The sequence below is a fragment of the Carassius gibelio genome, chromosome B13 (assembly GCF_023724105.1).
Source record: "Carassius gibelio isolate Cgi1373 ecotype wild population from Czech Republic chromosome B13, carGib1.2-hapl.c, whole genome shotgun sequence".
Lineage (NCBI taxonomy): Eukaryota > Metazoa > Chordata > Actinopteri > Cypriniformes > Cyprinidae > Carassius > Carassius gibelio.
In genome coordinates, this window is record NC_068408.1 from 15,276,595 (window position 1) to 15,534,616 (window position 258,022).

Genomic DNA, 258,022 nt, shown 5'->3' on the forward strand with positions numbered 1-258,022 from the left:
TTTACAATATTAAACTTTGGATGAGGAGTATATTTTAAACTACTGTCATTGTCTTCATCTTTGGATACAAGTCTGATCAAGAATTTAATGCACCTGCCAGTGATTTTCATGTGAAACCTGTAGACCCTGATGGGGTTCAGGTGTGTTTGACCAGAGTTGAAACAGAACACTGCATGATGGGAACAGTTACTCAAGTCTGAAGATCGCAGCACACGTCTAGAACTGAAATAAACACTACATAAGACTTCATGCAATGGTGTGTTTCAAAGCTTTATTATGTACTGTGAAGCATAAAACCTTGTTGCTGGTCATGATTTTATCACTGGTACTTCTATGTATTACAATACATGAGATAATTCACTTTTTTATGGGACGTGTCATTTTACTGGAGCATTACGATGAAGAGTATTTTAATTAGAGTTCACATTTCTCACTACTGAGTCTCAGAATCCTGGTAAGAAAAAAAATAAATAAATAAAAGCATTTCCTTTATTCCCTGTACTACACAGATAATAACAGAGAGAACTGCTGGATTCTCTGACAACTGCTGAGTGAAATTGGCAGTAAACTGGTTTAATACTGGAGTCAGATATAAAAGACTTACGACTAGAAATAAAATGTTCTTAAATGTTATTTGTACTGTTTTAGTCGAGATGTGTGCAAACTCAATTTGAAAAACCATTTTGTACAAACTGTTGATTGCTTTGAGGTATATACGTTTAGTCTTTCAAGCTTTTCACATTCTCCAGAAAGATGCTGTTTCATTTGTACAGTCATAAGGAAATTGAATTTAAAAATTCGGTCTGAGCTGTGTTGATAACCTCAAGGGCACTTAGACGGTGTTAAAATGCCACTTAAAAAAACCATGATTGGATGTTTTGAAATTCCCACTGCAAGGAGAAAAAGCTCAAAACACATTCAGCTGAGGATAACTCAAAGCATTAATGAGAATATGTGTAGATTTATGCACTGGATTTTGATTACATACAACATTTCAATGAAGAGAAACCTTTGTGTGAATTTCACTTACTATATGTATTGTTTACATGGTAAATAACTTTTGAAGCCTCAGGCTTTGAAAGCATAGGTTCAAACAGCAAACTGAGTCATAAGCTCACAGGTGACACTGTGGCAGAAAGCACAGAAACAAAGCTGCTTCCATAACCCCAAAATACAGGAAAACCGTTTGTGTTGCATGAAGATATAAGTATTTAGCTATACGTGGTTGTATATCTTTCAAGATTTAATGCACCATGTTAAACCTTCTCATTTAGCTGTCATTGAGGTGACAGCGTAGATGACGTACTTAGACAAAATATACTCCATCTTCAACAACCATTTAATCCAATTATGTCCCTTTTTTTGTCCTGTGGGATAAAAGAGATTAAGTGAAAAGAGGATATATGAGCAAAAAAATGCAAGACCTTACAGCATAGCACCGTGCTTGAGAAAGGATTTAAACCTAAAAAAATGTAAGGATCAACATAGCCTCAAATTATACCACAATATGTGGCATGCCTTATGTTGCTATATTGATCTTAACACCATAATGCCATATTGAATTTATGGATCTTTAAAGTATTCTAACTGGATGTGCTACAACTTGAAAGTATCTTCTTGGATCTTCTACGTGGTCTGAGTGAGCCAATCCAGGGTGAAGTCCATTTCATAAGACAGTGTTCAGATTTCATTAAGCTGAAAAGACAATAAAAACATGCATCTTAACTTAGTGTCACTCCAAAGACAAATTCTCAAAAATGTATATTTTCGACTAAGAAAAATAGGATTATATTACAGGACTCTATATTCTACATCAATACATACCAGCCGGTAAGCACCATTTATTTATTTTTTATTTCTGATGTGATCAACCTGTGTTTTTTATTTCATTATACTGCAGTATCTAAAAGCTCTCTCATGCAGTCCTTTCCCATCTGTCACAAACCAAGTGTGACTTTACAGTGACTTACACAAGATTGATACGCAGTGGTCATCTGTGCCCTGCAGTGATGTTCAGTCAAGATCAGCTCTATTCAGATCCATGGAAATGAGAAGTTCAACACTGGTGGGGAAAGAAAAAAAAAACGGAGAATTTTTTGTGTGTGTGTGGATTCTTCACGCCATTAATTCTGGTGCAATTTTATGCTTTTCCACCAACATCTGCCAATACAAGAACATTATCATACACAAGTAAGACAGCTCATAAACTTTAGGCTGAAACGCATCTCAAACAACGTTGGCAGTGACCTCGAGACGCAGTTACATTGACAAGCATCTGTCAGTTGGATGCTGTTGTCTGTAGCCCTGCAATTATCTTTGGTTTCCAGAACAAATCCCTCAGTCGACTTGCCAAGTGTGTAGTGTTACCATAATGGCAGAGAATAAGAGAGCGCAAGTGCACTCCTGCAAGCAGATGGTGTCATTGTATCACTGTCAAACCGCTGAATTTTTCAGTCTGACTGCATTAATTGACTCTTCAATCATAACATAATCTTCACCGCTTTTGGTGCATAGCAAAAAAAAAAAAGAAAAAAAAAAGCTAGCATGAGTATAAATCAAATTTGTTAGAGTGAATCATACTGTATATGCAATTATAAATACAAACTATTACTACAATTAGTACTATGCATTATGAGCAGTGGAGCATTTTATCAAGGTTTGTCAAGGTTTGGCTGGTTATCATTTTAGGGCTAACTAGTGGGAGGGTATTATGAAGATATAAAAATTCTTTCTCCATTGAAAGCCAATTTAAAATGAGTTTTACATTCTGATATAAAGTTGGAAGCAACATACAGTAGACAGTTTATCCCATGTACTTCGCACAGCACATGAATGGCAACGCTAATGGAAAGATTTCTCCATGACCTCCTTGTTTAGGAGTCATTTTCCACAAAGATTTCACAAGTTTTAAATGAATCACTTATTGTCTTGTTTTCAAATGTCCTTGAATCACAGCAGAACAATTAACTTCCTAAAACAGCTGTAATTTGCGAAGAATTAAACAGATGAAGAGATTGATAGCGAGTGGTAAACTGATTACATGAAAACAGGTGAAAACAGCAAGGCTCGCTGCACTCTGCATTCACAAACAGACGCTAGGCACTCTGGGAATGTGTGCCCTGGCTCACACAGTTAGAAGCTCAGCATGAGAATGGCTTAGTGCAATGTGTCTGCCAAAACAGCACCAATAATTGTGGAATCCATTATAACACCATAATACTAATCAGTCGAACACCAAAAATAAACAGATGATATGCAAACATGGCTGCATTTTCCAGGTGATGTGTTCCGGAGGGACTACAGGAGTGTGATTTTCACTAGAAGAGACAGGATAAGTCACAAATGCATGTCTTCTTAAAGTGTATGGAGTGCTTATTAAATGAAGAGGAAAGTTCTCCATAATGAGAAGAGTGGGACTACTGCTAATTGAGATTCATTAAAAACTAAAGGATAATTATATTGTGTCTCGCATGCTGAATTGAATATTTGATTATCACACGATCAAAAGCGTCATGGTTTTGAAGCACAGCTGTGATATGGCTGTGGGTTGTGCTGAAATTTGAGACCAAAAGAATGAATGCAAGTGTAATATTTTTCAACAGTTCAATATTTAAGATTTGCACACAATATTGTCAGTTACTTTGTGAATATATAACTAAAATAGTTACAATTGAAGCAATTGCGTTTCATTTCTGTGGTTTTGAACAAATCAATTAAGTGAATGACTCAATGATGCACTCATGGATGAATCCATCTGAAACACGCAAACATGGCAGAACAAAAGCAGAGTGCTACTAAGGGAAAAAAAAACTGGCTCTTATGGAATGCTGCTCAGCCAATCAAATTTGAGGAAAATAACTAAAGGTTTGTTCACACCAAGGACAATAACTATAGGGATAAGTATAGCATTTCATTATCTATGAGACTTAGTCTAGAATGATAACAACATGGAGGAATGATATTATTTTAGAATTGTTTTAATCTTCAGCTGATGAACAATAAAAACATTGACAATCAGAATCCACGAAACATTGACAAGATTGAGCATTTAAAGGGGCATACACTATGGCACGCATACAGAACAACAGACGTTACTGTGGATACTGTAGTTATCTATATAGTTATTGTTCTCAGTTTGAAAACCAAGAACCATAACTGTAATGATAAGAATAATACACAATAATAATTTTAAGTGCGCTGCTGTTATGTTGTCTGCCTCTTTAAATGCTTGAGCTCTTTAAGGTCAGGTGGATACTGATTGGCTGTCAACGTTTTTCATTATTCATCAGGTGCAAAAAGAATAGTTCTGAAAGATATTTCACCAATATTGTTCCCCTGTGTCATTATTGTTGTAGCTGTGATCACAAAATTACAACAATTATTAAAACTTTATTCTTATAGTTATCACAATAGTTTTCATCCTTGGTGTTAACGACACTTCACTGTTGGATAATCTGATATACTGTTATTATAAGTAATATACGGTATGCATAATAATATATTTTCACTACGCTTTCTGTACACTTGTATGAGGCAGGTATACACGATACTCTATATGTAACAAGAAATTGCAACTATCCTCTCGAGGAAGTGTGGCTTCTGTAATTGGATGTTGAAGTGCTGCTGTTACGCTTTCAATGTTTTCAAACACGCTACTCACCTGGCATACAGCGTCTGTGCACAGACTGTTTATAAGCACTTCCTCAGCCAAATGAGACGGAGCCCCCTCACTTCTCACTGATTGGTTTTTATCAGTATGCTCCACATATCGACTGCAGAAGGCCTGCAACGGTAGGGAAGAGATGTTACTCAGGTTAAACAAACGGAATATTTAAGGAGAGGCTGGGAAGGGATATCCTACTCTTGGCAGCATAAAAGGCAAAGACAGAGCTTGATATGTGGGAGGACTTAGTGTCAGAGAACTGCTGATGATATAGTCATACCCTCCTCAGCGATAATATGTGTGTCTAAAATCTTGCCTGGAGATAGATGAAATAACATGAATATGACCACAGTCTGACATGCTGTTATTAGTTGAAGAATTAATAGCCTGACACGTCTCTTTGCCTCAAACCACATCATGCATTTGTTTTGGCTGTTTTGTTTGTTAAAGATTTTTATGCACCGCTTATGATTCATGATCTACTGAAGAAAAAGCTGTATCTTCTTTCACTCTCCTCCACGCTGACTGTCCGAAGGCTTAACGTAGGTAATGATTACATCTCACATTACATTCTCAGGCTTAAATAAAAGCTAAAAGCATTTAAAAGAATTTAGTGGATTTATTTTCAAACCTCTACATCGTCTGCACTGATTATTGATTATGGAAAAGTAATGGATGCTGGATTAACTGGGCTCTTTCCATTATCCATGTTCATTCCTGAAAGATCCTCTGAAGAGGCTATAGGCTGGAGGCTCACACACTCTTTTAAACCCGAGTCATAAAAGTCTGTTAATTCCCATACAATGGCTTTAACTGAGGCACTACATTGTGGTATATCAATATCACAGGAGTATAAAATAAAATAAGACCACACTTTAAAAGATGAAAAGACCAACAGACACATCAACCCACATTTCGAAAGTCTGAATGTGGCTAAGAAATTGGAGCTTGTCGATTTTTCTTTTTGTTAAGAGCTTTGTGTCCTTAACAGTTGTTTGTCAGCTCTCCTGCTGTTAAACCCAAAGGAAATGAATTACAGGACCAGCATATAATGTGTTCAAGCACCATGCTGCCTAACAAAATCATGTTAACATTCATTCTTGTTTAGAGCTGGTTACATTTTTTATATCTAATTTTAATTAATGCTATTATTCCTTATATTTGTCACCTTTTATTTAGTTTTAGCTGATGCGCTGATATTACTCTGTAGATATTAATCAAATGCAACTTATCTTAATATATATAAAAGCAAAATTGTCAGTAGCTAAGGAAGGTATTTTTTATTTTATTTTTGTTATTGTGTCTTTGTTTTGTTTTTAATATCATAAAAATTTCAGTTTGGGCCACAACTGTATTTATTTTTTATTTTTTTTATATACAAACAAAAAATTCATACTATGGGAAAGCAAAGTGATGACGATTCTAAAGCCCATTTGTTCCAGTGACTCTCGGTCTCTGTCTCTTGCTCTCTATGTGATGACCAACTCTGTCATAGAAAACAACAGTGATTTTCAACCGTGATGGAAACTCCATAAGTATTTGACAGTGTCTTGTGTGTGAATTACAGATACCCAACAGAAAGCATCTTGCATTAATCTGTTATTGTCATAAATGTATTCTTTCTTACCACAGAAAAAAATAGCAAAATGAAAATTCATTGTGAATCACACAAGACCAGATTTAACAGCCTAAAAAGTCCAGTTGCTTGTTACTAATGAGTCTCATTAATTCACAGCACATGTGAGATCAGTCATAAAATGATTTTTAACCACCTTCACGTTTGCATTAAAAATATCAGACCTCATGCACTCTCTTTCACCATGGAAGACTGTATAAAGACAAATGAGATATACATCCAAGCTTCAGAATCCTCTGCTGACATGTTCATGCCAAAGGCACTACTGTGAAATAGCGAAATCGCCACCTGTGTGCCACTGATTAGAAGACAATGCCCATTTTAATTAGCAAGCCTAAAGCCATTCAACATCACACAAATCACAATACCATAAAAATGGTTTAAATAATGAATAATACCTTTTTCATTACATGTAATTGCATACTATTTTACACAAATGTAATATAACAGTTGAAGATTTATTTCATGCAGACCATTAACGATCGAAAATCACAGCAGTGTTAACGCGACTAAAACATCTCCGCCATTGTTTCCGTTCCTATTACCGTTCCATTCTCAAATAAGCCATCTGATAAGCATCAGTGATTTAATCATCCATTGTTGGCTTACAAATGCTTTTCTGTGTGAAGAAATGCATCTGTTTGAGCATTGCCCCTGTCTTGTCCTTAATTAGACTATAAAACATGGCTGACCTCTACAAAAGACTTCCATCCATCAAGAGAACCAAAATAATGTGACGATGATCAAAATTAATAGAATGACTAATATATGTTTTTTTGGAAGACCCGCGCATTAAAAATGCTTATATCGATATTGAAAGTGTTGTGTTAATTGATTTAACAAATGTTTTCCTTGTTTCTGTTGCGCATAATTGCCTTAACCTTGGAAAAAATATACCAAACAGAGAATATTGTGTTTTTGTCTCTTGTTGCTGTTCACATGCAGGGATCTCCTGCAGCATTTTTAATACAAAAAAAATGTTAATTACCCAAATGTTCAAAGCTTTGTTCCTGACGGCCACATTTCACTCGAGGTCATACAATAACTCCTTAATATTTTAGTGGTGCAATTAATCTGTGCGTAATGTCATAAGTCTATATCATACTGTATGAGTGGGTTTCTGTCTTCAAGCTATGACCCAATAGGATGTTTGTGTTGCTTGTTAAATGGTTTATTAATTGTACTGTCACAAGAAAACATTAGAACATGCTCCTCAGCTTGAAGTAGAATTGTTTGCTTTATTGTGCTGCCTCGCTCTAAGACACCTCTGTGGTAAATATAGATATATACTGGGTTTTTCTGATTTAGCATGACAGATTTATGCTGAATGAGAGTGTTCCCAAATTAATGGATGTATGGAAGACATAATAAACCCCGGCAAATATACACCTAAACTACATTGGAATGCATTTGTTATCATGTTCAGAGACACTTTTGCAACTTACCCAGTCTGACTCAATCCACTGCATCGCCGCTCACAGAGAGACTGGTACCTGTTGGAGGGATAAATCAAATTTAGGATATAGATTTCGAGATGTTATTAGTATAATACACAAAATGAAGTAAGAAGAGACAATGAGTGAGACTACAAGTCAAAACAAACCTACACTTGCATGCACAAATAACAGATGGATTGAAAACAGTTTGACAAAGCATATGTTACTATCAAAAAAGTAAACCAATTTGTGGGGCTGGACAAAAGCTGTCAGAGCAGAACGTGATTTGAGAGCAACCATCTTTTTCTGCGTGTCTGGTTAAAAAGCTTAGTTTAGCTGGTCAGGTATTAAAGATCAGTTTAAGCTTCTTTTAAAAGATGGATTGTTGATTGTTTTGTTTTTTTCTTATGTGTTAGTAAGTCTTTTTTGATGTCACTAGTTAATTTATTAGCGGATTTAGAGGGCCGAGGCATTTATTTGGGGTTAGTGAGGGCAGGTTTACTTTTTGAAGTATAAATAACTTAATTTATGACTGGCATTCGCAACATTAGAGTTATTATTAGGGTTACCTGCTTAACGTTTAGTCATCCTTTCGAAGTCTTAATACGCGTCAGCATTCAGTTCTAATAGTCACAAAAAAGAGTTCAGGTCTCTATGGGGCCTTCAATAGTGCTGATATTTAAAAGCATTGGTATTACAACACAGATTCAGCCTTCTGATGTTCATTAACATAAATAGCAAAAGAGGAAAATGTACTGTAGGTAGCACAGATAAAGCATTTTAACTGGATCCCATTCACTTCTGCGAGTGATGAAACTTTGGCTACAGTGGTTAACACCAAAGGCTGAAGGCACTTAGAACATCTTATTGGAATATGGGGACGTTCTTACCTCCTGAATCTCCATATCATTCTCAGAGTCACGTTAGCGCAGACAAGTCAGTCCGACTTATTGTTTAATAAGCTGAAGCTTAAAGAGTGTGTTAAAAAAGATTCAATTTATTGGTCTAAACAGTTGATTTCCATTAACATGTTAAACATTTAAATGACTAATCATGAGTCAATGAACAATTTAGAGCTAATGTTAAAAATTATTTAACAAAGTTTATTTCTATTAGTGAGGCTTATCTATTATTACACAAAATGACTTGACAACGTCTCTACGGTTCCTTTTTGTGGCTTTTCTTTGTTAAATAGATATCTATAAAAAAAAAAAAAAACATTATCAATTTCCTCAGGTCATACAGGCATTTAGTACTAAAGACAAGTAAGTACCTACATATCTAATTTTACAAAAAGGATCTCATCTTTATTAACAGATTATAGCAACACAACTTTAACAATTATGATCACCTATTTAGAGAAGCTTGCACAAGGCGCTTTACATCCTTTTTATTACATTTTTATGTACAAATACAAGCTACACACAAAGCAAAGCACTTGGATGTGGCTAAATACATAGCCAATTGCTTTCAAACCCAATACTGATATCAAAATTAAATGTACAAACTCAGTATTTACCATCATCAAATCAAGAAGTATTACGAAAGATGTTGTGTACAAAATGAGTCTCTCCTCATACATTTCTGCCTTAATGCAAAGGTTCCCGAAGTCAGGGAAGCATAATGTGTGGCTAATTCCATGCTTTACATTTGGGGGACAAACAATGGAAAACTAAAGGAAGGAGCATTCAATGACAAAAGTACACTGCCAAATCCTGGCCAGAATTAATGCTCATAAGGTATCATACAAAGAAGTCAACAGTTACAGATAAGAAAAGGGTACCATTTTACATCCCCCCCCCACCTCCCCCCAAGGTTAGTGTGAATTTAAAAACATGACTGACCTATCACTTAAAAATCCCATTTTTGATTATTTAGTAAATAAGGTTGACGTTGTATGGAGGTCACATGATCTGGAGCACCTTTAATATCTACCATAGGGGTGATCTCTGTAGCCCCCTCGAGTAAGTCTTGATGCTGGAGCTTTGAGGTTGGGCCGCGATGATATCCAGTCCTCTTCTGCTAAAAGTGGAACGATTAAAAAGGGGGGAAAATAACTTCATTTATCTCAGAGAAAAATGGAATTGAACAAAAGTGAGTGTAGATGTTACAAAGGAGAGGAGCCTCTTTAAATGGGTGAAATACAATGCTATGATGATTTTTAATGCTTTTTTGTTCTAAACATTACAAAATTATACACTGAGCACCAGCTGATCATCTTACACATGCATTTCAATAAATCCATTTAGAGCTCCATTCCCGCATCCCATCTAGGGCACTGCGTGTTCGCCTTAGTACATTATCGTAGATTTGAGAAATATACAATGTCACATTGCCCTAATTATCAGTTACCAAAGGCAGAGCAGATGAGGCATGAACTCATGGCTGAGCTCACAGTATGACCCTGCTGTCATTTAAATACAGTATGTGTTGGGAGCCGATGCTCCATTAGGTTCTCTGAGTGTGATCGTTGGGCCATTGAGGAAACAATCAGCGCGCCTTCAGGGCAAAGAACCTTAACCTTCATTGTTGCTAACTACCATTTCACAGAGAAAGGAGGAAAAACCATTATACATCGTGACAAAATCCCTTTTATTCTGGTATTCTGTGTAATGATCACTACCGCACAAACAGCACTCCCGCACTCACATTCTTTTTAATAGCTTTTCCCCTAAGTTCTTCCTCAATGTGAAAATCGCTGCTCATTGCAATCATATTGAAGTCTGTTTCCACCTCTGAGTAAAAATACAACAGGTATGTGAGATAAAAATAAGAAAAGAAAAAAGAATTACTAGAAATAAATTCACAATTGTGATATCAAATGGTCAAATAGTAAAAAATAAAGATTGATTCGCAAGATACAGTCAAATACTGTATTAAGTCATAAAATTGTGAGATACAGTGACAGTTACAACAAATTAAGTCACAATTGCATTGTCACATTGCGACAAAATTTCACTATTGTGAGAAATAAAGTCAAAATTGTGAGACAGTCACAATTATGAAAAATAGTCAATTGTATGAAGTCACACTGCCAAATAGTCACAACTGTAAGATATAAAGTCACATTACAAGAAATAAAGTCAAAATTATCATAAAGTTACATTGCAAGAAATAGTTTCACACAATTGTGAGGCATAAAGTCAAATTTTGAAAAATAAAGTCACACTGTTAGAAATTGTCACAATGTGAGATAAATACATTACAATAAAGACATTGCAAAGAAAGTTGCAATTACGAAAAATTTATTATTTATTTTCTTGCTGCTTTGAAACAGTTGCATAAAGCACTATATAAATAAATGTGAATTGACTTTATCATGTTGATCAATTATGAACCTAATAATGATATTATTCAGCTCTATTTACAATGCTCCATTAGGTTCTCTACAAGTTTAAAATTGTTTCAATTCAGTTTAATAAAAGGGTCAGTGTTGCAAAGTTTTTTTGCAAAAAGTGTCATTATCCAGCTCACTTCAGTTTGAATTTTGTTCTTATCTGAAAGTGTAGTGAAGGTAACAAGTGTAGTTAAATTAATAATCATCTTTTAACCAAAGAGCTGTGAGAAACAAAGCTGCAAACTGTGAAATTTAAAGGTGCAATATGAGATCTTGGAAAATGCTAACATTAGCCTGATAGCACTGAAAGCGTACATCCCACCCTCCCTGCAATCGCCATTCAAAGCCAAGTCACCTGAACGCATTTATGCTCACAGACCAGAATACCAGACACAACATACTACAATAGGCTACTTCAGACAATAGGTTCTCAATTCCAGTCCATGTTCAGAAGTGAAGTAAACCCTTCCTCAGGGAGTAGGGAGCAATGAGCATGTTGTAGGGATCATATTGATTGGAACACAGTTCATTCACGTAGCCTGAATTGGGTGTGTTAACTAAGCAAGACATGTAAAATATGTTGCACCTTTCACCTATTGCACCTTTAAAGACACTTTATGCAACAGGAGGTCAGAAAATTCACTATTGTGAGATACAGAGTCTCAATTACTCTTTTGTTTTTGCTTTTACTCTGAGGTGGAGTGGGTAAAACCTTTCCTAACACAATACAATTTCGGTTATAAGCCAAGAAGTGGCAAAACATCAAATCATTCATGTCAACACTTTGACACTCCACTGCACAATTTGCAGCAATGCAAAATGAATGAGCAGGCACGTATACAATGGGAAACTGGCATCAGAGGAAAACAACAATCCACTCCAAGAACAGAGGGAATACTGCATCACATGTAATCCACAGAGGGCACATATTCAAAAGCCAAAGTAATGGCTGAAAGGCCATTCTAACTCTGTTGGTGGGCCTCAGCAATGCCTCCAGCTCTCTACTGGCTCAAGTCCACGATTTCAAGTGCATCTTAAAACCCAGCCCTGAAGCAGACTAGTAAGGTAAGATGGCAGCTGCTGTGCCCTGGGCTTCTGTGATTTAACAACTGGCAAATGCCGCTAGGTGTTTTTCCTTACCTTTAGCTCTGAAACATTTAACAGCAATATGGAAAATGAATGAGGCAAAAAGGTTTCTCACTGGTGTGGGCAATGTGCCATGACTGAGTTTCAGCCCGCCTGCTATGCAAACTACTGCTATGCAAGAGGATGTTTCTGTTTGTGGTGCACCATTCAAAACAGACGACCTAAAATCCTAATAGTTTCCTAGTAAGCTAAAAGAAAAGTTATTAAAAGTTATGTTGTTTGATAAGAAGAACTGTAGATCAGATGCTTACCATAATTGTTGTAGGCTTCATCATTATTACCGTGTCCATATTCATAATATTCCGAGACACTGTGGGAGGGAAAAGAATTCTTATGAGACATTTTGACAGATGCTTAGAGTCAAAGTTAAGCATTAATTAGCTCATGTTGTGACAAAATGTCTTTTAAAAATGAATGAGCACCTTTTCGACTGGTTGCTGTAGTTGTCATCATAGCCCTCATAACTCTGGTCATCATATTCCCCATCATACCCATCATCATATCCCTGAAATCACAGACACACAAAAGAATAATCACAGAGGGCGATGCTAGAGGACTGAATCTGTCTCAAAGCAGCAGTTTAATTGTTTAGGGTTGAAAAATCAATGTTTAATTACACCGCAATAGGATTTCTCTAGTAAATATACTCCCAGAGTGGAGGACTGGCGGAGCTGAATCATGTCCAACAGAAAATATTGATCAATGAGCAACAATTGTCTCATTTGCCATGTTTGAAGACAAGTGGTCGATCAAGTATTACAGACAATAGAAACAATAAACAGATTAAAACGTCATGATTAGATGTTCAGGAGATCCTACATGACTTATGTCATCCATACACCTTTTCTTACTCTTTCTTTTTTTTAAGCTTTGATTGATATTGAAAGAAATTACTCTTTTAACAATGCACATACTGAATATGAAGCACATATTTTACTATGCAGTTGTGATATTTAATGTCTGGATTTCTATATTGGCCTAATGGAAATGCAGCAGCACATGTGAATCTTTTGGGAAAAAAGTATCTGAATGTGACATTCTGTTTTGCATAAACAAAATGTTGACTATTAAAATTTGTTTGTGTCTGTAAGATACACCCCAACAATCAGACGTTTTGGTCTGTAAAAGACAAACATCATAAGATGAAAATTAATCTTCGTCCTAAATACACAATTTTGGATTGATTAAAACAACTCACTATTGGATAAACTCCAAATAATTCACAAAAACAAATTTATAACATCAAGTATGGTGTTTCTATTCGTTGTTCAGACAGACTAACTGAAAGAACTTCCCTTTTTTATGAAGCCTAATCTGTCCGAAAAACCTGGGTAAGCTGTTTTGACCCTGTCTATTCCCTTTACATTAAAATTCTGCACAACAGTCAGGTTTTATGAGTATGATGAAGGATTAGGCTAAATTAAAGTTACGGATTGTGGGGATTAAGTTGTTCAGGAGATCTAACACACAAGTTTCCTTCTATTAGTCTTTCCTCATGCTAACAGGGTCAGGCTTCTGTCCTCTCCCACTAATTGACTGGTTTGTTAACATGTCCTCTTGATAGAGTTCTATGCATATCTTAAGCAGCAGCGTATAGAAGCAGCAGCATGTTTTACTATTAATGGCATGTTTCAGAAAATGTCAATCACTCTAATACCACCTGCACTCTAAGGAAATACATTTTGGTCGAACAGTGAGAGGTAGTGAATGACCTACCCATTTAATAGGGTCATTTCATCAAGAACGGAAGTAGTAGCTTTCATTTTAACATTTGCGAATATGAAGATGTGTCCTTTTTGTCTGCTATGACATTTAAGGTACGAACAGAATAGTTCAGCTAAAAATTTATCATCAAAGCATTTCGCCTGCACTTTAAGAACCAATAGCTAGAATATACTACAGTTGTAATAAAAATGTACAGGGAAAAAGTTATTCTCAACAGATCATCTAATATAAATTCTACAACAAGTTCGACTAAATTTTACACAATAAATAAGATTACAATAAAACGTGATAAATTGTAGTAAAGGTGGTCATTAGTAGTTTTAATGAAAAGATTTCAATATATGATAATGCTGGTTTAAGACTGTTTTCTCCTCTTTTCATTAGTCTTTTTAGTTTATTTGGCTTTTTAGGTACTGTTCAACTTTCTCCGTAGCATTTTAAAGTGGCTGTTTCTCTAAATAATTCAATTAGATCACATATTTGACCATCAGGCACAGTACAAATCACTGAATGCACTGTACAGCCTTGTTTTCCTGTAACAAATTAAATATGGCTCTACTCTAACTAACGTCTATTCCTATACGTCACAGAGTTAGAAGCAAGACATTCTACAATAGGAACACATGAAAACACATTCAAACATCTTTATGAAAATATTTAGTACTTTATAGTATGCAGAGGTCTTGGGCATCTATGCAAACACTATGTGGCCAGGATATTACTTAGTATAATAACAAACTGTTATATTTAAGAGGTCCTTGTGTCTGAGCTTTTTGACTTTAACATGCACTTACAAGCCACTGCGCATAATTCGAGCAAGCTCTAGTTAATGGTGCTTGATCATTGCATTTCAACACTCATTTGAAAGAGCAATTAACTCTGGTCCTATTGAGCAAGCTAACAGGAAATAAATCAAGTGGTAGAGAGCACTGCAAGAGTAATTAATACAGCAGACAGCCAAAGGTCTTCAGTACTCTGCTTCATTATCAATTGACAACCACCAACACCTCCTGACAGTGACTGATCTCTGTGTGGGACTGCAACTGAATATGATTCCTCACTGGAGAGCAGCAAAGGGAAATGAATGGTTGAAAATGCTTTTTGTCTGTGATTCCCTCTGCTTACTGAAGCGTCTTTGTCTACTACTTGTTTCTTAACCAATTTTTCAGGGCTAATATTTTCAGTTTGAAGTATGAGCAAACATGGACCTAAGGCCAGACAGGATGGAGCAGTCTGACAATACTGACATCCAACAGGCCATATATCTATTTAGTTGTTAATACATAACAATATTTATATAGCACTATATATGAAATATATCATAATCATGAGTGTAAGTGGAATTTAGTCATCCTGGTATCGGAAATTCTTTGTAAAATAACTATTATGTTGATATACAGGTGCATCTAAATAAATTAGAATGTCGTGGAAAAATCAAACTCAAATTGTGAAACTTGTCTATTAAATAAATTCAGTGCACACAGACTGAAGTAGTTTAAGTCTTTGGTTCTTTTATTGTGATGATTTTGGCTCACACAAAATACCACCAAATCACTATCTCAACAAATTAGAATATAGTGACATGCCATCAGCCAATCAACTCAAAACACCTGCAAAGGTTTCCTGAGCCTTCAAACTGGTCTCTCAGTTTGGTTCACCAGGCTACACAGTCATGGGGAAGACTGCTGATCTGAAAGTTGTCCAGATGACAATCATTGACACCCTTCACATGGAGGGTAAAACACAAACATTCATTGCCAAAGAAGCTGGCTGTTCACAGAGTGCTGTATCCAAGCATATTAACAGAAAGTTGAGCGGAAGGAAAAAGTGTGGAAGAAAAAGATGCACAACCAACCGAGAGAACCACAGCCTTATGAGGATTGTCAAGCAAAATTGATTCAAGAATTTGAGTGAACTTCACAAGGAGTGGACTGAGGCTGAGGTCAAGGCACACAGACGTGTCAAGAAATTTGGCTACAGTTGTCGTATTCCTCTTGTTAAGCCACTCCTGAACTACAGACAACGTCAGAGGCGTCTTACCTGTGCTAAGGAGAAGAAGAACTGGACTCTTGCCCAGTGATCTAAATTCCTCTCTTCAGATGATAGCAAGTTTTGTATTTCATTTGGAAACCAAGGTCCTAGAGTCTGGAGGAAGAGTGGAGAAGCTCATAGCCCAAGTTGCTTGAAGTCCAGTGTTAAGTTTCCACAGTCTGTAATGATTTGGAGTGCAATGTCATCTGGTGTTGGTCCCTTGTGTTTTTTGAAAAAAGTCACTTCACCCGTTTACCAAGAAATTTTAGAGCACTTCATGCTTCCTTCTGCTGACCAGCTTTTTGAAGATGCTGATTTCATTTTCCAGCAGGATTTGTCACCTGCCCACACTGCCAGATGCACCAAAAGTTGGTTAAATGACCATGGTGTTGGCGTGCTTGACTGGCCAGCAAACTCACCAGAGCTGAACCCCATGGAGAATCTATGGGGTATTGTCAAGAGGAAAATGAGAAACAAGAGACCAAAAAAGGCAGATAAGCTAAAGGCCACTGTCAAAGAAACCTTGGCTTCCATATCACCTCAGCAGTGCCACAAACTGATCACCTCCATGCCACGCCGAATTAAAGAAGTAATTAAAGCAAAAGGAGCCCCTACCAAGTATTGAGTACATGTACAGTTAATGAACATACTTTCCAGAAGGCCAACAATTCACTAAAAATGGTCTTATGGTCTTAATGGTCTTATTAAGTATTCTAATTTGTTAAGATTTTTTGTGAAGGGTTTTTGTTAAATGTCAGCCAAAATCATCACAGTTAAAAGAACCAAAGACTTAAACTACTTCAGTCTATTTGCATTGAAATTATATAATACACAAGTTTCACATACTGAAATAAATTAACTTTTCCATGACATTCTAATTTATTGAGATGCACCTGTATGTTAAATTTAACTGCATGGCTTTTTTTGAGATTTGATGAGTATCTGATTAAATAAATTCATTTTCTAAAACATCTGCTATCTGAGTTTTTCCATACATTTCCACGCAAATATGTCAATTACCATGTGTTGCCTCCATATCTAGAGAAATCATCACACATTCTTCATGACAGATTTACACAGTCTTTCCTTTAGTCAAACAATATCTCAAATAAATTAACCAAGCAATTTATTGTCTATGGCCAGGAGTCAGGTTTTAATTTTTTTATATGACTTTCCCTAAAAGAAATAAAAGATTCTCACAGAATTCTGAATTCCCAACATACAGGTAATTAAAATATCTTACCACTTACAAACTGGAAATACAAATAATTGATATGTCTATTCATTTATGATAACAGCTCACTGGAAAACATTGAGGCACCTTCCACAAACCTAAGAACAACCACATTAATATTTATAGAGCTATAATAACAGTTTAGAAAGCACTGGCTTTGCCAGAAAGCACAGTCGTTTGCCAGTACCAAGAAAGTGGCAGCAGAAATGTGATAAACCAGGACTGTTTATTGCCAAATATCTCACTGTAGAAATATAGGATCACATATTACTTGTTACATAAACTTTTACAATCACCCAAATAAAAGAACTAATTCACTAAGCTGATGACAGACAAGTACGCTATTACTTCTAACCTTCAGATGCAGCAATTCCTATAACGGAGCAATCTACTGTGCATTTGCAAATCATGTTGCAATAAATTTTAATAGCCGTTATTTCATGCACGACAAGGAGTTGTGATAGCCGTAACCAGTGTTCCCTGATTCAGTAATCACAGACCAGTAAATATACTGTAGATCATAGAAAGCATAAGGGCTGATATTTGCGTGTACTGTACACAATTTAACCGGTAATAACATGCAGCTCATCCCTCCTTGATATTTTCACAGCAAAAGCACAAGTGCTACTTTTCCCAGTTTTTTACCCCTCTTCTCATGTGCAGAGCTGAAATAATATTCTGGGCCTCTAGGCGCTCCACATGCATCTCTTCAGCAGGAAATTATTAAACTTCTTTTTGAGGTGTATGTCGTACATCTGTTTTATTCATCGAGGGAGTTCTGCATGAAAAATTCCATTTCAATAATTAGTTCACCTCAGAAATGTCAAGTCAGCGATGTAAGCGAGCCCATTGTTAAAAAACAATTACAGCCGTGGTGAGAACCTTGCTTTGAAATACTGCGAGTGAAGCCTTTTTCGCAACATTCTATTCTGCACCTTGAATTGGCTTTTGCCATGTGAAGTGGTGTGTGATTGTGTGTGTAAGAGGTTTACTGCGATACTATCCGAGACACTCAAGGGCTTCTTTCACAGCAATTGACCCTTTTCATTTATTTATCCACAGTGAGCTGGTTGTGACCTTAGAAGGCATTCTGTATGCTTTTTAATTGGGTTTTCAAATAGTTAGCACATTAAAACAGTATATTATGCAGGAAAAAAAGAGAACTGTGAGGCGGTTAAAGGGTTAGTTTACCCCAAAATCAAAAATATGTCATCAGTTTTTTTTTTCTTGTGTCATTCGAAGCCTGCAAAACTTTAGTTCATCTTCAAAATACAAATAAAAATCTTTTGAATTCGCATTTAAAGGATGCACTGTATATATATTACTTATATGTTATTATTTATATGTAAATAAATTCACTGGCACTTTACTTTGTGTAGAGTGCTGGAACTGAGAACAGTTCAAACCTTTACCTTAAAATGTTAAACCTAATTGGGAACTTAACATTTGGGGCCTCGTCCGGGATCAAAATAATTATTGTTCTCAAACACATTTCCCCTGTCTGCCATTGGTCAAAACAAACAGATAGCCCCGCCCCAAATTAACACCATTGGCTGAGACCCTGTTTCTATGCTGGGCTGGTCAGGATAATCAAACAAAACAATGTTTGAATAACACCACAGAGCCTCAGTGTTTACACTTTTCAGCATACTCAGGCTAAAATTAGCTTACATGCACTCCGCACATTAAGCTGGGATAAGAATAAGTATTTTAACATCAAACAACATAGAAACAATGGCCAATGGATAAGAAAAGCTAGAAAATTACAAATCATCAAGCAGCTTTGAACATATTATTTTGAAATGTTACAGCCGTCTAGTTTTCTACTTAAGCACATTCAAATATCTGTTTATTTTGTGGGAGGAAGAGGGGCGTCAGCTCATAGAGGAGTGTCTGACTGGTTTGTAGAAGAGTGAAGAGCCCTCTGAGAAAGCACTTGTGATCTTTGAGTAAAGCTGTTGTGCTCAGAGGGAGAGGAGGAGGCAGTCTGGCACGGCTCAGCTGATATACATAAGAGCTGTGATTAACTGGATTCAAATCCTCACCAACAAAAAGAGCAGAACGCTGCCACACAACAGTGGATATTCATGTGTCTTTCATTTTATACATCTGAAACCTGGATGACAGTTTAAATCTGTGTAAAAGCAGACGGCAAATTAATATAAAAAAACTCAAATCAGACTATTTTTACTGAACACATATCTCTAACTGCAACATTTCAAAATAATAAGTTCAAAGCCGCTTGTTGATTACACACACTATACAGTATCTGTCATTCTTTAATGAAAAGTGGAAGGACATATTATTTTTACGGGTTTGGATAAAATATCCATGGCAAAAAAAGAAAAACCTAATTAATATCTTATTAATAATACATACATATTATATTTACATATTTAATATCTACATGTATCAAAAACTACCCATAAACCATTTCCCCCCAATATTATAAATGGACTATTGTTTATATATATATATATATATATATATATATATATATATATATATATATATATATATATATATATATATATATATATAAAAACTGCATTTAATATTCAAAACGTTAAATACATTATGGTACTTCAGTAAAAACATTTATTTGACTAGTAAGTATTTCATTATTTATAAACTTTCACATGATTGTTTGATATTACTGAAATATAACTATTCTGCTGTTATGTTAATCACACAAATGTAATATGATTCAGAAAAATATTGAATCTTAGAAATGATTCTTACCAAAGAAATGTGAATAAGTAATGCAAGATCAAATTTTCAGATTCAGATCAATCTCTATGTGTTAATATATAAAATATAGAAACAAGATACAGCTGTACATACACTTTTATAAGCACTTGTATATATTTCCACAAATATACATGCACATTCTGGAATTCTCAAAGTCTAGGTAAGAATCCAGAGGTTGAGGATTGGCAAGGTTAGATTTTGAAAGCTATACAATATGTTCCTAGTGAACGTCTCATTTCTTAGTCCTCTTTCCTCCACCTGCCTACCCCAGACCCAATTACTCAGAAATATGTCCACGTTTTCCATGTCCCCCGTAATACAGAGGCTCTCCAGCAGAACTCAATTCACGTTGGTAATGAGTCTGTACTCAAACATTTCCCCATGCAGACAGACCAATCTGCCACAGTGCTGCACATATAGGGCTTTTGCATTAGGCAAAAGCTCTGAGGGAATCGAATCCATGAGATATTGCTTTTTTCATTAGGTTGGAGTTTGACGTTCACTTGGTTGAAAATTTGCAAAAATAACCTTGTGCACACCTGGGTACAAAAAGTCTGCAATGTGTAGGTGCTTTCCTACAAATCAGCAAAAGCCTCCATTATTGTTTACTAATAATCATCATCATGACCATCATCAATAATTATAATACTGGTAATGGTAGTCAGAGACTCTGACACAGACAACAGCTTATCAAGTGAGCAGATGCTTTTCTTTTTGAACCACATGGCTTGTATTTACAGCATGCCAGCATGTAGACTAACATTTGAGGGCATTTAATCTGTCAGAATGTATTCTGTCTTCACTGATTCATTCAACATTTGGTAAATAGAAAGGCCATTCATTGTACATTTCCCTCAGTGAATTTGATTTAAGGATTCATAAACCTTTTTTTCTGACAAGCCTTCTATTTTGTGAGTGTGTGTAAGCATAACTTTCAATACTTTTTTTTGTTTTTTCCTAAGAATTTATTTTTTTGGACACAAACTCTACTCAAAATGTTTCTATCTCAGTAGTTCTTCAAACAAAACTAAAACACTTGCAGTATACACTTTGAAAAAATCCATTGTCATTAAAAACGCTTAATCTTGACTTACGTAGTCATCATATGATTTGTGCGTGGCCTGCAGTAGCGGGGCTCTGTATCCAGGGGTCCCTGCAGTTCCTCTGGCCCGGGGTGCAGACACTCCCCTGGCTAGTGTGGGGGTTTGGACAGAGGTGCGTGTTCCCCCAGTTCCTCTGGGTGCTGCTGCTCCTCGTCCAGGTGGAGGGGGTGCAGCTGACCCCCCTCGACCTCTAAAGACATAAAGACAAAATATATGATATAATATATAATAGAAATATATTATTTTTTTCTTATTTTATTTAGTTTTTATGAAAACATATATTATATTATATATTTATTAAGTTTTTTAACAAAGCATAATTGTTGCTTTTCTGTTGTTAATTGCTTATTTTAGTATATTTTATGTATTTAATATTAAAATAAAATACCAAAAAATATTGATAAACCAACTTTCCAATAATGAAAATAATTAAACTTAATTTAAACTGTTTGTTTATGTATACATTAAGCTTAATGTATAAGAATTTTGATTCATATGAATAATGTAAGTCATTTACATTGTACAGTATTGATTTTCTTAGGCGATTCAATTAAAGTGCTAATTTGATAGTATATAGCACCAAACCTTTCCAGAATTGTTTGATATTGCTGTGATATAACTCTTCTGTATAGACACATACCAAAGGCTTGATGCAGTGGCAGCTCTATGCAAAATTAGTGCAGCACAACGCCAGTGTTTACAGATTAGCATTTTGTGTGAAGTCATCTGCTGCAGTGCTATAATAGTGGGTTGCTGTTAGCTGGTGTTTTCATCACCGACAGCCTATTAAAGCCATGTGAACCATAATGCCAGTGATTCATAAGGTTAGACAGCAGTGTTTTCAAAGATATTCCAATATTCATTGCCTCAGCTATTTTCTTTCTTTGCACTGCTCTGGTTCCACACTGTAAGAGTAGCAGTGAAGCATGGCATCAAGAATCAGTCTGTAGAACACATTGTTTCATTCAGTGCCATGAGAGACTGCTTTATTTTGCTCCCTTGTGCTGCTATCGTGGAATCAAGGGGTGAAGTTGTCCAATTCTGGAGTCATTTTCAACCTGATTACTGTTGCAGCATGGCAGATGGAGCTGGCAGCACTGGTCAGTGGCAGATGTTTCGGTCTGTCCAGTTCTACATTTTGTCCATCTAAATCCAAAGATCCTACAGAGACTAATGGCCTCATCAGTGTTGTTGTTTTTGCCATGCTGATTTGTGGTAATGACTTCTCAGGGCACATCAAGGGGAAGAGGCACTTTATAGGTTTATCCGCCAGGAACGGTAAACAGAAAGATCATATTTTGAATCTATTATTACTACCTGAGGTAATGCAAGCTGTCGTTGTTTTTGGAGAATCCGAGAGGGATCTTCAGAGGCTCAAGCGAGCCAGAACAAGTGCAGTGTGAAATGTATGAAATAAACATTAAAGGTATAAATAATGGATGAAGGTATATATAAGTTCTGCTTTTGATGAGAACAATTAAAGCTTCACCTGCTAACCTGATTAATAACACTGAGCCTCAGGGCACTTTCATGATCCAACAGTGCACAGATGTTTGGCAGTGAAAATTGGGCCTCTGTTAGAGTTGTTAACAGTTAGAGTGAACTTGGATGACTTCGTTTTCATTTTTTATTTTCACATTTTTGTCCTTTCCTACCTAGTATCAGCTTCATTAGCTTCAGATGTCTACCCTATTATGGTTTACCTTGTTACCTGAGCCTGAGCTTTTCTGATAGACAGACCTTTTATCCTACTGATTAGACTAAAAATAATTTTCTCAAAGCGAGAATATACAAGAAATATTCAAAAACCTCTTGCTTTGTGTTCCACGGAAGAAAAAAAGTCATCCGGATTTGGAATGACATGAAGGTGAATAAATGATGGCATACTTGGCTGAGCTATTCCTTTAAGTTCAGAGGGTGGTGTGGTGAAGCTACTGTACCGGGTGGAGGCTGTGGAGGTCAGACGTAAGCTTCGACCTCTTGCGGTTCTTCCTCGGCTTGGGTCATCTGAGCCATTTAAGTAGGAGAGCTCACGAAGTTGCTCCTGCCTGATCTCATCATTGTAATCCTGTGGACAGAAAAAAAACACGGCAAACCTGACATAAACATACATTTCTATTCAAATGTGAATGTGTTGTATTTGCATCTCATCTGACATGCTTTTACAAAAAGAACTGATCCAGTTGGATGTACATCTTCATCTGATCCAGCGTCAAAGCAGCTGAGTTTTAAATACATTGCCAGACCACCAGAATGTTGGCAGGGAATCTTAAATATACTGCCAGAAAGTTTTGCTGACTTCAAACAAACAAAAAAAAGATAAAAAGAAATCTGTTTTAGCTTTGTTTTCAGATGTGGAGGACAAGAACATTTTTTGCATACATACTGACAAAAAGGCGCCATATGTAACAGACTCATAACTTTACGGAACGTGATGTACACGTATCTTTCATTTAGAGTAAAGGAAAGGATAGCGGCAGGAGAAAAATAGAGTGCTGGCTTATTAACTTTGTTTGACATCAGCTATTAGTGCATTGTTGTGAAGAACAATTCCACTTTCTGCATTTATTAAGTCCCTTTTTCATTTGATCGAACATGACAGGGCCCTGGATCACAAGGACTATTACAGAGCGGATAGCGTTTATTTTATTATCATGTCACTGCCACAGGCAGATAAACAGAGCCTTATTTCCACCAGCCATTATTTCCCTTCCTGTTTGGCACAACAGGGTACAGGCAAATATCAGACATGGCAGCTAGAAGAGAGTGGCCTTTCCATTGCTCACCAATCATTAATGATTGCATTGCTGAGATTTTGAGAATTTTTTTGGAATACAGTCTCTTAATCTTGTCAATGTTGCTTTAATTTTATCAAAGAATGTTGTAATGAGCATGCAAAATACTATTACAATTTAAAATAAAACTTAATATATTTTGAAATGTAATTTATTCCTGTGATCGCAAAGCTGAATTTTCTGCAGGCATTATTGCAGTCCTAAGTATCACACGATCCTTCAGAAATTTGGAGCTTATTATTATTAATGTTAAAAACAGGTCTGCTACTTAATATTTCTCCATTTATTCCATAATGGATAGAAAGTTCAAACAATGGCATTTATCTGAAAGAGAAATCTTCAATAACATTATAAATCTCTTTGCTGTTACCTTTTGATCAACTAAATTCATCCTCGATGAATAAAAGTATTCACTTTCTTCAAAAAAGATCCCAAACATAATGCATTTATTAAAACACTACATAAATATCCATCGATTACAGTGCTAATAGGTGAAACTTTTGCAAATAATGTCGAAAGGTGGTAGGTGTCTCAGGTTCTTGTATCAGCGCTGTTGCCTGGACAGCCCATGTTGTGGTTTAAACTATCTGACTGATTCCTTGGCTTGAGAAATGAGGCTAACACATGGACAGACAGAAATGTATTTTATACTGATCAAATTTAATGAGCATTCTGATGGACTCATTATTTAGAGTGTCTTGAGGTAAAGCTAATTATGTTCTGAATCAGATTTAATAACAGCGATTATGCATTGATTCAGGATATAAACAGGGAGACTTAGAAACACCAGGCCAAATTGTGTCCAGCAAGCCTGTCAGGCTAAAAAAGAAAAAAAAGAAAATAAAAAATTCTTGCTTTTGCTTTAGAATCCCCATATGAGTCTGTACATCCACTCTGTATTAATGGTATATATTAGACTTCCTCCGGCAAAATCTAGCCAGTTTCCTTCTTAATGAGACTACAGTCAATACATGTACATTACTGCTGCTGAGGAGAGCCCACTCACTCCTACTTAAGATGCTGCGCTTTGCATGAATCACTCTTTTCCTTTGGCAGTGTGTGAGATTGTATAATCGTATTCACATAATGGGCTTTCTGTAGGCTTTATCAACAAAGGTTTAGGCCTATCAGTAGTCCAGTTGCAAAGGCGTTTTGTTTGTTTTTAGTTTTTTTGAAAGACATATTTATTGTATGTTAACCATCCTAATCTGGAATTACAAGATTCATTCAATGGAATTTTACAATTCATAGTGCAATTTAATCCAGAGCTTGAGATAATCTGCATGCAGCTTTATTTTATTGACAATGACAGATACATAAATCATTGTCTCTATGCTCTCTTGTTTTAAAAAGAAACTAATTTTATTCAGGAAGTATGCACTAAACTGAATAAATATGATACTAAAGACATTTTATAATGTTACAAAATATTCATATTTCAGATAAATGCTTTTAAACATCATATCAAAGAATCCTGAAAAACAGTATCATAGCTCCCACAAAAATATTAAGCAGGACAACTGTTTCAAACCAATAAGATTATTTTTTTCTTGAGCAGCAAATCAGCATATTGAACTGATTTCTGAGGGATCATGTGGCAATGAAAACTGGAGTAATGATGCTGAAAATTCAGCTTTGCCACCCAAGTAAAAAAAGTAATATATTTAAAAATAATTTATATCATACTAAGTATAGTTACAATATATTCACATATTTACTGACAGACAACTCGAGACTTACTGACTTACTGAAAATTATAATTCAACTTTATTTGGCTTACTACTTGTGCACAATCTAAAATGTGTTTTAATGTCAATTTTGATGAAGATTGTATGATCTCTGAATAATATTGGTCTTTAAATGCTAAATATTTAAGGTGCACATGAAGTGTACAATAGTTCCACTTTAGCACAATAAAATATACTAAGTATATCTTTAATTGTACTTCACCCCTACATTAGCACAATTAAAGTGCATTAAGTACAAAATTAATTGTTCACATTTAGCAGACTTTAAGTTTAGAATACTAAAAGTATAATTGCAGGTTATTTTATTAAGTAAATAAATATTAAAGTGTATTTGTAGTATACTACATTAAAGTATATTTATTTTCTGCTATGGCAACTCAGAAATAAATTACATTTTAAAATATATTCAAATAGAAAACAGTTGTTCTGAATTGTAAAAAAATTTTTTTTAATTCATATAAAAATAATAACTTTAATTCAATAAATACAGTCATGGTAACTATGAAAGATTTCTTTAAAAACATTACAAATATCTTACTATTGGTAGTGTATGGGGTTTGTTGGGAATTATTTGGAAGCCGAGTCTCCACAGCTTCCACTCTTCTGGGAAAGTTTTGCAGTAGCCATTTTCTCTAATCCGGACACAAGAGCATCACTAAGGACAGGTAATGTTGATGATTCAGGGGGTCTGGCTCTTAGTCTGTGTTCCAATTCATCTCAAATGTGTTCAATAGGAGTTGAGCTTGGTGCAGGTCAGTCAAGGTCTTCCAAACTTGAATCAGTAAAACATTTCCTAATAGACATTTCCTTGTACACTGTGCAATAGTGATGTGTGATGCTGGAACAGAAAATGGCTTCCCAAAACTATTGCAAGAAAGAAGCACACAATACACTAGAATGTAATGTGTGCAGTAGCATTAAGGTTTGTTTTTACTGGGATTAAGGGGCCAAGCAAAATCCTTTCATTAGAAAGGGGCCATAATGTCACGTCTCTACAAAACAAATGCTATGACATATTCACATGGCTGCCTAGATACTATTAACATTTCAAAGCGCACCATCTTGAGATGCCAGCACACTCCATTAATCCTGACAGGAATCAAGCTTTCTGACAAAGATAAATGAGTAGACCACTATAAACAAATTCAAAGATGGAAAGACGTCAAGACATTAGCTGCAAATCCTAATGAGCTGCCTTGCCGCCTACTGCCTGCACAGGAAGCTGCTTTTAAGGCAGAATCCTAACTGAAATGCATACGCACATTGCTGTCTTAGAATTTGGATAAAAAAGAAGGCATCATAATTATGTCAAGAGCATGTCTATGACATTTTAAAACACTAGATTAGACACAGAGCTATTGAGATTGAAAACTCATCTGCTTGGTATTCTGCAGTGGACTTAAAGATAAAACAGCAGGACATATGGAGGATATGACAAGTGATGCAAAGATATGGCCCAAGAGGTTAAGAGCCTGCCTAATGCCCTTCCTCTCTGAGGCCAACAACTCATACTTACAGTTCATTCAGGCAATACATTTTGTTATAGCAGTATGTGTGTTCCCTGGGAATTGAACCCACAACCTTTTACGCTGCTACCACAATGCTCTACCACTGAGCCAGAGGAACATTAACTACCTTTTGAAAGCTCCATGCAGGAGCCTTTATTCTAACGTTACAAGTAAGCTAGTGTGTTTGCATTAGTGTTCAAAGGTTTATGGATAATCAAATATTTTACAAATGTGGTTTATTGCTGAAGATTTTCAACATCCATTACTCTTCAATGTCACATGAGAATTCAGAAATCTGTCTGATATGCTGATTTGGAGCTTAAAATTAAATACATGAATTAATGAATCTCACTATTTCTACTACTTTAAAATGTTCTTCTGCTTATTTATCTATTTAATTATTTGTTTGTATAGATTGAACACATTAATTTGAAATCTTTTAAAAGTTATATTATTTTAAGTCTTCTGAACTGCACTATACATATAGTCAATAAAGCAGAACTTTTCATGTTAAGCCATTTGCTTTTTTTGTTTTATTCCTAGGGTGTAATTAACGTGGATTTGCAGAATATATTATCAGAAACGAGCAGTTCTCTCCGTTTTTCGCCAATTCCAGTATATTAAACATCCAATTTTGTAAGGCAGATCTCCAATGTATATATTTAATCACATGCATAACTCTAATCTCTTTTTTTCCCCTACGCAATAAACATGAACAGATTTATGTATGCAGGAGAGCACTAGAGTTCAGTATTGGTTGGGGCACTCATCTCATCTTGGCTTCCAGCTCACCATCCCTCTGAAGGAATCCAACTGTATGAACTTACTGGAACAAGGAATTTCTTAATCTCCTCCAGGGCATGGCTCATGCGGGAATAGGCTTCTCCAGGTGGTGCGAAAACTTCAATTAAAACATGAAGATCGTTGCTCAAATGGGCATACTTCGCCTCTCCACTTTTCCTCAGCTCTTCCTCCTAGAGATGGAAAAATATCCAGTCAGGACTTCTGTGTGAAGAATTAATCATATCATTAATGAATTAAATAAATAGTACTTTTTTCCACCACCCCCAATCCACATTATGCAGATTTTGAACTGAGAGTGAACTGGAAAGGCATTAAAGAGATAGTTCACCCCAAAATAAATTCCCTCAGGTGGGACATTTTTTCAAATTATCTTTTTGTCCCACATAGAAAGGAAAGTCTTACAGGTGTGACATGAAGGTGACAGAATAATCATTTTTAGGTGAACTATCCCTTTAAGAAAGAAGCTCTTTTTGAGGTGATGTTCTTTGAATGGATTTTGACAAAATGTCACAAATAATACTTTTTTAGCTCACATTTAATTATAATTCTCATAATGGCATAGGAAAATTGTGAACAATGGTACCATACAACACCCTTACTCTGTAACACAGATAACGGGTACATAGATACCGCAAATCATCATACTTAAATCTGCCCGAGAGCTTTTTATCAGAAATAAATTGACACTGTCACCTTTCTGATTTAACTCTGCCATCAAAAGAGCAGAAAAGGCTGATATTTCACAGAAGTATTCAGATTCTCGATTCTCTCTGATTGCTGAAGGTGTTCTGAGGCTCTTCAAAAACCTTAAAACTTCACAAAGCTTGTAATTACGGTAGCCAGCATTTCTGTCTAATGTTGATTGCCATCCGGCTGTGGCTTCTTCTTAAAGTCAGGAGGGCTTTGATGTAGGGCCCATTCACAGATGTCTGATCACTGATGTGGGCCCTTGTAGCCCCTTCAGCTTTAATAAACACTTATCGATGCCATCTCTCTCTAACAAGTCAAAGTGACCCAAGCACTTTTTCCATCATGCTTTGCATGGACGAAAGGTCAGGAGACACTTAAGCTTTCACAACATTTTTGAGAGGCGTAATCATATTTTGTGGGCTTTGTATATAGGCGCTGACGAATTGTGAAGATGTGATAATTTTGTGCGCAGACACAGATATATTCATGTAGGATTGTTTCTGGATTGACTTAATAACGGACAGACAAAAGGGGAAGCAGGAGATGGTGAAAAGTCTGCTGCCTCATTTGCAGTCCTCTGGAAAACCGTTCGTCAGATGACATTTGTTCTGTTTCAAGCCTGAAAGCTTTAACTTGCCTTTCATGTCAATCCATGAAGAAAATGTTCTGTTGTTTCAAAAGGTAGGTCTGTCTCCCAGGATGCATTTCAAAAGGCACTCAAGTAAGCATGTCTAAGTACAGCAGACTCCTCTTCAAATGTGACAAAATGAAGGGTTCCTCAAATTTATTCCCGGTAAAGTACAAATAGTGAATCTGACACTTATAAGCCTGACAGTTATCCAGCGCCCCTATGGAGTTAAAGAGCTCAGATTTGAAACATTCGAATAAAAGCTTATAAAGCAAAATAAAATCTATTCCTGAAACTCATGGAAACTGCACTGTGGGTTATAATAAAAGCTGCATTTCTTTTCCTTCCATAAAAAATTAAGGATATGAGTTAAATATTTCTTCTGTGTTTCCCCAGATTGAGATTTGCACTACATAAATTGTTGTTTTGCTTTGTGGTGAATGTAATGCCATTTTTTGATTCACTCAGTTTGCTGCCCTTGGACACAAGCTAGGGTATCATTCGAAATGCAATATTCTTTGCTTTGCTGATCCTTGGATGTAGAGAGTCTGTTATATGAAGACCTCAGCAGGACTTTCAGATACTGCACAGACAAGTCTATAAAAGACACACGGCAGACTCTTAATTTCATATGTATAACAAACCTGTACCAGCTCAAGGTGACTCTTTATAATGGAATATGTTTGCATTAATGATCGCCTTTGGGATTTAAAACAATCCAACAGGCTCTTGTTTGAGTTCTGCCATAAATTTAACTAGATTTCAGACCATGGTTCATCCACATTGTTTAAAACAGTGTTATAAATTCTGGTGAACAGTGTGTTTGTAAAACTTCAAAAGGAACATTCTGCTTGTAGAAACTCCCAACATGGCTATTTGGAATCAGACAATGCATGTCCTGTCTCATTTCATTTGTACAACTTTTTAGCATGTAACAATGTAAGACAATAAACAAGAACAAGATATCGGCCTTGTTTGGTTTTGTGAAATGATTACAACAAAGACAGATTTTAGTAAAAACAATATGCATTATATGTTTAAATTAAAGACTGAGGGGGAATTCATTAGGAAAGGATTATACCCCTAAAAGCATCTTTTATTTGCATGCTATCTGCATTGCTTGAGCACGCAATTTACTTAAGAAATGATGTAAATCAGGTAATGGTAAAATTGGGGGTAGTGCTGTTTACACAATGCTGATATATAAATAGATGCAAGGCCACATACAGTATACTCAATATACAAGGACATTTGAAAATAAATCTAGTAAAAATAATTTCAATTTCATACAACCAGGTCATGTTGCAACAAATTGTTCTGACATCAGGTTTTGAGTAAATAATTCATGCTACTCAGCTAACTGTAAATGCATTACTTATTACACAAATAACGTTTCTGTTGACTTTGTGGAAATCTTATGATAACAAAGTTTAATTTTCATCATGGCGTTGTTGAAAAAGGAATTGTTTCATGTTATTGGTTAAACAACAATCAAGACGCACATCAACTGAATGCTATTAATATGCCAAGTCTCCATGCTTCACTTGTGCCTAACAACACCCTTTAACAAAATCGCTTTGGTAAAAACACAGCCTCGCATTGCTTATTGCTTCATTCCATTTCATACACTACATGAAAAAAAAACTAATATTTGCTTGATATGAATGTTTTTCATTCAGTGGAGTTGCATTCAATAATATTACATTAAAATGAACATTTTACTGAGCTGGGGACATCGGGATGGCCTATAATGAGATGACAAGAGCAGCAAAGCGAGAAATATATATTTGGAACGATTCTCTGGCTTGGTAAATGACCAGCACGTCTCTTAGGGCAGCTGTTTGGCTGAATCACAAAATGCCATTTCTAAACATTACACTCACCACAACTCAATCCAAAGCACATGTTTAAATCAGATCCACTGAGAAAGATCCATACTGCGAATAGTCTCAACAGCTCCTTTACAATTTTTAAAGAACACATAGGTCTGTGAGGCTGCCAGGCATTACTTTCAGCCAAATTACAGTATGTGAGTCAGTGCTATGTATCTGTGATATTTACAGGATTTAAGGGATAAAGCACTCTGCTCTGGAATAAATGTGTGCATAACATGGAATCCCATTTCCTCCCCAAAAAATCATGGTTAAGCAAATAATATAGAGATGGAAAATTATGAGATAAGTCATACTTTAAGATAAAAAAAGTTGAAATTATTTGACATACTAAATCATAATTATGAGGTAAAAAGTTATAATAATTCAAACTTTTAAATTGGCATAAAAGGTCATAATTGACTAAAAAAATTGTAATTTAATTAATTTATTTTTTTGTAGCCAATATTAAAAAAAAAGTTAAATACAAAAAGTTAAAATAATAAGATAAAAGGTCTCAATTGTGAAATTAAAAGTCAACATTTTATGTCATAATTATTACTTTTAAACTTATAATTATCGTTTAGGATGTCATAATGACCTTTAACTTATGTATTACTTTCTGACTTTAAATGTCATATCAAAACACATTTTTTTATTTTGTGGCAGAAACAGACTTCCATACAATTATTATACTATTATACTTTCTCATTGACAAAAATCTATATATGGTTTAATACAGGTCTAATCAAATGCAGGTAGTTTGTTTTTGTCATGAGCAGTCAGTTTAAATATTAATATCCGAAATATGCTGGTACAGTTATTATATGGTTACAAACAAATCAGTGTTTATCAAAATAATAATACTCAAAGCATTTATGGAATATATTAACTTTATACAGTACACAGGAGGACAAAGAAAGAAGTTATCCTACCTTGCCTTTATCCCTCATTGAACCCTTGCCGAGGATGGACATCTTTGCTCCTGTTTCCTCTTGTAATCTTTTCATGGAATTGCCCCTGGGCCCCAGCAGTTTCCCAACAAAATTAAACTGTAATAGAGGAGAGAAAAGGCAATATGGTTGGTCTCTCAGACTGCCTGCTTCCTAGACAGTTGCCTCAGTTACCGCACAGTCAATAAAACACATTCAAAAGTAAGCTGGTTTTTCTCATCATGCACAAAAACTACAGTGAGAGAATGAAAAATTCTTTTTGGGTTCAAAATTAAATCTGTGGCAGTCGTCGATCATTTTTAGGTTCAGGTCTTTCAGAAGCGATCAAAAAAGATGTGAGAGCCTATACCTGTTTCTGCAGGCTACTGCAGCCACTCATGTGTCTAATCGATGTTTGGGGTCAGTGGTTGGGCTCTGCTGCTTTCAGAGATATTATAACATGTACCAAATGCCAAAAGGGATCTTCAAAATGAAGTCCATGCTTGAATGAGGCATAACATAATGAGTTCATTTCCAATGGGGATTCAAGTAATACTACCCAGATGATGAGCTATCCAACAACTGCCTCGGGGCAGCAACTAACATTTCTGTCACACGGCAGATCTCCGGTCACTGAGAACACTTGACCTTCTTTAATGCACCTTCAGGAAAGTACAACAACACGTGTGTGTGGTGGTGCTGATGTCCATCTTTCTTAGGTCATTGTCAGTATATTCTCATTCAAATAACTAAGGCTGTGAAAAAAATCCCTCTCTGTCTAAATCTTCAGGCATGTTTACGGTGAAACGCACACATTGTGTGCATGCATACTCTCTTGAATGCATCTTAAAAACTGACAAAGAAGAGAAGAAGTGGTTAAATAAAATAATTTTAGTTTTCTTTGAACACAAAAAGTATTCTCATAGCATTATACAATTAATGTTGAACTGCTTATATTTTTTTATATTTAACTATTTTTCTGGGCCTTAAACATGTCAGTTGTGTTGCTGTCTATGTTGGACCAGAAAGCTCTGGAATTTCATCAAAAATATTTTAATTTGTGTTCTGAAGATGAACAAAGGTCATATTGATTTGCAATGGCATGAGGGTGAGTAATAAATGACAATTAACATTTTTGGGTGCTTTATCCCTTTAAGATTAAGTAAATAAATAAATATTGGTTGTGTATAACTAGTCCACTAATGTGACGATTTAACTATAACACAAATAAAGCATTCTGTATGGAACACATTTGTAAAATCTGACATTGCATAGTTTTAGTGATATGGCTGTTTACTACAGTATTTTGTATATTTCCAGCCCCAGACATTACTCAGGGAAGTGAATTCGTCCTTCAAATGTTTGCAAAGGTTAGCTGATATGTGGCGGCCAGAATGAAACAGTTGGCAGTAACACATGTTGACATACCCTGCCTAGCACATGGCTGGAAACTCCTCAACACATGCTCTTCCCAGTCAGGCTGTAGATGCAGCTGTAGGGAACTTTAGCTGATCAAATGCAGAAGAACCGTCACCGAATTTGGCCAGAGTCACAAAGCAAATGCAAACAGTTTCAGGTGAAAGGGTGAGGTGTGGGTAGGGCAGTATATTTAGCAACACTGCAGCACTGCGCCAAGGCGGCATGACCAACTCTCTCGAGCGGCTGAGCTGGAGGTGTGCCGTTTGCATCCCCTCCGATGCGGTGTGTATGACAGGAATACTCTGCAGCTGGCTGGGTGCCTCTGAGCAGATGGTTGCCTCAGCTACAGTGTGAAGATGCTCACTGGGCGGCTGCAGTGAAGTGGCCTGTTTTCATTAAGCTAATGAATGTCTGGAGCCACTCTCCTGCTCCATGGTGGGCAATTTAGGCTTTATTAGGGGGCACAGTTCAGTGCTGGATGAGGTTTGAAGTGATGCAAGCTGTCCCTCGCAGTCCCCGTCAGAGGCAGGCCACAGAATGATGGGCATTATGCAGCACTGACAGGCTGAAGATGATAAACCTGACAACCGGAGGCATAAGTGTCAAACCACATCGCCTTATTATGAGCAAATGGGACTTCTAAGAAAGAGTGCATAGTGTGCTGTTGTGATGGAGACTAGATCACTAACTCTTCCCTAACTCACACTTCTGGAGCCTGGATCAGTGTGTCCGTCAGAAAACACTTCCAAAATCCAAGAAAAGCATTTGCTGTTGTGTTTATTGAAAACTAAAAAAGCTTGGATGGCTATTCAGTGTGCTGTCATGCAGAATCGCTTATTTTTGGAGCCTGGAGTGACTTCGGAGTGTGTGTGTGGCTGGCTGAACAAATGACTTTTCACACATCAGTCCCTTTGACAGGGACCTTCACCTGCGCTCAGCGCTCTCTCGTGTGCATTACATTGATTTCTCTGTCAAAATCTTTACAGAAGTCATTCAAGCCAATCAGACCACTAAGCTCTGGATCAGTTTCATATTGGAACACTCACACACATTTTACTATCATCATATACTGACAGTCATCCTATTGGAGACATTTTTGTTGATTCGTCCAATATGCTATAACTAAACAATTTGGAGACAAAAAGCCTCTTTATCCACTGAACGCCATGCAAAAATTTATTGATTTATTCAAAATCTGAAGATACTGCACAGCAAAACTGCATAAATTAAAGCATTGATGAAAAATATCTTAGTCATTTGACATACCCTGATGTGGCCTTTAAAGCAGAAAGTGTAGCTGCTGTGAGCACCCTGCTATCAGCTGTAACACTGACCGAGTTTGCTGTTGAGTGCTTGTCCCGCCCTGAGAACGGTTGGCCGGCAACAGCTAAAACTCTGTCTGATGACGTGATTCCTTACTTTCCGGTAAGAGATGAATTGTAGATTCATGACTCATATGTTTTGAGATGAGCACATAGGTTGATTGTACCATTTAGTTTATGTTCAAGGTTGGTCACTCTAGCTCAAGAGTGCCATCATGGAATTGTGAGGACCAAGCAAAGGCTAAATTGGTGGCCTAAGAGGGATTTACAAGTACAGTCCACCATTGCAGCCTGTGTCACCTGCCATCTTCACAAAAAGACAGACAAAAAGTTCAGTATCCAGAGGGCATTTGGCAGAAACTTGGCATGGATGTGGTGGGTCCTTTTGAGATAAGCCCTGCTAGCTGCAGATACTGTATGCTATTACATTACTTGACTATTACTCGAAATGACCAGAAGTGGCATTCAGATTGAATGTAACAGCAGTGACAGTTTTCTGACATCGGTCTTCAGCCAAAAAGGGAATCCACTGGAGAAAGTTACTGACAATGGATGGATGGACATGGGACGTGTCTCATTTGGCACAATTGCATACAGATCTCAGGTCGACGGAACAACCAAGTTCTGCCTCAACAACAGAAAATGTCGATAGACCAACAGAACGACAGCATGTCAGAAGGAAGCCAATGTGGCTAAATGACTATGTAAATGTAAATCTTGATAGTAAGATTGAAACCAAGACATGTTTTAGGTTAAGTCAAACTGTTCAAATTTTTACCTAAATGTTAATGTTGTAAATGCTTGGTTAAAGGGGTCACACTTTAATGCAATTTCAATTATTCATTTCTCTTTGGATAGTTACAAGCTCTTGGTCCATGAAGAAGATCTGTAAAGTTTGCAAAGAATATCTCTTTGGGTTTAATACTTCAGTATGAAAGATAAGTCTCATACACGCCCTGCTAAAATGGCTTGTTTAAACATGCCCCACATGTCTATGTCACTATGTAGGAAGATTTGCATAACACCACCCAAATGTTTAAGCAAAGGAAGAAGGAGTAACTTTTATTCTCGCTGTTGCCACCAGCACCATGTTGTGGAGATGCTGTGCGTTTCATTGTGAAGGGGAAACTACTTAGTTTGGCCTTCCAAAAGAGGACACAATTACAAATCAGTAGTTAAATTGTTTTTACAACACTGTTCCGGAACAGTTAAACCCAAACATTCAGATCTGTGCAAGCGCATTTTACGGAGGACCAGGACTGTTTCCTGGAAGCGTAGTCTACAATGCCATTGTCTGTTTCTGTACGCAACACTTAAAAATACAGCATAAGTCATTATTATCAGTAATTATGTCCCTACTGGATCCATCAAATACCTCGTTTGTAATGGGTTTTATTGGTTTTGTCCCAATGGCATAACATGGCATAACAGTATGATAAGGGGCATAACATTTCCACTATATACTTGAGGCATTCAGCCAAACACAACGTACTGGATAGCTGGCCAATCAGAGCACACCTCGATTTTCAGATCGATGAGCTTTGTAAAAATCTATGTATTTCATAAAGAGGAGAAACAATAATTAGGGATGCACCGGTTGACCGGCCAAAAATCGTAATTGGCCAGTTTTGCTTAAAATACGCTATCGGCAATCGTCCGGTTTTTGATCTTCTTTAGGCCGATTTTTCCGGAAGTACGCTCGCGTGCACAGACTACATTGTAATCGTTTGCTATGTCATTTGTGTGTGAGAGTATTTCGAAATCTGTGTGCAGGACACGGGCAGCCGATCAGTACTGGAAATGCAGAGCTTCATGTCTGAGGCACAGATAGCAGGAAGCGATCAGCAGTTGTTGTAATGCTGCACAAATAAGAGTCCCTTTTCTGCGCGTACTGAAGCTGCGCAAGACTATACTGTAACCGTCCGTGCCCTGAACACGAGTTGACCATGAAGAGATGTTCAGATCAACTTCTCACATGTTGGATGAGAAACGAAACGGACTAAACTGTGACAAAACTGAAATGTTTTTTTTTTTTTTTTTTAATTCGAAATTGCATACACGTTTGAAAAGCCATAAGTAAACATCAGTTCTGCATTAGGATGATTATTTTTATTTTACCTTAAAATTACATCGACTTAATTTTATTTAAAAATCACCTGCTGTAAAAATGGTTTCATTCATCCAATTAAAAAATTAAAAAATTTTAGGGTAATGATTCACATCTATATTTTTTTACTTGAGACAATAAGTTTTTATTTTTCATTGACTCAAGTAAAAAAAAATTAGATCATTACCCAGATTTTTTTTTTTTTTTTTTTTGATGAATGAAACACTTTGCATCTTTGTTTTATTCGCACCAACATTATTTGATTTTAACATTTTGGAATAATGTATTTATATAGCATACTTTTATTTAGTCTCACTGGTAAAGACCAGTTTTTAAACTGGTTTGGACTGTATAACTATGCAGTTATTGCCTTTAATTTCACATGGTTACAGTTAATCTTTTAATTTAAGGCCAGTTCTCTGTAGTTTCAACCCAATTCAAAAACATTTGTTTGTACTGAATGTAGGCTACTTACTGGGCAGTTACTGCCATTAATTTCAGATGGTTACAGTTATTGTTTTCAATATATTGTTTTCGGCCAGTTTGCTTGTAAAAAATCGGTATTGGAATCAGCCATGAAAAATCATGATCGTTCATCCCTAACAATAATGTACAGTGTGTGGAATATATATATATATATATATATATATATATATATATATATATATATATATATATATATATATATTTTTTTTTTTTACCTTAAACCACATAAACACATCATTACACCAAATTTATGCTCAAGAACAAAATAATGTTCTTTTTAGTAACATCAAATGACCCCTTTATTACAAGATATTGTTCAGTAAATGGGTAAAATATAAAAGAGAAAACTTAAGAATAAAGATTTAGCAAATTCCTGAACTACTAGGTCTTTTGTTAATCTTTTTATTACTGTACAACTGCCATGAAAGTACAGGTGTTATTGTTTAGTTGGGGGAGATGTTGTGGTCAATGATAAAGTATGTTGGTTGAGAAGTACTTCTAGGGGGATTTGTTGTAAGGAATTGTCATGCACGTAAACATTTAAGGGAAAAAGAAATGTTTTTTTTTTTTGGGGGGGGGGTGCTTCAGTAAACTGATGAACATATTAAGATAAGTGTGTTATTTTCTGATATATGCTGATGACACAGAAAACTCTTCTGCTGTCCCAGTCTCAACACACTTTATGCAAATTGCTCCTCTACACTTATCTAAGTCTTTGAATATTTTGTTTTCATTCTGCAAGATGAAAGGTGCAAATTTTATCTGCCATGAAAGAACAATATATTAATTTATTTTTGGTGCATCTTTTCACAGCATCAAAAAATTGGAAAAGTATATCTTGAGGGACAGACACACAATTTCAATCTGCTGCCTATTTACAATGACTGAATATGATCTGCACATTAAGCTAAAGAGATATTAAGCACAAGAAACATGCTAACTTGTGTTATTTATGGATATGGGCTTCAGACTGTGCCAATTAAACCTGGAATTATATACTCTGCAGAAATAGCTACAACAGCAACATTCTGCATCTTATGCTGTATAAATGATTATGATGTCTAGGGCCAATAAACTTCTAAATATCCTCAAGGCTGTTTCAGCAAAAATGGCACAAAACTCCTCAAGCTTCACAACAGAATGTGCTGCCAGCCAAAGTTGGCAAAGGAAACACTTAACATAACCATTAGTGCAGTTAGGCTGTTTGCCTCTGTTTGAGTTGGAGGTGGAAACATAGCACCCTTGCCATAAGCTGTGAAACCAGATAAGATCCGCAGATGGGGTAAGATTCCTACTTCCATTGTAGCCAGCTGTGCAGCTAGCGAGGCCTAGCACTGGCTGATAGCAGGATTATTGCTGGGGACTAAGATGAGATGTAATAATGGCCAGGAGAAATGGCTTGGCCGCAGTCAATGGACATGGGCATTAGCAGAGAATGGCTGAAACAGTGGCAGCGCACTATGGTGTCAAATAGAGGTGGGAGTCAAAGGACCAGTGCTAGCTGTTAGTGGAGGCTAATGAGCTGAAAGAGAGGGAGAGCTTTGATACTGGCCAGTATTCAACTTACATTATTAGCTTTAACATCAAAATATGTCAGGATGATGACTAATAAAACGTATATTTGAATATTTATAATAAAATATTACACTAATTACACTAATTATACTGTTCAAATGTATAGAGTTGTTAAAATGTTGTGATGTGATTTTAAATACTTTTTTACATTTCTATTCATTTATTTATAATTTTTAAAGAACTCTTATGCTTACCATGGTTGCATTTATTAAAATTATTAAATATTATTACACTTTAAAATAACTGTTTTCTGTTTTATATATTTTAAAATGTGATTTATGTTGATAACATTTGTGCTTCTTAATATTTTTGTAAAAAATGTGATACATTTTTTCAGGATTATTTTATGGAGAAAAACAAACAGCATTAATTTGACTAATTGATTAATTTAATTTTTTGTAACACTGTAAAAGTCCTTACTGTTACATTTGATCAAATGAATGCATCCTTGCTTAAAAAAATATTTTTTTGACTTTATATATGCCTGACTTTTTTTTTACAGTATTATAAAATATGAGGAATATGGAATGAGTTTAAAGTAAAATTTGAATGTTTAAGCCTTGAAACCATTATCATATCTCAACATTAACATTAAAAGACCTTCCTTAACATTAATAGATCTAATAATAATGATACTAAAATAATGATAAATATTACTTGTAACAAATAGAATAATAATATTGTTGTTGGAGATGTTATAATAATATTTAAGCATATGTATTTAAAAAATGTGTGAAAATAAGATGCACATAACAAGCATGCATGTCATCAGACTAAAAACGCATGTTCCAACATCCTGAACATTGTGTTCAGTGCATCTCTAGAAAAGGTAACAGCCTGAGGAAAAGTTGATGATGGATCCCCTGCATTACAGAACCCATATTGAGCTCTGACACTCTGGGGCTGACAGCACAGATGCAGGGTAAACAAACAGCGCATTAAGACCATCTCAGAGTCAGGAGGCTGACAGGTTAAAAGACTGCTACCCATACAGATGAGAGGCATCCACTATCTTCCCCAGACTACATTTCCCATGTCACTTTGGTGTCTGCTCTTAAAACGAAATGCTGTCCTGGAAAGGTCAAAAAGCTAGAAAGGCACACATTTACAAGTTTTCCAAGTGCAAAAATATTTGTTTGCTAAAGATTATGGCAGCAGCATCACAATGAAGGCCTTTCTGCGGGCTGCTTAGTGAGTGTGTTCTCCCATGGGGCGCTGGTCATTTGAAACATACTGGGATAAGCCTTATAAACCGATTAGGAAAGAAGCCATATTCCCATAGGCTCGGTGTTTCTTTCCATGACTTTCCGTCTCTCCAAATCTTGAACCAACAACTGTGCACCACAAGAAAACATCATTATCGGAGCTCATGTTTGCAATCATATAAATAACCTTCCTCAAAACAAATAAAAGGCGCCTCAGCAGGCTTTTAGTTCATTAAGAAGATACAACTTCCTCACTATTGTTGATTTTTTTTTTCTACTGTGTGCTGTTCGATTCTGAATCTGTTCAGCAGCTTATCTATGTTAAACACCTTTGACAAGGTTGGTCGGCCTTTGGGACTAGGGAATTCTTTGACAAGACAACAATTGGATTATCTTTCTGTGCAGAGCTTGCCTACACCTCCATGTAAAGGTCATATAACTGGAGACAAATAAGCCACAATCTATGGGGACAACAACCACCGGCATTACTATTCAACGGATTAGATGTGTTTTCAAAACTATAAAGGCAAACCTTGTGGTAGATCTGTTTACGTCTTTTCTTGTTGCTGGTTTTTAATGAAAGGTTTAGGTAAAGCTGGGTGTTAACTACTGCAATAAAACAGCATTGTGAATTCTCAATGTCCCCCTTTCCCATTCACTACATAGAATACCTATGCATTATATTAATACTTCTCATTATGACATGTTTATATGAATGTATTTATGAAGGGAACTACTGACTTCAGAAAAGTTTTTGCCATTTTTCCCTTATAACCTTCATATAATGCATTTTAAATCAAGTAAACGCTAAATGATACTGTTCCATAAGGGCCACCTGCTGTCAGAGAGAGTGAATTTATCTTCTCCTTCAGCCTGTCTGTCGTTTCTTGTTACGTTTTAGGATCATTTCACAAGAAAAAGTCAGATCATTCTGTTTTTGCCTCAAATGTTGAAATGATACAATCAAATTTAAATCAAAAACTGTTCATGCTACATGTGTGTAGCATCGTTTTGTATCATGATTAAAATGCAGTGGTTGGCTCTAATTTTAAATGGCCTTTTTAAAAATAAATATGTTTAGTTGTAGTGTTGGGAAACAGAAACCGGTTCTTATTCAGTTTTTTTAAAAGAACCGTAACCGTGAGCAATTTCTAAGTTCCGGTTCCGAAAACGGTTCTGGTGCGACACGTGACCAAGTGCTGTGAGCTGCCTTGAGCCAGCATTCCACATAAAGGATGTCACAAACCAAATAACAGAAATGCCACTCTGCCTCTTTATACTGAGCACATTGTTTCCAATGACACACACTCCACAGACACGTCGCGTCTTTAACTGCTGAACACATCGTTTTCCACGACTGTACACACACTCGCACCTTTGATAACTGTGCATGTCATTTTGTCTGACTGTACATCCCACATGAAAAAATACTATAGTAATTTATGTGGTAATTCTATAGTTGCTGTGGTAATATAACAACCATACTAATATAAACAAATTACTAAGTTTTTTAAGTTTATTAAGTTTTCTACAAATAAAGGATATAATAAATACACTACAGTTTACTGTAGTAAAAACTAAAGTATATCACAGTATTTATTACAGTTTATCAGTTCACTATAGTTAATACTACAGTATGCTGTAGCATTCATTACCAAAGTGTTATAAATATTATAATATATAAAGTATAATACACTTTACTATAGTATGGTTCAAAAACACTATAGTATTTATATTTAAAATGTTATTGATAGTGTAAAAATATCAGCTTTGAAGCATATGCTGATTGATGGACTAGCATTACTCAACATTACTTACTACCTTCCAGCAACACTACATTCAGTGAAGGTAAAATAGGAAAAAATATAATAATAGTTCATTTAAATGGAACCAGAATTTCTAACTATACCCAACCCTAATTAAAAATAAGTTGACAGTAAGTAATAAACATTACTGACTATTGAATAGTTCAGTATTGTGAATTTTTCCTTACCACAATTTTTTTTAAATAGTTTTTAAATAGTTGTTTAATGATTTTAAATGAACTGGAACCTGAAAATTTCAAATGATTCCCAACCATATTTAGTTGTAGTATTAGCAATTGCCCATTTTTGCAAAAATCTTTTCATGGCCAGGAAAAAAAGAAAATTTTCTCAAGTAACCAGCCATTGGCAGATGTGGCAAAAAGTTAGTAAAATGTTTAGGCCCAGCTTGCAAGTGTAGAAATTAGGACAAAAGTATTGTAATTATTTCCCAACTGTAGTATAAGGTAAAATAATATACCTGTGAAATACTCATTTTAAAATATTTAACAGCACAATTGTTTTACAATATTTGGTTATTACTGTCACTGGAATAATAATATAAAATTATTAATATTCTAATATTCTAATTTGTTTGACTTCGAAATTCAAGATAGATAGATAGATAGATAGATAGATAGATAGATAGATAGATAGATACTATTTACATTCCATCAAAAATGTTTGTGGTGTTGTTCCATCCAGCCATGCTAACCACATTTCCTTCAAAGAATTCTTTATATCATGATTTGACATGGGATTGAAATTGAGTGCAGCATAACTGTCAGAAAATTGGCTGAAAAAAGGCGATGCAGCTACCGCCTCGATCCAGGTGCTGATCATGCAAGTTTTTTTGCAGCACAAACTTGTGCTACTGAACATGTGTTTGTCAATTTAATGTTCAACCCAATGGAATCAGGTGAATGATAGCATATACTCCGCACCATTTTGATTCATCAGCGTACACTGCACCAAAACAAGCTTAGCGTCTACTACGCCTCTAATGAGTCTCTGCACAAACAGATGTACCCATAGGACATTTGCTAAGTCTTAATTAGAATCCTCTGACAAATCAGACACCAGGGCGGTCTGGCTACTTTGTAAACCCGTGCAAACACAATGAATTACACTACAGTGTAAACCAAGACATCCCAAATGTTTAGCATGTTACCCCTTTTGCTGATCAAAATAACACCATCCCCTTATGGGAAAAAAATTGCAGCCATGCTCAGATGTGCAGAAACGCCCTTTGATAGAATGCCCAAATCCATCTCTTAAAATTAAATACAGTGGTTTCCATGGCGACCGTGTCTTTGACTATACTAGATGGTGATGCAGGTACCCCATTCATCTCTTGGCCTTCGTTTTGGTCTATATGGGTGCGACGCTCTCTTGATTTCTCTCAGTTCTCAGGTATCTGAGGCCTGTGTCAGCAGGGACTATATTTCATTGCAAACCACTGACTGAGCTTCTCTGTAAGTTATGGTAAATCAAACACTTTATTTGCATACAGATAAAAGACACTGATGAAAAAATGAAAACAGTGTGCAGTTTTGTGATGTCGCAATGAAATGCATACAGATCTGTGCATAGAACAGTTACAGAGGTAATACGAGTCAGGAGAAAAAATATCCGGTGATTCAACATTTGGTGGACACTGTCCAAAACACATCAACTAAATACATTTGCTGAGTTTTTTAATGAAGTACCAGAAACTGGATTCCCAACAAGATATACTGTAGGGGGGACCTGGAGCAATTTAACAAATTAAATGTTCTCAATGATGTGAGATGACACTTACTCACAATATGTTCAGTAAAGATCTCACTCTAACTGAGAAAAAACATGTTTTACATGCATTGTAAAACTGAAAAATGAAATGCGTTGATTTCACTTAAAAATTATAGAAAGTTCACTGTACTTAATAGAAAAAGTTACAGAAACTAAATAAGTGTTTATGTTTATGCAGCAAATTTCTAATTCCCAGAATGCTTTGTGTCAGGAGCCGTAAAAGTAGAATAAATATTCAAATGAAGCGTTATTTTGTGTGTATTTGAATATATACATATTGAATATATGTATATATTAGTGATGCATGATAAATATCGGCCAATATTTAATGCACATCTTGTCAGTAATGCCGGTTCTATTTTTTTTCTTCTTTTTTTTATATTTATCGTGCATCCCTAATATATATATATATATATATATATATATATATATATATATATATATATATATATATATATATATATATAGTCTGGTTTATATATATTTACACAAAAACACTCACTCATTAGATTTTATGGTTTCAAGCCTAATGGTTTTTATACAAACTGTATTTTCTATCTCTCTACATCAACCCTACACCTAAATCTACCCCTTACAGAAAGCTTCAAAAAAAAAAAAAAAAAAATACCCACAAACATTTTGTATGCTTTTTAAGCCTTTTGAATTATGGAGGACACCAAAAGTGTTCTCATAAATCACTTTCAAATTGTAATGTCATACCCATGTCATTATATCAAACTGTGTCCTCCTCATAAACCAGATAAATGTGCACACACTCTCATATTAGTTTACATTTTTTGTGGACATGTGGTCGTCATTATGTAGGGAATAACAGGTACACACACACTTCTTGTATTAAATTCAATCGCTATTGAAGATTATCTAGTTTTTATTTTTCCCTTAGAAGTCTGGTGATGGCACTGTTTTGTTATTGTCTTATATTTAGCCAACATTATTTATACCAGAAGAGACATTAGTGGTCTCTGAATCATAAAGGAAAATGTTACAATTGTCCCTGGTTTACCATACTGAATATGGTATGTTTTAATCATTAGGTGCAAAATCATGCTAAATAAATAACCATGATAAAGCCAAGTTGTATAAGTTGTTCTAATGCCTCTGATTTGTGTCAAAAATCAATAAGCTCATAAAGAGGATTGTGGACACTAACAGGCTGCGACTCAAAAACATAGAAAATAAACAGCATTCTTACAAAATAATAAAGTTTTCCCCAGTCTTTTCTGTAACCTTGCCAACTCAGCACAGAGGCGCCATTGAACTTAATATTCAATGAATAAAATAATTTAAACAATAACTGCTGTCAGTGCCACTGTAAATGCATTGAATTTTTAATATTTCATTTTAAATAAAGAAAGTGCTCTGCAATAATTTGGAGAAAAAAATCAACATACCATGAATGTATATTGAACTCATGCATTATAACACAGCAGTGATGTTCAATTAATATCTTGTCAGGGAGAACAAAGATATTGTAAGGAATGGGGTAATGCGTTAAAAGTCTCAGTTTGAAACAATGCAGACCAATATAGATTTAGAACAAGGAATTCATGTCAAGGTCAATATATACATTAGAACAAATAGTCAAAAGATACATAACAAACTGCCTTTCAAGGTCCACAAAGGCCTATTCTTCATTATGCAAATACATAAACTAAAGTTAGCCTAATTTAATGAGAGGATCAAAGAAGCCAAGACCGACTCCAGCTCAGTTATTCTGAGCAGCAGCCCAGATGCTCTTCCTTGGAGACAGTCTCATCAAGCATGATTAGACAAAACTCGGAGACAGCGCTGTCGTCACACACGGATTAATTAACCACACATAGATAAATCCTGAGGATTTGTAACAGAGAACATAACACAAAGTCTAGACTCTATAAGCTATTATCTGTTATGGTCCACAAGTTCATTGATCACCTTATGTTGAGGTGTAGTGCTTTCTAACCGGCAGAGAGAGATGGCTCGTAAATGCAGCAAAAGATTTAAGCTCTATATCAAGTGTCATGGCAAGTAAAAGAATATAGCACACCTTTTCTTAGCAGGAATTTCACTAATGCACTGACACAATATTTGTCTAAAGTATTTTAAATTATTAATGATTGACTTTAAGTGAGTTATAAGAAGAAATGACTGCAATAACTGCAAAGGTAATCTAAAATTTTAATCATGAGAATTGAGTATAAAAAGTCAAATACAGACCTTGCAAACAATACAGATGATCATAACCAATATGGCAGCAATATGTTGTGCATCATTAGGTTTTTTATCCTCTCTCACCCAGACTCTTCCTCCCAAAACCTGCTTCAGTCTGCAGTTACTGAAAGAAAAGCCAGGATTCCCATAGCTCTCCACAAGGCTCTAAAAATCATTCATCATGTCTCAAATCAATAATAACTGCTATAATAACTTGCACACATTTTGTGCAGTCATGTTTTGCAACTAAACTATTTCTTTCACTTGAAAAATATAACTCTTCACAAAAGCACATCTTTTTTATGGTTATATTCGGGGGGAAAATACTCCCTTTTACCCTAGTACCAAAAACGATATGTAAATAAAATCTCGGAAATGTACATCATCTACACATAACATTAATCAATCCAATGACATTGGACAGATATTTCTCACGTTCCAGGAATATCACAAGAGAACTTTGCCATAAAATTTACGTAACTACAAAGCAGCCAGGATCCTGAGGAAAGGGGATTTGGGAAAACAAAAATCCATTGTTACAACTCGAACAAGACATGTAAAATCGAAACCTAAGGCGTGTTCTTTGTACTCTCTTTTTCGACAGCACAAATCTACTAAACCCATCAAACAGTCTGCACATTTTAGTACTCCAGGGATTCATTTCCTAAAGCAGAAACAGTAAAAAAACGAGGGAGCATATGAGAAGCTCAGAAGCTTTATGGATCCGTCTGTGTAATGCTCATGGGCTTTTTTCCACTCATTTTCAAAGCATCATTTTAAAGCAGCACAATGCTAAATAACATAAAATGCAAAATAAGTGCAGCGTGCACCAAACGTGATAATAACAGAGTAATAAATAACCAGTTACCTGAAACTCTGTTTTTAGCTTACATCATAACATTCGTCGAATATACATCACTGAAACGTTATGTGGGATATTGTTTAACATTATCTTGATGAATCAAACCAGTCAGTTCTGGCTCTCTAAATACTGAATCTCGATAATCAAACTTTCAGCAGCAATTAAACATAAGCACTCGGCGCCAAATACGCTACATGCACTCAAAAAAAAAAGTTGTTGAATGAACTTAAAAAAATTTGAGTAAACTTTTCCACGAAATTTAATTACATTTTCCAAACAATATCGAATTAGTTTGAAATGATTTGTTGTAATCTTGTTGTGTAAACTTAAATTATTTTAGTCAAGACAACAAGAAGAAAATTGGTCCATTCTACTAGATAAAGTTTAGCCATGCCTAATAGAGAAAATTTTGTCAGGTTAACTACTCTAAATTTTGTCATGCCTACTATATAAAATAATGCCATGTTAACTACATTCAATTTGGTCATGTCTACTATATCTAACAATGCAATGTCAACTACAAAAAATTGTGTACTGCATACTAGAAACAATTTAAATCATTACACTTATCTAACTTGACTCTACAGTTACTTCCAAATGAAAGTGAAATAATTGTGTTCTATTACATTAAAACCTTTTTACTGTATACCTATAGTCTACTGTGAAGAAAGTCAATATGTTAAGTCAATCCATTTAGTAAAAATCTGTATTTAAAACATGAGCACATTTAACCTTGAGTGTCTTCTTGCTTAAAACTGCAAATATGGCAATTAAACATGCTCATTAAGTTACAGAAATGACAATTCAAATAAAACATGAGCATATAAGAATATAACAAAATGTTATTTTATTTTGTTTTCTTAAACATGATATTAAATGTGATTGAGAGACGTAATCACCTCTGCTCATCGTGCAAAAATTCAGATACAACAAAATCACATGAGCATACAAGGAAATAAAACACAGCATTCACAAAGGGGATCCTCAAACACTGCAAACCTAAGCGAAACGTTTTGTTTTCTGCGCCTGTGCTTTGGCGGACAATTTACACAAGTTCAGCTCGAGAATCATTTTTGGAGCACCTTAAAAGTGTAATGGATCTCCTGTGGATGAGTAAGATTCAAAGAGTATATTAGTCCAAGTAGCATGGCTGTAGCCAATGCTACATTACCTAAACCAGAAAGCACCTCCACATCTTCCAGCACAATGCAGATATCTTCAGGGTCTTCTGTTGCATCAGCAAATTCATGCCTTCATCACAGAATCCCTAAAAGGTCTTCTTTATGTCCGCTTCGGTTCTTGCAGGGTCATCATCCTTTGAAAAAGAAAAAAAAAAAACAGTTATTTTTAGTGAACAACTCTACTTCCACAGCACATTCATACAGTCACGAGCCATCTTAAAACAATGCTATGGCGTTCGGTCACCAGATCACAACCCAACTTAACACCTTTGGCAGACTGTGTTCCACTTTATAATGTAAAATAATACAGTGCCTTTGTCAATATCACAACAATGAATAACTATGCTTCCTTAAAATCTCTAACTATCACTCCGTGACTGTTCGAAATGTTTAATTAATTTAGATGACATTAACAAATTACATTTAAATACCAGATATTCTCAAGAGCCATTGATACTTCGGTAACACTCTAGAATGATGTCCATTAGTTAATGTTAGTTAATTCATTAAGTAACATGAACAAACAATGAACAATACATTACTGTATTTATTCATCTTTGTTAATCTTAATGAAAATACAGTTATTCATTGTTAGTTCATGCTAATTCAAATGTTGAATGTTGAAATTAACATCAACTAAGATTCATAAATGCTGTAGAAGGATTGTTCTTGCTTAGATCATGTTAACTAATGCAGTTAACTAATGGACCATTATTATAAAATGCTACCGATACTTATTTCAAATCAGTATTACTTATCTTTAACCAAAACTGGGCACAATTAAAACAACTGCTGACAGCACACCCTTCCCTCATTCTCTGAAAACGGTTGAGTTACTGAGTACAAGCTTTTTTTCAATTTTCTTAAGAACAGCGCAGTCCTTGGCACCACCAAATTGGTGCAAATCTTTGCCAAAATACAGGTTCGTGTACTTTAATTTCATCTATAAAATCATTAGTCACTTTATTTTCAAACCAACATACATGGATGCAATGCCATTAACCTAAACGAGCGCCTTGTAAAATATATTAATTTATTACTGAACAAACGGAATGTAAATACTTTGTATGTTAAAGGTATATATATATATATTTTTTTTTTTTTTTTTTTTTTTTTTTTTTTTTTAAGTGTGACGTGACATACAGCCAAGTATGGTGACCCATACTCAGAATTCGTGCTCTGCTTTTAACCCATCCAAGGTGCACACAGACAGCAGTGAACACGCACACACACACACACACACACTGTGGACACACACCCGGAGCAGTGGTCATCATTTATGCTGCGGCGCCCGGGGAGCAGTTGGGGGTTCAGAGCCTTGCTCAAGGGCAGCTCAGTCGTGTTATTGAAGGTGGAGAGAGAACTGTACATGCACTCCCCCCACCCACAATTCCTCCAGGCCCAAGACTCGAACTCACAATGCTTAGATTGCAAGTACGACTCTCTAACCATTAGGCCACGACTTCTCCGTGAAGCCTGGAATTAAACTGTTGTTTTCATCAGGCCAGAGGAGAACTGGCACCCAGATTAAGTAAAGTTTCTCCCAAAGTTTATTTTCCATTTCTGTCACTAATTAAAGGGATAGTTCACTTTCAAATTAAATTTAGGTATGTTTTAGCTTACCTCAAGGGCATCCAAGATGTAGGTGTTTTTTGTTTCCGTAGTAGTTAACATTTTTATATTTTTAGGTCAAACTGTTCTTGTCTGTGATTAATATAATGGAGGTCTATGGTCACCACGTCAAAGAGCATGCACAGAGAAGTCCAAATTAAACAATTCCCCACCGTAAGTACACATTGATGACCTAAGACATGAAACAAACGTTTTGTGTAAGAAAATGAACTGTTTATTTTGGTTTTATCTCCTGTACACAACCACGTCCAACTGATCTGAGTGCACGAGTGCTTCCTGACGTGACGTGCGCACGTGCTCTGGCTTAGTCTGCGCAAGCGCGGAAAGTGCCGGAAGCCATCTCTCGCGCGTGTACATCACTCATTGTTTACTGTTTACCACACAATACACCACCAATCTGCATTGTCTGAAATATAATGCAGTAACTGTAATTATTAATTTGTTTATAATGCACCCTATAATCGTTGCAATTATAATAAAAAACACATTACTCACTCTATTGACAGTGTGCCATTGGGTCCCTCTGGCATTGGACGTCGCCTCCAGTTTATACCTGACAAACTAAACACAATGTGCAAAACGCTGCGGCTCAACAGCGGAGAAAACTCAAGATCTTCAGTCAGGCAGGCGTGATGCGATACAGTCAATGTCCTCGTCATCTTGTAGTTGTTCCATTCGTGACAACATATGCTCTCCACTTCTGTCGGCATCTCACAACACTTGCTACTAAAACACCACCAATTTTTAAGAGATCTCGGTCTCTGAGGCTTGAAGACGTGCTGCCGTAGCAGATGCTTCCATGATCGGTCCTGAGTACTTTATCTGTGTATTCTGGTTCAAATAAATATGGCTGTGACAAATTCAACGTTGTCTGTTGATGTATTGAAATCATCTTCCATTGCAATTTCCTGTACGTATAAATATGTTTAAATCTTCACAGTGTAAGGTAACACTTCAGAAATCTCTGTGTAAACCATAGACAGTAAGTGTAAACAATGAGTGTGCTTTCCGCGCTTGCGCAGACTAAGCCAGATCGCACACACGTCACACAACAGGAAGTACTCGCGCCCTCACATCAGTTGGACGTGGTTGTGTACAAAAGGTAAAAACGATATAAATACTGTTTGTTTTCTTACACAAACCGCTCGTTTCGTGTCTTGGGTCATCAATGTGTACTTCTCTGTGCATGCTCTTTGAGGTGGTGACCATAGACCTCCATTATATTAGTCACAGACAAGAACAGTTTGACCTAAAAATATCAAAATGGGAAATACTGCGGAAACAAAGACACCTACATCTTGGAAGTCCTTGAGGTAAGCTAAAACATACCAAAATTTAATTTGAAAGTGAACCATCCCTTTAAGTTTTGGTTCCTTGCCACTGCCACCTTTGGCGAATGGGGATGCTTGACTGATTGCATAGACACTATTGGAAGAGAGTTGAACTGGATGATGACATCACTGAATAATCAATGAACTGACTTTTTCTTAAAAAACAAAAACTGTCTGTTTGTTATTGTCCTCTTGCATTACCGACAAACTATTTTCCTGTTTAATTATGCTGCTTTGACAATGTGTATTGTGAAAAGTGCTATATAAATAAAGGTGAATCGAATTGACGATTAAGAACTGTGCTTATCCAACAGGATGATATCACGTAAACCTAAACCAGTGGCTGTGTGGAGTACAAAGGTTTAAAGAGAAGTTAACATCAGTCATTTAATTCATATCTGAGCTTTACAATTTACTCAATATTTTAAAATTTAAAAAATTACATTAACTCTTTACCCATCAGCAGTTTTGATGGGGAATGTCTTTTGATATTTAAACATACAAACGTATATATATATATATATATATATATATATATATATATATATATATATATATATATATAAGAAAGTGTCTCTGCTTTTGAATTGAAAAAAATTTAGGCGCAGTTCATGTCACGTCTTTTGCAAGGTCAAGTTTGTTATTACTTGTGATAACTGTTTGTAACGAAAAAGAACTCACCAAATACTCCATCATATTCATCTTCATTCAGGTAGATGCATATCCCCTTGAGAATGCACTCTTGCTTGGTCTCCATGGTGGCATTATAAGAAAACAGACAAAACATTTTTTCAAGTTTCTGATATTCATACATGACACCCTCCAATACACATCTTTGAGCCATTATGCATTACAGATCACTATATCAATAGCTTTTATTAAAAACCAATTTATAAAAAAACTGAAAAAAATAAAAATACTACCTGAGACATTGCCAGCATCACATCTTGAATCTTTTTTCTAAACACTCCACCCTTTTTGGTAAACACTTTTAGCAGATCATCAGAGAACAGATCCAGTTTGGACAGGAATTTTGGAGTGTAAAGGAAGGGTTGTGATCCGATGAAATTCATCATTTATCTGAAGACATAAGTTACAGAGGTCTTGTTTATGGGCAATTCAGCAAAGACAAAAAAGGTTAAAATAGTACAAAGAAAACAAAATATTTAGTACAGGGTCAGGGTGACAACTTATTTATGACAGAAATCTATTTCGATTATTCCTCTTGATATATTAATCGCAAGTAACAGAATAACATTAACTTACACATACAAGCGCTTGGAGAAACAAAACGTTATTAGCTGACTACACAGACATAATGTCGGTCCATGACCATAATCTAGCTCCCTGCTAACACACGACGTAACAGTTACGTAACGTACTGGTAATTTTTGGTAATTCCATGACTTACCAATTGACAACGTAACTACGACGTCGCATGCCCGTAATTTTATTACCATCACATTACCAACTCACAACGTCGTCAGTACGTCCTTCCAACGTGACCAGATAACCAAGAACGTCCCAGATAGGTCCTCTATTGGTAATATATTGGTAACTTCATGACTTACTGGCAACGTAACTACAACGTCGTATGCACGTAATATCATTACCATATATATTTTTTTACGTTCTTTATATGCTCTCTGAGTATAGAGCCATTTAAAAAGTGTAATTAAACTTCAGACTCAAGATTAAACGTTCCTTAAAGATAAAATATGTTTCTTTTTTACCAAGTCAGAATATGGACATGCTTTTAATATATAGTGACGTGACATACAGGCGCGCGCTCCGCAACTGACGCACCGCGCGCACAGTATTGACAAGAAAAGAGTTGTGAAACTTTCTATCTCGTAAGGAGTTATGAACGTGAAATAGTGACACAGACTGGCTACACCATCTCATCTGCAGCAGAGATTGTTGTATCAGAAGGACAGCGCGTTTGTTTGACGCACTTTTCACTTCAACTGTGTCTGACAGGAGAATTAGCTTTCTGAGGTGAGTTTTACAATTTATAATAAATAAGTTGGTTGATAAAATGTATAAAACAAAGTAAAAACAAAAGTCTAACGTCGCTAAAACCTTTTTTTATTATTTTATTGTTTTTATTAGCCTTCTAGCCGTTGAGTTACCATGGCAACCGCGTACACATCAGCTGCTGGAGAGGAGAGGACTCGTCTGACATTTTCTCTGTTTCTCGTCAGTTATACCAAAGAAAAGGCCAACAACTGCGACAGATTTGTTAAGTAACACGTTAATATCATCCACAGTCTACTTTAAGTACTTTTTGTTAATATTTATACCTCTGCGATTATGGTATTTTTCCTGAAATGTCTGCTATCAAGTATTACGCTAGCATAGAAACATAATTAACGTTATAGCATATTAGATTTGAGCCCTTATTAATGAAAGTTTGGCCTTTTAATTACATCTTATGCCTAAAGGATCGGTTTTGATCGTTTTGTAAATGTTTTTGATGGTAATTTGTCAATAGATAAATGAAATAAAGTTAAGCTAATTAATTTAACCTAAAAATCTGCATTGTAGAGTCTATCAGTGACGTCACTCGTGGTCTAAAATGGGCTGAAACTATTTCAAACCACTGTTTCAAGCTTGTTCTGATTTATCATTGTAAACAAATATTGATAAAAAAATTGTACAGTGATTTCAGGAGTGTCTTAAAAACCCTCTAAAACAGAGGAGAAGTTCCAAGAAAATGTCTAACGGGACCTGCTGACAGAGATAGAAAACACAGGTGATGCTACAAAGCTTATTAAATAACTTCATATTTATTTTTTACAATATATCATCATGCATCTGTAAAATCTAAACATGTGAATTCTGGTATCTAAAGATTTTTGTATGTTTTCCATATTGCTATTTTTCTTTTCTGCATTTCCCCTATTCTCTAGTTTGTTTATTTCTAATAAGGAGCTGGAGGCCGTGAAGATACAGATCCATGATATTGTGGAGAAGCAGGCCCAGCTGAGCGAGTGGAGAGCTGTGCTGGAAATATTCAGGGGTTGATGCTCATAAGTCCAGGGTAAGTATACAGCTAACCCTACTACCACCTCTACTCTGTGTGGTTCTCTGCAAAGGCCCGGTGTACCCAGGATGCGATCTTCCCAGATGTCCTTCACCCTATTTCATAGTGTAAGACATGATCCAGGCCCTGGGCGACGACCTCTCTCCATCCGCCGCCTCCGGTCTTCAGGATCTCCACCAGAACCCGATTCGCTCCACTTCGCGAGACAGAACAAAACGCTGTGATCATCAGAGACTCCATCGTCCGGCACGTTTGCGCTATGTTAGCTGAAGGTAAAGTCCACACTGACTACTTCCCTGGTGCTCATGTTCTTGATATTTCTGCACAGATTCCCGTGACCCTGAAGAGTGAGGTGGGCATCAGAGCGGACGGAGACACTGAAGAGGGACTTCAGGAGCCTGATCAAGACAGTGCGCAGCATATCGCCTGCATGATGATCATCGTGTCAGGACCACTTCCCACGTATAGATGAGGACATGAAAGGTTCAGCAGACTTTTTGCTTTAAACGAATGGTTATAGTCTTGGTGTAAAGAACAGAAACTGCCTTTTGTTAATAATTGGAATCTTTTCTGGGAGCGTCCAAGGCTTTTTAGATCTCCTGTTGGACAACATCTCCAGGACACTTCGCTCCATATGACTAGTAAGCCAATTCTCAAATAACTGTTATGATGAATTTTGTTCTACACGCTCAAATAGAAGTACTACTACAATAAAGATTGTGTTTGTTCCAGTGTTAATTTTGACAGGTATTTTTGATTTAGCATTAGTCTAAACTCCACCAAACTACTGTTATAAGCATGAGCCCTGTCAGACTGGTCGTGGCGGAGGTGTTGCAACAATATATAGTGATATTCTCAATGTTACCCAGAAAACAGGATACAGGTTTAACTCTTTCGAAATACTTCTGCTTAATTTTAGACTGTCAGACATGCAAAAGAAATCTAATGTATCTCTTGCTCTGGCTACTAGGGGTGTGATGAGACACTTATCCCACAAGATGAGACGAGACACGAGACTGGGTTCATGAGAGCGAGACGATATATATATATATTTTTTTTTTAAGAAATCCTCAATGATAAAATAAATATTTCATTTTTCTCTACTCCTTTTTCGTATGACATACATTTTCACATCAATTTATTAAACATTTAAAAAAAAAAACATATTTAGGGCCCTAATTTTTTCCCCAGCATATTATTTTTTATTATTATTGTTAACAAATTCTGTATTTTAGCATGTCTAACTATTTGAATGCATAACACAACTTAATTTATTCATTTTATTTTTTCTTAAAGGTAGCCTTACTGACATAGATATAATACCTCAAAGTGTAATTACTGACCACTTCCTTGTATCGTGCATGCTGCATATTAGTGATATTAACTATATTTCCAAAATGAGCATTATGAGTTTAAGAGCCTTACATTACATTTATAACAATCATTGTTAATGTTTGAATTGTATTTCAGGGCAGTTTGTGAAAAGAGATAATCAAGAGAAGTCAGTTCCAGATCCACCCTCCACACCAGACCTCTCTCTCACGAGGATTGCTGTCTACTAGCATATTGTGTTCTTCAGCTCTTCAGACTTCGGTGGATGCAGATATTACTCAGGGACATGAACACTAGAATATTGCAAGAATAGAGAAAGTAAGAATTACTTAAGATTTTAGAATTTAATGTTAATTGCTTAAACATATACAGTATTGTTCAAAATAATAGCAGTACAATGTGACTAACCAGAATAATCAAGGTTTTTAGTATATTTTTTATTGCTACGTGGCAAACAAGTTACCAGTAGGTTCAGTAGATTCTCAGAAAACAAACAAGACCCAGCATTCATGATATGCACGCTCTTAAGGCTGTGCAATTGGGCAATTAGTTGAAAGGGGTGTGTTCAAAAAAATAGCAGTGTCTACCTTTGACTGTACAAACTCAAAACTATTTTGTACAAACATTTTTTTTTTTCTGGGATTTAGCAATCCTGTGAATCACTAAACTAATATTTAGTTGTATGACCACAGTTTTTTAAAACTGCTTGACATCTGTGTGGCATGGAGTCAACCAACTTGTGGCACCTCTCAGCTGTTATTCCACTCCATGATTCTTTAACAACATTCCACAATTCATTCACATTTCTTGGTTTTGCTTCAGAAACAGCATTTTTGATATCACCCCACAAGTTCTCAATTGGATTAAGGTCTGGAGATTGGGCTGGCCACTCCATAACATTAATTTTGTTGGTTTGGAACCAAGACTTTGCCCGTTTACTAGTGTGTTTTGGGTCATTGTCTTGTTGAAACAACCATTTCAAGGGCATGTCCTCTTCAGCATAGGGCAACATGACCTCTTCAAGTATTTTAACATATGCAAACTGATCCATGATCCCTGGTATGCGATAAATAGGCCCAACACCATAGTAGGAGAAACATGCCCATATCATGATGCTTGCACCTCCATGCTTCACTGTCTTCACTGTGTACTGTGGCTTGAATTCAGAGTTTGGGGGTCGTCTCACAAACTGCCTGTGGCCCTTGGACCCAAAAAGAACAATTTTACTCTCATCAGTCCACAAAATGTTCCTCCATTTCTCTTTAGGCCAGTTGATGTGTTCTTTGGCAAATTGTAACCTCTTCTGCACATGCCTTTTTTTTAACAGAGGGACTTTGCGGGGGATTCTTGAAAATAGATTAGCTTCACACAGACGTCTTCTAACTGTCACAGTACTTACAGGTAACTCCAGACTGTCTTTGATCATCCTGGAGGTGATCATTGGCTGAGCCTTTGCCATTCTGGTTATTCTTCTATCCATTTTGATGGTTGTCTTCCGTTTTCTTCCACGTCTCTCTGGTTTTGCTCTCCATTTTAAGGCATTGGAGATCATTTTAGCTGAACAGCCTATCATTTTTTGCACCTCTTTATAGGTTTTCCCCTCTCTAATCAACTTTTTAATCAAAGTACGCTGTTCTTCTGAACAATGTCTTGAACGACCCATTTTCCTCAGCTTTCAAATGCATGTTCAACAAGTGTTGGCTTCATCCTTAAATAGGGGCCACCTGATTCACACCTGTTTCTTCACAAAATTGATGACCTCAGTGATTGAATGCCACACTGCTATTTTTTTGAACACACCCCTTTCAACTAATTCAACTAATTGCCCAATTGCACAGCCTTAAGAGCGTGCATATCATGAATGCTGGGTCTCATTTGTTTTCTGAGAATCTACTGAACCTACTGGTAACTTGTTTGCCACGTAGCAATAAAAAAATATACGAAAAACCTTGATTATTCTGGTTAGTGACATTGTACTGCTATTATTTTGAACAATACTGTATATATTTAGATGTATTTTTGTGGCAGTGTGAACTGGCCATAATGCTGTATGATAGGTGTGAGATTCATTAAACTTGATTTGCTATAATACATCTGTTCATAAGCTAAAGCATATTATTTTCAATGAATTATTTGTAGTGGTTTGGTTAAGGGTGTGATTAGCTGAAGATTATTGTGGGATCTTGTGATTAGTTGATGAATGTGTGCATTGTTAATGATAATATTTAAATGCAATGTACTGAGTGCCTACTAAGACTTGCATGTTGTGCATAATGTTTTGACCCTGGATGCTTACAGAAGGGTATAGATATTTCAATATATGGAAATGTATTTATTATTAATATATCTCAATCTATGTGCTTCTGTATGGGCTGAATGCTTTCATTCATATTTCGCTGTATATCCTGTTTTTATTAATAATCTGGGTGTATTACTGTTCATATTTGCTTGTTAATAAATTAACTGAATTCATTTCGAGTATGTATTCATCATTCACAGCTGCTGAAACAATCCTTTAAATTAGTTTGGGCATATGAGGACATAAATTAGGTTCAAGTGCTGCATGTCCGCCCATAGAATAATTATTAAAAAAAATGACCAACTGATTACCAGCACACGACCACCGATCCGCGACGTTGCCACGACGTCGCAGTTACTTACTGGCAACGTCACAAAGTTACGTTGTGGCGACGTATACGCACCTTTCACTTTTCCGGTTGCCACGACGTAACTAGTTACGTCGCCACGACGAAACTTTGGTCACCAGATTACGTCGCAGTTACGTAACAGTTACGTAATGTTGTTAGCAGGGCTAGCAGAAGAAATTCAAAAACTCCACTTACAATTACTGAAGCAGCGAAATGTAATACTTAGGTCGCTAAAACACTATTTGTTGTTTAAGACGAGAGACTCCGTGAACGCAGTGAATTCAGTCACGAGCACGTGAACTTAACAAGCGTGACCAATCTAAAGCCTTCGATTGGCTGCTGTGCGCTTTGATTGGCATCTCAATCGTTTTAACAATGACGAGCAATAAATTAAATATAGATGAGGAAGACCTAAAATATACATTTGAAACTTTGTCACCCTAACAACAGCTGAATGCAGAGTAAGAATTTAAAATCCTAGGGGACAATTTGGCAATTTCTAATTATGGGGCGTGTCTTATGGCCCTGGTTTTATACATTAATTCATGGTACTGAAGGGTTTTCTGTTCTCTCTTGTTCCGCGATTCTTCATTTTAACGTAATTTGATACTTTTAGGAAAAAAAGAAAGTCTGCACCACGTGCTGAATCCAGAAACCTAACATCAGCTACAAACGACACACTTAAGAGTTATTTTCATACAGTGCTTATAGAAAAATAACTTTCTGGTATGCAACAAGATATTAAGAAAGCATATTTTAATTAGTTTGTTAATTAAATAAAATCAGATGGACGGTGATAGATAAGAAAAAAAGGCCACTTACCCAACTCAAATATGCTGCTGAGCAATCCATCTGCATCCGTTTCCGTTGATGACGTGCATCCGGTTAAGATGAACAAAAAATATTCTTGTTGACTCAATTTAAAAAAATGTTGTAAACCTAATTTTTGGAAAATTACATTGTTTCTGTGAAATATAATTAAGTTGACACCATTTTTACAAAGAGTTATGTTGTATGTGCTCATGTTAATTAATTAAATTGAACAAAGAGCAAAAATCATTTTTTTGAGTGTGTCTAGTTTTTATGGCACATTTAAAGACTTCAGCTGTTAGCTGTGAATAAAAGCAATCAACATAACAGATACAAGAGCTACAAAGTCGAAGCCCCACAGGAAGAGCAATCAACCAACAGACAATAACATGATAGAAAACTGACCATGTTGCTAAATAAAATGGTTTTATGTCTCTCTTTTTTGGTGCTCGGATGCTAAAAGTTCCTAACAGATGCGAGAAAGAGGCCAGCTGGTAAAAACAAGAATAATTTCCTGATTATGAAATGAGGCAGAATAATGTTTGAACAGGTAGAAACAGATGTGGCGTGCCTGTTACTCTGAAAGAGCCAGGAGTCTTTTCAGCTAGGACAGAAATATAAGGTGTAAATAACAGCAGAACTGCAGTGCAGCACAAATCAGAGTCTGACACCATCTAGTTTGCTCCTGCCAGATACAGAACATATTAAGTCATTACCACGAGCACAGCAATCCCATAAAACTGATGAATTGCATTTTGATCTTCTCCGATCTCCACATGACTAACATTGATTTGACCGGCACGTCATTGCTCTTTTAGTATGTGCATGGAGCATCGATGTCTTACCTTAGGATACTGCTGCACCGGGATCAGCACGCGCTCCGACAGCTTGATGTTTTTGTTGCTGATGATATCCAAGTATTTCTTCACCTCGCCATCTTTTCTCAACTCGTCTCCTTCAAACTTTTCAATCTCTGAATGAAAAGGAGATAAAATTGCTCGGGTCAAATAATGTTATCATTTCCAGCCCAGAATACGAGTAAAAACTATTTTCAGCTTCCTGTGCCACGTTTATTAACAACAATTAAATAAATACTCTGTGTAGAACGTAAATTGTCGGCGTAAGCCTGCTAAGCCCTTATTCGCATGACAAACACAAATTGAAAAGCTGCTGCGCAAAACTGTAATATTTTGTGCTTGAGGAATTTTATGGTGCTTTCGAGAATTGAGCCGGAGACTTAGCAGCCACACAACATTAAGGAGGCTTGAAATGAAGCTGTCACCTGGGTTCCTCCAGGGATCCCCTTCTGTCGCTGTTAAATTAATGCTCAGCAGAATTGAGAATTATGAACCTGTGCAATTCGTGTAAAACACGGAGCGGGGAAAGATGGTAAGGGAAGTCAGCAGGTGAAGGGAGACCATTATTTTTCACCTCAACTCTGGAGAGTCTCTCAGCTGCTTAGACCTGCAGAAAACCGCATTGTCTCACTTTCACTTCTACACTGAATGCAATGAGGAGGAGCAGCTTGGACTTCATCCCAATGTTAACAACACTTTGCAATAAACAGATAGAAAGCAATTATTTGCTTGTTATAAAATACTTTGCTGGAATTAAGAGCAACAACAGAAGATAAAATCACTGAGAAAAAAAATCATAAAAATGGGAGTTATTTTTGCAGTTATTTTGAACCAGCTGGTCTCAAGTTGATATTTGAGGATATATGAAGGATATATGAAGTCAGTTGCCCTCGGGTGTCCTATCAAAGAAACCACAGGTGTAGTTCAGCACATTTATGATGAACATGTCTCACCAATTTCTGAAAACCAGAAGACAGGCCAACTTGGTACCTTTCAAAAAAAAAGTAGCAGTATCATCGCTTTAAACTAGTAGTTCTTCACTAAAAACAAAAGACAGAAAATATGCTCAGTTTACATCTTGATTTTATGTTTATTTATAGCATTTATTTATTTATTTTATCCCCTTGGAAGTTAGCTGATGCCCCCTAGTGGGCCCTGACCCCCACAGAACCACTGCTTTAAACCTAACAAACCTATTTTTTCTTGTAAAACTTTGTAGCACTAACAGCCCTTTGGTGTTGTGTGTTCAGACACCAGCTGAGGCGATGCATGAACTGGAAAGTTACAGAGGTCTTGCTTTATTGTGTGCTCTTCAGTACACTTACTCTCAGGTGTCTGCAAGATACTAATAGGAAAGCATCTGCAAAATGACAACAGCATGAAAAGGTGAAATTTCTATCAAAAAAATTAAACAATGACATGCTCTATGTAAAATCACCTGATCGTGATGATAGATTTTATTTTTTTGACCTTTTTTTGCACTGGGGATGCTGTTCCTCCTCTCGCCTTACCCTTTCCTCTGAAAGGTATGAAAGAAATCAAACCAGGCTGTAAGTGAGAGGGAGACCTAACAATAAGTATTACGAAGAGTGGCCACAACTGAATTAATATTTATTTTTGCATGAAAATGTAACATAGGAATTAGAAAAGTATAATCACTTTGTCCTTTTGCTTATGAACGTATGTAAGTTCATTTGAAATATAAAAGTACTTCTGCAGACTCAGTAGCTGCACATTCTCATTGTAATCCACTGGGAACAGACTTGTGCTCCGTGCATTTCTAATATTTTATTTGCACAGAAAAGATCTGATCAGACAATATTCAAAGCTGCCATTATTCCTTTGACTTTTTGCAACATACAAACTGTCTGTGAACAAAAACCAATTTAACATATATAAAAAACAAAAACAAAACAAGAGCCCTGTTAAACTTCTGTGTCTTCGGATTTCATTGATTTTGGATGCAACACAATAAAAGCCATCTCTTGAGTGTGCCACGCATGCCTGACAACGCTAACTAACAAAAGTCTCAGGGTGCTATTTAGGAGCTGCTGATCTGATCTGATCTTATTGAATGGGTAAAAGACCAAAATGTCCATAAATGGATACATATAACAATTTCAAGGGTGAATGGCTCTGTGGAATGAGTATCGCAGCATAATAGGGAAGATCCAGGCTTAAATTCTGGCTTAGCTTCTTTTTCCGAAATCTGCTGCTATGCCTTTGCATAAAACACTTCAGCCCAGCTTGTTTAAGGAGTGCCCTATACACGGTTACCATTGCATAAACTACTGATTTGTCATTCATTGGTGTATATATATGTATAAACATACATACATACATATATATTTAAGTATTTAAATTTTAAGCATTTACGAATAAACTGATCTACCAAAAAACATTAAAATCTTATCATTTTTAAATTTCATCTTCTTGGCATTATAATAAGCATAAAAATGTGCACATAACAAAATGTCAAATATATTAATCTAAAGGCTCTGTAAAGGTTATTTACGGTTCTGGTACACAAGAAGTTTCTAGATTAAATTCTATTATCCTTCTTCAGAATGAACTCAGCATGAACCAATTGGGTACAATTTAAGGGATGCTGGATCTGTACAAATAATAATGTTCACAATGACAAAACAAAATCTGAAAGGACCTTTGGGCCTAATCTGAGGCTGATCAAGCAGGTGGATATAGCTTTTAATAATATTATTTGGAGTGTCACAGTATTGTTCCTTGATATACAATACATTTTACACCACTTGATCCACCTTTTCTATCAATCCATCAAAAAGACATAAACGTGCAGAACTTTAAAGACTCACAGTTTCTCTGAAGTTAGCATCCTGCTGGCTGGAAAATGAAACCTTCAGCTCAAAATGACATTTACTTTGTAAAACACATCAATCTGACCTCTTGAACTCACTCATATTAGGATAATATGGCTTTGAAAAAGAAAGGTAAATCACCATTTTGTTCCGGTTATATATTGTAAATAAAGGTGTTGTAAATTACATTTTCAACCCAAAATCATTTGACGGTTATATGTTACCATTTTTTATTTTTTTTTGTGTAACATAATCAGTGTAAAAATTTGTTTGTACTCCCCTGACACACTCATACACACACATATATAATGTTACAAAGGTCAAGGTTTAAAACAGATACAGGTGATGACTCAGTCACAGGATATGGAGGAGGCAACTGGCACAAGTGAGAGATGAAAATTAGTTTGAGCTAATTGTGCATTGCTCAAAGAAGCCTTGTGTTTCTGTCTCAGCAATATTACAAACCAGTGCCCTTCCTATTCAGAAAAGTCAACTCTGTAGGACTAGTAGCTTTGTAATCCACCAGGACACAAATTAACAGAGAGGATATGCTTGATCTATAATAAAACCCAATTTGGACACTTTTTTTTTGCAGCACTTATGTTACATCAGCTTGTGAATTGTTGCCTTGCGATTCCTGAGGGAAATGTTTTTCAATCTACTTTACAACTTTTTTGTCTACTACTCATACTACTTCAGCAAGCAATGACCACCTTTATCAATTTTAGATGAAGGTTTATATTCCGGTTAAATTTTTATTTCAATTCTTGATTGGATTTCTAGAAATCAGACATTCTGTTTAATCTTGTTAAGAAATCAAGTTTGCATGGCACTTAAAGGGGTTATTCAATACAGGAAAGATATGTATATTTACTTGGCTTTCTATGTAGTAGAAAGGCATTTTTTATACAATCATGGCCAAAAGTTTTGGCAGTGACATGGATTTTGTGTTTTGCAAAGTCTTTCTGCTTCAGTATTTGTAGATTATTTTTCCACATATTTCTATGGTAAAAAGGCTTTAAAAAAACAAAACAAAAAAAAACTTTTACTGGCAAAAAAAAATGAGTCAATATTTACAGTGTTGACCCTTGTTCTTCATAACCTCTGCAATTCGCTCTGGCACGCTGGATATTAGCTTCTGATGGCGATCCATTCTTGCCTTATTAGATCTCAGAGTTGATCACCATTTGTTGCTTCTGCTTGTCAACCACAGGTTCTCTATGGGATAGAGATTCAGGAATTTGCCTGATCACAGACCCCAAATTTCAAAGTAATGATCTTCGAGTCACTTTTTTAATCACTCTTGCTTTGTGACATGGTGCTCCATAATGCTGGAAAATGCATGGATCATCACCAAATTACTCATGGATCGTTGGAATAAGTTGCTCTAGCAGGACCTTTTGATACCATTCTTTATTCATGGAAGTGTTTTGGGCCTCAGGATGCTTCACTGTTGAGAAGTCAAAGGACTCATGGTGGCGTTCACCTTTTCTTCTCCGAACAATCGATTTTCCAGAAGCGAGCTTCATCAGAGAAAATATCTTTGCACCAGTCTTCTGCTGTCCAATCCTTGTATGTCCTTCAGAATTTCAGTTTGTCCTTGACATTTTTCTTGAAGAGAATTGGCTTCTTTGCTGTCCCTCTTGACCCCAGGCCATTGTCCAAAAGTCTTGGCTTCACTGTGCGTGCAGATGCTCTCTCACCGACCTGCTGTCATTCCTGAGCAAGCTCTGCACTGAAGACTTCTTCACTGCAGTCGGACCTCTCTCCTTGAAGCTCTTGATGATCCGGTAAATGGTTCTTTCAGGTGCAATATTCTTTGTAGCATTTTCCTTGCATGTGAATCCATTTTAATGCAAATTGATGATGGCTGCACTAGTTTTAGACGAAACCATTGCTAAAAAGAACGCAATGATTGGAAGCACTTTTTCCCTCCTTCTATAGGAATCAGTCTGGTCTTACAGTCTATTTAGTATGATAGTGATTTCACCTGACTAGTACTCATTCACACTTTCACGTGTGCTGCTGATATTATTAGTCAAGTAATCAGGGCCGTCACAAGAGGGGTGCGAGGCTGTGTGCGAAGTTGATGTGCGAGGCCCTCAACAATTTAGTTTGTGTGTGTGTGTGTGTGTGTGTGGTGGGATGGGGTGTGCTATAGTAATGAATACAACATTAACACACATCTGATCGATTGTGATGCCATGCTCACTGACATGCTTGCTCGCAAATTACGGTTACGCACACACTTATAAGTATCTACTGCATAATAATAATAATAAAGCAATTAAATAATTAAATAAGAATTCACATCTGAACTGAACTATTAGCCTAAACGGTAAACTTTTAAAACTTTTTGTCATCGTAACAACAAACAACTTAACTCATTCTTATACACAGAGTCTTATACTGTCTATCTAGAGAAAATGGACAAAACGGGTAACAATGTTCCCTTTTGCCAAAGTTTGCATCATCTGACAAATAAACTGGGAGATCTGGGTGCAGGTACACATAGAGTACACATTGTTCATTTACATATAAATGGTCAATATGATCCAATTCTGATTAATAATATGAACATTACTGTAAATGCGGTAAAGGAGAAATTGAGTGCAAAACAAACACACACACACACACACACACTACGCACTAAACACATCAAATTCAAAGAGTGATATTGCTATTTTTGAATGAAACAAATGCACACCTGTCTGTAATATTTTCAAATTTAAATATGTTTAAAAGTGTCACTTTACAACACCATGATTTTACAATAGGCTTCATAATATTTGTTTCAGATGAGTTTGAGAAACTCATTTCAGTTTCTGAATATTAATATATTTCCATCTTCTGCCTATCTCAAAAAATATTACTCAAGCCATTACTATTAGAAACCTCTTCTCTTTTCATTTCCTTCCCCATCATACATCACCTTTCATCGTGCATCACCTCAATTTACATTACTTAATTAACCTTAGTGCCCCTGTGGGAATGTAGATATTTTTTATAGTTTAGTCAGAGGTGATATTTGCACATTGTGCATCTTAAGACACTGAACCATTAATACGGTAATCTTCAACATTAAAATTGTATGACCTTCAAAAAAATGCTTTAAAGTCAAATACACTGACATTATGGATATGCCTCCATAATTCTTATCCCTGCAACAAATGTGTTGTAATGGTTTAACAACAATTCAGGGTGAATAAAAAGATTTTTCCTTGATATTTCTTAGCGGGGAAGAAAAGACTCTCAACGCTAATGTTTAACCTCCACAGTAAAGAACATCTTGTCTTGCTTCCTAATTACAATGAAAGTGAGCCTGGCGTGTGCTGCATCACTCCTCTCTGAGCTTCTAATAAGTGGGAAAGAAGACTCTCAGGTCTAACGTAGTTGGTCGACAGATGCCAGCACAGTTGGATCTTGCACCTTTCGGAGGGTGCCGTTACAAAATTAGAGTGACGCTAAACATATCAGGACAGTAAATATATTACAATGGGGTTTTTTAATTTAATTATAATTTAATTATGTTTTAAAAATATCAGAGATAGTAAACAGACCTGTTTACACAAGAAAAAAAAATTTCACCCAGCAGATAGCAGTTTTGAAATAACTCCTTTATGCTCACCAAGGCATTAATTTGATAAAAAAATTACTTCCATTTTAATATATTTTAAAATGCAATTTAATTCTGTGATGGCATTACTTCAGCTTAATATACTTCCTTGGTGCTCAAAACACATATATTTTTATTATAAATGTTGAAAACTGTTGTGCAATAAATTTCGAAAACCATTATTAATTTTATACATTATACATGTATACATTATACATTTTATTGTTCACTTTCAAAAACAAAAATCCTCAAACTTGTATATTAAACTTACATGTGTGCACATATTACAGGCTGCCCTCAACAGACATTCAGCTATTGACAGCTCACTAACAGTAACACAGAGACAAAAATACAAAAATGCCTTAAATCATTCTGACATGCTTTTTAGAAAATCTCTTTTCTCCATTACATTTTAAATAGCTCTCCCAATCATAAGAAGATTCCTTAATTGAACTTTTGCCGGGGGGCTCGTATTACGCATGAATAAGGAACTGAGACTGTGGCTTTCATGCATTAAAAGGACGATATGATTTCTGCTCCAGCTTTGCTCCGTCTCCTTTCACACGATGCTACAGATGAGCATAGAGAAGAGCAAAGGGACAGAGAGATACCTAGCTTTTAGATCCCACACATTTCCTTCACCAGTCTGACACATATTTCAAAATGAAATCACACACTTAATTCAGGATCCATTTTGTTTTTTCGCCAAAATGCACATTAGCATCTGCCACGTGTATAATGTTGATGCAAATTATTCTAGGAGCACAAGGACAAGCCCATTCGAATTTGCTGTCAGCCACCCCCAGGTCTCCCCAAAGAGTGGTAGTACATCAAGTCACCAAACATGCTTGCAAGGGAGTGCTAGTCACTGCCTCTCACAGCAAGTGTATGGGCATCTCATTTTTAGAAGGTGTTGCTGTAACAGCAAGAAGAAAAAGAACCTGCCATCCAGCCAAAGAAACAAAGACACTTGGGATTTCTTTGTTCCAGCTGGAGTTCCAGGAACAATTTATGCAGTGCAGTTCACTGTGTATCTCATAGCAAACAGAAATGGCCTGTGCCAGTTATTCTGCTGAGGAAACCAAACAACATGCATGGTGAGGATCAAAAATAAACATATCCTGGTGGAATATATAAATGCTCATTTAATTAGCTTTGTAGATAATAATGAAGAAATAAATTTAGAAAATAGCAAAAAAAAAATGGATAATGAAATATTTTCAGACACTCATTTCTTTCTTTCAACCAATCGTGAATCAGGATTGTGGGATATTATCTTCATCTGCACCATGCTTCAAAAACCAACTTGGATAAAGGCACAGTTATGCGAATGCTAGATTCAGATGTTCCTTTATACCTTTCTGCCTAAATATACTGCCTACAAAGATTTCATTTTTCACAGATATTAACTCAAGGAAGGCAACATGCTAAAGATTCATGAAGCCGGGGGCAAATATACAGTTGGCTGGTGGCTTGGAATCATTTGTTCCATCAGTAAACCTACAGTATACTGTATATAGAAGGAAAAAACTAATAGTCACACATCTAGTAGCTCACAGCTAAACAAGGTCTTCCAGTGGCCCCCAAAACATTAAAGAGACCTGGCACGTCCTATATCATTAGAACAGAGTATCAAGCCATCTATCAATTTCAGTTGTGGAATGACATCAACATATTTATCAAAATATTAAGGTAGCTGGCATTAACCTATTAGCCTGCACATGATTACTCTGTGATAGAGAGCTGTGGCTTGATAAGTTTTCAAATGGGAAGCTGTTAGGAACAGCTGATCCTATCAACATACCCATTTTAAATAGCTCACACTCTACATACTAATGTCCGGGGGATTGCGGTAGTTGGTCTATCAAAGTCTGTGACTATGCAATCTGCAGGTCAAATTTATACAGCAGGAGAACTAAATCAAGTTAAAAGGCTGCTTATGAATATGGAGACATATCATGAAACATTCATCCAATCTTGAGACAGGTTCTGTAGCCTAATGGTTTCATTTTGTCAGGACAAGGTTACTGCTAGATCACACATTTGATCAACTGCACTCATTAGCACTAATTTAAGACATCTGGAAGCATATGACCTGTGTAGAATCTGAAAGATCTGAAAGTGTGCATAAATAGGGATGCACGATATATATCGGCTGATGATTAATGCGCATCTCGTCAGTAAAGCCGGTTCTTTAATCAGCGGTAAATACCATCATGTGCGTAATTTCACATAGACCTGTTACTACACGGAGCCGTTGTTAACTGACAAGCTGCGCAAATCCTAACTGATAATGAATGTGGATTTGCGCATTTTGTCAGTTAACAACGGTTCTGTGTAGTAACAGCTACTCTATGTGAAATCACACACGTGATGGAATTTACCGCTGATTAGATAACTGGCTTTACTGACGAGATTCACATTAATCATCGGCCGATATATATTGTGCACCCCTAGTATTAAACATTAAAGAAAATCCTAGTTAACCTGGACTGCAAACATTTTACATGCACTGTGTAATTTAAAGCAATAGGTTTTTGAGTCTCTCAGATACTAAGAATGGTTTACAAACTGATGGTTAGCAAGGTCCCATTAGCCCCTGCTGGGAAATGTTGTAACTAAACTACACAACTATCTGTTAATAAAAAAGCATTTTTCTCAATTGACGGACACTGAAAAAAGGAAAGTGTATTCTCAGAAAATGAAACAATTTACAAAACCCCAAATGTTTCATTTATAGTAGTCTTATTTAGCAGATACTTTTTTGAGGGCTTTCAAAAGCATGCAGTGTGTATCCTTGTTGATCAAAAACCTCATTTTTAAATCTAGTACTACTGCTAGGTGTTGCGTCAGCCAAGCAACTGCCATTGAGATGAACAGGAATACTGACATAAAGCTTTCTGCAGATACAACATCCTTGGTTATTATAGTGAAGGGTGATTGATTACTGAAATATGACACTCATCCTGTTCTATATAATTAAGAATGTAGTGGTAGAATTTTTCCATCAGGCACAGCAATCCTTGAGAGTTCATGTACTACTGTTGTTTAAACCAAACATAAATCACTACAGTTAAGTGTGATATAATAGATGTACTGTACTGTAATAGCTAAATTAAATATAACTACATTTTCTGATTAAAAATTTTTTGTCTACCTCTTTTCAAGACACCGTTTTCCCCAAACACCTGTCGAGAAATCAATGACCAGCTGTTTTAATCATATAAGAGCACTTTGATTTAAATGCTTTGTTTTCATCTCAGTTCATCATTTCAGCAAAATCATGCCTCGTCTTTAACACCACCTTGTAATATCCATTCCAAAAATGTTGTTGCTAAGCAGATTTTTTTGTTGCCTTACTTTTCGTCCCTATGAGGCAAAGAAGGCTCTTTTTAGAAAAATAGACTCTAAAGTGGATGCAGTTGCAGTCTGTCCTTTTCTAAAGTAAGTGGTTTGCATCAAGTCACCTCTATAAAAGCAATTCAGCAATGTGCTTTACAAGATCAAAATGACAGACTGGAATGTGAAGCATCCTCTTTGTTCCCCCATGAGGAACAGCTCATTCCAGGTAGGTGGCTCTCTGAAGTGGACTGTCTCACCTGAAATTCAAAGCATCTGGACGGAGAAAAAGAATAAACTTTAAAGAGTCTCTTTCAGCTAAACTTCCCCTAACTTTCCTGAGACAAACCTGTCAACAAATTTTGCTTACATCCAATATCGAAATGTAATATATGAAATAATTTCTTATATCGTGAAAGATATTTTTACACATGCTACCTATAAGGTGATGTATAATCTCTGGGTAAATGAAGATATACATGTATAACATATATAAATATGCACATATGTTAATTAAATATATACATATGTGTATGTATGTGTGTGTGTGTGTGTGTGTGTGTGTGTGTGTGTGTGTGTGTGTGTGTGTGTGTGTGTGTGTGTGTGCGTGCGTGCGTGCGTGTTTGTCATTTTTTAAAATACATCTTTGTTTTTATATTTGCTTTTATATTATATAAGACTACTTTTATATTATTATTTATATGATATCAGCATATATTAATGGGTTTTATTTTAACATATACTTAAACATATTTGTATGTGCTAGACATAAATGTTAATATAAGAAATTGTTCCAATTTCTAACAGGCTTCATAATTTTTTTTTTCACTTTGTATATAAGTTCAAATGTACTCTATGGCATGATATTTCATGAACTTAAAAAAAATATATGAACTGTACAAATGATCTCTTGGAAAACAGCCAAGCGTTGAGCAGATTATCAAAAATCATCTCATTTTGCATGGCTCTGAGAAAGAAAAGAAAAAAGAAAAAAAAAATAAACAGATAAATGATCCTCTGGGCATTGCTTTGCTGCACTAAAATATGTCATGATAAACATCACTTTTTTCCACATTTAAAAAAAAATCCTAAAATTAGCAATTCTAATAATTTGTGCAAGTTCTTTCACAGTGCACTGGAACTGTGAGGCTTCAGAGAGGTCTAGACATTAGAGTTACACAGCAGGCATGGGCCATTAGCTGAAGTGCTTAGTTGTCAGTTGTTTCCAGGCCGCCTGGTGTTTAGGATAAGTTACGCTTGTATTGATCGCAGTTTCAATATTAATCACTTCCCTCTTAAAGGGAGTGACAAAATTTGTACAAAAATATCTAAGCTGTGGGAGACTCCTTGCCTGAACTCTCCTTAAGCCCAGAAACTTTGAGAGTGAAAGCGTTTGATTTAAACTCCCTTAATATCCCAAAATGTACAGCAAACTTAACAGTGTACAGTTTTAAATATTTAACAAGAAAGCATATATCAAAGTGTTCCCTGCACATGGGTCAGAGTCATTTCCTATCCAGGTTTAAATCGGCTGTACTGTTCACTGGCCCGTCATGCAGTACCAAGAGGCCTTACTATCAAGTTACATTCTGAAATAAATCAAATATGTGCTTGGGTAAATAAACACTGGCAGGGTACCAGTAGCTCAGCATGAAATTTAATTAATTTAATGAAGGTTTGCTTTTTTAATTTTTGCCACTATTGATACAATCTTCATAATGAGCTACCAAGGTGAGAGATGATAAAGTTTAACATTTTTATTTCTTTCATTATTTATGAATAAATTACACATTTTATAATAATATTTATATAACGCTTAAATGTGAATATGAAATGCAAACTTTTTTCTACATGTCTTGGGAGGAGCACTAAAAATTAAGTCTTTTAAGACAGCAGGTGTTTACTTAGGTTAAAAATGACCCACAGGAGAGTAAGTAACCTGCCACTAATTGTCATTAATTACATTTTTTTTTCAGAGGCAAAATATGCAGACTGAATAATGGTAACATAAGCTATATGCAGACATGCATAACCATGGCCAATTCAGTTTATTTGAAAGATAGCATATAAATTACTTATTATCCCTTTTGTGGAGAGCTGTGTTATCTTGATTTGGTTTTAAGATTATGACAAATTATTTTCAAGCACATAAAGAGGTTTTTACTAGACACATTTGTTACCTACAGAAAACCCTGGTAACACTTTCCCCTGTTCCCCTGTTATTACATCGTTAAAATAATACAAAAGCACAGCCTGTTTTAGGACCCAATTCTTCAGAACCTGAATCATCAGCTCATATATTTCCCATGAGCTTGAGGAACAATTTTTGTTTGTTTGCTTCTATCATGTGAAAGTAAATCTAACATTCATGAATAAATACAACACATGAGATGACATGAGCTGTATGCAACCAGATCACCATTAATGCAAGCAGCATTAATGGTGACTTATGTTTTAATGTAAATTAATGGTGCACATTATTTACAATTAAAAATATGTTTACTGTTTACAATTTCCTGATACTGTGGACCAGTTACAACTGTTGTCATTTAATTATATGCTTGCTTATTCATCAGCACGCACCCCACTGTGCTCCCCTGCACTTGAGATAATCTGAGCCAGTGTGAGTACTTTGTAATAGCCATAATTGCCTCTTAATTACTCTGCTTACTATCTGATGAGTTGTCAAGGACTGCTTTATCTTATCCCAACTATAATAACTTCAGATCATATGTAAAGCTACCATGTTAGGTTGTCCTTACGACCTCAAACAAATGAACACTGGGGTAAGCAATGAAATATTTAGGCTCTCTGTGCTGAACAATAAATCAATAGAGATATAGGCTAGGTGCATAGCCTATATATAGTCTATAGCTGGTAAGTTCTTCTTTTTCATACAAGTTCATATGGCAAAACGTGGTTTTTAGTGATCAAAGTCTGATTAAAATTAGTCATAATTAGCCAAATACGAAAAAATAAAATAATAATAATAAAATTGCGTCGAAAAAACTAGGTAACCATAACAACAGAAAGCTGCTGGCCAGTTTTCCATTGCGATCAGATTTGGTATGTGGGTATAAGGCAAGCCCAAGGGCTTGTAGAACCTATATCTCAAAAACTAGTGCTTTGTTTAAAACTAGTATTTCAGATGAGTGTCTAGCTGACCATGTGGTAGCTACTAAATCAATGATTACGCGTGACAAACATAGACAGAGTCATTATGCAATGAAATTACTTTTATTATCATTATTTTACATTTTATGTCTTTCGAAAAAGCAGATTTGAAATACCTGACATCGCTTTAAGTTATGATATAATTATCATACTGGTTATTAAATGAAACCGAATGAGAGATAGCCTAAATGTATAATTTGAATTCATTAGATCAGTTGCATAAAGAATTATTATTATGAATGGCTACATAGGTTTCAGTATATGAATGCTTTTGCCGTAGCTACTGTATAATGCCCGATCCAGTAACCTAACTCGAAACAATTCCTGTGATTATAGTAAACGACGTCGATGAGGCGCGCGAACTTTTCCGGGAGAACTGATGAACAGCTGGCAAATATTTTATTGTCGCTTCAATTTTTTTTTTTTTTTTTTGAATTATGTTCACTGGTAACATATTGAAAGGTCACTTGAGCACTGTAAGAAAACGAAGTTGTGCACAGTCCCAATAACTGGAAAAGACAACCTTACATAGCTACAAAAAATATTTATCAAGACCAAGCCAGCTTGCTAACAGTTCCCTCATTTTACTAAATAAATGATCACCTCAAATAATAATAGCCTAAATGTTAACTCCTGACACGCATGATTCATTCTTACATGCTTCAAGAACAAATATCCATTTATCGGAATTAAACATGATTAATGAATATTGTATTCGCGAAAACAGCACAAACACTGTAGCCTACAGCAGCGACGCCACACCAAACAGATGCGAGGCTAAAAATGATAGCAGAAGAAATCATAGTTTACCTTCAGCAAGAAGGCGCATCGCGTGGACGAACGACGGGTCCAAGCTGTCCTTCTCGGCAATGAGCTCTGGCAGGTACTTGTCCTGATCCATCACTGGGTTCCTCTCCTGAACACCGCGAGTACAGGTGAGACGACCAAAGTGGTGAGTGATGGAATGGGTGTGTGGATGGTGCGTTTAAATAGACTGCGTAATATCGGGGAGGGATCGTGTGGTTTTCGCGCACAACGTGGAAGATATCAATGCAGTGTACCCATCTCCTCGAGTCTCTCATGTAAAACCTCCCACCTCAGACTCCGAATCTGTACTCTCACTCCGCCCATCTATATTTGGATTGGTAATCATGCCAGAGAGCAAACTGCATGCAAATGTCAGATATTGTCTATAGGACTGAACAGGGGACATTCTGAGATCCCACTGCTGATCTGTGACCCCTGTCCATGGTTCTGAACACCTAATCTTCTGTGCAAATCTATGGTCTTGCACTCTCTGACAAGTAACCTTGGACCGCCTTTGCACATTTGCTTTGGAAAGACATCAGACAACAAATGCATTGTTTTAACAGTATTATAAAGCATGTATAATTGGACACTGAATCCAACATGAAATAATGGTATGTATGAGTCTGTCTTCATATGCTTTCAAAGGAATGGTTAACTCAAATAGGAGAAGTTACTGTTTTTTTTAAACCCCCCTCAGATCATCCAAGATGTAGATGAGTTTGTTTCATTGGAACATATTTGGAGTAATTTAGCATTACATCACTTGCTCACTAGTGGATCATTTGCATGCAGTGAATTGGTGCAGTCGTACAAACAGCTTGATAAAAACATCACCATAATCCACAAGTAACTCACATAACTCCAGTCCATCAGTTTATGTCTTGTAAAGTGAAAAACTGTTTTGTAAAAAAAAAAAAAAAAAACAAGAAAAGATAAAATAAACACTATCATGAAGGTATTTTAACTTTAAACCATTGCTTCATTTAAAACATGTGCATATTTCTCTCCTGATTCAAACAATATGATTTTTTTGGCGATATTATGGATAGAGGTCTTTATAGCTGGAAACAACAGTAAAAATATAGCAGTTAAATGATTTTGTTAATCGGAACGGTGCAATAACAGATATTCATGACAAACATAAGTTTTCCACTGCAGACAGCGGAGTTGGTAGGGACATTTGGTAACGGCCATGAATACTAATCAGTGGATTTCCCATTTGCCTCAGTTTGCCAAGATGGATTAAGCTGTTGTGACAGACAGTCACAGATAGTGCAAACACTCGCAAACACACACACTAACACTTAGCCAAGCAGCTAAGCACATATGAGGGGGAAGGAAAGATAGCCACAGAGGAGAAGGGGAGAGAAGACAGCGAGAGAGTGAGAGAGAAAGAGAGAGAGAGAGAGGCAGTGAAAGGAGGAAGAGGGACAAGACCAGCTTGCCTAATTAATAACTGAATGGATTACAGTGCTGTTGGCAAACATCTGCACCCCAAGTGTCATATTTACTGTCTGCCTGTGAACTATGAACATAATTACAGAATACTGGTCCACACAGACAGAGTGTTGCATGGTAATGCTACAAATGAAAAACCATTTGGCACAAGTAATCAAAAAGTAAAACATCAAAAAGTCTCATGTGAATACTGTTTTTCCAGAATATTCCATAATATAAAAAGAGTGTTATGAAAACAAGAGCATACAAAAATAGCAAGCATGCTACTGCATTTGATAAAATATATATACAGTATGCAAATATTTTATAAAGTGTAATATGTCACAAAACAAGCCATGCAAGCTATCTACAGTATCTAAAGCTGGTTTGCATTAAATGTTTAATAAAATATCATCATAAAGAAAAATAAACCACACTATTAAAATATTGATTCACGTTTTATTTCTGACAAGTTCTACTAACTTCAGTACATGTCTAACCATCACTTTAATTTAAAATGACAAATATACTTGCAGATGCTTAGGGTACTAGAACATTTTAATTTATTTTCTGAGTGACTTCTGATTCAGGTTTAGGTGAGAGGTCCAACACTCTGGTTGGAATCAGTTTGGCAATAGGATAATCAAATGGATTTGGAGATTCTATATTGATTTCTGAGGGTGGTGAATGGGAAGGGATTAAGGAAAAAGAAATAAGGGTTTGTGGAGGATCAACACCTTCTATACATCACTCACCACTCAACATAATGAAATCCTTCTGAAAGGCAAAAGCTATCAGTTGCTATGATATACAATCCTTTTGTCTCATCTCTACAAGATGAAAAACAGTTTTATTGCTTCATCAAAAGATTGCATTTTATCAAAAGTCTCTCACTTAATTTGCCTAATTTGTGGCTTTTATGTTCTCATTTTTACAAAATTTACATATTGGTGAGAGAAGAAATCAGTTCATGTACTATTTTTGGTGGTATTATGGTATTTGTACCACAGTTATCCAACATCTCACCGTCAGTCAGTTCCTTTACCATATTTGTATTCATACCACTCACTTTAGAAATAAATAAATTGCAGCTATATTGAACTTCTGAGGCATCTGGTCTGGAAAAAACAACTAGAGCAGCCTAGCTCAGTAGTAACACTTAACAGCTTGGCATAATTTATTCCGTTGCATCATGTATTAAACTAGTAAGAATGGCTTTCTGCAGCACTCTAGTGGCCAAAAATAACACAACAGGATCAGGTAGATTAGGCCAGGGCTTCTCAGCTGGTTTTGCTTCAGGTCCCAGATTTTACATTAAATTATCAGGGACTCACTACACATACAGTATGTAAATTTCTCAAATCTGAATAGGAGACTGATCATTTTTGTTTTTAATTGACACTTAAAATTCAATGGTTTCATGCTGTGGGCAGCCAATAATTTAAAGTACAAAACAAATTCTGGCCAGCACATAATTTGATGTTTGTAATTTGTTTTTGTTTCTTGCTGTCCCATTAACAGTAAATTGGACAGTGTTTAATTAGAAAAGTGATGCATTTTACAAATATTAACTTTCATAAACATTTGTTTTAAAATAACATAAAAAAAAACATCTGTCAAGAAAAAGTCTTTAATATAAAAAATATATAACTTTCAAACATGAATACTTTTTTCTGAAAAAAGAAAACATTCAGAAGATTATTAATTCGGGGTTGATGGCACATCAAGCACTGAAGGATAATTAGTCTTTTTAAAAAATGCAGGGAAAATACATGATGAATTGCAAAGCTGTAACAGCACCATGTGTTAGGAATAATCAATCTTTATTACATCGTTAAAATAATAAGTAGAGCTAAAGTACATTGACTTTACACCTCAGAGCAAGTTCCCTAACAACTATTAAAAACAAATAATGTTTAGTAGTATGCAAAATTTTCAAAGTCCTGAGCGGCACTTTAATAAAGCACTTTTTTTGCAGTGTATCAAAAACTTTGAGCAAATGTAATCAGCTCAGGGACGATAGCTTTGGTATTTTAGCAGAGTCTCCAATTGTGGAAATGCAATAGCCCACCGTGTGAATTATTAACCAGCACTATTGGGAGAAATCAGGAGAGGGGAGGAAATGGGGTAATGGGATATTAAGCTTTGCTCAATTTGAGGACTAAGGGTTCACATGGCATCTCAGGCCCTTGTGTCACATCATCCTCCTGCTTCTTCACTTGAGATTTATGTATTTATTTATTTTTTACAAGCTCTCTGTTTCACACAAAGCAATTCATTCTACCCTGACAGGTGGAGAGAGCTATTGAGATGATGCTATAAACAGCATAGGCTGGTACCGACCGTCTTAGTCTGTAGTACATTCTGTTGTACAAAATTGTGTTGCCAATGAAAATCATATACTGGGGTCAGGAGATGTTAAATAACCTTAAAATTATAAAGTGTGTTCTCAAGCAGGCGCATGAGGCGTCTTCTTCTTCTTCTTGCTTTACTGCGGATTGCAGACTTATAAGTGCATTACAGCCACTTATCTCTCAAACGGACCATTGACACTCTAGCTACAATCTCAATTAGGAATGTCAATGGTGAGAGAAAGGGAGTGGTAATGCACTTACTGTATAAGTCTGTGATCCGCAATAAAGCAAGAAGAAGAAGAAGAGGCCTTAGGCACCTGCTGCTGAGAACACAACAGGATGCACTAAGGAGATTTCTAAAAGTTCGGACATTAAGTAAATCAGAGGTAAAAAACTATATAAATACTTTTCAGTTTCTTATACAGACCGATCCTTTTGTGTCTTTACACATCAATGTATCGTCACAAGCCGCAGAGACCAATCAGCTAAATATTATTTAGTAAGAATTTAGTTAAATACATTTAAATACATTTTCAGTCACAATTTAGAATATTGTTCTTACATAATCTATAAATAATCGAAAAACACAGGATCAAATAGGCAACACAATATTAACATTCTTATAACTACAAATAACTAATAATAATTGACAAAGAATAACTAATTATGGACACCTTAACATTTTAACATACTTATCAAAAAGTAATATGATTTGGGTAAGCAAATAGTCTATGTACTATTTGTTAATTATGATTAATTTTAAATAAATTGATTTTTAAATGCAGTCTTCAGGTTTCTCTGGCCAGAAGTGATGATTAAAACTCATAATTATACTATTAATGGGTTTAACTTTTGTCTTCATATATATTCACTGACATTCAGTCTGGAATCATGTGGATTACTTGTGGATTATTTTGATGTTTTTATCAGCACTTCTGACTCTTATTCTGATGCCACCCATTCACTGCAGAGAAAGTGATGCTAAATATTTCCAAATCTGTTCTGATGAAGATACAAATGACTACAAGTATTTTCAGCAAATAAAAAAACACACACACACATTTTAGCACTGTTTATCTATCAATACCAATTCTGTTTTCAGGCTTTTCAGGTCAGATCCTATATCAGTCAGAGGCACTAGTCCCACTGGTTTGCATATAATTACAGTAGAATATATAAAGTTGGCCTATATTGAGCAGTAGAATGTGCGAGTGGTGAGCACACAGCTGTTCGTTACTGTTCATTAAAATATTATGATTCATAAAGGTCAGCATTAAGGCACAATGTGTTAAGGCAATGTTAGGACAGTGTATCTAAATTAGGCTTATGATGGTGAAGGCTAGAGCAGATAATGGCTGCCACTGCCCCTGGCCATAAGAGTCCACGCAGCCAGCAGGTTAAATAGTGAGTCTGCAGTACCCTGACAAGCCCAAACCCTTTGTCATCAACAGTAATTTCCACTCTGAGCTCCTTTGTAAAAGAAAGTTTAATAAGAGCCTCTGGGCAAAGAAAAAGTGCATATAAAAGACCTTACATTACTAATTGAAATAGCTTTTTTGACCCACAGGGCAGCCTAATATCAGCAATTATTACAGTTTGCCTATTCTACTGAGGGAGCTCTCCTTGATCAATTAAGATTAACTCCTTTTATTGCTCCTCAGGCTACTTGTAAACAGTGCTGGACATGTCTTGTCTTTTGAGGATATCTACTGAGAATAAGAAAAATAGTACTCAAACAACTGAGGGTTTGCTGTGTATAAAACAATTTGTGTCTTCAAAGAGACCTAAACGTCTGTCATGGAAAATGTATTAGATCAAAAATACAGTAGAACAGTTATACTGTGAAATATTAACATTTAATTAACCAATAACTGTTTTCTATTATGATATATTTTTAAAATGTAATTTATTCCTGTGATGGTATTATTCCATCATTCCAGTCTTCAGTGTCACATGATCATTCAGAAATCATTCAGTGCTGATTTGCTGCTCAAGAAACATTATCAATGTTGAAAACAGTTGTGCTGCTTAACATTTTTGTGAAAACATGATACTTTTTTCAGAATTTCAGGATTTAAAAGAAGAAAAGCATTTATTTTAAATAGCCACAGGTGTATAATGTTACAAACTGAATCAGAATGGTAGTTTATAAGCATTGTAAATGTACAATGTAGATGTAAAAAAATGATCTAGATTCATTAGTATGTTTAGAAATGGAATGAAAAGCATTTAACAATAATAATAATTTTAAATGTTGTGATAACAACATGTTATGAAAAACTGATAAGCAAATGTGTTTAGTTTATATAACTGGTGAGATGAATACATAATAACAAATAATAATAGTAATAACTTGTAATAGAAATCATTATAAAAAGAAATTCAGGCAAACTACATTAGATCCACAATCTTCCTCTTGAGGCTTGAGGTTTCAGCATCACACCAGTCGTAAGTACAGTTTGTGACATACTGGAATACTGGCCAAGGAAAATGACGAATGAACTATAATGTTAAATCAAAGTGAAATTTACTGCACGGAGAGGTCGAAAAAATGATGAATGGTCATAATCAATGCAGTGACATTACAAGAATCACAGCAGCTTAAACCAATGGAGTCAATGTACCCCTTCAGTGGTACAGCCAGCCATTTTTCTCATTCACTCGTGCTGGGGAAATCTAATACATTTAATTGCCACAAATGCACAGCATACAGAATGTTGGCAAAAATATGTGGCATTGATTTTAAGAAACAAATGGTTCTAAGGTGCAAATGAATGTGTAAGTGGAGAGCAATGCATCACACAGTATATGCATCCCAATACATCATAGTGCAAGTCATTGGGAGTGTCTGGCATTAGTTTTGCAGTGTGGCAGGAAAGGAAATGAGCTTGCTAGCATTCTCAGGGACAAACAACAGCTAGTATTTCCCTACTCATTAGTCACAAACCACATCTAAATAAAGAATCCATAGCTTAAGTGTTTGATCTCCCAGTTGTCTTCTTAAATGCATGAACGATGCTCAGATCAATATGTAAGGCCCACTAGGAGAAATATGATGCGTTAATTCATCATTAACCCAATGAGATTGGGTTAATACATGCCCTTTGGCTCTAAAACACATTTTCTTTCATTTTTTCATACACTAAGGAAATCTGTCAAGCTCACTCTGAAAGACGTGAATTGCTAGATGATTCACTTCCAGACGTGAAACATAAATCAGAATAATCTTTTAGTTTTCCTCATGCCACTGCTTATAATGAACACATCTGTTTAACTCAGTCACCTACATTTGTTATCATACACACATGAACTTTGATTCTTGAACAACAGATCACTGAATTATGGTATATTTTGTGTTGGTTGAAAGAATAATGGCATATTTAGTTAAATGCTAAAAACAATTCACTCTATTCAATAAAATGACTAAACATGAACATGTAGATATTTTATCAAATCTAAATAATGCATAGAAGGTCAAATGGACAATCAGTAGATGCTCTGAAGAAGTCTGGACACTTGATGTCTACACAGAGGCATAGATTTAGCGAGGCATGGTAGGATGATGTCCAACTACCTACATACATTGTGACATTATTATATACCTTTCCAGCTAATGCCGGTGTGATGTATCCCGATCAATATCACACTGTGCTCGTTCATTTAGGTGAGAGGACAACTGGTCCCCTGACTTTGCCTGTTTTTTTCCAATGTTTTATTTTGCCCTACATTTTATGCCAGCGTCATCTTTGACTTGCTTAGTTGGAATCTAAAAGACACTTAATATTCAGTAATATCATCAATTTGACGGCACTGACTCTATTGGATGTGAACAAAACTTTATCAGAATTGAGTGAAATAATGACTCTATTGTCTTCTGTAGAGCTGCTTTATAGCTGAAATGAATTCATTTATAATTATTGAATTTTGCAACATCGACTCGGTAACTGAACTGAAATTAATCAACACTGAACTGACTCAAGCTGAATAATGACACTACTGTCTTCAGTAGAGCTGATTATCACTGAACTGAACTTGTTTCATAATGAATGAACTTTACACAGTTATTAAACTGAACTGAACCAACACTGAACTGACTGGAGCTGAATAATATTGTCTTGCTAAAGCTGATTAGCAGAATTTTCGATCAACTTCATTTTTAAAGTTTGCATCATTGATTTTGTTACTTTCCTGTTGGATTCCTTGAAGCTGATTTGAAACATCTCTACTGTATAAAGCACATATAAAAAAGTTGACTTCACTTGAATAACACATCAAAATCGAATATTTCCTGATGGACTATATCTCATGACAGAAAATATACACAGAAATAATGTTACTTTTCCGTACCGGACTTTGTTCAACTCCACTGCATTTTCTTAACACCAACAGTTTGAATATTACCAAGATCCTGTAACTCATTATTTTAATCACTGGTTATTTCTAATATGCGTAAGATGTGGGTCTCCTGCCAACTTGCAACATGTAAACAACTTTGAAATGTTCCTTCCAACTTTTCAAACTTCTGCCCTGCTTGAGATTACAACAATGTGCAAAAGAAATTTGTGATTCAGCATTATATAGTAGGTCAATAATTTACATCAGCCCTTCATTAGAAGTCTCAGACCAGACTTGGCTTTTGTCCATAAGATTATGCAACCTAAAAACACAATAAAAGACAGGCATGGTTCTAGATTAAAAATCTGCTTGGTCATCCTAAGAACAGATACTGCAAAAGACTTGCAGCCAGTGAGTATTTTGCTAAATCCAGAAAACAGTGAGTACATATTTCATTTAATATGTAAGTGTTCGTAGTAATTAGAGGGAGACTGGTCATGCATATGAATTGAAACTGTTCCGGTCTACTGTTATGTAACGGTTTACCGGTTTAACTCTTAGTTGTAAGATATATATATATATAGTATGTAAAATATAATGGTTTAAAGGCAATAATTGTCGAACTTTAAAGTAATGGCATGGAGATTGTTAACACTGACGTTTGTTCTATTTAGTTTGGTCACGTTAAAGTTTTAGATTTGACTGAATCACGGTCGAATGAATCAATGAATTGAATGGACCCTATGTGTAAAGTTAAACTAAAGTAGGCTAGAACTAGTGCGTTTAGCTATAGCCCTGCAAAGGCGAACCACAGCAACTGCGTATACAGTTAAACTGAAAAAGTTTAAAGATTTTTCACCAAATTGAGAAAGAACCAGTCTGTCACAGGAAATATAATAGTGTGAGAAATCTAATTTAACTTGTTTTATCAACCCAGCGCTTTGCCTCTGCAAGACATTGTACGGTAAGCACGTGCCGTTTTTACACCATTGATATACGCTGACTGTACAGACTGGAGCACAATTACAAATGTCCTTATCGCTTACCAAAGTCAGCAACTCTTTTCTCAATATCATAACCTTATTTTCTTTTTAATTTGTTGATCAATACAGCGCACCAACTTTCGGTTTCGTTTTACAGCTCGTCCAGCTAATTTTGCCATTTGGCATAGATCTATATGGTATATCAGGCAAAAATGTATATGTTATGTTTAAGTACAAAACGTAAAACTTACTGGCTCGAGTCAAGAGATGGTCATTAGCGCACATAAACTCATGACTATTACACGCATAACAAAAATCACATCATCACATATCTTGGAAGTGACATACCAGCATTTTCTGCTAAATAGCAAATAACACTGTGAAATATGGTCATTTCTAGCGGATTTCTAGTGGTTTGTCTGTTTTCTGAAAACACAGGCTAAGCAGTAGCCTATTAGCTAGAAAGCTTTAAAAGATAAAAAAGAATGAAGGAGAATCAGTTAATTTTGAATAATTTCCCACAGTTATGTGAATGTTATGTAATCATTAAAAATAACTCTATTCTAATTTAGAAAGCAACTATAGTCTGTTGTTGCTATAAATATGAAGTGAAAATTGTATTTCCTTTAGACTGTAGAAGCTAAGGCTTTCAGAATCTTTATGCATTTTTACTTCCTTTATAAATGCATATTTGGTTGCGACAGATTTATTTTAGGAACTATCAAAACAACAGCCTATTGGTCAAGACCCTGGTTACCATGGTACATTTTTGTAGTAGTCTTTATTTAGTCATGGCATGCTTCTGGTTAGCAAAACATATGAAAGTTGTTTCAGGTGAACCAAATGGAATTGCTCCTTTCATCTCTCAAGCCCTCACTTTAATAGAGCTTGAGTAAACATGACAGGAGCCTGAAAACCTGCTTCCTGTAAACAAACCCAGACACCCTTCTCATGACACCCTTCTCATTGAGATGAGCTGTGAAAGTTGCATTTACCCACTCTGTCAGTGTTCATCTGAATAAATTACACAGCTCAGTACAGTCCAAGGGCAATATATTAAAATGTGCTAGCTCACAGTAATATATCCTCACTCCTGACAGCAAACGCACATTTGTTTCCTCAGGGGCTAGAGGAAGACCGAGGATGAAGACTGTGATTGTGGTGCATGGTGGCGCGTGGGCCATCCCGGACTTGTTAGCCGAAGCATCCATGGCAGGAGTCAAGAATGCTGCGTGGGCAGGCGATGCTGTTCTTAAGAATGGTGGGAGTGCAATTGATGCTGTAGAAAAAGCTGTGAGGTCTTTGGAAGATGACCCAACTTTTGATGCAGGTATAATACATACACAGTATATACTGATATCATTTATATTTAATATTTTAGTTTTGGCTCTTTGACCCTGACTTTTACTATTAAAGATTTAAAGCAGAGGAAGTACAGATTCAGTAGTTCATCTAGGCTCTGAGTGAGACAGTATTACACCCATGGCACTTTGTTAATGACCATCTTGAGAGTAAGGTGAGAGGTTCTCAAATAATTATCAGATTACAAGGAGGAAAGCAGGGTAAAACAAGACACTTCATTAACACACCCGGCCTGTCGGTGCCAATCTCATTTGTGATGGTTAACTGCCACCATAAGTGAAATGGCTAATCCTCCTCATATCAGAGCTGCACATTCAGTGCCTCGTCAGGATCATTTTATACACTGGGGTAGCCAGAGGCACAGAATGATCAATAGATGACTAATGCAATCCTGTTTGGAGTTCTAAGAGGCGAGTGGATAACAGTCTGGAGTATGTCAGGGTGTCATGACAGAGATAAGAATGAGATAATGTTTTATTACTTCAGAACCTATACATCTGTCTGTCCGTCCTTCTATACACACTGAAATAAAATTATGCTTTGGAATAATTTTAAAAATACTTAAATTTGGTACAGCCAAATTAGGTAAGTTTAATTAGTTTTTCTAAAATTATATCTAGGGATTGGTTCAACCCTGACATTGAAGGTCTTTATGTTTGTCTATCAGCTCTTACATGAAGTGTCATATGAAATGTGTTATCTTTGTACACATGTGGACTTTCAGAATTGGAATCTTTCTTGTGTAGGTCATGGTGCAGTGCTGAATGTTGATGGAGAGGTGGAGCTGGACAGTATCATCATGGATGGGGAAACACTTGCCACTGGAGCTGTGGCTTCTGTGAGAAACATCGCTAACCCTGTTAGTCTTGCTCGTGCTGTAATGGAAAAGGTATACTTTTCTTCTCAAATAGTTTCAGAATTATTTTTTGGGGGAATAGAGCTCTCTCCGGTGAACATGTACCCCATTTAATTCAAGCCATTTCTCGCTAAGCAAATATAGAACTGAAGGGGATTTTCTTTTCAATTTAGGGGATGTAATACAGAAATTTTATTTCCAATAAAATTTGTTATATTTCAGATATGACACTGCAAAACATAAATCCAAATTAAACATCCTTTCTTCAATCATAAAGGCTTATTTCTTTAAATTTTCTGATAAAGACCTGTGTGACTCAATAATTTCCCATTGTAAGAGTCAGTTGCTATAAAATACTATGTCCAGTTTAGATTTAAATCTAAAACTGGCATTCACACTGGATAAGGAAATGAGGAAAGACCTAGTTCTTGATGCCTGTGCTTATCAAGGAGATCTATGTGGATCACTTTAAAGATCTATTGTAAAACCCAGAATTGGGTGGATATAATCCATTTTTTTTTATTCTTATAATAGATTTAATTACCAAAAAAGCCATGATATTGACTTCAAAGGTGAAATTATATGACACCTCAGATTCAGGAATTTCCCTTTCCTTTTAATTTTTTTCAGCTGTTTTGTAATGCCAGGCCCAAAGGGAAATAAATGCTGGCTGATTTTCAGATTGGTTTCAATCAGTGCTCTTTGTAATGACATAGCGTTTACACTTGGCATTAACATGCGATCAAGCAGACCGGATCATCAGTCAATCAACACACGGCGCATTTACACTTGGCAACATCAGCTGACTTCTCTGTCCCGATAACCGATCGGATCTGTATTTCCCACGCAATATATTTAAATAAGTCTGCGGTGCAAAGTCGACCTGAAGGGGTGCGGATTTCTTGTAAAAAATATTTTCAGTCTCACTAGCGTTCTGTGAATGCAGAAACAATGGCTGGGTTACATTTACATTACACTGAGATCCGATCATAATGCATCCTCGACTACCTCTGGACCAGGACATGAATATCAGATAACATTCCGATCAGAAGCACGTTTACACTTTGTCTAAGTGGACAACATCTGGATACTGGTTGCATGTACTGTAAGTGCCAAGTGTAAATGCAGCATAAGTTAGTTATCACAACAAAACAATGTATTAAAGGTTTTTCAGCAAAATAAAGAATATGTTAATAAGTAAAATAATGAATCAAAATTTTTTGAATCTGCAATACAGTAACATCAGTTCATCATGGCAAGATCGAAAGAGTCATTCAGTCTTACAGTATCACATTACAACAACATAAAATCAAATCCTGCACATTTAATCTGGACCACATCAAAAGGGGTATTTTATAGGCGAAAAGCCTACATAAAAGAGATCTGTTTAAGATGTTAATTTAATCTATGTTATTTTAAGGGCAGTTCAAGATACCTTTTGTCACATTTAGTTGTATTAAGGCCCATTGACACCAAGACCGATACCTATAAAGATAACTATATAATTATTACTAGCATCCACAACATCAGCCTATAACGTTGTTCATAAATATTTTAATCAGAAAGTTTATAAGTTATGTAATCGACTGCTTTAAATGTTCAACCTCGGATTCTGATCCGGTCACCAGTCACTTGAGAAAGTGAGAAGTCATTCTTCTCATTATCATTTTAGCTGTGGTTTGGACTTAAAAACTTAAAAAAGTTAATGTTATAATATATCATTCTGGGTTTGAATAAGCCTTTAGCAATGCACCTTCACCATAACAATGCCTGTATACAGTAACCTCTATGATATATGGCTGGAGGCAGAATTATTTTCTGTATACTATTACACCATTAACTAACACCATCAGTATTACAAAATAACCACACACAGAAAAATAATTATTAATATTTACATAGCCTTGGTCATAATCTCTCAGCAGCTGTTATATTCAGTAGTAGATATATAAAATGTCAAAGACATTAACATTTCCCCTTTCACCAAAGTTCACCTTGCAAGGCGTTGAACATGAAGGAAACAAAACCCAAAGAATACAAGATAATTGATTAGTTGCAGCACCTGTCTTGACTGCCCCAAAAGACCTTGGCCTTACAGTGGATTGGCAGATCTCTTTAATAGCCAGTATTAAAAATTCATCAAGTCTTGATCAATGCTGCGATCAAGCTTCACTGACCTCATGCTCTTGCTTTGCGATCTAAAATGCACAGTATTTGACATAGAAATATGACATTAATAACCATGTTAATATTTAAAAGTTTTCTAAGTCAGAGTTATGGTTTAATCCACTGAGATGTTGAACAGAAGAAATAAAATTGTAGACAGCAGAGTATTGTCTCAATAAATAATAGCAGTTCCACGTGGAGATGTGGACAGTAAATATGAAAATAAAGTGAAAGGATATACATAAGATGTGGTGAAGCTGTCTTTTTGTTGGAGTCTTTATGTGGAAGATATAACACATCCAAGGGAATCAGAATGCAACAGATAAACTACTACTGATTTAGTCAGAACCAAGAACTAACCATGTAAGACATTTAACAATTTAAGTGTGCATTAAGGCACTGCAGTACATTTGCTATAAAGATTTTGCAGTCAACTTAATTTTTTTGATTTATGAGTAAGGGCTGTACTTGACATTACATGACAAGACTTTCAGGTTCTGTTCAGCATAAAAATGACACACAGTCATACTTAAAACATGAAATTTTAAAGGGAAACCATAGCTTAAAACATGCTAGTATGTGATCTGCTTGCTAAGCCGTGACATATCAAATACTTTTTCCAGGTTCAAGCGGTCTACTCTGTTTCAAGTGAGAATATTGTCTCAACAGCAGTTTATGAGAAAAAACTTTTAGAAACTCAGGATGTACACTACAGGCTCACGACATCCTAGCCACTAATATTTTAACAACAGATAAACAATAAATCACTGTCTTTTTGTCTGAGATTTCAACATGGAGGTTAAGATAGAGCACACCAGTGGTAGAGCACACCATTAGTGTATACTAGCACCATTTGTTGTTTTCTTTTGCGATCTTAGGGAGCGTTTGGAACCGGAAATGGTGACACGTGGAATCAGACTGGATAGAGTAAACATTAAGACTACTAATCATCTCTCAATCCTTTTTTTTTGTGTTTTTTGCTCAGACAGATCATGTCATATTGACAGATAGAGGAGCGAGCATGTTTGCGGAGCGCATTGGTATTCCAGTAGCTGATGATCTGGTGACTGATCTGGAACGAAAAGACTGGGAACAAAGCAGTAGCTATCCAGTCGGGGTTGGAAAATTATTCAACACACAATGGTGGGTAGTTTTGTCACTTTTGTGCTCTGAGATGTTTTTAATAGTTGCTGTTTTCTTGGCATATTTCATTTCAGACACTGATTGTGAGGACTGTATAGCTGAAGTAAATTGTCAACAGCATCTTTGGAAAGCTATGTTTTGTGTGCTTGCAGGGAAAGCATTTGATGTTTTGCTTAAATAATTTCTCTTTCAACTATCATGAAAAAAAAAATTAAAGGATAAAAATCTAGAGTTTTAAAAGTGGCTCTCCTTAGCATTGAGGCAATGGGCTGAGAATGGTAGCATATTGACGTGCTGGCCTTCACAGAACTCAGGTCATTCCCTGAGGCCTTAGGCAGTGCAGTTAGAGCTGTGTGGGCTCCAGCAAAGAGTGTTGAGTAGTAGTGGAGTCAGGGCCATGGCAGGGTGTAACCTCAGCCCCTGAGGGAGTCTGTAAAAATAGTGCTGTGGAGGTGCTAAGTGACAGTTGGCTGAGCTACTGCCTTTCATCCCGCCCTGCTGTGGCTTCATTATTGATAGTCTCCCTCTGCTCGCCCTGTACTACCATCACTGGGCTTTTTAACACACAGGCCCTAGAACTCAATTACCCTCCACCTTTATTTAGGTGATTACATGGCCTACCTCTGCCCTTCTGGTCTGACCACGCTTTTAGAATAAAACAGTCACCGATGTGCCAGTACTTACTATTCACAGCATATTGATCAAAACAGATTTAAGTGTTGGATAAATGTGTCATGTAATAAATATGGATACCACTATTCAGGATCAAAATACAGTTTGAAAAAGTATGTATGAAAAAAAATCGAATAGAGAGCAATGGTAGAGTTTGAAAAACGAAAATTCCATTCACTTTTTCCATTTCGATGACAACTTGCCTATCCTAGACTTAATGTGTGCTACAAGATTGTTTATCAATTAAATATATCAAGCATAGCGTAAGTTCTGGCAGGTCACATCAGTCAAGCTCACGTCAGCTGACTATAACCAATCCACGTCTACCTATAGGAATTTGATCATTACTTCTTTATATAAGGTTCATTCAGTATTATTCAGAAGCTCAGGACCTTATTACCCTTCTCCATCCCCAGCTCCTCCTTTCATCTACAGTCAGCACTTGACATGCAATATTCCTAGTTGATATTACTATTCCTTTTATCCCGATTATGTTGTTACATTAAATTGTCATTAAGAACATTAATGATATCAGGGGTTATTGCTGCTCTCTCAGCTCTTATCAGTGCTAGGCTGGGAGGTTTTGCCCAGAACAGAACCATACCGCCAGTCTATACTGTATGTTAACTGTCATTCATATTTGATGATAGTGGTCCTGTCAGAAATGCTTTTATTGATGTTTTATTGTTTCCAATGATGGAATTCCTGGAATAAAAACTGCATTACCCATGATTCTGCAAAGAAATTAAATGAAAACAAGTAAAATGCCCTAAAATAATTATTTTACACCTGCCCACTTCCATAACAGAGTCTGACTCCCTACACTTTTAAATAGTTTTTGTATTTAATTAATAATTTAATTAGTATGTATAAGCATGTTTTGCAATAAATGGAATAAATTGCTTCTATATACACAATCCACATTTAAATCAAGAGGTATCTTTATCCATCATTTTTATATTGTCATTTGCAATGCTTCATGGTATTTTAGTTGTTTTTTTTCATCAAAGCTAAGTAATGCAGTCTTGTACCTTTTACATCAAAGTTCATAATATTTTGATTCACCTCATAGCTAGTTCATGGTTTCCAACCTGAAAAAAGGATCAGCCTACATGAATATTAAAGGTGCTGTATACAAGTTTTTGACTCTACTAGAAATACCATAATACATTTGCAGATATTTCAGAAACATGCCAAGTTAACATACTTGTTTATCTGAAAAGCAATGCTACAGTCAGTTTTTCTTCTTTGAAAATGTGCGTTCTGGGCCTGAATGTTGATCTCTGTTGGTTTGTGAAACCCGCCCACTGCCAGTTTACCAAATTGTATTTCGGCAACCCGGTTTGCCAGTTGTCGCACAGCATATTTAATTTAATTCATTGTCATGTGTGTTTGTTCCGGTTAGTGTCATCAATCTGGCAACTTGATTGTGTGCGTCAAGTTTGAGGAGGAGGGGCTTGGGTGAAATTAACCCTTTCCAATATTTTGAATTTGGACTGCAATACATAGTTCAACCTCTCAATGTCATTACATAGAGCACTTTAAAGATGGAATAGCAAAATGATTTTTAATATTGAAAAACTGACTAAATGGAAGCCCCTTTGTATCTCAGAATTGTTAAAAAAATAAATACTGTAACAATACTGTGCATGCTATGTGACTTTAATTTGCACAGTTTTCTCACATTTAAAACTTCTCACAATTTCAAACTTCAAACGTCTCACAATTATAATTTAAATTTTTTACTTTCAGGTAAAAACAAGCTTCTATATACATCTGCTTTAAATGCATACTGACATTTAGTTTTTGCGAATACTGTAGTATTTAGAAAATACATTTTCAACAAAAAGTTAAGACAACCACCTGTTCTTCTCAATAATAACTCTAAACTTCTATTCCAATATCTGAACACTTCATTAGGCTGTTTATGGATGTGTGAAGATTTACTGCAAAACTCTGTGTTCACTTTGAAGTGTGAAATACAGTCCGCCGTCAAGCTGCTTTTAAAAGCTGTTTTCACCTAAACCGATGAGCAAAATCCAGGCATCGCCGGTGATTTAAAAGAGTAATCAAGCGCCTGCCAAATATGATTGATGCCTCAAATCTGGAACCTGACAAGTGATTCTTTGCCAGCTGCTTCAGACAAATATTCTCCGCGAGGTCCATGTTTGCTCTCCCATTTCTGGGAGAATGACATGGAGGCTGTTTTCTTTCATTTCACCTTGAACCATTGTCCTCCGTGCCGCTTCAGACTCATAACACACGCTTGTTTTCCACAGCACTGCTGCCTTAATCAGAGTTTCATGGGATATGGAGCCTGTGAAATACTAAGGGTATCTGTTCATCCCACATTCTGCTCTCCATTCTATTTCGTTTCAAGAGAACTGGCAAGGAAGACTGATGTGAGCATCCTAAGAATTGTGATTTGTTTTTTTGAAGAACAGTCCATACTTTTTCATGTGTATCTACAGAAATATCACAACTGATACAACACTTTCCCTGCAATCTCTCTGAGTGTACTTTCCCAGACTAGCGGCTGTGATTCAGAGTGGCGAAGGGCACTTATTCTCGCTCTCTTCCTTTGTTGAAAGGTAGATGATGATGATGAGTCAATTTCGGGTGTGCTGGCACTCTTAAAAGCATCTGTGAAGTTGTCATTAGCACCATCACCAGAACAGTGAAACATGCATTTTTTTAGTCTGAGAGTCACATAGGAAACAAAAGTAATTGCACAGAAGCTATATTTGGAAGGGAGTTTGAGGCTTTAATCCAGTAGATTATGACTGCAGCGTATTAAGTTGAATTCTGGGACAAAAGTCTGTCTGATGAAGAGGAACTTAGCTTGAGGCACATCTCTGAGTGTGACGAATAATAATGCTGTCTCTTCAAAGCACCTTTTGAAAATACCATGTCTGAGACCATAAAATTACAGATATGAGGAAAAAATTATCAGCGCTAAACATTTTTATTCAAGGTTATAGAATTATTATTATTTTGTTTTCATAATTGCAGGGGCCATGATACGGTCGGAGCGGTGGCTCTGGACTCTTTGGGTAATGTGGCGTGCGCTACATCCACCGGAGGAATCAGAAACAAAATGGTGGGAAGAGTCGGAGATTCTCCTATTATAGGTGAGTCGGATCAGAGATAGAGGACAGAGATAATCTCAGTGTCACACCAACATTAATTTTGAAGCAGTGCCTCGGTTGAATGAGCCATTTTGGTTTGAAGGTGTCAGCTCTGATCAATACTCAATTGTCAGAGTGTTTTCTCCCGAGGTAACACACATTAACGTCCCACACTGTCTGTGCTGCTGTCTTTTCCTGTGCGATAAGGATCTGGTGGATATGCAGACAATAGAAGTGGCGCGGTCTCCTGTACTGGTCACGGAGAGTCTATTCTCAAAGTCACCTTAGCCAGATTAATCCTCTTTCATATGGAGCAAGGTATGAGACTTTTACACTAATCCTGATGAGTGTGTTAGTGTGCATGCACACTCGTTTACATTTAAGGAAAACAAAATTGTCCATATTTGCTTAATTAATTTTTGTTTTTTGTAATAGATTTATTCTTTTTTTCTTTTTTTTTTTTGAAAGGCACCTTTCAAAACTACCTTTCAAAATGATTACTTTCTTACAGCAAGGATGCATGACATTAAATAAAGGTGATGGTAAAAACATAGTGTTACAAAAAAAAAAAAATGTTTCAAATAAATGTGTGATTAACTGTCTATTCCTAAATGTTAAGTAGCACAACTGTTTTTAACATTTATAATAAGAAGAAATGTTTCTTGAGCAGCAGATTAGCATATTAAAATTATTTCTAAAGGAACATGTGACACTGAAGACTAGAGCAATGACTGCTGAAAGTTCAGTTTTGCCACCACATAGATGATATTTTACAATATTTATATTGTAAAATGAAAATAGAATAGAAAATAGTTATTTTAAATAATATTTAAATAATATAAGTAATTCCAAATGTATTTGTTCATTTAGTTAGATGATGCATAAAATGGCTGATTTCTATAGATTAACATTTATATTAATGTATAAGAGAACATGTATATTTTAGGTCCTTATCTTCACTATTTCACTATTTAATCATATTTTAATTAGTCCTGAAGTGTGACAAATTAAAGTATAAATATCTCCATATTAAGACAGGTCATGAAAGCTGCAGGCATTATACTTATATAAGAATGATACAAATTAAAATTAAAACATGTCATGCTGATGCCAATTATAATACTTACAATAAATACAATAGTTATTTTTGAGATTAATGGTCAGATTAACAAATATCACATAATTAAAAATTACATAAAAAGACAAATAATCAATAATAGCTAAAAAAAAAAAAAATATATTTGTTTTTTTTTTTTGTATATTTTGAATGAAAAATTCTCATCACCCATTTGTTTTTTCCCTTGCTATGTCTTCGCTTTTGTTTGTGTTTTTACTCTTATGCAATTTGTGTTCATACTGTTTTGGCTTGCAAGGTCTCGATCATCCCTTCCCCTTTACCCTCACCCACATGTTGCTATTATTATCAGATTTTGTATAACCAAGCAGAATGAGTGTCAGACCGCAAAAAAATCGGATGCTGCTGTTGCCAGTCATTTTAATTGGTGTGTGTGTGTGTGTGTGAGAGAGAGAGGGAAGAAGGATCGGATGTGCTGCCACAGTAGGCAGATGATAATGAGGTGTGTTTTTGTCTGAGGAAAGAGTGTGAAGGGTCAGCAGCAGGCTATTGTTTGCTTTGGCATGCTGTGCTTGTGTTGCTGCAAGCACAACCATTCTGTTTTTATCAACCAGTTCTTTATTTGATCAATTAGTGAGCTAGCCATTAGGGTCTCAACTATTTGTTTAACATTTGTGTATTGTTGATTAGTGTGATCAGTTCATTTGGGTTTTTAAAAATATTTTTATTAACACTGCAAGTTATTGGTACCATTGGCACTACTTATAATAATAATAAATATGATGAGCATAAAAAGCTTTAATAGTTGGCTAGAGGCCCATGTGTCCCCAGTTAAAGCCAGAAAATGAATTCACTGCTCAGAAGAACAAGAAACAGGACACAAAGAGATGGATGAAAGAGAATTAAAAATAGACATCACATCTAAACACAGTATGTCCACATACAAAAAAAGCTAACTCACAATGCAAATCTATTGCTATTAAAAAGTGGAAAAATGTAATATTGTTGCAGTGTTTGTCTGGTTGTTTTCTATGTTGGGCTAATAAGACTGCAATACCAAGACTGATGGAATGAGAAAACTATGAGAGCAACATATATTGTTCACTGTGTGACCTGGAAAGGGTCACTAAGGACACATACACTGTCGGTGCAGCATTTCATCATACGGCACACAGAGATCAAATGCTTTTTTTTTTTTGTTGTGCTGGAAAATACTAGAAAAATACAAGCGCAATAGAAAAAGTTGTGAAGCTGAATGAACCTATGTACACTACTTTTTAAAAGTTTGGGGCTGGTTGTTTTGTTTTTGATGCTCACCAATCAAAAATAGATTAAAACAGTGATGTCTTCAAATATTATTACAATTTTAAATAGGCCTACCTGTTTTCTATGTTGAAATGATTTAAAAGATGAGTTGTGAGAGCAAAGCTGAATTTTGAGCATCTTTACGAAACATTTCTTATTACCAGTGTTGTGCTTTTTAATATTTTTGTGGAAACTGGATTATTGGTAATAAAATGACAATAATTCTATCACTTTTGAGCAATTTAATGCATCCTTGCTAAATAAACGTATTAAGGGGTGAAAATGTGTTGCCTTGTCATATGAATAGATGTTTTGCAGCCTTATTTAACCTTAAAGATTTTAGAATCCATATCATCTTATTTATGCAATTCACATTGCGCAACACTGACCGGAAATGCTTCTGAGGAAGCACAGTAAAAATACATGGCACCCAGATAAACTTACTGCTACCTTTGCTGACAGTATCACATACTTGAGTGATTCCTTTGTGAAATGCAGGGAAATCAGCCACAGCCGCCGCTGAAGCCTCACTTCAGTACATGGGAGAGAGAGTGAAGGGATGCGGAGGAGCTATTGTTGTGTCCTCTACAGGGGACTGGGCCGCCAGCTTCACCACCCCACGCATGGCTTGGGCCTCCATTAAAGAGGACGTCCTGCACTGCGGGTTAAATCCTAAAGAAGATTTCACTCAGACGTTGAAATGATAACATTATACTTTAATTCTATTTTCATTCTTATTCTGAATTTCTTAACATTTTCTGCTAGTTAATTTATTTAGCTAGATTCTATCAGTTTCCAATGTGATTAACTGTATCCTTTATCCATATCTAAAAGTTATTGTGCATCAATGGTAATAAGCTGTTTCTCGTATAAAGAAAGAAAACAAATACTCCTCTCTGCAGGTTCTGACAAGTTTAACCAACAGTTAATGAATGGTGATTAATTGATTTAAAAAATGTTAAGTGAAAACATTGTACATTTGAGTAACTTTAGTAGCTAGATTACTGTACGTACAATAATAACACTTATGCAGGTTTTGCCTACTGTTTCCTCAGTGAACAAATAATAGAAACACAATATGGTGTTAAGTGACTAAATTAAGAATTCTCAAAGTGTTCTGTTAAGATTAACAAATAATTAATGAATAATGGTAAGTTATCATTAGTTAATGGCATCGTTGTCTGAAATGTATTCACCAATGAGATATGAATACATCATAAACTGTATACTGTAAGATAGGAAGACTGATGGAAAATATAACTAAAATATACTGTATAATGGCAAATCAGCATATTAATTTAACCATATACTGTACATTTGTTTTCGTTACATGTGTGGAATTCAATATTATTAAAGATGAATCTTACCACTTCATATCTTCAGTCGCTTCATTTCGAGGTTTTTATGTGAAGGCGAATTGGTGGATCTGGAGGAAAAAATGATTATGTTTCTTAAAAAAAAAAGAAAAGAAAAAGATCACAATGTTCCTGCTGATTTGTGAAAAATATCCTTGATTTTTTGTTTGCTTCTTTTAGTTTGTGAATAGAGCAGTGATGATATTATAAAATGGAAATGAGGGAAGACTGTTAAAATATTCCAGCCGTGGGAATTTATGGATGAATAATTATGTCCTCAAAGTTTAATTCTTTATAAGGAAAAGAAAAGTTTTCGCAACTGCTCCTAGTTAGTGTCTCCTTAGTTGCCCTCCTCTCATTTATTTATTTAATTTCACTTCAAATTAAGGACAAGCTGTGTACTGTACATACAAAGACAAATATGATATACTGAGTACAAGTTCACACACTTTTAACAATTAAAAATTGTAAAAAGCTTTTAAGAATTGTGTGTCCTTATACTACTGTATTTATTCTGTAATATGAAACAGTAAAACCCTTTGTAGTTGAAACCAGTTGGAGTTGGAATCGGAGTTTTCTGCCTCTCCAAAAAGGCAATATTGTCTCTCTTTTTATTGCAGAAGGAGCTGATTACTCCATAGTGAACCCCTGCTGAGCACAGCACCTCTACAGCAGTTTACATTTTGACATGTTTGATCAATCAATCAGACTACAAAAGAAAAATAATAATAATTAAGTGAAGATTATTAGCCTGGACGCAGGCATTCAGTGTATTTGGTCAGTGCAGTGCTGTTGGATCAAAGCATGAGGAGCCACATCACAACATCTCCCCAGCATCATGAAACAACAGTGTGATTCCTCAACTGAAAAAGATCAACATTATGAGAAGAGCAACCCCTCTGAGCTTTAACTTACCAATTCTGACTTCAGCAGGGCTGAAGTAGGTCAGTATTTGGGATTCCTTGTTAAAAATTTAGTCAACATTTTGCTGAGATGTTCCAAGCTGCTCTGTTACCTTGAGACCTGATTAAGCTTTATGTAAAAATAAGATTCTATGTATATATAATTTATTATTTTTAATAAAATGCTGATTATGTACTATATAGGGCATAGAACACCACTTAAATATAATTTTGTCTTTTCTAAAAACTAGCACAAATTAGCAACAACAAAGAGAGAGAGAGAGATAAGTCAGTTTCTACATAACACTTGTAACGTTACTGTTTTAACAGAATCCTCGGTGAACAAATCGAAACACAAATGACTAACGTTATATTACACAAACATAATTTACCACCTGTGGTTGGGGAAGATGCTAGTTTTTCCGTGTCACATAATCAGCGTCCTACTGAGTGTTTGCTACCTTTTCAAGTGTACAGTAATGTTACGTTAATTGCAAACATTTGGTACTGACAGTATCACACTTACCTTGTGTTTATGTTTTACTGGGATCGTGTTGCAGCCCATTTTGTTAATGTGTTCCTTTTTGAAAGTGTTATTTCTGTGAGATTCTAATTTGTGTTTCATTACAAAGTTTTCAGTTCATGAGAGGGGCTGTCAGGTGAGGTTGTGTTTTTAACGCAGAACGAGGGTGTTCCTTTGTCTGTGCTGCCCCTTAGTGGTAGTGCGTAGTATTGCAATGTATGCATTAAAGCAACACTATGTCACTTTTTCTGTGTTCAAAAATTTGCTTAATGTATATAATGAGCGAGTATATCATAAATTAATCTGCCTTTACCATTCACCTTTCTGTCTTATCCCAAATCACTACTGTGCATTATTTTTGGACTATTGTAGCCTGCTAGGGGTCGTCTCTGCTGCGGAGTAACACATACCTGCATGAATCTCCATAGACATAAACTTGGAGAAGTAGCTCCGGTTAGAATGTTCTTCCGCGGGATGCGTACAGTTCTGCTTATTAACAGCTAGAGCGCCAAAATGTACATAGTTTTGCTTTAAATTAGGGGGAGTGTGGAGCAAGGCAATTTGTTGGCTTTGCGTTTTTATACAGTGGGTTCAAAATTCCACATAAACATCTGGGATCCAAAACCACAAACCACCATTTTTTTTTGTTTTTTTGGGTAAAGGTTCACATACATACATACATACATACATACATTACAAAAGAATTTGTGACATTCACTTCGTTAAAGCAAATGCATGTTTTTTGTTTTGTTTTTTAACCTTGCATTCATGGTACACTAACATATAATGCAGCAAATGCTTTTTTTATGCACCTCATAGACGTCTGTTTGGGGAGTGTAAGTGACCCACGTGCATACTAGTCACAATTTTTTTTAACTATCACTTAATCACACTGAGTATAAAGCATTTGCACAGGTCGTGCACATCACAACAAGAAACAGTCAGTCAAAAGCTGTAATATTGTTTATTAAATATTGCATAATGAGGCAATCACAGCAGTAAATAGTGTTTTAAATTCATTGTAATTAACAGCACTGCAAATAAACAAAAACAAACAAAAAATGCAAAATTCGCCTCTGCATACAGACCACAAAGTAATACTTACACATTAAACATCTCAGGTGTCATCTCACACTCTTGAACAACTCATGTGATTGCGGTAACGAACTCAGTAATTGTCTCCTGTGACACACTAAAACATAGTTTTAAAAGTCCTTAAAAAGTAACGTGCTTACCTCAAGGCAAACAAATAAAATAAATTGAGGCACAGTTCAATGAAGCCATGAGACAGAAAGGCATTTCAATCCCAACACAGTGTCAGAATCACTCCTTCAATCATATGAGACGGCCTGTGTTAAGCAAATATCTGTGCTTTCCTAATATTCTTCATTTAATATAAACTGTAATATTCATAGAGGTTGCTGTAACTTCGATCACTTTAATTAATTTTACATATTTACAACTCTGACAGAATAAGGAAAACTGAATTTCAACTGTGTTCACATCCATGTTAAAAGTTTCTCAGAGTACTACATTCAGATATTCTACGCTATCTTATAACGGTTTGAAAGGCCAAAACATCATATCCTATAGAGATCACATATATATGTATCTGAATTCCTTGTTAATCTTCTATGTGATTACTTCTTGAGGGATGTTTTAGCAACAACCTCTGGTTTAAAAAATGAAAAATATATCATCTAGAAACTTTTAATTACTCATTTCTGTCCAAATGATCTTTTCCAAATTCTCGTTTTGAATTGGAAGGCTGGTAAGCGTAAGCGTCTCAGATGACCCTCATGCTCTCTAGCAGCACGTTCTCTGGCATTACATGGAATGGAGCTTATAAAACTAAAGGGGAGATTCAAAAAGACTCAATTTCATCTGAAGGAGAAATCCTAACCTGTAACTTCAAATTTGCAACTCTACTTCTTAAAAGGAAGCAAAAGCAAATCTACAATTTGGAGTAGATGTGAACTAGATTCAGTTAAGGAAGACCACAAGTTAATCAATGGTGACTACCTAACTAAATGAACACAACGGTCCACATGTAGCATCCTCTACTGTGAATGGCACTTTGAAAATGAGGTACAGCAATCTTATATGGATCATCGTTTCCCAACATGCAACCATATTACCAGTCATAACACTGTAAATGTCACTGTCAAATGGTACCTGGGTTAAGATGTTATCAAGGCTTGTTATCGGAGGAAAATACTGTGCCTCAGACTCGTGAAACACTCTTCAGAACAACCAATTCTAAAATGGATGACTGAAAAAGCAAAATATGCACTAATAAATAGCATGTTTTGAGGCAAAGCATCTGTTTAGTGGGGTTTAGTCGTAGCCCTTCACCTCACTATATTACATAACGCTTAAAGCTTGATTGTTGTTGTTTTCAACCAATTAAAAAGCTTGTTAGATCTGGAGTTTCTAAAGTCGGTCACTCCATCGTAATCTTATGAACAGAAATGTGGTAACATCTTACAATAAGGTTTTATTTGTCAACAATAGTTGCTCATAGTTAGTTCATGTTAATACATTCAAATAAATCGTAATAATAATAATTTGTCACATTTATAAAGCACTTTTCTACACACTCAGAGCACCACGTTACTCTTTTCGAGGGACATTCTAGGATTTATACACCCACAGAGTCAGGAACTCAGTTTAATGTCTCATAAAATTAATAAATGTTAACAAATCAGACCTTACTGTAAAGTGTTACCATCATTCTGTATGTCAGTATAATCTGAGAGTACAGTAAGTGCTGTGACGTTATCCTCTTTAACATGACCAACACTGATTTACATCATTTTGATGTCTACAAATAGCTTTGCTTGGATTCGCAAATACTAATGTTGTTGTCTCACCCTTTGAGCCCCCATCAGAATAGAAATTTACATCATACTCTTCATGAAAGAGTATTTTCTTTTTGTAAAAAAAGGCCCAATAAATATGCATTTTTTACACAATGGGAGTGTAAATTGTAATTTAAACACTTTTCAAAATGGCTAACCTAACTTCTGATGGTTTCACAGCTTCTCTGACCTGTAACCCTTAATACGGACACCTTCAGGTGCTTTCAATACACTGTCGTCTCTAACAATCACACTCAAGACCATCAAACTTTTATAGCAAAAATAAATAGTAGAATTTCATGTTTTTCAGAAATGTCAGGTATGTGATGAAGTTGTACAATTCGCAGCTGTAAACTTAAACACCTTCTCCAAGTCTGATATACTTCATATTAATGGCTTTTAGCGGAGTCTGTACATTTTCAAAAAGCAAAAATAATGTATTCTTCTAAATCCTTCAACAAATGCAGCCACTGTAGCACAGTTGAACTGCGTGTTCTTTGCTGACATGCCGCACACCTTATGATCACATACCTGGACATTCATCTGGGAAAGACCAAATTTTGGAGGGGAGAAATAGTCTTCATTTGACGTCAACAGGTAGAGTGTCCCAAATGGATCAGGCTGCTTAAGCATAGTGTTAGAATCTCTTCATTCAAACCATTATTTCTTCAAAAGTATCATGTCACAAATTAACAGCTTTCACATAATTTCCTGGGAAAGTGCCGAACTGTTTTGTCCTCTTGGATGTACCTGCACAGAGAACCCAATGCATACAGTACATAAGAGTCTGGGCACAAACAAAAGAAAACATACAACTCAACAGAACTCGATAATCCTGGTTTAAAAATAGATTTAGTAGCACTGTAGTTTCATATATAAAAGTATATACAGTATTTATATGTATGTATGGATGGATATAGTATGGGAAAGATGACAATGCAGAATCAATACACTGATCAATGACACATACCCACAAACCAGCCATCATCACATCTCTCCATGACACTGACCAGGTCTCCTTCCTGCAGCTCCAACTCATCATCATTCTGAGGCATGTAATTGTACAAAGCCTGAAATCTACAGCAGAACAAAACATGTCATGTCATTTTAAAATGTGTAAATAATGTTTTAACAGTGCTCTTGTGGATTCCTGAGGGACGTCTTACATTTTTAAAGTGCAGGTCAGTGAAAACTACAGGTGCGTGGACACAGAAACACACTGAGGTAGATCATACTTACATCCCACAGCTCACGCGTCCAGGCTCAGGACTGCTGCTCTGGGACAGGGGTTGCTGGGAAATGATGAGAGAGTGTTTACTGGGAGGAGGCAGGAGTCGGTGGGCGGAGTCTATAGGGCGTGACAAAGTGCTGCAGTACCTCACTGAGGTCTCTGCAATATTCATGATCTCATTACACACTGCCTCCTATTGGTGGAAGAGGGTCGGCCCAAGAGGTGGCCACAAACCAGGAAGTGGGGTCAGTCATTCAGATGAAAAATTGTGTTTGAGGAAGGGGCAGTGTGGTTAGAGAAGATAGTAACAGGGAAGAATGAAGGGAATGTCCATTAATACCAGGAAAGCCGGAAAGGATGGTAGTGTCCAGAGGATAAGCATGGAAGAGTAAGACAAACAGAGTGAGTGCAAGTGGAAGGAGCGGAACATACGCCACAATCATATAGGACAGGCTTACTTGCAGGGTACAGAGATTTATCATGCATTACATGGGTGAGTTTAAGGATTAGATATCACATAAAATTAAAAATTGAGATGAGCCTTGTGATTGACTGATGTGTATCATAAGGACCAATCTATACAGAACATGAAATAGCTCATATTCATCATTCAACACAGAAGACATCAAGGAATAAGTATGTGCATTTAAGAGTAATTATGACTTCATGAAAATTAATTTACCGTGAATGAATTGGCATTCATGTTGTTGTCTTGAATGTCAAACAGCATGACAGGACTTCTTGAAGATCGGCCGTAATATTCTACATCATTTCTTAATGGCTGTTAAAAAAAAAAAAAGATAGAAAAAGGCAAAGAACATTAATCAAATTATCTGCATTTTTTTAAAACATACGATATATGTCTGCACACAACGATTCATGAGGTTCGGAGCAGACACAAACAGCTGTAGGGTTGCCACTCCATCAGTCCATTATTATTTGCAGAGAACTGCAGTACAACCTTACAATGTACCTTACAGTACATCAAACAGATAAAGGACTGGAAAACCACTGTGAGTTAGTATCTGTCACCACATTTCCTTTGAAACTTCAGTCAAACATTAAAACAGCGTGACATCATGCTGGGATGCTCCCTCTAGTGGAAATAATCTTTAGGATAGCTTGTATTTCTAGTGTTTGTAGCTTTTCTTTTTCTTTCTTTTAAAAATCATACTGACCACAAACCGTATAGCACTTTTTATAACCGAATACATATTTGTCATTTGAACGCAGATACAAAATACAAGCGTTCTTCAAACAATTACCCAGAATTAACCAACTACTATTAATATAAATCAGGGAGGTCGATCAATATTTTTTTCTGATAAATTCCCATTTTTCGGATTAATCAAATCAATCACAAATAATCACATATATCAACATTTGCTAATAAGAAACAGCCTCAAAAAACATATTAAATAGACAATAACAATACTTTTTCCAATTAGATTTAGGGGTGCTTGTTTCATTTCAGTGTGCACACTCTATAGATATGTATCAGACATGCATGATATAAAAATATCAACATCCAAGCTTCATGGTAATCATGTTAGAGATACATGCAGCAGTTCCTTTTCATCTGTGTTTCTCTTAATAGCCTCAAATGTGTGATTGAAACTCACTAGCACAATAAGAAGGGTCAAATATAATTTCCAAATTTCAGCATGTTAGATCTGCAACTTGTGCCGATGTAAACAGTGACCTTCCTTGAGCTTAGGCACCATATGATGGTCACCTTTAACAAACACACCACACCATGCAGAAGATACCTCTGCCGGACTATTGTTCCTGCTGTAAGGAGCCTTGCGCAGGCTGCCAGCCCTGTCTATTTCAGCCCCATCCCTTTCCTGAAACTCCTGATCCAGCCTGTTGCCCCGAGTAAGCCAACCCTCAAGCCCAGCACCCCCACAGGGACTCAGGCTGCGGGACAGGCGGGGAGAGGGTGGAGAAAGGAGGAAGTCCTCGCCTTGAGGTGGAGTGAAGGTGAGGAACGGGGTGGCCGAGCAGGGGCGGGGCGGATAGGGCGGGGGTAAAGGAGATGTGGAGGGAGAAGCCATTGGGGAGACGCAGTAGGGGCTGCCGCTGACGGGAGGCACAGGACTGGCTGACATGGAAGGGGACAGATATTCGCCCAAGCGGTACGAAGCATTTGGCAGAGGGGGGAGGGGTGGGGTGGGTGCGGCGGGTGGGCTGCTGCTGACTCCGCCCACAGTGAGCGAAATCCACTCGTTGGAGACTGCGTGGACTTCGGGTGAGATTGAGCGGCGGGGAGACCGCGGCAGAGGGAGAGGGGAGGTGGTGACCCGATTACAACTGGGCTTTTTGGAGGGCAAGGCCGGGTGCCAGAAGAAATGAAAGGAAACAATAAAGAGGAAGGAGGAAATGAAAAGTGAAACAGTGAGAACCACTATACAAGACAATGAATAAACAAAAACAAATGTGAAAGTGAAAACAGTGAGTTGAAAGAAAATTATCTAAGACCACGACTATTGTCAGGTTTTTACCTGTGGAGAGGCATTAGTGCTCCGGTGAGGTGACTGGCTGATGGGGGGATCAGGGTAGTCCACTCCATTTTTCACTCGGGGTCTCTTGTGCACCTCTATGTAGGTGACGGGGAAGATGCCCTGCCGGTTAGTGCCAGAAATCTTGCCTTCATACCAGTTCTCATCTACTCTGCGAATCAGTGTAATACGCTCCCCCTACAGGCAGACAAAAGATTTTGAATGAGTTCTTGAAGACATGACACAAACAACACACACTTATTTGTTTATGTATTTTTCTTTTATATATATTTATTTATATATGTGACCCTGGACCACAAAACAAGTCGCACAAGTATATTTGTAGCAACAGCCAGAGTCAAAAATATTTATTTTTCTTTTATGCCAAAAATCATTTGGATATTAAGTAGAAATCATGTTCTATCAAGATATTTTGTAAATTTACAACCATAAATATATCAAAACTTAATTTTTGATTAGTAATATGCATTACTAAGATGTCATTTGGACAACATTAGAGGTGATTTTGTCAATATTTCGATTTTTTTTTTTGCATCCTCAGATTCCAGATTTTCAAGCCAAGCCACTTCAAAGCAAATTATTGTCCTATCCTAACAAATCTTAGATCAATGAAAAGTTAGTTTATTAAGCTTCCAGATGATGTATATATCTCAATTTTGAAAAATTGACCCTTATGACTGAAACATATATTGTTCAAAAGTTTGAGGTTAGTAAGAAAATTATACTTTTAAATATGTTTTAAATGATGGTCTTTGAACTCTCTAGTGAAAGTTTTTTTTTTAATAATCAAAATAAATAAAATAATCACTGTTTCCTTACAAAAATATTAAGCAGCATAACTTCTTTCAAAAACATTTAAAATTCTTACTGACCCCAAAAGTTTGAATGGTAGTGTTTATGTATATACACCATCATCAGTCAAACACACACACACACACACACACACACACACATTTGAAATGGTGTGAGTGCAGTGTTCTTAGGTATTTCAGAAGAACACATTTTCTGACTAATTTGCCTGTCATAAAGTCTGCAAGATAAAGTCTGCTTAGATATGCGTATGTCCAGATATGACTCATTCATATGTAATCATCTTCTTTCTAAATTGCTTATAGTCACTGCTGTCTCTATATAGCACATTTTATTCAGCTGGCTGGTGATAAATCTGTCCTGAATGTTTGGCTTAATTTGCAGAGTTAAAAACTGATCTTCATTTATTTGTATTTTTATTCTTCCATGTTTCCGAAAGCTTTCTGCTCAGCTTGTTTCATCACACTTTAAGTGTGTTTTATAATAACAGAATGCATGACATTGAAGGATTATTCAATGGTAGTTTTCTAAACTAAGCATACACATATATAATAATCTCTCTAGTTCTTGTTGCTGTCATATCAGTAGTTGTACACTACGTGTGGTTAAGATTGTCAACTCTTAGACTAAAGCTTTAAGCTGTATTTAAGCTGTATTAAATTGCTGAAACAATACCTTTCTGAAAGACATTTCAACAGCAGTGTCACCAGTGAAATTGAATCGAGCAATAGCCTCTCCATATTCCAGCACCTGGACCGGGGCACTCTTTTTGGGCTGAGCCTTTTCTGTAGGGGGCAAGATCTGGAGAAACAGCATAAGAGACAAAAAGTGACTACACACTCTGAAACTCTATGAATAAAAAACATAATACTAAAGGATAAAGAAAACATACCTCAACGTAGCTACGCGGAAAAATCCCAACTCTCCCATGATGCTCACCCTCAAACCAGTTCTGATCAACCTGCCGGTAGATGTATACAATGTCTCCTTTTTGAAATGGTAGTTCCCTGATAAAGGGGAAGTAAAATGTGGTTAGATTTGTGATGTCGTATTCTAAACTTAACATGCTGTTATTAACAAACAATTTTTAATGATCTTATTAACATCCTTAGATCTGAATTGTGAAACACTTACTTTAAACTTTCTGCTCTGAAGTCGAATTGAGCCAGAGCAGGAGTCCTCTGCAAACAACAACAGACCATTAGCATTATTTAACAATACTGCATCCGGTACAGCACAAAAAGGCAGGAAGCATCAAACAATATGTTTTTAAAGCATAAAACAGAAGATATGTCACCTCTATGGTTTTTCTCTTCTCTTTCTCATTAATAACCAGCAGGTCGCCGAAGCGGTCATTAGTTATGAACTGTTGATGAGTCACAACCAGCCCAGCATGTCTCCGAGCGGCTGTATCTGCCTCTTCCTGCTCTCGCTTTAAACGTCTCTGCTCTTCCAGAATTTTCTGTAAAAAGAAACAGGCATTTCATTCATAAAGAGAGGGGTTTATGCCAATTATAAATTTACCAAATTGTATAGCGTCAAATTAAGTCTCCATAAAACATGCTTAAAAATCTTAAATCTTAAAAATAATATATATATACATACACAGTAGTATATATTCCTAAACTACTTAAAATACAGAATGTAAAATTAACACAATTTATATAAAAGATTAATAAAACAAAAAGAAATCTCTATCATTTATTTGTTAAATATTTTCCATGTGAAAATGTCACCCTTAGCATGTCCTTAAAACAAAATACATTTATAAAATTGTGTAAAATAAGATGTTTTTAGAGGAAATATTTTGCTTATTATTATTTATTAGATTTTTTTTTTTTTTTACAGTTTTATGATACATAAATTATTTTGTCATTTGGGGAGGAAAGTCTACTTAATTTCAAGATATACTCTTTGAAAACAAGTCATGTTATCAATGTTCTTTCACAAACAAAATTATCTTGTTTTAAAGATGTTTACATGTTGTTCATGGGAAGAAAAAAAAACATACTGATTAAGAAAATGATTTGTTTGTGGTGGGAAGATAATGTCAAAACAAATGGCACCTCTTTATCTCCGTAGCGTTTCCGGACGGCCTCGTCTGAGTTTTCTCCATGATCTCCTTGGTTTAATGGATGTGAGGAATCCGATTCTGTTTGAAAAAACACAGGACTCACTTTCTGTTGCCATGATAAGCATAATTACACAAAGAAAGAGTAAGTGCCATGATTCAAATCACAACACTTCATATTTCTGAAATGCCCATTTATACAGAGTTTAAAAGAGTCAATGGGGATGATATACAGTAGACACTCTGGAGAGAATAAATACAACAAAAGAATGCAAATAAAATACATATCTAAATGTATGAACATACAATGGCTTACACATCTTACAGTTTAAAATTACAATAGTCTATTATCTACGTATTTTGAGATCTGCAGGATAAGCATAAGCCATGGTCTGTCAAAATAAAAAGATGCATGCATTGGAAAAAAAGTATGGTTGAAATACACAACATTCAGACATTGTTTTAAAAAATGTCCAGCGTAATATGTATAATGCTTTTTTAAAAATCAAAACTTAAGACACAAACGTAATTGTAAACAAGTAAAAAAATAAACTGGTTCTGACACTTGAAAACAAACTGAAAACAGACTCATGCTAGGGTTACACTATTTTGTGGGATGACTTATTTCAGATAAAATCTATGAAGCTGTAAATTATAAGGCTTTGCAGTAAGATAAAATTTATATTCATAAGAAACGCTGTTAAATGCCTGTTTAATGTACATACTGCATTTGTTCAGGAATAACATGGGAGGCCTGAGTATTTTCTCAAGCTGATAAGAAGCTAAATGACAATGAGTGAATCCGTGCCAAAATTCCCCTCAGTTTTCAACTCTAATCATTTTTCTATGGAAGGATAAAAACAGAATTTCTGGTATACATTAATACATGATAATGGATCGTAGTAAGGCAAATAATAAGTATTCTGTAACTTCTAAAAACGATGGGGATATAGAGACCGATGCAGTTTCATTTTCAACAAGTAAATATTTGGTAACACTTTACAATAAGGTTCCATTAGTTAACATTAGTTAATACATTAACTAACATGAACTAACAATGAACAGTACAATAATAGTTAATGTTAATTCACAGCACATTAACTAATTTTAACAAACACAAATTTTCATTTTAATAATGCATTGGTAAATGTTGAAGTTAACATTACTGAAGATTAATAAATACTGTAGAAGTTCATTCTTAGTTCATGTCAACTAAAGTAGTTAACTAATGTAACTAATGAACCTTATTGTAGTGTTATAATTTACGACTATATGTCAAAGTTTTATATTATACTACTGTTTATGATTTGATTACATAATTCTCAATGTTTCATGGGATGCATAGATCATTCCCTCATAAAACAACTTAGGTACAGTCTTGTCAGTTTGTTTGTATTTTAAATAAATTTTTGCTCAAAAAAATAGCTTAAACTTTATTGAAGAATGTTTTGAAATCCGTTTTGAAAATACCGTTTTGTACTCTCTAGGGTTGTACTTTTGGAGGCTGCACTATGATAGGCTCTTTGTTTTAAAGTCTGCTCTTGGTTTGTTGCTAATTCTGGATAATATGTTAAAATGGTAATGAAAAAAGTGGAACTCTGAGAAAAAAAAAAAGGTGACATGAAACTTTTACACTACAGAACAGAAATGGATAATATGCCAATCTTGTTACAAACCACACAAAGTCGGCACACAGCAGAAATGGAAAAAGTAAAGTCATTCGGTGGTAGCAGACAGGAGAAAGAAAGGCTGGAGGAAGATGAGTGATCACAGACATCGTCATGCCCGAACATGAGTGTGGACAATCTGACACTCATGACACTCTCAATATAGCCACCTTCAGAGTGATCTTTACTGGCTTCTGAGCCCTCCGCATCCATGAGGTCATCTGAGTTGCACCCCTCACAGGGAGAGCTGTCTCCATTACTGAGCCTCTCCAGCACCTCCAAAGAGGACAGGCGCTGGGGAATCAAAGGCTTCAGTTTGGCCGAGATGACATCTCCAGTCATGGGCTTCATGGCAGAGAATGCACAAGTCTTTTTGGCCTGTTGACTGTGTAGGGACCTCCGTAAAGAGAAAGGTGCTGGTCCCATCAGAAGCAAGTTCCTGGGGGGAGTGCACTTCTTCTCCTGCTGGGTGTTGGCCTGTTGGCGCTCATGCCTGAGGATTGTGGTGAAACGTGTGTAGGAAGCTGGGCAGGTGCCTTTACACTTGCTCTGTTTGGTGTGGAAGGGGAAGTGATTGTGGTGGTGGTGACCTGTGGGTTCTGAGGTACCGCCAAATGGAGTCTCTTTGGCAGGGTCATGAATGCAACTGTTTTTCTCCTCCAATTTGCCCTCATTTAGATCCAGTGGGAAGTCAGTTCTTGTGGTGTTTGGGCACTTGTCCGATACATAAGCTTCCTCTTTGGGCGTCTGGGCCTTTTTATTCAAAGCTGGACAGTCCTCAGGCCCTGACAGGACTAGAGTCTCAGCTGACAGAGCAGACTGGAGAAAGCAGGCCGGTGCAGGGCTGTGGGGCGGACTTGGGTTACTGGGGAGTATGGGCATCGAGGTGGAACGAGTGGGTGCAGAGTTTGAACGCTGAATGATACTCTCAAACTCCATCACTCGAAATGTGACAGAATCCCGGGGGACAATCTCAGTCCTCTCCAGAGTAATGTCATCGCCCGGCTTCTCAAAAAAGGAAGCCAGGCAACGGACACTACCCTGGGGGCTGGAGCCCAGGGAGCTCGGCCTCTGAATGTTGTGCATGTTCCGATAGAGGGTGGAGAACTCGGCTGTGCTCCTCACAGATCCCACAACAGGTCCATTTTTATGCAGGTTCCTGCTCTCAGGTGAACCTTTGCACTTGCAAGCTGAGTTTAACCTGTGATCGGTGTCTGTCGTATCTCCATTGCGTGAGCCACAAGCCTCGTGATGCAGATCCTCGCAGCTGTGCGCTTTAGGCCGCTGTTGTGTTGGCTCAGTTCGTCTTTCCAGGCTCTCATCAGTAGAGGGCGATAGCTTGGGTTTAAACTTGGAGGGAAGGATTTGAGGGATGCAGGCTTTGGCAGCAGACAAGGACTTTTTAGTCTTATATTGAGAAGCTAGTGCATTAGTGGCAAGAACTGAGTGAGTATTTACAGAAGAGCAGGATGAAATCATACAGCCATTCCCACCTTTATAATCCACTGGCAGGCATGCAGGGTAACAGACCAAACAGTGAATTAGATTACACTCATAACAAGCAAAGACACTATAGTACCACACAACTGGAAAATAATGAAAGAAATGTCACATCAATTTCTAAATAAATATTCAAAACAAAGAATATTTTGTCAGTACAGAATCAAGAGCATTCAAAGAGGTTCTACTCTGAGTTTAAATATGTAAAGTTTGATTGTAATACATTGCCCCCCCAACCCCCAAACCAGTTAACTGCAAAAATGAACAAGTTTTCAACAATAAGGTCAAACACAGGGCTGACTATCTACACAACACTGAAACAAATACTAACCCCTAACTCTAACGTATACACTTACCTAGCATTTGGTAGGACATCCTGATAGATAAAAGTGATACCGTCACAATTAGATAATGGGATCCATCCATGATTTTTCTAAACTCTAAGTCTGAACATTTCTTTACGGGTAAATGCATTACAGAGTTAACATATACACAAAGCCAAGGTGTCTAAAATTTATTTAGCATTTACTCTACTTCTACTCTAAAACCTCAGTCCAACCAAATGCATCATCTGTTTCCTCTTGTCAAGGTTTGTCCAAATGTGCCAATATGATTTTCCCTTTGACCTCTCACAGGCTCCCCAAACCACACCAAGACAGGCACTTACTCCCAATGTGGTCATAAACTCATGTAAACGCTTCTTGAGTGCTCCACAAATCTTGGGATTTCTCACCAAAGAAACCTCAAGTATGTTGTGAAGTTACCAACTGCTCTCCACAGGAATTACAGCCAGAATGTTAACAGATGTCTACATTATATTGACAAAAATACAGCAGGAATTGATAGGAGGGGGAAAAAGGGAAACGTTGCAAGCCAGATTCAAACACCCCAGCTCACTGTGTACTGTAATTAATTTTTGTCTTGATTTCTTTATACTCAATTTTAAATAAAAAAAACATATCTTTATGAAGTGTCACACATGACTCAACGACAAAATACATGACTGCATTGTATGTTCTGTATTCAAAATGTTGTCTTGGAAATTCAAAGCAGACAGAAACGAGTTAATTAAGAGATCTTCACCCAGTGATCAACAAAGCTCCTGTCCAAACATGTGGGTCATGTTAACTATTAATGGACACAGTCATCATCTGCAACCCTTTTTGACCCGAGCGGCCCATCCTCCGGGTCAGATGTGCTGGCATTCCATTCATGACCTCACTCTGACAGCTGACCCCTCATACCTGACCACCCCTGAACATGCTGCATGTTTATCTCTTCTGCAGGGTGACTGTCTACCATCAAATCCATTTATTAATCTCTACGTCTATCCCCTTTCCTCCCTGTCCACACCATGGCCCACTTCTAAAGCAGTTGGACACCCAACTGAGCCGAACCTCATGAGCTCATTCTGTCTAACAGACCGGTGTGGAGAGAATGACTAAAGGTCAAACTAGACATCTGTTATGTTTCAACTGTGAAGAATGGCAAGCTTTAACAAAACACAGAAAGACAAATGAGCTGTGTTATTTGCGTGGTATCGAGAAGGAAGGAAGGAATGTGGAAAATGCTGATGAAAAGGGGCTCAACAGGCAACAAATGCATTGGCTTTACAATAGCCCAATGTAATTTCAATTATAAATCCTTAAAAGGTTCTATACTCCACCCCAAACTGAAAATGTTGTCATTAATCACTTACCCCCATGTCGGTCCAAACCAATAAAAGGTTTGTTTGTCTTCAGAACACAATTTAAGATATTTTGGATGAAAACCGAGAGGCTTTGACTGTCCCATAGACTGCCAAGTAAGTTACACTGTAAAGTCCAGAAAAGTATGAAAGACATGGTCAGAATACACCATCTGCCATCAGTGGTTCAACCGTAACGTTATGAAGCACATCACTCAAACTGCCTACGCTCTTTTGTCAGCTGCGTCACAAGGATGTGCTGGTTCTACATGTATTTATGCTTTGATTTGAAAGAAAACAGCGCATCCTTGTGGTGTTGCTGACACAGAAAGGTAGGAAGTTTGAGTGATGTGGAGAGACACAGAGGACACTGTTGACAAAGGAATTCTTGAATAAAGTTGTTAATTTTGTTTTCTTCGCTTACAAACAGTATTCTCGTCGCTTCATAACATTATGGTTGAACCACTGATGGCAGATGGACCATTCTGATGAAGTCTTTCATACTTTTATTTACAGTGTAACTTACTTGGCAGTCTATGGGACATTCACAAGCCTCCCGGTTTTCATTCAACATATCTTAAATTGTGTTCTGAAGACGAACAACGCTTTTACAGTTTTGGAACGACATGGGGGTAAGTGATTAATGGCAACATTTTCATTTTGGGGTGGAGTATCCCTTTAAATTAAAAACATTTAAAACCTGAATAACATTTGAATCTCAATAAATGTAGGTTAAAAGCCTAGAAGCCTACCTTTAGAAGAAGTGCTGGGGTGGCGCTTGTTTAGCGCTCTCAGGCCCTGCAGTGGGATGTCGCCGCCCTCCAGGACACTCTTGTAAATGTGCCGATCACATTCCGGAGCTGCCTGCCCACTGGCAGACAAGCTGTCCTTCTCCACTTCACCGTTGCCTGCTTTACAGGCTGAGCTGGGCACAAATAGAGATACGAGACTGTGACTCACATAAATCATCATCTTCACACGACATGTCAGACATGAACAGAACAGAATGCTAGTGCCACGTTTATATAAAAAGAAAATGCGTATTATTAAAAGCATATATAAAACAAGACAAATAGAAAAAATAGAAATGTGAAATAGAAAAACTACACAACAGAAAGTATATCATTGAATCGAAAAAAAAAAAAAAGCATTTTGTCATTGATTATATTTGCTCGCATTAAAAAATGTAATATGTAATATTATAAAATAGTATATGTTTTATGTATGGTTTGTGTGTGGTTTAATTTGATAAATACATTATATTACATTATATTAATTATTTCACAATTTCATTTTTTTTAACTAAAACAAGAAACATTATTACTATTAGTATACTAGTAGTATTATATGCTTCAAATGAATATTCACATTCTTTTACAAATAAAAATAATAAATAAATAAATTCCTGACTGAAGAATATATGAAAATGTATTTTACTAATGTAATGTAAGCCAAACAAGTTTTCAAGTTTTTAGCCAGCTTGTGTTTGCTCTTTGATTTAAATGAGACAGCACCAGCTGCTCTGGCCCTTATCACAACATTCCTCAGAGGCCTGTGTGGCATCCTTTAAAAAACATACTTGAAGCTTTCTATATGTAGAAGTTAGTCAATTACGCCTACAGTATGTGCTTACAGGAAACCATACAGAAGTTTTTAGGAATGCACAACTTTAATAAGTTGTCCTGTGTCAGGTCTTCCCATATAATGAACTGTAGTCAGGCTGTTTAATTTTTACATGTTGGTTTAAGAAAAACTGAAGTATATCATGCTTACTTATCGAATAAGTCACTATTCTGTATGCAATAAAGTCATAAAACGGCCTGTCTAGAGTTCAGTAAGGCCTTGTTATGTTTCACCAGACTATTCTGTGCTGAAAAATAAAAAATGTATGATGGTTGTAGCTGGATTAAATTGGTCTATTTAGTCTCACAGTATGATCAGCTTACAAGTGATCAAAACCCTAAACCAGACCAGCCTGACAGTCTAAAAAAGACCTTCAATTGTTTTTTTCAGGAGGGTTAGCACAGCAGACACACATGGGCTACATGCTAAGTGAGTTGGGAGGGAATCTTAACCATGACAAGGATTTTAAATGCACAGACAATGGTCCTACACATCGGCAGCTTTGTTGCGTTATAATCATATTAACAGTTACTACTCAACATGCCAATGAAATCCTTAGGGCCCTAGCATACCTTCCTACTTTTTCATAGGTAGAAACAATAAAATATTCAAAAAAAATTATGTGTGAGAACAAGACACTGTCCTTGTGACTCCAGCTTTCTGAATTATTCCATCATACTATACACATAATAAAGTCTCCTTGAATGCCATCACTCCAGGGATGCATCGGATGATTTCCGCTGGAGAAGTGTGAGATGAACCCACGTCACTGGCTCCAAACTCAGGAACCTGAGCAGCTGCCTGACAACTGCTGGAGCGGAGATGGTCTTACCAGATTTTTCTGACCATTAGTAAAGCGGAGTAAAGTATTTTCATGCTGTTCGGCTCCTTTTCAAGGATCTGTTAAAAGCAGATCCATAAAGCAGAACTATGTTTCTCTCAGGGTTACACTTACACAGGGTAACATCTGTCACACATTCCTCAAGTCATGAGAGCATATTTTCGGTTTAGTGTTTTGGCTGAACACTAGTTGGCCTCCTGGTTTATAACTGAACCATGAGGCTTTTGATAAAACAATAAACTCCACATCCAAACATCAAAAAGATCCACACACCAAAGAGAAGACTGTTTGGCTAAAACCTTGCGCCAGAGATTCTTAAGAGAAATGTAAGCACCACAAAAGATTCATTCATTCGTATGTTTTACCGTTACAGTTTTGATGAAGGTAGCAAAGAAAAATGTTAAACTGTTTAAACTCATGAATATGTTTACTGTTCAATTTTTTTAAAGAATGCTTTTAAAGAAAGCTTATATGACATTACTTCAGATGTTTTTCCAGCAAATATTCACTTTAAGAATAAAATGTTCTACCAAGAGCACATAACTTCAAGCTTCAAAATCAATAAAAAAGAAATAAAATGAATAAGGAAATAAGAAATAAATAAGCTTAATAAATAAATGTTAAACAATAATAATGAAAAATAGATATTATTCTATGTTTACATAAATTCTTATTTCCCTTCCTGTTTTTTTTTTTTTTGTTTTTTTGTAAACAATGCTTTGGATAACAGTGTATGCCAAATTAATAAATGTAAATGAATATGAATAAATATTTTCTTTGTGAATTAAGTTAGTTTACATTTATATAATTAATTAAATTAATGATTAAAGTTGTTTTAAAAAATTAAAACCTGTTCAAATGTAAAATAAAAGAATTAAAAGAATAATTTAAATACATAATATAAATATTAAAGACACAATATTGCTGTTATGAAGGTTTTTATGTAAATTCCCCATTTCAGGGAAAGATGTCAATAGAAAAATGACATTTCACTTTCACTAACAGCACATAAAGATTTGGGGGATTTCTCTTAACAGAATGGGTGGAGGTACAAGTTCCCTTATCTCTCTTAAAAAGACATCCAGGCTTTATTTTCAGACACAAATCTTCACGCTATCCAATGCCTCTCCTCCAATGAACGCACACACACACGCAGGCACGCAAAAATACATCACACGAACATAAACAGCCTGTATTGCAAATGGTCGTTCAGGAAACAGAAGAAAGGAAACGAGGGAAATCTCCAGAGCCCCGTGACAGCTCTGCCTGAGAATAGATGGCTGGAGAGCGAGACAGACACACAAACACACCCACATGCAACAAGGGCGTCAGAAAATGGTGGAGAGGAACATTTGTGAGGGAAAAAAGGAACATGGACTTACTATTGCTGTAGGTCGGAAGATGTTTCCAAGGGGCTGAAAGAGGGGGCACTCTGCAACAAACCAAACAAAGAAGTCATTGATAGCTCCAAAGGCTTGACTCTCTGGCAGCTGGAAAGGGAGAAGGTGCATTAGTCAGTCAGGCTTGTCAACGTCTGCCGCGTCCAAAGCTCTGAAACTCTTAGGTCCTCCGGATGAAGCAGAGCGTGGAGAAGTAAGCAAGTATTCTGGCCTGCATGCAAGTTAGGGGGGAAAACAAGCGACTGGGAGCGAGGGGTGGGATTAGCAGGGGCTGTGAGGGGCGCCCATTTTGGGAGGGGGCTGTCAGTGCTTCCACCAATCAGCTGCTGTCTCTCACCGAGGCTCTCTTTTGTCTTCTATTGAGTCACTCTCATTACTGGCCGGCCAGACAGAGAGACAATTAACCAGCTGGTGCGGGAAGCAGGCCAAATTACATGCGCAGACACACACACAAATAGATTTACACACATATATCAAGAATATCACGAGTGTTGGATCGAACATGCTGTACAAAAATCACAGGCCGATATTAATAGTACACCAAAGGAAGTTCACATAACGGGCATCCAGTGCTGGGTAGCAACTGATTACATGTAATCTAATCACGCATTCAGATTCCAAACATTAAGTACTTGTAATTAGATTATATTACATTTTAAAACGCTAATATTTAGATTACATATATTTAGATTTTTGGTATGTATTTATTAAATATTCATGTATTATTTTAAACTAAAATATTCCCTGCGAGATTTAAGTTTTAAATATTATAATTTAACATCAGTTTTCAGTTCTCTGATGTCGGTTAACGGCAACACTGACATGCAGGTAAACAAATGAGATATTTCTATTTTATAGTGTTCAGGTAAGCTAGTATTTATTTTTCTTTGATAAATTCACGAAACCCCTGCACTTACATTACAAACCCCAGTTCAAAAAACTGTGACATATAATGCACTTCACAGTGTTGATAATATAAAAAAAAAATAATGTGGTACAAAATAATCCAATTCAAATCTATGTGATCAACAAGTTAGGTCAAAAGTAATTAAAAGTAGTCTGATTATATTACCTAAAGTGTGCATTGTAATGGATTATATTACTGACTACAATTTCCATCATGTAATTTGAAATCAGTAACAGACAACAATTTTTAAGTAATCTACAGGGCACTGTATGCGTCAAGCCAATAAGGAGAGTGGCTGTTATTGCTGGGCAGCAACTCCCGACGGCAGATCAGAGAGAGCCATTCGCTGGGACGGCCTGTAGCCCCCCTTTCATTTTGAATGGTTTGCAGGCGTTTAATTTTAGGCTGCTGTTTCTGTTGCTTTTCCCTAAGTGCACGTCACAGATGGTAAAAATAGCGTGACACCACACCTCCGAAGGAAAAAGCACAAGTGGTGTTTGCAAATACGATTGCACAATCCCAGCCTGCCGCTGTCCCTTCAAAGGCATGCCACATGCGTGCCAGCACCCCACCAGCCCCTCTTGTGACCGACAGAAGAAAAGTTCAACTCCTGACCGCAACATGTTCATCCCATTGGTTGCTGGGGTAAAGAGGATCACAAATAACCTTCACGAATGAATACAGGCTTTGTGAGAGAATATCGCTCTATTTATACAGCGTCATGTTCTAGAAGTTTTGTTTCCTGAGGAACACCCAGTGACATAACAAGCCGCTATTACGTGTGCAAAGCGACCTCCAGTATTTTCGTCAATTTTTTTCTTTCTACCCATTTTCCTTCTCTAAAAAAAGGTAGTACAGCATCCCAAGAGGCTTTCGCACAAGACTTGGCACAGATGCGAAGAATAAGCAAACAGGAAGCATGCATGAAAGCCTTATCTGAAGTGGCACGCATCTTAATCTAAATGCTTGTGACAGCCAGAACAATATCTTAGTGTGATGCAGCTGTTGAGATGAGATGATAAGAAAGTAAAATTATGCAATTAAGTATAATATAAACACTGCTACTGGCATTAGAAAGTACAGAAAGCCCTGTATACTGTATTTAAAAGCACATTTTTTTTAAATAGTATGGTATAAAATACCATGTAAACAGACTAAAACGATGATTCTGTGTTAACTTAACTGCAAGGACGACTAAATGAAACAGACAACCACGACAGTAAAGTCAGAACTGTTATAAGTGAGATCTAAGCTTAACATTCTTGACATGACCCACGGAGACGGTTGGTGAAAGTGATGTGCACAGTATGTCACCGAGGATATGGTTTCAAAGCCTTAGGTTATTTGAAATGCCAACCGAAATAGCATTTCTCATATTAGGTATATAACTTAAATGGAAATGACATCTCAGGAAGTAATAATGGTGATATATCATTCCTTGAGAATTTCCCATCATCTTATCTGGTATGTCCAGTTGTCACATTGGGGGATACAGGGTCTAATTTCAGTATGTAAGCCTTAATGTACAATGAATCTAGCCTTAAAAGGCATAGTTCCCCCCAAAATGAAAATTTTGTCATTATTTACTCACTACTGTGTTGTTACAAACCTATGTGACTTTGTTTTAACTGCGGAACCTAAAAGACAATATTCAGAAAAATTTTGGGGGAGGGGTGAGATAAAAATGTAAATAAAATAAAATAATCATATTAAAATAAATTCATAGTCTACTGGTTGGAAAATATAAGGGTGAGTAAATGAGGAATTTGCATATTTGTTGGGATCTGCCACAATGGGGGGTGGGGGGCGTCTATATAGCTATTTTTAAATTAAACCATATATTTCTAGCGTATGTGCCTTATAGGTCTAGCTGCTATTTCAAAAGAAGGTCATGATAAAGATCAAGAGATGTTTACCACAGTATTTCCTAGGATGTAAATTCCTTTCCCCTGATTGTTAGGGCTAGTCAGTGGAACAGTGTGTTAATAATGTTTGCTCATTTTCATGTGCTAGTTTCCAAACAGGTGCAGGAGATGACTCAAGAAAATTTACAACTTTTCTGTTATATAAATAGCATACAATGTGAGTAAGGTACTGTGAAACTTAACCACATGAACAAATGGGGCTTATGTGTCCATTTATGAAAGCTGATTTATGAAAACCCCTGGTAAACTGCTATTATCAAAGCACACCTTCTACAAAAGAATGTTGTTGTCTCTAATTGAACAAACATGTAATGGTTATGAACTTTTGGTGCAGAACTATGTGTCATTCCATATTGTGGTAAACCCAGGATCTGTAGGAGATGGGCTGACTGTGCTCATCACTGTCATAGAGATCGGCGTGAGGAAGCCAGGTCACATGCAGTCTCCAATATCCTTCGTCCCAATTAAAGACAGACACACATGCAGCTTCATACTTAAAGATGCCCCCAGTTAGGAGTCAACAAGCTCAACAAGTCTATTTGCTGGGACTTTCTGTGACCTCAGTCTAAGAGCTTTAGGACTTAAGCCTGTATGACGGATACTGTTGTTAATATTTCTAATAAGTGCTTACAAAGCTTTAGAAATGTGCTTAATTCGATTTTTACAGCTGAATTTTTATGGGAATCCTACTAAGCCAATCAGAATTTCACACTGCTAAGACTATTTCAGTATTTCAGCATTGCATCAACAGTGAGAGCGGGCCACATCAGCAGATTCTGAGACACGTCTCAAGGGAAGTGACTCCTCACTTTCGTCTCTAAACAAGGAAATCTGGAGAGAGACAGGAACCTTCTCTAAACTTGTGCCATGACGCTGATGGTCAGATTCATGAGTCTATCCATCAGGAATGCAGCCTGTGACTCAAGCATTTGGTTTCACTGTCAGAAGAACTGATTCTAAAGAAATCGGATGCATGGACAGTAATATTGTGGAACATTAATACATTAATATAAAATAGCTGTTTTCTATTTTGATATAAACATTTTAATTGTAATTTATACCTGTGAAAACAAAGCTGAATTTTCAAAAGCCATAACTCTAGTCTTCAGTGTCACATGATGCCTTTATTATTTTCTAATTTATTTTTTATTAAATAATTTGAATATATTGGTTTGGTGTTAAATGGTGTTTTTTTATTATGATCAATGCTGCTTTTTTCAGCATAGAAAATTCAAAAGAAATCCATGTTTAACACTGTATAAGTCTTTACTGTCACCTTTGATCCATTTAATGTGTCCATGCTGAATAAAAGCTTTAATTTAGCTTAAACCATTATATAATTTTATATATATCTTCTTTTTTTGTATAGAAATATCAATATTTAAAATGATTAATGTTTTAGTTATAAAAACCAACCTTAACCAACCCTAAAAGCAATCATAGTGAGCTTCTAAAAAGAAAGGTGAAAGGTGAACAATCCAATCACCTTGGGGTGTATCATGATACGCGTCTCCAAGCAAATAAGTGTGAACGAATGTGCTATTTACTCCCAGGTGTTGAGTTGATGACAACGCTGCGCAGGCTCTGTGCCACTGATAGCATAGCGACATTCTTCTTATTCTTCACTGAAGCCAGTGACAGCACGCCAGCGCAACTTTACAGTGCTTTACTTACTTACTGCGTCAAGGTCACACAAAAAGTTTACACTTCAAAAATATAATCGCCATGACTGAGAGATTCCAGCAGGATGTTATGTACTTTCGCATTAGTTAAGGTGGATGGAGTGAATCTGACAACCAATAAGCGGATGATGCAGTGGCCAACTTTTCAGTCAATGCTGCCAGGCAACGCTGCTGAAAACAGGCAACAGGGTTAAGCACAGGGGAAACAGTCTGGCAATTGTTGAGTCTGTCGTCTTTAACAAACTAGTTGTAACATCACAGCTTGCTGTCTGTTTCCAATCTGGGCACTCCATAAAACTGAAACCTACTCAAAGCCATCTGTGCCACCAGCAGAATTAGTGCCAGTTAAATAGCAGGATCTCAAAAAAGGCACAGGCAGCAGTAGTTTTTTTATCAAATCAACCCCAACTTCAAATCAGATAACAGTTAAATGTTTCATCACAGTGCAAAGGATAATGATTCATTTACAGTCTGTAAAGATAAATATGAGATGAAAAAGATGGTTAAAAAAGATTCAGGATTTAGAAAAAAAACAAGAAGCATACTGGGAAACTGAGAGGTGGTGTTTGCCATGTTTGACTGAACCGTTAACCTTTTTTATTCCTGATGCAGCCTGTGAAGCACATACAGAAGAACTCTTTCACTACTACTTTTGCGTTGTTTTTGCACTGCTATGCAATCAGTTACAATGGGCTGGATAAGGAACATATAGATGAATGGTCAGTGCAGACAGGAAGTGACGTAAGTGCTTCTAATGTTCACACTTCAGGCAAATGCGGCCCAAATCCGATTTTTGACTAATCTGTTTTTCTCATGACAGTGTGAACAGCATAAACCATATGTAATCTGATCTTTTCAATTTCTGATTTGTGCCACTTTCATATATGTTACTAAATACGATACGGGTTAGATGTTTTGAAATGCAGCTGCAGTCTGAACAGTCATATCAGAATTCATTTGACTTTTATATCACTTTAGATCAGTGATACTCAAATCTGGCAGCGAGATCCACTTTCCTGCAAGATGTTAAGCCCTAACCCTAATCAAACACACCTGAGCATGCAAATCAATGGCTTCAGGATCATTAGAAAATCAAAGATTGGGCGAGTTTGATCAGGGTTTGAGCTAAACTCTGCAGGAAAGTGGATCTCACAAGCCAGATTTGAGTTTCCCTGCTCTAGATCAACCTTCATCACGATTCTGCGCTTATTGAAGAAAGATTCAAAGATTTTACATACTTAAAAAAATCAAAACAGTAGTGAAAAGTATAGTGAAAGTAGAGTGATGTGTCAGAGCGTGTAAGTATTACGGTGACAACTCTATATCCAAGCAAATCTCACTCATATCATAAAAGTTTCTTTTAAAACTCTTCTCTCTTTTGTCACATCCTTGTCTTTTTTTCATATTTCCTCTGCATAATTTCGCTGGCTTCTTTCCTCCGTTTTTACTTCTGTATCTGCACAAGTAAAGTGATTCCCACAGAACTGGCCTACATTTTCACTGTTGCTGTGGGTTGTTTTTCAACTATGTTTTGGACTAGTTTTGAGAAACAGCTGGGAGGATTTTGTTTTGAAAACCTAGCAGCCCTGTTTGTTTTGTTCTTTTGCGCATACAATTCAGTTCAGAACCATGCTCTGTTCACACTGGAAATCATATATTGGCCACATTTACAACAAAAATGTGAACAGATATACAAAGAATCAGATCTGAGGAAAAATCTGAATTGAGCACTATGGCCTGCAGCGTGAATGTAGCCATAGACAGACAAAAATATTTAGGGTCCTGTACGAAAAAAAGGGATGTCATGCAGTTTTTTTTATATATATATAAAAATGGGTCACTTTAATACTGCCAACTTACCGCTTTGCCAAACTCCATCTCAGAAAAGAACCTGTACCAAGGCTCATTCTCTAAATCTACATCTTCTGGACTTATGTCTTGAGTCTACAGAAATATGGCAACAAGGAAAGGAGGACATAGACAGAGAGAAAGAGAGAGAGAGAGAGAGAGAATGAGAGAGAGAGAATGAGAGAAAGAGAGAAAGATTCAGAATACAAAGACAATGAGACTGAATGGTGGTTACATGAAGTTTCTCTTAATGTCATGATCTCAGACAGTAAGAAAGGTTCTAGGCTGAGAGAGTGGAAGAAAGAAAAACTGGATATGTTTCCAGCTTGATGGCTTATTGCAAGAACATCTGGTTGATCTCAGCAGTCAAAGGAACAGGAAATAGGAAATAAAGATGTCATAAAGTCCTGATGATGGAAAGGGATCCATTAGAGCTAGGGTGGAATCTTTCACATATTCACTCAAAATGCACAATTTCAGACTTCTGCTATGAATATCAATATTTGTTCAATGATGTTTGTAAAAAAATATTTGCTATAATTTACTAATATAATGCAATAATAATGTTAATTTAAACTATCATTTAAAAGTTTGGGTTCAGTAATTTTTTATTATTATTATTCACCTAATACACATTCAATTGATCAATGATGTTACACAAGATTTCCTTTTGAAGGAATGAGGATCATGTGACTCTGAAGCCTGAAGTACCGTAATGTCAATGTAGGAATAAATTACTTTAAATAAGAAAATAAATAGAAGAATATTATAGATATTTACTGTTTTTACTATATGATCAAATGAATAAGCATAAGAACCTTCTTTAAAAAACATTTAAAAAAATGTACCAATCCCAAACTTTTGAATGGTAGAGTACATATCACTTAAAAACAATACAAATATTCAGGACACTAAATTTTCACAGTAAAGAGGTATTACTTCTGCAGAGCTAAATCAGATGAATAGACACAGGCAGCACATTATCTTCTGCCCTAGATAGGACCTGACCCAGAGCCATTTTAATTACTTCCCTAACAATGAGAAAAAAATGAAAGACCTAATGCAGCTCGCACTTTCTCTGCTTCAGTTGTTTCACTGACGAGGATCCAACACGCTTTGCTTTACTTCTACAATAAACCTATTACAGCGGTATGTCATCAGAAAGACATTATGTAATAGCAGCAGCACCCAGAATGAGTCACGCTTACAAGATTGAATCACTGAATGTCATAGTAATAAACCTTCCATGAAAAAAAAACAGTCTACAGATATATACAGCACAAGCCCCTGAAGGAGCCTCTATTCTTCACTGGGTCTGGAAACTACAAGTGTCACTTATTAATGAGCTTTTTATAGCTGAGTACAGGCTCCTCCTACTTCCTATATTCTAACATTACTGTGTGCATTAACACATAAGATATATATGCTGCGTATCACAACATGAAAAGGCTCGCCAGGACGAATCACCTACCGAAGTCACTTAATAAGACTACCAAGAGACACACAGCTGTGAGTGCGCAGTCCTTGTAAGTGAAACAGGCAGAAACCAGCTCTTGCAGCGTCAAACAGCATGCACAGGTCTGCACCAGCAACACCAGCAACCAAACATGCATGTATAAAGAGCATCATACCGCTCTGTCCAGCTTCAGCACTGAAGATTTTCCTGGCTCGTACTCAAATATGCTCTTGGGCTCGGCGCGGTACTTCCTGGTGTCTACTTTCTTGTCAGGGGGCTCCCACTCATTCCTGCAGGGATGCATGGGGGGAGAGATGAGTGATACAGTGAGGGAGGTGAAGAGTCACCATGGCAACCAACAAGGGCAAGTTTTGGCTGCACGTTCCCATACATGCAGCTTATGTTTTAAAAACGCAGCATACATTCATGTAAAAGCACTTTATTCTTCTAAGCAGCCTACACAAACATGTGCAGCAACACATTTAAGTTTTTTTTCTAAATTCTATTATTATTACAATCATTTATGTGCAATGTAAATATAAAAATTATGCTATATTTAACATTATATTGCACTGCCATTCAAAAGTTTGTGATCAGTTGATTTCTCTTAAAGAAATTAATACTTTTATTTAAATAAATTGAATGCATTAAAATCTTTTGTAATATTACCTCAACTGGAATATTACAAAAGATTTGTATTTAAAATAAATGCTGTTCTTTCTGACATTCTATATACATCAAAGAATCTGGGAAAAAGCTTTTTTTTTAAGTAAAAATCCATATTTAAATAAATAATTAACACATTTCAGAATTTCTTTATTTACGCAAATCTTGATGATCCATGTTACCCACAAATAGTGCAGAATCTTCAAAATCTCATTAAATGCTTCTGTTTAAAATTGTTCAAAATGCTAAAACTTTTCATTTTAATTTTAATTTAAAATCTTAATTTAGATTTAGATTTTTTTGTGTGTGTGTTTATATATAAAACCTAAAATAAACTACAAGATACATTATGATAATGACTTTTCTGATAGTGAACACCGATTACTTAATAAACGGGTGTCTATTATGAATTTTAACAGCAAACAGCAACATCTCCTAAACCAACACATGCTTGTTAAGGCAGCATGACAAATGCTGAAATACAGTGTTTCACATATTGAGGTTTTGTGAAGAAATGTCATCATCTCTGTCTTGAGCAACACTGGCATGGTGCAAGAATTCACACACAGCTTCAAGATATCAGTTGATGAATGTGCTAGAATCTGCTTCATTAATCATAATATTTGTTTCATGTCACGACTCACCTCTGAGGTTTTAGGGAAGATGTGCGTGTTGGTACAGGCAGCTGTCCTCTGGAGCTCCCCATGTCTACAGCACTCTTGGAGCGAGGGACTGTCCGCACTGAAACACAGCTTTCCTTTAACTAAGAATTCACAGTGTAGTTAATATTTTCCCTCTCGGATTAAAATGAAAACACTTACCATCCTCACCGCCATATGATGGCCTGTCATCTGAAAGAGTCCGAAAATACTTATTAGATACAAATAAATTTTAATACAGCTGACATATTTTGAGAAATTGCAATGTTTTTATTTCACATTTCAAATGCATTCCTAAGGTAGTTTGTAACCCGTTCTAATATTGTGCTGTACTTAGTGTAGCCTGTGCTCTAAAACAGCATCTCCGGGAGGTATTCTAAACATCGAATATATTCTAGGTGAAAATTACAAGGATTAGTGGGACATACATAGCAGTCCATTATCAACTAAACAGCAGCTCCAAGACAAGGCCACTTTATTTCCTCAGACTAATCCAACCAGTAGATGGCACTATAACCACAGCAGTGTGTTTTCCTCATGCTGGAATATTCCATTAGCTTATTGGTTGGTTACAATACAAATAAGACATTTTCACCGCAAACTAATGCAAGGAGGCATTCGGATGATGATTATTTTACAAATACTTGAGACCAGCATTGGAATGGCATTGCTAACAGTGCATTTGAAAGAATCCAATGGATACACAAAGTCCATTAGATGTGTTTTGACTGCTTTAATAATTTAGCAGAATGGTTCTCTAAAAGCACAGCCACGAAACACATCACAGAGGTATGAAAGCTTTTAAAATGGAGGTAATCAATCTATGAGTTTTAAATACAAGGTGATGTGGTTTTCTCGGTGTGTTGAAAATAGCTCTATTACCACAGGCTCACCTTGAGCGCTAGGATGCCTCTTTAGGACGATCAATTTCTTGACACTGTGTATGTATATATCAGCATATATTGCACATTGGGATTTGTGAAAGAATGGACACAGGATGGAGCCAACAATGTGGCACATTAACACATTATATATACTGCAGCTATTCTCAGCAAACTTTGGGAAAGAAATGCTAGTTGAATATAATACCTAATGCTTTTATTCAGAAAGGATGCGCTAAATTGATAGAAATGGACACTGAAGACATTTATAACGTTCAAATTCAAATTTCAAATGTTTAGAAGAAATCACAGAAATAAATTACGTTTCAAAATGCATTCACCTAGAAAACAGTTAATGTAATAATATTTCACAATATTACTATTTTTACAGTGTTTTTTTTGATCGAACAAAGGCAGCCTTTCAAAACAATTAACAAAATCTTACAGACTCCAAACTTTTGAACAACAGTGTATATCCTTCGTATTTTGGTTTTGTATACTGTATATAAAATTACCCAACTCATACATGGAGATAAATGTGATGCTAAATGACAGACGGGAAAGTGTGACATGGAGAAATGTTAATAAATATCAGATTATAACTATCATATAACTAAGGTACCTCTGGTTTTCAGTGGCCTGTCATTGTTCTCTGGAAATATGTAGGTGGGACGATATGGATTTTCTTCGACAGTCTCTGTGTAAGGTGAGTGAAAGACAAAACACAACACACGCCGACAAAGATGACTACACACATAGATACATGACTGAAATGTGACCTTCAGATTAAGACACACAAAAAGATGAAATAAAAGTGCTGATTGTATGTGATTCCCGAGGAGCATCTTTACCAGGGACTTTGTGAATTTGCTTGAACATGTTTCTGTACCAGTCCTTTGACAGCTCTGTGTTCTAGAAAACAAAATTGTACAGATGGTGATGTATTTATACACGATTCTGGATATAGTTATGAATTCAAAGCCTGCACAAGTCTTGAGAACTAAAGGTTGCTGTTTTTACCCGCACTGGGACTCTGGGTGCTGAGACAGCTGAATGTTCAGACAGTCTTATTCTCTTTTCTTCCATGTCTGCTGGAGTCTCAGAGGAAGATTTATTCTGGCTGACGGCAGGGCTCTGATTAGGACCACTGCCCTGCTCCGCCACAGCTTCTGAAGCACAAACTCGTATCATTAGCGTCCAGAACACAAGATAAAATACACACTTTCAGCTGACACTTATATAGGACAAAATCATTAAAAGCATCACTGAATGATTTAATGTTTAAATGAATAAATAATTGCTACAGCTCGTACAGTCTTATATATTTAGTATTTGACAGATGTACTTTGTAATTGAATCCTGTTGGAATCAAACGACTTTCTGTTATTCTCACAATGCTTCTCCTCATTCATTTTAACAGTTGTTGAATACTGTAACTAAAAGTAAAAATGTGTACATTTTATACCAAATGTTTAATCTCCACTCCCATAACCATAAAACAGTCACTACTATCTTAATGTTTTACCTCAAACATAACTTGAGATAAACTAATCACAAGGGTCAGAACATTCTCATTTCTCTTTCTACATCGTGAAAGCATTTAGCTTTTTAATGCACATGATAATTTTAGTTTTGATCCATCCTGAAGTATTGAGAGGTTGGTATTTACCTCTGCTGTACTGCAGCAAGACGATTGTCGGGTTGACGCTGCTGGTGGGGGGGTATGAAGAGGACACTTTGGCTGATGAGGTAACAGCACTCGGCAGATCAAGGCAGGACGAGAGCTGAGACTCACTCTCACTTACAGGTGAGTCCACCTGAGGAGAACATACAAAAACAGACACTCTAGTGGTTGTGTAATACAGGCGAGTTTGTATTTCCCAGAATTCCTTATGGGGGAAATTTGCATGAAATTTGCTTGACTACACTTCTCTTTCAAGCAAACAATTGTTGCAAAGATTCCTCTGCGATGCTGATAAAGACAATGACGAATTGCATAAGATAGCACTTAAAGTATGTGATTACTTATTTGTCTAATTATTTACTAATTATTTGTCTTCTGTCTTGAGGAGGTCATCAACACCAGGAGTATTCAGCTTTCTAATAAGATTTAATATTTCTTTATTGCTTAGCAAGTTTTATTTTTATAATATTATAGAAGGCTACTCATTTATATAAATTACAAAACGTTACTCAAATTAAAATATTTTACATTGTAAGTTTTCATTTTAAAGATATAGATCTCCAGTCAGTTGGTGGTAGCCATCGACTCCCATAGCATGAAAAAAACACTATACAAGTCAACGGCTACCAGCAACTGTTTGGTTACCAGCATTCTTCAAAATAATTTATTTTATGTTTAACAGAAGCAAGAAATTCATACAGTTTTGGAACAATATGAGGGTGCATAAATGCTTAAATTTTCAGTTTTGGGTAAACTATCCCTTTAATTTAAGTTTTCGGCATTTTGTTAAGTGCTTTTGTCAGTGTTCTACTCCGCTTTCAGTTATTTTTAAGTTTTAGTCGTTTTAGTACTTCAGCTTATTCAACTTAACTTTTTCAGTAAGATGCATTTCTATGTTTTTAATGTTATTTTTTAATGTTATTTCATTTTTTTCTAATAACAAATGTATTATTTTAACAGTAATAGTTTTAGGTAACAATACCAACACTTGCTAAACAAATCACTAGTTAAAAGTTAGTTAATAGTCAGAAATTACATTACTTTTTCAAGTACCTTCTTCCACTAATTCCCTAGAGTGCCTTTAGGGATATATAATTGATCACCTTGGATCTATACCATTATAGATGATAATGCAAAAAGAAATGTTATCTTGCTTATAAAATACAGAAAACATTCATTCACTGCTCTCATTTTAAATGATTGTAAGATTGAGGAGTTCCTCAGTCTCTCCAGAGATCTTAGGATCGAGCTGTTTAATTAGCACTGATATCAATCTCTAATTGGCACTTTTGCAAGAAAGCAAAGCACTGCTAAAAAGGAACGGGGTTTAGACATGGTGACTCACCTTTGTTGGTGTCTCATCGACTTGAGTTGAATTTAAAACAGCTCCGGTGTTGTTTACACTTCTCTCAGTCAGACTTGTTTCTGTGGCATCTCCATTGACCGCACCAAGCCATCCACCTGTAACAAATCCAAACACTTGGGATTCTCAAAGGATCAGCCAATCTCCAAGGCACTTTTAAAACCTAAAAAGGCATAACTGTGAAATAAAGCTGCCTCCACTTGGCAGCAAACCTGTTTGTTTCCAGAACTAACCACAATTTATGTTTAATGAATTCCTTAATCCTCCGTTAAACGAATCACCAGCCAGAATCTGTCAGAACTGAACCCCACAGAAAGACTGAGTATCCACTGAGATGCTAATTCATGACTGGAAAAAAACGATTCTCTGAACTTTGTCAGAAGAACAAGGGGACCATTGAACCCACTGTAAGAAGTGTTTGTTCCAATGGCCTTTTTATTGAGGCACAACAACAATTAAGGCATCTCTCCCAAGTGCTGGCAGTTAGCCAGGATAGTCCCAACATGGAGATGTTGAAAACATCCACACTGAAGGTTTCCATTTCCACAGCTCAAAGTGGGTGTGAACAAAAGACGTCTTTGATTATCCCCTGCAAATATGAACATTCACTGAAAGTTATTTGAGCAATGAAGTTGACTGTCAGACAATACTGTATATGTTCCACAAAAAATACAAATTTGTCTCTATAATTTACTGTGCAATTTAGCAACTAACCACACTATGCACATTCACTGTCAAAATAACATGAACCTTTTCATTAATAGGAAAAAAGGAAATTCAAGAAAGCACCATTCCTGTAAACAGAGATCTTTCCAGTTAATAGGGGTACAGAACAAAATAAAGCACTTTTTAGTGCATGTTATCTGCAGCTACAATCATATCCTAAGTAACATAATGACAGCACACAACAATTAGTCTGGCACTGTCCATCTTTGTCCAATATATTCAGAACACTCTCCTATTGACAAATCCTGCCTTTCCAACTCACTTTTGGCAGCGTTCTTGGAAAGCTCTTGGCTTGTGCCGTCCTCATCATCAATGTGCACTAGTGTAGCCCTCAAAGTAACAGCACCCTTGCCCTTGCAAACACGGCTAGGGTCCAGCTCTGCAAAAACATAAGTAAAGAAACTGATTTTATCTTTTAAAAGCACTAAATAAAGTTTAATATTACTCACTTGTTACCCTGGACCACAAAAGCAGTCATACGTAGCCAACAATATACATTGGTCAAAATTATTGGTTTTATTCTAATGCCAAAAATCGTTAAGATATTAAGTACATGTTTCCATGAAGACATGTTGTAATTTTCCTACCGTAAATATCTAAAAACTTAATTTTTTATTAGTTACATGCGTTGCAAATAACTTTAAAGGCGATTTATTTACATTTTTTGAATACTTGTAGTCAGCCAGACATTCTCCTTTCCTAACAAACCATACATCAATGGAAAACTTTTTTATTCAGCTTTCAGATGTATCTCAGTTTCCAAAAATTGACACTTATGAATGGTTTTGTGGTCCAAGGTCACATTTGATATTACATTAGACCCCCAAATCCTACAAATGCTGCTCTTACCAGTAGGCATGAGATCAGGGGAGCTCTTCATGGTCCTCAAAGGAGTTACTCGCACAGCAGATACAGTGCGCCGACAGGGTGGACGTGCTGCAAAACATATACAACTATAGGTGTGAGATGTAGAGAACAGCAAAAGAAACTAAAGAGAGCTATTATAAATGCATTTATCATTTTTCAACCTCATCTGTGACATTTTGGGTCATGACCCACTCCTTGAGAAGCACTGCATTAGTTTTACGGAGTTATTTGTTAGTCTTTATTGAGAACAACAGCTCTGATAATGCTCATATAGAGACCCCGGGGCTTTTAAAGTTCTAGGAAGATTGTAATCACAGTGTTCTCCGAAGGCTGGCACAAATATCAAGAAAAGATGGATGAACGGAAGGAAATAGGGGGCCTGGCAGAGAGAATACTGATTCAACAATGACTCAAGCCAGAGAGAAAGACAGAGAGAGTCTGTTTGTGATTGCTTACTCATGAGCCTCCTGCATCAATACATTACACAGCTATTGTTAAGGCCTTATATGCATTCATGTTTTAAAAAAGGCTTAAACAATATCATATAGTGTACTACTATGAGACATATATGCACAGATTTAAAGCTTGAATTCAGTTAAAAAAGGTGTTTAAATTGCCTTTTGCCGTTTTAATATTATTTATGTTGTTTTCTTTATCTGTGTTGCAATTGTTTTGTTTTGCATGTTTCATTCATGCACATAGAACTGTAAATAAAGGCCAGCCAGGCCTGTCAAGAAAATGATGGAGATATTGAAAGTGCTGCACGCTTACCAGGGGCTGCATCAAATATCCCTGTGCCCTCTGCTGGAGAGCCCTGCAAATGAAAATGAGCAAAAGGAGAGATGCTGAGAAAGGGAACAACATTGCTCAGCATGTCATTAGAAAAAAGTAACAAAGAATATTGAGTGGCTGGCCGACAAGATTTCAGCAAGTCAACAACAACACCTCCATGGTATGTTCCTTAGCATGTTTACAAATGCAAAAAAGCTAGTGCAAAAAAATGGGAGTGGGCAATATCACCAACATCTTATTTCACAATTTGAGAAATGTTATCATGATATATATTGTCCTTCGGCACAGCCCTAGCAAAAAGTATTACAATTAGGGTTGTGCCTATAGACGATAGTATCGTATATCAACGATAGTCAAAGATATCGACGATAGCAGATGTCTCTGTCAATAGACAATATTAGGCTTATTCTCCTATTAATGTATTAAATAATAATAATTATTATTTTTATTTTTATGGGCGGGCTATTATAACTCGGCTATCAAACTGCCCAGCTATTTCACTTCAGCACTGCATTTCACACACACACACACACACGCACGCAAAAGAGGATTAGAGCCTATAGTCGGTGAATGAGTCTCCATCCACAAACAGACATACATCATCTGCAGATATAAGGTATTTTATTCCACTTTAACAAATAATCTGAAATAACTATATATGTGCAATATTTTAAACGAGCCCTCACTAACTGAGTTTAATGCCACAGTTATATGAGGATGCATCTCATTCTTGTCTCGTATGACTGATGCATCAGTTCAATTCAACTTTACTACAAATATATGAACTTACCTGTTTATGTCTAATATTAGTGTTAAACTGTTGGACTTTAAATTAAATATAGCTACTACTGAATTTCACCGTTATTATACTATTGATTTTGCAGAACATTTCGACTGATAACTTCCGTGCGCAGATGCGGCAGATTTGTCACAGGACGTGCGATATGACAGTTGCATCCGACTATATATGAACTAGTTGTTTTAAATACAGTATTTTTATATTTAACGTTAGTTTATCAGTGTGTTTGAAAGTATATTTTTTTGATTATTGTTGTTTCCACAGACTCTCTCGCGTGCACCTGCGTGGTTTAAAACACCAAATAGTTATGCTATGACAAGAACAAAGAGTCTCTCTCTTGCTCCACCCATGCACGATAATATCGTGTATCGTTGATCTGACGGGCTGACGATATGACATTTGAAAACTGACCCAACACTAGTGACAATTAAACAGTGATCACAAAGATAGCTTGACTTGCTTTGTCTATTTAGGCCTGATCTCAATGGCTCTGAATATAAATATTTAAAAACAACCTGATTGGCTGGAATGTGAAATTTAGACCGGAATAATGTTACAAACAATCCTACTAATATGGTAAGTGTGAGGGTTCTGATGCATGAGGAGACTAACTAACTGATGTGTCACACCTATAGCTGTGGTTCACTCTGAAACAAGATACAAAGTGACCCGTTACAGAACATTGGCTGAGTAAGAAAATATGGGTCAATGAAAATGTATATGTTTCAGTAGCTGCCAATGGATATCCCTGTAACAAATGAGTAAGCCACTTTGGATGAAAGTGTCTGCCAAGACAGACAATGATTAGTATTTTAGATACTTATAACTATTCACCAAACGAGAGCTTTCTTTATACATACAATATATTGCTGAAGTCCTGGATAATTGCAGATATTCTTGTACCATTTCTAATGGATCCCAATGTAAACATTAACCATCTGTCTCTATGCAAGGTCTCACTGACGTATTTTAGTCTACAGTTGCTGTCTATAGGAAATCAGAACCAGTTAATTAGCCAAATAATTAAACTTAGAGAATTTAATAGAGCCTATAGCTTAATTCAATTATATGGTAGGCCTATATATAAAAAATATAGCCTAAATACAAAACTCTCTCCGATGTTTACAGAAAAGACTATTAGCACTGGATTTATCCATCTGAAAATGGATATCGTCCTAAATTTGGAGTTGTTGAATAGTTGCGTAACAGCGATTTTGTAATTCAATAATACACAAATATGTTGTTTATTTTAAATGTTTATATAGCATACTGAATTGGATAAGTGGGAATCATTTTCCATTGTAAATTTAAAAACAGGTCCAACAAAAACAGCTGCATGCATCAATCCATCAGTAAAGAGTCACACGGTTTGAGGATCCTTAATACTCTGAATTGCTCCACATGCTGCACTGTAGAAAATATGCTAATAATCCTGATTTAACTTAAACTTTTGAGGTGTTCTACTAAATCCAAAGCCATAATAGTCAATACTCATATTTGAAACTGATGTATTTCTACATATTAATCTTGTTAATATCATACAGACATGACTTACCTGTAAGGACCTTCACCTTCAGAGAACTTCAGTTGAGCTTAACTTGGTTTAAAGACCTAACAAACACCCAAACATTGAGGGTGCCCTTTTAAATGTCCTTTGTTGGGACCTATCATACAAATCCAGACTATCATGTTCTATTCTCATCAAAGAACTGAACCTTAACAATGCTTTGCCTCTTTCAACTACCAAGATGGACCTGTCAGCACCTGCCACCTGGGAATGTAGCACCTACTTAGCATGTGATGAACGAATTACAGCATCCTGCTTTCCATCCACCTCTCCATCCCTGTCTGGCATGCCACGCACCTCATGAGGCTATGAACTATATTAAGATAACTGTAAGATAATAGACCAAATATGTTATAAATCTGGACGTTTGTCATACTAATATGATAAAGTATGGACTGTTGACTGTTTGATTTGAGGGGTATCAGAATAGGACATGGGCCAAGTTGGACTAGACACAACTTTCTCACAGTAAACAGTGACCTGGGTGGTCATATCAAGGTCAAAGGCATGAACACTGACAGTTCAGGCCACTCTAGTGTATTAAAAACACTTATGATGATTACAGTCTCCATCCAGTCGGCTAAAAATAAAATAGATCCAGTATAGTTATCCAGATTTAAAAGGCATGCTAGAAATATCCTAGGAAATTAATCTTTAAAAAGTGTCCTGACCAAGAATGACACAACAAAACAATAAATAATAAACAGTAACAATAAAAACTTCTTATTTTTCCAATCCAGCCATGAGCACAACAAATGGCCTCTCTTAAGTCCAAAATCATGCTCATCTCCCCATAACTGTACATTATATCAGATATCTTTAATCAGCTGTATTTTTTTGTAATGTCATGCAACAGATTTGTGTTCAAACATGCAAATCGTGTGAACAGACAAATTGCTGGAAACTTGTTGCATTGTGCCTGGTAACTGCTGTACTCAGTCCAACTGGCCTTCTCGGCAAAGCTGTAAAACAGAGCAACTGCTGAAAGGCTCATGTCAGACATGGGCCTAAGTCTTTGTTTCAGAACCAAAACACTAGCTCAGATCTCACTCAAGGCCAAGCTGTAACTCTCAGGTCCACAGCTTTGGCTCTTGTAACTACTGGTGAGAAAAGGGGAGTCCTGCAAGGACACTTAGTAGTTCAATAAATAAATTTCTCCACAGAGTCTCTTACATTTCTGAATGTTTTAGCTCACTGAAAGTCCAATACAAAACATTAATGTTTTATTTATTAAGATAATTTTTTTTTTTTTTTTACAAAAATGAAACTATCTTTACAGAGACTGTAAAGATATCTATCAAAATATTAATAATTTTAAACAGTAAAAGATTTTTTAAATGTTAGGGTAAAAAATCTGTTAATTTGTTTAACAGCTTCCTTCTGTGTAAAAAAAAAAAATTTTTTTAATTAAATACCTGTAATAGACAATAGACACTTAACGGGACACTTCATAAAGTAATTTTATACTTTACACTGATTAGCCATAAATGTATTTTTTGTTATCAGTTATGCTCATTAGTGTTTCCATTTTATGTTCCATCTTATCATCTGGCAACCACAGATGAAATAATGATAAAATAAAATACCTCATCCTACTAACACGCATTTATGGGCTTTTCTCCTAAATTGCATACACACATTATTTAACATTGCTTGCTAACATTTTTGACTAAAAAAAACAATTAATTCAGACATTATTACATAAAGTACATGTTTGGGTTATTTCTTTCAGTGTAGGCAACTTATGAAAAATAAAGGGTCCCTTTGGTGAGCATTCTTTGCTAAATTCCCTGCCTTCAACCAGTTTATTTCTGTGCGCATTATTGTCTTGTGAACTTCTATTCCTCACAAATCAATAATGCTGCTGAAAGCCTTTTAAGATCTTGGCAAAACCCTGTGAAATTCAACCAGATATTCTGGATTTTGATGCCAGAACTATTGGCTAAATAAAAGACTTTTCAAATAAAATCTGTGGGAACTCTCCAACCATCACAATATCCAGAAAATTAATAAGTCCCAGCATTAGATTCTGAAGCACAGCTAAAGGTCATCATGTACATCCCGCACTGTTTTCCATTCCATTATGCCAGTCCTCTTAAAATAATAAAGGGGGTGACACAAGAAAAAGAGCTGTGATATTCCACCCAAGAATCTCTGTGGATTGCCTCATTTTATTTCCATGACAGCTTAAAGTGTCCAGCTTTAATACACAAAGGAGATCTACAAGGGGCCTGCTGTAGCCGAAGCGAGGGGGCTGGAGGGGAGGGGGCTCTTACATAACACAGTTTGACTTCTGCTTTGTTAACAAATGGCAAAGGGGGACAGAGAGAGAGTAAAGCTCACCAGGATCACAGCAAACAGCTCCAAACATGGCTCGAGAGTAGCGCTGAAGAAGAACAACCGTGGGTGTTTAATTGAGAATAGCCCATCAGTACTGTAAACATCTTCAGCAGACACACTGGACGGAGGCCTAGACTCTCATACTCACAACACATTTCAACAACGGCATCATAAAAGGAAATGTATTCAACTGTGGTATTTGCCTCAGCCACCAGCCATCTACACGTGTCTTTTTTTCCGAGCATGACATTACTTTCAGAGAAACCGGAATAATAGGAAAGGTGATGAACAACTGAAAAGGGAACTAATAACTGCAACGAAACAAATACAGGTGTAGATCATATTAATGCTGAGGCTTAATGCTAATAGTCAAAGATTTGTAAGCTTATTTAGTTTTATTTACTATTCTGAACTCCTATTTGCTTTCGGGCACACCAATAATGCATATCAAAGTTTTTCGATTTCAGAAATACTCTCGTTTAAATAATGCATTTTAAATAGACCTATGAACAGAAAAAAAAAAAAATAGTTTTGCAGTTTACTTCTATTTGTCCTTTTCCCAACATGTACAGGGATATAATTACAGTATAGTTTCCTTGTTTAACTGTTTGCCAGTTTTATTTACATTTATTCTGGTCCTAATATTAGTAACTTGCTTTTTCTTATTATAGTTAATTCCTATATTAATATGATTAGTTAGTTAAATTATTAAGTGTGTGTGTAATGAGTAATTTTATTTATTATTATTATTATGAGTGTGTGATGGTTTTCATGTGATGTGGTCAATACTTTAGGACAACAAGCACTTTACTCCCACGACATGTAAATTAATTTAAAGAAAATAAATACATAACATTAAAATAGTGTAAATACGGGAAACTTTATAATTATTTTTAGTTTATCTTTTATCTTGGGCATATGTAATATTTCAAATTAAATATATATACACAGTAAAAAAAAACTGTAAAAAACTGTTACCGAAAGTAACAGTAAATTAACATTTAAGTTAATATAAGGACAATTAATTTAAGTTATCACATTTTAAACAATTAACTTAAAAAAAATTACTAATTTAAAACAAAAATTAAAAAAATTAAAAAAACAAAAAGTCATGCAAACTGGGGATATTTCACCCAAAAATAAAAATTCTGTCATAATTTACCCATCCTCAGGTTGTTCAAAACTGTATTCATTTCTTTCTTCTGGTGAACACACACACATAAAATATATTTTGAATAATGTTGCTAAACTTTATATCAAATTATATCATATCCAAATTATTTTATGTTCAACAGAAGAAAGACACTCATACAGTTTTGGAACAACTAAAGGGTGAGTAAATGATGACAATTTAATTTTTGGGTAAACTATACCTTTAAGAGACCAAACTGAAACCAATAACATACTATACAAAGTAATAATTTACTACATATTCTATGACTATTACAAAAAAAAGCTCAAATGTTAGAGTAATAATAAAGCAGCGTGATGCTATAATACTAATACTTTCCATTTTTTACATGACTGTTTCAAACTGTTCCTTAGCAAAGACTAACAATTACTAAAATGAACAATTATTATATATTCCGCTCACAATCACCTGGATTTATTACTCATTAAACATTTCCGTACCACTTCCGAACACTTATACTGTAGCACACTGGCTAGTGGCTACTGAGAGCTATCTTCCCCTGTAAACCAGTCAGCGCTGTACTATCTGATACAGAGTGACGTTTAAAATAACAAATGATATTACATCATGGAATACAGAAGCCCATTATGTCTGGAAGATGTTCTAGTGCACAGCTTTGTATAGATGAGTCAAAGTCTCCGGGTCTGGCCCTCGCAGGCCCTGGCATTTGCTGACCAGGACAACAGACAGCCACAGAGGGAGGGGTACGCGGCACGCGGTGCATGCACAGCATCAACCACAGCCCAAGCCAGAAAAAAGCCTTTGTGTGCAGCATGGATGTTCTAGAAGGACAGATGGGGCAATGATAATGAGTTTCACACTTGGGATACAAAGCAGTGCATAATGGGGCGGCTTTTGATGTCGAATGACTGACAAAGCCCATAAGGCATGCAGGGATTTATTTTGTAGGTAATAAACATAAAAATGGACCAGACTAATATCTGGGATACTGAATTTTGACACCTAAGTGAACAGCTCAGGATGTGACACATAAGGGTTGATGACACATAAGAGCTAAAGGTCCCATTAATTAATGTTGATTAACACATGAACTAACATTAACTAACAATGAGCAGTATAATTGTTTCAGTATTTATTAATTTCCTATCTTAGTTGATGAAAATGCAGCTGTTCAATGTTAATACACGTTAGATCAGGTTTAACTCTATTTTGAATCAAACTACATTGTGTTGTGTTTTATGGTTGAAGGAAATATGCGTAACCTTAATGAAAAATGTATTGGTCATTTTCTGACTGGACATTATCTGGCTTTCTACTGATATTTTCGAGCATTGGAAATCTTACCAGCCAGCAATTCATCAATATTATCCTAACCAGTAGAGACTGTAGGCATCCCACTTGTAATGCAGACAGAGACAACTGTTTCAGACCTCTCAGTTATTTGACTGGTGCCTGATAATTTTGTCAGGGGATGTAAACTATTCAACCACACCTAAAAACGGCTCTATGATAATCCAGACATTTCAAGTGCTTCCCTAATGATGGAGGACCCCAAATCTCAGTGTTGAGCAACACCAGCAGGCACAGCCTTTATGAAGCAAGCCAAGCCGTACACATTCACAAACACACACACACACACACACACTTGGACTTCACACTCTCTTGAAAAGTGAATAGTTCACAGCGATCTGAAAAACACAATATTAACGCATTATCTGAAGATCCATCACACGGAGTGTCCCAGCTATGTGTTACATGGCAAATAAATTAAATTTGAAGCCCTGATATATCATTGTCACGTTCTGTCTAAATATGATTTGCACTCAAACTATGAACTCTCATCGGGCAAACATCATCTCAACACTGACCTCAAGCCAGCTGGTCCACAATCTGTCAAAGCAGCAAGAGGTGGAAAGAAAAATCTGTCGGCACAACACAATCTGAAAGCAGAGACGGTCTGTTCAACTTTTTGTTTGCATTAGCGTGTTGCTTTATGCACACAGACCTTGAAATTTGTAGCGCTAACAAAGCAAATCGCTAACTCGCGCACACTTCAAGTGCCACTCAAAGCCACGCTGCAGTCAATTGGGTGGAAGGAAAGTATATGTATAGGGTTAGATGAAAGTTGCTAAGCAACATGGTATAAGACTGAAATGGTTTGGATGGGAGTGGATGTGGTGTATGATCTTTCAAGGGCGCCTCAATCATTGTCTGAGGCTGCAGGTAACCAATAACATGCAGACATTCAGACCAACAGCATGATAATGAGTGTGATATTACTTTACAAAAAAGGTAAAAAGTTAAGTTAAGATTTACAGGCATTTTAGAAACAATAATGCCAGATACTTTGTGTATGTTGTGTAACTGTCTATGTACAGAAACACACCAATGGTGTTTCTTTCTTCAGCGTTTTTTCACTAATCAGCTGAGTTAATGATTCAATGACTCACTCACATTTTTAATGCCTGAATAATCAGAATCTTGTAACAAAACGATTGACTGAATAAAGCAAATTATGCCATATGGACTTTACCAAACAAATATTTACTGGTAAACAAAGAAATTTACCTACTTTTCAATTTCTTGTTAATTTGAAAAAGAATAGACTTGAACTGTTCTTTTCGAGATACATGTATTTTGGCACTGCACTCATGTAAGGAAACCTGGAAAGATCTGAGAAAATTCATAAAAATATTTACCTCACTTTTTCTCTGCGTTTGGAAAATATTTGATGTGGTTTTACTAATGTCCCCTCGAATTAAAAAATGTATGTATTACTATAGCATACCTCCCTGGCTGTGTATTTTCTTTTATTTATATTAACGTAGTTTTGAATGTTCTTTGACAATCTTTCTTTTCTGTTGCACTTTAAACTTCAATTTACAAAAAGAAATACGCCTTTTTAAAAACATTTTAAAATGTATTAAAAACTTTGGAAAGATTTGACTAAATTTATGTTTTTAAATCCAACAAATTACAACAGAAAAACAAGGTTATTCAAAACTACAACAGTAATATAAATACAAGAAAATAGACTTAAAACTGCTGTAGGATTGACTGTATTTCAGCTCTCTTAAAACGCCACTCAACCAATCAAATTTGAGGGCTTGATGAATCATTAAATAATGCAGAATGCATGCTTTGTTTTTAAGCAAATAAATAAACCACTTAATTTATTAGTGGACACTGGACATGAATAATGTTGTGACATATTTATAATGGTAAATGGCTACCAGTTGTAAATAATACCGCATCAATGTTCTACACTGATCTGCAGAATTATTTAAAGTCACCTGTGAAACTGATAAAGACAACATAATACATGATCTCATAACTAGGCCAGGGTACAAATAACCTCATGTTAAAAAACAGAGGATACAATTAATATGGTAATCCACTCAGTCCTATGGATGTGAGTGACTAAGGAGCCATGAATAGAAAGCCTGCGATTTTAATCTCACTGAGAGCACTTCCTCTGTCTTCATTCCATCTGCTGTCAAACGCCTGTCCTCGCTCTCTTACCAATTCCTGCCCGTTTTTATCCAATTTGAGTGATATGCAAAACAAAGAACGTGCCTAAGTGCATACGATGACAAATCTAAAAGCTTAATTTTTGGTTAACAAGTGTTTCAATAGCAGTGAAATGAGAAGTGGCAGCAAATGACACTAGGAGAAATGAATAATAGCATGTTATTAGCAGTCAAATCATGTCTTGGCATAATTGCAGTGCTACAAAAAGCCTTTTACTAACTTGACAAACCTATGTAAAAACATTTATGGCTTTATCAGTGCTTACAGAGCTGTAAAAAATACTTCAAAATCCTGAGGTCTCGTGGCCTATACTATAGATCTATATATATATATAACATGATCCTATAAGATCAGCAATGTCAAATGAATGAGTTTGTCATTCACAAGACAACTCATTTAAACGGCATTTCACCAGCAATCTTTTGGGCACCTGTTCACCACACAAGACAGTAACATGATTCTACACAAAGCTTATCAAATATTAAGCAGGCGACACAAATTATTCATTATCTTTGTAAGGAGACGGCTTCCAAAGACGCTGGCAGGAACTTCTCACAAATGTTGCAGTCTCTCACCTACTTAAGACTGTAATGTTGTTCACTTCCTCTTGGTGAAATACTATATATCTCCTGTGCCCGAGGACGATGATAACATCACGTATGTCTGGCACAGGTGTTGAGCTAAAACATCTGTAAACACAGATACACATTTTTCACAGGTGATGTGAGTTATAAGGTGCAAACTATTCTTTATTTTTTTGCCAGTGTACAATCCTCTTGTCAGTGTGCTTCAATTGCATTACAACCACATTATGCTATTAAGGAACAGAACAGAACTACTTATAGTTATAATATTTTGCCCTGTATTAATGATTTTAGAAAAACCTGCTATTTTAAAACAGGAAAACTATGTTATTAAGTTTAAAAATTATGTTAAGCTTATACACCTGGTTTTCAATTCCTATAAATTAATTTAACCAGGCTAACTAATTTTAAAAGAATAAGAACAACCTTCGGTTTTAAAATTTCAGAATTCTAAATTTAGGAATACTAATTTGTCTTCAGTTTAAATTATTAGAATTGTTGTTGTTTTTAATAATTCTTCCAGGGGGTTTAGAATTTTGGTTAGTGTATTGCCTGTGTGGTGGAGAGTTTATTATGAGAAGTAAAATACATCAGCAAAAATGGGACAAACAACACAATTTAAAAAATGGTGCATAATGAAGAGGATTCAGCATCATTATGCGTTTACTGTTGGCCTGTTTATTATATGCAAACTGGAAGGTAAGTTACCAACAATATATTTCTGATAAACCGCTCGGTTTCTAGATTGATTGTGCTGGTCATTTATGGTCTAGAGATGATAGATGAACTACCAGCCTGTGAGACTGAGGTTGATCTGACATACCATGATAAAGTTAGCTGGTAGACCACTGGAGTTGGTAGACTATACAAGTTCAACAAACCATTTTAAGAAGAAAAAAAAAGGTTAAAGCAATACATGTCTACAGAGTTTAGAAACTGAATAGAATATTATTGTAGATATTTAAATCTGGATGGCTTAGAGCATCAAAAAAAGCTCATGCTGAGAGTGAAAAGCTTTTATCTGTGCACCATCACAAATCTACCAAAAACCGTTCAACTGCATAGTTGATCTACTGTATATCTGCCGCATACACCGCACTGCTGTACAAATAAAATCTGACTAAACTGTCCCGTTGCATTTTTTCAAGCCAACAACAATGCGATGGATTGAACTCGTGGAGTGTCGTTTCACTGTCCTTCTATCTCCACATTTTGAGTGAATCCTATTCTATTCCTTATTTGGATCTCTTTTCCTGCGGAACACAAATAATCTCTATCCCATCTCCTTCATCATCAGATACAACCTGCTTTCAATAAGAGCTATAGTTTCACCCTTTATATCCGTCAATAGAGACATAAAATGAGCACCATACATTAACACCACTCATGCTGAGTAAGTGAAACACTTAGCTGCCGATCTTCTGCACTGCACATTTGTATGCAATGCATGGCTGCTGCGGTTTATTATAATAAACCGTGGGAAAAATTACAATGCCCCAGACGAAGTAAACACGCAAACTTTCTGTTTTAGTTTGGTGTGAAATATCACTGAGCTATTCAAACACTGGGAATATTACTGAGAATGAAGCAGGCGGTGCGTAATACCCACCTTTCTGAGGAAGCAGTCCAGGTTTCCGTATTGATAACGCTGCTGCACGCTGAACAGTGACGGTCACCGCACGCGCTCGCCCGTGCATGGAGCCTCTCACGCTCTCATCACAATATCAGCGAGTGGGAGGAGAGGGGCGTTCCGTAGAGCCACAGACGTTTAATCAAACTTTCATTTTAATAAAGGTGCATTTTCAGTGCACATTTGAATGATCAACAATGATAATAAAAGAAAATACATTTAAATGACACATATTGCATTCCGTTAATAGCTTACTAGTAGTTATAAAAATACAACAATACAAATGATGCAAGTTGACATGTTGGCTATTTTCAGTTTTAGCGTTTTGGGGTAACGTTAATAATCAAGTTATTTAAATTTTCATGAGTTTAAAATATTTTAAGTCATCTTGCCCCTTCTTGAAAGTTTGCTGAGGCCCTCTAGTGGTCCCAGGACCCCTAGTTGAGAATCACTAGTCGACGGATGAGCTAAAAAATGAAAGTAAATATATACATATATAAAAATATATAGATTTTTATTTTTATTTTTTCAAAGTCAAAATTAAAAGACAAAATAATCGAAATAAATGTATTTGAATTATAATGGCACATATAAAAACATATCAGAAAGTCATTTTTAACATTAACATGAAATGTATTAAGCAAGTAGCAAAAATATAGCCACTGGATTGCATATTAAATAATTTTGTGAATGAAAGTTTGAGCATATTATCTGTCAAAAGATCAAATATGTTTCAAGTACATTGGGTAGGCTAAATAGCCTACTCATTCTTATTAGGTAAATATATGCATTTGTCAAACACTTCCACAGTTCCACATATATATATATATATATATATATATATATATATATATATATAGACTATATATAGTGAGGGCCTCTATAGAGGCCAGCTTTTACAAACAAAGTCTTGCAAAGTTTTTAAAAAGGATGGCAATATGGAAGAAGAGACTACATCCTTTTAATCTTGACTTTAATCAGTTCTGTCTTCACGATCTAACAAACATGTACACACCCACAAATACTGCACACACACAAACCACACATCTGCCATTTTCACACTGTGCATTCACACTTTTTATGCTGTTAAATACCCTCTTTCTCTGCTTCTCTTTGGGTGATATATCATAATCAGCAATAAAAAGTGAATACATCAATAAATATTTTTAAAATGCATAAAACTATTCAGCTTAAAATCTCTTCATCTAAAGACCAATCCCAGCCAACACAACCTATATTTCAAATATATAAAAAAAATTGGTTCCAAGATTGCTATTTGCTACTGATGGGACTAAGAGAGCACAAACCAAATGGCTATATTGCAAACAAGTGACCATAAGACCCCTCCAACATATTGCATATCTTCAGCTGGAGATTGATCATTTAATACCTATAAACTAAGGTGAATGTTTGCATTGCAAGTTGAGTCTAGATGAAAACCCTTGAGGAACACTGGGTACTGAAACCACAGGCAGTATATGAAAAATAAAATAGCATTAAGACTTCTGAAACTAATGTTTGCATAATATCCTCTGTGCTACGTAGATGGCAGTTGGTAAATATAAATGGCAAACCAGTTTCCTTAAGAGGCACTTTCATACAAAACCTCTGTAAGGTCATTGACTGACAGGGCAGCAAAGCAGCTGTCTTCAGTTTTGGACATAATCAGTAACTTTTGTTCCACCTTGAAGAGACTACAGATCTCAAAGGCTCAACAAGAAAAGTGCAGAGTCAATAGAATGAAAGCCAGCCATGTTGAAGCATGCCATCACCATGTGCGTCTTGGTATGGGTGGAGGTGCTATGGGCCTTTGCGCAGACGTCTGATGAACAGGACGGGATGGAGTTGATACATATCGCTCGTTTAGTACCTCTGGATTCCTAAGAGACAGCAGGTTAAATTTAAAATGAGCAATATACAAACTGAGCTCCAGACAAACCAGGGAAATGGGTTACATCTGTTAAATGTGTGTAGCCTAATAAATAAAGATCAATATATGTAGAGGCTTTTTAAACCCCAAATATTAGACAGTGAATTCTATTGTTCAAAAGTCTGAGGTCTGTAAGATTTTTTTAATGTTTATAAAAAATAATCCTCACCAAGGCTGTATTTATTTGATTAGACATACAGTAAACAGTTATACTTAATATTATTACATTTAAAATATAATTTGTTCCTATGGCGGCAAAGCTGAATTTTCAGCATACACATCATCCTTTAGAAATAACTTTTTAATATCATAATTTTGAAAACAGTTGCCCGGTGATACATTTCTTTCAGGAATGAACAGAAGGTTCAAAAGAACACAATTGAATTGTATTATTTTCTTTTCGTTTCTCCATATATTACTTATTTATTTTTTATTAGCTCATCCTCAGTCTTCATACAGTAGTTGTAAGTTTATCATGTTTCATGTTGTATGTTTTATTTCAACCTCTTTACAAAGAAATTGAAAATTTAAGTTTGAAAATCTCCTCTTTGACTTGCACTGATCAAATATTTTGCATGTAGCATGTGGTTTAGAACATTTGAAACCTGAATTGTGATCGTTCTTGTCTTCTTTGCATATATGTCTTCACTTATAGCCACCTTAAAAGGTACAGTACTTGGGTTGGATGTACACAGATCGCACGCCTTTCTAAAATTTCTCTAATTTTATCATAGCTCCTATAAGCTAGGCAAGATTTAGCAGTGGATGTGTGGCACCCACATCAGACTGCGGATGTTCATCACCCCCATATTTCTGACACCAATCCTCTGATGTTTGTGTTTGTGTATATTAGCTGATGAAGATGTAGCACATTCTAAACCCACAATCCGTCTTCATGAGATTTTAAGGTTGATGCCGCTACACTTGATCAAGTCACTGATGGAAAGTTAAGCTTCACAAACTCCAGCATTGTGGTTTTAAAAGTTTAGCGATTGCTGCTGTGGTTTGTCACATGGGGAGGTGTAGAGTTTCATAAACGAAGCACCTTCGCTTCACCTACAAACTTTTATCCAATCATCTGGTACATTCTCACAGTGAAACTTTTCGAAAAGTAAAACTAACTCTCTATGTACATGTTTGCTCTGTACAGCTTCAAATCTAAAGACTTGCTCTATAAAATAATTAATTCTCAGTTAAATGAATTTTTACTTACAGTTTGAATTATACTTCAGAATAAAGCTATGACAGAAAACACACTCATTTTTTTAGATTCCAACACCAGGTTTTACCTGGTGTTGTGTACTCCATTTTTAACACGTACCTCTCTATTACCCGTGGTGGGACCCTGGGTGGAGGGAGCACTGGTGGAGTATCCACTACAGACCGGAAAGGCCGAGGAGGAAGTGGAATATCTGGAGGCTCCTTAAAAACATGAAAGAAAATACATACGATATTAGGAATTTATAATACAACAACCTAAGCAAAAAACTTTGTGCCAGTAATATTTCAATATAACAGTAGTAATAGATAATGGTTTAAAAATAATAATAACAAAAATAAAAATATACATATATTTTGAATATTTTTTAAAATATAATGAATTCCTGTGATTGCCAAGCTGAATTTTCTTGAAATTTTTCATTATCCCAGTCTTCAGTGTCTCTTGATCTTTCAGAAGTCATTTCTAATATGCAGATAGGCCGCTCAAGAAACATTTCTTAATGTTGAAAACATTAGTTTCTGTGGAAACTGTGATTAAAACTGACCTCACATTCTCCTTCCACCCCACTGCTGTTGCTGACAGTGCTCTGAATGCTCAATCTGTGACTGCTACTACCTGCACAGGTAAAACCTTTACCTTTACATTGTAGAAAAACTCCATACTTGTAAACAGTGTTCTGTTCACAGTAATATCAGATGTTATTGTGTGAGATTAAAGAAGTTATTTGTTACATACTAGAAGTGCTGGAGGTGCTTCCTGTCTGCCAGCTTCCTCTCTGCAGCGGTCTACTTACAGGAGGGGGTTGAGCGATCGAACGAGGTGCAGGTTCATACACGGAGCAATTCACGTTCATTTGAGAACCCCACTGACTGTTTGTTTGCATGGGTGCTGTAATCATAAGCTCTAATGGAAAAACAGAAAGGTTTGTACATTTTAATAGCATCCCATGTTCACCACTTCTGAGTTTATTGTATAATGAAATGTGTGCTAAATATCCTTACCATTTGTCCCTTTGCCTCTACAGCGTCGAGTGATGCTGTCTCTTAATCTTTGTAAATTGTCCTTAAAGAAAAGTGTTACAGAGACACTCATTTCATTTGTTAAACCTATGAAGGGTTAACATTGTATTTCATTTGCAAGGCCTCTAAATTATCCATATGACTAAAGCTTTGCTGAGAAACCTCTTTTACACAATCTAGCACATGCATTCTGATTAATAATAATCTTAGAAAAAGGAAGAATGAGTCATTTTGCTGTGAAATCTAAATGTAAGAATACCTTTATATTGTTATTTATATTCCAAGATGAACACAGTTTAATTATCCATACAGAAAAATAATGTTAAAATGTGATTTAAAGATATAATACATTAGGTTTTTGACGAACATTTATTTGTATCTTCCAGTTATCATTGTTTCGCCTCATAATAATAAAACTAAGGATTTAAATATAATCTTAACAAGACATATTATTGGGAAAAATAGAGTGACAACTGATATTTATATGCATTTTATGTATGTAGTCTACTGTACTGTTATAAATATCTCATTGATTTACATTACAAGCTATCAGAATTTAATCTATTTATATAAATAATATCTTCATCAAGGAGCATATTTTCACTTAGTTTGGGCTTAGTTTTTTTTTCCCCTTCTTGATTATAAGCTCCATATTCTCAATATATCAAACTCTATGAGCCATAAAAGCCTGATCAAATATGATATCAAAAAAAAAAAAAGAAAAATGCCAAAATGTGACCCGGAGTTTCTTACCTGCTGAAAGCGGAGAGAGCGCCATCTTTTATCCTGATCAAACTGCCAAGCCTTGAACTCCTGCACTGCCTCTTCCACAGTCAGCTCACCCACCTTCACCCTCTCCTGCAGAGAGATGAGCTGCCTCTGTCCCGGGGTCTTCATACCTGCAAAGGGGTCATGGTGACTGCTCATGTCTCTGTCTCTCACCAGCCGTACAGGAGCTGCAAGCATGGAAATCGAGATTTACTTTCAATTGAATAATCCATATTCTGTTCTCAATTAGGCTCAGGAGACTTTTATACCTAAAGAGGAATCTCTTTCTGGCCGTTGACTGAGTGAGTATACAGGTTCCTTGAGAGAGAAAACTGTAAAACAGATCAAATTGAACTGAAATTACTATAAGGGGACTTTTTTCAGAGAGAAGGTGTTCCTCAGAAATGAGAATTCTGTAATAATTTACTCACCCTCATGTCATTCGAAAATTGCAAAACTTTCTTTATTCCATGAAACACAAAATAAGATATTTTGAAGAATGTTGAAAAGCGTGTTGAAATATCAAAATATCTTCTTTTGCGTTCCGTAGAAAAAAATAAGATGTAGAATGATGAAAGAGGGAGTAAATGATGCAACAGTTTCTGATTTTAAAAGCTAAAATTAGAGCTATGTTTGCACTGTGGTTTAGCGGGGTTTGCGTAATGAACTTTTGGTTTGCACCTTTGGAAATGTAGGTTGTGTTCTCTTCAGGCTCTGGCAGGTTGGCAGGTCGTGGAATCGGTGCTGGTGGGCGGTTGATTATTTCGGGGGTGGATTGTGGCTCCACCGTGTCATAAATTTGATCAGGGCAGCATGGATTATAAAGGTCCTCATCTTCTATGTCCCCATAGATATCCACATTAAGGTCATGGTAATCTTCATCATCCATTTCAGGCAATCCACCATTGGTTGAAGTATGTTCAAAGGACTTTAAACTCTTGTCAGGTTGTGCTAAAGGAAAACATGTTATTTCTACACCAATTAACATTGCACTTTATAAATGCCATATATTAGCAAGTTGCTCTGGTTTTTGCACTACGCAAACAAGCTACATCCTGTGACAGAGAGGTTCAAACATACATACAAGCAGATTCTGCTAAATTGTCTTAATAACTGGACTATTTCCTGGTATGTTATGTTGCAAACATGAAAATAAGACTGTAAGCCTTTGCAAAAATGTTTTACACCAGGTGAAATTTGCAAGTAATGTGTTTTCAGACTTTTTAATAAGCAACACGTTTTCACAGATATATATATATATATATATATATAAATATATATATGTATAAAAAAAGACAAGATGGAGGGTGTTATCACACGGGAAAAAGTGGCAGAAGTCACATAGTCACACAAAGAACTGTTGTGTCGTGATCAACATTTCTCATTGACGTACCTTCAAAAAACTTTCTCAGCATTGTCTCCGAGTTACAGTCCTCCAGAGCACTTTCCAGATCATCATCTGTAGAAACAACTGACATTAGACACATGAAACATGTTTTTTTAATGCTTACATTTTATGATCACATATAATCACAAGTTAGCAGTAGTAACAAAATATGCCTTGAAAAAATATGAAGAAGAAATGCTATAATTTATGCAATAATGACTACTGTTCTTGTGGAAGAAATATCCTAGAGTTTCAAAAGAAAATGCCAAACACGAACCCATGTCAGGATTCAGTTTCATCATAGACTCGTAAATGTCCTCATTATCGAAATTTGTGATGAAATTTTGGGAAGCCGTCAACATGTCCTCATAGATATCCTCGTTGCCAGCTGTGTCCTGAGATTCCTCCATGTGGGTCTTCACTAGATCTACTGTCTCCTGTTTCGTTTTATGAAAAAAGGAAGCTTGCATTTATTAGCGGCATCATCACAGCTATACTTAAATGAAGACTAATAGAAATACTGCTGTATAAATGTGTGCTGATTATTAACAGAGCTATATAACAAAATGAAACTGCGAATAGCACTTTTACAATGCTTTGATATTTAGTTTTACATGCATTGAGATGTTTATGTGTTCCTTCCCACAGCATTTCAGGAATTGGTTGACTTTGGTACTACAACTTGTCGTCAGTTACAGAAGTAAACAAGAACATTTATGCAATTAACTCACAACAAATTCGTCCATGAACTGTCTTAAATCAGAGAAGCCACTCTTCTCGGCCAGTTTGTTAGGGTAATCGCCATCTTTGTTCATCACACTGTAGGCCTGCATGGCTCCAGGACACCGCATTAACAAAGACGTTAACTTTTTAAAGCCATACTTGGCTGAGAAGTGAAGCAGTGTGGGAAGATCCACGTCACGGTGATCTGAAAACAAAGAGATTGCTTTTCATTATTGTTCAATAGAGTTTCCTGTCTTCGAAAAAAAAAATCTAACCATCCACACCAGTTCCTTAACTTGGTGTTATGTTATCTGTCACCATAAAAGATATTCATCATAAGCAAGACTTCTATAAACTATAAGACAAGCAAGCTGTTATGAATGAAATCACTTACTCGCTGGTGTGTTATCTGCAATTTGACTTATTCCAAATACTTGTAATGCATTTAGAGGCATCCGTTCTTCCAGACAGTCAGCAAGCAAATTATCCAATGACTCGGGCACCTTTGACGTGATATCAAATGCCTGAAAATTGAATATTATAAAACAATAATAAAAAAGGCTCAACGTTAGTCTTTGAATTCAAGGTAATCTTCTGTAAATACTTTAAAAAGGGGAAAACATTATGGTCTGCATGTTAACATTTCATTTAGTGTTTATTTCTGTTCCTGTTGCCTCACAATTTTTTTTTACATGTGTAAAATTTACCTTTTTTTATTGTTACTGACTAAACAACAGATTGCATAAAGCATCTTGCATTACTGATTTCAGGGCTGTGTGTTGCTATTCAGGCGTATGAGAGCAGACCACCTGTGGGGCCAATACACTGTCACCACTGATATCTGACATAAAATTACAGCATATTATAATATTTCAAAAGTTAAATCGTTTCATTTATTCATTTAATTATAATTTTACAAATTAATGAACACATTTTTCACAAGACCATAATGTTTCACTGATATATAATTATATACAAAACATTTAGCTACTTTGATATTATTAACATTTTGAAAAGTGCTATGCAAATAAGCATCGCAGGCCTTAACTCCATTATTCACGAGTCATTTCAGTTCATGAGATTCAGTTTTTCTGTTTCATCATTACCTGACACATGAACTGAACTGGATCCATTGCTTTCTTTAGATACATGCATATTTCCTCCATTTCTGTGTAATATGTTACAGTTGTTGAACAGACCACAGATTCATTCTGATAAAGAGTCAATGAGACTTTCCCAGCTGGCATATCTAAGAGGAAAAATATATATTTTAAGCAAACAACCCTGACAAATCCAAACACAAATTTGCAAAAGACAAAGCTTCTCTTATAATAAGTGAGCACATTAACAGGAAACAATATGTAAATTCAGTAGAAAGTGAAAAGGGATGGAGGAACCGATATGAAAAGTTCCTCTTTCTGTGTTTTTGTCTTACCAGGTGACTGTACAGTAACAATGTACTCATTTACAAGAGTTCCAGGCATCCGCTGAGGTGTCGAGTATTGAGAGTGAAACTCCACCTCCAGTGTGCCCTCATCCACAATTTTCTTTACCATGATTATATAAATATCCACACGATTCTTTATGGGAACAAGCAAATGGTGAGAAAGTCACGAGACAGTATCAAATACAGTAAATGACATAGAGTAACACAAAACGAGTGATGTTAATTCCTCAAATGTCCGCAAATGCTTTCGAATGAAATGCTGAAGCCATAGTTGCTAGAGTGTAAAATTCTTTGATTTTACAAAATTCAAAAGTAACAACAGTTTACAATGTAGAGGATAAAGAGTTTAAAAAAATATGAACAACACTTAACACTATTTAAGCCATATGTACTCGAAAATATCAAAATATAAAGTTGTATGAGTGTCTACTGTATAAAAATGTCTCTTCGTCCATTAAATTCAGTTGGATTTATTATATTCACAAATAATCAAATCGACTGATTCAAAACTACTCGGCAAAGTATTTAAGTGGTTAGTAAAAACACCCTACAGCCAGGAACTAAGGTAGTCTATGAAGACGACAACTTCATTCATCTGTGATATTGTTTTAATCAGTTTATCGCCCATCGCTGCTACATCATCCTTCTTTCAACATATCACCGAATTAAGAATGTTATCTAAATGAAGGTTGTTAGACAAGGGCCCTGCACTGACTTCCTGTCTAATTTTAAAAAGCACGAAGAAGTGTGATCTCAAACCATGTGAGCTTCATGCTGACATTAACAACTATGCCCATATAAATTTGGAAAAGCTTTTTTATTTAGGCTCTGCACATTATTCAATTATTCATGCACTTACCCCACAGAGTATTCTGTCTGGTTGGACAGTGAGACAAGTTTGGTCATCTTGTGGCTCTGTGGTATTTGAAGAAGTTTGCTCAGTATTACAGACATCATTCCCGTTCAACTGAATCGGTTCTGTCTCATCGGGCAAAGGCTCGGGAAAATCTGATAATGTGAACTCATTCATTTGTTCTTCTAGTTCAATTTCATATGGATCCTGGCAATGGCTTTCACTAACAGATCCTAGAAATGAAAATGTATATATTAAACTTTACTTCAGGCTCACCCCTTCATGATTAGTTAGATTAATTATGATCCACAATGCAAAAATATTTGTGCAAATTTAATTTAATTTAATTTAATTTAATTTAATTTAATTTAATTTAATTTAATTTAATTTAATTTAATTTAATTTAATTTAATTTATAGCTCAGACATATGCGGACCTCAAAATATAATTATTTCAAACCAAATATATTACTAGAATTAATTATGTATTATTTGGTCAAATTCATTATTGTCCAACATGCATAATTATTTATAGTACATAATTTTTTTTTTTTTTTTTTAAATAGAAATGAAAAATAAAGATAAATATGAATACTAAAAAAACAAATATACATCTTAATCAACATAAATGTAGGTAATATACAAAAGTAAAATTATATTCATATGCACTCTTTTGCAGTGTTTGTCAGACTGCAGGGGAGTCATGTTAATGTTTTACATCTTTTTAGCCCATCGTTGTCATTAAAGGTGAAGTGCAAGTAATTCATATGTTCTTTTGCTGAATGCACATACCGTTTAAAGAATACATACCATTATCAATACACTCAAGGACAGTAGACACATATACTGATGGTTCGTCTTCTGAATTGAGCTTTCTCCAATATTCCCAGTATTCAAAATAGTCCGCTGACACTTGCCCTTCTGTTATACCACACAAAAAGGCAACGATTTTGAATGGAGGCTGAAGAAGATCCCGGAAAGTGTCCTGCACCTCAGGGTCTAGCTGCATGTCCAGCAACGCAGCAGACAGCAAAAGCATGATGCATTTGCTGGAGCCAAACAGCTCATGGTTTTTCATCCACATCTCTTCATTCACATCATACAGAATGATGGAGCCTTCTGTAAAGTTACACGATGCTGCCAAAATTTGCTGTAGATAGTCGGCCCATTCCCTGGCTTCACTGGTATAAACAATTAACACCTCACACATTGTGGAGCATCCAGGATGTTCTGCAACACAAATGGATAATAAATGGAACAGAAGAATTTAAAATAATTTCTTGGTTCATCAACTACCAAAACTAAAAGTTACACTGTAAAATATTACTTTGAAATAATTTTCACTCAGAAATGTCCTCAAAATGCAAACATTTCACACATACATAAAGTAGAACACATTGAATTATATGTGAAATTTAAATTAGAAAGACACTCCAATAAACCTTATTTAAAAATTATTAAGTTTCTGCAAAACTGTGCAATTTAAATGAACTGATGTATTCAAATCGAACCAAAGTACACCCTAAAGAGTTTGTTTATTCGCTGATTAATGATTGATGAATAGTGAAGATCTGAAGGCCAGCCATGTTGCAAGAGGTTCCTTATAGAGCTTGCAATGTTTTGTCGTAAGATGATTGAGCAATAAGTTGGTTTTGTCAAAAATTAGTCATCTTCTGTCTCCTAAACTCTGACATAGTGTCTGTTTACAAATAAAATTAGAAAACACATGATATGAATAAAGAAATTACCAATGGAATTTTAATGAATCAGGCTGGCTAACTATGAAACATCTTCTATGACCCACATCAATAGTACAGTAGTGATCAAATACGGTTAAAGATACATTTCAGTGCAAAGCCTGTTTAGGATGTCACAAACGATTAACAACAAATTTCACATTTTACGCTATCTATACATTTGTGTGACTCTCCTGTTTGCGATGTAACCTGTCAGAGGAGAATCCACTTTTCATGAAACTACTACAGTTCCCACTTCAAGTAGATATAAACAGAAACTCAAATTCTAAAAAAGGAAATGCAATTATGCAACTTTATATCATATGCAGAGTTATCTTTTATTATTGTTTCCCACAGTGTCGATGAATGTCAAAGCAAATGCACAGGAAGATTTTTTTTTTTTTCAACTTCCTTTTCGCTTTCAACAAAATTGTTATTTTGCATCATGTCATCTCTATCATTTTCAGCAACAACAAATTTTATATGCTTACGTCAGTAATCTATTTAAATTCTAAAATGAATTAAAAACTAAAATTCTTAACCAAAAACCAAACAAAGAATGTTTTGTTTGTTCAAGTGTAACATTTTAACAGCAGTAAAAGAGATCTTTATTTAAAAATGACTCACCTTGTTACTTGTTATACGAGTCCCAGGTTGCAATAAACAGTGTCTTGTTTCAGGTGGTGTATAATGGCTGCAGCTTCACACAGTGGCTTTATGTTTGCCTCCGTTCTTGGTCTATAGCTTCTGATGAAAATACACCGCGTATATGACTGTGGTATAAGACCGAAATGCATTCAGCTCATGACTTACATCTACTAAAAGAAATAGTCCATTTCCTGATGGTGGGTGTTAGCGTCACTTCCTAAAATACACAGCAACTGCTTAACCTCACACAGACAGAGCTGCTGTAGGCTGCTGTGACCCTGTAAAACAGACAGAAAATTCCCCACACAAGTTAAAAAAAGAAGTTAAATTGAACTATAATGTAGCTTCCATGTAAAACAGACAGCACACACAGAGCATTCACAAACTGTGTATACATTATAGTAGCTAAAGGTTCATTACTTGATTTATAACAGTGTTTCATCACATTTCAACAGTGTAAAATAAATTAAGAAATAAAATAAAAAACTACACTAATAAAACATTCAGACTGCAAAATAAATATTATAAAAAACAATAAAATACTGTTAAATACAGCTGACATTCCAAGATTTCTATGTGACACCTCACATTGGATGGTTTTTCATTAATGTTTCTTAGATGTTTCTTATCAGTTATGTACATCTTACAGCATTTAATTATTCTTTATTGCATTATTTCATATGTGTTACCTTCATAGTGTTTTTCATTTGTGAGTATAACACCTCACACCTTCTATATATATATATATATATATATATATATATATATATATATATATATATATATATTAGGATTTACCTCAACTACTTGTGATGAACTTTGATTAATCATGTGGCTTTCTGGTTACCACCAGTGACATTACGGTGTTTATCAGCATATGTTAAATACACAAAACAGATTTTCATAATTAGGTATATTAACGTTATTTCAGGTTTTTTTTACTGTAAACGCCAGCTTTATATATATATTTATATAAACAGTGCAGTTTAAACCCCGTTTTAGATTATTATTTTACTAGATGAATCTGAGCTCTAGAAATGAACTCTGTTCAGTGGGACTACACTGCTTTTCAAACTGGCCTTTATTTAACTCTGTATGAGTAAATACAGAAACAATGCAAAACCATTAAAGTTCCTATTTAAAAGCTGCTTTTAATGCCATTAATCTACCCACAATTAACTAAAAGGAGGAACTAAAACATTGCAGCCTTCGCAGTGTTTCAGGTACATCTGAGTCAGGTTGAAGCAAAATGGTGAAGTGAAAAATACATTAATTGCGAGAAAAAAGTGGAGATAAATTAGGACACATAGTATCTACAATTTAAATATGCAAGGCAATATAGCTAACATTTCTATAATGATTTCTATGACTACAAACAGCATTTCTATGAGCTTTGGTAAATGACGAGAAAAGCTTGCAAATGTCACTCACCCTGAGATTTTATTCTGTGCTCTGTTGTACCCTCCAGAGAAGCATCGTGAACTTCTTCTTTAGTTTGTGATGTAAAACAAGAACCATACTGTGGGTGTAAGAAAAAAGTATCACTTTGTAGAGACCACATGGGAAGGATGTTCTGAAATTGGACAGTGGACATTTGAATTAACATATCTGAACATCATGAACTGATCGATTTATAATGTTGGGAAACATAAATGTCATTTTCACTTCATACTAATAAACACCAACAAGGGTCTAATCCAGCATTAATCCAACAAAACCCAATTGCAATTTGGTATTTGTTGGCTAACAAGCCATATATCCAAAAAGTGTCAACCACATAGACAAAAGGCAGAAATGTGGACATTTTAATATTTTTTATAAATTTTTCTTAGGGCCAAGTTGCAAGATTCTATGTAGGCTAATATGTATCATCTTGTAATCTAACCTTTTCGGTTACTAAGACATATTTTGAAAACACTGTTATATGTTTATATGAAACATGTAAAAAGGTGTAGCTTTGGGCCTTGAAAAAGGAGGTCATGCCCCATAATTCAAACCATAATTTACCTGCCAACTGATGAGAGAGTGAGATAAACCCCCTACACACCAGTATTGACAGACTAAAAGACCAAAACACGACACATAGCCTACATACACAGTAAACAACATTGGGTTTTTTTTTTAACCCGACCGTTGGGTTACTGGGTCAATGTGTTGGGTTATCTAAAAATTTGTTGGAACTTGGGTCATTTTTTTTTCGTTGTTGGGTTATTTTTAGTTATATCCCAACTGTTGGGTTAAATATGTTTCCCGCTTCACTCCATTGAAATTATAACGGTCCAGTCAGAGACTCAGAGCACGGACATCAGCGGCAGCATTTAGCTCATCCAAGTGCACACACACAGCAGTGAGAAGTGAACACACCCCCAGAGCAGTGGGCAGCTATAGATCCAGCGCCTGGGGAGCAACCGGGGGTTCAGTATCTTGCTCAAGGATACTTCAGTCATGGGAATTGAGGGTGGAAGAGAGCACTGTTCATTACTCCCTCCTACAACTCCTGCCAGCACCGAGACTCAAACCTGCAACCTTCAGATTACAGGTCCAACTCTCTAACCATTAGGCCATAGCCCTTAACTGTATTTAAACATTTGTGTGTTTTGATATGAATATGAATTTTTGTGAATAATTTGTACATCTTGAAAATGTCAGTTGTATTTTTCCACATTCTTGTACATTTAAATAAAATATTTTTAAATATATTTGTAAATGTGTAATTTGCATATTAAAATTAAGCCTGTAATTTACAACAAAGTATTTATATGATTGTATTAAGTAGTTTTTTATAAAAATACTGATGTTATTTAATATAAATAATTTACTCAACTGTTGGGTAACTTTTAACCCAATGGGTTGGGTTTAAATAACCCATAGATGGGAAGGTGCTATACCAACCCATAGTTGGGTTACAGGTTGGGTTACTTTTAACCCAACATTTTTTATAGTGTACAGACAAAACATAGTTTTTCATGCGCTGTTCAAATTTCACATTTTGGGCTATTTTGCTTCCAAAATCTCTTTCAGACCAGAAAGAAAATGCTTATTTTATTTTACTTATTGTATCTATTTGTTCCTATAAAGTTCAAGGCCATTTTCTCAAAATGTGTTTTTACTCATGAAATCAGAAATCTTCACTTCAGTAGCATTTACAGACAACATTGCAGTTTGGTCCTTTCTATATTCTGAAGGTTTTAACAGATGGGATTATTGTCTTATTCGCCTGGTTTATATAACATTTATCTGCTAATCAGGAAATGTATGGAAATAAGAGTTGTCTTTTTACAATAGCGATTAGAAGTTTATTTTAAAGTGTAAAAGTACTGTAAAAATGTTATTTGCATTTTGAAAACTAGCCCATGTTGTTACTGAGTGTGTCCACACACTCGTGATCTTCCTGTACAGCTGAACATATGGGTCAAATACAGGAAACATATCAGTAAGAAGACAAGTTCAAAGACCACAAATGTTGGTTTTGGGACAGGCCCAATGTATTGAAAAAAAAAAAACATTGACCTGTCATATCCGCTAACTCACTGTGCAAGAAGCCTGCTTTTGTCTGTGAGATACACAGCTTGCCCTGTAGATGGCGCCAGAATATCTGGAAGAGAGAAAGGCACAGTGACTGTGACTGATCAAGGGCAATGCCATAATCATCCATATCAGAAGCTAATTATTAAAATATGAGCGCTAGCAACATAACAACCGAATAATTGTGATATTATAATTTTTTTTTAAATAAAATATTTATTATAAATATGTAACATTTATTCGTTTATTATTCGTTATCAAAGACTGTGCGTCGTTGACTGACCTCTGCTGGTGAACACTTGAAGAAAACATGGCTGCCCACCAGAGCTCAGAGTGGAGGAGCGTGTGCGAGAAATTTCGCCTGGCCCAGGAGCTCTCCGAAATAGAGTCGAGAAAAGACCCTGAGAACAACCCTTTCCGATCGAAATACAAAGCTAGAGATCTGTTGAAGGAAATCCATTGTTCACTGAAAAAAATTGAAATCGAGGAGGAGGGCGAGGCTGACAATGAAGCAGACTGTGAGTCCAGGGAGATGGTGGATGGAGAACTGGGGAGTGAATGCGGGAAATCGTGTTCCGGAGACTCTCCCGCCGGTTTGCGAGCGGCCAGGCTCGCGGTGGTGCAGTACTGTCTCGGTGTGAACCACATAGAGACCGAGGAGCTGTCCGCTGGAGAGCAGCATCTGATGAACTGCCTGAAACTCATCGACAAGTGCACAACAACACGGGAGAACGTCTCGTTATTCATACAGGCCCGGGTAAACATACACGAGCCATTCCTCATAAAAGCTTCATGTAGTTTAATAATTGTGCAGAGTTGTTATTGGTGATTGACTTCTGCGCTTTGGTGTGATTGCGGTGTGATTTTTTTTTTGTTTTGTTTTTTACAGAATCAGCTCGGCATTTTGTGGGCGGGGAGAGATGAGATCGAAAAAGCACAAGGATTTCTGGAAATCGCCGAATCTATGTATTTGCTATACATGAGAGAGGTGTGTGTGTGGCACGTTTTCTGTCAAAACCTATTGAACTAAGTTACCTAAACAACGGTATTTTGGACATCATATTATGAGTTCTGTATGACGTCGCTGTGACGTATCCTCAGTATTTTACCATAGCCTGATAGCTTGCTAAAAACAAGGTAGTGTCCCAAATGACTGCACACTATGCACTTACATTATATACTCTACCATCCAGTTTAGGAATTTTATAAGATTGTTTTTTTTTTTTTTTTTTTTTGCATTATGTGTGCGAATGGGACAGGTTTCATAAGCTGTTTCTTACTGGTACAAGCGACAGGCCCTTTGACAGCTAGACACCAGTGACATATTTCACAGTTAATTTCTTCCCCTTAAATGGATAGTTCATACAAAAATGAAAATTATGTCATTAATTACTCACCCTCATGTCGTTTCAAACATGTAAGACCTTCGTTCATCCTCAGAACATAAATCAATATAATTTTGATGTAATCTGAGAGCTGTCTGACCCTCCCATAGACAGCAATGGAACTGAAATGTTCCCAGATCGGTAAACGGTCCATGTGACATCAGAGGCTCAACTTCAGTTTTGCAAAGCTGCGAGAATACTTCTTGTGTTTAAAGAAAACAAAAAATAACAATTTATTCAGAAGGGTCATCGGATGCGACATGCACTTTCACAAGTGGTTTGAACTGACCACAACCAACCTAAAAGGATAAAGATCCACCCAGTGTTTATTTTTTTATTTTTATTTTTATCTCAGTATATCATTTCCCTTTCCCCAAATTGAGCTGATCTCAGATGACATCACACAGACAGGCCCCTCCCACGATTGTTTGATTGACAGTGGTGTTTCAGCACAGACTGGAATCTTTCCTTAAACCCATCCTGAGTGAGCTGTCATCTGTCCACCATTGGACCAGAAGTAGACAAGAATGTCTCTTAAATAATTGAGGTGCTCTGTTGTTGGAATCGAAAAATGAACATTTTTGGGTTGAATTAACCCTTTAACTGTAGAAGCTCCAAAAAGTCCCAAAAATATATAAAACTACATACAGTTGCGCGTACATGATGATGACGATGATGTTTTGAGCTGACATTTGTTTATTTTTTTTGTGCATGTCAGGATGGTCAACCCCCACTGGATCTTGAAGACTTTTTCGTACTAGAGGGAGAAGAATTATCTCAACAAGAGAAGATAAGAAGGTAATATCCATCCCTATGTTCCTCTATATAAAACATTATTGTGCTTCTACAAATGTTTTAACCCCAGTTTGTCCCCACATGTGTCAGCAGGTTTGAAATGGCATATACGCACACACTGTATTATCTGGCTCAAGTCTACAAGAATCTGCAGCAGTATGAGAAAGCGGGACAGTACTGTCACAGCACACTACAGAGACAGCTGGAGTACAAGCAGTTTGTGCCCCTCGAGTGGGCTATTAATGCAGCCACACTGTCACAGTACTACATCACAAAGGTATGAAGTGTACATAGTGTGTGTTCCACAGCGTCTTTTCTTTTTTGTAAATAGAGGTTGGCAAACCTACTGGAAGATGCATACTGCTGCCTACTGCACAACACCAGCATGACAGCTGATGTTAAATAAGGATCGAGCTTAGGACAGCCATACGCTCTATGATTCTGGAGTCAAGGTCATAGTAATTAACTTTGTCTCTTTTGTCATTGTATCACAGACACGGTACATGGAGGCTCGTCACTGTTTGGCTGCGGCTAGCGTAATTGCTACTCTTGCAGGAGAAATCCCCTCAGAAGCAGCTGCCAAAGAAAGTGGGTTTCTGTGAGGTCTTCGTTCTTGTATGTTGCTGGATATTGTGTATTTCCTTGCACTTCAGTTGCTTTACTGAATATCATATGGTGGTTGCTAAATGAAAACAAAACTCCCTATATTTAGGCCTTTCACGAGTGGCCTTAGTTTCACTTAAAGTGAAACTATCACTGTAATAATACCGTATTTCATTATAAAGTAGTACTGAAACCATGTATTTTAACACTATATGTCTGTTATTGTTACACTCATGCTTGTGGGTTGTTTTGCATTTCATCAGATCCTGAGGTTGTACAAACCAGCAAACTGTGGCTTGTACAACTTTGACCAATGAAACGGAACCTATAGAGATGTATTGACCGTAAATTAGTTTTGTGCAGCAGAGACTACAATGTAATACTAAAAGGTTATGTCTACTAAACATATTTAAAAGATCTAGAAAAGTGTTATAATGCTGCATTTGAAACCTGAGACTAATGGTATTTACAAATGTAGAGTCAACGTATTATATAAACTACCAATAAAATGTTGGTTCAGTTAAATTTTTTTTAAAGCAATTAATACTTTTAATTTTTTAGCAAAGATGCAATAAATTGATTAACAGTGAAGACATTTATAATGTTACAAAATATTACTATTACAAATAAATGCTGTTCTTTTGAAAATCTTCAATAGAAGAATCCTGGAATCCTGTTTCCATAAAAAAATATTAAGCAACGTGATGAAAAATGTTTCTTGAGTAGGAAATCATCATATTAGAATGATTTCTAACGGACCATGTGACTAAAAACTGAAGTAATGGCTGCTGAAAATTCAACTTTGACATGACATAGTAATAAATTACACTTTAAAAAATTGTAAAATAGTAATCATTAAAAATCCTTATGTCCCCAAATAAAGTATTTTCCTGCTTTCCTTTTGTTTTATAGCATTAAAATTGCTACATGTAAGTTAAAAATTATATGATATATTACTATAAATTATGAATGTTTTTAAAGGTGATGCTGAATGTGAAAAACGTGAAGAGCTCCTGCAGAAGCGATCTGAAATTGCCAGATGCTGGATTAAATATTGCCTTAATCTGATGCAAGATGCTAAAAAACTTCTTGAGGTAGCCATACTTCTTTCTTTTACATTTTAAAGAGATTTGACTTATTACTTTGACTTGTCTAAGCATTTTCCATTGCTCCATAGGATAATATCGGAGAACTAGACTTAGATCGCCAGGAAGAACTGAAGAGGGCACGTCGCAGTGTAGAGGAAGAAAAAGAGAAGGGAAGAAAAAGTGCCATCCTTTTTGGTTCAAGCGATACCTTTGACTCTATTTGCAGCCTGGAAGAGAAAGTAAGCAGCATGCTTCCTCTAGATTTTGAAGAAGCCCGTAGCATCTTTCTAGTGGGTCAAAGCTACGTAGCCCAGGCCAAAGAGTATTTCGCAATGGATGGTCATGTGACAGATCACATTGAGATCTTACAAGACCATAGTGCTCTCTTCAAAGTCCTGGCCTTCTTTGAACAGGATCTGGAACGCCGCTGCAAGATGCACAAACGTCGCGTCGACATGCTAGAGCCAATCTGCAAGGATCTGAATGCTCAGTATTATTTGCTAATTTGCCGACAGCTGCAGTTTGAACTTGCAGAAACCTATTATGAGATGATGGACCTGAAGTTGGCTGTGGCTGACAGGCAGGATCAGCCAGATGTGCACACCATAAAGAAGTTTAACAACTTGTGTTCCTCCTCTATGAAGTATTATCAGATGTTCCTCGACTCCATCCGCTCACCAGAGGGCAAGTTTCCTGAAAAGCTCGAGGATGACCTGCTAAGGCCGGCGCTGGTGGCCAGGTTCCGTGTTGCCAGATTACAGTCCAAGCTTATTTCCAGTAACCTGGACACCCAACTGGAGAATCTCACCAACTCGCTGGATTCGTACAACTTTGTAGTACAATACTGTGAGGAGAACCCAGAAGCCAAGAAGGCTGTTGAAACCGAGCTAGAGTTGAGCATTGAGATGGTCTCCCTGCTTCCTCTCAAGATAAATCGAATTAGATCCAAAATTACCTCCTGCAACTAATGGGGTGTTGAAGACGGTTTATTTTGGCCCCTCACATAAATATGAACGTACACTACTTGTTCCTTGCCAGACCTAGATATATTGAGCTTTCCTAGGACCACCGTGTAAGAAACTCCTTCAACCATAGAACCATTTATCACAAACTCTTGTGAACCGATGTAACTGCATGATTTACAGTCACTCATTTATTTTCAGTGTGCAATGTACAATTGTATTTAATGCAGTAAAATGTTTGTTTCAAATTTGACGACTGGTATGTTTAGTAGGCCCAAGATTTAACATATAACTGTACCAATATTAAAGCATTTTATGCCAATAAACATAAAAAGTATAAATGCCATTCTTTGTTTTGTCTTATTCAGTCAAGACATAATATTAAAGGAATAGCTCACCCAAAAATCTCAATTTGCTGAAAATATACTCTCTCTCAGTCCATCAAAGATGTACTGTAGATACGTTTGTTTCTTCATCCAAACAGATTTTGATAAATTTAGCATTTCATCATTTCATCTGCAGTAAACAGCTGATAAAAACATCACAGTAGTCCACAAGTAATCTTACTCTAGATCATAAATTAACGTTTTGTGCACTGAAAAGCTGTTTATAGGAAACAAATTCATCATTAAGGTGTTATAGCTCTAAGTCCATCTGCAGTTGTCCTCTTACATCAAAATCAACTATGCTTGATCAGTGCATTTTTCTCTCCTGATTTAGAAAAGGCTACTTTTTAATTGGATAAAGCAATATTATGGTTAGAGTAATATTTTAGCCGAAAGTAACAGTCCTGAAGAATTTGTTAATTACAAACATGCAGCTTTTAACTTCACAAGATGTTGTTTGGTGGACTGGAGATGTGTGGATTGCTTGTGGATTATAGTGATGTTTTTATCAGCTGTTTGGACTCTTATTCTGATGGCACCCGTTCACTGCAGACAGAGAAAGTTAATTCACTGCTTAATTTCTCTAAATTCTCAAAATCTGTTCTGATGAAAAAGCTAACTGAGGGTACATTTTAAGCACATAAAATTTTTTAGGTAAACTATTCCTTTAATTGTAAGTTTCCATTTACACAAACACACACATGTGCAGTCATTATACTGGTAGATTATCCAACTGAGTGCAGAGGAAAGAACCAGAGAGTACAGTGTCTGTCATGTTAATGTAGCATCAAGAACATTTCAGCAGCATTCTAGGCGTACATTCTTTCTTCGCAAAGGATGTGGTTCATATTGTACAAGATGGATCACCGATTAGAACAGCATTCATAATATGAGCTGATTTCACAGAGTGAACTGTGCAACTAACGGCTGTTTTCAACAGACAGTTGAACTATATGTAATGAACAGTTGACACACACAGTATACACCAAACTTACTGCATTTCCTTCTCGAAATATTTCAGTAATACCTTTCTGATGCTTCTCTTTATTGTCATGCTATAGGCCTATCCATTGAACATTCTTGTGATAAACAACTAATACCAAAATAAATACTTTACTAAGTGTGGTTGTATGCCACGTTTTACTCGAATATAAAATTAAATATCAACTAGAGTCTGGAAAAAGACTTTCTGCAGTTTAAATTTGTTTATTGAACTCATTTTTACTCTCTGGTTCAGAAATTATAATCCAGTAAAACTCAATGGTTTTGTAATAATTGTTTCAGTTTCAGTGTGATTAGTTTTAGGTTAGAGTAAAATCAGGAAACCTCTTACTTGCCTGCTATAGACATAAATGAAGAAACACAGAGAATGCTGACATAGTTTTATCAGAGTATAACTGTAAAGAAGAGAAAATGCAGAGGTTTTTTCCCAGAGGAAATAGCATTACGTGTTTTAGTCAAGTCTCTGCAAGGAGCAAATATGACTACCTCAGAGGAAGCTCTACCAAACTGAAATTACACGCTCCTGTTCTTAATACAGCATCTGATCATTATACTTGATATATGAGTAAATGTCCTGTGTCTGTGTGTTTGAGACAATCATCTTCAGCCTGAGAGACAAACTTGAGATACTGAACCTAGTCAAGAGTCAAGTATATAGTTTGACAAACACCAAACTCTGTGTATATTCCATCTCAGTCCCATTTAAAACATTTTACATCTTCATTTACAACTCTGTCTTTGAGTTTTAGGACTCTTTTTTTTTTTTACTTATCTGAATCAGTTTTCAGGTCATTTCCATATGCCTAAATTATACTTAATGTTGTACATTAAACCCAAAATTGTGTTCTTAAAGTAATAATTGTCCAAAAAGTGATTAGTCCGGTTGCTACCGTGCGGCCAAATTACCAGAGTTAACAGAAACATAAACTCCCCAGCAAACAGTAGTTGTAAAACTGAATAATAATAATCGGAAAGACAGAATTTCCCACACTTTACTTTTGCTTATATGCATGTAATGGAAAACTCCTCTCTGTCTTGCCATGCTATATGCAAATAAAAGGAGAAACCTTGTCATTTCCTGTGTGCGCAAACCCACTTCCTGCAAGTTATGACAGCTTTGTATCAACTGTGTCGACACTTTCATATAGCCGACTGTGCGCAACACTGCTCCACTATATTTTACTGTTTTACATTTAAAAAAATGTATTCATATGTTCATGTTTATAGCAACATACTAAATATCCATCGTACGTCAAAAGAAAAACATAATTTTTGTTATGTATATAGCATTTCTTGGCAGTCATTCATCAACATGGATAGTAATACACAAGTAATACACATTGAGTAGTAAACATCACTATAAAATTAATTCATAATAAAACATACCTCCACATGCAGACACTTTTTGTTTTTGTTAAAAGTGCCAGTGTTGTCTGTTATTTGTATGTTGAATTTCAAATCCATGTTATTTCATATAATCTAGTGGGAGTGACATTAACACGTTCCCACAGAAGAGTTAACCTGATACTGTAAATTTATGGGTGATTCTGCAGAAATTTGACATCATTAATCATAGGCTGAGGGTTAATATTGCTCAACATCTCATCACAAGTTACAACGACAAAATGAAATTAATGTGAAAAGATAGTGTACCTGATATGGGGCAATGGCTTTCAGGATGTTACAGCAGAATTTATTTATAGCATGTGTTGCTCAAGTCTGCACCTGACACAGTAATGATTTATAATGGAGTACAGATTAAACAATAAACATGGACCTTATAAATCAGGGATGTCCAAACTCAGTCCTGGAGGGCCGGTGTCCTTTAGAGATTAGCTCCAACCCTAATTAACACACCTGAACCAGCTAAACAAGCTCTTACTAGGCACACTAGAAACTTCCAGTCAGGTGTGTTGAGGCAAGTTGGAGCTAAACTCTTCAGGACAACGGCCCTACAGGACCGAGTTTGGGCACCCCTTTTATAAATGATGAATTGATATCACTTATAAATAGCTAACATTTTCAAATTAATTTTATTGTGTAGTAGAGCACTAGCCTTTATTGTCACGCACTCTAAAATGTCTAGCTTTCAGTTTTCCAGTATACCACTTTTATTGGTATATTTTTGTTTAGTTTTAATCTGACTTGTTTTGCCGTTCATGTTGTGTATTTTTAAAACGACGTTTGGAGTCGGTTTGTGTATTAGTAGGCTAATACTCGGTGTTTATAGGATTCATTGTTGAGAAACCTTGCCAAACCGAGCTGCTGTAGGCTGCTTTCAGGAAACAGTGACGCACGCAGAGGCAGGGTCTTCATAGTATTGAACCTGAAAAGTTCTTGTCTGACATCCATCTGAAGTCATTTCTTTTCGAATTCTTTCGAGACAACAGAATGAAATTTTACCACAGAATAACTTTGGCACTGGCGATAATATGCCTTTTTGGGGACAGTGGACTGGGTAAGTTTATTATTTTCGCATTTTAAGATCAGTTGTTAAACATAGATGTTATACTTAATAGTCTGTTACGGAAAGTTTCTAAATGCGTGTCTTCAAGTAAAGACCAAAATTAATTATTTTGTAATATATTTTAATAAAACAAAATAGATTTAAGTAGCCCAACTTCCAACACCAGTAGTTGACTGTCAAATCATCCACTATTATATTGGAGAAAAAAAATCCAGTACTGTTACATACACAATTAAGCTTGGCATTTTACATGACGTTATTTTTGCGCTTTTAATTTGTCGATTTAAAAGAAAGAGAGAGAGAATAAAAGATTAGGCTAATTTACTTAAATTAATTCACTATATTAATAGTGCCATTAATTAGTAACTTAATTATGTTTTTTTTTTTTTCATATAAATGGTATAATCATTGTGAATTTAGGCTACCTGTTCTTCGATGTCGGTTCCTTAATGGTTTTATCAACTAGTCTTTTAATAGCCTCCATTTAAGGAGGAAATATGTATTAATTGGATCTTATTGGACATAAGCCTGTTGATGCTTTAAAAAATGTATTTCAACAGAAGATATATGTGGTTTTGATTCACTACAAAGAACCGGCTCATTAGAATTATTCGTTCGGATTTCGGATTACACTGCAACGTGAAGCACGGGTTTGATTCACTAAAAAGAACCGACTCCGTAGAGTCGTTAGTTTAGGATTCAGACTACACGGATCTCTTCGCGCAGTAAATTCAGTAGCGGTGTTGCGGCTGGATAGTAGTGCAGTATATGGTTTTAAATGTCATGACATGAGAAAATGTTCATTCAAATATATATAATACATACTATTTACTAAAATATAATACAAACAAACAATACATAAATAACACATAAAATATAAGCCTAGCTAGCCTACATTAATAAATAAAAAAGAAAACATGAAATCTATTTAATAAATACAATATGTGCTTTCAAATAGGCCTAATAATAATAATAATTAAATACATCATAAAAACAAAGAAGATGGCCTATTTAAGTAATCTGACCAATTAATTTATTAAAAAGCATTCCTGAGGAGTTTGAGGATGGTGGTAATGTCTGACAAACCTCTCTGTCATTCTGAACACAGGAGTCCCAGCCAAAGGCAGGGTGAAATGCAACCCGGATGATAAGTACTCAAACTGTGTACAAGAAATGAGCCCCTTGGTGCCCCTATCAGGGCAACGCTCTCAACTTTCACCTTCTGCTGCAAAACACATGTAAGTTGCCTGTCTATTCATTCTGTTTTATTGAGAATTAGTATTATGGTATGTTGTGTTCATTTTAAAACTAGAATCTGTTCAGTAATATCATTGACGTGTTTATTATATGTCACTACTAAAAATAAATAGTATAATTTGATTAGATTTAGATTCAGTTTTAATAACACAACAAAAATCATATCACCACTATATAAAAATTAAATATATATTGTGTAGTGTGTGTGTGTGTGTGTGTGTATAAATCAACAAATAAACATGATTAAGGATGGGACCTCAGGAGTTTTATCATCCATCGATATTGTTTTAATAATTTCAATATTTACAAGAGGAAGCTGGATTTTTTTACATAACTGTAAAGGGATTTCAAAAAAACTCATCACATTTACATTTAGTCATTTTGCAGACTTAAAAATGGTGAATACATCAAGCGAGTCTCTTAAAAGAGGCAAACAGACACAGGAAGTGCTCGTAATACAAAGTTTTAGGCATTGCTCAAATAAGTTAGCTAGAAAAGGAAATAAATAGATAAAGATAAAGACAAAGTTGTTTTTGCGTAAAAATAGATAAGTTTTCACCATCAGAGATGCTATCAGTGTTAAAGTACCAACCAGCAAGTAATCAAAGGAGTCTGTAAAACATAAAGTGTTGTGAGAGACTTTGTTTTCGAACTACAGGAAGAACTGACTGCTTCCTGAAGTATCATATAGAAGATCGAGGTTAAAAAAATAATATTTTTCAACAAAATATGCTGAAGTTGTTGAACGTCAGGGGCATTTCCCAAGTCACTCTTATGTTGTGATATATTGATTGTGAGGCCTTACCACATGATTTAAATCTATGTTATCGTTTCCCTGGTGATGCAGATCATTTCTGCTCAAAGTAGTATAGACTAGGTCTTTTCTTGGAAATATAAATATTCGTAAGGCTTTAGAGATGTTTTCTGCAAGGTTTTATAATGTCAAATATACAATTAGTGCTCATTTTTACAACTATAATTGTTGTGTATTATATAACTAGACAAGGCGCTAGAAATAGCACTCATATATTTTATAATTTCTGTCAATCAAACAATATGTGGTCTTATTGGTATCAATGTAACATCAACGTTTATTTATTTTTTATTACTTCAAATTTATGTTCAGATTGTGCCTTTTTTCTACTCAGCATTTCTCATGCTGAATCACTTCCTTCCACACATCAGTCACATTGACGTCACCGCTGTATCTCCTCAAAATGTTCATGATCTTCATGATTATTGATTGGTTGATTTTGAACAGAAAAGAAGATACTTTGTAGAATGTTGGTAAACCGTTTCTGGTCCTCAGTGACTTCAACAGTAATTTTTTTCCCATACTGTGGAAATCAATGGCTACCAGCAACTGTTTGGCATCTTCCAAATAACTTAAAAGAAAGTCATACAGGTTGGGAACAACTTGCATTTTTTATTTAGATTGTCCATTTTTTTGTTTTTTTTTAAGTCTAGAGCGGTGAGGTCAGTGAGGTTAAGAAATGGGCTCCTTATGTTCTCATCAAAAATACAGGAGCTGAGAGGATGTTGGAGCACTCTTGAACGACTTTGTGCTTTTGTTTCCAACAGATTCCCAGTTAGCAAAGAGGAAGCCACTCCTGAGATGGAGGAGCAGTCAGGAGAGGGTTCAGGTAACTCCGACGCCTTCCCTCCTTTTATCGGCATGGATCAGAAGTTGACGAGAGACGCAAGAAGTCTCAAGGAAGAAGTCAACAAGAATGAAGAAGAAGGGTCGACTGAGTCCAGTGGAGACATTGATTACTCTGAATATGTAATACCTCAGAAACTAGATTTGCTTTCTAAAGAGGATTTGAAAGAGGAAAACATTATTGCATAAAAAGGGCTACATTAGATTTCATGTGCTTTTTTTTATTATTATTATTTCTACAATGTGAACCTTACAGGATGCTGCTTTTTTGGTCACAGATATAATTGATTTATTCTTAAACTGTGACATGCTCTGCAAAAGTCTATTGTATTCCAGTTTGCATTTGTAAGGATCTATTTTTGTTTGCTCTTCAACTTTGAAACCTTTATTATTATTATTATTTTATTTACTCTTAATGTCCGCAGCTATGATCTGTATTAAAACAATAATTTAAATTCTAAATTCAGCAGGGGCATCTTAAATAAAGTGTTTGGATAGCAAGAAGTATATTTTGTACAAATATTTTTTTGCCATTTTTTTTTTATTTGTAATATATTCTGAACTTTCAAAAAAACAACAACTGTTGAACTATAAAGCATTTGTCTCTTGTTTTAAGCACTTTACACCAGAAAGAGGAGGAATGAACTGTTTTGAAATAATGTTCTAAATGTGAGATGAGGTCAGCCGTTCAGGCTTCCTGTTTAACCAGAAGTGTATTATCACACTTTGGCTGACTTGTGCGTTTCCGGACTCTCATCTCATGACCCGTTTCTCAGCGTCTTGAGTACAGACATAAAGTCTAGAATCAATCTATATGTAAAGCAACATTATAAAATTGTTTTCAAAAGGTGCAAATGTGCGAATTCAAAAGGATGCCATGTGGTTAAGAGGACAAACTGCTTTTAGAAACCATTAACACCTAGTTTCCATTACACCAACACAATAAAATATTTCCCTTGCTTTGGATTCAATACTTGTAATTTTCCAGAAACAAAGTTAGATTTTCATCTGGATTGAAAGCTTGATTTCATATAGGGCCATTTCATATAGCTAGCAAACGCCAGATGTGACTTATCAGAAGTGGCAGCCACTCTAAGATCAAAACTGTTCAGTATCTCCAGTTTCTTGTACTCCGGCCAAATAGATCTGCAGCTCCATTAGTGGCTGGCCTTTTGTTTAACTCTGACCATCACTTAATTTGAATAGATCGCCTGACATTAGAAGAAGTTTGTGTTGTGCAGTGTTTCATCTGTTGTGTAACAAATTATTACACAGCTTCAAGGGAAGGTCAAGAAACGTTTTGTTGTTGTTGTTGTTGTTGTTGTTGTATTTTTTGCTAATATAATTCTGAAGAAGCTTGGATAAGTGTTTAAGATTAATTAGGCCTAAATGTGACTTAATTTTTTTTTTTTTTACACATTTAATTTATATACCAAAAAAGAAAGAAAAGAAAACCATGCTTTTAAATATTACTTTGCAACATAAAAACATGCAGGTTTCTCAGAGCAGGTTTATTTTTGACCAATAGTGGGGCAAGTTGTCACAATATATCGGGTAAATTTACCACAGTTCCACTCAACAGTCTACTAAAGGCTTTTCAGTAAAATGTGAACATTAAACATTTATAAAGAACAAAAAACATTGAATGAAATTCACTTGAATTGGATCAATTGTAATTAAGGCACATATACAAATGTGGCATACAAAATTGCCATAAAACTGTTCTGACCATCAGAAATTGTACTTAATGTAATAATTCAGTTATTGAAATAATCAAACCAGACGAGTACAATAGTTGCCTGAAAGTATTAATAAATTACATTTATGCAAGCGACTTACAGTGCATTCAGGCTATCAATTTTTACCTATCATGTGATCCCGGGCAATCGAACCCCCTTCAACCGAAACCTTCATAGCACAATGCTCTACCACTTGAGCTACAAGAACACCTAATAATAATAATATTCATTTTTTTCTTTTCTTTTAAAAAGACTAGCATGAGATTCTAGCATTTTATGTTACAACATGAAGAATATGTAAACTAAATATATTTAACGAATTATGTGAAACGTAATAATAATAATATTAATAATGATAATAATTGTTTACACAAAATGTGCTTTTACGCTGTTAAAAAAAAACTTTTATTTTGAAGTTGAGTGGTGTGAGTGACGTTTCAGCGCTCACGCGCCGTGTTCCTGTCGGTCCCAGTCCGTCCGTTCAGCTCAGAGGATCGAGAGGAGCAGGGATCAGGCGGAGGCTGTGCTGAGGAGAACTGTGTTCAAGCCAAAGCTACACAGCTGAAATGGTGAGCGTTAATTCAGACCGCAATTAATGGTAGAAATTCTTGAACTTAATACACCGCTTGCCTTATTCCCTGTGGGATAAAAGCCACCAGTCCTGTCAAACATGTCTGCAGTGTATCAATCCAGTCCGAAGTAACGTCAGGCCATGGAGGTCGTGAAGGACTGGGTGGGGAGGCAGCTCATTACCAATCAGATAAAACACAGTAAACCCACTCTAGTGGCCTTACAAATTAGCTTTAATAGTCCATTTGTACATTCTGAGTTTGTTTAAAAACTTACATCCACGCATGTCCTCCAGGACTTTTCAAAACAGCTGTAAAGCTGAAGGTTGAATCCAAACTAGGTCGTGTTGTTTTACTCTAAAATGAAGCTATTTGTAAATAAACTGTTTTACACAGTCTGGTAAATGTTTCTACAGCGCTTCCTCTCTCCGTAGGGATATCGAGCAATGCAATGCACTTGATACTTAAACGTTTTCGCACTCTGTAAGCATTTCCTTGTACTGAAAGGGTTGTTCATGTTGTGATTATATTTGACAGATTGAATAGTTAAGCTAATACCAACATGTTAAATGATGTGTAAACCAGATTGGAATGCTGCAGTAGGTGTGAAGTCTGAAGTCTTCACCCAGTTGTGATGTAGGAGCACAAATTAGTCACCCCCTAATATTTATGTCAACGTGTTCAGAATTATGAACTCTTACATTTTTTTTATTTTTATTATTATTATTTTTTACTAGACTGTTTTTATACTACTGCTGCACAAGTGACGTAAAAATGCCTGATACTAAAAATTGGGATATGTCAAAAGTTTAAAACCATGATTTGGGAAAAATTCAATTTTCAATATTCTCACACTGGATCTAAACTAGGTATGTGAAGTGGGACAAAGACGAAAAGAAACATTAGATGACATTAAAAGAATTGATGTAATTTAAGGATCACAGTACAGCTACCAAAACTCCTTCAAACAAAGTTTTTCAACATTTAAAATATAGTAAAATGTAGTATGCTCACTTTTTCTTTTACATATTTTAATAAGCACAGATCAGAATGAATGTTTCTTTATTGTTAAATAAATAAGTCTGTTACACTGAATGACAATTGAACATTATTTCTCACATATTTTGACAATTTATTTTCACAAAAGTTGTTAAAGTATGTTAAAGTAGACTCTCTACTTGTATTTGTTATCCATTATAGGTTTGTAAAATCACTTTTGTAAATTAAATTCAGTGCGGAAACCAAAATAGGATGTCTCATATTTGATCCAAATACAAAAGTTTGTGTAATGAAGTTGACATGAAATGAAAATTCACCTTGTCTTTTTTTTTAAGTGCATGTTATAGATCAAATTATACATACATATGTTTTTACTGTCACAACTCGATCTTCTGGGTAAATGTCAGACTTATCCAATCAGTTTTGTTTGACAACATGGAGGAAAAGATTTGTCGCTACTTCCATTTTTATCACAACATTAATAATATATATTTAAAAAAATATATTCTTTCAGAGTTTCCTTGGAGGTCTGTTTGGTCCAGTGTGGGAAATCGATGTCACTCTGAACGAAGCTGAAAGCAGAAAAACAGCCGAGCTGAAGACTGAAGAAGGGAAATTGGAGAAGCATTATTTGTTTTATGATGGAGAATCAGTTTCAGGAAAGGTGAGCGAGTAGACATCTCCTGTGTGAGTCATCTCTTAATTTCAAAGACAGCTCACACGCTATCTTATGTCACCCCAAGGTAAATATCAATGTGAAACAGACAGGCAAAAGGCTTGAACATCAGGGAATTCGCATTGAGTTTGTAGGACAGATCGGTGAGTTAACTCAACACATTCACTCTCTTTCTTCAGTGCATTCATGCAGTAAAGCATGTTCTCATGTGCCGAGAGCTTAGGAGAGCATGTGGTTGTCACATGGAAAGGGAGCTTGACTGCTCTACACATTTCTGAGGGAGCCATCTGTTATGGTGCCCCAGTTGAATTCATTATTAAGGTCTTATGTTTCCCACACTGCAGAAATTGATTTTTCTAAGTTGTAAACAAAACAAAGGTTATTGGAAAACTCTTGTTTCTGTTTTTCTACAAAATTTCACATTAAATTCAATTTGTTGCTTGCAATTACTTGAAACTGGAAATTAAAGTTATCATTAGTGATTCTGATTGTCTCAGCTGTCTCAAGATTGCTGCATGCAATGTTTTTTTCTTTCTGTCTAGCTGTTGCATAAGTGTGTGTGTGTGTGTGTTTCCCTTTCTGCAGAGCTCTTCAGTGATAAAAGCAATACTCATGAGTTTGTAAACCTTGTGAAGGAGCTCGCTCTGCCCGGAGAGCTGACACAGAACCGCAGCTATGACTTTGAGTTCATGCAGGTCGAGAAGCCATACGAGTCTTACGTTGGAGCGAATGTGCGATTGAGGTTAGTGAAGACTTTGCAAATGTTTTTCTTTTTTTTTGTTATCATCCTGGCTAAGCATTAATGAGAAAAATGATAGTATCTGTCTTTCGACTGCTGCTTTATCACACAGTTGGCATTTAAAATTTGTCCTGGCTTTAATGTAAACGGTTTATCTTTTTTCATAAGTCAGACAAGGACATGTGCTTTTCACGTCTCTGCAGGTATTTCCTTAAAGTTACAGTTGTGAGGAGGCTGTCTGATTTGGTAAAGGAGTATGACCTCATTGTGCATCAGCTGGCCACCTACCCTGATGTCAACAACTCTATCAAGATGGAAGTGGGCATTGAAGACTGCCTACATATAGAGTTTGAATACAATAAGTCCAAGTAAGTGCACTTAGAACTTGACTGTTGATTTAATCTTAGTTACATGAAGTGAGCGGCTGAGAAATTCTGAGTATGTGTGGATTGATTGGTTTGAACTTATTAGACTAATTGTTTTTGAGCTAACAGAGGTCTCTATGCCTATCAGGTATCACCTCAAAGATGTGATTGTGGGTAAAATCTACTTCTTACTTGTACGGATTAAAATCCAGCACATGGAACTTCAGTTGATCAAGAAAGAATTGACAGGAATTGGTATGATCAAATTTTCTGTTAAGTTTTATACACGTATTTGTGCATATGATTTAAGAAAGACTGTTTACAGTTCTTATTAAAGAATATTTATTGTAGTCCACATTATTTTGCTTTTTATTTATTTTAAACAAATTTCTTCATATACACCACTGTTCAAAAGTTTGGGGTTGGTAAAATGTTTCTGAAAAAAAATTGCTCACCAAGGCTGCATTAAATACAGTAACACGATGCTATAAAAGCAATGAAGTATTACATTTTATAAAAATAGTATTTCAGTTTTAATATATTTCAAAATGTAATTTATTCCTTTGAATTTTCAGTGGCCAGCATGACACTATCCATCAGAAAAAATTCTGAAATGACATCACCCAGGTGGATGCTGCACACTGGTGGTGGATGAGGAGATCCCCCTGACAATGTAAAGCGCTTTGAGTGCTTAGAAAAGTGCTATATAAATATAAGGAATTATTATTAATGATAATGATTTAAAACTGATTTAGTGTTTAATAACCATTTTGTATTTGTATCAATGTTGAAAACAGTTGTGCTGCTTAATATTTTTGTGGAAATAAGGGTGCCTTTTTTTCAGGATTCTTTGAATAGAAAGTTCAAAACAGCACCAAATATTTTAAATATAAATCTTTAATAACACAATAAAACATATAATATTAAAATTTAATAAAAAAAAAAAAAGATTAAAAAAATTGTCCCCAAACTTTTGAACAATAGTATGTTTGTAATTTATTTGGATAAACTTAGTTTTTCAGAAAACATGTGACCTTGTATCCTCAAGCACTTCAAATTCATTAGTTTCTTATTTAGTGCTGAACAATGTGAGATTTATGAAGTGCACCATGTGACATGCCTATCTAGGGCCGAGCACAACTACTGAGACCGAGACTGTGGCCAAATATGAGATTATGGATGGAGCACCAGTGAAAGGTGAGCAGCCGCTCCACACCATTTTCTGTTTCGTTTTTTAAATGATATAAATGTAGAGGAGATGTGTACAGAAGACACAGAGTACCAGTGCCAGAACACAAATAATGGGCCTCGTTCATGAATCATGAACGGAACAAACCATTCGTTAAACCTTTCTTGAATGAATAATCACATTCAGTTCAATGCAGGGTCAGTGAAGTAGAATAAACTTAACTGCCAATTTCATTACTGACTTTTTCTCCCTATTGGGCTAAAAATGTATTTCTAGGTGAATCCATTCCTATTCGCCTATTCCTGGGTGGTTATGACCTTACACCCACAATGAGAGATGTAAACAAGAAATTCTCTGTGAGGTACTTTCTGAACTTGGTGCTTGTGGATGAAGAAGATAGGAGATACTTCAAACAGCAGGTACAGCAGTATAGAAATTATTTTGGATGTGTAATTATCATATAAAAATTGTACACTTTCAGTGTCTGTTGGTCCAGCAAGGTGAACAGAATGATTCGTATTTTTTGTAGGAAATAGTTTTGTGGAGGAAGGCACCCGAGAAACTGCGGAAACGTAACTTCCATCAGCGCTACGAGTCACCTGAGCCTCGGCCGAGTCTGCCTGCTGAGCAGCCGGAAATGTGAACAGGGTCTGGAGAGCAAGCAGCCAGGGACACATGTACCTCTCAGTGAGCCGTCGCAGGAGAGGAGAACATCTTCCATCTTCTGCTGTTCACATTGTCACCCCTCACAGCTCAGGGTGACGAACTGTGCCTGATTTGGCTCTGTCCTCCCTGTCGTCTACAGCAAGTAATCTGTTAATATACGAGGACACTTTTTAGAAAGCACTGGAAACAATAATTTAAGTAATACAGCACATCTTCAAGGTTGCACACCTGCCTAGTAGAACCATTTTTTTTTTTTTAAGTGCACTCACTGGTATCCTGTCTGTACCACATCATAGAGCAGAAACACATAGACCTAAACATGTTTTAAAGAGCTTCCTCAGGCATACTAGCTGGTGAATCTGAGTTCATAGTACCAGTTAATAAAGACAATGGGCTCAGTTTAAAAAAGGTCAAGAAATGTAATGGCACCCTGCCACACTGTATATGCAATTCACTTAAATGCTGGAAAACATTTCTGTTTAACTTTAGCCATCTTCTCTTTTTGTTGTTGTTGTTGTTTGTTTGTTTTTCAAATACTCTGTTAAGTTAATTCTGTCTTTAAAAAATAAAAAAAGAATATGTCTGCTCTATATATAAAATATTTAAAGAGGTTTTGGACTAGAAACTTTATAAAACCAGGGCAGTTTGTGTAATTAAAATGGGGCATATGTATTCAACTTGTCAGCCCAGTTTTAAATAACACACTGGCTTTGTAGTCAAAGAGAGTTTTGTGAAATTCTGAGAAGATTCGTTGCTATTGATTGCTAAATAGAATCTCTGCTGCATTTCATACTGTCTAAATTAGACACCACAGAGAAATGCTGGAATGTTGTTGTATCCTTTGCAATGTCATCCTTCATAAGGTTTCCTATCAAAAAGGGATGTCAACATTTTTTCATTGTTGCATCGTGTGCTCTTACATATTTTAAGTGGTTTGTAGATTAAATGTTTATTTGGACCTTTTCATTTTGAAGCCGTTTTTGATTTCACTCTAAAACGAATGTATTCTCTAATTTTTTATTTATTTAAAAACTCACTCTACATTACTCATCTGTGAAATCATTGAATGCCCCAATTGAAAATACATAAGAGTGTTTGGAGAACTAAGTCATTTGTACATCTTGAAAATTTGTACATATCCAGCCATAGTTTTATCTGCTGTCAAATAAAAATGCAAGTTTATACATATAGCTACACTGTTTTTTCTTTGTTTTTAAATATCAATGTGATTATTGAGAGGTGATAAAAATCCATCTCTCAGACATCTATCTATTGTGATTTATACATGACCTGTCGGAACGGATTTTGCGGAAAATTCTGTACATGCATCATTGGCATGTGCGTCATATTCATAACAAAGTGATGGTGAATATATTTTTAGTGAATATATTTTTAGTGAATATATTTACTGTTAAACATTTCAACTAGATAATGGTATTGGATCAAATCTTTCAAACCTTAGTGATATTTGATTTGTAAGTAAATAAGTCTGTTCTTTTCAATTAGTAAGTCAAACCATTTCACACGGGTCTGCATCCAAAGAGTTTTTTTTTTCTTTTTTTTTTGACTGAAAGCCATATAAATTTATTGATCGAGGTGAGTTGGAAACCTGTCTGTCCATAAAAATAAAATATTAAAAGATTACAAGTTTCCAGTTTTTGTGTCACTGTTGTCATTTATTTCTTTTTTTTAATACACGAGTTTTCACTTGCGTTGAAATCAACAATCCAGGGGCTGTTTATAGTCGTTTGTATAAAGCTGAAATTTTAGTCCTAAGTTTATCAAAATTCTAAAATGTAATTAATTTTACTCTTATATAGACTCAAGAATAAGAGTGATTCATGAAAGTTCCCAAGTGTTAAGACAAGGTCTCAGATCATACAATATTTAAGAGAGCTGGAGAGGCCTTCTAACCTAGTTAGGATTAACAAGATGGCAGCAAAGAGGAGGAGACAAACACTACGAAGATATGGGGTACTAGAGTTATATGCTGATATGGAGTTAATAACAAACAATTCAAACTTATTGTCAAGAAAGCCAATTCTTTCTGTAACTGATAAAGTAAGAAATTTAATAACTTCTTTCACTCTACAAATCAAAGCTCTAGCTGCAGAAATAAAAGTATTAATTACATTTTTGGGCTGGAAAAATGCAGCAATGCACTGGTGATGACACCGTAAACAGGGCCTTCACTATTGTGACACTAACCAATTAGAAAATCAAAATATGAGGAAAAAAAACTCTGACCAGTGCTGCCAACTGCATTTTAGCAACTAAAACAGCTGCTAAATTTTGCTATATTACATCATAATGGCGAAATATAGATCAGTGGGAAAGTCTTTGAATCTAGATACGTTTTTTTTTTTTTTAGATTTTTGCCCTTTTGAAAAACATCTTTATTTTATTTTTTTTATTTTTTCCTAGGCTGGCATCACTTTTGGCCAATACTATATGGCAGTTCTTTGACATTCCAACTAACTGTCAAACCATGCTGTAAAAACAAGCCACTTTTATGATGATTGTGGGCTTTCCTGAAGTTGTTGGAGCCATTTTGATAGAGTTCATGTTCTCATCAGTGCTCCAAATGTAAACGAGGAGACATGCCAACAGAAAACAATTTCAAAGCATCAGTAAACATTTGTGAAAATTTTACACAATGCAAAGCATTTTTTAAATAAATGAATATATATTAAAATATTTCAGTATCTTAGTTAAATTATTTTATTGTAGTTACATTAAATGACTGGTGTTGTACTGTTGTGACTTCACATGAGCAGGCTCTCTATTGGCTAATTCAGAGGTCGAGGTCAGCCATTTGGTGTTGACATCATGTGGTCCTTAGTTCACAACACTTAAGTGTCACCTCAGTCTTAGACTTTGCTGAAAGTGGCTTTTATCTTCTTTATTAAAGTCTCATACTCTTAGAAAAGTCCTACTTTTTATTAAGAATTTGTTGACACTTAAGTTAAAGCTTAAGACTATTCTTAAGAGCATATCTGAGAAGTTTTACATACGGGCCCAGGGACCATATTCACAAAACATCTAAGACTAAAAGTAGCTCATAGCTCACCGATTTAGTAGAAAATCTTACAAAAAAAAAGGGCATGTGAATCCTAAATTTAGGACTCCTAAATTTATGCTCTTAGAGTATTTCACAAAGCGTTTTAGCTCTGAAACTAGCTCCTAAATCTGTGAAAGGTTAGGAGTAGTTAAGAGGACTCTTAAGTCACTAAAACCAAGCCACAAACTATCCTAAAATGGCTGTTAGGATCTTTCTAAAATCTGCCTCTGGATTGTAGGCCTTTAGAAACATTTGATGATAATGACCTTTTAAAAAGGTTTAGCCTTTGGTTTTTGAGGTTATCCCAACTCTAAATCCTCCTTTGATTATGTCCTTGTTTTCATTAACCAGTTGGGCAAGAAGTATCAGTTGAGCTTGTGTCCAGTTCCCTCTCGAGGCGGTAACTCAACATTACGTCAGCTAAGACGTATATGGGAACTCTTCCCTTCTCCACTTTCACTGAAATCTTATTGGCTAACGCCAGCTGGGGACAGCTGGCCAATTGACGCGAAGCATGCAAATACTGGCGGGTAAGCGTGCAGTATAAAATGCATGGGCGCGAAAATTACGTCAGAATCTCTTTCTTCACGCTAGAAGTCTTATCTAAGTCATCGTGGAAGTTGCAATAGAGGACTACTCACCCTGTTTTTCCTCTCCGCATCCGATGGCTGCTAATGCTAGATTCGGACCTTCACCAGTTCTGTGTGACCTGCTATGGGATTCTCACACGGACAACACTTGCGCCCACTGTACCGAGAGAAACTGCCAGTGCGCGCCCTCAGAGCCAGAGTGGCTCGGAGGACGGCGGGAATGAGGCCCACTGCCGCCAGCGAGCCGCTGGTGGGCCCTCCCCCGCCCGAAGACGAGTTTGACGTCGGCGTGGTGGACTATAGCTTCCGCGTCCTCTTCGGAGCTGGCGAGGAAAACGACTCCATGTCGCTTCGACGTCGAAAGAGGTTTGGGCCTCTCAGTGGGACCGCCCCGACCAAGAGGGCCCTGAGACCTCCAGGAGAAGCTCGTCAGGGTCTTCGGAAAGGTCGTCACGGAGCTGAGTCTCGCTTGCAACGCACATGACGAACCTGTGATAGGTAACTAGACTCGTGGCTCCTCCAGTCGAGCTGCTACCAGATGGCATTTAGGCATGCAAGAGCTCGTGGTGAAATCGTGGGCTGCACCCCAATCGGCGCGCACCCACTCTGCTACGAAGGCCATATCACGCACGTGGACGGGACGGAAAACCTCCCCCCCCCGTCTAGGAGACTGTTACCACACACCTGTGCTCGTCTCCCTCTGCTTTTGGTCCGGACCACAGTCTAGAAAGAGCGAGTGCAGCTTCTGCTCTTTGCCAGGGCAATACTCAAGGTGTTTCAGGCAAACGGCGGCACAGTAGCGCTGACGTCATCAGGATCTGCACGCGGCAACTGATCTCGCGCTGATTGCTATTAAGCGCTCTGCTCAGCTGTTTCACGGAGCTCATGGTCATCTTTACAGGCACCTATGGCTTACCCTAGCTGTCCTGAAAGACGCGGACCGTAGGCCGCTCCTAAACGTTCCAGTTGCTCCCTCCGGCCTCTTTGGTGACGTCATGGAGCTATTCTCAGAGACGCAGAAAGCGCGCCAAAGTATGAGCCATGTGATACCCCGTCGCTCACCCCAGTCTCCTTCTGCGAGATTCTTATGCACCTGGCCAGGCTCTAAAACCAGCTAAAATAACCCGCAGTGGCACCCCGCTCTGAACCGGACGCTCGTTTCTGCCGAAACCAGCAGTGGTAAGAGCCTGGAAGGTAACGTCAGGGTCAGTTGAGGACCCCGCGCCGCAAGAGAGCCAGCGCGCCATACGAGCCGTCTCCCTGACGGTGAAAGAGTGAGTGAGCGGGAGGCCCCGCCCCCAAGCGCCATGTTCATATGCATCATATCCCCCATTTCCTTCGGGCGACGATTGCTATGTCTGTTTGAATGCTGTTTGTGTGAGTTCCACAATAAAAGCAGGTATACAATCAGCGAAAGAGCTTTACTGCCTCTTACACTCATCTCTGTGTCACTCGCCCTGTCTCAGAACAGTGCAGAGCCACAACCCTTGATTATACTGGCCTCGCGAGAGTGCCAACACCACATAAGCACGGTGTCACCCTCAATGTTCAGATGCATCATGTCCCCCATGTTTCTTCGGGCGACGATTGCTATATGTCTGTTTGAATGCTGTTTGTGTGAGTTCCACAATAAAAACAGGTATACAATCAGCGAAAGAACTTTACTGCCTTTTACACTCATCACTGTGTCACTCGCCCTGTCTCAGAACAGTGCAGAGCCACAAGCCATGATTATACTTGCCTCGCGAGAGTGCCAACACCACATGAACACGGTGTCACCCTCAATGTTCAGATGCATCATGTCCCCCATGTTTCTTCGGGCGACGATTGCTATATGTCTGTTTGAATGCTGTTTGTGTGAGTTCCACAATAAAAGCATGTTACAATCAACTAAAGAGCTTTACTTCCTCTTACACTCATCTCTGTGTCACTCGCCCTGTCTCAGAACAGTGCAGAGCCACAACCTATTATTATAATGGCCTCGCGAAGGAGCGAGAGTGCCAACACCACAAAGACGCATGCATCATGTCCCCCACATCACTATGGGTGACGATTGCTATATGTGTTTAAATGATGTTTTTGTGAGTAAAAATTGTACTAAAGAAGCATATATACAAATTCTTGCACCCAACGTTGTGTCACTCGCCCTGTCTCAAACAGCGCAGAGCCACAGTCCATGATTATAATTGCCTCATGATGGCGCAAGAGTGTCACACCATTTGGCGACGCGCCCGCCCTCCCGCCAGTGCTTCCAGCCTCGCGGGGGCGGGGCCCTAATTAAAATAAGCCATCAGTGGCTGTAGAGGTAACGCGTCCGCCGTGTCATCTCATGGACGGTAAGAGGGCTATCCCGGGCGTTTCACCGTGGATACTGGGAATAATTCACGACGGATATTCTCTCCAATTCAAACGCAGACCTCCCCGCTTCAATGGCGTGGTCCCGTCACTGACTTTGCCCCAAAACCGTCCTGTTCTGCGACAGGAAGTTCTCAGTCTGCTCGAGAGAGAGCGATAGAGCGAAATTTCCCCTCAGATCGAGCGGAATGCGCATGTTGAATTATCTGGACGATTGGCTGATTTTAGCCCACTCAAGAGATGTGCTATCAGTCACGTGGAAACAATGCTTCGCCATTTGGATACGCTGGGACTGCGTGTGAATATGCAGAAGAGCGTGTTTTTACGAGTCGGACTGTAACATATCTGGGAATATGTTTGGACTCGATGGCGATACAAGCCCATCTCTCTCTAGAGCATTTCATCGACTCTGCGCTGTTTCTGACTGGGCAGGTCGTTTGCACTGAGGGAATTTCAGAGGCTTCTGGGACTGATGGCGGCGGCTTCTTCAGTGTGCCATCTGGGTCTGCTACATTGCGGCCGCTACAGTTTTGGCTGTAACTCGAGTTCCGCCGAGGGCGTGGTCTTCGGTCCACAAGCACTTACGGTCATTCACAGTTGCGTCAGCACTCTGAGACCGTGGAACAGCCCGGATATGTTCAGCCCAGGAGTTCTTTTCTCTGCAAACGCGATCTAGGCCGGGGAGCAGTGCGTCTGGGCCTGTGGTCGGAGTCACAGAGAAGGTGACACATAAACCGTTTGGAATAATGGAAGCGGTGTCCTAATATCCCTGCAAGCCTTTCGGTCGAGATTGGAGCGGAAACATGTACTGATTCAAACCGACAACACGTCTGTGGTCTCGTACATAAATCGCCAGGACGGCGTGCGCTTCAGAGCTCTATTCAAACAGGCAGCGAGTTTCCTGTTGTGGGCGGACCGACACTTAATCTCCATAGGAGCGTCGCACATCCCCGGTACTTTGAACCGTGGAGTGAGCATGCTTTTGAGGAACGGGATTCCTCAAGGAGATGTTGGCTTCACCCAAGATCAGATCTAATGATTTGGGAGGGAGGAAATGGATTTGTTTGCCACGAGCGAGAACACGTTTGCTATCTCACTCCCCCTGCTGGGAGATGCTCTGACATCGCGCTGGCCGGAAGCCAGGCTTACACATTCCCTCCTGTGCAGATTCTGCCTGTGTTGTGCAAAATCAGGGAGGAGAAAGCATCAGTTATACTCGTGGCTCCGAACTGGCCGAATCAGCCCTGGTTCGCGGACCTGAGAGAGTTACTGATGGCTCCCCCATGGCGAATCCCCCTCAAGCAGGACCTGCTGTCTCAGGCGAATGGCACAATATAGCACCCCAGCCCCGAGCTGTGGAACCTTCATGTGTGGCCGCTGCGGGGACCCTATGAGCGGGACACTCTGGACTGATGAGTGCTAAACACACTTACTGAGACGCGAGCATCATCACACATTCGCTGCTACGCGCAGAAGTGGTGAGTTTTCACAAAATGGTGCGAGAACATTTATATTGACCCGGGGACCTGTTCCGTGTCGGATGTTTTGCGCTTTCTACAGCACAGTTGGATAGCGGGAGTTTGAAACCATCCACGCTGAAGGTGTATGTGACCGCTATTGCCGCTTTCGTTCCCCGGTTACGGGTAAACGATCGGTAAGCACGCTCTGGTATTCAGTTTTCTCAGGGGAGCAAGTAGATTGTGTACTTCATGGCCGCCCTCCGTGCCGCCGTGGGATTTCGCTCTAGTTTTGAGGGCTCTATCTCTTATTACCGTTCGAGCCATTAGCTTCGATTGCGGTTAAGGAGCTTCCCTGAAGACTGCCTTGCCTCTTGCTCTCGCCTCAGCGAAGTGCCTTGGAGAATTTCGTGAGTGTTTGGTGAACGATATTTCATTGGTTTCGGGCCTGGCGACTGTAATGTCACTCTCCGGCCGAGACCGGATTTCGTTTCGAAGTCACTCAATACACCGTTTTGTTTCCCTGCCCGCCTTATCTGTTGAGCCGTCAGCCTCGCGCGACGCTGATACTCAGAGCGCCGGGACCCTGTTAGGGTTTTACGGATGTATATGAATTGCTCGGCCGCCTTTCGTCAGTCGGACCAGCTGTTCGTGTGCTTGGTGGATGTAATAAGGGACGTGCTGTTTCTAAACAGAGACTTTCTCACTGGATCGTGGACGCTATCAAATGCCAGGGGAAGGATTACCCCCTCAACATCAGAGCTCATTCTGCGAGGACATTATAAATGCTTCCTGATGGGCCTGGTCTAGAGGTATGTCTGTCCAGTATTTATGTTTTGCTGCTGGCTGGTCTTCCCAGAACACAATCGCCAGGTTTTACAAGCTGGATGTACCCTCTGTAGCGTCACATGTTTTTCGGTGAGTTAAGTTTTATTCATTAAAGCTGTTATACCAGCTATACAGTAGTTACCATGGCTGCTAACTCTGTGTTATGGTTTAAATGGTTTATGCAGCAGTCACCGCAAACGCCGTCGACTCTGTTTAACTCTCATGCTTGAGTGCTTATTGCTTTGTGTCTGCCCTGGTTAGTGCAGATTTCGATATATTGCTTGAAGTTATGCATATTTTGTTAGGGTCGGAGCAGATGTCTCATTGGCCTAGTTCCGCCTATCAGATGCAAGCACTCTTAGCGACACGGCCATTGGCTAGAACTGTACTGCTTGTGTGAGGGTGATTGACTCCGTTCAGGGCTTATCTTCACTGCTCTCACGGCGGGATTTTATACAGTTCCCATATACGTCTTAGCTGACGTAATGTTGAGTTACCGCCTCGAGAGGGAACGTCTCCGGTTACTATCGTAACCTCGGTTCCCTGAGAGGCGGGAACGAGACATTACGTTAGCCGCCGTGGTCGCTGTTTGATCAGCTGTGCTAGCGTTCAGTCGTGATTCTGACGTAATTTTCGCGCCCATGCATTTTATACTGCACGCTTACCCGCCAGTATTTGCATGCTTCGCGTCAATTGGCCAGCTGTCCCCAGCTGGCGTTAGCCAATAAGATTTCAGTGAAAGTGGAGAAGGGAAGAGTTCCCATATACGTCTTAGCTGACGTAATGTCTCGTTCCCGCCTCTCAGGGAACCGAGGTTACGATAGTAACCGGAGACGTTTTGTGTCCAGCAATGATTATTCTACTCTGTTAATTAAAAGGTTGTTTATATGCATATTCAGTAAGTGTTTACAAGAAGCAAACATGTAAGCTGAACATAAACTTGTTTAATTAGTGACAATTAACCAGAATTTAAAACTCTTTATTTGAATGCGGCAACATTTCTATCAATAAATCTCTGACAGAGACCCCCCCGACTCCCCTATCAGCCAATCACTGTGTGCATAGTTAATAAGCTCGCTGACATCATCCAAAGCAACACGGTCAACCCCGCCCTTTCTCTTAGCTTAGAAAGTTTTTAGAGAAAGGTTTTAAGGCCAGGTTTTAAGAGAAAACTATTAGCTAAAGATTTTACCTATATTTAGGAGCTCTTAGTGGTAAACTAAAATGTTTTTTGTGAATACGGGCCTTGTTCCCTAAATCTTATTAAAACACACACACACAAAAAAAAACACAGGCATTACTTCGGGCACCAAAAGACTCGGGTCCTTCTGCACGTTGTCACTGAGAGGAGCTTGACCTCCTTGTCATCATAGTAGCTGGTACTGTTGCTGTAACTAAACCGTTTATTAACATGAAGTTTATAATATAAATTGCACTCGTTTAACAGGAGGCTAAAAATGTCGGTACATCGCTGTGTTTACTTATTGTCGCGGTCTCACATCCGATACCGGGTCTGTGCTAGCACAGCTGCTGTAGCGAACAACACTACACTGCATCCAACAAGAAGGACATTTGAAAATCTATCATGTAGACATTCATCTTCATACAGTTCATCGAAACCCCTGGACACATCACTGTTTGTACCGCTCACCGTCAGAAGTGATGAAGTCTCGAGCGGCGCAGTCGGCGAGGAGTTGACGCAACCGCTGGATAAAAGTACAGACCGTGTTTATTAGTGTTATGTTATTAGTATATGATCGATTATAGATGATTCACTTTAAGTTCTGATCATATTATTTGCATGTGAATGTATTTAAATATACCTCATTCAACATATATGAAACCAAACTAGATGTGATCATACAGATAATATTATAATACTCGATTCTGTTAACTATTAATCAGAAATACGTTTGATCGTTGTTTGTTTATGCGTTTTAACAGGTGAACTACTGAAGGTACTGAATAGATTCTACAAAAGAAAAGAGATGCAAAAACTGGCTGCTGACCAGGGGCTTGATGGTAAGAATCATGGACTACATGATCTTACATAATTAACATTGTATTTGCCAACTACACCCATCATATTATGTTATTACAACAACACGCCCATCTAAAAACTGTGCACATAGATAAGAAGTATGTAAGGAATGCTACTGTATTTTGTTTGTTACAATGCATTTTTCTGATTGTTGTATATTTGTTCTTCAACAGCTCGTCTCTTTCATCAAGCTTTTGTCAGTTTTAGGAAATATGTGCTGGAAATGAACTCACTAAATGCTGACTTGCATATTATTCTTAATGACATCTGTTGTGGAGCTGGTGAGTATTTATGTCAGTTAGAATAAATTGTCAATATCCATTAGAAACCCCTAAATCTATCATTTAATCCTTTCTTTCATTCCAGGTCACATAGATGACATTTTCCCTTACTTTATGAGACATGCCAAACAGATTTTTCCTATGTTGGACTGTATTGATGATTTACGCAAGATCAGTGACCTACGGGTCCCAGCAAACTGGTACTGAGAGTTTCATCCACAGATTTCTCATCTGCACTTTCTAAAGATTTCTTCCACAATACTGTGAATTACTCATTACACTTTTACATATATATTTTTTTACCAATAGAATCTTCTTAACATGATAAATGTGTGTTACAGGTATCCAGAGGCCAGGGCTATTCAAAGAAAGATTGTTTTTCATGCAGGACCCACCAACAGTGGTAAGACCTATCATGCAATCCAGAGATTCCTTGCAGCCAAGTCTGGAGTTTACTGTGGACCGCTGAAGCTGCTGGCCCATGAAATCTATGAGAAGAGTAATGACGCAGTGAGTTTCATTCCTCAAACTAGGTTATTTTGTTTTTTAATGTAATTACACATTAGTTGTGAACGTTAGAGCCGCTATGTATGGTTTCCTATTAGGGAGTGCCATGTGATCTGGTCACAGGAGAAGAGAGAATATTTGTTGATCCAGAAGGAAGAACGTCTGGCCACATTGCCTCTACCATAGAGATGTGCAGTGTCACAACTCCATGTGAGTATAGAGAACAAGATCGTTTGAACCAGAATTCAATACCTGAGTTTATTTTGAATACTGATAGTAATCTTAAGCAATGTAATGAAAATGCATAATTAAAAAGAACAGATATATATATATATATATATATATATATATATATATATATATATATATATATATATATATATATATATATATATATATATATATATTTTTTTTTTTTTTTTTTAACTTATGTTCTTTAATTGTATATTGACTGTAAAGCTACCTTTTGAGCTTATGGAAGTATACCATATAACTTAAACAAATGATTAATGTTTTGTTTAGATGAAGTGGCTGTCATTGATGAGATTCAAATGATCAAAGATCCTGCCAGAGGATGGGCTTGGACGAGAGCTCTTCTTGGTGGGTTGGAACAGTGTTTATTTACACATACAGTAGGGTTCAAATATTTGGGAGAAGATGAATCTTTTGGGGATTTAAATGTAATTATTTCTTATTTTTTTCAACAAGGAAAAAAAAACAGCTTTAGGAACTAAAAAAAAGAAAGAAAAACATTTCTTAGTCACTAAGCAAATTTGTGTAATTGACTAAGAAAAAGTTTAGTGCCTTTCGTCTAAACCTTTATATCAATATTAATTAATGAAAGCATTTAATCACTTATTAGCTTATTAATCACTTATTTTCTTGTTTGGACTGTACTCACGGATCTTAACAATTAATTTCTTGTTATTAATAACATGTAGATTCCTTTCTAATTTCTACTTTATTAATTTCCTGTTTCTGAGTAGGGTTGTGTGCTGAGGAGATCCATGTGTGTGGAGAAGCTGCAGCAGTTGACTTTGTCACTGAACTCATGTACACCACTGGTGAAGAGGTCGAGGTGAGTCTCAGCAGTTCTTAATAAAAATGGTTGACTTGTCATTAATATTTTTTTTTGCCTTTGCCTTTTTTTATTATTTTGATGCCTACTATATGTATATTGTTTTGATTATCAAATATTTTGTTTTTTGCTTGATGATATGAGATGCTGAGGCCATTAGTGTGCTTTGACATAAATGTGTTTTTATCTTTAAGGTACATAATTATAAGAGGCTGACCCCCTTTTCAGTCTCAAACCATGCAGTGGAATCGTTAGATAACCTGAAGCCCGGCGACTGTATCGTGTGCTTCAACAAAAATGACATCTACTCAATCAGCCGACAGATAGAAGTCCGTGGCCTGGAGTGTGCCGTCATTTATGGCAGCCTGCCTCCTGGTGAGAGTCCTTGAGTCGGTTTGTTCAGATGTGTCATAAGAGAAATCATCCACATGGTATATTTATGATCTGGTTCTAGTTTATTGAATTACTGTATTAATATCACATTGTCGACCCTGTCATTACATCACAATATTTTGCTTTTAAATTTTATCTTACGTTTTGACTGATCAACAGGCACCAAGTTGGCTCAAGCAAAAAAGTTTAATGATCCAGATGACCCTTGCAAAATCCTCGTTGCCACAGATGCAATTGGAATGGGGCTGAATCTGTAAGTAACTTTTTTTGACCCTGAGAATTAAATCAGTGGTTCTCAAACTTTTTGATCCATAGGCCTTCCATACTGGTGGAGATATAGTATTTTATACTGTTAATATAACAAAAGTAAAAAAAAAAAGAAAAGAAAAAAACTATAGTATTAATATAATGGCGTGTCTAAATATTCAACATCATCTCAGAATTATTTCACTGACTTTTAATCATGCGAACACAGACAATAATGGCGAACACACTACACTTTATATTTATATACACACACACTTTATTTATCTAACACACATACTTAGTATACACTTAAATTTTGCACACAATATATATGTACATACATAACTTCACTTTGTAATATACCTGCCTACAATTGTCATTTGTATATTGTCATTCACTATCTACATATTTGTATTTTTCATTCTTTTATTATGTGTTTTATGTTCTGTCGCTGTCATTCTGTTGTACTGCGGAGCTTCTGTCACGAAAACAAATTCCTCGTATGTGTAAACATACCTGGCAATAAAGCTCATTCTGATTCTGATTCTGATTCTGAATATATTAAATTAACAGTTCATTTTGTGATTCCAGAAGTTTCAAGGTTTTCAATTGAGAAAATACAAACAAAATATGATTTTTTTTTTTTTAGCATTTTAATTTAGATTTTAATGTTATAGCAGACAAGTGACTGTATAGTTATTGTAATATGTTAATAATTATTTCTTAATTTTAAATACTAAGTTGCTGCCCTTAGGTCGTCCCCTTGTGGCACCCAGCCTCCTGTCCGAGAAACAATGAATTGAATCTATACTTTTGACTGCTTTGCCAATAATAAAATATTTTACATTTCTTTTGCATTACATTCAGCCTTTTGTGTCACTGCACTAATAACAGCATATTTTGCACAACAGTGATTTGATTTATTCAAGAATACACTTTGCTTCCTTTAGGAGTATTAGGAGAATCATCTTTAACTCTCTGGTGAAACCCAGTGTGAATGAGAAGGGGGAGAGGGAGCTGGACACTATTTCGACCTCACAGGCGCTGCAGATCGCTGGCCGAGCAGGACGCTTCAGCTCTGTGTTTAAAGAGGGGGAGGTCACTACTATGCAAAGGGACGACTTAACTGTTTTAAAGGAGATCTTGGGAAAGCCTGTTGACCCTATTGAGGTAGGAATAATAAAAGTAGATATGTTGTTTGGAAAAAGGTTTTATTATTTGTTGATTTCTCATCTACTCCTGGTCTCAGACAGCAGGATTACACCCCACAGCAGAGCAGATAGAGATGTTTGCCTACCATCTTCCCCAAGCGACTCTCTCAAACCTCATTGTAGGTCTAAATATTCAACATCATCTCAGAATTATTTCACTGACTTTTAATCATGCTCATTTGAAATGCTCCCTGTCCTTTCTATTCCTCTGCACAGGATATATTTGTGAGTCTTGCGCAAGTGGATGGACTTTACTTTGTCTGCAACATTGATGACTTTAAATTCTTGGCGGATATGATCCAGCACATCCCTCTGAATCTGCGTTCCCGCTACGTGTTCTGCACGGCTCCTATTAACAAGAAACAGGCCTTCGTTTGCACATCCTTTCTCAAGGTGAGCGTTACTACTTGTGAGCTCAAAACCTGAATAGTTCACAGCAAAAAATGGATTACAGAGGATTAATAGACAATTTTGTCATTTGATTTGGTTTAGTTAAGAAATTACTTCTAATGCAGTGGAAATAAGGTGTGAAAATTGTGCAGATGTCATCACTGCAGGATTTCCAGAAAAATTTCTAGGCCCAGAAACAACATGGAAAAGAATAAAGTTCTATTATGGAAATAAAAAAACAACAACTGGACAATTCATAAATATTCATTGGACAAATGGTGCAGGAACCCTGTTGTTCCAGAGTAGAAACAGAAATTTTAGTACAAAAATCAATTTTTAGTGTCTGAAGATGATTTAATAAGTTGGTAAAACTTTACAATAAGGTTCTATATGTTAACATAATATAAAGCAGTAATATGAAATAACAATGAACAATATTTGTATATATTAAGTATAAATTTATGTTAAGTGTAATTGAAATGAACAATACAGTATAGTAACAATGATGACAATAATAGTAATATATTAGCAGTGTTATTTTAGTTTTTTGTATTTGTATACTATATTTATCCGTTTATTTTAAATTTAGTTTTTATTTTTATATTTTCAGTTTCATTTTACATTTAAATTTGCTAATTTTGTGATTTATTTTATTTTATTTTTTTGCACTGTATGTTCACTTAAGCCATAACCGACAGTTTTTTTTTATTTATTTTTTTTATTTTTTTACCGACTGTGTTTACAAGAATATTATTATTATTATTTTATTTTTAGATCATTTTGTGTATGTATGTGTTCATTCAGAAGCATGGATATGCGGAAGAGGAATCAATTCTGTGTACGGGCATTGTCTGAAATGCGTCTCTCTGTGTGCTAGCTCTGAATGCGCACACATGTTTTAAAATACACAAATATTTAAATCAGCAAGAGTTCGAAACAAGTGCAACGCATCAACTACGATCCATTTCACCCCTACAAGCGAGTGAGCAACCCAAATCAAGTTCACAATTTTATATCACTATTCGAAATAGCCGGTTGGGCAGGGCGGTGATACATTTTGGTAGCCCGATTGGAAAACACAGTAGCCCCGGGACGTAGGGCTAGCAATTTTGCGAGCTCTGGTATAGTAGTAATTGTATAATAGTATATTTTAAATTAACGTTGATCTAGTTAAGTAATACTGTAAACATCTGTCCTCTGTAGTTTGCCAGACAGTTCAGCAGAGATGAGCCTCTGACATTCAACTGGGTGTGTCGACATGTGAATTGGCCCCTGGCCCCTCCCAAAAACATCAAGGACCTTGTTCATCTGGAGGCTGTCCATGATGTGCTAGATCTTTACCTTTGGCTCAGGTATTTTTTTTTAACCCTAAAAGATTGAACCCAAACCATCTGTAACAATTTATTTAAATTGTAGCATTCAACCAGAGAGCAATAATTAACAAGAAACCCATTTCCCATGATTTACCACTTGGACTGCTTCCCTCTCGCAGCTATCGCTTCATGGATATGTTCCCAGATGCTAATCTGGTCCGTGATATTCAGAAGGAACTGGACGGAATCATCCAGGTGGGCGTGCGTAACATCACACGGCTGATCCGTGCAACCGAGGATCAGTCCGCCTCTCCAGAAACAGCTACCTCTGTAAGACTTCCTGTTTTAGACACATCGTCACTGAGGAGGGGACGAGGGTCAAAGAATCAAAGAAAAGAGCCCAATGTGACGGACTCTTCACTGAGCTCAAGGTTGGTGCAGGACGGACTACTGACAAAAGAACTGTTACAGCAGCTTCAGAAAGAATGGGTCCGAGAGCAGAATGGAGGTGACTCCAATTCAGCAAATAAAGGGAAAAGAAAGAAAAAGTGAACCCTAAACTCTGCAACATGGACTTCAATATAATTTTAAAGGATCAAGAGAACAATGTGGCTCTACAGCTGATGTTTTGAGCTTGTCTCTTCATTTTTGGACCTCTATCTTGCTGTAAAACATCAGTTTTCTTAGAAAATTAAAACTGAGTGTCAGAAAGAGTCCTGTAACACCCCTTTTTAGATGTGACAATAAAAGTATAATAATGTTTTTAATGGATCCCCAATGCTTAAGAATTGAAAAATGCAGTTTGTTCCACAAGATAAAAACCAGAATAAAAAAAAAAAAACTGCAAAAGAGATAATTTCGGTCACCCTTAGGTTCCCATGACCTAAAAGAAGAATGCAAGGCTGCAGCACTTGACCTACAGTCCACTGAACCGGTTGTTGAAAAACAATAATTTGTATTTACCCTCTTCTGTTTTTCAGCATGATTACATAGTCTGATGTTATTTTAGGAAGTCTACTGAACCAATGAAATACTACAGCTGATATGTGGATTGATGTTTTTTTCATTGTTCACCTTACTGCAACAGCCTTGTAGAGTTCAGGGTAGTGTCTGGCTCAATTTAAAAAAAAATCAGTGCAAATCAGAACTTGTCATATCTAACATGATCAATTTAATGGTACTGTCTACTAGAGCTGCATGATTAATTGATAAAAGTTTGCAATCTTGATTCAAACACTCACACTTCTAACACAATCTTATTTCTAAATGACAATGATTCATCTGTGACTGTTAACCTTTTGACCATCATATCAGGACATCAAATAATTTTTTTATTTTTTCACAATAATTCATTCAAATTAAGCAAACAGTTTTGAATAAAATGAAGCAATTAATATGTTGTCACAGCCTCTAGTGAATTACATGTTATTTTGCTTTTTCTCAGTTTATCCAGAATCATGCAGCACTGTCTATATATAATATATAAATATGTATATTGCAGTTTGATTTTATATTTATATTATTATTATCGTCATTAAAGGTAATGGACTACCTGTTTTTGTACCCTATTTGTAAAAATTACCTGGACTGTTTTATCTACAAATTGATCATTGTACACCATTGTAAATAACTTAAGAGGAAATGCTAATAGCATGCTGGGTCATTTTTTCAGGGAATGATCATGCAGCAAGCTACATTTTCACAAAAGGTCTCCCACCAGTGTACCGACCATACTCTGGCCTGCTTAGGTTTAGTGAAGAACCAGACTCTGCCTACTGCGTGCAACAGTTGCGTTTTGGGGAAGTTGTGGCCTAATGATTAGAAAGTTTTACTCCTAACCCTAAGGTTGTGGGTTTGAGTCTCGGGCTGGCAAAACCATGAATGAGGTACCCTTGAGCAAGCAGCATAAATGGCTGCCCACTGCTGTGTGTGTGTGTGTGTGTGTGTGCACTTTGGATGGGTTAAATGCAGAACATGAATTCTGAATCTGAAGTCCGTTTCGTTCTACTTAGAATTTTGCACCCATACAAGTCAGGGAATGAGCACCCCCTGCTGGCCGGACTAAACCTAGCTCCAGCAGCAGGCTATTCACAATGGCTTTCATGATTACACTGCGGTTCTTGGCAACAGGTATGCTAGCTAAAAAAATATTAAACCTTTTCTTTTGCTTATACTACGCATTTTAAGTTTAAGGTAGATGTACTTTAATTTTGAATAATGTGCTTGAGCTAGCTTGAAATTCTAGTTCTATATTGTGGCAAGTCGAATAACATACACACTTTTAATTGTTAAAAATATAGTAACAATTTAATAAGTGTAATCAGCCTGTTTTATAGATATATGGCTTACCTTAGCTGTATAGTTTTTGATGATGCATTTAGAAAATGCCTACAAAAAGTGCTTGATTGACACTGGAAAAAAATATACAGTATACCATTCAGTATAGATAACTGTTATTTGCTTTCAGTTATTTACAGGGTAAAGCTTCAGGAGCCTTTCAGTGTCAGTAAGTAGCATGTTGTCCACCTCATGCAGGAAATGCGGCAGTATATGATGTGGGGGCAAGTTCCGCATTCTGTGCTTAAGGTTTTTGTAGTATGAAGAGATGGCATCATTCTTTTTTTTCTGAGAAGCTAGATTTTGTGCACATCAAGTTTTTTGACTCCTCACTGAAGGAATCTTCCAGCATCTTCCTGCTGCGCTTCACACAAGGCCTTGGTGTAAGTGTCCAAAGGTGCTTGGCAAAGGCTCCTCTGTAAATGCTGTGGACTCTTCTCCACAGATGCTGGATTCTGCTAGTGAACTGCTGGGCCATTGCACTGCTGAGTGCCTTTCGTCAGGGGCTGAATCCCCATATTTGTGCTCAGATGGCCATCTATGATGACAATTTGGGACTAGAGAGCTTTATGCAGCACACTTCGAGCATCTCCCAATGCCTCCCACTGTAATCCACAGTGGATATCATCCTGGGACGCTCCTGGCTCAACCAACATTCTCCAGAAGTCAGATGGGATCCCTGTGAAATTGCTCTCTGGAGCGAGGCCTGTTTTAAACAGCTTATAAAAGCGTCGTGCACATTTTACTTTCACTTTCAAATAGCGGCAATTTAGTGTAAAGCAATTGTTCATTTGTCAGTCAGCTCGACTCAATCTCCACACTTGATAAATTAAATCTGATCTGTGATGCCACTGTCATTCGGCACGCTGCATTGAGCAGCCGCATTTAGGTTTTAATTGTAGTATCTGTTCTATTACTCAGCTAAATGGTTTTTATTATTATAAAAAATCTAAACGACAGTGGGGGTCGGTTCCGCTGTGGGCAAATGACATAACTGGTGTTAACCTTCTATCACTCCCTTTGCCTTTGGTCCATTCACCACAGAGCCCCTTCAACCCCCCTCCCCTTCCAGAATCTAGAGTTTCAATAAAAAATTAAGATTTTTTTTTTTACCCCAAAAAACTAAAAGGGGTAGAGTTTTTTTGGGCCAAAGTTTTAAGTTTCTCCAAATAACTTAAAATTCACTCTGCTGGTAGAGGCATCTTAAAATAAGATAGGAGTGCAAGTCCTAGCTCTCTAGACCTCTCTGGAGCTGAGATCTTTAGATCCCACTTGCAACCTATTCCATTGTAAAAACAGTGGACAGTGGATTTTTGCCACCAAACTTGGTGCTATAACTTTCAGGGGGCCTGCTGAGTGCTGATAAATAGGTTTTTATCAAAATAGTTAATCATGAAAGGCCTAAAACCAATGTGACTACCAAACACATATCTGAGCCTCATGCAAATGAAACATGACATGCAAATGAGATAAATGAGTACAATAGACTACTAAAACAGGAGAAGTGTTGAAACATGTGATTAATCATCTATGCACAGTGCTCTATACCACCAAGCTATTATCCAGTTCCCATACAATAGGTTGGAAGTGGGAGGCATTAAACTGGCCTGGACATTCTGTTGTCATTATTTCCCCACATTAATCATAAATTTGACCTCATTGTTTAGGCTGGCAATGCATGCTGATGTCCACATTATGCTTGTCAGTATGTGCTACCCCTCTATTAGGGCAGCTTCATTAAGGTCCCTACTTCGAATGCAGCTGTTGCATGCAGTATGCAGAGTCTGGTCCCTCACTAAAGCTAAGCAGGCCAGAGCCTGGTCAGTGCACTGGTGGGAGACTGAAATAAAATAGGTTACGTTTTCTTGTATTTGCACTGTATTTACTTCACTTAGTATTTAAGGTACTGAAAATGTGTTAATTATACCTCTAGAAATCACTATGCCAAATAAACTACATTACAGCAGTTACATTTAAAAAGTTAATTTTGAAAATGTTTTCCTTTCTTTCACATCCTTGCAGGTGTAGATGGTGATTACTGGCATTTGTTGAATCCAGGTGAGTACAAGATAATGGTGTGGACAGAAATCTATTTCCCAGGCATCCGGCTCTGATCTGTACGGTCAGAGCCCCATATGACCATCTGCAGCTATTCTGCAAAGCCAGACGAGTATTATTAATGATTTAAAGCTACTTGTTTTCACTTTTTCAATTGTTTTCCTCAGTCTGAGAGTACACAGAGTATCCCTGGTCTGTTGTTCAACTTTTGAATGTTGTTGTTTTTTTTTTTTTATATATCACTAACAGAGATTTCTAAGAATGCTCAGAGCAAGACTCTAAAATTGTAGCTGGTTTCTACACTCTATAATATATGATTATTAATGATATTATAATTAAAGCTACTTAAAGATTTTACAGAAAGCACCTCTCAGTTTCCTCAGCTGTCTTAATTTATTGGCATCAGCACGGCATGATTATTTTGGAGGAAGAAATTGCTGAAACATGCTAAAATACATTCATATTCATTACGTTAGACCTGAGAGCCAGTTTTATAACAGTATTAGGACATTTCTTGCAATCACACATGGCAATTTGAAAGTTCATTAAGAAGAAAGGGAAAACTGCCTGAGCTGGATGTCTGCAATCAAAATGTAGCATTTATGCTATTCTGTGGCACTGTGTGCGTGCGTGCATAGTTTTAAGAAAATTAAAATAAAGTTTTTTTTAAATTAGCATTTATGTTTTTAAAACATTTTACATTACTTAATTTATTAAAAAATTAAGATCTGTGGATTTCACACTTCCTGAGCAACCCAGGTCATATTACATACTTCTGCTTTCAAACTATTATATACAATTCCTTTCAAAAGTTTGGGGTAATTTGTTTTTTTTCTTTGAAGGAAAAGAATAGTTTCATACAGCAGGGATTCAATTATTTGATCATAAATGACAGTAAAGACATTTATAATGTTACAAAGATTCCAATAAATGCTGTTCTATTGAAATTTCTATTCATCAAAGATTCCTGAAAAGCATTATGGTTTCCTCAAAAAACAATATTCCGCAGCACAACTGTTTTCAACATTGATAATAATAAGAAATATTATTAGAACAGTTTCTGATGGATCATGTGACAATGAAGACTGGAGTAGTGACTGCTGAAACATCACATGAGCTTTGAAATTGCATAAATGACATTTTAAAATATATCAAAATGATCAAACATCAAGTCACTTTAAATTGTAATATTTCACAATATTTCTGTTTTACTGATCAGATAATTGCAGCCTTGTGAGCATAAGAGATTTCTTTCAAAAACATTTTTAACAATCTTAATGATCCCAAACCGATGAATGGTATTGTATATATTATATAAAACCCTTTGCTATATGTAAAGAAAGCATTAAGACCCAAAAAGCCATGGTTTCAAGCAATTGATAACTGCTAAAGGGGTGTTGACGTGGAGCTGAGTGCCTAACACCCCTTAGCTGTTATAAATTCACTGTAAATCACAGCTTCACAGGGCTTATCCCTTATATACATAGCAAGGTGTCACAAAATAAAACAAAGCAAATCAAATGTAATAATATTAATAAAAACACTGTTATTCTGCTAAACAATGTAGTTCCTCAGAAACAGATGGGATTGCAACAAAGTGGTGGCCGAGCAACACACAGAAGCAGAAAAAAAGGGGTGCATGTTTGTGGAGTAATTTACAACAGCTTCGAATACAGCTCAACCAATCAGAATCAAGGACCGGAACGATCCGTTTTATAATCAACCAAATTCTACATGTTTCCTTTTGCATGTGGATGATGAAATACCAGAGTTTTACAAAAATGACATTTTCCTCTATCCAGCGCTTGACCTGAAACGTCATGCCGGTTCTAAATAATCAGTTTAAAGGTTCCAGATGCCGAGGCATATTCAGTGCAATCAATCTGTCTATGGTACGCTAATACACGTCTCATTTTTGCTTCAAAACTTTTTTCTTTCTCATACCAAACAAAAGATATGAAAAAGTTTCTTTATTTAATCCATCTGTACCACTGCATCCTTAATATTGTTAACATGAATAAAGTGAATCAAATGAAATTGTGGTTGAATAAAGGTAACTTTCACTGTTCCTCTGCTTTTAAAATTCCATGTTCAGGAGCGGTCAATATTTTAATAACTGAGAAGGATGACCAAATAATACTAGTTTCAGAAAAGCAGAATGTTCAGATTTTGTCCTCTTTTTTTTCCTTTTCATTTTAAGAAAGCTAAACTTATCTGTATAAAACACTCATCCAACAGTCAAACATGCCTCCTCCCATTGTCCTCATGTCTAGAGTTCGAAGCCCCCACTGATGTGAGCATCTAAACATTTCAGAACTGCTGATTGTCAATGTAGAGGCCAGAAGCATTTGAAAAACAGAACGGTAGAAAATTCCCAGTCCATTCAGTCCACCATCGGCAGAAGTCCTATTCATCCCAATACTCAAACGTACATGGTACATACTGTATTGACAATCTATGAATAAGACCTTAGTTAGTGTTGTTACAGACAAGCAGTCCAAAAATAAAACGAACGATTAGTAAAAGTGAAGCACTTCCAGAGAAAAACTTTTCTGAAAAAGAAAATGGCATTGCAAAGTCTAAAATGTTTGGCAAAATGCAAAAACTGCCATCTGCTTGAACTGCTTAGAGTTGCATGAAAATGATTGACTTAAACGGTTACTGCAGTGCTGCATGGATGAGCAACCAAAAGATAATTCTCCCATAATCCTCTAACGCTCACATGACTCATTCAACCTCTATTGTGGAGGAAAAACTAATGCTGTTTGCTTTGCTTTCGTTACGTTTACACAGCATAAAGAACAAATACATCTAAAAATGACAAACTTGTAGAAGGTCATTCAAATGCAGTGTGACCTCAAACGCACCAAAAAAAAACAACTACACCACCACACGCTCTGTTCAAGGTAGTTTTGTTCTCCCATTATCCCCTAGACCAATCAGAAGCTTCTTCCAAATAGTCCAGCAATCAGTGTAAATTCTAATGCATCTGTATGAGTTAAAAGTGTGGTTGATACAGAGCTACGCGTCCGCTAAGGCAGCCCGATGCGAACTGACAGTGAGTGGGTGAGAACTTGGAAGTGAGCACCACATCGCTGTGAGAGTAGATGGAGCGAATCTCCCGCAGCAGAGCCGTCCGCACAGGCATGCAGTCTGCCAGCTCGCCACACTGCTCATCGAACGCCAGCAAGCGCACGCCATAACCGTACGGCGAGCAGATGAGCCGGCCGTCGGGACTGAAGCACAGCTCCTTAATGTAGCCCCGTCCAACATTAGCCTCCTCGATGTAGTGTGTGAGACGCAGAGAGCAGCGAGGAGACACCGGAGGTCGAGGCGGAGCTCCCTCTTGAAACTCATACACACACGTCCACTGAGAAAGACAGATATGAGACTGTTCATTCATTTTTACATGCTCCACAATTCTTAGGTTTAGGTTACAGCACTGACCTCCTGGTCGTCCATGTTGCTGGAGCAGCGTAACAATGTGGCCCAGCCTTTGGGATGCAGTTGCAAGGAGGTGATGCAGTTCCCACGGTCCCTCTCGCCCGGGATCTCCGGGGTTAAAACCTCAAGACTGTTTCTGGGTGACAGACCTGGATAAAGACAAAAGGTGAACAATGGAGTGAAAACTCTGTAGTAAAAGCAGTATTTGGTACAAATGTACATAACATATTAAACTCTTACCCTCACATATTAAAGGCTTACCCTCTCTGTGTGGATGGGTTTTGCTGTCAATGGTGTGACGGGAACCTCCTGGCCTAAAACCTGCTGATGAACCTTCTGAAAGAAAAGAGACTTGATCTTAAAATGATGACGATGAGCACAGGATTCCCAACACAATTAACCAGTAGTTCACTGTGTCATATGGTGTTCGATAGGGTTGTGCAGCATTCAAAATTGAATTAAAGCGTAGTCCACCCCAAAATTAAAATTGTCATTACTCACTTGCCCCCATGTCGTTCCAAACCTGTAAAAGCTTTTTTCGTCTTCGGAACACAATTTAAGATATTTTGGATGAAAACCGGGATGCTTGAGAGTGTCCCATTGACTGCAAAAGTTAAATATACTGTCAAGGTCCAGAAAAGTATGAAAAGCATCAGAATAGTCCATTTGCCATAAGTGGTTCAACCGTAGTATTATGAAGCCACAAGAATACTTTTTGAACACAAAGAAAACAAAAATAATGACTTTATTAAACAATTTGTCTCCTCTTATGGGCATCTTATGCTCTTCTGTGTCAGCCGCACCACAAGGATGTGCTGTTTTCGTTCAAATCAAAGTGTAAAATACACATAGAAAATGAATCTTTGTGGCATGGCTGACACAGAAGAGCATAAGCTGCCTGCGTTCAACTCATATTCTCTAAAACGGTGCTACGGTGATGTGTAGAGACACAGAGGAGAGGAATTGTTGAATAAAGTTGTTATTTTTGTTTTCTTCACGTACAAAAAGTATTCTTGTTACTTCATAAAATTCAGATTGAACCAGTGATGGCAGATGGACTTTTGTGACAACGCTTTTCATACTTTTCTGGACCTTGACAACTTACTTGGCAGTCAATGGGACAAGCCTCCAGGTTTTCATCCAAAATACCTTAAATTGTGTTCCGAAGATGAAAAAAGCTTTTACAGGTTTGGAACGGTTTTGTTTGTGTGCGGCAGTCGTCCGTGAGGGGCTGTCACGCTGTTTTGTGTTTATTTTATTATTACATTTTTTATTTAAATGTCCGCCAGTTCCCGTCTCCTCCTTCCTGTTATTATGAAGTTTATATATTGTTACAGTATCCCTTTAAGATTTCCAGTTATATTCCAGTTCCTGAGGACAAGCAAAATGTTGTAGATCTATTTAAAAGAAATGCTGTTCTTTTGAACTGTATTCATTACAAAATCCTGGATGAAAATATGTATAACTGTTTCCACAAAAATATTAATTAATAGCAAATAATAGCAAAATTCACCATTTGAATGCTAATCAATTTTCATGCCATCTCCATAATTTCAGAGCTTAGTATTCATCTTTTCAGATTCACATGTATCTTCTTTGTTTATGCTTTCTGTAAGTACCTGTGCTGAGTGGAGCTCTGCGCGACCGTAGGATGCGGTAGCTGCCGACCTCAAGGCTCTGGGTGAGATCAAGGTCATGTAAGATGAGCAGGTAACCAGAGGAGGTGGAGATTAACATCTTACTGCAGTCTGGAGTCAGACGCATTCGCATAAGATAGCGTGTGTGGAAAAACTTCTTGTGCGGACAGCCATCCTCTGTGAACCTAAACAAACAGCAAATGCAATGACACACAGTCGCACACAACCACTTGTATATACACTTACTCTTAAAAGACTAGTACACAAAAAAAATAAAAAATTGTGCTGTCAAACGATTAATCACGTTTAATCACATCCAAAGTTAAAGATTTTGTGTACATAATATGTGTGTGTGTGTACTGTGAATGTTTATTTTGTATATAAAAACACACATACAGTATACATTTTGAAAATATTTTCATGTTTATATATATATATATATATATATATATATATATATATATATATATATATATATATATATAATATATATATAATGTATTATATTATTATTATATTTATTGATATATTTAATGTACAAACATAAACAAATTCTAAAATATACATGCATGTGTGTGTATTTTTTTATAAATAATAAATATACACACCACAAACACATATATTATGTAAACAAAACCTTTTATTTTTGATGCGATTAATTGTTTGACAGCACTAAAAAAAAAAAAATAATATATATATATATATATATATATATTAGGGGTGTAACGATACGCGTATTCGTATTGAACCGTTCGGTACGACGCTTTCGGTTCGGTACGCGGTACGCATTATGTATACCGAACGGTTCGTTGGAGTAATTAATTATATTTGAAAAAAAAAAAAAAAGAGAGAGAAAGAAATATAATGATATGCGTTCAACAAGGTAGCCCAATAACCCAAACAACGTAACAGGCAACGCCCCTGACACTCCCGAAGAAGAAAAAAACACCATCTTATATGTTTATGTTAGGCTACTCAGCAGGCGCTCGCTCACTCAGTACACGCTGAAGGCTCGTTGCAAAATAGCCAATGCGTTTAACAGACTAGAAATGAGAAGATCCTCCAATAACCAACAGGTCTGGTGTTTGGGTGCACTTTGGATTCCCTTTAAGCTATAATGGTGATGGCAAGAGAGTGGTGGATAAATAAACAACGGTATGTCGCATCTGCAACATGACAGGGTACACCAGCGGGATTACAAAAAAAAAAAAAAAAAAACCAGCGGGAATATCTGGGATATATGCGTCAGTACTATCTGGGAAAAGACGAAAAAAAGGAGAAACATGCACGCAGCAAACTATCCCTGCAGCATTTAGAAACTATAGCTTACAGGGAATCCAACCCAAACACCAGACCTGTTGGTTATTTTAGGATCTTATATTTCTGGTCTGTTAAATGCATTAGACATTTTGCAACGAGCCTTCAGCGCGTGCTGAGTGAGCGAGCGCCTTAGGGGCCGTTCACATATCGTGCCTAAAAACGCATGGAAAACGCTAAGCGCGTCTTTCTCCTGAGGCGTCTGTCTTTGCTAAGCAACAATGACGTGCTCTCTCCATGAGACGCGGAAATTTCAGCGAAGGATAAATGGATTTGCAGCTCTAAAAATCGCTTGCAGTAGCTCTGCTACTGAATTTATTTCAAAATTGCAATCCATATACAACTATGATCAGCTGTTCCTTCATCTTGGCTGAGCTCTCAACGTTGTTACGGGAAAGGATGAAGCTGATTGGTTGGTTCTTGTCACATGACCCGCGGTGCGCTTGCGGCATTCTGAAAAGTTGAGATGTTTTTACATTTTGCTGTATCTAAAACGTATCGAACCGAACCGAACCGTGACATCAGTGTATCGTATCGAACCGAACCGTGAATTTTGTGAACCGTTACACCCCTAATATATATATAATACGAGTCTTCCATCCATTACATTGCTTTCTACAGTGAATAAAAGGTCTCGTCTGAATCAGGAGAGAAATAAACTGTACACAGATCAAACAGTTTACAAGTGAAAACTCTACAAAACAGTTGTAAACAAATATGTCGGTGGATTCTGATGTGAGAGAACAACAGGGGAAGGATTTAGTGGAGGAAGCATTATTTTGAATAGTGGACTTGCATTGTGTGTTTTTAGTTTAGACTTTTATTCTGACGGCACCCATTCATTGCACAGCATCCACTGGTGAGCAAATGCTGTAGTGTAAATTTTTCTAAATCTGTTCTGATGAAGAAACAAACTTTGTTATGGATTGGCCTGTGAGTTTTAACAAATGTCAATTATTTGTGATCTATTCCTTCATTTAAGCCAGCTAGGAAACACAAAACCTACCTGTTGGTATCCCATGTGATGACATTTCCGTCAAATCCTGACGTCACCAGCAGGCGAGTGTGAGTATCATACTCTATGTTCTTGACCCAGCTGGCGTGGCCATGCAATGAGCACACCTTCGAGTTCAGTTTACGCAAATCCCACAATGCAATGGTGGTGTCATCAGAGCAGGTCGCAAACAGCCGGTTGTCGAGAAACCTGAATAGTACACAGCCAAACAAACTTATACTTAGACAACACTGGTCATCCTCATGGGCTTAATGATTGTGCCAGACATTCAGTGTGTGTGTAAGTATCAAAAAGAATCACAGAAGCAACTAAGACATGCAAATTTTGCAGTGTGCAAATCTTGTTGTTTAATATGTAAATGGTAATGAATTAGTTCTTACATTAAAACTGATATAGAAGAGCTTTCACTCATGTAACTGAGGTTCCTGCACACTGGATCAATTATATATTGTGTGCACATGTACCTTATGTTGTTTACACAGTCCTCATGAGCCTCCACCAGTGTTTTGATATGTCTGGAAGAAACCGGGTCAAACAAAAGCACTTCTGTCTGCTCACAAGCAACCGTCAAAACTGACCTAGAAAAAAAAATTATACAGGTGTTTGTCAATTAGGACAGAAATGTTCTCTATGGTAGATGTATCCTATTGTAAAAAAACAACAACAACAGTGTTTTGCTTAAATCAAGGATAAATGTGTATTATATAGAATAGACCGATAACATTAAACATTTGATTGCAAAGTTTATTTCATTATCGCTTTGGCTAATTATTATTATTTTTTTTACATTCTGTAAACTGCAAGTGCAATTTTTAGAACCGTTTACATCACAACTCTAATGTGCGTTTGCAAAATGTAGTCCCCCAAAACATTTAATTCATTCTCCAAAAGCCTATGTGTCAGCAAATTCACCAATGTCATTTAAATTAAGTTTTTTTTTTTTGTGAGAGCTGTACTGGTCAAAATGTGTCCATTTCTTTTTAACCAAACGGTGAACTGTTGACATGGACAGCTTACTACACCATACTTAGACAATGATAAGAGTATGAAGATTTTACTGATCAAGTCATCAGTTTAATATTTGCAGGCTATGTGCATTTAATTATTGTGCAATAACTATGGAATTGTACTTTTTTTGCACACATGCAATTAAAAAAAAATTACAGGAAATGAACATTTATTTGTGTGACAAAAAATTCTGAAAATATTTATTTGAGGAAAAAAAAACAAATTGGAGAAATGAGCAAAAGAGATTAAGAGAAAAAATGTGTCAAGTTAAACATTTTTACATTTGCCACTTTGTCTATTCTGGGCATGTTTATGGCATTTATATTATATATATATAATAAACCTAAAAACAAATTTAAATACTAATTGATATGATAGTCTTTTAGAAAAAATACTTTAATTAATGGCACTTCTGATCTTAAAACTGTAACTGATGCACCCCCGTTTGAAGATCAGAAATATAATTCATTTGTGTGTGTTTTCCCCATGACTTTAGAGTTGTTGTCATTAATAATCTAACCAGTATTTTTTTTTCTTCCCTGAAACGAACTGATTACTTTCCTGATTTTTATGCTTCTAAAACTGCTTGACTGCTAGCTAACTTAAGGTATCTGCAAGTTTTTCAAAGTTTGCATTTGTTCCATCACTTATACATGTTTTAATACAAAACACATTTGGAAATAATTGTTAAAAGTTATTGTTTTAATGCTAAGTAGTCAAAAGTTGAAAAGAAGTCGAAGAGTCGAAAGAAGATCTTCAGTCTCGAGACACTCAAACACGGTTTGATCGAAGGGGCAACACTGAACGTACCCGTCTGGCGAGTACTCCAAGTTGAAGACAGCTCCGTGGGTTTGTGTACTGAGGTTCACCGAATCCGTAGCCGGGCTCATGGACGAATAAAGCCGTGTCATGTTACGGAAATTATCTCGCGCGGGGTCTACAAACGGCCCCCTGCGCACTGTCCTCTTGCAAATCCACGCGAACAGAGAGTCTGCGGCGCTCGAGCCCCTGTCCCCCGAGCCTGTCCCGCCGTCCGTGGCCGCCTCGAGCTCCCAGCTGACCTGTGTCCCGGCGCCCCCGCGGCCCGCCTGCGGAGAGGTTGGTCTGCTGGAGCACCTGTCTTCATCGCTCTCCTCCTCCTCCTCCTCGCGAAGCAGGTCTGCGCGCGGCTCCTTGCTGTCGCTCGGCTGCCCCGAGCTCATTGTTGCACGAATATTGCTGGCGGCTCCGTTTTGAGGCTCACCCAAACTCAAACTCCTGCGGATTGCGGACAGGCACTGGACCTGCGAGCCAGGCCGTCTTGCAATATGTGCAGAAACCGCTTAAACATCCATTAATTCATACACAAGTCTGCTGCGGATGTGTGCGCATACAACAGACGACGTACTTCCGGTTCCTTCTCTGCATAAATTAAAACCCAACTGAGATAGTGACACGGCTTTGTTTGCTTTTGTTTTAAGACTTTAGACTGTATTAAAAAATAAAGTCTTTCCAACTTAAAAATTATATATACAGGTCCTTCTAAAAAAATTAGCATATTGTGAAAAAGTTCATTATTTTCCATAATGTAATGATGTAAATTAAACTTTCATATATTTTAGATTCATTGCACACCAACTGAAATATTTCAGGTCTCTTATTGTTTTAATACTGATGATTTTGGCATACAGCTCATGAAAACCCAAAATTCTTATCTCAAAAAAATTAGCATATTTCATCCGACCAATAAAAGAAAAGTGTTTTTTATACAAAAAAAAAAAAAAGTAAACCTTCAAATAGTTATGTTCAGTTATGCACTCAATACTTGGTCGGGAATCCTTTTGCAGAAATGACTGCTTCAATGCGGCGTGGCATGGAGGCAATCAGCCTGTGGCACTGCTGAGGTGTTATGGAGGCCCAGGATGCTTCGATAGGGGCCTTTAGCTCATCCAGAGTGTTGGGTCTTGCGTCTCTCAACTTTCTCTTCAGAATATCCCACAGATTCTCTATGGGGTTCAGGTCAGGAGAGTTGGCAGGCCAATTGATCACAGTAATACCATGGTCAGTAAACCATTTACCAGTGGTTTTAGCACTGTGAGCAGGTGCCAGGTCGTGCTGAAAAACAAAATCTTCATCTCCATAAAGCTTTTCAGCAGATGGAAGCATGAAGTGCTCCAAAATCTCCTGATAGCTAGCTGCATTGACCCTGCCCTTGATAAAACACAGTGGACCAACACCAGCAGCTGACATGGCACCCCAGACCATCACTAACTGTGGGTACTTGACACTTCAGGCATTTTGGCATTTCCTTCTCCCTAGTCTTCCTCCAGACTCTGGCACCTTGATTTCCGAATGACATGCAAAATTTGCTTTCATCCGAAAAAAGTACTTTAAACCACTGAGCAACAGTCCAGTGCTGCTTCTCTGTAGCCCATTTCCTGCACACGCCTGTGCACGGTGGCTCTGGATGTTTCTACTCCAGACTCAGTCCACTAATTCCGCAGGTCCCCCAAGGTCTGGAACTGGTCCTTCTCCACAATTTTCCTCAGGGTCCGGTCACCTCTTCTCATTGTGCAGCGTTTTTTGCCACACTTTTTCCTTCCCACAGAGGTGCCTTGATACAGCACTCTGGGAACAGCCTATTCGTTCTGTGTCTTACCCTCTCGCTTGAGGGTGTCAATGATGGCCTTCTGGACAGCAGTCAGGTCTTATCCATGATTGCGGTTTTGAGTAATGGACCAGGCTGGGAGTTTTTAAAAGCCTCAGGAATCTTTAGCAGGTGTTTAGAGTTAATTAGTTGATTCAGATGATTAGGTTAATAGCTCGTTTAGAGAACCTTTTCATGATATGCTAATTTTTTGAGATGAGCTGTATGCCAAAATCATCAGTATTAAAAAAATAAAAGACCTGAAATATTTCAGTTGGTGTGCAATGAATCTAGAATATATGAAAGTTTAATTTTTATCATTACATTATGGAAAATAATGAACATTTTCACAATATGCTAATTTTTTGAGAAGGACCTGTATATATGTTTTATGTGTTGACTTTTAGTTTAACGTTTACATTTATGTTCCATAGATACACCAATATGTGCCAAGTCAGATTACCATACACTCTTCCTATCAGAAGTGCTTGTGGCTATCAATTTTCAACTGACTGAAAGTCCATACATGGTGGATTAACACCACTTGCAACTTGTGATGAGAGGAACGAAGCTTCGCGAAATCGAATCTCTGAATCAACCAAGTGATTTGATTCACTGATTTGAAGCATATGCTGAAAGTATTTACTTGCCAGAGCTGTGTTACTGTAAGAAAACTCAGTTTAAAAAAGCACGAGACATTTACGAACCAAGAGCATTTTTTAAACCTCGACTGTAAATTTAATCTTAGTCGCAAAATTGATCATATTTGCTAAATGCGCCTGTACGCCTTTAAGATACTATAGACAGTAACATGATTTTTGGTAGAGCTCAGATTGTTTCAAGCTTAAATCGTAAAATAAATAAATATTACCGCTGTCTTTGCATAAGTTCTGATTGTTCCTTTAAGTTCTGAGGTCTGTCCATGACTAGACCTGACTCTATACATTATGACCAAAGACTACACATACAGATTATTTTAGAGGGACTTTGTTATAAACCAAGATCACCATTAGTTCATGGGTTCACCAGATCAACACCATCTAGCAGCGAAACATCTGATTTTGGAAATGTTTCGAATTACATATGTTCTGCAATCATGTCAAAACCACTGATTCGAAACAAAAGATCAGTGTTTCAAAGCTTCAAGAAGTAGTGTTTCTAAAGCTATACTAGATATACTATACTGACAACACAATCATAGTGTTCTTGAGAAAATGATTTATTAAAAGGCTTCCAAATAATGAAAAAAGAAACAAAAAGCAGGTTAGTTTCCAGAATGATATTCTTATTCAAATCTAAATAAGATCCACACTTACTCCACATATTCAATCACTGCATCAGTGAGGTAAGTTCTATTCACTTAACTGAAAATAAGTTTTATGAGGTATAGTTATGCAAGAGTTTTTTTTACTTCTTATTGCAAAAAGTCAGACTCAGCATAAGATTTTGAAGCTGGATTCAGATCTGAAGCCCTGAGATGTTGCATCTCATCCTCTGCTGGATTTTAATCTTTTAATGCATATTCTTCAGTGTGGTATGACAAAACCCATTGCACTCTGCTATCTTTTTAACTTAAAGGGACAGTTCATGCAAAAATGAAAATTCTGTTCTCATTTACTCCAAACCTTTATGACTGACTTTCTTCTGTGAAAAAAAAAATAAAAAAAAAATAATTTTTAGAAGAACCAAACTGTTTTGGTGACCACTGACTTCTATTATAAGGAACATTTCTCAAAATATATTCTTTTATGTTCCACAGAAGAAAGAAATTCATACAGGTTTGGTGTAAATGAGAACAGAATTTTCATTTTTGGTTTAACTATCCCTTTAATGACCATTATGCTCTACAACATATCTCGAACTCTCTGTGATTGACTCTCTATCATGCTGTCGTAGACGGAGCGATACACACGGAGGACCTCAAGCGCCGCTGGCCGCATGCGAGGCTCCTTCCTCTTACATTCTGTGTAGATCTGAAACAAGTGAAAATGGATGACATCACTTCCCAGGACATTCCCCAATAGGAAACGTGTCACATCTGGAACCTTCCAGATGTCCGTCTTTTCATCGTAACCAGGCATGGCTTCATCTGAGAACTGCACATCCTCGCCGTAAGGCCACAACTGCTCAGGAGCAACGAAGTCCCCGGTGAGCTCATGATGACCGCACTTCACCCCTCCCTGTCCCCTCTCCACCTCAGGCAGCGCATCCAGGTCATTGGCCAACAGGTGCATGTCGGATGTGAGCAGGAACTGGCTGAGAGTTTTGTGCAGGTCGTTGGAGTCACACATGACACGGATGCCCACTGGACTGCTGTGCAGGTACGCCAGGAAGGTAACGTAGTCTATGGCCAGCTGTAGTCGAGTATGCCAGGAGTTTCGCCAGCGATATTGGTCTTGAGTGAGGGTGGCATCAAGAGTCAATGCTGATCCCAGAGGGTGATACTCTGTAACAAACGTACCATCCTCTTCACACTCCCCTACAAGCGTCACGACGTGGGTGCTCTGCAAGGCATGTAGCATTGACAGTCCATGGAGGAAATCATCTGTATACTGCTCTGATGACAATACGGAGAGCGCCACCTTCTGCCCTCGCCACTCAGACAGATAAACCTAGAAGACACAAACATACATCAGTTTAAGTCTTAGAAGATGTATTACAGTTCTCTTATAATTTACTTGATTACAAGTAATAATGTCATAAAAATGTTGATTTTCTTGAACAGGCCAATAATTTCGCTTCAGAAGACTTTGATAAATCATCAGGAGCTGCAGGTATTAGTTTTGCATTTCCTGGATTGCTTTTTTTTCCTCAAAGTTACAGTACCCATTGTCTTGCATTTTGTGAATCACCAAGGACCATGGGTTAAGCTAAAAATCATATTTAGTGATCTGCTGAACAAAGAAAGTCAACTATTACAGTTGTGGCCAAAATGATTAGAACACGAGTAGAAAAATGGTTTTAAGTCAGTTATTTCTATCTTTTGTTGCAGTGTGTCAGTAATATCAGTTTACATTTCCAAAAATTTATTTTGCCATTAACTGTAATAATCCAGAGAGTATTTGTTTACACAAGGAGTCTGACAACAGCCAGTGCTCCACACAGACATCTGATCTCACCATCATCAGTCTGTCTGGAATAACATGAAGAAACAGAACAAACTGAGACAGACTCAGTCCAGAAGATCTATGGTGACGTATCCAAGATGCTTCAAGAAACTGTATGAAAAGTGATATTTCCTACTGACACACTGCACCAAAATATAGAAATTTAGATAGAACCATTTTTAACTAGTGAAAATAGTAGTGTTTAAATAATTTTGGACACCACTGTACATTTTGGATGATATTGTTTTCCATTTGTTTAAATTATTAATAGAAAAATTTGTTATCAAAATAATCATTAGTTCAGGCAAACTCACCTTCTTCACAGCCCCTTGTCCAATGAGCTTCACACGGCGGACCTCAGCACGGATTTCAGGGCACTGAAGCCAAGGGGTACAAGTGGTCATGGTGCCCACTTTAAAGTGGCGAAGCGGGCACTGCGTGTGTGCTGAGAGAGGGTTAGTGTCCTGATAAAGGGCATCTAGGTAGAGATACAGCAGTAGATTGGCACAGAGGAGAGCTGCCAGACAAAGCAAGACTGCAGGCAGTCCACACCTCATCCCAAAGGTGCCACCCATAATGACATCCTAACCTGTTTATCAAAACACAAGAAGAGATTTCAGACAAATATCACGTGGAAAGTGAGAACAGCACTCTATAAAATGGACTATAAACGGTTTGAGTGCAGCATATAACTCAAAACAGTAGCCATCTATTAAGACTTTTTAAAAAGCTTTCTATTTGAGAAATTTCGGATTCGGGGAATATTTAAATGCCTTATTCGAGTGTCAGATGTTATAATGCATTTTGTCTAAACTCACGATACCGCTCACTGCATTTTTAAACGAATTTAATTTGATTTAAGCACTGAACACAGAATGATAATACAAAAGAGACTGTTATTTTGCCCAGAGGTTACTTATGCCTAATATTATTTTATGAGTTTATGCCTTGAACACACCAGTTTGCATTAGTATGAGTATACTGGTTCACCAGACGCAGACACAAATGTCTTCCAGTTCATAAATCGTCAAAGCAGTTCATTTCAGTTCAGTGCAAGCGTTGAATAATCTATCGGTTCAGATCCCACGCCGTCAGATTTCTCAATGTTGTTGTTCCGGAATTTCTTGCTCTATGAAGTTACAGCAACGCACTGTGCCTCGAAGACACATCGCCATCTAGCGCCATCACTGGGTAACAACATCGCAGTCCGGTGACAACTCGACAGCACTTCTGATATAGAGAGAAAAAATTATCCCCAAAATATTTTTTCCGACAATATCTGTTGCACAGATGGGCGCTCAATATAAACTAAATAGGCCTGTAGTACAAAATTCTTCCCGTTTTGCTTAGATTTAGAACTGTGACCTTTGCAGTTTCAGGTCTCCCCTCAGCGTTTATAAATGAATGAAAAATGGAAATATGTTGAAATAGTATTTTTTATTTGGTTTGACATCTTGGATTACATGGAATAAATATTATACACAAAAAGTACAAAATAATATTTATAAGTGTTACTGTAAAAAAAAAAAAGGTCAAACATTACATTAGCCTTTTTTTTACATTAAATGTCCAAATACTTAATACAGTGGCCCCAAATTGTATTTGGATACTTAAGCCACAATCAATCATGTGTACATGTCTTTGCATTGTATAGCAAAATATAGAAATATAGACAATTTATTTTAAACAAATATAGCAAAAATCTACTTGTATGAAATGTGTAGGTTTCAGAATTTGAGCCAATAGATAGAGACAAAATAGAGACAAGACGACCTGGACACTTTCTTATTGTCAAACCGTGAGCAGGGACATGTTAATACGATGAACTACACCATGCATATGCTGTTTGGACACTTGCATGAACCTGAACTGACTTTAAAAGTTGACCTTAACACCAGTTAAAATGGTAATTAATTGTGGAAAAAAGCTCTAGAATTATTTATTTGCAGATGCTACTTGGTTTAATATTTTGTATATATTCCGACACCTTTAATTGTCACATTTTCAGCTGCCCAAATACAAATACTGGGGGGGGGGGGGGGTATTTTACACTTTAGGTGCTTTTGTTATTAGCTCACACACACAATATGTTCTTTAAGCCACACGTGAGTTATATTTTATTCATAAGAGAACCCAAGTCGGTATCCACGGTCTCCATGGACAGCGTTTATTAAATATTAAAGCATGTGGTGTCGAATTGACACCCTCGAGCCACAAGCCCTTTATCTGAAGGTCAGACAAGACCTTTAATGTCAGGGCATGCACTTTACCTGGTGCACGCTCTAGTTTCAGTCAACCTAAATTTGTATAATGTAGATCTTTTGCTGGCAGAATGGAGCGACGCACATCCCGCACTGAGGAGGAGCGCGCGGAGAGGAGAGTGCGGTTCCGCGTGGCGTCGGCGCACAGCGGCCGCGTGCTGAAGGAGGTGTTCAGAGACGCGCTCGAAGACTCCGCGGACACCGACACCACTGCGAGCTCAGAGCCGGAGCGAGCAAACTCGCCCGTTATCACGGAGGCCAACGGCCACCTGAGCGGCCTGCTGCTGGGGCCAGAACCGGACGACAGCGGCAGCGAACCGGACGAGCTGCTCATGTACGCCAGTGCAACAAAGGAGAAGCTCTTCACCGGAAAACGCGTGAACATCTTCAGCAAGAACGGAACGATTCGGGGCGTGAGGGATAAAGTGAGCGCGGGACAGGTGCTGTTTAACAACCTGTCCAAAATGTATGGGGTAAGGCTTATTTGGAGCAATATAATTATTTAATGCATTTATACAGCTGTGAAGATTTTTCTGTAGGCCTAAAAAAGAAAAGGAGAATGGATGGATTAGTTAGCAGGAAAAAGAAAATCAATCACCCTTATTAAGACATTCAGGAATAATGCCCGACTAATTGCTGTAAGAAAGAGGCTATTTTTACATAATAGCATGTCCAGGTTCCATTTCACCTAAAAGTCTCTCTCTCTCTCACACACACACACACATACACACACACACACACAAATAAACATTATCCTTAAAAAATACAAATAAAGACTATCTTGGTGCATTGTTGCTGTGACAGTTAAGCACGTTAAAATACAGTAGGCATTTTATACAGAGTAGCCTATAATTAATTTTTCCTTTTGATTTCCAGGTGTTTTCATCAGATGCACCCAACAAAGTCTCATAATTCAGAGGACAATTATTACAACCATCATATATACAGTATCACGCATTATCAGATATAATAATAAAGAATTATTACAGTACAATGTGAAAGTGTAATCAAGTGTTACAGCAAGTAAAAAGTTTGGACACACCTACTCATTCTTTATTATTACTTATTATTACAACAACAAAAAGTAAACTAAATTGAAACTTGTCTGGTGTAATATATATATTTGTGTAGAAATGTCTAGATACATTTTTTTAATCAATTTGGTTTTAAAATCAGGTGTTCAAACTTCACTTAAAGAATGTTTTTTTTTTGTATAAAAATAATGCTTCCAATGTAATGTTACTGTAGTTAGCCTGTATATTACTCGCTCTTGAAGAAACCGCAAAATAATTTATCTTGCTAGCTCTATAACATCAGTTTTGTTGTTACAGTATGACTCTAAATGTTACTTGCCAGATCGTACTTGTCAATATTATTTGGTTAAAGGTTCACACTATTTCACCATTTTCTGTAATGTGTGTCTTTCAAAGGATTCACTTATTATGAACCGGCCTAAAAGTGTCACAGTGTCTGGGTTGTTGTTCCCCGGGGTTCCACTAGATGTCCTCCTTCTCACGGTGCCTGTCCCAGATCACTTCCTGTTCCCTTATATGGTCACCTTCCTCCTTGTTACCTGATTGATTGTTCACCCCACCTGTCTCCTGTTTCCCAATTATCCTTCTGTGTATAAATACCCAGTCTGTCTTAGTCTATGTCACGGAGTCCTTGTCTGATGTCATTGTGTTTCAGGTCCATCAGTCTTGCTTTGTCTTACCCTATGTGTCTCATTCTCTCGTTCCACCAGACTTCCTCTACCTTCCATTCTTCCGAGTTCCCCGTTTCATCCGGTTCCCTTTTTGTTTGATTTGTCTCTCATGACTGTTTATTTTGTATTTACCCCTCTGTTTAAATAAAACCCTTACCTGCATTTGGATCTACCCTCTCGTTGTGTTTTTCCCCAATACCTATCGTGACAGGCCTTCGGGTAGATCCAAATGCAGGTAAGGGTTTTATTTAAACAGAGGGGTAAATACAAAATAAACAGTCATGAGAGACAAATCAAACAAAAAGGGAACCGGATGAAACGGGGAACTCGGAAGAATGGAAGGTAGAGGAAGTCTGGTGGAACGAGAGAATGAGACACATAGGGTAAGACAAAGCAAGACTGATGGACCTGAAACACAATGACATCAGACAAGGACTCCGTGACATAGACTAAGACAGACTGGGTATTTATACACAGAAGGATAATTGGGAAACAGGAGACAGGTGGGGTGAACAATCAATCAGGTAACAAGGAGGAAGGTGACCATATAAGGGAACAGGAAGTGATCTGGGACAGGCACCGTGAGAAGGAGGACATCTAGTGGAACCCCGGGGAACAACAACCCAGACACTGTGACAGTACCCCCCCTCTACGGAGCGGCTACCAGACGCTTAAAGACAAAACATGACACAGAGACCAGGAGGGAGGCGGACAGGTGGAGGCTCAGGGGGAGGGACGGAGGGCCAGAAAAGGAACACATGGGGGACAAACACCAGAAATGATACATAAAACCGGGAGATCAGGAGGGAGGAGGACCGGAGGAGGTACAGGGGGAGGGACGGAGGGCCAGACTAAACTAAAGAGAACAGACAGAAACAGAACTCAAAAAACACAAAACATAAGTCCATGAAGGACATGTTGATGCGTCCACTAGGACGGAGCAGATGACCACCACAGCCGTGTGGTCAAGGCCAGAGCCCTCCAGGGTGGAGCGGAAGACCACCACGTCTCTGTGGTCGAGGCCGGAGTCCACCAGGTCGGAGCAGAAGACCACCACGTCCTCATGGTCATCACCAGAGTCCCCCAGGGCGGAGCGGACGACCACCACGTCCTCGTGGTCACCGCCAGAGTCCCCCAGGGCGGAGCGGATGACCACCACGTCCTCGTGGTCACCGCCAGAGTCTCCCAGGGCGGAGCCGAAGACCACCACGGCCTTGTGGTCACCGCCTCGGGAACTGTAACGGACACCGCCTCGGGAACAACATCGGGCACCGCCTCGGGAACAACCTCGGGCACCGCCTCGGGAACAGCATCGGGCACCGCCTCGGGAACAGCATCGGGCTCCGCCTCGGGAACTGCATCGGGCTCCGCCTCGGGAACTGCATCGGGCACCGCCTCGGGAGCGACCTCGGCCTCGGGAACAGCATCGGGCACCGCCTCGGGAACTGCATCGGGCTCCGCCTCGGGAACTGCATCGGGCTCCGCCTCGGGAACTGCATCGGGCTCCGCCTCGGGAACTGCATCGGGCTCCGCCTCGGAAACAGCATCGGGCACCGCCTCGGGAACTGCATCGGGCTCCGCCTCGGGAACTGCATCGGGCTCCGCCTCGGGAACTGCATCGGGCACCGCCTCGGAAACAGCATCGGGCACCGCCTCGGGAACAGCATCGAGCACCGCCTCGGGAACTGCATCGGGCTCCGCCTCGGAAACTGCATCGAGCACCGCCTCGGGAACTGCATCGAGCACCGCCTCGGGAACTGCATCGGGCACCGCCTCGGGAACAGCATCGGGCACCGCCTCGGGAACAGCATCGGGCACCGCCTCGGGAACTGCATCGGGCTCCGCCTCGGGAACTGCATCGGGCTCCGCCTCGGGAACTGCATCGGGCACCGCCTCGGGAACGACCTCGGCCTCGGGAACAGCATCGGGCACCGCCTCGGGAACTGCATCGGGCTCCGCCTCGGGAACAGCATCGGGCTCCGCCTCGGGAACAGCATCGGGCTCCGCCTCGGGAACAGCATCGGGCACCGCCTCGGGAACTGCATCGAGCACCGCCTCGGGAACTGCATCGAGCACCGCCTCGGGAACTGCATCGGGCTCCGCCTCGGAAACAGCATCGGGCACCGCCTCGGGAACTGCATCGGGCTCCGCCTCGGGAACAGCATCGGGCTCCGCCTCGGGAACAGCATCGGGCTCCGCCTCGGGCACCGCCTCGGGAACTGCATCGAGCACCGCCTCGGGAACTGCATCGGGCTTCGCCTCGGGAACTGCATCGGGCACCGCCTCGGAAACAGCATCGGGCACCGCCTCGGGAACAGCATCGGGCACCGCCTCGGGAACTGCATCGGGCTCCGCCTCGGGAACTGCATCGGGCTCCGCCTCGGGAACTGCATCGGGCACCGCCTCGGGAACTGCATCGGGCTCCGCCTCGGGAACTGCATCGGGCACCGCCTCGGGAACTGCATCGAGCACCGCCTCGGGAACTGCATCGGGCTCCGCCTCGGGAACAGCATCCGGCACCGCCTCGGGAACTGCATCGAGCACCGCCTCGGGAACTGCATCGAGCACCGCCTCGGGAACTGCATCGGGCTCCGCCTCGGAAACAGCATCGGGCACCGTCTCGGGAACTGCATCGGGAACTGCATCGGGCTTCGCCTCGGGAACTGCATCGGGCACCGCCTCGGAAACTGCATCGGGCACCGCCTCGGGAACTGCATCGAGCACCGCCTCGGGAACTGCATCGGGCTCCGCCTCGGGAACAGCATCGGGCTCCGCCTCGGGCACCGCCTCGGGAACTGCATCGAGCACCGCCTCGGGAACTGCATCGGGCTTCGCCTCGGGAACTGCATCGGGCACCGCCTCGGAAACAGCATCGGGCACCGCCTCGGGAACTGCATCGGGCTCCGCCTCGGGAACTGCATCGGGCTCCGCCTCGGGAACTGCATCGGGCTCCGCCTCGGGAACTGCATCGGGCTCCGCCTCGGGAACTGCATCGGGCACCGCCTCGGGAACTGCATCGAGCACCGCCTCGGGAACTGCATCGGGCTCCGCCTCGGGAACAGCATCCGGCACCGCCTCGGGAACTGCATCGAGCACCGCCTCGGGAACTGCATCGAGCACCGCCTCGGGAACTGCATCGGGCTCCGCCTCGGAAACAGCATCGGGCACCGCCTCGGGAACTGCATCGGGAACTGCATCGGGCTTCGCCTCGGGAACTGCATCGGGCACCGCCTCGGGAACTGCATCGGGCACCGCCTCGGGAACTGCATCGGGCACCGCCTCGGGAACTGCATCGGGCTCCGCCTCGGGAACTGCATCGGGCTCCGCCTCGGGAACTGCATCGGGCTCCGCCTCGGAAACAGCATCGGGCTCCGCCTCGGGAACTGCATCGGGCACCGCCTCGGAAACAGCATCGGGCACCGCCTCGGGAACTGCATCGGGCTCCGCCTCGGGAACTGCATCGGGCTCCGCCTCGGGAACTGCATCGGGCTCCGCCTCGGGAACTGCATCGGGCTCCGCCTCGGGAACTGCATCGGGCTTCGCCTCGGGAACTGCATCGGGCACCGCCTCGGGAACAGCAGCTGCCTGTCTCCTCCTCCGCCCTCTACGATGGGGAGTCGGTGGCGTTGAGTCGGCCATCTTGTGCTGTGGTGCAGGGCTGGCGGCCATCTTGGGCTGTGACGCTAGGTTGGCGGCCATCTTGGGCTGTGGGGCTGGGCTGGTGGCCATCTTGGGTTGTGGGGCTGGGCTGGCGCCCATCTTGTGCTGTGGGGCTGAGCTGGCAGCCTTGTCTGGACACTCTGGTGTGGTTGTTGCATTCCACTGGGCACGATGGTGCAGGTAATTGGTAAACCCCCAAAAGTCCAGTATCTCTAACCCCTTCATCTCCCATGAAGGTAAAGGATCATCCAGGCAATTATTAAATAAATCCTTTAGTGCTGCATCATTGTAACCTAGCCCGACTGCCATAGTCCAAAACAATTGCGCCAGACCACCCACCTCACTTCCCTCTTGATGAAGGGTGATTAAGTTCTGGTATCTCCCCCTCCGTTCCTCCATGGTGGCTGGGGAACCGATTCGAAATCCCACACCGCTGGATCTAGGCATGACGGAGTCCTTCTGTCACGATAGGTATTGGGGAAAAACACAACGAGAGGGTAGATCCAAATGCAGGTAAGGGTTTTATTTAAACAGAGGGGTAAATACAAAATAAACAGTCATGAGAGACAAATCAAACAAAAAGGGAACCGGATGAAACGGGGAACTCGGAAGAATGGAAGGTAGAGGAAGTCTGGTGGAACGAGAGAATGAGACACATAGGGTAAGACAAAGCAAGACTGATGGACCTGAAACACAATGACATCAGACAAGGACTCCGTGACATAGACTAAGACAGACTGGGTATTTATACACAGAAGGATAATTGGGAAACAGGAGACAGGTGGGGTGAACAATCAATCAGGTAACAAGGAGGAAGGTGACCATATAAGGGAACAGGAAGTGATCTGGGACAGGCACCGTGAGAAGGAGGACATCTAGTGGAACCCCGGGGAACAACAACCCAGACACTGTGACAAAAAGACCATGAGATTTTGTCTGTAAACAGCCCTGGATGCTGGGTCACAATTTAGGACGTCACACTTGGTGGATGTGCAACAGGCTTGAGCGTGTGAAAGTGGTGAACCGCGGCCAATGTTTTATTTATTTATTTGTTTATTTTTTAAAGTGCTTTTCAATATTTGTGTATATTGTAGTTCTGTAAATATATTTTATATTCACAAAAGCAACTGAAGGGATCTGTAAAGTCAACTGGTTGCTTAGAATGTTCTCTTTGCATATGTTTGAGGTGCCTTTTCTTTATTTGGACCTTTCATTGTTTTGTGATGAATTTGTGATTTATTTGTATTTTTTAGAAAATAACATGTAGTAATCAAGTTTTATACATATCTCTTACATTTTAATGCAATAAAATAAAATAAAAATTCACACCAAGTTTTTTTTTTACATTATTCAGATTATGCATGCATTCCTACATAAAAAATGATTTTGCTAACCCAGCTCTTCAGGTTTTTCCAGCATTTAGTTTTTTATTCATCTGACAAAAATGTGCAGTAACTTTGATTTGCCACAACTTTGGCAAGCAATGTGATATTTATGTGTGAACTGAGTTTTCATTTGATCTTAGAGTGATATAGTAGTTGAGATTTCAGAAGACAGTAAGGAGAGCGAAGACCCCGTACAGAAGAGCACAGGGGTAGGCCACCAGCAGCTGCTGCCCACTCATGTCAAGAGTGGAACTGAAGATCTTAGAAGCTGATAGACTGCACCAGCCAATCACAAACAAGGCCAACAGTGTTCCCAAGAGCCCCCTGCATTAAAATAAAAGCCACTTGTTATTCACATGCAACACAGCTGAAATTATACACCCTTAAAGATAAGGTTCAAAAAATGATTTTTTACAGTTTTGGCTCCCCAAAGAAGTTTTCAGTAAATAGTTCTTTAAACAACCATATTTTTATAAGTGTGAAGAACATTTGAATAAGTAGCATAGTCCATACCACAACTATAATGAGAATGACACAGAAAAACTATTTGTTTCCAATCACTTTCAGAACACTTAAAAACAATAATAAAAACAGCCAATCAGAATCCATCCTTTATTAAAAAAAAAATTAGCATCTAAAGGAATCTAAAATTCCTTCCTTTTTCACTAAAATATGAAAATCTGGGGTTGGGGTAACAGGTTAAAATTTACACACAAACTCAGGCCATTCAAGGTGTGTGTTTCTTCATATGAACAGATTTGGAGAAATGTATCATTAATCAATTATTCACCAGTGGTGAAGATGTAGATTATTGTGATGCTTTTATCAGCTTTGTGAACTCTCATTCTGACGGTATCTCAGTGCGTCGGTGAAAATGATGATATATTTATGGTTAAAGTTATTGTTCTTGGTGTGAATGGGTCTGAATGGCCCACAGATGCCTGTAAAGAACCTTTATGTTTAAAAATGTATGGAAAATGTAAATAGACTTGGACATTTGTTTTGTGGTTTAAAACTGTTTTTTTATTTGTTGTGGCTGTAAAACACTCAAATGTCAAATGTTTCTATACTGTTATGGATACTCACTGAAGGGAATAAAGAACAGCAAACGCAGAGAGTCCCACCATTGGCAGGAGACAGTATCCCAGCACACTCGCCACACATCCACTGGATATGCTGTAACTGCTCATCAGGTTCAACAGCATGTACATCCCCATACACCCCAGAGCACTGATGCCATACACATACCCAAAGTGTGCTTTCCCTGCCTGCCAAGAGAATACAGACACAAATCCACAGGTACATGCTCTGGACCTTACATGTGCTTTCACTTCCCCTGTGCATTACAAATCATTGTGTACCTAGTTAATGGTTTCAAAAAGTTCAGGATGTAGGTTGTACCATCAATAGTGTGGCTCCCAGAGCTATGCAGAAAAGAACAGGCCCAGTGAGGTCTGTCTCATTCATAATACTGCCGTCAGCAGGCTTCAGTGGATTTAACACAGTCAGAGTCTTCTGCCAGATATGGTCAAAGTTAATGCCCAACTCTGAGAAAAAAAAAAAAACACTTTTCATTCAACATATATTTTCATTTAAGTTTGATTAATGCATACAATGGCCAATTTTTAAAGCTAAGTATGCAAGTTTTCAGTATTAAAAGAGTTCACCCAAAACATGTTGTTTCAAACTTATTTTTTCCATACTATGGAAATTAAAGGCTACCGGCAACTGCTTGGTTACTGAAATTCTTGAGGTTGTGTAAATGATGACAGAATGTTCATTTTGGGGCAAACTATCCCATTAAGGTGCAATCACATTACAGAAATATCTGCAAATTATTGTATGACAATTTTCAATTTTTCTATTATAATTAGTGCAGTGATGTATGCAGCAAAGCTCACACAGAAGTCACATTCTAACCAAGTAGCTTTCTGCTGGTCAAATAAATAATTTTGATTACCTTCTAAGAGCGGTGGTTCTGCCTCATATGAGTCTATATATTCTGTTTGCTCCGGTGGCGCTACAGGCTGATACACCTGTCCAGTATAAGATGCTGTAGTGGTATATTCATCTGCTAAATGTGCGGAATTATCACTGATGATCAGACAGTAAATGATGAATCAACAATTAAATTGCACACAGAAACACATTAGCTGATATACATTAATAAATGAAATATTACACCCACACTTCATTGTAGTCTGGATTGACGTAGGCAGGATCATAGCCATATACATCTTCCTTCTGACCATCCATATCATATCCAGACTGATAGAATTCTTGTTCAAAGTTTTGAAAATCTCCCATTCTGCTTAAAATAATGAAGAACGTCTACACAAATTCATTTGCAGTATAAACCAATTCTTCACCACTTACCTTTACGTGTCCTTTAAAGTCAGGGTTTGATTTGAAGATCTTGGTTTGTTTGCACTGAGTCTTTGCTTGGTCACTGAGCAGCTGTTTTGCTGTATGTGTGTATGAGAAGCTATTAATAGTCTTCTATATTTACTTGTGGGACATGAGCAACACTATCAGTGTGCTGGGAGGTCATGTTGTAAAGCCATCCTGATGATCTTTAGATCTACTGACTGAAGATATGCTCATCACTCAATGTTCAGTACAACTTCTGTTCAATTTAATTATATATTCTGTTTCTGTCCATTAAAATTATTTTCCTAACATGGTTACAGAAATATAGGCAGGACAAAAAATGACATTCTTGTCATTTGAAGATATAAGCTTTATAATAAAGAAACAAACATCAGTCAAGATTATGTCTAATTCTTTATAATGTCAAAACATGCAGCATCTTTACAGCATAAAAAGGTCTAAAAACAACATTGACACACATTTGTTTTGTAGGTAAAATAACTAATACAGTACATTTGCTTAATGAAACAAAATATTTCTTAGATTTTCAAAAATAAATAATTTCTTAGGAAAATTAGCTTACATTATAAAAAGTTTACCATCTTCCCACTAAAATGTTATTTTAGTTACATTTAGTTATGCTGTAATTCAATGTCTATGAAATAATTCAGCAATGTGACTAGATCAGAAGACATGAATAAAAAAGGGTTAAAGTTATGGCCATTTTGTTTTATATTAAATACTGTTTGAATTGTTTGTTTGCAATGTAAATAGACTTGGACATTTGTTTTGTGGGGTGGATTTATGCATTGTGGGGGGATGTATTGTGGGGTGGATTTATGCCATGACATTTCAAGTCTTCTTTTTTTTTTTCTTAAGTTGCAGTTTAGACACACATGAACACTTGCTGGTATTTCATAGCTGATATGCAATATTTAACTTATACTTTGACTTTATTTAGCTCTCTTATCTGTGATTCGGTCAGATGATCTACAGGTCTGGCAGAGCACTTTTCCAGTTTTTTTCCAGTTTTTTTCAGTTTCCACTGGAGCTCATGCTGGAAACTGGTTCTTGGGTTAAAAAAGTCACATGGGATTCCTCCTCTTCACTCCTGTGGAAAAGATTAATGCAAATTATGAGTCTATGTGCGATAATGCAGAACAACAAGTCTTCTGAAAGTATTCACCACCATTGTTTTTTCTCTTTCTGACCAGAAAACCATACACATCTGTAGGCATTTCTCACCCTAGATTGCTGCTACACCAGTTCCCTTCAGAATCTGTCAGAGCTGGAGCATGAATTGGTTTCCTTCAGAATTGTAGAAAACAAAAGTGCCATGAAAATTTACGTGTTACTCCTTTGAATCAGTGTCATGAAATTTATTAAACTGTTTGTGTTACACATAAACTGAGAGGTGCAACTAAGCTTGAGATTTTAAAGGTTTTTTTATTTTTTCATTATCACTATATTTGTCTCACCAACTCTGCTTTTTAAGGTAGATGATACCTTGATGATACCATATCTCTTAATTTGTAGGATTAAAATGAATACTTACTTCGATGTCAAGCTATTCATTTTAGCAAAGAGCAGTCTGAGAACTCTCTCTCTTTGCTCCCAGGTCATCTCTGATATATTCACTTTGGCTTTCTTCTGACTGCTGATGAAATAGCACAGCATTGTCACAGACAGTTTTGTTAATGGAAAAAGCATAATTCAGGTAATAACACATTTAGTTATCATTTCATTAGAAGATAATAAAAAAATATTCTAAAAAAATAAACAAAATAAGCATAAGAACCTCACCCTTTTTCAGCCTCATCCATCCTCCTGCTATGATTCACTTCTGCTTCCTGTCTGGATAACATAATGCAGCTTATAATATAGTTGATCTAAAAATAGTTTGATGTTTTTGCAGTAAAATGGAGTCTGGATCTCCTGCTTGTTAACTTTCTAGAATTAAGGGGTGTACTATATTGAAAAAAAACTATATGGCACAGAAGCTGCATCTGAAGTACAGACTCAGTACAGACTCTTTAATGCAGCTTATAGGTGCATTTACACTGCATTTACAATTATATAAATTTGCCATGCAATTTTTTTATATATTTAATTATGAAATTAAAGGGGACATCATACGCAAAATTTACTTTTACATGGTGTTTGAACATAAATGTTTGTTGGCTGGCAGTGTGTACATAACATATTTTTTTAATGCGATTTTCATGCGCATCTAATCAGTTAAGGTGCTCTTATGATTAATTGTATAACTCCAGCACATGCGTTCAGATCAGGGTTGCCAGGTTTTCACTACAAAACCTGCCCAATAGCTTCTCAAAACAGAAAACACAACATGGCGGGGTGAGCAGAGCTCATTAGCATTTAAAGGGAATGCACTAAAACAGCTTGCTGTGAACAGAGATGTTTTTGACAAGGTAAAAAAATGTGTTGTTTTACAGTACCATTGAGATATTTTAACCAAAATCTAATATTGACTTTTCATTAAGACACTAAAGAATTATACCAATGATATCCCCTTTAAACAATCATTTGATTATAAATCTAAAACCACCAGTAGGTGCTAGAGAGTCACTGTCTGAATAAGTTGAGTAATTGAATCATTCATTCAATAGATTTGTTCAAATTATGGATTCATTCGGAAAAGAAACACTGACGTGTTTTGTTGGAGACACAACACAGTTCTGCTGTAGTTCATTTGGAATTTTCATTAAAAAGAATAAAGCAAATACTGTGTCTAATATGTCACTCAAAATGCTAAGAATTCTTTATGAACTGTTTTATGATCAATACAACATTCACAATCGTGCTGATAATGAAGAAAAACAGCACTCTTGCTCATGTTATACTGCTTAACTATATAATTTGATATTAATTTAAGACAAAAGTCATGGGTGGGAACTGCCCTGTGTATCTTGCATTTTGGGTGCATTCAAACTGCTTTCATCCAATAGGCTGCAGTGAAGGTCTGTTTTTGTTTGTTTTTGCAAAGAGAGTGAGTGAATTAATGAATGCTGAATTGCACCTGTGCATTAGCATCTCCTGTTTCACTTGGTTCAAAGCCTCATGGAAGTGGACCTCCATATCTGATCGTTGCTCCACTACGCTGCGGGCTATTCTCCTCACTCTGCCCAGTTCCCTGTCCCGTACACTCAGAAGCTTCTGCAGTTTGTCCAGCTCTACACCGCCAGCCTGAGACCTGACTGCAGCATGCTGCTTGATATCAGCCTTCTCCAACTCAAACTCAGCCACCATGCTGGCCAGGGCCTGCTCCAGTGTGAACACCTTTGCCCTCAGCTCAGAAACAGTGGTCCGCTGGGCTGCAAGCTTAGATATTGTGACATTAGAGGTGTCCTGCCTCATCTCCTGCAGGATGAATGAAATTGTTAGGAAAGGATAAAATTGTAGGTTCCAGTGAAAGCGGTCAAAATCAATGTCTGCGCCTTCATAGGCAAGCTTTATAGTAGACAAGGGTCTATTTGAGATCATTTTAAATTTCACTTAATTTGTGCATGTGTGTTTGTGTGGGTACACAAGAAAGTTAATCTAATAATTATAATTTGTAATGATTAATTTATATAGTATACATAATTTACAATTAATACAATGTAATAATGTAAAGTAATTGTAATAATGTTAAAGTATTTTCTGTAACCTCTAATGAATTGTATGCATCCTTGCTAAAGAAAAGTAAAAAACAGAGAGAGAGAGAAAAAAACTATGGTGTGTGTCACCTTATGCAAACTAAGGATGTTGTTCTCTTCAGCCAGTGCTGTATTTCTCTTCCGCAGATCCTCTACCTTTTCGATGTGGTAACCCAATGCCTTATTTAGACGCACATTCTCCTTGAACACTGAGCGAGATGCATCATCCAGCTGTCTGAGAGGGCCAAGAAGGAGGATGTCATCTCATTTAACTCATGTAAAATGTATCTCACAAACAGTTACAAACGCATCAGGAAGAAATGTGTAGTAGTTCTGGGATAGTGGGGGAGATGGAGAAGATGCTAACCTGATGGATTCATTGTGAGCCCTTTCTGCAAGCACACCAATCTTTTGCTCAACTTCCTTCTCTAGAAAAACCTAATGAATGTAGAATGAGAGAGACACTGAGAGAGAATGAGGAAGATTTTGTTGAAATGTTGTTTGTATATGTACCTTATTATTGAAGAACTTTTGCTCCATTCTTGCAAGTGTTTTCTTGTGTCCTAGATCTGCATTTTCCAAAGTTTCTTTCAGCTGTACAAAACAATGATGTTATAAGACATAGCACTTTATACTAGTACCTCTGCATTTGTGTACGTGATACAAATAGGATGATTTATACATTTTTGAGTTCTTGCTCCATTTGAGGCTTTTTCTTAAGGAAGTCATTGATGATCTTAAGCTCCTCTTGAATCATGTCGAACTCACTAGATCTGTTCTTAAACTTCTCCTCCAGCTCACTGATCTTTAGAGTGTACTGAATGGCCTGTGATGACAATCAATGAGAAACGCTGAGCATTCAGCACTGAGACAGTGAGTACAAGAGTAACCCGATCAGTTCCCTTTTAAAAATAACACCGGACCAGAGAAACTAAGTTTATCATAAAATGTATAATTTGAGTATTATCTATTACATATTGTCCTTTATTAATTAAATGAATGCCATTGTTCAAATGAATATTTACAAAGGGGAAACTTTTAGTTATACAAAAATGGCATAATCATTACCTTTGACTTGCATACAGTTGCTGTAAAGATGGAAAAAAAAAGAATGACTATTTATATATTTATTAATTTACATGGATGACTTTGAATTCTATATAATTTTCAGGATTTTATTAAATGTTTTTAATCTATTTCCTGTCATCTTTGTTTAAACACATTAAACTGACAAAATAAACTTCAAAACCACAAACACGAGAACAAAGAATTAATTTATCTGTTTTCCCATATGAGGAAAGGCACTTGTTACCAGATTCTCCTTTTCCTGAGAAGCCCTTGTTTTCTCGAGCTGAATTTGTTGTTCCAGTGCCTTTATCTGAGAAAACAACATTTTATAGGGTTACTTTACCACCAAAAATGATATTTATTCCCATGTTGTTCCAAAACCATAAGACTTGTGTATGTCATCTTCGAAACATCATCTATTAGAAGTCTATTATAAGAAAACGTTGACACATCACAAAATTTATCAGGAGACCATAAATGAATCCATATGAATCATGCAGTTTAAACCAAGCTTTCGAAAGAGACAATCACTATATATTATGACGAAGAGTTTTTATTTATATACTTTGTGCAAGTATACCTCATTAGTTATTGAGGTAGTTTGAAGTGTTTACTTTTAAAATATAACAGTTATTTGATCAATGTTTATATAAAATTATACCTATTTAATAAAGCAATGCGTGCCTCCTCAGATTTGTATTAGGCTTAACTACTTGATTCATATGGGTTACTTTTATGGTCTCTTTATAAACTTTGGGAAGCATCAAAATGTTGGTGTAATGGACTTTCAGTAGAAGGACAGACAGACGTCTTCATTTGTGTTTTAAAGATGAACAAAACTTTTAAGGGTTTGTAACGATGAGGGTCATTAGATGATGGCAGTTTGCAAAACAATATGAAAGACTAAACCATTAGACATGTACTGTAGCTTTAACAATCAAATCCATTAAAACACCTTGTCCTCGTTTTGCAGGTGTTTGTTCCTCAGAACAGCGACGATCTCGATGCTGTTGTTCTCAGTGTGGTGCTGTAGAGCAGTGAGCTGCTGGTTGATTTGGCTCAGTCTTCGCGCTGCTTCACGGTCCTCCGCGCGTGAACTCTCGGTCAGATCACACCTGGCCTCCCACAGAGCCGCGTTTGCTTTTGCCCTCTCTATATCAGATACCTTAACGCGTTTCGACTCTAGCTTGCCATCGTTCTTTTCTTTTCTAGATTAAAAAATACTTGTGAGAAAGGCGAATATCAAAACCATATAGTAAATATATGCGGTCAGATATGGGCTACTTTTTAAACTCTTAAGACAAACGCAAGGGCATATTAAAATAAACCAATAGTAGATTAATATTTTTTTTAACTCACCCCTTTGCTTTCTTTCCTTTTTTAATCGGCATTTCTTGTGATTTGATCAGTAACGTTCATTGATATGCTGCTGTAAGATTAGCTTGTATATACCTGTTGTCATGGAGACTGTTACACGTCACATACAATACTTTGCAGGAAACTTTTTATTTTAAATTAAATATTTTCCATAAAATCCTTGATCTCTTTTGTGAAGGTTTTAGAATAGTAATTATTTTGAATGTTGTATCAAACATTTGAGAAAAAATGAAAGATGGATGAAAAATTATCGTTACTGATATCCATCAAATAATGCAGCCCTCCGAGTACATTTTAGAGTAAAAAAGCTATTATCTTTTTATAGCGAACATTAAACGAGTTGAGATCATATCCAGGGCTCATCTTATTATTTTGTAGCTAGTATACTTTATTAGTATGATGTTTAGTGAGTTTGATCTGTTAATATCAGTGTATTAGTACATTAAACCACGTAAAGCGTTTTTCACGTGAAGCGTTTGAGAATGTCCTTTGCCACATTCTCTTTTTGGATATGCACGATTTCAGAAATTAAAAACAGTAATTTTTGTTGTTAATCAGCATTCACCTACTTGCAATAGCACACAAACACAAAAGCTCTTACAAATCACCTCTTATTTATTAACCTCATAAAAATATTCCTAAAATTTAGCAAAGACAGACATAATAAAAAGTAATATTGCAACTATAATAATCATATTAAAGCAATCCAACACTGCAAATCCATAAATAATACACAATCACAATCATATAAAATCTCACATCTAAAATCCGAATCCACACATATATCTAGCAACACTTGCAAAAGACAACCATTATAAAATATCACCCCATATAAAACCCCCACAGAACGTTTCACATTCAGAGAATATTAAGGCTTTTGGAAATGTTGAGCTGATTCTGGATCACTGCCAGGGCGCTCTCCTTCCCAACACACGATTAGTGACTTTCTGCAAGAGAAAGAAGACATGCATTAGAAACGTTAATCAAACTCATCAATTGTATATCTGACATTTCTGGAATAATACAGATTTAAAAGCTGGCAGTATCACTGTATTTGGGCTATTATATGTATCTCCTACTCAAGAAACCTTTAATAATACCTTGTTAAAGAGATGAGCATTGAGGCGATAAGAGCGGTACTCTGCCTGTCTCCTTTCCTCTTCCTTTCTTCTCTGGACCTCAGGAAGTTGAGCATATTTCCTGAGGGAATAAACACTTATTTGTCAATTAAAGTGCAAAATTATTTGAATGAATTATATCCAAATAAAATATGAACATACTGCAGTTTAGATCATTACACCTCTGACTGAGCCTATTTTGAATCACAGATATTACACATGAAATAGAAACTTGAAAATAAAAGTTGGATGAGATCTGTATTATTTTAGTAGCACCGACTATAACATTTGTACTATTTACTGTTTATTTATTTTTGCATTTACTTTTAGAATTTGTATTACTATTGTGAATTCAATTTTATTTTTATATTTTGTGCTTTCATCTTAATTTTAAAGTGTTAGTAATTCTGTTGTCTTTTTATAATTTCTAGTTTTTTTTTTATTTTTTATAAATAGGTCTATATAGTTTTAGGTTTTAGTTACTTTAACAGTTCTAAAATACACCTTGTACTGACTTTAACTAAAATAAAATGAGAAACGTTGCCTTGGAAACTTGCTGAAAGGTTTTTATGAAGTAATGAAAATGGTTCTCTTTTTATGGTTTTCTTTTTAATGTTAATAAACCTGACAGAGAGACACTCAAAAAAAAAACACCCACACACCACACACACTATTACCTCCTGAGTCTGTCTGTCCTGTCTATTCTCTGACTGTGTGATTTCCTCCCTACCCAACTGAAAGCATGTATAAGGGCACAAAATGCTTTTTAAGTTTTAAATGACCCATATTTGCACAATTTGATAATATGTGCATTGTCTCTTACCATCTAGACTGTTTGAAAAAGATACAGTGGATACCTACTCTTTGGATCTTTGGACCATCTCTCTTCTTGGAACGACTCGTTTATGGGGTACTGGAGCTGCTGACAGAGGCATGTTTTAGTTTACATCTTAATGCAAGCTGTACCAAACTTGTAAAATATATAATAAACTGAATACTCCCATAACAACACACTAGTAATCTTTCATGTTATAAGGTCACCTGGTCTGTATGGACGTGATGGTGCGGGGCAGTTGAAGAGCTCTTCTCTCTCTCTGTTGAAGACTTCTTGTAACCTCCTCTCCTCAACCAGCAAACCCAGACGCTTCATCCGCTCGCGTGAACGAGATACAAACTCTGGCCGATGGAGCTCCAGAGCTTCCTGAAGGAAACCCATCAATGCAAATGCTCAATGTTAGACTAAAGGTCTTTGCACACGGAGTCCAAAATTCTCTTCACAAATTAAACAATAAATATGACTTCATGTCGTGTCAATCACGTTTACACACTGCCTCCAAAACTTTCAACCGTCATAATTGGATTGGATATGATGACGAACACGCTTGAAAAAACTACCAATATATGAAAATGTCGTGTGCAAGTACCTTAAAATTAACAATCAACTTCCATGTACTATCTAAAATCACACAGCAGGATTCAAAATGAACATTAAAAAAAAAATTGGTACAAGCTTCAATGATACTGTTCTAGTTAGCATTCTTGGTTATCATTATAATTATCAACCTTGGTGTGAACAAGCTTTAAAAAGGATAAATGAAACAATTGCTCGTCACACACCTGAAGTGAAAGTCGAACAAGAGCCGAGGGTTTGTCACTGATATCGGTCTCTGTAGCTGTTATGGACTCTGTTGGCCTCTCTTGTTCTTGCTGGTTCTGTCTCTCTCTTAGTGGTTCTCTGGTTGTTTCTCTCCAGGGTCTGGTTCTGGTGTAAGGCTCAAACCAGACTCTTGGGTAAGGTGCTGATTCGTTCTGTGGCTGGTTTTCCTTGTGACCATCACACTTAAGCTCATCGGCTGTGATGAACCATGACACACCTTAAAAAGAAATGTATAAATAAAACATTACCAGAAAAGGAGAAACAAATGAGTGGCAGAAAAAAAATGCTGTCTGTATGTAATTTGCACCGTTTGGGTAGCGTGTCCGGATGCTCTTGTTGCTGGGGTCTTTCTTCAGAGCAGTCAGGGTTTGGGTGGGTTTAGATGTGAAAGCAGTGGGGATGGGAAAGCCACTCTGAATGTTTCTGCACAATGTGTTTGATGAACGGACATCTTTGAAAGCACCAGGTGAGGGAAAGATGGTGCCCACATCCCGAGTGTGTCTGCGGGTACCATTTGTAACGATTTCCAAATCACCTGCAAAAAGAATACACAACCCCACAACATATTTTGTTGCAGTTACTGTCTAATTTACATGTTGCTTAGTTTAAAAAATGTGGACCACGGTTGTGTAACTGACCTGCCTGCACACCTCTGCTGACTAGTTTGACCTTTGACTTTTTAGAATTTAGGTTTTGGGACACACGTCTTTGCGAATGACGGGGTAAAGTGCTTGAAGATGATAAAGAATCAGCAGAGACCTGGAACAATAACAGACGATTAGACAGTTATATAATAAGGATAGAATGACAGTCTCTCAGTCAAAAATGCGGAGTATAATGTACTACTGGATCTTTACACCAGATCTTTGTGATATACTGTACATGTGATTATTTTTCTAGCATCTTTCTTTTTAATTTGTTGATAATCTTTCAAAACTAAGAAGCTGAACAACCTGTATTGAAGAACTCAATCAAGCGAAGACTTACTGTGGAGTCATCAGTGCTCACATCATTGGTAGCAACAGAGACAGCAACATGTTTAGGACGGGGTTTCCTTCGGCCAGTTTTCTGCATATGGATGGTGTTGTAAAGTCTGAGCAAGCTGTCACTGCTTTTCTGTCCCTTACTGGTGACCCGGTGAGGTCCAAAAGCTCGCAGCAGTCGCTCCGTGTCAATAGTGGACAGGCTACTGCTCGTCTCCACACTTGCAGACTCGTCTCTCTCAGCAGGACAGCGATGCACTCTGTCCTGACTCTCCTCATGCTCAGGCCAAGATTGTTGTGGAGCCACGTCTAACTGAACTCTTTCTCTTTGCTCTTCCCCGTCCATGGTCCCATCCTCTTGATCACTCCTCCTATAATACTTTCCTTTCCTGCTGTGTGACTGTTGTATATTTAGGTCTGTTGGTGTGGTACTGTGAATGAGACGAGACAGACGCTCCAGTCGATCAAGCAGTGACGTTTCTCCCTCATTAGCTGGTCTTGTCTCCTCCATGCTCCATTTTTCACTGAAGCGACGCCACAGCTGGTCCAAAGAACTGCTAATCTCTATGCTAACATCATGAGGTGTTCTGTCCTGCTTTGTCTTGTATCCCTTGTAAGACGTTCTGATTGGCTGAGAAGGTAAATGGTGTGGTTCTAGTGGTAATTTGGGCTCCTGAATAATGCTAGTGTGAAGATGCACATCATCTGTACTGTAGTCGGCCTCCATGTGTAAGGGAACAAAATTTTCTTCCTCCTCTCTATACTCCTCATCAATGCCAACAGTGTCCATGCTCTTCTTAAAAACATAAGCTTCAGGAACGGTATTGTCATTTTGGCCAGCAAGAGTGGTTGCTGATTCTGGAAGACCATTTCCTGACACACTGGGAACTGGCAATGGGAGAGACAAAAAAGATTACATGCTGGTGTTTTTTATGTAACAGCAACAGACCACAGCAAAGTTTCTATTACAAAAATGGCAACTTGTCATACATGTGGATGGGTAAATGATGACCATTTCATTTTTGGAGAATTCTTTAAATTAAGTAAATATTGTACTAATACTAATGTGCATCTTACCTCTCTTCATATTGGTCCTCTTACTGTAGATGCCTTCCTTGTGTTTTGATGCAATAATGTTGTCTTCTAGCTCTCTAGAGCCTAAAATGTCTGTATTAAAGAGTGGAGGGACAGCATCATCAGAACCTGCAGATGGAGCGAGAAAGAACAGAAGAGAGCAGGATCAAACAGAGAGCAAACAGCACTGAAGCAGAGGGGCCCAGAAGGGTTTGGCATGTGGATCACAAGAGGCTTGTGTTGCTGGATTGGCTTTCTTATGGACAAAGAAAATGAATAATGCAAGACTGAGTGAGAGCATGAACCATCTGTAAGACTCGGGGGGAGGGGCCAGTAGAGGTGCAAGTAAAAAACAATTTATGTTCAATCACTAATTATGTATGGAAATTTTGACCTTTTTTATAATCAGAATTCTGTGATACAAAACAGGTGCAGATGAATTAAAGGTCTGTCCAGCAAAGATGTGTCCTCTAATAATCTACATAGTGTATCCGTAATATCCTCTGTACAACGGAGACTTCCATGAAATAATGTAGTAAAAAAATTAGGGATGCTCCGTTCCACCTTTTTCAACTCCGATCCCAATTACGATACCTAGGGTTCAGTATTGGCTGATACTGATCCCGATCTGATACTAAATATTTTTTTTATTTAAATAAATGTAGAATTTATATATCTCTTTGTGTGGAACTCCTAAAAATTCTTTCACAACCTACTGAATACAGACTACTCCATAATAATAATAAAAAAAAAATAAATAAATATGAAAACAATATATGTATATTCATGATCTATGACAAAAAAAAATACCATAAACTAGGTTAGTGGACAATTCGGCAGGAAAAGCTATTCTAGAAAAATCAGTGCACACATAATTTTTAAATTATTATTCTGTGTGGAACAAATAATAGTGTTGCACTAAATATAGTATAATGTTACACACTTTATATTTTGAATGATAAAATCCATTAATGAATGTATTTATATATAAGTATATACTATTAAATTAAAATTCATTTCTTTTAAATGTATAGCATATTTTTTTAATAAGGCAACTACATATAATTGATTCGATAGAGCAAAACAGTGCGGCATGAAGCGCTTACAATATGTGCATCTGGTGTGCAGAATGATATGCTTGATGCAACAATGAGAATGAGTCTCAGCACGCAACGCTTTCGCTTTCAGCCATGGGTAGTGGAAGAGAGCACTTTTCATTCACTGCCCCCCACCTACAACTCCTGCTAGCACTGAGACTCAAACCAGTGACCTTCTGGTAACTAGTACAAGTCTTTAACAATTAGGCCACATTTGCTCCTGGTAGCAAGTAACAAACATTAAATTCTGGCATGAAGATAAAGTCCTTTTTGCAAATCTTATAGAGCTTTACCGAGCTGACTGTCATAACTGAAAGCGACCAGGGTTTAAAGGCTGAACAAAACACTGACAGCAACAGCAAAGAAAAGTAGAACCACTGATGGCAGATAGACTATTCTGACCATGTCTTTCATACTTGTGAGATTCTACTTGTGCACATGAACATCTTTTGTTAAAGGACATTTTGTGATGAAAATATGATGTGCTAACATTTGAAACTTGCTCTTGTTTCATGGTATTTGATTACCCAATGAAGTCAGTTATGCTTATTCAGCTATTATGTTCCAGACATTCCATTGCCTCACTTCCTCTAAGATGCTGTATAAAAGTGAAATCCAATGTACAATAAAGTTGAGGTTAGAATGAACTGCACCACTTGTGTATCTCATTCTTTGGTCCCGGGTACCTGCTCTCCTCTGCTCAGATAACCCAACCTGAACCAAAATTATATTTGTGATCTCGAAGGCAAGAATATACGATTTATTCTTACAGTTTGGGGGCTCGTCCGCGAAAGTGGGGAATCTCCTAGAGAACCGGGAAAAAAAAGTCCCGAGATTGAGTGGGAAAAGACGGTGGGGAGAATCAGGCGGACCTACGTCAAAGGGGTAAGTGTTTTTGTATATTTCTTGAAGGAAATATAGCACTTACCCCTGTAGGATCCTAGTAGGGGATTAATGTAAAAATGATCCCGCATTTCCCCTAAAGAGACGGGAAGGAGTTGTAATCACTATTTGGTAGTGGAATTAAGCTTGCCATTTTTGTTACACTACGGCTGGCAGCAGTAGTCACAAGTTACAAGATTTGTTTGTTGACTATTAGCGTGGAGTAATTGGATGTGCAGTACTGGCCATTCTGTATTTTTGAATCAAAGTGTATTTTACTTTCGCGGAAGTTTATTTAGTTTGGGGATTGAAATTTAAACAAAATCCATACTGTGGAAATCTATTAACAATTTTTATTACATGCTGATATATTTCGGCCCAAAAGAAAAAGGTGTTTAGCGGGCGACCCAAACTTGGTTTGGCGAGAGCTCAAATCTAGGTAACACCTAGACAAAAGAAGGTGATTTAGTGACGATCAGGGCGAAAGCTGTGTGCCTAGACATTACCATTGGTACTGCTATCTTAAGTGGAAAATGGGGGGTTCAATCTCAAGACCGTTACCAGGAGAAACACCAGTTGATTTTATGTTCAGAAATAATCAAGGGTTTTATACGGAACCTTTTGTAAGTGATATGGCAGGATGGTCAGAGCGCATGAAACCACAAATTGAAACTACGTATCCTAGAGAGGGTTCATTCACAGATGAGGGCATGGAATTGGCTAAAACTCTAATTTTTGAAGGGTTGGGCGATCCCAATTGGGATTATAAGTATATGACTAAGAGTTATAATGTCTGGAAGGATCTGAAAAGGGTCTGGGATCAAGGACCAGAAAAGAAAAAGGTCCTTGCCTTTGTGGCTAAGCAAAACAGCTTTTCACAAGACAAGCCACCGCCCTACTGCATTCCTCACCTACCCTCAGCGCCAGCGCCAGCACCACCGCACAATGGTCCTGCCATTGAAAAATCAGGTACTTTCAACAGAAACAGGAAACTCCCAAAACTCAGGGTGCAATGGTGTGGATGAGATCGGGAAATCCGATAGGGGTGAAACCAGTAAAAATGGCAGAATGTAGCGCAGGAACTTAGTTCAGTCTATTTGATGATACTTGGATGGAGGCAGATCCGAATATAAATTTGCAGTCAACAATCAGAAAGGGGCGGGGTAAACGTTGCAAATAAAATCAAATTAGGTGAAATACTAAAAAAAAAAAAAAAAAAGAATTGAAGCAAAACGTAATGTTGTAAAAAAAAAAAACCTGTTAACTATAAGATCAATAGCATGCATTTAGAAAATGAAAAGGATGAATTTTCATTTCATGGCAACTTTAAATAGCCTTATTACACAGCTCCCATGAGGACTTTTATTTCATTAAGTGGGGCATTTTGTTGTCAAATATTCGCACGCAGACAATCTCTAAGCAAAAGCTGTGCATGCTCGTGACTCTTTAGCTCTGACTGTTTTCGGAGAGAAGCGTTACAGCTGCTTCTTTCTTCTATTAATCTGATAACAGTGAAGACGCTTCTGATAAATGAAGGATGCAATACTACTCAATAGGTACACAAGATTAACATGAGATTAGCAGAAACTATGCGTGTTATGTCCCCTTTAATAAAAACTAAACAGTGCTGCCAATTAGCCAAAACAAACAACTTAGATCTGTGCTAGTTTCATGCCTTTAAATGTTTTTCTCAAATATCCAAAAATATCCATTTAGTTATTAATTTAGTAAGTAGCTGTAGAAACAAAACAGGATTCACATTCTAAATAAAGTGGCAATGTAAGCTAGGATGCTGTAGAGTAATAACTGAGTAAAGTTCTCTGTGACATACCTGGGTGAGAGCTTTCTACAGTTGTGTCAGAGTGACAAGGAGAAAGTTCTTGATCAGCTCGCGGGATGTAGAACAACTCTGAGCTTCCATAAGGTTTGTATGGCAACAGGGCAGGGACACCTACAGGAAGTGTACATAAAGAAAAATAAATCAACTGATTAATTTACCAACATCAAATGCCACTGAAAAGCATATCAATTGTACATCATATACCTGCTTGAACAGAGAGAGTTCTGGATGTCCCAGCCAGCCTCTGAGAGGGAGCAAAGGTTTGTGGGTATCCGGCCTGTAAGTGTGCACTGACACTTCCTGCATTCTGGCCTTGAACTGGCTCTCTGTGTTCATATGATCTGGCATGATTTGAATTTGAGATTCGGTGTATAGACTGCAGACGCTCACCAGTCATGCTTGACACCGCCGGAGGTGGGACATCTTTACTGGTGTTTTGACTGGATAGTCTGCTTAAGTAGTTTGGATTGGAATGGTGTTTGGGTTTGGGCGATAAGGTGACGTGTATGTGAGAGAGATGGGACGTCTTGTCAAAGGCTGAATCCGATGACGCACTAGATAATATCTGGTTACTCCCAGTAGCATTAAAGTCCATGTGAGGTATTCTATGGATACTCTGGGGATTGTTTGTAACAATGTTCTCTTTGTCATCATCAGTCATATCTTCTCCTTTGTTCTCTTCACTTTGTTGTTCTTCTCTCGCTGTCTCCTTTTCTCTGCCAGATACATTAAGTATAACAGCTGGCTGAAGTCTCATTTGGCTCGTGCTCTCTAAAGTCTCATGGTCAGGACCAACACTGTCCAATTCTTCAGTAGCAGTGATATGGTCATGTGATGGTGACTGTGGAGACGGAGTGAGGCGAGTGGTTGATATAGTAATAGAAGTTAAAGGCTGGGAACTGAGCCCTTCTCTAAGAGCAATCTGGCGAACTCTGGCCTCTAGATCCTGTTGGATAGGAGTGTAAAATGGAACTGTTTCCAAAGGTTTTGAATCGACTTTCAGCAGCTGATCTGAGTTACAATTCTCCATTTTACGCAGTCCAACACAGCCCTTCGACAGCTGAGATTCAGGACCAGCACTCGACTGAGCACTGCCCTCAGAATCTGAGCTCCACTGAGAAACAAAGCATGAGAAAGAGAACAAGATGTGTTACTATTACTGATAAGAACTAGGATTGGGGAGGACTGTGGGAAGTAGACAGATGAGAGATTCAGTAGAAACACTGCAAGCAAGAGAGCACAGAATAAATAACGCAAATGCAAACAACAGCTTTACCTTCAACACACTCTATCTGGACTTTCCATAATGCAGTCTGCCGCACCAAAAACAAAACTCATATTATTAAAGACTCACCATTAAGTGTGATATTTAGGATATTAAAATTCTTCCTTAAAATAATCATAATAGTTTTATTTTATGGCCAATTACTGATAATTGGCCCATATAAAAAATCGTACTTTGTCTAAATTCATTAAAAAAATGCATTTGTTTTAAATACTACAAGTGTATTTAGACGTCACAACATTATGACGTCCAGTATAAAAAAATTGATATTTTGAGATTAGCTAAAGATTATATTGAACAGTGTTATGAACCCTATAAAGTGTACAGTATCACAATTAACAACATGATCAATGCTTTTCTAAGAACCTGCTGCATCTCTAGTTGTTCTTGTTGATTCTTATAATGTAGACCTAAGAATAACTTTTATATTGTTAATAATATTTTAAGACGAACACTTAACGTACTGAAGCAAATTTTTGATTCATCAAAGTTTATGTTTAACATTTAAATCATGTTAAAATGTATCAAAATTGACACATCAAGCTTTTTCAGTGATTGACTAAAATATTAAACTACTGAGCATTGATCATAAAACTAAGCATTTAAATATAATCCAAGACATACCATAAAAGATAGCATGACAACTAAAATGTATATGGATTTTATGTACGATTTACAGGACCTCAGACACATTAACCTTCTGAGACAGACAGCACACACTAACGGCTTGACATTAGTTAAATTGTTATGCAGTTGAATTAACTATGGGGGGCTAGACAAAATACTATTGAAGTGATAACCATAAACACTGGTTATTGTCTCCACTTTATTCAAGTTGTTATGTGGTTAGAATAACTATAGGGGGCTAGGTAAAAACACTACTTAAGTATAAGCATATTTCATAGTGCTATGAGATTCCATTAGTGTATAAATTAAACTTTTAGGGCCACAACATCACCTCCATTAAATATGTGAAACAAACACTCTTCTTGTTCGGGCATCAGTAGGCAAATGCCGGGAATTTTATCCACAACAGAGCGAATAGCATCCCGTGTCATCATATCTGTGATCGTTTGTGATTTCCCTAACCAAATCTACAATCTTAAACTCGGCGTTTACACTTAGTTTAGCGTCTACATCACGACTCTCAGCCCGCCCTCTGTTCGTTGATTGGGCGGCTGTTTTGGAGCCGGAGGAAAACTAGAAGATGGTTTGCTATCTCAGACTGAATACAGAACCGAATTGAAGTTGAGTGGAAGTACAAAGTCTGACGTAGTCAGGCTATTGGCTTGGTATTGTTGGCAGAATTTCGCCATTGGTGAAAACTAATTGAGGAATGTTCTGAAGGCTCAATAAACAGAACATAACAAAAAATTCTGACTATTATTTCATGTTAGCCTTCACAGGGTTAAATTATAAGTGTTATTAAAAATTAACTGATCTGAGCATGCACAGTTAAATATCCAATATTGACCAACACCAAATAAAATTTAAAACCAATACAATGCCAGTTTATTGCTGTCAGAAAAATGCTGATATTCACACAAATGAAATTGGCAGACCTTTCTGTGCTGGTGTTTGTACTTTACCTTGGTGTATTTGGTGTTCAGTAGAAGCTCTCTTTTGATGTCTTCAATTCTCTCTCTGTCCTCAGCGTTTAGTTCTAAGCTTTCACATCGGCGGCCAGAAACCTTCATCAGGATCCATTCTAAAGCGACAGACCAAATCCAGTTATCCATAAAGTAAAAACCACTGACTTCAGAAAAGCACCACTGGTACTGAAAAAAACCTGTATATGACTAAATGTCCTTTTAGACAAATTGCTCGCTGTTTTTACCTCTTGCACGGCTGTCTTCTGGATCACTGGTGCTTGGCCGACTTGTAACCACTGAAACGGGTGACTCACTCTGGAGGAGCTTGGCAACTCTGGCAGCCAATGAACTCTCGCTGCTACTGTCACTCATACTTTCAACCTCAGCTGAGACATGAGACGAATCATTCTCAGAAGAGCCAAACACAGCATCTTCAGTCTGGTCCTGGTTTTCTGCTATCGAAGGAACATTTATCTGCATGGCAGATGTGACTGTAGGTGGCTTTGCCTTATCTTGGTCTGCAGCACTGCAGCCTTCCGGTTCAGCCCGTCTTGGGGTCGCACAGAGGTCACGTGACTTCAAACTTTCCTCTCTGCTCAAAGAGAGAGCGGTAGGCTCTATAGTTGTGCGGTCAATCTGTTGAGGCCTTTGGGAGGATGACAAGCTTCCTTTCAAAGCTGAATCTGATGAAGAGCGAGTCAGCAGCAAAGAAAGATTCCCACCAGCTGACAGGGATGTGTCATCATGATAACCTTGAATGTTCCGTCCCAGTGAAACAAGGGATGTGTCACTCTCTGAGAGGCGGTGTGAGCCAGGAGAGGAAGTCAGAGAGGAACGACCAGAAACCAGGCTTTCTGCCCGGCCCAGCAGACGTCTGATTTCACGCAGTGTGCCAGAGCCTACAAAAGAGTCTTCATCCTCCTTTATCACTTCTCTGGGACCTGGAGGAGTCATAGATTCTGAGCTGAATTGGCTAGAAAGGGCAAAGTTTCCTTCATTTTGTGGAGCATTAGACTGTTGTAGGTTTGATGAAGGATGAACAGTTGAATTAAGTCTTGGTGGCGTTTCCACCTGGCTGAACGTTTTTTTCACAGTTCTGTCACTGGCTGGTTGGCCTCGCTCATGCACTGACAATCGGTGTTTGACAGAAGCACTGGAGTCAGCTGAGAGCTGACTAGAACTGGAGAATGTCTCCTTCTGAAGACTGTCAACTATATACACAGAAAACAAAACAAATCATTATAATATGACCAGAAACATTATACAAATGAAACCAACTATATTTTAACTCAATAACTTTAGCAGTGCATCCTAAAACTAGCAACATTCTTTATTATTTTCTTATCATCTATTTTTTTCTTGTTAATATAAATTAAAAATAGCTTGCTACTTTTACTGCGTTAGGCTAATAGAGACTTGTCACAGCACTTACGTATCATTGCTCTTTTGATGGTTTTTGATTGCTTCTATTGTCCTCATTTGTAAATCACTTTGGATAAAAGCATCCGCTAAATAACTAAATGTAAATGTAAATGCACAAAGATGTCAGAAGTTTTTAGCTCACCTTCAGATGGCTGTGTGCTTTTAGTTGGTGTTCCTATGGAGCCTTTGATGGTACATAAGTCAGTAGGAGAGAATTCAGGCTCTCTGATTGGTCCTCGATGAGTAAATGGATTTAAGATAGTTGAAGGTGACTGGTCAATACCCAAATTTAAAAGGTACAGCTGTAAAACAAAAAGACATAAAACAGACTAATAAATTATCTATCAGGATATAAAAACTAATGACAAAAATCACCTTGAATCAGTATTTTTCAAACAAGTAATCACAGTTTTATAGCGAATATAATTTTTCTAGTTATGGAAATCTCAAAATATTTTATTGGGTTGAAATTGCCATTTGTGAGCAACATTTTGAAATGTTAATTTATTAATTTACCTTGGACTTCTGGAATTTACTATAATTGACTTAAAAATATTAAATATAATTATTTTAATATAGCTATTTTTTTTTATGAATGCATGCATATACACTCTTCTGTGTGTGTCTAGTTTCTAAAAAAAAATTAAGTTTGAAAATGTGCATCTTTGTCATTAAAGCAGAAGTAACAGAAATATATCTGAGGGGAAACTGAATATTGTCTTTGACAGTGAGGGCCTTGGAGTCAAAAAGGTTGACAACTTAAATGCCTTAAATGTTTCCTTCTGCTTGTGCATAATTGAAAACTATATTTCCTAACAGATGTGAGTTAGAGCATTTTAAATTCATGTTGATTTTAAAGTCACAATGTAACAGATCTTTTTCCATAGTGTGATGTAAATCTGTGTAAAACTGATTTTTAAAAAAGGGAAAATATTTTATCCAACAGCTGTTGATTGTGTCGTTATCACCGGATGTTAGAATTGTGACATTTTGATTAAAAATTACTTATTAATTATATATAGATAGTAGGGCTGCACAATAAATCGCATGAGATTGTCATGCGCATCTCGTCAGTAAAGCTGGTTCTGTGATTAGTAGTAAATCTCTATCACTGCTTTCAGATGAAGCTACACAATATCATGTTCATAAACGCAGATGAATTGCCTATGATTATAAAAGCAACATTGTGTAGCTTGTCAGTAAACTACGGCTCCGTGTATTAAAATGCCGCTCCATCTGAAAGCATACACATGACAATCGCATCCTATTTATCGTGCAGACCTTATAGAAAGGGAATTTCATTTCATGCCGAATTTAAGTGCATCTTACTAGTTCTTCTACAGCACTGTGAACTTACAGGGATCCTGTCTTCAATGTTGAGTTCTCTAGTGTGAGGAGGGGACGCAGGTCTGGAGGTCCAGTAGGGTGCATAATTATCTACTTCAAGACTCATTACTGAAGAGGTGGCTCCCACTGATGCCCGCATACTCTGTTCACCATGGCGACTGCCTTGAGAGCTCGAAAGAGTGCTGCTCATGTTGAGGTTTGATGACACATCACTGAAGTGCCCCAGACTGAGGAGAGGAGACATATGGACTGAGCTTTTATCCATGTGAGGAGCTGAGCTATTCTTTCCTTCACCCCTTCCACCTGAAACAAAGGATGGCTGATAGTCCAATGATCTGGTAGTTGGAATGATGTTATTAAATTGTGCTACTGGAATTTGCTGATTGTGTGGACCAGCATCTCTCTGAACAGAGGTCACCACAGAGCTTAGGGAGGAGTGAGAGTGTGAGCGATTGACAGGTGACTCAGATGCTTTTCCTCTGCACGCACCCGTCCCAACTACACCCACCTGACGGGGTGAGACACTTCCAGAATGAGAAGAGGAAAGTGGCTGAAACATTTGGGAGCTGGGATTAGCACCAAATGTCAGACATGTGTCTTGAGAAAGCATGTGGTGAAGTGCTTCAGAAACAACATCCTGTGCTTTTTTCTTGGGCGACACACTATCAAGTGGCAAATGATCATAAAACGACCTGCTAGAACTTTGATTGACTTTCCAGGCATCTACTTTTTGTAAATAGCTCAGACTGGGAAGAGAATGTACTCTCCCAAGGGCCAGACGAGGGACTTGATCTTTCATCTCTGCACCAGAGTAAAAGTGCTGAGTGTTGGAGTGAGGTGTATCAGAGGCTTGTGGATTTAAAACAGGAGGAGGAACATTTAAAATGGGTTGGGCATGTGTCATTGTTTGCACAGTCTCTGAAGGTCCACTAGGATCTGTAGCTGTTGTTTGAGAGTGAATGGGAGAGGAACGTTGATCGCTTAGGTCCAGTGATGGAATTAAGCCAGTTTTGGAGTGACTGTTTTGGGAGGATGTAGCAACAGACGCAATAGCCTCTTGTTTGGAGTGTATGAGTGAGAGTTTGGTCAGTGCTGGTGGGGGTCTCATGATAGGTATTGCAGGTGTGGATTGAGACACAGGCTGAGAGTTCAAGAATGAACCATCTGCTGCTGTTAGATGACCGGAGCTCCAGAGCACTCTCTGCAGATCTGGTAGATGCATCAAAGCTTCACCAGCTGGTGTGACACACATTCCACTATTAGAGCTTTTGTTCCCACTATGGTGCCTACTTGCTGGGGCCGAGATGGAGCCTCTTTGTCCTAAAGACAGAAACTGATCATGGAGATGGTCAGTTGTTTGGTGTGAATGCATCCGTGAATCACGAAAAGTTATATTTGAAACATCTGCAGTCTTCTGAAATGAAGATGATAATGAGCCTTTTTGAAGATTCATGGAAGGCTCTAACTGGCTTTTGTCTATGTTTTGATGAAGTGAGGCAGGTTCAGAGGTGGAGGAAATGTTACTGCTGTCACTAACAGCCACAATAACATTGTCTTCCCTGGACTTTAACAAGAGCTGAGCAGACATTCCTTCAATAAGCTGCTGAGCAGTGGTCTGCTCCTCTCCTTCCATATGTCTGATAATATTGTCCTCAGCAGCAACATAAGAAATGCTCCCTTGATCCTCAAACTCTTTGCAATGGTCTCCAGGTGACAGGCTGTGCTGGGAGAGTGAACAGCAGCTTTTTTCACCAGTCAGGGTTGTTGGTAACTCCAACGGATGCTGGGAAAGTGCAGCCTGATCAAGAATAGTATTTTGGTGGTGGGAAGCATCAGTTACAGCTACATTTGAAGTCCTGAGGCACCTCTCAGTCATAACTGAGAAGTCAGGAAATCCCCTGTGTGCACAAAAACAATAGAGAAAATATTATCTAAAAATACAAAAATGTGAAGAAAAATTGTAAGACGACTAAACAAACAGTACCGAAGAGGGACAAATTCTACATCTGTATGCTGAAAAAATGTGGAGTCAGAAATAAGGTGAGATTTGTCCAGGCAGGGATGCAAGGTAAGTGCAGGTGACAACTGGCTATCCTGAAACTCTGAAAAAGAAAGTCAATTAAATAATTATAAATATATAACAATTGTCATTATGGAAAAGTAATTATATATATATATAGGAGCTAAAATGCTTTTTGGCATGAAGCAATGTACAGTGGATTTCAAACATCTTAGAATTTTTTTTTTTTTTTTTCAAAATCCAAACACTGTGTTTATTTCCAGTTTTAAATAAATTGGAATCCCAGATTTTCAATGTGACCTCAGATCTTTGAAGCCCACTGTATAAAAACACCTTCACTCTGTACCCAGTTGTAAAGTCTCAGATCGGTCTATGAGTGGCTGCACGCTTGAATCCGGAGTGTTACTAAATGGTCTTTCATTATTGTCAGGATCTGTGTTCAGTCTGCTAGCCTCTGAATCATGCATATTTTGTCCATGCTGCTGGTAGGGAATCTCTGGAGGGGGCTGAAAAGGTAAAAAGAGGAAAGGTAAACTTGAATGTCTGCAAGAATGCTCCGATTTATAATGGTTGCAAGAGAAATTTAAGATAGTTCAAAGAAGTACTTTCAAGGTCCTCCATATAGCCACAGCCTAAAAAACTAAAATGTTTACTTAAATGGTTTCTTGGATGGCCTGAGGATAAATTTTCATTTTGGGTGAACTATTCCTTTCAACTGTATACTAAGCTGAATTTAAGTTAGACAAATATCTGACTTATATCTTAATTTTATTTCTGTATTTTCACTTATAACTAACTTTACTTTAACAGTTATTTAAATTTTATCTTCGTTATATAATTTGATTTCTCATTCTCTCATATACCTGAATCACACCGAATCAATAGGAATACATGTACGCAGGGGCATAGATGACACGGGGGATGTGTCCCCCCCACTTTTAATATCTGTGCATGACCTGATATTTTATTCGGAGGGCAAGATGAACATCATGGAGCACTAAACACTCTCATGCAATGTGTGCTTCATTCATACTTGAAGCCGGAGTGCACTCATATATAGCACTTCTATAATTTATTTTCCCAAAAAAAAAAAAATTTACTGACTTTTAAGCTTTTGAATGGTATAGTGTATAATGTTACAAAAGCTTTTTGTTTCACATAAATGCTGATCTTTGGATCATTCTATTCATCAAAGAATACTGTAAAAAACTACTCATCTGTTTTAAATATTGTTAATCAGGAAATATTAGAATGATTTCTGAAGATCATGTGACACTGAAGAAGACTGGAGTAATGATGCTGAAAATACAGCTGCGCATCACAGAAATAAATGACACTTTAACAGAGATTCACATAGAAAACAGTTATTTTAAATAGTAAAAATATTTCACAATATTACTGGTTTTGCTGTACGTTGGATCAAATAAATACAGGATTGGTGAGCAGAAGAGACTTCTTTAAAATAACATACAAAAAACTTAAGGTTCAAAAACTGTTGACTGGTAGGCTATGTTATATATATTACAGAAATATTATATTGTAATTCTGTCCTCTCACTTCTGAAAAGATGGCTACGCCCCTGCATGTACGACACATGTAAGCATCAAGTATGCAAGTGTCTGTACGTGTATTTCGGCCATCCATTACACCAAAAATATATATATAAAACAGTTAAGTCCTGCATAGAAGAACTGCTACCTGCCAATCAGCCTATCCCATCTAGCAATTGATTAGCCGATGAATACAAAGCTGATTTTTTTTTTTCAAAAGTTCATCCAAGTATGCTCTCGTGCCTTCGGTTCATTGTTGACTATATAAACAAATAATCAATAATTCACTGCCATCAAGTCATTGTAAAGCCATTAGCGCTAATTTTGAGCACTGCTCACTTGTTGCCATGCAGTGATAGTAGCTACAAGGTTCTCCCGATTAGCTAACGTTAGAAATGTAAGGAATTATATCGAGGGCTCGTTCATTCCAGAAATCAAAAACACGCAATTAAGCCATATTTATACTTTTATTAAGAGACCGCGATTTCTAACGTTAAGTTACTTACATTGTTTACGTCTGCTGAGCACCCCTCTGAATCCATAGTCGTTAGTGACGCTGACGTTAATGCGCATGCGCACTTGTTTCAAAAAACCGGAGTTTGAATTCACAGTGAGAGTAAAGAAATACAAACCAACACGCTAGAATCGAATGTATGACTGGTATGTAAAACAGTACCAAATAACAAAATGTATTAAGTTATCACAAGCCAACGGAACTTTTTCTAAGCATTCTGTTAAACAAAAAAACGCCATAGCCACAGCGGTTTAGCTGACGACATTGTAGCCAGTTCAGACTGAGTCGCGCCAAAGAGGACAAAGGCTTCTCTGGTAGCGCTTTGCTTTCAGAACAAAAATGACGCTGTTGGTATGGCAACAAGAAAAGACCGCAACGTCGCGCGGGATTTGAGAGTATGTAAAGTACTAAGCATCTCCATATATCCCTGATACCAACACACATATGCAGAAAACACTTCTACTTCAAGGTTGGCTAACTCTGCTCTGAATCTTGTCAGGTGTTTAGTTATATATACACAAACAATGAGAACAGTTTTTCAGAGAGGAGAGGAGAAATTCACTAAAACTATTTAAAGTTATTCTCTGACATACAGAAATGCATATGTTCTGATCAAACGTTGGTCAAGTAGATGAGAGGTCCTAATGACCTCCATAACCTGGACAGCCAAACTTGGGCATTCACAGTGATCCTAAATAAAGAGAGAATAAAAACTCAGCATATGAAAAGCTTAGTTACACATTCCAACTTCTCACTAAAGGAGAGATAGATACACATACATTTTCAGTGTCTACTCACTGGTGAAAATTTTGATCAATGATCATGCAAAAGCATAATGAATATATTTTATGAAGGCCTTGATGAATCCAGGATTCCACTCCTTAAATACATTGCTGCAGAGCATTTTCCCTCTTGTTGTTTCTCAACACAACCAGGATCTAAAGTAATCTAATGGTTCAAGCTGCACTAGATGTATGTAATTTGATGTTTGAAACAAACATTATGAATGAGTGGTTTGAAGCTAAAAGTCCCAAATTACCCTAAACTCTTTACCAATGATGTTTCAATCATAAACTTACCTATAATAAGTTAACTTTCAGTGGCTCAACTATTATATTATTCCAGTTTTTACATTTTCTTAAGGCTTAATTTAAGTAAGCCTTATAAAAATAACATGCGAAAATAAACCCAGAACGGTAAAAGTGTTTACATTAAAGTATATAGCCTGTGTTAGATTTGACAGACAAACGAACATTTTTCACAATATGATATAAACGCACTCGTCTTTTTTTTTTTCAATGTAAAGATATTTTTCTTCACCACGTGGTGCACTTTGAGCGTTCTACGTATATATGCGCATGCGTGTGAGCACGCACTGTTTGCAAAGGAGGAGAATCTCGAGAAAACACTACGTTTGGAAGGAATGTTAAACCATCTGGAAGTTACTTAAATATTTTATAATTTACAATTAACTAGTTTCATATAATTATATAAATATATTCGCTAAAATGTCAAGAAAGAATACCATAGGACCAGGTAAGATTTGCTTAAGGTCTGTTTTTTTTATGACGTCTAACGTTACCAAAACTTCGCCTGCTCGCCAAACACATGTAGCTCTAATAATTAATTTGAAGATGTGTCGTTTAACAATACGTGCTTGCTAATGGTGGAGAATTTGTGCAAGAATTTGCCATTTCTTGTTGTATTAATTCTGCCTTGCTTATGAATCGCATATTTTTTTTTATTATTATTACATACTAAATAAAGAGGTATACGAAAGAACAGTCATGCTTTGATGACATATGCAGAATTATACCACTCAATTCATTATTTGTGTGTCTCTATGTATGTGAGGCGTGTTCAAACTTTACAATATGTTTTTCCACTGGCTCTTAGAATACTTCCGGCTGCATGAAAATGATCGCCTCATGCGGACTCACGTAAGTAATTACGTTTGTGTAAATTCATTTAGAAGATATGAATCAGCATTATTTTTGTTGTAGGTTTTAGTCTGTAACTATTATTTTCTGTGCTCCTTTTTTTTAGGAGACAGTGGTCGATTTGATTAATGATAGACCTGCAAACCACAGCTTTTTAGATGCCTTAAGTTTTGGTTATAGGTTTGGTAAGACATGATTTATCTTACTTGTGCACGCCCCAGTAGTCATCCACGGTCACTTAATTAAAACCTGTTGTAGACCCTGATCTATATCGATCAGTGGTTGAAGAGAAGTTTTGGAATTATTTCATAATTGGAATAATTTAAATCTACTCCTAATATTGTGCATGTTCTAGTGCTCTCAAACTTTACATGCACTTGAACTGTTTGATTCTGTAACACAGACTGAAATATTCAAGTCTATCAAGGCTGCATGATTTATGGATTTATTTTCTTTCGATATTAGAGTTCCTATTGTATTAATGAAGTTCTTATTCTTAATTTTAAAGGAATAGTCAACTCAAAACTAAAAATTTGCTGAATTTGTTTCTGAACAGATTCAGTTAATGCTTGCTCACAATTGGATTCTCTGCAGTGAATGGGTGCCATCAGAATGTGATGTTATCAGCTGTTTGAATTCTCAAGTAATGCCCACGATTTTAGTCTGTCAATGAATGTCTTGTAAAGTAAAAAGTTGTTTGTTTGTAATAAATCCATCAACTTCAAACTGTTTCTTCCGGCTGAAAAAGTAGTATTTTTATTATTTTTATTCATAGTATTTTTTTCTCCATTGAAAAAGTTATCTCTTCTGAATTTGGAGAGAAATATGCACAGATCATGCACTATTTACAAGCAAAAACATTTTAATGTGAGCGTATATGTGTATATTATGTCTACATGAATTATTGAATTTTCTAGTAAGGAACCTTGAAGTATAATATAATCATAAAAAAAAAAAATATTAAGGATGTGTACTACCATTAAAAAGGAACTCAACAGGATAGAGAAATACTTGTGGGTCAAAAAAGAAAAGTAGAAGAACACTTGCAAATGAGATAATTTGTTATTAACCATATAAGAGAGGTTTGAGATTGTTAGAGGTACTGTAGGCATCTCAGCTTTGTTGTCTTGACCAATAAAGTCAGATTTTTGCCATCTAGAACTCCTTGACTTGAGCTTTTTAAAATATATTATACAACGGGGGAAGTACTTATTCACTGGAGGAAGCCTTATTATGGATTATAGACCCCATTGATTTGTTTCTTTCAAACATGCAGCTTTTGTGTTCAAGTTATTAACTGATTGACTGGAGTCAGGTGGATTACAGTGACGTTTTTATCAGCTGTTTGGACTCTCATTATGGTGGCACCCATTCAGTGCAGAGATCAACTATTGCTGAGCAAATGATGTAATGCAAAATTTCTCCAAATCCGTTATGATGAAGCAAACTCGTTTGCATCTTCGATGGACTGTGGATGAGTAACATTTTCAGCAAATTTTTGGGTGAACTACTCCTTCAAGGTAAAAGATAATAACCGGATCACTATATAATATTTACTCTTAAGGTTTTATTATATTTAAGCAAATTATTTTGGTATTAAAGTTCCAGGATTGGATCGGTTTGCAGCTCTTACAGGGTATGAAGATTTATCTGACGAGGATTATTATTATGATGATGATGATGACAATGACGATAGATATGCCCTCCGTACAAACAACCGATACTGTGGCTTTTCTCGCAACTTCCTTGAAAGAAGTCTGCCAAAACCATCCAGACACATAACAGCTGAGGTTTGTGTCAAACACCTGTGATTCAATCATTATCTTGTTTTATAAGATTAATGAAAATGATTTCATTTCTTTTTATTTTAGGAAGCAGAAAGAAATGCAAAAGAGCTAGTGGATGAAGAAGAAAAACTTAAGAAAAAAGCAGAGAAGAAAAAACAGAAAAAGATGGTGAGAGCATAAGTGAAAAAAGTCTTATCTGAAAAAAGTGTGAATATTTTAAGCTGTATTTTTCTGAATTACAATAGAGACAGAAGGAGAGACGTCGGCTGGAAAAATTAGAAAAGGAGAATGCAGATAAAGAAAAAAATAAATTGGTGAGGAAAAAAGTTTTGGATTTGTAAAATGAAGTAGTTTGACACCGATGACACATCAAACCTCATCGTTTTGTGCTTGTCTCACTGAAAAGACAGACTTTATTTGATCTTGGTGGAGTCTAAAGTGTATTTTTGTTTCTTTCTTTGATTAAAGGTTCAAGTTGACCCTGGACCAGAAAAGATTAAGCATGCTGGTAAAAATGAAAATAAAATGAAAAACAAAAATTGTTCATCTCTGCCTCCTGGTCCTCAATGCGCCTCAGCTCCTGTGCAGAGCAGTGATAGCAGTAGTGAAGACAACGGAGACGATGGCGAGGAAGACTCAACTGTGGAACCAGAGGTGAGCTGTTTTATAGATAGAGCTGTTCACTGAGTGGAAGATGCTGATTTTCATGGCCGTGCTTTATTCTGTTTCTTAGGAGCTTGACATGAATAGCTGCTTTGTGTCAAACGCAGCTGCTATTGCCAAACGCAAACTGGAACAAAAACCCAAACATGACAAGAAACATGATCAAATAAACTCAAGAAAACCATGTGGCTCTGAGCAGAAAGACACCACTCCGTCACGAAAACAGGTTGGTAGAGAGACGCATTTATTTTCTCATTTGAGACACTGTGTGTCCAAATATCTGGTGTTATACTGCCTAGTGATTCTGTGATGTGTAATGTTTCATTATTTATAGCTAATTCAGATGAGCTTCGCAGACAAACCGGTGAATATATGATAACTACAGTGCTTGCATCCTAGTGGAATTAAAATAGTTTTTAACTTGTAATGGAACGACTCATAAATCTGTAATCCAATATGTCAGACAGATGTCTAATAGCAGGGTTGCACAATTAATTGCATGTGATTTTCATATAATAGTTGTGATGGGAGTATTGAGGAGATTCCAAAGAGAAAATGAAGGGAAGCACCAGCAATGTGATAATTGCTTAAGAACTGTATAAAAGTGAGATTGTAGGATATTCTGCAGGCATCCTGGGTTTGTTATCTGGATAAATAAACTCTGAATTTTGTCACTTCTTGCCTTGAGAGATGTTTTGGAAAAGAGTGAATATTTCCTCTTTCTTTCTTTTCAAAATTGTTTAACACCATGTTTGTACAGCAAGCAGACAGGTTGCAATAGTACAGATTTTCACAAATTTATTATGAAATTAAACTTGAACAGCATTCATTTGTTTTCTGAATAATTTACAACTTCTGACCTATGTTAAAATGGTTGTCAACAATGCAGACAATTACCATAAACATGGACCTTTGTCTTGTTGTGGGTTAGCCTGTTTATTGACATCATATATCAGCATTGTGTCACATCTTGTGCTGAACGGCCAAATTGAGACATGACTCTAATCATGGCATTCACACAATGAATTTGGATTAAAAACTTTCTATTCATCAAACAATGAAGAGTTGTTAAATAAGAAGTGCATTTTCCCACAAATTTATAGTAATATGAAATGTTTCTTTGGAAATTGGCTTTTTTTGTTTTTTTTGGAAGGATCATCTGACACTAAAGGAGTTATGATGCTGGAAACTCACAGGAATAAATAACATTTTAAGATAATCAAAGAGGTGGTTCCTCCAAGTATGCTTATGGCTTATTTTAAACTGTAATAATATTAAAAGAAATATTGTTTTACGGTGTTTAATTAAATGTAGCCTTCACTCTTAAAAATAAAGTTGCTTCACGATGCCATAGAAAAACCTTTTTGTCTAAATGAAGAACCTTTGTTTCACAAAAAGTTCTTTGTGGTGAAAGAAGGTTCTTTAGGTAAAGGCAAGAAAGAGATGCTTTTTTAAAGAACCTTTGAATGAATGGTTGTTTGGGGAACCAAAAATTGTACTTCTATGGCATGGCTGTGAAGAACCTTTTAAGCACCTTTATTTTATTTTTAAGAGTGTTGGTGGGCAGAAGATACACCTTTTAAATCCTTTATACTGCAGTATAACATTCTTGCAGAAGTATGTTTATGTAACCATAATCCTCTTCAACCATTTTGTGGAAGCAACCAGTTTTTGACATACTCTTTATTTCCATAACATTTAAATTGTCATTCCTTTAGATCGATATCAAGGAGGAGAAGTCAGAGGAGATTGTCAATACAAATGATTTGATTACGAGAAGCATGGAGTTGGCAGGTGCGACTGGAGTTATTTATTTATTTTCTCTAAAAATGGCTTAGTCATGAAACGTCTTCCTAATTCCGTCTTCTCTTCTATAGTTATAGGTAACCAATATGCCATCTCAGGTAACCTGGAAATGGCTGTGAAATATTTTACAGATGCTATAAAACACAATCCTAAAGAGTATAAGTAGGTGTTGATAGTTTTAATTACAGCATAACTTCTAGTTAGATCAAAGGTTGCACATTAATGTGTTTTTGTTTTTCTGTGGTGCAGGTTATTTGGGAATCGTTCTTACTGCTATGAAAAGATGCTGCAGTATGAGAAAGCTTTAAATGATTCTGATATTGCTCTTTCTATGAACCCCAAATGGATTAAAGGTCTTTACAGAAAAGGAAAAGCGCTTGTTGGACTGAAGGTATTGCTTTAGTGTTTAGACGGTGTCATCCATCATTTAGAGTACAGGCTCATCCACAAATGCCCATCTGCTATTTTATTCTATCACAATCTTGTTTCCCCATCTGTCAGAGATACTATGAAGCCAGAGTTACATATAATGAAGTGTTAAAACTGGACGGCACATGTAAGGACGCAGCTGAGGAAATGATGAGGGTGCAGCTCATGCAGCTTATGGTGAGTGGTTGAGAATCGCTAATGGATCACCCTTTGTTTTAGTGCTGATGCTGCTTGAATATTGGCAGCATATTGGTTTTATGTTGTCTGTTTTAAAAAAGAAGCAGAATGGTAATGTCGAGAGATGCTTGTTTCATAAACAGGAAATGGGATTCACTAAAGAGCAGAGTTCAAATGCCCTTATTCTTCATGGAACTGTAGAAAAAGCCTTAGAAAGTCTCTCTGGTCTGTCAGGTATGATAATACTTGATAAAATGTCTATATATGTATATGATAAACCATGTATATATATCATTAACATTTCTATTAATGGGCAGTATTTGCCCCCTGGGTGCGAGTTCTTGGTTTTTTATTTTTTATTTGTAATGCAATTGTTTACATTTTCTTTAAATGTTTTTTTTTTTTCATATTTTGTCAATTTATGTATTAAAGATTTTTTAATTTTCACTCCAAAATAACAATTCTATCATTAATTACTCGCCTTCATGTCATTCCAAACCTGAAAGAACTTTTCATCTTCAGAACACAAAACACAAAGATATTTTTGATGAAATCTGAGAGCTTTTGGATCCTGCATAGACAGCAACAGAATAAAGTCGTTATCTTTTGGTTTTTGTTTTTGCGCACAAAAAGTACTCTTATAGCTTCATAAAATTGAAGGTATAGAACCACTATCAAATTGATTATATGAACGATATTCTTACTACCTTTCTGGACCTTGAATGTGGTATTTGCGTTGCTCTCTATGGAAGGGCCAGAAATCTCGGATTTCAGATATCTGATTTAATCGGATTTCATTAAATATCTTGATTTGTGTTCTGAGATGAATGAAGGCCTTATTGGTTTTACTCAACAGATGTGTATGTAATTGGTTACGATGCTTAACACTGCCAAAAAAAAAAAGTGTACAAAGAAATCTTTGATGCATCGTGAGCGGATAAAAATGTACAATCAACACTTTTGTTGTCATTTTCACATTTCACTTTAATCATGACCGAAGTAAAATGTTTTAATTTAAATGTGCAGGGGCATATTTTGTCCACTTATCTTATTTGTTCCTTCCTAGTCTTTTTTTTGTAAACAAAGACGTTGATTTCATAAATCTGAATAGTGAGGGGGACAAATACAGGTAACGCATTGAGATTTAATTTAATTAACTCTTGTTCTATGCAGGTTTAAGCCCTGTCCTAGCGCCTGGAGAATGCAAGTTTATGTCCGTAAAGCAAAACCCACAACCTCCAGCTATTTTCCCCCTCAGACCTCTTCCTCAGCATCAGCCTCGACCCAGTATGCCAACCGCTTCTCCAGTTCATCGTCATCCTCCGTAAGACACGCACGTACAGGCATTTGTGCTAAAACCTTTCACCTCAAAATCGCCTGAATCTGAATCGGAGTCTTTCATCCTTAAACAGAGACCTATTCCCTATCTGGGTTGGAGATCTGGTGCCTTCTATAACAGAGCCAAAGCTTTATGACTTATTCCGATCGTAAGTGACCTTATTTGTTTTGCAAACATCTTTTAACCAGTAAAATGCTTTATTCAGCATTGATGGGATGGAGCACATTTTAAGTTGCATAAATGTATCTTTATGAAACAGTGTTGGGCATGTCCATAGTGTAAGAGTGTTACAGATGAGACGCTGTGCATTTGTTAACTACGCCAAGAAGGAGGACTGTGAGAAAGCCATAGAAGAATTCCATGTGAGTATGTTTGTCCTGTTGTTTTGTTCAGTGGACTGTAAGATATGCAGATGACCATAGAGCTGCTTATAATATGTCCAACCCTTCTCGGGTGATATCAGTGGTTGGGGTTTGCCCCTTGTTTCGACTGAAATGAAGATCTTCAGTTAGGGGGGAAAATAAGTCTATCTTTGTTTTTGTGATTTGCAGGGTTATGCCATTGATGGGACAACTTTAGTGGTGCGTTATCCAGATAGGATTCACACACGTCTTGGAGTGTCCAGAGATGCATCTACGGAGTCCTCAGGGAAGAATGGGTGAGTACACATGTGTCTGCATTTCGTGTTTTTAGGTTTTTGATTTGAGATGTATGATCATAACTTTTTTTTTTTTTTAATACACCCTTTACCTATTTTTACTGAGTGAAATCTAACAGTATATCACTTGCTTGCCTCTGCAGTGAATGGGTGCCGTCAGAATGAGAGTCCAAATAGCACCAGTAATCCACATGATTCCAGTGGAACAGGAAATGCTATATATACTGCTCATGTACTCACATTCAAAAAGCGGAGAGTTAATTTACAGTAACTTAAATACATTACATCACTGTGGATTATTGATGTTTTTATCAGCTATGTGGGCTCTCATTCTGATGGCACCCATTCACTCCATTGGTGAGCAATATTCTGTTGGTGATGATGCTTAATTTCTTTTAAATCTGTGCCAACAAACTCCTGTACCTCTAGGGTGGCCAGAAAATGAGTTAATTTTAAGCGCTTTTTTTAATACCTATTCCTCAAATTAAAGATATGAAATAGATATTACAGTAATTTTATAATATTGTGTAACTCGATAGTTATGGTTTAATGGTAATGTTTTTTTTTTTCCACAGCAAACAGCCTAATGAATGTTATTTTTGGAGAACAAATGGCTGTATTAAGAATGGCTGCACCTATAAGCATATCCCAGAAAACAAAGGCATTGACCGAAATCAAGCCAAATCACACCCCTGATTCCCAGCACACAGACAGGGATTTAACCATCTCAATCACTGTAATTAGTTGAATACAGTAAACATTCACATGCATAAAACATCAGCGTGGGGCCTTGGTGTTTGTTTGCTCATTCTTCTGAATATTTTATCATTTCGGTTTAAAAAAAAAGTCTTAATGTAAGTCTGTACACAAAGTTGAAATAAGTTTTAATTTTGGACAATGATGACTGCGTTTTAATCGGTGTAATTTTATTTATTTTTTGGTCCCACAGAATAATACATTCCTTCTTACCAAGTCAGTTATTGGTTTTAATGTTTTCCAAGACCATGACGATACATTTTATGTTAAGGCTGTCAAAAGTTTTTTGAATGTTCAATGCAGAAATTCTAGTTTTTTTTATTTATTTATTTTTCTACAGAAATTGGGGGAAAAAATATTTGCCTTCTGACCCTATCTGAGGGTTTTAAACCATAAGTATTGTTACATTGAGAGGTTTTATTTGGACTTCTTATATGCAAGTTTTTCTCTGCTTCTGTAAAAGCTGAAATGTCACAAGTGAAAATTACATTTGTCAATACTCCTGGTGTACTGTGCCACTTCTGCTGTTGAGATGATCTGCAGTAGGTAAGGAGAAAAAAAAAGTCCATGTAGTTACAATTGATATATGTTAAGCAATGCTAAATGACTCTCTAATACAATAAAAGGTGCCCTAAAAAAATGGGGAAACTCTTTATATTCTGGCTTGTTTTTCACCGCATTACTTAATTAAATAGTAGCAAGTATACTGGCTGTGCTATAAATGGATATTGATGCACTATTTTTATGTTCATGGGTCTCCCGCTGAGTTCATCATGACTAAGATGAAACTAAATAAGTTAAAGTCATTCACATTGTTAAAACCAGATTATAGTATTTTACAATAGATGTATAGGTTACTTTTTTCACAGCCTTGTCATTTGTTATTACAATTGGAGGAATTTGGAAGTATGGTATTCATGCATTAAGAATTAGCCGTTATGAAGCTTACAAAACTGTTCTAGTCTTTATGTTTGTATTTTTTTTTAATTTTTTTTTTGCAACTTTTCAAAAGAAAACAAATGCAGCATTCTTTTCCCATTTCAAAAACTTAAGTCAAATTGTATTTGAACAAATTCAACAAATCTAATCCATCATCATCTTAAAGAAGGAAACACTGTGCCAGTGTCACTATGTGAAGTAGAATGTGCTTGAGTTTACTTCTCTGATTTTAAACTCCACAAGCGACAAATGTTGCTCACACATTTTGAATTGCCTGAGTTGATCCTGTCTGGTTAATCAGTAAATACTATTTTATGGCATTTGTCCTTTTGACATTATATTGAAGAGAGGAAACATTAATGCACCCCATCCACAATTTAATTATGTAACATTTCTAGAGGAAAAAAAGTATGAAATGTGGTATTGCTTAAATAGGACCTAAACAGAGCATTGTAGATGTATATGACTGACTTTCTTCAGATGAACCCCAACAAAGATTATTAGAAAAATAATCTTAATCCTTTGACTCCATATAACGCGATAGTCTTAAAAAAACCCACTGAACAATCACAACCATAATCCTTAAAACTGATGTATCAATGTCTTCTGAAGTGAAACGATGTGTGTGTGCAAGAAAAATACTATTATTTTATACTATTTTATACCAGATTTAGGAGCTAGTTTTAGTGCCAAAACGCTAAAAAGAAATTTTTAGAGGTCTTTACAGACACACATACACAACTGCATAATAATTAAAAGAAAATAGAATACAAAAAGATTAGAAAGGTAAGAATAGAATAGAATTTAAGAATAGAATTAGAATAGTGAGTGTTAAGTTAGAGGGTCAAATAAAGATGGAAGAGATGGGTTTTAAGCCGATTCTTGAAGATGCCTAAGGACTCAGCTGCTCGGATTGAGTTGGGGAGGTCATTAGTGAAAATTTTGTCTTAAATGTAACAAAATTTACCATCCTAGACTCAATAAGAGCGATTCATTAAGGTTTCTAAATTTTGAGACTAGGCCTCAGCTCCTAAATTATTTAATAGAGCTGGAGAGGCCTCCTAACCTAGTAAGGAATAACAAGATGGCAACAAAGAGAAAACAAACACTTCCCAATGAAGATGTGACATATTAGAGTTATTTGATTATATGCAGTCGATAAAACGATACAAACTTGATTATCAAGATAGTGAATTTGTTTTTGTAACTAACAAAGAAATTTAATAACCTCTTCCACTCCACAAGTCAATTCACTGACTGC

The 258,022-nt window shown here is 37.0% G+C and overlaps 15 protein-coding genes and 3 long non-coding RNA genes across 45 annotated transcripts; 8 read left to right on the forward strand and 10 right to left on the reverse strand.

Moving 5' to 3' along the window:
• Nucleotides 1–254: 254 nt before the first annotated feature.
• Nucleotides 255–73,735, reverse strand: LOC127970643 (KH domain-containing, RNA-binding, signal transduction-associated protein 2). Of its 4 annotated transcripts, none has more exons than XM_052573308.1 (13): nucleotides 73,429–73,735; nucleotides 59,644–59,771; nucleotides 32,042–32,158; nucleotides 27,941–28,087; nucleotides 23,003–23,130; nucleotides 21,054–21,252; nucleotides 12,641–12,723; nucleotides 12,470–12,528; nucleotides 9,658–9,754; nucleotides 7,745–7,792; nucleotides 4,661–4,783; nucleotides 1,971–2,062; nucleotides 255–1,695 (listed from the first exon to the last, which is right to left on the reverse strand). In XM_052573308.1, the coding sequence occupies exons 1-9, from the start codon at nucleotides 73,517–73,519 to the stop codon at nucleotides 9,660–9,662; spliced, it is 1,047 nt and encodes a 348-aa protein (XP_052429268.1). In that variant the 5' UTR covers nucleotides 73,520–73,735; the 3' UTR covers nucleotides 255–1,695; nucleotides 1,971–2,062; nucleotides 4,661–4,783; nucleotides 7,745–7,792; nucleotides 9,658–9,659. The 4 variants fall into 4 exon arrangements, with proteins under 4 accessions (XP_052429268.1, XP_052429267.1, XP_052429266.1 ...); XM_052573307.1 differs by having other exon boundaries at nucleotides 8,305–9,754; nucleotides 73,429–73,734; XM_052573306.1 differs by having other exon boundaries at nucleotides 9,658–9,757; nucleotides 73,429–73,734.
• Nucleotides 47,708–59,032, reverse strand: LOC127970645 (uncharacterized). Its single transcript, XR_008156652.1, has 4 exons — nucleotides 58,811–59,032; nucleotides 51,886–52,042; nucleotides 51,644–51,713; nucleotides 47,708–48,133 (listed from the first exon to the last, which is right to left on the reverse strand). It is a non-coding gene; the product is annotated as an uncharacterized LOC127970645 (long non-coding RNA).
• LOC127970644 (uncharacterized) lies at nucleotides 52,736–57,184 on the forward strand. 8 transcript variants are annotated; one of them, XR_008156651.1, is made up of 6 exons: nucleotides 52,736–52,960; nucleotides 53,075–53,203; nucleotides 53,625–54,005; nucleotides 54,115–54,491; nucleotides 54,594–54,649; nucleotides 55,479–55,810. It is a non-coding gene; the product is annotated as an uncharacterized LOC127970644 (long non-coding RNA). The 8 variants fall into 8 exon arrangements; XR_008156646.1 differs by adding an exon at nucleotides 56,668–57,184 and having other exon boundaries at nucleotides 52,737–52,960; nucleotides 53,625–54,491; nucleotides 55,479–55,658; XR_008156649.1 differs by having other exon boundaries at nucleotides 52,738–52,960; nucleotides 53,634–53,717; nucleotides 53,875–54,491; nucleotides 55,479–55,804.
• An 8,131-nt stretch (nucleotides 73,736–81,866) lies between the features above and the next one.
• On the forward strand, nucleotides 81,867–95,613 carry si:dkey-103j14.5 (isoaspartyl peptidase/L-asparaginase). 2 transcript variants are annotated; one of them, XM_052571868.1, is made up of 7 exons: nucleotides 81,867–81,993; nucleotides 83,661–83,867; nucleotides 84,646–84,788; nucleotides 87,907–88,064; nucleotides 91,749–91,867; nucleotides 92,072–92,182; nucleotides 94,743–95,613. In XM_052571868.1, the coding sequence occupies exons 1-7, from the start codon at nucleotides 81,870–81,872 to the stop codon at nucleotides 94,946–94,948; spliced, it is 1,068 nt and encodes a 355-aa protein (XP_052427828.1). In that variant the 5' UTR covers nucleotides 81,867–81,869; the 3' UTR covers nucleotides 94,949–95,613. The 2 variants fall into 2 exon arrangements, with proteins under 2 accessions (XP_052427828.1, XP_052427829.1); XM_052571869.1 differs by lacking the exon at nucleotides 81,867–81,993 and adding an exon at nucleotides 82,385–82,518.
• On the reverse strand, nucleotides 93,722–97,173 carry LOC127969773 (uncharacterized). Its single transcript, XR_008156342.1, has 3 exons — nucleotides 97,028–97,173; nucleotides 95,612–95,670; nucleotides 93,722–94,916 (listed from the first exon to the last, which is right to left on the reverse strand). It is a non-coding gene; the product is annotated as an uncharacterized LOC127969773 (long non-coding RNA).
• A 799-nt stretch (nucleotides 97,174–97,972) lies between these two features.
• Nucleotides 97,973–142,396, reverse strand: LOC127970060 (sorbin and SH3 domain-containing protein 1). 7 transcript variants are annotated; one of them, XM_052572284.1, is made up of 27 exons: nucleotides 142,277–142,396; nucleotides 130,673–130,715; nucleotides 129,884–129,970; nucleotides 129,297–129,413; nucleotides 128,291–128,406; nucleotides 126,931–127,078; nucleotides 126,282–126,430; nucleotides 126,113–126,173; nucleotides 125,884–125,958; nucleotides 124,543–124,572; nucleotides 124,366–124,462; nucleotides 123,231–123,345; nucleotides 121,612–121,695; nucleotides 115,220–115,269; nucleotides 112,126–112,298; nucleotides 108,357–109,691; nucleotides 106,515–106,600; nucleotides 105,746–105,910; nucleotides 105,583–105,629; nucleotides 105,341–105,455; nucleotides 105,124–105,249; nucleotides 103,621–103,815; nucleotides 102,886–103,434; nucleotides 101,799–101,897; nucleotides 101,125–101,309; nucleotides 100,856–100,962; nucleotides 97,973–100,635 (listed from the first exon to the last, which is right to left on the reverse strand). In XM_052572284.1, the coding sequence occupies exons 3-27, from the start codon at nucleotides 129,912–129,914 to the stop codon at nucleotides 100,568–100,570; spliced, it is 4,323 nt and encodes a 1,440-aa protein (XP_052428244.1). In that variant the 5' UTR covers nucleotides 129,915–129,970; nucleotides 130,673–130,715; nucleotides 142,277–142,396; the 3' UTR covers nucleotides 97,973–100,567. The 7 variants fall into 7 exon arrangements, with proteins under 7 accessions (XP_052428244.1, XP_052428240.1, XP_052428238.1 ...); XM_052572280.1 differs by lacking the exon at nucleotides 108,357–109,691 and having other exon boundaries at nucleotides 126,282–126,427; nucleotides 142,277–142,395; XM_052572278.1 differs by lacking the exon at nucleotides 108,357–109,691 and having other exon boundaries at nucleotides 142,277–142,395.
• Nucleotides 142,397–143,253: 857 nt separating this feature from the next.
• Nucleotides 143,254–157,975, reverse strand: pik3ap1 (phosphoinositide-3-kinase adaptor protein 1). 5 transcript variants are annotated; one of them, XM_052571947.1, is made up of 21 exons: nucleotides 157,838–157,975; nucleotides 157,561–157,624; nucleotides 155,461–155,548; nucleotides 154,195–154,307; nucleotides 154,009–154,128; nucleotides 152,456–152,875; nucleotides 151,653–151,879; nucleotides 150,782–150,926; nucleotides 150,453–150,595; nucleotides 149,741–149,870; nucleotides 149,355–149,551; nucleotides 148,901–149,060; nucleotides 148,630–148,695; nucleotides 147,918–148,208; nucleotides 147,506–147,568; nucleotides 147,222–147,424; nucleotides 146,451–146,511; nucleotides 146,185–146,352; nucleotides 145,994–146,079; nucleotides 145,549–145,649; nucleotides 143,254–144,177 (listed from the first exon to the last, which is right to left on the reverse strand). In XM_052571947.1, exons 6-21 carry the CDS (start codon nucleotides 152,853–152,855, stop codon nucleotides 144,066–144,068), a joined length of 2,553 nt encoding a protein of 850 aa, XP_052427907.1. In that variant the 5' UTR covers nucleotides 152,856–152,875; nucleotides 154,009–154,128; nucleotides 154,195–154,307; nucleotides 155,461–155,548; nucleotides 157,561–157,624; nucleotides 157,838–157,975; the 3' UTR covers nucleotides 143,254–144,065. The 5 variants fall into 5 exon arrangements, with proteins under 5 accessions (XP_052427907.1, XP_052427910.1, XP_052427909.1 ...); XM_052571950.1 differs by lacking the exons at nucleotides 154,195–154,307; nucleotides 155,461–155,548; nucleotides 157,561–157,624; nucleotides 157,838–157,975 and having other exon boundaries at nucleotides 145,994–146,064; nucleotides 147,918–148,187; nucleotides 154,009–154,188; XM_052571949.1 differs by lacking the exons at nucleotides 154,195–154,307; nucleotides 155,461–155,548; nucleotides 157,561–157,624; nucleotides 157,838–157,975 and having other exon boundaries at nucleotides 147,918–148,187; nucleotides 154,009–154,188.
• kifbp (kinesin family binding protein) lies at nucleotides 157,865–162,733 on the forward strand. Its single transcript, XM_052571951.1, has 7 exons — nucleotides 157,865–158,311; nucleotides 158,444–158,542; nucleotides 159,658–159,737; nucleotides 159,828–160,011; nucleotides 160,229–160,322; nucleotides 161,319–161,431; nucleotides 161,515–162,733. Exons 1-7 carry the CDS (start codon nucleotides 157,865–157,867, stop codon nucleotides 162,391–162,393), a joined length of 1,896 nt encoding a protein of 631 aa, XP_052427911.1. The 3' UTR covers nucleotides 162,394–162,733.
• Nucleotides 162,734–165,703: 2,970 nt separating this feature from the next.
• LOC127969827 (serglycin-like) lies at nucleotides 165,704–169,754 on the forward strand. Its single transcript, XM_052571953.1, has 3 exons — nucleotides 165,704–166,233; nucleotides 167,351–167,480; nucleotides 169,081–169,754. Exons 1-3 carry the CDS (start codon nucleotides 166,167–166,169, stop codon nucleotides 169,346–169,348), a joined length of 465 nt encoding a protein of 154 aa, XP_052427913.1. The 5' UTR covers nucleotides 165,704–166,166; the 3' UTR covers nucleotides 169,349–169,754.
• A 1,532-nt stretch (nucleotides 169,755–171,286) lies between these two features.
• LOC127969826 (vacuolar protein sorting-associated protein 26A) lies at nucleotides 171,287–177,291 on the forward strand. The gene is made up of 9 exons (XM_052571952.1): nucleotides 171,287–171,467; nucleotides 172,981–173,130; nucleotides 173,210–173,285; nucleotides 173,728–173,884; nucleotides 174,085–174,249; nucleotides 174,395–174,501; nucleotides 175,375–175,443; nucleotides 175,712–175,854; nucleotides 175,965–177,291. Exons 1-9 carry the CDS (start codon nucleotides 171,465–171,467, stop codon nucleotides 176,076–176,078), a joined length of 984 nt encoding a protein of 327 aa, XP_052427912.1. The 5' UTR covers nucleotides 171,287–171,464; the 3' UTR covers nucleotides 176,079–177,291.
• An 8,200-nt stretch (nucleotides 177,292–185,491) lies between these two features.
• Nucleotides 185,492–192,895, forward strand: supv3l1 (SUV3-like helicase). The gene is made up of 15 exons (XM_052573475.1): nucleotides 185,492–186,108; nucleotides 186,337–186,414; nucleotides 186,607–186,714; nucleotides 186,800–186,914; nucleotides 187,056–187,224; nucleotides 187,320–187,431; nucleotides 187,744–187,821; nucleotides 188,208–188,299; nucleotides 188,494–188,674; nucleotides 188,852–188,945; nucleotides 189,889–190,108; nucleotides 190,188–190,268; nucleotides 190,366–190,542; nucleotides 191,743–191,891; nucleotides 192,032–192,895. Exons 1-15 carry the CDS (start codon nucleotides 185,850–185,852, stop codon nucleotides 192,402–192,404), a joined length of 2,286 nt encoding a protein of 761 aa, XP_052429435.1. The 5' UTR covers nucleotides 185,492–185,849; the 3' UTR covers nucleotides 192,405–192,895.
• Nucleotides 192,896–198,202: 5,307 nt separating this feature from the next.
• LOC127970659 (DDB1- and CUL4-associated factor 10) lies at nucleotides 198,203–206,076 on the reverse strand. 4 transcript variants are annotated; one of them, XM_052573325.1, is made up of 7 exons: nucleotides 205,479–206,076; nucleotides 204,125–204,238; nucleotides 203,652–203,849; nucleotides 201,311–201,513; nucleotides 199,932–200,024; nucleotides 199,695–199,840; nucleotides 198,203–199,617 (listed from the first exon to the last, which is right to left on the reverse strand). In XM_052573325.1, the coding sequence occupies exons 1-7, from the start codon at nucleotides 205,868–205,870 to the stop codon at nucleotides 199,246–199,248; spliced, it is 1,518 nt and encodes a 505-aa protein (XP_052429285.1). In that variant the 5' UTR covers nucleotides 205,871–206,076; the 3' UTR covers nucleotides 198,203–199,245. The 4 variants fall into 4 exon arrangements, with proteins under 4 accessions (XP_052429285.1, XP_052429287.1, XP_052429284.1 ...); XM_052573327.1 differs by having other exon boundaries at nucleotides 199,953–200,024; nucleotides 205,479–206,075; XM_052573324.1 differs by having other exon boundaries at nucleotides 199,932–200,027; nucleotides 205,479–206,075.
• A 2,421-nt stretch (nucleotides 206,077–208,497) lies between these two features.
• On the reverse strand, nucleotides 208,498–211,545 carry pomk (protein O-mannose kinase). The gene is made up of 3 exons (XM_052571689.1): nucleotides 211,360–211,545; nucleotides 210,716–210,990; nucleotides 208,498–209,906 (listed from the first exon to the last, which is right to left on the reverse strand). The coding sequence occupies exons 2-3, from the start codon at nucleotides 210,974–210,976 to the stop codon at nucleotides 209,139–209,141; spliced, it is 1,029 nt and encodes a 342-aa protein (XP_052427649.1). The 5' UTR covers nucleotides 210,977–210,990; nucleotides 211,360–211,545; the 3' UTR covers nucleotides 208,498–209,138.
• A 1,020-nt stretch (nucleotides 211,546–212,565) lies between these two features.
• Nucleotides 212,566–214,115, forward strand: grxcr1b (glutaredoxin and cysteine rich domain containing 1 b). Its single transcript, XM_052571676.1, has 2 exons — nucleotides 212,566–213,135; nucleotides 213,539–214,115. The coding sequence occupies exons 1-2, from the start codon at nucleotides 212,734–212,736 to the stop codon at nucleotides 213,572–213,574; spliced, it is 438 nt and encodes a 145-aa protein (XP_052427636.1). The 5' UTR covers nucleotides 212,566–212,733; the 3' UTR covers nucleotides 213,575–214,115.
• Nucleotides 214,116–219,428: 5,313 nt separating this feature from the next.
• zgc:123321 (Protein YIPF5-like) lies at nucleotides 219,429–221,916 on the reverse strand. The gene is made up of 6 exons (XM_052571677.1): nucleotides 221,789–221,916; nucleotides 221,601–221,720; nucleotides 221,373–221,506; nucleotides 220,814–220,959; nucleotides 220,499–220,680; nucleotides 219,429–219,736 (listed from the first exon to the last, which is right to left on the reverse strand). The coding sequence occupies exons 2-6, from the start codon at nucleotides 221,717–221,719 to the stop codon at nucleotides 219,574–219,576; spliced, it is 744 nt and encodes a 247-aa protein (XP_052427637.1). The 5' UTR covers nucleotide 221,720; nucleotides 221,789–221,916; the 3' UTR covers nucleotides 219,429–219,573.
• A 294-nt stretch (nucleotides 221,917–222,210) lies between these two features.
• LOC127970469 (basal body-orientation factor 1-like) lies at nucleotides 222,211–227,900 on the reverse strand. The gene is made up of 12 exons (XM_052573059.1): nucleotides 227,869–227,900; nucleotides 227,465–227,717; nucleotides 226,754–226,819; nucleotides 226,124–226,267; nucleotides 225,955–226,035; nucleotides 225,809–225,879; nucleotides 225,532–225,676; nucleotides 224,823–225,163; nucleotides 223,586–223,636; nucleotides 223,338–223,439; nucleotides 223,028–223,090; nucleotides 222,211–222,893 (listed from the first exon to the last, which is right to left on the reverse strand). The coding sequence occupies exons 1-12, from the start codon at nucleotides 227,898–227,900 to the stop codon at nucleotides 222,818–222,820; spliced, it is 1,425 nt and encodes a 474-aa protein (XP_052429019.1). The 3' UTR covers nucleotides 222,211–222,817.
• A 579-nt stretch (nucleotides 227,901–228,479) lies between these two features.
• Nucleotides 228,480–247,498, reverse strand: alms1 (ALMS1 centrosome and basal body associated protein). Of its 3 annotated transcripts, none has more exons than XM_052572355.1 (18): nucleotides 247,347–247,498; nucleotides 244,550–244,709; nucleotides 244,168–244,285; nucleotides 242,194–244,081; nucleotides 240,979–241,138; nucleotides 239,660–240,625; nucleotides 239,412–239,530; nucleotides 236,742–237,651; nucleotides 236,529–236,648; nucleotides 232,722–232,847; nucleotides 231,649–232,532; nucleotides 231,300–231,420; nucleotides 230,969–231,196; nucleotides 230,622–230,878; nucleotides 230,046–230,205; nucleotides 229,866–229,926; nucleotides 228,987–229,086; nucleotides 228,480–228,833 (listed from the first exon to the last, which is right to left on the reverse strand). In XM_052572355.1, the coding sequence occupies exons 2-18, from the start codon at nucleotides 244,668–244,670 to the stop codon at nucleotides 228,789–228,791; spliced, it is 6,384 nt and encodes a 2,127-aa protein (XP_052428315.1). In that variant the 5' UTR covers nucleotides 244,671–244,709; nucleotides 247,347–247,498; the 3' UTR covers nucleotides 228,480–228,788. The 3 variants fall into 3 exon arrangements, with proteins under 3 accessions (XP_052428315.1, XP_052428313.1, XP_052428314.1); XM_052572353.1 differs by lacking the exon at nucleotides 247,347–247,498 and adding an exon at nucleotides 246,260–246,583; XM_052572354.1 differs by lacking the exon at nucleotides 247,347–247,498 and adding an exon at nucleotides 246,260–246,581 and having other exon boundaries at nucleotides 229,866–229,923.
• Nucleotides 247,499–247,631: 133 nt separating this feature from the next.
• LOC127970098 (tetratricopeptide repeat protein 31) lies at nucleotides 247,632–256,477 on the forward strand. Of its 2 annotated transcripts, none has more exons than XM_052572357.1 (18): nucleotides 247,632–247,803; nucleotides 248,164–248,207; nucleotides 248,314–248,392; nucleotides 249,834–249,997; nucleotides 250,079–250,162; nucleotides 250,240–250,308; nucleotides 250,463–250,648; nucleotides 250,728–250,883; nucleotides 252,376–252,451; nucleotides 252,535–252,625; nucleotides 252,713–252,854; nucleotides 252,965–253,069; nucleotides 253,213–253,303; nucleotides 254,243–254,393; nucleotides 254,482–254,556; nucleotides 254,668–254,770; nucleotides 254,960–255,066; nucleotides 255,642–256,477. In XM_052572357.1, the coding sequence occupies exons 1-18, from the start codon at nucleotides 247,776–247,778 to the stop codon at nucleotides 255,760–255,762; spliced, it is 1,872 nt and encodes a 623-aa protein (XP_052428317.1). In that variant the 5' UTR covers nucleotides 247,632–247,775; the 3' UTR covers nucleotides 255,763–256,477. The 2 variants fall into 2 exon arrangements, with proteins under 2 accessions (XP_052428317.1, XP_052428316.1); XM_052572356.1 differs by having other exon boundaries at nucleotides 247,633–247,803; nucleotides 249,810–249,997.
• The last annotated feature ends 1,545 nt before the right edge of the window (nucleotides 256,478–258,022 follow it).

Coding starts and splice junctions, on each gene's coding strand:
- alms1 (XM_052572353.1), bottom strand. CDS start 246,295: ATGGATTCAGAGGGGTGCTCAGCAGACGTAAACAAT. Junction 232,533..232,721: donor GAGGACCAATATGAAGAGAG/GTAAGATGCACA, acceptor TCCCATTGCCAG/TTCCCAGTGTGTCAGGAAAT. Junction 228,834..228,986: donor ATGCTCATCTCTTTAACAAG/GTATTATTAAAG, acceptor TTTCTCTTGCAG/AAAGTCACTAATCGTGTGTT.
- grxcr1b (XM_052571676.1), top strand. CDS start 212,734: ATGGAGCGACGCACATCCCGCACTGAGGAGGAGCGCGCGGAGAGGAGA. Junction 213,136..213,538: donor ACCTGTCCAAAATGTATGGG/GTAAGGCTTATT, acceptor TTTGATTTCCAG/GTGTTTTCATCAGATGCACC.
- LOC127969826 (XM_052571952.1), top strand. Junction 173,131..173,209: donor GAGAATCAGTTTCAGGAAAG/GTGAGCGAGTAG, acceptor TGTCACCCCAAG/GTAAATATCAATGTGAAACA. Junction 174,250..174,394: donor TTTGAATACAATAAGTCCAA/GTAAGTGCACTT, acceptor TATGCCTATCAG/GTATCACCTCAAAGATGTGA.
- LOC127970659 (XM_052573324.1), bottom strand. CDS start 205,870: ATGAGCTCGGGGCAGCCGAGCGACAGCAAGGAGCCGCGCGCAGACCTG. Junction 203,850..204,124: donor GACTGTGTAAACAACATAAG/GTACATGTGCAC, acceptor TGTACTATTCAG/GTTTCTCGACAACCGGCTGT. Junction 200,028..201,310: donor CAGAGCTCCACTCAGCACAG/GTACTTACAGAA, acceptor CTTTTCTTTCAG/AAGGTTCATCAGCAGGTTTT.
- LOC127970060 (XM_052572284.1), bottom strand. CDS start 129,914: ATGAAGAGCTCCCCTGATCTCATGCCTACTG. Junction 112,299..115,219: donor TCTTCCGACCTACAGCAATA/GTAAGTCCATGT, acceptor ATTTGTGCCCAG/CTCAGCCTGTAAAGCAGGCA. Junction 103,816..105,123: donor TTGAAATGTCTTTCAGAAAG/GTATTGTTTCAG, acceptor GTCTGCCTGTAG/GGGGAGCGTATTACACTGAT.
- zgc:123321 (XM_052571677.1), bottom strand. CDS start 221,719: ATGGGAGATTTTCAAAACTTTGAACAAGAATTCTATCAGTCTGGATAT. Junction 220,681..220,813: donor TGGGAGCCACACTATTGATG/GTACAACCTACA, acceptor TTCTCTTGGCAG/GCAGGGAAAGCACACTTTGG. Junction 219,737..220,498: donor GCTGTTCTTTATTCCCTTCA/GTGAGTATCCAT, acceptor ATTTTAATGCAG/GGGGCTCTTGGGAACACTGT.
- kifbp (XM_052571951.1), top strand. CDS start 157,865: ATGGCTGCCCACCAGAGCTCAGAGTGGAGGAGCGTGTGCGAGAAATTT. Junction 160,012..160,228: donor CACAGTACTACATCACAAAG/GTATGAAGTGTA, acceptor ATTGTATCACAG/ACACGGTACATGGAGGCTCG. Junction 161,432..161,514: donor ATGCTAAAAAACTTCTTGAG/GTAGCCATACTT, acceptor ATTGCTCCATAG/GATAATATCGGAGAACTAGA.
- supv3l1 (XM_052573475.1), top strand. CDS start 185,850: ATGTCGGTACATCGCTGTGTTTACTTATTGTCGCGGTCTCACATCCGA. Junction 186,915..187,055: donor CTACGGGTCCCAGCAAACTG/GTACTGAGAGTT, acceptor TGTGTGTTACAG/GTATCCAGAGGCCAGGGCTA. Junction 188,946..189,888: donor ATTGGAATGGGGCTGAATCT/GTAAGTAACTTT, acceptor TGCTTCCTTTAG/GAGTATTAGGAGAATCATCT.
- LOC127970643 (XM_052573306.1), bottom strand. CDS start 73,519: ATGGATCAGGACAAGTACCTGCCAGAGCTCATTGCCGAGAAGGACAGC. Junction 12,724..21,053: donor ACAAATCATATGATGACTAC/GTAAGTCAAGAT, acceptor CTGTGATTTCAG/GGATATGATGATGGGTATGA. Junction 12,529..12,640: donor TACAGCAACCAGTCGAAAAG/GTGCTCATTCAT, acceptor TCCCTCCCACAG/TGTCTCGGAATATTATGAAT.
- pik3ap1 (XM_052571947.1), bottom strand. CDS start 152,855: ATGTGTGAGGTGTTAATTGTTTATACCAGTGAAGCCAGGGAATGGGCC. Junction 147,425..147,505: donor AGAAAGAGATTCCTCTTTAG/GTATAAAAGTCT, acceptor CCATGCTTGCAG/CTCCTGTACGGCTGGTGAGA. Junction 146,353..146,450: donor TAGAGGCAAAGGGACAAATG/GTAAGGATATTT, acceptor TTTTTCCATTAG/AGCTTATGATTACAGCACCC.
- LOC127970469 (XM_052573059.1), bottom strand. CDS start 227,900: ATGCCGATTAAAAAAGGAAAGAAAGCAAAGGG. Junction 225,677..225,808: donor GCTCACAATGAATCCATCAG/GTTAGCATCTTC, acceptor TGGCCCTCTCAG/ACAGCTGGATGATGCATCTC. Junction 223,440..223,585: donor ATGGATGAGGCTGAAAAAGG/GTGAGGTTCTTA, acceptor CTATTTCATCAG/CAGTCAGAAGAAAGCCAAAG.
- LOC127970098 (XM_052572356.1), top strand. CDS start 247,776: ATGTCAAGAAAGAATACCATAGGACCAG. Junction 249,998..250,078: donor CCAGACACATAACAGCTGAG/GTTTGTGTCAAA, acceptor TTTTTATTTTAG/GAAGCAGAAAGAAATGCAAA. Junction 253,070..253,212: donor TGCAGCTCATGCAGCTTATG/GTGAGTGGTTGA, acceptor TTTCATAAACAG/GAAATGGGATTCACTAAAGA.
- si:dkey-103j14.5 (XM_052571868.1), top strand. CDS start 81,870: ATGCAACCTAAAAACACAATAAAAGACAGGCATGGTTCTAGATTAAAA. Junction 81,994..83,660: donor TTTGCTAAATCCAGAAAACA/GTGAGTACATAT, acceptor TTGTTTCCTCAG/GGGCTAGAGGAAGACCGAGG. Junction 84,789..87,906: donor CTCGTGCTGTAATGGAAAAG/GTATACTTTTCT, acceptor TTTTTTGCTCAG/ACAGATCATGTCATATTGAC.
- LOC127969827 (XM_052571953.1), top strand. CDS start 166,167: ATGAAATTTTACCACAGAATAACTTTGGCACTGGCGATAATATGCCTT. Junction 166,234..167,350: donor TTTTGGGGACAGTGGACTGG/GTAAGTTTATTA, acceptor TTCTGAACACAG/GAGTCCCAGCCAAAGGCAGG. Junction 167,481..169,080: donor CCTTCTGCTGCAAAACACAT/GTAAGTTGCCTG, acceptor TGTTTCCAACAG/ATTCCCAGTTAGCAAAGAGG.
- pomk (XM_052571689.1), bottom strand. CDS start 210,976: ATGGGTGGCACCTTTGGGATGAGGTGTGGACTGCCTGCAGTCTTGCTT. Junction 209,907..210,715: donor GACAAGGGGCTGTGAAGAAG/GTGAGTTTGCCT, acceptor TGTGTCTTCTAG/GTTTATCTGTCTGAGTGGCG.